Below are 276,880 nucleotides of genomic sequence, written 5' to 3'. Positions count from 1 at the left end.
GACTGAAGAAGATCCTAATTCTAATATATCTTGGGCATTAATTTGTTCATCTTTAATTACTTGTCTAGCTACCATAATTGGGGCCTTAATTTGGAATAGGATCCTTTTCAATTCATTTGAAATGAAATGAATAGTATCGAGTTAGTATGTTTAGAGGGGTAAAATTATCGTTTTAATTTTTTGGACAATTTTACCCTTCTAAAATACACTAATTAGATATTCTATATTTCAAATGAAATGGAGATGATCATTTTTATCTACCATCCATAATTAGAGCCTTCAAACTTCAACATATATATATATATATATATATATATATATATATATAGAATAAATCTTTATTTTTATCAAACATTAATTGGGGGGCCTTAAAACCAGTTACTTGGCCTAAGAGTTGAGCCGCCCTTGCCGGCTATATATATAGCCTTAATTACAATACCAAAGATAATTAAACATAAACCGAGATACCTATAATAGAGATAAAGGTAGCTCTTACACACTTGTACCAACACACTCACAACACTTGGGATACACAGTATCCTTTATTGCGGGTACTAAACACAGTTACTAATATGAGATTACCACTCCTGCCAATGCTGCCTCTATTCCTGAAAAAAATAATGAGTTACAGGCATGAGAAAATGCAACATATATACAAGTATCATTATAGTATATCTAGGTCAGAGGTCGGTCTGTTATGAATACTGAGTAACAGTAAAAAATAATGGGGTGCACTGCATGCACCACACGTCAACATTGAAGGCTACCAAATTTAAGTAGGGATGTGATGAATCCCTCTAAAATTATATTCTCTTAGTCTTCCCCAATGGATTTCCACCCTAACGAGAGAAATCCTTTCAAAAGATCAATGTATAAATTCCTACAATATCCACTGAATTATGTCACTACTCGCATGTTACATTAATGACTAGTCTAGGGATAACATACCTCCTTAACATCATCATCATCAGGTTTAAGTATTGGTCCATGTTTCTCAAAACGTATAGTTCTTTTTCCAATCAGAGGCAGTACGAGGGTGATTTCAAGCAAGAACAAATATGACCCCAAGCTATTGTCAACCGCCTCTGCATTTTCTGGATCGATCGTATTGAACTTAACCTCAGTCTTATCTTCAGATGAAGCCATGGCCTTTACAGCAATACAATTTCAGAAGTTAAAAGAAATAGTTTGTAGAGAAGTACCAGGACAAAAGAAGCAGTAAATTAATCACAGGGAATATTTGCGATCAGATAACGAAATTCTACTAAACCCACAATGCTAATCACATGCAATGCCTATACATAGGAATGTAGATGATTACTTTTCTCTGAAAAATAGAGCTCTCCTAAAATCAAGCTTGGATTACAACAACGAATTCAAAATATAACAAATTTTAATGCATAATTAGAGAGGCATCTAAGTTCACCTGGAAAGTGCCACCCCCATGGCCGGATGGGGGTGGCTCGACCAAAGAAATAAAAACAATTATGGCCCATGGGGGTGGCCGAACCACCCCCAAGGGCCACCCCAGGTGGTAGGGATGGCTTTCCGGCCTTTTTTTTTTTTTTTTAACAAAAATCTGCAAATTTCATTGATGAAAAATTCAGAGCTTAAAGCTCTTACAACACAAGAGCATAAAACTCTAAAAAATCATAGTAAAATGTTATGAGGTAATTACAGACTTGAAGCTCCCACTAACCCGTGTACAAGTATAATTTAGGAACAGATCTGCTTCATGCAGACTAGATCTAAGAATGTTATGATCTGACTATTATCTACTAGCACTAGCAGATAAGGAGTTGACATGTTTTGTGGTACCAAAGGTAGTCATATACAACTAGAGGTCATTACCAAACATAATAGTATGATCAAGGGGACATGATGGTGCATAGGGTGATCACACTATTCATAGTGTGGTCATCCCCACACCTGATTATTCTTACTCCTACAGGAATGTAATAACTTCCCGATGGAGATTATTTGATAAGATGACATAACTCTTGGTCAAGAGTTGTGACTGGGACTCTATAAAGAGTTCCATGAGAACACATTTTTGACACAATTCATTATATACGTTAGTTTCTCAAATTCTTAGTCCTCCATTGGATTTCCACCCTAACGGGAGAAATCTTTCCATAAGATGAATCTACAAATTCCTACAATATCCACTGAATTATGTCACTACTCACATGTTACATTAATGAATAGTCTAGGGATAACATACGTACCTCCTTAACATCATCATCATCATCATCATCTGCTGGGTCAAGTATCGGTCCATGTTTCTCAAAACGTATGGTTCTTTTTCCAATCAGAGGCAGTACGAGGGTGATTTCAAGCAAGACCGAATATGACCCCAAGCTATTGTCAACCGCCTCTGCCTTTTCTGGATCGATTGTATTGAACTTAATCTCTTTGATGACTATAGTTGGCGTCGTCTTATCTTCAGTTGAAGCTATAGCCTTTACAGCAATGCGATTTCAGATGTTAAAAGAAATATATAGTTTGCAGAGAAGTACCAGGACAAAAGAAGCCACAAATTAATTAGAAAAAAATGAATTAAATGCAAGGAATATTAGCGATCATATAACGAAATTCTACTAAACCCACAAAGCTAAGCTAATCACATGCAATGCCTATACATAGACGATTACTTTTCTATGAAAAATAAAGCTCTCCTAAAATCAAGCTTGGATTACAACAATGAATTCAAAATTAAACACACTTTCCAAAGTCTGTGACAATTGAAAACGTAGCCTCATTCACATCCAATCATATTGTAAGATTTAAAATTACTCCAAGCTTTCAATTGTCACCGACTCTGGAAAATGGCCGGTAACGGGCCGGCTCCACTTTTCATGTAAATGGTAGGCATATGACTATATGTATATAGAGGAAATATAGTGGTGTCCGTTACTAGCTACTTTCCAAAGTTTGTGACAGTCAAATCGTAAGGAAATATTTCCTAATAGTCACCATCCATATCCAATATCACTTCACCTACGTACCACTGTAATTGAAAAATGCGATCTCTCTGTAATTTATGTTTCTAATAACTATTCCTCCTCCAATCTTGTAGATTAGATTTTAGATTCCATTAGAGAGGTTTTATCTCTTGTTTAGTACTATCGGCATACGAGAGTTTTGCCTTTTCTTCAATTAAGTTATTAATTATTCGTGTGTGATATATATATATACCTCAGTGCATCTCTAGCAGGTCTTTTAACTAATTTTTAAGTTAAATTTAGTAATTTTGGTGCTCCAGTAGACCTTCTAGAATAACAATTTTCCTAAAATTTGCTATAGTCATTGTAGCACTTTCTAAACATTTTTTATTCTTTTTTTCTCCTCTCTCCCCTATCTATAATAAAAAGAATAGATTAAAAACAATATTTAAATAAAATAGATTGTAAAATAGATAGTATGCTAGAGTTCATTGTGAAAAGTAGTAGTTAAACTAAAAAAGTTGATTTTGAGTTGCTAAAATAGTCATTAATTGATAGAGATGCTCGAGCAGTGTTTCTAAATTAACTTTTTAGTTAAATCTAGCTATTATGTCCCGTTTTTGTACTCCAGCAGATACGCTAAAATAAAAGATTTTCCTATCTATGCTATAGTGAACTTTCAAATATAAAAGTTTACTGCATCACCTTTTACTAACTGTTAGTAATATTTTATAATTTTTAAGGTCTCATTTGCTTATTTTATTCTTCTTTCTCTCTCCCTCTTTTACTTTCTCCGGTTCATCTTCCCCGAAACACATTCTCAGCACCAACATTTTTTTTTCCTCTTCTTCTCTTTCTCTCCCACTTTCTTTTCTGTTTACAGACTGTTTACTTGTCTATACCCATTCCCTCCCCCCTTCAGTTCTAAACGCACCGTTTCTTTTCTCTTCCCTTCGTCATTTCCTTTCTCCCTTTCTTTCTTCTCCCCTGCTTCTTCTTTTTGTTCTCACCGAAACAGAGAGAAAGAGAGCAAAGAGCGAGAGAGGGAGATATAGAGAGTGACAGAGAGAGCGAGAGGCTTCTCCCTGTTTTCTTCTTTCTTCTCTTCCCCGTTCCTTCTTTCCCTTTCTTCTTCTCTTCTTCGAGTTGAGGGAGAGAGAGAGACAGAATAAACGGGTGGATAAGGCTGAGCTTAGAATGGAGAACTAGGCTAAAAAATGGAGAACCCATGGTGTTCTGTTCTTGGGTGTCAATTTTATGGGTTGATTCGTGGCTGTAGCTAAGTTTAATTTTGGGTTTTTCTTCTCTTGTTGTTTCGGTTTGGGGTGTTCTTGGAGTTGGATTTTTTGGTGTAAATTCTGGATGGATAATCTTTGCAATCCTGATTCCATGGTGGTGAGGAGAGTGAGAAAGGGGAAAGGGGATTTGGGCCGGAAAATGAATCAGGGGGAGGGGTTGTTGTGTGTGGTGAGGGAGAGTGAGACTGTGTGAGAGAGAAGTGGGAAAAAATAATAAAAAATAGATTAAAAATAATATTTAGATAAAGTAGATAGTAAAATAGATAGTTGATTTTGAGCTGCTAAAATGGCAATGGAGCCGGAGATACTCTTAGTCCAAGCATAAGAATATTGAAGTGGCTTATCAATCTAGTTTATATGGCTCATGGTTTCTCCTCCCATTCGGTTGCGGCGGATGTTAACCAATCCACTGCTGCCTAGACTATCATAGCTAATCATGCTGGGCCTTTACTTCCAAACCATGTCGAAGATCACTCCAGGATCAACCGATATCAGCTCAATCACAAGATCCTACCATATTGGCAACAACCATACATGGCAAGGATATGCAACACTCAATCAAGCAGTAAAAGACATTTAGAAGATTGCAGAAAATCAATTAATTATGTAAATAAGGAAAATTAAGATTATTTGATATTTCCTTATAAACACACGTACACACTGTGTATATAAAGTCGTGTACGCCGTAGAAACAATACATTGAGACAATAATACCTTTTGATCATTTAGTCTTTCATACAACTCTTAATCAAGAGTTGTGATTGGGACTATAAATAGAGTTCCATTTCTAATACAATTTATTATATACATTAGTCTCTCAAATTCTCTTAGTTCTCCATTAATTGGATTTTCACCCTAATGGGAGAAATCTTTCCAGAAGATGAATCTACAAATTCCTACAATATCCACTGAATTATGTCACTACTCACATGTTACATTAATGAATAGTCTAGGGATAACATACGTACCTCCTTAACATCATCATCATCTGCTGGGGCAAGTATCGGTCCATCTTTCTCAATACATATAGTTATTTTTCCAATCAGAGGCAGTACGAGGGTGATTTTAAGCAAGACCGAATATGACCCCAAGCCATTGTCAACCGCCTCTGCCTTTTCTTGATCGATTGTATTGAGCTTAGCCTCTTTGATGACTGAAGTTGGCGTCGTCTTATCTTCATATGAAGTAATGGCCTTTACAGTAATGCGATTTCAGATGTTAAAAGAAATAGTTTGCAGAGAAGTACCAGCACAAAAGTCAAAAGAAGCAACAAATTAATTAGAAAAAAAAATGAATGAAACGCAGGGAATATTAGCGATCATATAACAAAATTCTACTGAACCCACAAAGCTAAGCTAATCACATGCAATGCCTATACATAGGAATGCAGATGATTACTTTTCTATGAAAAATAAAGCTCTCCTAAAATCAAGCTTGGATTACAACAACGAATTCAGAATTAAACACACTTTCCAAAGTCTGTGACAATTGAGAACGTAGCCTCATTCACATCCAATCATATTGTAAGATTTAAAATTACTCCAAGCTTTCAATTGTCACCAACTCTGGAAAATGGTAACGGGCTCCACTTTTCATATAAATGGTAGGCATATGACTATATATAGAGGAAATATAGATGGTGTCCGTTACTGGCTACTTTCCATAGTTTTAACAGTCATATCGTAAGGAAATATTTCCTAATATATGTTATAAATTATAATTATACATTATACATATATGCAATTATGCATATTGAATAATATAAATGTATAAGATCAATATTTAATCATATGATTCAATAACAATTTAAATACTTATTAAAGTTAATCATATTATTAATGTACAGTAATAATATGATTCGTATAATATTATATTAAGTAATTGACATTGGATTAAATAATGTGTTACTTATAACCACAATTGAAGTATTAATGTATTATCATTCTAATTTATATGATTTGTTTCAAAAAAATAAAAATTATATGATTATATAGTAATAAATTATACATATATAATATGACATAAATCATAAATATACCAATTCATACTAATATAACAATTAAGTACCTAGAGACTTAGTTCCAATATATGTTATAAACTTATAAGTCTATATATGTTATAAATTATAATTATACAAATATGCATATAAATAATATAAATGTATAATATCAATAATTAATCATATGATTCAATGATAATTCAAATACTTTATTCAAGTTAATTATATTAAATTTTAACAGATTATGATTTATATTTAAGGAATTTTTATTTTAAAGTACAAGTAAATGTAAATTTGGGGTCAAATATTTTTGATTTTTCAATATGGGCTCTTTTTATAGCAATTTGGCCCAAGAAGACACTAAAAATGCAAAAAACAAATGAGGCAAAAATGCTATAGTGATTTTTTTTTTTTTTTTTTTAAAAAAAAAAAGCCCAAAACTGAAAATTGGTTATATGTTTATCTTTAGAAAGCCCAAAAAAACCTCAAAACGCCCAATTTTGAAAAAGTGGTTATAGTGGGGTTACATGTTTTACTTAACCGCCAGACGGTTACAGTTGCGGTTAAAGAAATTTAATAACTGCTAAGGCGGTTACGGTTGGCAATTTTTGCCAATAACCGCTAACCGTAACCGCATTGACACTCTTTTCTGACACAATTCATTATATACGTTAGTCTCTTAAATTCTCTTAGTCCTCCCCATTGGATTTCCACTCTAACGGGAGAAATCTTGCCAGAAGATCAATCTACAAATTCCTGCAATATCCACTGAATTATGTCACTCCTCACATGTTACATTAATGAATAGTCTAGGGATAACATACCTCCTTAACATCATCATCATCTGGTTTAGGTATCGGTCCATGTTTCTCAAAACGTATAGTTCTTTTTCCAATTAGAGGCAGTACGAGGGTGATTTCAAGCACGGCCGAATATGACCCCAAGCTATTGTCAACCGTCTCTGCATTTTCTGAATCGATCTTATTGAACTTAACCTCAGTTTTATCTTTTGATGAAGCCATGACCTTTACAGCAATGCAATTTCAGATGTTAAAAGAAATAGTTTGTAGAGAAGTACTGGAACAAAGGAAGCAATAAATTAATCACAGGGAATATTAGCGATCATATAACGAAATTCTACTAAACCCACAAGGCCACAAAGCTAATCGCATGCAATGCCTATACATAGGAATGCAGATGATTACTTTTCTATGAAAAATTAAGCTCTCCTAAAATCATGCTTGGATTACAACAACGAAATCAAAATATAGCAAATTTTAATGCATAATTAGAGAGGGTAGAGAGGCATCTAAGTTTACCTGGAAAGTGGTATGAAGTTTGTTGGTAGAGAGAAGTAATATTGGTAGAACAAAGGTATGAGGTAAAGAACAGAGGACACAGTTCTTATATATATATATGAATCGCAGAGAGCAGGGGCGGTGTAACACCCAATAAATTTATTAAGATGCTAGGAAAGTATAGGAATACTTTGATATAAATATTAGGGTTAGGTTAGATCAAATATATTCAATATATATATATAATGTCTTTGCACACTGGGATTACATCACCGGTTGAGACCCAGGCGTCGAGAGGGACTGCTTCTGCACATAGCTTGGGACTAAAGAAGCCACCAACTAGCAGATTGAAACCAAACCACCGACTAGCAGATTGAATCCAAAACTTCCATCCTTTATAGCAGGTTTCCAACGGGAAGGCCAAATGCCAATTCTTTAATTTTTTTTTTTTTTTTTTTTAAGTTTAGTTCTCGGGGGTGGCCGAACCTCCTCCAAGGGCCATGAAGCCACCCCAAACCGGCGGGTGGCCGAAGCCACACCCAGCTCCAACTAGGGGGGCCGGCCACCCCTATAGGCAGTTTTTAAATATTTTAGTTTTTAATTTTTTAAAAAATTATAATAATATTTTATTTTATTTTTTAAATGGGACATGCATTTCATTGATGGCCTTTGGATTCGGTTTGAAGGGGAAAAACGGTTCTATTTGATGGAGTTCTATTAAAGACCCGTCAAAATAGATTTTTTTAAGTGTTAATAAAATATTAATAAAAATATGTTCTTTAAGATTATCACACCTAGCATTGATGTGAACAAATAGAATATTCACGTAGATTTATATATCTGAGGTATTGTCCAACTAGTGGAGTTTATTTTAAGGTATAAATATAAAATTAGTCCATTTAATTGGCATAAATTACAAATTATTCTTTTTAGTATAACAAATAATTTATAAATTTTTATAGTTGGCTTAAATTATAAATTATTTTATGTGGTATAAAAAATAATTTATTGGTCCTTAGGGTATAATAAATTAACATAATATCTTCTATCCCCAAATTTTTACTCCGTTCATAATCGTTACTTATTTTCATCTTCCTTACCACAATTTGTGAGCATTTTACGAGAATTTGATGGTTGCATTTTGTGAAGTGGCTGACGAGGATGAAGACGAGAAAGGGTTACAAACAGAGTACAATTTTGGAGATATAAGATTTTTTTTTTTTTTTTTGGTTCACGGAGATATAAGAGATTATGTTAATTTACTAAAGCCATATAACATAAAGTGAGGGCTGATGTAATCTTACATGGCGTTGTAAAATGATATGAAAAATTCTAATTGTCATTTTTGAAAGTCAAAAATTAATTTCAATGAGTAAACTATTATTTTGGCACACCTTAAGGACTTATAAATTATTTTTCATATCATAAGAAATGATTTGTAATTTAGGTCAACTACATGGATCTATAAATTATTTTTTATACCACATGTATTGATTTGTTATTTAGGCAAACCATATATAATGACTAATTTTGCATTTATCTTTTATTTTTTGGGTAACTTTACTTTAGACTCCTGAACTATCACGCGATTTGACATACCCCCAAACTTTGAAACCTCTCAATTTAGACCCCTGAACTTTCAATTGCAATTAATTTGAACTCATCCGTCAAATTTAAACGTTAAAAGTAATACAATGACATTTATACCCTTGACTTTTCTATAAAATTTCAAATTATTTTTTTTAAAAAAAAAAAAAAAAAAATCACAAGGTAACCCACAGTTGGGCTACCTTGCAACCCTTTCTTTTCAAAAACTTTTTTCCATTTTTTCAATTTTTTTTAATAAAAAAAAAATTGAAGGGTAATTTTGTTTTTTTAAGAGTTTTAACGGCAAAAGTTAATAGAGGGGTTCATATTCATTTTTCATTGCAATTGAAAGTTTAGTGGTCCAAATTAAAAGGTTTGAAAATTCGGAGTATGTCAAATCGCATGCTAACTCATGCGTCTAAAATGAAACTACGCCTTAATTTTTTAATAATAAAACAATGCTCAAAAAATCTGATGCAAACTTAACTCCTATTTCAACAATAATATTTCCTCCTCTCCCCCTCCCAATCTACACCTTGTGCTTTCTTTCTTATTTATATTTACCTTGATTTCTTTATGTTTTTTTAAGTGTCTTCCGGCCATAAAGCAGCAACTTCGACCTCTTTCGTCTGCCCTCCAAGGTGTTGTGCCGCCCATCTCCTCCGTCCGCTCCACCAAGCGCCAACGCTGGCTAGTGCCCATCATCTCCTCCACTCTGGTAGCTGGTATTTTTGCTTGTTTTGTTTTGAATAAGAGTTTTTCACCTTAGATTTGTTCTTATGAGCGATCTACGGGGATAATGATATAGTTTCCTGACCAATGGGTCAAGAAGGAGTAGATCTAGACTTCTCATGAGTGCCTTAAATGGCAGTTTTTCTACTGGTGTAGGGTTTTGTCTGTATTTATTTGTCTTTTTGTAACTTTGTTTGAATAAGAATTGTCCAGACCCTTGGGTTGTGGATGTAAACTATTTCTTGGCATTGAGCTGAGGAGGATGAGTTTTAGCATGGAGTTTCTACTCACAGGGCTGAAGAATATGAGCTACCTATGCATTGAGTTGAGTCTATCTGAAACAGATATGTTGTTACAACTAAAGATTAGTCATGGGTTAGTGAATATTGATGTCATAGATAAGTCTTGATTGTTAAATTGTTATATATATATTTATGACTTATAACCTCATAACTTCAGCTACTATTTTATGAACTTTTGCTATGTGGATCCTTCTTCAATTAATAAGATTTTAATGTTTTCCTCTTAAAAAATAAAATAATAATATTCTCAAATACTCTCGTGTCAAAGAAAACTTCCATCTAACTAAATAAAATAATGATATTTTTAAAAAGCATTCTATCCTTGACTTTTACATCCGTCCAGATCCAACAACTACAATGATACAATGTGTCCCGCTAAATAACAAATAATAAAATATTATTTAACGTTTTAAAAAAAAAAAGTAAAAAACGAAATAATAAAAAAATATATATAATTTTTTTTATTTGACCGTTTGGCCATGGGGTGGCCGAAGCCCATGGCCGGTCTGGGGTCTGCAGATGGATACGAGAAGAGAAATAGCCCTTCGTTATGACTTCTGGGTCTTCGTGAGCAGAGGAAGATAAGAAGAGCAAATAAAAAAGAAGAAGAAGTGAAACTGGAGAGGAAAGAAGTAGTCCTTTGATCTGGGTCTACCGAGAAAAATAATGGTTTGGCCCTTGGGTGAGGAAGCAATACCCAGCAACAGCTCTCTTTAATTTGTTTCTTAGCTTCTAGCTCTATCTCAGGATCTCTCCCTCTTTCTCAGGATCTCTCTCACTCTCCTCTCGTCTCTCTCCGGCTTCCTCTTTGCTCTGGACAGTCGCAAAAATAGCCCACAAAAAAAAAAATTATACAAAACCCATAAAATTTATCAAATTTCACCAGGAAAAATAAAAAATTTATCTATAAAAGTCATACTTTTATCTCTTTGATACACCTCTTTTTCAAACAAAACCCACCGAAAGAATTGTCAAAAACCTACCAAACTCAACAGAAATTAAACCTTCACCTTCTCTTTCTTTCACTGTTAGTGTGCATGAACCACTAAATCTTTGGAGCTGGAATTATAAAGCGTTTCTCTAAAGAATTACTGGGCCTGCAACAGAGTCAATCACAAAGAGACATATGTAAGCACACAAAAAAAAATTAAACTTTAACAAGACGCAAAGAAAATAAAAACATTAAAAAGCAATTCAGACCAGAGATAGAGAGTGGTCTGACAGAGAGCACCAGATCTGCGAGAGAATCATAAAAAAAATTAAAGCACAAATGGATGCCAAATGAAAGCAAATTGAAAAATAATTCACAACAAATATCACAAAAATTAGAAAATCATTCGAAGTTGGTCTTACGTTGCCGGATCCAAACCATCGTTGTCGGAGCCCAACCGTCGGATCTGTTGAGAGAGCTGGAGCAGGAGGTCTAAGGTGGCGAAGCCACCCCATGGCCAAACAGTGGCCCGGCCAAATAAAAAAAATATATATTGGTTTATTATTTAGTTTTTTTTTAATCTTTTTAAAAACGTTATATAATATTTTATTATTTTTTATTCAGTAAGACACGGACCATCATTGTAGTCATAAATTCTAGAGTAAAAGTTCAGTTCAAGCATGCAACGAACGGATTCAGATCCTTTTCAATTTATTTTGAATCGGAGAATATTCAGTTAATAGTTAGGATCTCTTTAGAGAGATCTTAAGATTTATGAGACATCTGCCTCATTAATAAAAAAAATAAAATAAAATAAAATATTATATATTTTAAAAATAATAAAATAATAAAAAATTAAGGATGGTCGGACCACCCCAGTTGGAGCTGGGTGGCCTATGGCCTTTGGGGGTAGATCGGCCATCCTCAAGGGCCAAATCAATTTTTTTTTTTTTTTTTTTTTAATTTGGCCCAAGGGCCATGGGGGCCGAAGCCACCTTTAGCCCCAACTAAGGTGGTCCGGCCACTCCCAATGGGGTGGCCAGCCACCCCTTAATTTTTTATTATTTTTTTAATTTTTTATTGTTTTTTTAATTAAATTTAAAATATATATATATATATATATATATATAATATTTTTTTATTATTTTTATTAATAGGACATATGTTTTATTTATGACCACAAGATTTCTTTAAAAAGATTCTGACCATTAATAAATATTCTTTAATTCATTTTGGACCGAAAAGAATCCTATTTATGCACCGAAGGAGCTACAATGCAGGTGTGAACTGCACTTCTAGAATTTATTATTAAAATAGATATTTTATGAAAGAAATTGGTGTAAACGTCAATGATAGAATGCTTTTTAAAAATATCATTATCATATATATATATAAAAGCCGAGTTTTGACGTAGAGAGTGCTTAGAATTACGACACGTGTCCTGAATCCATGTTTTAGAGAGTGCATATAATTGCGACACGTGGCGTTATAAAGAATGAACAAGTTTTGGGCATTTAAAACCAAGAGGTTTTATTCGTAATGCATTTAATTATTTTAATGAAGAAAATAAAAGGTTCCGAAATTCTCTCTCTCTTTATTTGTAATATATTTAATTGTCTTAATGAAGAAAACAAAAGGTTCCCAAATTTTCTCTTTCTCTCTCTATTTTTCTTTTTATCTTCTCTTACTTTTTGTTTTCGTTTGTGTCCCTTATATTTTTTTCAAATTTATATATTATTTTTATTCAAATATATATATAAATTGAGTTTTAACGTAGAGAGTGCTTAGAATTATGACACGTGTCGTGAACCCATGTTTTAGAGAATGCCTGCAATTGCGACACGTGGCGTTTTAAAGAATGAACAAGTTTTGGGCACTTAAAACCCAAGAGTTTTATTTGTAATGCATTTAATTATTTTAATGAAGAAAACAAAAGGTTCCGAAATTTTCTCTCTCTTTATATATCAATATTGTGAGACAATTAAAATGTAGGAATTTTATTTGTAATATATTTAATTGTCTTAATGAAGAAATATTATTTGTATTGAAATAAGATAGATGATTTATTTGATTACATTAAATCTTGATTGACTTATCAAAAAAAAAAAAAAAATCTTGATTGAAAGACCAATTTTTTTAAAGAGGAAACCGATTTTTTAACTCATTATTTTAAAAATTGAACGGTTCATATTTTTCCTCTCTCTCTATCTCTCTCTCTCTTTTCTCTCTACAAGTCATTCACTCTCATTCCACATCTCTCTCACCGGTTCATCTCTCTCTCTCTCTCCTTTTTTTTCCTCTCTCTCCACGTCTCTCTCTCTATCTTTCTTTATCTTTCTCTTTCTCCACTCTCCAACATTAACAAAAACATAATCTATTGGCCTAAAAATTCAAATTGGAGGTAATTATTCTTCTTAACCTTTTTTTTTTTTTTTTTCTCCAAACCAACAAAGTTTTAACATATTCTAATTTATATAAATTAAACTAAAATTAAGGGTCTTATCTTTTAATTCATTTGAATGTTTATGGATTTTTTTTTTTTTTTTTTGTCTAATTTACTCGGATTTTCAAGCATTTTTTTCTCTACTTTTGAAAGCAATATTATTTTGCTTTTTTTTTTTTTTTTTTTTTTAATATTTGGAATTATATAGGTTTTATTTGTATTGAAATAAGATAGATGATTTATTTGATTGCATTAAATCTTGATTGAAAGACCAACTTTTTTAAAGAGTAAACTGATTTTTTAACTTATTATTTTAAAAAGTGAACGGTTCATTTTTTTCTCTCTCCCTCTCTCTCTCTCTCCCTCTCACTCTTTTATTTTATTTTTTTTTATTTTTTCTCTCCAAGCACTCTCATTCCACATCTCTCTCTTGAACCGGTTCATATCTCTCTCTCTCTCTCTCTCTCCTTTTTTTCCTCTCTCTCCACGTCTCTTTCTCTTTTTTTCTCTCCAAGTCTTTCACTCTCATTCAACATCTCTCTCTCTCTTAATTTCAAAAATAAAAAGACATCTTTCTACCTCCACTCTCCAACATTAATATCTCTCCTCTTTTTTCTCTCCATCTCTATCTTTCTCTTTCTCCACTCTCCAACATTAACAAAAACATAATCTATTGGCCTAAAAATTCAAATTGGAGGTAATTATTATTATTATTATTATTATTTTTTTCCAGACCAATAATGATAAATTAAACTAAAATTAAAGGTCTTATGTTTTAATTCATTTGAATGTTTATAGATTTGTTTGTTTTTTTTTTTTTTTTTTTGTGTAATTTACTCGGATTTTGAAGCATATTTTTAAGGTTTTTTTTTTTTTTTTTTTTTTTCTCTACTTTTGAAAGCAATATTATTTTGCCTTTTATTTTTAATATTCATAATTATATAGGTTTTATTTGTATTGAAATAAGATAGATGATTTATTACAAAAGGTTCCCAAATTTTCTCTTTCTCTCTCTATTTTTCTTTTTATCTTCTCTTACTTTTTGTTTTCGTTTGTGTACCTTATATTTTTTTTTTCAAATTTATATATTATTTTTATTCAAATATATATAAAAACTGAGTTTTAACGTAGAGAGTGCTTAGAATTATGACAACGTGTCGTGAACCTATGTTTTAGAGAATGCCTATAATTGCGACACGTGGCGTTTTAAAGAATAAACAAGTTTTGGGCATTTAAAACCCAGGAATTTTATTTGTAATGCATTTAATTATTTTAATGAAGAAAACAAAAGGTTCCGAAATTCTCTCTCTCTCTTTATATATCAATATTGTGAGACAATTAAAATGTAGGAATTTTATTTGTAATATATTTAATTGTCTTAATGAAGAAATATTATTTGTATTGAAATAAGATAGATGATTTATTTGATTACATTAAATCTTGATTGAAAGACCAATTTTTTTAAAGAGTAAACCGATTTTTTAACTCATTATTTTAAAAATTGAACGGTTCATATTTTTCCTCTCTCTCTATCTCTCTTTTTTTCCTCTCTCTCTCTCTCTTTTCTCTCTACAAGTCATTCACTCTCATTCCACATCTCTCTCACCGGTTCATATCTCTCTCTCTCTCTCTCTCTCTCTCTCTTTCTCTATCTCCTTTTTTTTCCTCTCTCTCCACATCTCTCTCTCACTTAATTTCAAAGAAAAAGACATCTCTCTTCCTCCACTCTCCAACATTAATATCTCTCCTCTTTTTTCTCTCCATCTCTATCTTTCTCTTTCTCCACTCTCCAACATTAACAAAAACATAATCTATTGGCCTAAAAATTCAAATTGGAGGTAATTATTCTTCTTAACCTTTTTTTTTTTTTTTTCCAAACCAACAAAGTTTTAACATATTCTAATTTATATAAATTAAACTAAAATTAAGGGTCTTATCTTTTAATTCATTTGAATGTTTATGGATTTTTTTTTTTTTGGCCTAATTTACTCGGATTTTCAAGCATTTTTTCCCTACTTTTGAAAGCAATATTATTTTGCTTTTTTTTTTTTTTTAATATTTGGAATTATATAGGTTTTATTTGTATTGAAATAAGATAGATGATTTATTTGATTGCATTAAATCTTGATTGAAAGACCAACTTTTTTAAAGAGTAAACTGATTTTTTAACTTATTATTTTAAAAAGTGAACGGTTCATTTTTTTCTCTCTCCCTCTCTCTCTCTCCCTCTCACTCTTTTATTTTATTTTTTTATTTTTTTTTTTATTTTTTCTCTCCAAGCACTCTCATTCCACATCTCTCTCTTGAACCGGTTCATATCTCTCTCTCTCTCTCTCTCTCCTTTTTTTCCTCTCTCTCCACGTCTCTTTCTCTTTTTTTCTCTCCAAGTCTTTCACTCTCATTCAACATCTCTCTCTCTCTTAATTTCAAAAAAAAAAAAGACTTCTTTCTACCTCCACTCTCCAACATTAATATCTCTCCTCTTTTTTCTCTCCATCTCTATCTTTCTCTTTCTCCACTCTCCAACATTAACAAAAACATAATCTATTGGCCTAAAAATTCAAATTGGAGGTAATTATTCTTCTTAACCTTTTTTTTTTTTTTTTTTTTTCAGACCAATAATGTTTTAACATATTCTAATTTATATAAATTAAACTAAAATTAAAGGTCTTATGTTTTAATTCATTTGAATGTTTATAGATTTGTTTTTTTTTTTTTTTTTTTGTGTAATTTACTCGGATTTTCAAGCATTTTTTTTTCTACTTTTGAAAGCAATATTATTTTGCCTTTTATTTTTAATATTCATAATTATATAGGTTTTATTTGTATTGAAATAAGATAGATGATTTATTTGATTGCATTAAATCTTGATTGAAAGATTTTATTTTATTTTGTATTCATAAATTTTTTCTCTCTCAAATATTGAGAATTATGTGAATTTTATTTGTATTTAAATATAACCTTTAGCATGTCTTTTTATTGAAAGAGTGATAATTGATTTTTTAACATGATTATTTTAGCCTGTAATTAATAAAAAAAAAAAAAAAATGAAGATGCGTTTAAATTTTAAAATCAAAGATAATAAAGAACCCTGCGCATAACGCGAGTTATATGCTAGGGTATATATGTATAAATAGATACATAGATACTTCTTCTTCACTTTTGTAGAGGTAACCAAAAAGAATTTTCCTTCCAAAATGCTTCATCTTCATTTTTGTAGAATACTTATCATATCATTTTTGGATTTATCTTTGTGTATCTATGTATAAATTCTTCACGAGTGTAAATTAATTATTTTTATGTTTGTTTCTCTAGAAAGTTTCATTGTATTGAAATATAATAGGCATCACACCAATAAGATTTTATGTTTTAATTCATTTGAATATTTTATTAGATTTTTTTTTTCTTGGTTTTGTGATTTACTCAAATTTTCTAGCATTTTTTGGAAGTATTGAAAGAAATTTATTTGATTGCATTAAATATTGAGTGAAATGTGTGTTTTATTTTGTATTAAAAAGAAGAGAGAAGATTTTGTTTATTTTACTCTGTATTTTTTCTGAAATCATTAGAACTTTATGGATTTTATTTGTATTACAATATAATAAATATCACATCAACAATATCAGAGTTTCCTACTAACTTTCTATTAATATTTTGATCATCAGAATTCAAGTGTCCTTTTTGCTATTTTTATTTTTTATTTTATACTTTTCATTAAGTAAATGTTTGGTATATTTCAAAAAAAAAAAAAAAATACATGTTTAGTACAGTAATTTACTGATGTATAACTTTTAGTATGTCTTTTTACACCTATATTTTAACTTATAATAAAAAGTAAGATAAGATGCGTTTAAGTTTTGAAATTAAATTATAATGAAGAATCCCGTGCATAGCGCGGGTTACATGCTAGTTTTACTTAATTACGTAGAAGTTATGATTGATATCATTATTTGTTTTTTTCTACCTAATAAAACAAAAGTCAATGATAAAATAAACAAATTATTTTATTATCAAATACGTTTCAACCATTACTTCTACCTAATTATTGAAGCTATTTCAACTCAGCTTCAATAATATTTTCAAATACGTTTCAAAGAAGAATCAACTCTAGCTATGGTTGAAACATATTTGAGAATATTATTGAAGCTACTAATAAAATAAAAGCCCATGATAAAATAAACAAATTATTTTATTCTCAAATACGTTTCAACCATAACTTCTACCTAATTATTGAAGCTATTTTAACTCTAGCTTCAATAATATTCTTTGTTTCTTGTTACTTTTTCTTGAATTTTCCCCACTTTCAACTTTACTGCATTTTTCCAAAAAGATGGCCTTGCTTTCATGCTTATTGTGTATATATATATACACATATGAAGTGTGTCCTTATTTTTTTAGATAACTAAAATCTATTGAAAATTCAACAAGAACAAAGAAGAATCGACAAACAGCTAACCTTAAAAAACGTATTTGATAATATTATTGAAGCTAATATTCTCAAAACGTATTGAGAATATTATTTTGTGGGATTTTTGATGGGCATGGGTCATGGGGCCATTTTGTGGCTAAAATGGTCAGATAATCGATGCCACCATGTTTACTATGCAATTGGCAGGAGAGAGTTCCTCAAACTTCTCTTGATCGACCCAGAATGTGACTTGGAATCTGATAAAAAGCATCATTGGTTTAATATATGGAAGCATTCCTACCTAAAGACTTGTGCTGCCATCGATCAAGAACTCGAGCAACATCGTAAAATCGATACATTCAATAGCGGAACAACTGCCCTCACAATTGTTAGACAGGTAATTGAGATTCCTACTTCTGATTATACTCAATGTGAAAATTTAGGTGAACTCTCTTTGTTATCAGTTATTGGTTCAGATAAAGTCTTTAGTAGGAAGAGGGAGTGACTCGTGGGGGGATAGACTGGGAAAACTGACTTAAATGTAATCATTTCGACTTGATTTCCTTCTGGAATTTGGGGACGCCCCAGTGCCATTGATTGAATATTCTAGTAAAGAATTACTTATGTTATTAATAAAATTTTATCAGGATTAACTAGACATTTTCATTTTTCCAGGGTGAATTCTTTGTTGTTGCAAATGTTGGCGACTCTCGTGCTGTATTGGCTACCACTTCAGATGATGGAAGCTTGGTTCCAGTTCAGCTTACTGTCGACTTCAAGCCCAATTTACCTCGTTAGCCTCTCTCTCTCTCTCTCTCTCTCTCTCTCTATTTCCCTTTGCGTGTGTGTGGAAACAAAATGTTTTTTATTTTAAGTAATCGACAAATATATTAAAAACGTAAAGGCACCTTTATGTACACACAAAGTATACAAGAGGAAGTGCCTAGCTAGAAAGAGCAAAAAGAACAAGAAAATCGAAATAACTAATTCTCGAAGGAGAAACATAAGCAATTGTTCAAAAACTATTTAATCTCCTCTAAAGTTCTCTCCCGGTCGTCAAAACTTCTGTCATTCATTTCCCTTTAATGGTGTCTAACGACTGTGTTGATTTTGGTTGCAGAGGAAGCTGAGAGGATAATTCAGTGTAGAGGGAGAGTCTTCAGTTTAGATGACGAGCCAGGGGTGCATAGGGTCTGGCTGCCAGATGAGGAATCACCTGGACTGGCAATGTCTAGAGCCTTTGGAGATTACTGTGTAAAGGGCTTTGGACTAATTTCTGTGCTGGAAGTAACACAAAGGAATATAACCAGCAGAGACCAATTCGTCGTGCTGGCAACTGATGGGGTATGCACTATAATCCTAGTAGATTTAAAGTTGCTTTAAAAAGAGGATAATCTTAAAGCTGTTATTGTTGTCATCCTTAGTTTGGCATTGGCCCTTTCTTCTGATATATCACCTAGAGCACTATACATAGTTGAACACAATTTTAGCCAAAAAGCTTAAGTTAATGGGCTAAGATCCACTTAGGTGTATTAAATACTCTTTTATTTTATTTTTTCCCAATGTGAGACTCAACACTCATAAGTGTACTCACAACAATCTTCTCCCTACTTGTAAGTCTCTTCACATTGACCCAACTCTCCCTTACTTGTGAGTCTTCTTACATTTTCAAGAATGTCTCGCGTCAAGAGTTGCAGATGCAGACACAATTCCCGACGCATTCAGACACCCTTCCCAAGAAGCTATCCATGGTTCTGATATCACTTGTTGGGAGATAAAGCAGTTATGAAGTTTTTTTTTACTAAGAATACATTAATATACATAGTTGAATACAACTCTAGTCCAGAAGCCTAAACTAATGGACTAAGGTCCATTTAAGTATATTAAATACTATTTTCTTTTATATTTTCTCAATGTATGACTCAACACTTATAAGTGCACTCACCATTTCTTGATAGAAAATCTATGAATAATTTTGTCAGCAATTACACCATTGTAATGGTTGTGTCGTGATTCTTGAAAACTGAAGCAAATAAGGGTGAATTCACAGTTTTAGCTACCAATCTACATACTCCTAGCTTGGATGATTTCATTTCTGCTGGAAACATTTTGTTATTATGCAACGTGAACAAACACTTGAGTGCTTTTTTCTCCATTAGGTGTGGGATGTTGTCTCCAATCAAGAAGCAGTACAAATTGTGTCTTCAACACCGGACAGGACAACCTCAGCGAAGCGTCTTGTTGAGTGTGCTGCCCGTGCATGGAAGCGCAAGAGGAGTGCAATTGCGATGGATGACATTTCAGCCATTTGTCTCTTTTTTCACTCTTCTCCTTCCTCTCTGCAAATTCACCCTGTTATTACACCACACCAGTAGTGTAGATGCCATGTTAATTGCTCTGTGTCCTTCAATGTAATCTTGATTAGCAAATATTCACGTGAAATGATGTTTTCTCTGCTCGTCAAGTAATAAATTTAATTGGGCAGGGATGAACATATTCCAACCAAGAATTTAAGGAAAAAAAAAAATTATAATGTCGTGAGTAATGAGTAATTATGATTAATTCCTGTAGGATGGAATATGGTATATGGATCATCTCCATTGAAATTGATAATTCTTACTTTAGATTTAAAGTTAGTGCATCTAACAATGCACATGATTAATTATTTAAATATTTTAAAAGACGTGTCAATATTGATATCATGTACACTGTTAAATCTATTAACTTTAAATTATATCTATGTAATTTGAAATAAAGAGTATATTATTCTAGATAGTAGACCTATTTATAATGCAGAATATTAAATGGGTTAGCTTTTCCATATCCTTATTACTAGTTACTGCGTTTGCTAGTGTTGCTTCTTGTTTATCTAATTTCCTCTTCTTTTCTCTGCTTCTTTGTACGAGACAATATAAAAGAACATAAGTAGCTAATTCATACAACTCAGTCTAATAAAACATATTTATATGAATAAGCTACAAATCAGATTTATGTCCTAGAACCCTTATTTGTTCTTATGGGTTCCTTTATAATAGAAAATTTACAGGGATAAGGTTTATATATAAGAGAGGCATCATTTGATAACAATAAATAAAACTCTAAACTAGGGCATCCATGTAAGTGTGTCCTGCTTTCAAATCCCATTTCCTGATTTCCTCCCTTACAGAGACCAGGGTCTCCATATAAGTAATCACCTGCAACGACAATGGCTCTCCATCAATTTGAAGATCAACCATTTCTTTGGTAGAGGAATCATACACGACCAGCCGTCCACCACTACTTTCCAAGAACAATGCAATCTCATTCTTCCAAAATCCCAATGGTTTTCTGATTCCTGTAAAAGGTCCAAGAGTGAAGAGCTTAGCCCAAGACTCCTTCACACCATATTCATTCAACAACCACACATCAAACCCAAGCTCCAGCTGATCTTCATTCAACACACCAACAGCCAGTACAACCTTTTCATTCATCACAAAAAACTCTCTCCAATTTTCACTCTTTCGCCCTATGATTCTTTCATTTGGCAGCGGTGTTGCTAGAAATGCCTCACTGCTCATGTCAAACGACAAAATACTCTCCCACCCACATAATCCCCACCAAGAAGCAATCCCATTTGTGTATGCCTTCATACCTTTAAACCCATCAAAAATTATGCAGGGGGGGTTGTCCACCTTTCTCCAAGAATTGGTGCTCAAGCTATAAATCTCGTTTTGGTCTATGAAATCAATCTGAAACTACGACAATTTGGGGTCGGGATCAGAGAGACAAAGAAGCTTGATTATCTTGTAGTCGTTGGTTCTGGCATCAAACCCAAATCCAATGCCATTGGTGCTGGCTTGGAAGAAAGCAGGGAAGCGGGGGAGGGTTGATTTGGGAACAACCTTTGTTTCTTTGGTTGCAGGGTTCCAGAGAACAATATTCAAATCATAGTTGTCGTACAGACAAACGACACGGTTGCAAGAACCCACCACGAAAACCTCCACCTTCTTGTCGATCCCGGAATACGGCGACGGTAGAGGTTGTTGTGTCGGAGGAAGGACTTGGAGTGGTTCATAAGAAAGGCTGGAGACAACGTAATCGCCGGTGGTTTTGTCGCGCCGGTGAGCGAGAAAACGGGCGGTGTTGTTGTTGTTGTTGTTGTTGGGGGTGGAGAGGTTGCGGAGGAGGTGCTTTTCTGTGAAGTTTTGGTGGGTAATGAGAGCGTACCAGGATTTAGAGACGCACTTGAATCGCAGTAGAGAAACGACAGGCAGCCATAGCAGAATCTGCACCAGAACATCTTCAGGTATAGCCATGATCACCGGGTGATAATCTTTGGTTGTTGATAACAAGGATGATGGGAGTGAGAGAAAATTCTTGATCTAAATTCTGCACAGCAAACACGGATGAGAAATCCGAGGTTTGATGATTGGTGTTTGAGCCTTTGAGGTTTGACAAAGGGAACAGGGGAACCAACTTCAAACAGAGCTGTGCCAACAAGTTGTTGTGGTGGGGTTTTTTCTACGTAAATAAATAAAGTGACATGTTATTTTTATTTTTATTTTTTTTGAAAAAATACAATTTATCCCCTAACTTTTCATTCATTTGCATTTTTAATTTTAATGTTTAAAAAATAATATTTTACTTCTCAAAGTATCTGACATTGACACTTGACTCCATAAAATACACTTTACATCTTTACTCCTTAGAATATTTTGAATTGACACTTTATTTCCTGAATAGCTAAAATATAAAAAAATAAATTTTGAATAGGTAAAATACATACTACTGCCAGAGATACTCGATTTGCCTAGGTTGCCTAGCAATGGTATGAGATTGAGCTTTTCGGAAAAAAACAAAAAAAAAAAAAATCAATAAGAGGAAAGGGGGAAAAGGACTATTACAAATAAAATAAAACACAAACAAAAACCCAATAATGGACGATTACTTTTTGTTTTGCTTTATATTGTATGGAATGGAGAAACGGCACATAGTTATATCTATTGTACTAGAACGATGATTATTTAGAAATAAAAAATGGTCTTATCATGAATATAAGAATTTGCAATAGAATGATTATTCTTTTTTATAATAAAATACAAATCATTTCTTGTTTTATAAGAAGTTACAATGGTTAACCCTAAACAATTGACAAGAACCCTAAACAATATTTCTCCAAAATCTCCATTTTTACACAAAACCCTAAAGTAGATGATCAAAAATTAGAAGAAAAATTGGGACTTATATTCCTCTAAAAAAGCCAAATTTATGTAAGCAAGTTGTGTGCTGTAGAATTTCTTCACGCAAGGGGACCACGAACAATTTCACCAAAACTGTCGGCTTGTTGTTGTCATGTGTGTGACGTGTGGGTGCATGTGAGATAGAAAAACAAGTGGACCACGAACAATAAACAAGGGGATCACAATTTGCTACTTGAATAAACAAAACAAAAGAGAACCTGTTGGTTCTATGGGTTCAAAAGATCGTGTCTATTGGAGTGGGTGTTGGAGTGAAAAGGAGAAGGAGATGGAGTAAATTAAGTGGGGTTGGGGGTTGACGTGTTTTGTTTTGCAAAATGAGTTGGGTTTTACTGAGGGGAAAAATTGGAAGTTTTAGCATATTGTTTTCACTTGAGACGTACGTGGGATAATTTTTGTTTACTTAGGGTGTGTTTGGGAGTGCGTTTTTTAAAAAATAATCTGCGATTTTAAACCAAATCGCAATTTTAGGGTGTTTGGGATTGCGATTTTAAAAACGCAAATTTTAAAATCGCAAAAAAATCTGCGATTTTCATAAGCTGATTAGAGGGTGCTTATTTGAAAAAGTGCGAATTTAAAACAAAATCACGATTTATATTAAAAAGATATTTTGCGCAATAGTTACCTTTTTTTAGCGGGAATGAAAAAAATACCAAAAATACCCACCTAAAATATATTAAAACCCTTCTTTTCTCTTTTTTTTTTTTTTTTTTTTTTCCTTCATCCTCTCTATTTCGTTCATCCTTTCTCTGCCCTGTAGCAATGTGCATCGTTGTTGTCCATCTCTCCTCCCCTCTTCGAGGTAATAATCTTACCTTAATATTTTATTTCTCTCCATATAACTCCTTTGCTTTTGTAAAACTTTTCACTGTTTGGTATTCGGTGTTATTTTATGTGGTTTGTATGATTACTGTGCTTTTTTATATATGCGTTTATGTTCTTCGACCATTTCTACAGAGTAAAGTTGTGATTTTTATTTTTTTTTTCAAAATTTTATTTAGATTACCGTGCATGCATAGTAATCTGCAATCCATCATAGTATGCAGTGATAGATTACTGTACACGCACAGTAATGTGATAATGCGTGTACAGTAACCGTGTGAGGCTTTTTCTTTAAAAATATATATATATATATGCTGTACAGTGACCAAGATGATGATTTTTCTCAGGTCACTGTGCATTGCATAGTGATGTGCACAGTGACGATTTTCTATGGCTTTTTTTTTTTATAAAAAAAAAGGTACTGTAGAGTAACAATTTGTGATGGATTTTTATTTTTATTTTTTAATGGGTATTGCACTCTAGTAGTTTGTGATATTTTTTTTATATATTTTTTAATGGGTAATAAACAGTGATAATTTGTGATTTTTTTTTTTTTTTCTCATTATTAGTTTAATTTGATGGATTGTTCTTTTATTTTTTATTATATGTCTGTTTGGAATATGTTTCAAAAAAAAAAATACAAAAATAAAAAAGCATATAGAAACAAGTAATGTAGTAATATATAATTGCCTAAGTAGAAAACTCAAAGTTAATGTCAAATTATAAGTCATACTTTTGTTTGCATATGTGTTAAAAAGGGAGGCTTATAGACAATGTTAGTTATTTTACTGTTATAATGAAATGTCCTTATTGGTAATTTAGTCATGAAACTGCAATTATATGCTAATGTTATCCAAACACTCAATTGATAAAAAAAAAATACTTTTTAGCATGTTTTACCAAACGCCTATGCGATTTTAAAAAGTAGCGATTTTAAAAATGCAATTTTTAAAAACGCAATTTTTAAAATCGCACTTATTGAAATCGCACTCCCAAACGGGCCCTAAGACGGAAATTAGTAACAGATGGTTCCAATTGCAAATTTTTGAAACACTAGGGGGTACATTGCAAATTTTTGAATAATAGGATTCATATTGAAAAATACCTCAAATTTCAGGGGTAAAGTGAATTTTTCCTATTTATTTTGTGCGAGGTCACACACACCATTTATATTTCCTTTAAAATCAACATCAATATCTAGTATTGGTTCACCTACTATAATCGAGTAAATCTAGGTACAACCCTAGAAAAATTTAAAGTCATTTATGAAAATATGATTTTATATACCATCCCCTTGGCGATGACGACTTTTTTACGCCCCTAAATGTAGCTTTTTAAAGATATTGCTAAAGATTTTACTAGAAATATATGATAACATAAATGACTGTCGTCAAGCATAATTCAAAGGAGATACCAAGTTCTTTTTTGAATTTCTTTTTATGTACATATTTATAGCCAACTAGAAAGTTTGTGGATTATCCGAAGACCTTACTTAGGGAGATAAATGTCATGAAGCAGCGATATTGGTGGTGCCATTATGAGCCAGACTCGAAAATTCATTGAATTAGGTGGGAGAAAATTGGCATTTCCAAAAGTCAAGGTAGGATGAGTTTTTGTGATGTGGAATGTTTTTTTTTTTTTTTTTTTTTTTTATGAGTGTGATGTGGAATGTTTTAATAAAGCCTTAGTAGGGAAACAATGCTCGCATACTATCTAGAATCCTCCTCTCTGTACTAAGATCCGCAAAGCAAAGCACTTCCAATAAGGTACGGTCGTCAATGTTAGATTGGGTTGTCGATGAACATTTTCTCAAAATACCCCTACCTATAAAAATGTTCTAATTAGAATGAAATAGATCGACTTCCAAAAAAATTTCTCAAAATTGAAAAAACTATTCTTCATTTATATTCACCAAAAAAAAAAAAAAAAAGGAAAAAAAAGTGAAACTTCAAGAAACTCCTCTAAACTTCAACACATTTTGAAATTACCCTCAAAGTAATACTTACACATACTCCCACCTTTTTGTACTCATTTTCACACATTCATATCTGGTTTTTAAAACCATGATTGGATTTGGAATTGGTATTTTTTGAATTTTAATCCAATAGTAGTTTTAAAAGCTACGTATAAGTATGAGAAAATGGGTGTGAAGAAGTAGGAGTGTGTCTACCATTATTGGTTGTAAGTGCATTTATGAAATTTGTGTCCCGGCCTCATTGCTAACAGGCAAGAAGAGTGAATAATTTATATAGCATAGTTAAGCCCAAACCAATAAGCTTAAGCATATGTGTTAAGTGGTGTCTAATCAACATGTTATATTATGGAGAAATGATAAAAAATAATTCTTTCAAGCCCATCTCCATATAGTAAATAAATGAATTCACCATTGAATTTGTGTGTGACCCTCATGAGTTCACATTCATTGGACTTGCAAAAAGAGATGACTAAAAAATAGTTAAAAGAATGATGTGTAATATATCTCTCTTATATTATTCACTCATTATAAAACAAGAAATGATTGGTGCCAATATTTTGCCCATATTTCTCTCATATCATCTAACAAATTAACCATTAAATTTGTAGACTTAGATGAACCCTACAAATCTAATAATTGATATATTAAATTTGTAAGACAACATGAAAAAAGATATAAACAAATTATTGACATCAATTATTGAATATTGAATGTTATCTCCAATAAAGAAGCAGTACAAATGTATTTTTAACAATCGGCTGGAGACCACGCACTATGAAGTAGAGGTTACTAATTCGAATTTCTCCTCCCTCTCTTGTAACGGGACAACCTCAGTGAAGTGTCTTGTTGAGTGTGCTGCAAGAGGCGTGCAATTGCGATGGATGGGTGACATTTCAGCTATTTGTCCCTTTTTTCACTCTTCTCCTTCCTGATCGCTGAAAATTCACCCTGGCCTGTTATTACACCACACCAGTAATATTCACGTGACTTTAACATATGATGTTTTGTTTTGCTCGTGGTCATAGCTAGATAGCATTCATATTTCCTATAGTCTCCTCGATCGGTCCTCAATGGTTGAAGCCTCCTTCAGATGTACGTACAAGAATTCGTACTTTTACTTACTTACGTCGTTTGTAGCAAATGGATAGGAACATTAAAATAAACCATGTAAATGCATTTACAAGCCATTAATTAGTTGGGAGCCCTAAATTCAGCAAACTGATGAGATGATCGAGCTAATTGTCTAACATGTGCAGCACATGATCACCAATTATAAGAATAAACCATATGTATTAACAATTAGTTGGACGACAAGGCCGGACTAATCAAACAAGAAAAAGACAAGATGCATGCAAGTGCATAGACTTTTCCATCTAATGATCTTTAATTATATATATTGTTGACATACCCGACCACGAGGACAGAGCTAGAAACTAGAAGTCAAAAAAAAAAAAAATTGCTGTTAGGTTGGTTGATCTTTTGTTTTTTATTTTTACCATAAAATTTTGTTATTGTTAGGAATTAAAATTAGCTCCCTATCTGCCGACCACTGATTGATCTATAAGGGCAGTCTACCTCAGGGTACCGTTTGCCAAAAACTTCTTACCATATATTCATCAAAAAAAATTTAACTCATAATATTCTTACTTTTTATTTCAAATAAATCACTTCATATATATATACCAAACATTCTTTTTTTTCTTTTTTTTTTTTTCCTTTTTCCTTCTTCATATTAATCAATTTTTACTACAGACAAAACAATAAATGTCGCGTCCATTGCCAAATGAACCTCAGGATTCTTTTGGCCGGCCAACCTATCATGGACGTTTGGACCAGTGGGACGAGGATCAATCTGTCAATCTAGCGCAAGGGCCAGACTAAGGATTGCATGTGAATGGGGCCACGTTTTCAATTGTCACAGACTTTGAAAATTAAGTGTGTTTAAATGAACGATTTAGATCATAACAATACCAAAACAAAATGGCGGTTGTTGGGTATTAAATGAGTATTAGGATGACAATTTTTTTTTTTTTTTTTGTTAATTTTTTTTTTTTTTTTTCTAATCCTATTAGATGACATTGACATCAAACTAAGGATTGATTAATGATATACGTCTCAAAAGGTTTATGGTCTGTTTGGGTGTGTTTGGGGGTTTTAAAGTGCGTTTAACATTCAAAAAATTCGTTTGAAAAAAAGTACTTATTTGGTAAAAAAAAAAAAAAAAAAGATTTTTTTAACTTAAAAACTCAATTTCTCAACAACAATCCTAAACATGGTCTTAGTGAGTAAATCGTAACACGTCAATTTGTAGAAGAATTATATCATACTTCCTTGAATTTTCTTTTATTTCCCAAATAAAAGTACAAATTTACAAAATGAATAAATAATTAGTAGAAGTACGAATTCTTGCGCCTGTTCCGAAACCGAAGGAGGCTTCAAGCTGCGAGGACAAGAATAAACATTGATAATGAAGAGCTTTCAAATACATGATAACACTAATTAATCCTCTTCTATTTACTTGTTAGGAGAGAAAATTTGAAGGAAATTCAAACAAACTAGCCTCTAAGAAGCATATGTGTTGGGTTCTTTAAGCAATTTACAAATATGTGAAAAACATATACTATTAAAAATTCTATCACTTTTAGAAGTTGGTTCGTAAGAAATTTGTGTCTTACTTCTTATATATTATGTAGAATTTACGACACACATGCGCACTAAAAATTTGATAAAACAATGTCGTTAGAGGATTCTGCTTTCTGTTAATTAATGATGGATAAAACATACAAATTTAGCGAAAATGTAAGTAAGACGAATACCAAAATAAAAATAAGCATTTCTCAAAAATAAATGTTCTAAACTAGGGCATATGTCCTCTTTTCAAATTCATTTCCTCCCTTTACAGAAAGTAGCTAGGGTTTCCATCCAAGTAAACACACCTGGAACATATATAGAGATGGACCCTTCAACCATTTTCATGAACCGCCCTGTTCTTCAACCTCAAATTCATTTCCTCCCTTGACAGAAACAATGGTTTCTACGTAAGTAATCACCTGCAACGAGTATGGTTCTCCATCAATTGGAAGATTAGATATTTCTTTGGTAGATGTGTCGTACACGACCAGCTGTCCATCACTACTTTCCAAGAACAACGCTGTTTCATTCTTCCAAAATCCCAATGGTTTTCTAATTCCCGTAAGAGGTCCTAGAGTGAAAAGCTTACTCCAAGACTCCTTCACACCATATTCATTCAATAACCACACATCAAACCGAGTCTCCGACTGCTCTTCATCTTCGATTGTAACAGCGAGAGCAACCTTTTCATTCAACACAAAAAACTCTCTCCAATTTTCATCTCTACCCCCTATCATTCTTTCATCTGGCAACGGTGTTATTAGGAATGCCTCCTTGCTCATGTCAAACGACAAAATGCTTTCAAACCCACATAATCCCCACCAAGAAGCAATCCCATTTGTGTATGCCTTCATACCTTTAAACCCATCAAAAATGTGACAGAGGGGGCTATCCACCTTTCTCCATGAATTGTTGCTCAAGCTATAAACCTCATTGTGGTCTATGAATTGTGTTTGATAATACGACAAATTTGGGTCGGGGTCATAGAGACAAAGAAGCTTGATTATCTTGTAGTCATTAGTTTTGGCATCAAAACCAAACCCAATACCATTGACGCTGGCCTGAAAGGCAGCAGGGGAGCGGGGCACCGTTGATTTGGGGACAACCTTTGTTTCTTTGGTTGCAGGGTTCCATACAACAACATTCAAGTCATAGTTATCGTAGAGACAAACAAGACCATTGCAAGAACCAACGACAAAAACCTCTACCTTCTTGTCGACACCGGAATACGGAAGCGGTAGAGGTTGTTGTGTTGGAGGAAGCACTTGGAGTGGTTCATAAGAAAGTCTGGAGATAACATAATCACCGGTGGTTTTATCGCGCCGGTGAGCGAGAAAACGGGCGCGGTTGTTGGAGGTGGAGAGGTTGTGGAGGAGGTGCTTTTCTATGAAGTTTTGGTGAGTAATGAGAGCGTACCAGGATTTAGAGACGCACTTGAATCGCAGTAGAGAAACAACCGGCAGCAATAGCAGAATCTGCACAAGAAGATCTTCAGCTATAGCCATGATCACCGGGAGATATTTGGTTGTTGGTAACAAGGATGATGAGAATGAGAGAAAATTCTTGACAAATCCGTAGAGGGTTGGGGGGACCAAATTTAAAGCAGGGACGTGTCGTGCAATGCACATAAGTTGCAATAATATTAAATATATATGGATGCAGGTAGATGTAGCGATATTATAATTAGATATATGTAGATGATAACTCTAGAACCGAGGGCTACTAGAATAAATATAGAAATTACTTTTTTATTTTATAATTATTTTACGATACTAATATGTCAATTTTATCAGTTTTTATTAAAAAAAATATATAATAAATAAAGGGTTATTTAAAATTGAGGTCCCAACGTTCTGGAATAGTACGTATGAGATAAAAATATGGTAGATAACATTTCTTTATTGATAGTGAAGAGCTTTAAAATAGAGTAATGCTAAAAACTATATCACAACTATATATTCTGCAATACTGACTGACAGTTCCAACTAATACTTAAATTAATCATTATTAAATAAAAATAAAAATAAAAAATCAAAGGGTTGATTGAGTATGTCATATCAGCACTGTAGGTTATATAATAAGATAAAAATATGGTATACAGTATTACTCTTTCATATATGATAACCCTAATTTTCTTTACACCTTGCACTCACACTCAACAATTCATTTTAATTTTACACGATTGACCTAATTTATTTTAATTATATTTTTAAGTGACTAATATAAAAAATTATTAAAAATATATCACATCAATCAATATAAAATAAGTATTATAAATAAGCATGACCGATGAATCACGTACATGCATGACAACGACAAATCTTTATGATTTGTTAGCGGTTACGACTTTAGGTTTACGTTCACACGTAAGTATGCATGCATTTATATATATATACACCTTTGGGCCCTGAGGGCCATCTACAAATCCCTAAGCGTTATATCTCACGCGTGCATTTTTGTTTGCTTCTTTTTTTTTTCTTTTTTTTTTTTCTAATTAAAAAGGTGGGAAGGGTCGACCAGTGTAGTTTTCCCCTTTGGGCGTTACCATCGGGGTTCCCACCCGCTGTGGAATGTCCGGTTTGAGCCATAGCTACTGCCTAGGAAGGCGAGTCCGTTACCACAACCCCACAAAGGTGTGAGTCAGTAGAGCCCTTTCAAAGTAGCATCTGGTTCACGCATCTACTACCGCAAGCGGATTCGAACACGCGACCACTAGGATGAAAGGAATTCTTCTACCACCCTTGTGGTTCATTTTTGTTTGCTTCTTGGTATTGGTGATTGGGGTTTATATTCAACGGGAGGATTATGGTTGGGTTTATTTTCAAGGGGCGGAGGATTATGGTAATTTCCTTTTTGGCCATAGCCCAGTCCTTGTGCTAGATTGACAGATTGTTCCTCGTTCCACAAGTCCACAGGAAATGCCTTTGATTACCAAACCCTAAGCCACTCCTCAAACACACCAAACAGACCCTAAGCCTTTTGGGACGTATATTATTAGTTAATCTTTAGTCAATGTCATCTAATAGGATTAGAAAAATTAATTAAAAAAAAAATTGTCATCCTAATATTCATTTAATACCCAACAAGGCAACAACCGCCCTTTTGTTTTGGTATTATTATGATCTAAATCGTTCATTTAAACACACTTTTCAAAGTCTGTGACAATTGAAAACGTGGCCCCATTCACATGCAATCCTTAGTCCGATTCTTGCACTAGATTGATAGACTATTCCTCCTCCCACTAGTCCAAATGTGATAGGTCGGCCGGCCAAAAGAATCATGAGGTTGATTTGGCAATGGACGGTTATTGTTTTGTCTGTAGCAAAAATTGATTAATACAAATTTATATATATATAGTAATTTTTTATTTGAATAAAAGTAAAAGTGATTTATTTGAAGTAAATTAAAAAGTAAAAATATTAGGAGTTAATTTTTTTTTTTAATGAATAATAAGAAGCTTTTGCCAAACCGTGCCCGGAAGTAGATTGACCTTATGAATCAATTAGTGGTAAACACGAAGGGAGGGATGGGGGATTGGTATTGACCATAGCCCGGTCCTTGTGCTAGATTGACAGATTGTTCCTCATTCCACAAGTCCACAGGAAATGCCTTTGATTACCAGACCCTAAGCCACTCCTCAAACACACCCAAACAGACCATAAGCCTTTTGGGACGTATATTATTAGTCAATCTTTAGTCAATGTCATCTAATAGGATTAGAAAAATTAATTAAGAAAAAAAATTTGTCATCCTAATATTCATTTAATATCGAACAAGGCAACAACCGCCCTTTTGTTTTGGTATTATTATGATCTAAATCGTTCATTTAAACACACTTTTCAAAGTCTGTGACAATTGAAAACGTGGCCCCATTCACATGCAATCCTTAGTCCGATTCTTGCGCTAGATTGATAGACTATTCCTCCCCTCACTAGTCCAAATGTCCCTGATAGGTTGGCCGGCCAAAAGAATCATGAGGTTGATTTGGCAATGGACGGTTATTGTTTTGTCTGTAGCAAAAATTGATTAATATAATGAAAAGAAAAAAAAAAAAAAAAAAGCAAAATGAATGTTTGGTATATATATATATATAGTAATTTTTATTTGAATAGTAGTAAAAGTGATTTATTTGAAGTAAAAAGTAAGAATAGTATAAGTTAAATTTTTTTTAATGAATAATAAGAAGCTTTTGCCAAACTGTGCCCCGAAGTAGATTGACCTTATGAATCAATTAGTGGTAAACACAAAGGGAGGGATGGGGGATTGGTATTGACCATAGCCCGGTCCTTGCGCTAGATTGACAGATTATTCCTCGTTCCACAAGTCCATAGGAAATGCCTTTGATTAGCCACTCCTCAAACACACCCAAACAGACCCTAAGCCTTTTGGGACGTATATTATTAGACAATCTTTAGTCAATGTCATCTAATAGGATTAGAAAAAATTAAAAAATTAAAAAAATTAAAAAACTGTCATCCTAATATTCATTTAATACCCAACAACTGCCCTTTTGTTTTGGTATTATTATGATCTAAATCGTTCATTTAAACACACTTTTCAAAGTCTGTGACAATTGAAAACGTGGCCCCATTCACATGCAATCCTTAGTCTGATTCTTGCGCTAGATTGATAGACTATTCCTCCTCCCATTGGTCCAAATGTCCCTGATAGGTCGGCCGGCCAAAAGAATCATGAGGTTGATTTGGCAATGGACGGTTATTGTTTTGTCTGTAGCAAAAATTGATTAATATAATGAAAAGAAAAGAAAAAACAAAATGAATGTTTGGTATATATATATATATATATATAGTAATTTTTATTTGAATAGTAGTAAAAGTGATTTATTTGAAGTAAAAAGTAAGAATATTATAAGTTAAATTTTTTTTAATGAATAATAAGAAGCTTTTGCCAAAATGTGCCCCGAAGTAGATTGACCTTATGAATCAATTAGTGGTAAACACGAAGGGAGGCATGGGGGATTGGTATTGACCATAGCCCGGTCCTTGCGCTAGATTGACAGATTGTTCGTCGTTCCACAAGTTCACAGGAAATGCCTTTGATTACCAGACCCTAAGCCACTCCTCAAACACACCCAAACAGACCCTAAGCCTTTTGGGACGTATATTATTAGTCAATCTTTAGTCAATGTCATCTAATAGGATTAGAAAAAATTAAAAAATTAAAAAAATTAAAAAACTGTCATCCTAATATTCATTTAATACCCAACAACTGCCCTTTTGTTTTGGTATTATTATGATCTAAATCGTTCATTTAAACACACTTTTCAAAGTCTGTGACAATTGAAAATGTGGCCCCATTCACATGCAATCCTTAGTCCGATTCTTGCGCTAGATTGATAGACTATTCCTCCTCCCACTAGTCCAAATGTCCCTGATAGGTCGGCCGGCCAAAAGAATCATGAGGTTGATTTGGCAATGGACGGTTATTGTTTTGTCTGTAGCAAAAATTGATTAATATAAAGAAAAAGAAAAAAAGAAACAAACAAACAAACAAAAAGAATGTTTGGTATATATATATATATATATATATATATATATATATATATATATATATAGTTATTTTTTACTTGAATAATAGTAAAAGTGATTTATTTGAAGTAAAAAAGTAAGAATATTAGGAGTTAAATTTTTTTTAATGAATAATAAGAAGCATTTGCCAAATTGTGCCCTGAAGTAGATTGACCTTATGAATCAATTAGTGGTAAACACGAAGGGAGGGATGGGGAATTGGTATTAACCATAGCCCGGTCCTTGCGCTAGATTGACAGATTGTTCCTCGTTCCACTAGTCCACAGGAAATGCCTTTGATTACCAGACCTTAAGCCACTCCTCAAACACACCCAAACAGACCCTAAGCCTATTGGGACGTATATTATTAGTCAATCTTTAGTCAATGTCATCTAATAGGATTAGAAAAAATAAAAAATAAAAATAAAAATTGTCATCCTAATATTCATTTAATACCCAACAACCGCCCTTTTGTTTTGGTATTATTATGATCTAAATAGTTCATTTAAACACACTTTTCAAAGTCTGTGATAATTGAAAACGTGGCCCCATTCACATGCAATCCTTAGTCCAATTCTTGCACTAGATTGATAGACTATTCCTCCTCCCACTGGTCCAAATGTCCTTGATAGGTCGGCCGGCCAAAAGAATCATGAGGTTGATTTGGCAATGGACGGTTATTGTTTTGTCTGTAGCAAAAATTGATTAATATAAAGAAAAAAAAAAACAAACAAACAAAAAGAATGTTTGGTATATAGATATATAGTTATTTTTTATTTGAATAATAGTAAAAGTGATTTATTTGAAGTAAAAAGTAAGAATATTAGGAGTCAAATTTTTTTTAATGAATAATAAGAAGCTTTTGCCAAACTGTGCCCTGAAGTAGATTGACCTTATGAATCAATTAGTGGTAAACACGAAGGGAGGGATGGGGAATTTGTATTGACCATAGCCCGATCCTTGTGCTAGAGTGACAGATTGTTCCTCGTTTCACTAGTCCACAGGAAATGCCTTTGAGTAGCAGAATGTTAAAGTATTGATTAAATAATTAAATTTACATTTTCCTTTTAACTTAAGCTTTTGAGATAATTGGTGATTTAGCATGATATCATAGCCAAATATCCTAATTAAGTTCGAACCTTGACTATGTTACTTTACCTAATATCAATTAAATATTCTACGTGTTGAGCCACCTATTAAAAGGAAGTTTGAACTTACACACATAAAGAAAAGTGTTAAAGTATTGATTAAATGATTAAATTTATCTCTTCCTATTAGTTTAAATTTTTGTTCTAACTGGTAATTTAACAAAATCCATTTTTCAGAGTTTCTGACAATTGAAAACTTTGCCCCATTCACATGTAATCATGCAAGCATTCGCACATGGCTCCAAGCCCCCACTGGCCACCCCCGGTCCAAGGCCAAACATGTCTTTCTCCAACAACGCCAAAGCATTTGTTTCTTTTGTTGTACGAGGTGACGGACACCATTTATATTTCCTTTAAAACCAACATCAATATCTTGTATTGTTTTTGAAGGAATTATCTTGTTATAGATATAACAATTAAATGGGGCAAAATGCTTCGTACAATACCAAAAATATAATTTGGAATCTTCACAGCTTAAAGATTATCTATGACATACATAATAGCTTTTCAGACCATTATAAGACAATATCTATGAAAAGTCACCGTCTCAATCAGTTTCAGATCTACAGTAAATTTTGGCGAATCACGTCTTTATCCACTATCAGGTCTTTGTTAGTATTTATGTGCATCTACATGGTTCATTATTTGTACGTGGTGATCATGTGCAACATAGGGCTGGGCACGAGTCGGGGCGGGGCGGGTATCGGACTTTTTCCCACCCACCCCGCACCTTGTGGGTTTTGGGATTTCCAACCCACCACCCGAGCACAATGAGCAATATCTGCGCGGATTCGGGTGCTGCGGGGCGGGGAAATCGTCTGCGGGTTGTGCGGGTTGGGTTCTTTTCCTCCATTTTCGTCTGGTTTTTTCTCCTCCATTTTCGTCTCTCCTGTTCTGCAAATTTCTTTTCCTCCTACACAACCACAACCCAACATCAGAACCTATAAACAATGGAAATGAAAATTTATTTGTTTGAACAAACAACCCAACATCAGATTAATGAATTTATCAAGAGATCTCTTGGATCTCATTCATGAAAGAGGTCTAGATAGAGAAAAAAAAAAAAAAAAACTTGGATTGTATTCTGTGGAGGTGAGAGCAGCGCAACAGCGTCTGAGGAGGTGGAGGGCGGCGCAGACGAGAGACGGAGAGAGAGCCACTAACAAGAGAGAACAAGAGAGATGAAGAAAGAGTAAGAGAACGAGAGAGCAAGAGAGACGAAGAGAGAGCAAGAGAACAAGAGAGGGACTAAGGGAGAGAGGCGGAAGAACAAAATAGAGAGAGGAGTTAGGGTTTTTTCCTTTTTATACTAACGTGGGTTGGATTAGGGCGGGGCGGGTACCCGCAGGAAAAAATTCCTATACCCGCAACCCACCCCACCCCGCATGAGTTGGATAAATCCTACCCGAACCCACAAAAATATACACAAAACCCGCATGGGTTCGGGGCGGGTCTACGGGTTGGGCGAGTTTTTGCCCACCCCAAGTGCTACACATGTTAGACAAGAGCTCATCAGTTGTTAAATTTAGGGCTCCCAACTAATGGCTCATAAATGCATCTACATGGTTTATTGTAATTCGTCCTCATTTGCTACAAACATTAGACAATTAATTAGGTTATTGGTTGTTGAATTTTACAGTATTTACATTGAGCTCAACAAAATAACGGACTAGCCTAACTAATAACAATAAACACTAACAGAATACTCTCCTATTTCATATTTGTTTAGGCGAATGTGAGTGCTCTTAATTAAAATTAAGCTCTCCAACTAATTATTCATAAATGTATTTGCATAGATGGTTTTTGTTTGATATATGCTCATGATCACTTGATAAATCTATCCAACGAAGAAAAGTGGGTACGTATAGATTGTTTCTATTAGTTATCTGTTTGTTTTTTTTTTTAACACTATTCATCAATCACATCCATGACAATGACGAAACATCTATGATCGAGTCCTTAACCAATCTTTATGATTTTTTGCGACTTTAGTTTTACGTTCACACGTATGCATGCATGCTATGCTATATATATTACCCTACCATAACATTATTTTGATGTGATCTAAAAGATGGTTGCAACGAAAGTGTACCTTTTTGCTTGCTTCTTGGTATTGGTGACTGGGATTTATTTTCAACGGGTGCCACCGCCACGGGATCTTAATCATCAGGATATTTATGATTCTTTTCAAGGGGTGTTCCCGGATGCTGAGGATTATGATTATTTCTATTTGGTCCTTCAATGGCCTCCCTCATTCTGCAATGTTGCTCCGAACAAGTGTCACAAAAACGCGACGAAGTTCACTTATTTCACTATTCATGGGCTTTGGCCACAGAAAAAGAATGGAGGCGGCATCATTTGCACAAGTGGACCTGCATTTGATTATGACAAGGTATTATATATTATTGTGTCTCTACATTTACTTTATATATATATATATATATATATATATATATATTGACGTCTCAGCAGCCTGATAAATCTAAGAGAGAAAATTGTCTATTACAATCGAATAGTATATATGCTTAAATGGATTGGTATGTTTGTGTGAACATTTGAAGGACTTAAAATTACGTTTAACATTCAAAAAGTCAATTTGAAAAAAAAAAAATATTCATTTGGTAAAAAAAATTGAAAGCGCTTTTAAGGATCCAAAAAGCTTAAAAATGACAAAAACACACTTTTGAGAAAAGCTTAAAAATAAAGCTTTTACCAAAAAACATTTTTTAACTTAAAAATTGTATTTTTCAAACGCAATCTCAAACATGTTCAAGACACTATATCCTAACCTATGTGATTGACTTTTGGACCATACCCATTATTAATGTATATCGACTCACAAAACATAAATTAAATATTAATAACGATTACAAAATAACACAAACACTTCAAATATAAATTAAATATTACTAGATTTAAAGACTTAATATTCTTTCCTTTTTCTGCGTCATTATCATTTGTGTTAATATATATATAACGTTTGGTGCTAACTATGTATATATATATATTTTGATCTACTGTGTAGCTGGCAAGAGAGAAGAAGCTGATAGAACGTATGAAGAAATTTTGGCCAAACCTTAGAGGGAAAGACGAACAATTTTGGGGGGATGAATGGAATAAGCATGGGAGGTGCATAGGGTTGGAGCAAAACGATTACTTTAATAGAGCTGTTAACGTTTACGCCAATGAGAACATTTCCAGTCTAGTTGAAGAGTTGGAAAAACATGGTTTACACTTTTCCTTTTAATATCAATATTGAGAAAAACATGGTTTACACAATACAAGAACTATAGTCGTTGTCATTCTAGCTATCATTTCGCGAATGTATCCTTTAATAAAATAAAATGTCCGCCTAAACATCAACAATATTATTATTCTAATAAAACATGCTTTATTTTGGTTCTGATTCTGTTGATCGTTTTGAATAAATATTTATTATGTTTAGACCTTATACATAGTCCTCCATTATATATATATATATATATATATATATATATATATATATATATTTTGAAAAACTTCACTTACCAATTACCATCCTAATTTTTTTGTCACTTTTACAGTCATACCTTTAAACTTTAAAAAGTCTTAATTTAGTGCATCCATTTTTCAAAATTTTCAACCGTTAGTTTTGATGGGTCATGAGTGTCAAAATTTTTAAAATACCCTCTCTCTTTTTTATTAAAAAAAAAAAAAAAGCTATTTTCAAAATTTTGACAGAATCTATCAAAAAAAACTTAAAAGTTTTAGTATGATCGTAAGAAAAATATATAAGGGTGGTATGGATAACTTCTTCTTCTTCTTCTATGAAACAGAGATTCATGAAGGAAAATCATACCGGATTGAACAGTACAAGGAAGCCATTAAAAGTAGTAGGTTAAACGTGACACCGAATTTCCAATGCAACGAACATGGACAAGACCAACAACTACTTGAAGTAAAGCTTTGCGTATGCAAAAAAGGGACAAAATTTCAGGATTGCACTTACAAAGTGGGCCAATGCAGTACTACCTCTCTTATCCGATTTCCTCATGAGTGGAACAAAATTACACACAGGCCAGATGCAGATGCAGTGGAAGAAAATTCAGAATTGCACTTTCAGCTCCCTGATGACGCCCGCCAGCGGCCGGCATTTTCTTTAATAAAATAAAATCTCATCCTGCTAGCATTTATGCGTCCCCACATTAATATTTATGCTTCATGCATTTTGATTCTGTTGATCGTTTTGAATAAATATTTATTATGTTTATACCTTATACATAGTCCTCTAAATTGATTCTCCTGATCTTGAGATTTTATCACTTTAAATAAACTCACATGGCTTTTTCTTCTTTTCAACTTCAAATACAGTACAAGGCAGCAATAGATGATGAGACTAACTTTTATGAGATTGTGGTACAAACTTACCATTCTGTGCCCTCCAATGAGAAATTGACATCTCAGCTTGAAATAACTTAAGAAAAATAAACATACACGCCAGATTATACCACATCTACTAAAAAAACAAACTCTTCATCTGATTACCAGTCATTCAGTGACTGTCACTTGAGCAGTAAAACTGCCATAAATGAAATTTTAACTCAAACAAACCCAGCCACCATATGACATACACAACTTCTGCAATCAAATCTTTGCTAACGTTAGTATGAGAAGTGTCTTGTAGAAAAGAAGATCAAGCATGATTAAGTGAATGCTTTTACAATTAAAAGAGCAAGAATAGATCATCACAAGACCAAAAAGGAAGACTAACCTCCATGAAGAGGCAATGGCAATATATATCAATCTCATTTCCTTTTTGAGGAAAAAAAATAACAATAATCATACAATCCTATTGCCTATTACCTATCTGTTCCAAACTCTCTCCTTTAAGTCTGTAAAAGTCCAGCATTTCATCTTCCACCGGATGGGTCTTGCCTACTATGACAAGGCAATGCAGAGGTGTTCCAAAATCAATCATCTGCAGTTGCCTCATCGTACCTGCAACTATCTTCTGATCCTCAGATCCCAGCCGAGCAAACCCAACACAATCAGTCTCTTCACCGTATGCTGCAGGAAAATGCACGAATCGCCAATAATCAAATAACACAATTATTTTTGCAAAACTTGAAACTTCAAATTTAGAGCAACTGAAAATTAATTGCAGCAGAATGTGGAGCATAAGAGCATAGAAAAAGGTTAGGAGCCACCTAAGCAAATCATCCGTTGTAAACAAAAAAGTTACATAAAAGATAAATCAAACTCAAGAAAGTAGTAAACTTAAAGAATCATCTACAAATGAAATTGAAGGCTTGAAGATAGGAAGAATTCAGAAACCATACCAGATTCTCCACGATTTTGCTCCACCTCCAAGAGCTGCTCAATGGCAGTGTTTATTGTCATGTATTTAGGTGGTTCATACTGCTTTCTTCCTCTGAATGAATTTAAGAGGCAAAGCAGAGCAAAAATAATCAGTCCATGCATTGGTACTTAAGAGCCATGGTAAAATAATTCCACCCAAAAAATAAATAAATAAGAGAAGGCAATTGTTCACTTTTAAGTACAGACCTGCATAAGGACTCCAGTGAGGGTTCCTTCACTCGTATATCTGCAGGGTTGAAGAATTTGCAATGAATTTTTTTAAGTATGATACATCAAGAAGAGGCACATATTACAAACAAGCCCGAATTCAGAGGACTTCTTTTATCTTTACTAGATGAGTGAATGGGACATGTTTTGGAAAGAAGGAAAGGATTATTAAAATAGTCATTTTCATTTTTTTGTAGCATTGGGTAGCAATCCCAATGCTACCATGACTATAAAATAGTCATTTTTTGACATCTAAAGCTTTAAGCTCAATGTTTATGAACGGGAAAGACACAATGACTGTTTGATACAAGAAAAGGGCCTACAAAAGCTTCCTAATGATAATAGACGTATAGATGAGAAACACATAATGATACTATGCTGCTATCATACATGAGTGAAGTAACAGACAGTAATGTTCCAGAAAGATAGAATGTGATACCTAAGGTAGGTTTATAACTTATGCATGTTGAGAAATATATGTAGCGTGAAAATTGTTGTGAATGCAAAAATCACAGCTCCTATCTTTTAAAAAATCCATAGTGTCTCTATAGCATATAACCTCAGTAAATATTTTACTGTAATTCCAAGAGGCTGCAACCTATAGACCAAGCAATCTCTTCTATATTTGAAAAACTATAACTGATGTGCATTCCATCAACTAAACCAATCATGAAAACTTCACCTAGCAAGCAGAGTGTGTGTAATCCGAGTATGCGGTTTCTTTGAATCTTCTCATAAAAGCTATCAGGCCTCCATGTTTCGGTAAAAAATGGTATTGAAACTGTCTCTCCATAGCAGTAGAGTTGTAACCCACATACACCGACTGCATTCATCACTGATGCATTGTGTACCACCTTGACTTCAACCCCCATCTTCTTTGCTCGAACAACAAGATCAGTGTGTGTTGTTGCTCTGTGTTCAAAAACAAATTGTAAACAGAAGCGAGTATGTCAATTGAATTCCAATAAAGAACATGTTATTCCAATATAAATTTACATGTGTGCAGGTGCAAGAAAAAAGTACATATACAGCTTAGGATTCTTAGCCATAATTTGGCACTATATGCAAAGTTTAAGCTCCAAGAAAGATTTGACTCAAAATGTTGAAGATTAACTGAACTCTATTTGTTTATTTATTTATTTGACTGATCAGTTACATATGCACATATTGGTCTTGAACCTACGACCCCACCCTTCACTCTGCCGTAATAGGAGTAGCAGCTGCCATCTGAGCTAGAGCTCATTGGCAATCGAATTTTAAATTTATAAACTTGTTTTGAGACTGGTCTTTTGAGCAAATCAGCTAAATTAGCAGCCCCAACTTCTCGTATCTTCTCTGCAATTTTTATTCTTCCCTCCCTAATGGACTGAAAACCAACAATCTCTCAAACTCAATACTCCATAAGTAATGTTTCTTCACTTGCAATACTCAAACAATTCACATTTTTCTTTAACTCAAGAATTCAATAAAACCCAAATTCACAAAAATAAATAATATCATCCAACTACAGCATTCCACAAAATCCAAATCAAAAAGAAAAAATAAGCATAATCCATACCCAAAAGGATCCCCAACAACAAGGAAAGCCACATCAAAGCCATGAGCCTCTGATAGAATTTCATCTGCTTTTTCCTCCACCATTTCCCTATCTGCTAGTGTGATTAATTTCCCATATAACTGTTCCTGCACAAAAGAAAGAAGAAAAAGCAAACCCAATGTGAAAAAAAAATAAAACCCAAAATTGAGGGCTTTGGAAAAAGAAAACGAAGAGTAGCAGCTATTGTGCACAGGGAAGTAGTACCAATGTGGAAAGGCCATCGGAAGAGAGACTGAAAGAGAGGAGAGAAGTGTAGGCCTCTATGTAGACCTTTCCGCATTTCTTCACTGCTTCTAAACCTCTGAGAGTGATGTCCTTCTCATTGCCCAGTCCCAGACCCACTATGTACAACATCTCTCTTCCTCCAACGCCAATCTAATTTGAAATAAAGGGTAAAAAGAAAATAAGAAGAGGAAAAGGACAACAAGACCTGGCAAAATGCCATAAATTCAAAACTAACTCTCATCTATATTTCTCGTCTTATTCCCTAGTAAATTATCATTTTTCGCTTGATAATTTTCGCTTTCCAATTCAAAATTAAGTTTCCGATTCATTCCCTACTAAAGTTGATAACACACTTTTGCAATTTTAGTTAGCCACTTCCCAAAAGCACAACACATCAAACTCTCTAAATATTTCTCTACTTCATTTAAATATTCTTCTTTATTCGTATGGTAGTTGGAAGGTATTCTTATGGAAATCCATCACTACAATCAAAGGAGCCTTACTAGATGAATCAGATTGCATAATAATTCAACTTGAGCTTCAATATTCAAGTATCAAACAGCAAGAACTACAAATGTAATTGATAACACATCCAAATAAATCAACTAGGCTGCTTGCACTGATTTACACTACGAATGACAAAAAGCAGCCTAGAATGAAACAACTCAGCAAGCCCATCAACCAATACAGCTTAATTCAAGACGACCAAACTGGATTTCCCTCCCATACTGACATTTCTAGTTCTGAATGCCTTTACTAGCACTGTTGCTGTGCTTCCGGCAGAACTTCCAGGTACAGGAACACCTAGAGAAGGTTGTGCACTTGTGCTTTCAAGAAGCTTATACAAATAGAAACAAATTAAGAAATGAAAACTCAACTCAATCACAAACCAATAAATAGTGAAAAATAGCTACAGAAAAAAGAAAAAAAATATACCAATTACTCTTGTTTAAAAGCTAGACATGACAAGGGCAAAAGCAACAACGCTATTACTAGCTGGTGTAGCCAAACTCAGATTCGACCCACATACAGAGTCACCCTCTAAAACCCCATCAACATTGTTTGCCTGCACATAATTTGGTACTCACGCTTCAATGCTGCAGTAAGTCATAAAAGACATTAGGAATTTTGATGCTCTCGTACAATTCCCACTTTTGATTACAATTTACAACTCGGGCATTTAGGTTCCACTCCCTCATCCACCTGCTATCAATCTTACCAGAAACTGAGTAGGATGGCCTCAGTCTCTGAACATTAGGTTCCATTATCCTTTGCAATTAGAAGTCTATTAGCTTGAATTGGTGTTTTAGCTCTGTTCCTTATCATAACTCGCCGATGCATATAGAATCAATAAATGATCCCCACTGCATTTCCTTCAAATCACTAACTCCAACAAACATTGTAGCTATCAGTAAAGTAAAAACACACATATGTATCTCTACAAACCACCAGGCTACTTCCAAGCAGCAAATTATGAAGTTAAAAGTGCTTCATGAGCCAATATATAGTTCCATAACTTACATGACTTATATGACCTTTACCCTACTCTTGTAACTTTTGTTCATGACAAGAAAAGAAACTTCCATATTTCTTTCAAATCCTTTTACATTATTTTGCTTCCCAAAAGTTAGAAGAACTTCAGTAGAGCCAACTAATTGTTATCACACCCAGATAGCTCATAGTGTACCTTGAGTGCCACATGAAGAAACCCATATTACCCTAAATCCTAATCACGAGAAGCTAGGACTAAATAGACAACTCAAAAACAGGACCCAAAAAAAATCACACATTTAAATATACAGAAAATATATATATATATATATATCACTTTAGTCATTGAGTTCTAGCTATATGCTCGAACAAATGCCTCAGAGAAAATAAGAAAGAAATACCTGAAAGCTTAGTAGTAGAAGCACAAAAAGATGTGGAAGCACGAAATTGGTTGGCTTTCTGCTTCTACCAGAACCTTATATCCTCTTTAGAATATTGTTCGGTTTTTACCCTAAATTCCCAACTGGACAGAAAATTGACAAATCATTCCATGGGTCTATTGATTGAACTACAAATTCCAAGGGTATTACTACAAATCAAAAATCGCCAACTATATTATCACCCAATCACAGATTAATCCAAAACCAGTATCAACAGCCAATCAATTTCGTGTATATTCAAGGGGTTTTCGGTTTTCACTCCAAGTTTTTAACGTCAGCAGAAAATATATAGAATGATCTTATGGGTGTATCAAATAAGCTACAAACTTCATGATTATCATCCAAAAATTCGAACGTAAGAACCCACAGCATCACTAATTAATTCTTGAAGCAAGACAAGAGGAAGAAATTGAAAAGAACATGAGAGAGAGAGAGAGAGAGAGAGAGAGAGATGAGAAAGGAGGGAGAGGAGAATTACCTCAATCGTCCTCCTCCTGGCTGAGTGAGTTGCAGAGAACTAGAGGCGCGGGAGAGAGAGAGAGAGTGAGAGGAAATATATAAAAAGAAAAATGAAGCGGCGAAAGATTGAAGCTCGGCGTATATGGTGAGGGTTCTGACAAAACTAAACTGGCGAGGGAATTAGCTAGTTTGATGGTGTGGGTATTTTGTGGAAACTAAGAATGCTCTAAATCATTAATAACTTCAAAATTAAGGTTTTCTTGCTTCGTTACATATGTACATAGAAACCCAGAAAGCAATTAAACATTCACTCAAAAACATTGTAATGGACTAGGAAGAAAAGCAACAAGCTAGAGAAAGAGAGCTGAATGAAGGAAGGAAGGAAGGAATACTCACATTGCTTCTCTTCACCTCAGCAGCAACAGCTAAATGCTTTAGCAACCGAGCAGAAGAGTACGATTTGTTGCAAGCGTATATTGGTGTTCTTCACACCGTCCCAATCCACGCCACCAAATCTCGTGGAGTTCTTCGTAAAGCCTGCGAGTGGAGTCAAAACCCCATTTGCATAAATCCCTTCTCTCACCGAGAAACTGAGAATCGATAGAGGGTTTTTGGTCCGAGGCTGAAACTGAGGGGCCGAGAGGTTCAACTCCCAAAGCCCAATTCCCTCAGAGCATAAACAGGGCCCATTGAAATGTTTGTTGGCGGCCCACGAATGCTACATTAATTCAACTTGTACCCTTATGACATAAATAATATAAATTTATGATACAAGTATTTAACCCTAATTTAAAAAAGCATACCAATATGGTTTTCCTTTAAACTTTCACCTAATTCAATTTATAAAATTGTCATATAATTCTTGAACATTTTAGAAACACATGCATTTTTTTTTTTAATATACAGAGTTAGAGGAAATTCCATTAAAAAAAATATATATGTATCTCTCGCATGCTGCTTTTTGGTAAAGCAACAACTACTCTTCTTGTCACTCGTTTGGCTTCTACTATCAATTTTAGGTGTTTTGATTTGGAAGGAAATGCACTTATGGTGATTCTTGTTGTGAATCAGTCTCATATCTTTTCTTCTTGGTAGTTTGCCGCTATTGTGTCTGACATTATCCTTAATCTTTATTATTTTCAAAGCTGGAATGCTTTTAAAATGTCTAGATGTGCTAATTTTCGTACACAGGGTTTAACAAAATTGGCCGCTACCCATCTAATATTTGGTAGCATTCCTTTAAATTCTCCCTTCTCTCTTCCTTTTGGATCAAGAGTACGAAATATCCTTTTTTATACCCTCTTTTCCACATTTCAATTAGACAAAATAAAAAAATAAAAAGAGACACATAACAATTTAGTGCACTAAATTGAAAAATAATAATAATAATAATCATTGCACCTAATTTAGAGAAGAAAACTCTATACATAGCATACAACTGAAATCTTATCCAACTTTAAGAAGAAAATAAACACCAAACCCTTGAGTATATAAATATCAAATAAAAAGCAAAAGAATTTTAAATTTACAAGAAATGTTAAAAATTAAATTTTTATCATATAATTATTTCTCAATTTTGATATAGCAGTTTTAATCAATCTTTGAATTTTTTTTTTTATAAAAAAAAAAAGAAAAAAAATTATTAGTTGGGGTTATCATATTAGCATTGTCAAATAATTATTGATAAAAATTTACACTTTTAGCATTAATCTATATTCAATAAAGATAAATGATTAATCACGTAATGACGTAAAGGTCCAAATCCAAATTTAAGTCGAAATTGGCTTACACAATGCTGGTGGCGAAAAGCATTTTCGCAACACCATAAAAGAATTCGGTGGAAAAGTAGTAGTCAGGAAAACGCGAAATACCAAAAACTCCTGACGGGACGAGACGAGACGAGAACCCTGAATTTCTTGCAATAAAACGGCCAGCTACCGTCCTTGTCAGTGTGACGCGCAACGTGTGCGCCACACGCTACCGGCTACACTGTCCTTCGGAACAAACCTCACGCGCCCTTGGTACGGTGTAGTCTCAAAAAGCCAACTGGGCTTGTGTCACCGAGGTTTGTGGGCCCCCACTTGATGGGGACAGCTCCCCACTGTGTTTTCTTGGCTCCGAAAAGTTCTCTAGAAGTGGTATAAAATGGCGGAGGTGGATCCGATCCGATTCACTCAGCTCACTCTCTTTTTCTTTTTTTAGTTTATTAATTTATTTTTCTCTCTTTGAAACCCCCAAAAGACGTAACTAACGGTCCTGACAAAGTGACAAGGTGGTCACATTGTGAGACCACGTAGAAAGAGTTGGGGTCCAATAGGAAAAAAGGGTTCGAACCGGCTCAAAACTTTTGAGAAATTTCTAGGAAAAGGCATAGAACCACCCCCCGACTTGACTTCTACCTAAACTATCACGTGTAATAAGGGGTTGGGGGGGGGGGGGGAGCTTTTGTCAAATTCTCACGTGCAAACTGACCACCGACATAGTTTTTATGTGCATTCCAACGAGGCCGGTATGAGGAGCAGAATATTGTTATAATTTAAATTTAGTCTATCTAATTGTGTATTTAAAATTTAAATAATTTCAAATAATGTATCTAGTTAGATGTGCAAACTTTAAACTGTGACCATGAAATGAAGATGATCATTATTACTCGGACATCATATACCAGTAGTTTGCATAATTGCTCATTGATTATTACATAATAATGTTATTTAATAGATTGTTATGCAATTTTATGATATGATAGTGAAATCAGCTTTTTGATTAGCAGTTGTAAAAAAAATTAAAAATTATTATCATGTTAGTCATATAACAGTCTACTAAATTAATAATGTTGCATATTAGACTATCGTTTAACTCCCATCTTATTAGGATGATGTAACAGGGTTTATCAACCCTTTAATTTTTTTATTTTTAACAATTACTAATAGGTTGATGGGTATTTTTACATCATCGCATTGAACTGGAAGTGGGATGATAGTGTAATGTGAAGCATTATACACATTACAAACAAGAGTAATGCTATATATTACATCATATTCCATTATTATTGTGTTATACTAATATGACATTGTTAATTCACGCATAAATTAGCTCTGGTAAAAAGAATGAAAAAAAAAAAAAAAATTAATGGTGAATTGACAAGATCACTTTTTTTTTTTTAAGGAATATTATGAATATTCATTATCTCAAAAGATCCGTAAAAGATCACACAAGTAGGAGGGATTGCTCCCTCTGTACAACATCACCTACACTTGGTGGGGCATCCCCCAGCCAAGTAGACATAGCAACGTGAGTGGAGGCCAATTTTACTAACACGTGTGTGGCATTATTGGCGGTCCTCATAACATGTCTGAAACTAGATCTTTCTAGTACACGTAGCTCTCCCCTTGAATACATTATATGAAATGACCATAACTACTAAGGCACGATCCCTTTGTGGCAATATCCTTAACCACTAGCAAGGAGTCACCTTAAAAAATGACGTTGTTGAGCCCTAATTCCTTACCGAAAAGAACTGCATTCATTGATGCTAAAGCTTCAGCCGTTGTTAGGTCAGTTTGGAAAGCCAGAGACATACTTCATGCAGCAATAAACTTCCCGTTAGAGTCCCTGACAATAAAACCCAACCTCACACGCCCTTCCTTCGAGTTAATCCCTACATCCCAGTTACTCTTTACCATAGTGCGTGGTGGGGGCTACCATGTTGCAACGGAAGAAACATATAGAGCTCACAAGTCACCTTAGCATAATAGGATAGTGGAATATTTAAAGTGACAACAATAAATGTGGACATACATGTGGTACTTTACCGGTTTAGATTTAACATATAGAGCTCACAAGTCATAAATAAAGTAATTTATAGGGTTTTATCGAGTAATTCTACAAGTCCCTCTTATATTTTTATTGAGTCCTTTCAAGAATGATGTGGCTATTAAATTTATTATTTATCAAAATCTAATAATGGTTGATGACAAGTCCAATGGTAAATTTAATAGCCACATTATTATTGAAGAGACTACAAAATGATACAAGAGAAACTTGTAGCATTACTAGGTTTCACCTACAAACTCAATAGTCAATAAGGATCAAGCCTCCATTTAAAAATTAATTAACTCAATACATTTATTACTATTTAGGATAAGGTTGGAACCCACTATGCTTCTTTCGTAGTGGTTATATCTTTGTTAGCAATTATATGAGCTTTGAAGCTAACAACTCAAAACATTAATTTGAATATCTTGCTTCTCTCTTTGGATGTATCAAAAGTATAAATATTAAAAAAAACAAAGCTTTTCTTTTCATGAGTCATGTTACCCATTACTAATTCAAAGAATCAATCAAGATATTCATTATTATATACTATAAGTATTTTGATAAGAACAATGTATATTTTATTTATTATTTCATTCAACATCGTCCTATTTCAAACCAAAAAACTCTAATTAAGATTAAAAAAAAAAAAAAAAACTGTAATCCAATGAAATTTTCAATTTCCCTCCATAATAAAGGGGTGAAATGATTGTAGTTGAATTAAGATCATCTCCAGTTAGTTATATTTGAATAATATTTGTGTCTTTTTACTTTTTAAGGGAACAAAAATACCATTTCAATATAACTAATTAAATATTCTCATATTCAAATGAACTGAAGAAGATTATAATTCAACTTTTTTATGCAATTCACATTTTATAAAAATATTTATTATGTAATAGTTTACATTTTGGTGACTGATGTGATAAACTATAAGTATTAGCTTGTAAACAACGACTCATAACACCTTTAGCAGCACCCAACCCATGAAATATATCATATCCTCAAACTTTACCTTTATCACACTTTCTAAAAGAAAAGTGCTAGAGAAAGTGTCAATCTTACTTTATTCTTTCTGTAAATTGATAGGGCATCTTATATGGCAAATACCATCTCAACAACTTAAATTTTTTAATTATTTAATTGTTATTGTGTCAAAAATTATATAAGAGTAGTGTAAATTTTGTATGAGAAGTGCTATGGAGCCAAATAAATGAACAAAGAAAAATTTTCAAACTGACGTAGCAAGGGTTTTTTAATTAAAAAAATGCAATTATCTCACCCTTGTCAGCTACTCATGATTAGGGTTGGCAAAACGGGTAATCGGGTAGACCCGATTAGGACCTGTTAAGACCCGCGACCCGATTGCCCGAAACACGAACACAACCCGTTTAGCTAAACGGGGTAGCGGGTCTGACACGATTATAAAACGAAAAATATCAGAGTAACCCGACACGACCCGATTAACCCGTTTAGCATAACCGGGTCATATCGGGTAGACCCGACACGACCCAACCCGACCTTTTTTTTTTTTTTTAAAAAAAAAAAACCTTAATCAAAATTGGAAAAAATAATTTAATAAAGGGATCTCTTAGGCCAAAGAACTAGTCAAATTTATCATAACCATCAAAGAAGAATAAATTTTTTTAAAAGATAATGTTTTAATATATAAATAATGATTTAAAAGATAATATTTTAATATATAGACCCACATAGAAAAAGTAACGGAAAAACAAGGAATAGGCCAGTGAAGTGAAAACTGTGAAGTCGTGAAGTGAAGAGTGAAATGAAGCCGTGAATGAGTCAGTGAGTGTTAGGATTAATTTAGTTAGAACTTAGACATAGGTTTATTTATAAAAATAAAAAATAATAATAAAAAAATTAAAAATTAAAAATTAAATGGGTTTGGCGGGTCACCCGAGACCAACCAGACCCGATTGACTCGCCAGACCCGGTTGACCCGCCAGACCCAGTTGACCCGGCCGACCCATTTATTAAACGTGTCTGGCGGCTCGACCCGATAGACACAAATTTAATCGTGTCTTAATCGGGTAGACCCGATTAAGACCTGAACCCGATAAGCCCAAACCTAATACCTATTAACTTCGTGTCGTGTTCGTGTCGGGTTCGCGGGTCGTGTCAAAATTGCCAGCCCTACTCATGATTTGCCATGTCAGTTTGAAAATTTTGTTGGGTTCCTTTGTTTAGCTCCCTAACACTTCCCATTTTGTATTGTCTAACAATTTTCTAGAAGAGTTTTATATTTATTTATTTCACTCATATTACACTTGTCAGCATTACATGTTTTAAATGATTTAGATTATATCAATTGATGTGAGATAATAAATATAAGGGAAAAATACAAAATTAGTCAATGTAATTTACTTAATTTGCAATTAAATTTATGTGGTATCAAAATGAATTTAAAGATCACTGAGGTATGCCAAAAAAAAAAAAAAAGTCCATACACTCAAATTTTGTTAATTGACTTCGATAACATGAAACATCAAAACCAATAAAATTATGACATCTATTTTATTTAAGTCAGTAGCTAACAGAATCTGTTAAATTTGTGAATGTAATTTAACTGTAAGGAATAAATTATTTTTGGCATATCTTAAAGACTTTTTGAGTTTTATTTTAACACTATATAAGGTTAATTATAAATTAGGTAAACAACAAAAACTAATTTTATATTTATTCCTAATTAACAGATTCGTTGCCCCAATTAGAAACGGGACAGCAAGGTTAGACAAAACACAAAAAAGGAAACCGACAAGCAAACTCGCGGGTCCCACCATATCTCTTTTACACGGCGCGCAGAAAACGAGCACCAAAAAAAAAAAAAACGAAATCACAAAACAAAACAAAAATACCGCGAGAGAATCACGAGAGATAGCGTAAAAGACCATTCATTCCTCTCGGCGCAACGCCAAACAAGAAAACAAAAAAGCGAAAGCGACAGTAGAGAAAAGAAAAGAAAAGAAATGGGTATGCAGGGTACGAATCACGATACGACTGGACGTGTGTAACGAATATTCACTAGATTTGAATTAGTGGTTTCGAATCCGGAAAACACTTGCGCTGGCCTTATCACTCACGCAATAAGCGCTTATCAATCGAACACGATAAGTACTTGTACTTATAGAATAGGAAACTGGACTTATCACTGATAGGTCAGTAGAAAGAGAAAGGACCCCTGTACAAACGCATCGAAGATAGCGAGACCAAGTCTCTCTCCCTCTATATATATCTCCCTTATCCGCAGCCTTTGAAACCCTAGAATCCTCGGAATTCGTGCAGTGAAATCCTTGAAAGGAGCGGATATTTCGGGGATTCTGAGGTGGTTTGAGCATTTGTGAGTTTGGATTGGGACTGGAAGTGTATGTTTTGGGTTTGTTTCGTGTGTGTTTTGGCGGAATTTGGAGCTCCATCTCTCTCTTTGCCTTTTTGTGGTGGTTTGGGGTTTTTGGAGGGACGGGATATAGGTTTTTGTTTGTGGGGGGGTTCTGAGCGGGAAGGATGTCTTCTTTGAGCAGAGAATTGGTGTTTCTCATACTCCAATTCCTGGAGGAGGAGAAGTTCAAGGAGTCTGTGCACAAGTGAGTCTTTCTCTCTCTCTCTCTTGCTATTTGCTTATTCAAATATGTGTTTATTTGTTGATTATGTGCTCATGTGTGTTTGTTTGTGGAGAAAATGGAGGGAAAAGTCTTGAATTTGAGCTGTGTGTATGTGTTTATGAATGTATCTTGGGGTTTATGTAGTGAAAAGGGAAAATTGTGAATTTGAGGCTTGTATATATGTGCGTCTTTTCAGTATTATGTAGTGAACTTGGTGACTATGACTGAGCCGAATAGTTGTATTTGATTTCAGTTGAGTGGAAATTTGTTGGCTTTGGTCTGGTTATAGGCCATAGAGAGCATGTAATTTGGTGTTGTACTAGCTGTTTTTCTGAAATTAAAAATTAGACTGTGTTCAGCTTTGGAGAGAAATGAGGAAAAGGGAAGGGAAGAAGAGGGGGGAAATTTTTGAATTTTGGTGTTAGGTTGTTTCGGTTTCTTAGGAATGATAGTTTCTGTTAATCTGAGCAATATAACTGCAGTAGGTGCCGCCGAGTGGTGGGGTTGTCTTATTCGGTCCCGACAAATATATATTTAAGATGGAGGTTCTTTCTTTTTCTATTTTTTTTTTTTTTTTTTCTGCTTTTGGCTGTTGAGAAATCTGGGAATTTGTAAATATGAATATAAAGAAGAAATGGAAAGAATGATCTCAACTTAACTAAGCCATCTAAATTTAGTGGATGGGTTGAGTGAAGAATATTGTGGACTTGGGATTTAATTAATGATATGTCTTAGACTAAAGTTTCTTATTCTTTCGACTTTCCTTTTCTTAAATTAAGTAACTTCATGTGAATTGGTAATCATTTGGCTGTTTTTGTTTAAAAAAATGTTGCTTTTTTTAGGCTTGAGAAAGAATCAGGGTTTTTCTTCAATATGAAGTACTTTGAGGAGAAAGTTCAGGCTGGAGAGTGGGAAGAAGTAGAGAAGTACTTATCGGGATTTACCAAAGTTGATGATAATAGATACTCCATGAAGATATTTTTTGAGATAAGGAAGCAGAAGTATCTTGAAGCACTTGATCGGTATGTTTAATATACATTTATTGATACCATTTTTAATTCTTTATCTTTCTAATATAAAGTATAATTTGTCCTCTCTTTGTGTGTGAAATTGTATTATAGGCAAGACAAGGCGAAGGCTGTTGAAATATTAGTGAATGATTTGAAAGTGTTCTCAACATTCAATGAGGAATTGTACAAAGAAATCACTCAGCTATTAACTCTTGGCAATTTCAGGTAATATCTTTCACCTTTATGGCAAACAAATTTATTAGCAGGCATAATATTGATCAGCTTCTTCCTTTTTTAAATCTGTGTAATTAATGAAAAAAAAGGTGAGAAAAGAAAGTAACATTGGGTTTCTATTTTTGGAAAAAGAAAGCTTTGCTTGATTGAGCTTAGTTAAACAACTTGGCTCAGTTTAGATGAGTTTTATGTTTAATAAGGCCAAGGGTAACATATGAGACAAATTCGAGTCTCATTGTTTTACTTTTCCCTTTTTTCTTCGTTAGGATAATGAAGCATCAATCCTCCATTCCATGTAATGTTACGAGAAGTGGTAGGTCTATATGCGGTGTAGTAGTTATAAATTGCAGATTATGACAGCGAATATAATAAATTATCACAGCACATGACAAATGACAGGCATGTAGGATGGTGTCAGGACTGTGATCCAGGTGGGACCAATATGACAAGATTGTGAAGGAGTTTTCAAGCTTCTATAGTGACCTTAAACTATATTCTTCACTGAATATTTGCGGAGGTTGGTGAACCATAATGTGTAAATTGGTGATAAATAAAAGAACAGAGTGGGTTCGAAGGGCCCTGCCTTGGAGAGGTTCCCCGACATCAAAAAATAAAAAAATAAAAAATAAAAAATAAAAGAACAGATAGTAGGAGAAAGAAAACATAATTTTATTGATAGGCTACCAAGGCAGATTATGAGGTTGCAAGAATTCGATTCTTGTTTGCATATAATTCATTATTTCAAAAACAACTTGTGAGGATCTACTATTTTAGTTACTTGCCAAATTTATCAAGCGATGGCAATGTGCTTAAAATGATAAGCCTAATCTGAAGTTTCCTTTCCCTAACACCCCCTATTCCCGAACCCAAAAGAAAAGAAAAATAAATAAGGGAAGAAAAGACACCAAGTACCAAGGTAGAATTCTAATTTCATGTAATCCAATTACTTATAAAAAAAAAAAGAATTTTAATTTCATGTACTCTGATTTATGCTTCTGCCTGTTTTATATGAGTTAATGAAACAAACCCAATAAATTTAAACATCTGTTAAAACTATACTGTTTTCTTTATTGGGTTCAAATTACAGGGAAAATGAGCAGCTCTCCAAGTATGGTGATACCAAAACAGCTCGTAGCATAATGTTGATCGAGCTTAAAAAGCTCATAGAAGCAAATCCCCTCTTTCGTGATAAGCTTGTTTTCCCCACTCTGAAGTCATCAAGACTGCGGACTTTAATAAACCAAAGGTACGGAAGCAAGCTGAACTTTCTAATTTACTCTCTATAGTTTGCCTTTATGCCATCTTAGCATTTACTAAATCCTTTCTGCATGTCAATTACGTTCAAGAAGGTGCCTTCTTGTCTCCTGTTCTTTTCTAAGTTGCCTTTTCTTAGCTGAGAATTCTTGTTTTAGTCTGCCACCTTGTAACACTAGCTGAGTTTGAGTTTACTTGTTTGTTCCTACTGTGTAGGGAATTACTGTAACTTATCTTGATATTTTTACTAATTATCTTTATGTCCCTCCGCAATAAAAGTATTTTCTTAAATGAGTCGAGCCTTTTTTCTTGTTCTCTCTCTTCCCCCCCCCCCCCCCCCCCCCGCCCCTTTCTTGGTATGCAGTAAGTAAGAATTGCACATTGCCTTTTCTTCATGTTATCATATATGTAGCTCTCATTTATTCTGCTTTTTGTGCCTATAAATGGCTATTTGATATCTGATCTGTGACTACTTTGTACGTAGTTTGAATTGGCAGCACCAGCTCTGCAAGAACCCAAGGCCAAACCCGGACATTAAAACTTTATTCACAGACCACACTTGTACACCTGCTAATGGCCCTCTTGCACCAACACCTGTCAATCTCCCGGTTGCAGCAGTTGCAAAGCCTGCTGCTTATACCCCACTTGGAGCTCATGGTGTATGATATTATGAATCTCAGAGGATTTGATATGTTTTTCCCTTTTTATTCAGCATATTAAGGATCAAAAACTTATTTTGTTGACTAACTAGTTCTTTTTTTCTTTCCTTTTAATGTGTGTAGCCCTTTCCGCCCACTGCAGCAGCTGCTAATGCTAATGCTTTAGCAGGTTGGATGGCCAATGCTACTGCTTCTTCATCTGTCCAGGCAGCTGTTGTTACTGCATCATCCATACCTGTTCCACAAAACCAAGGTACTGAGGTGGTTCATTTTACTTTGAAAGACAAATTCATGGTTTGAACCATGAAGACCAAGCAACTTCTGCTGAAAACATTTTTCTTCTTATTTTTTTTCAGTCTGTTTCTTGTTTTCTTCTTTTGTTTGGAAAGAAAAAGAGGGGGAGTATGAATGAAGAGGTGTTGAATATCATCATAACGGTTTCTAATTTCTGGTTGGACATTGAATGTATTGTGGTAATGAATTTTTTGTAATCTTCTCAACTTTGATCCTGAATTCTATATGATACTGGAGGCTCCTAGAAAATATTTGGTCTGATGATTCACTCTACTTCGACAGGTGGTAGTAGCGTTCACTTCACTATGCAACCTAGATTAGATGATCTGACCTGATATGAGTTGAATAATGAGTTCTCAAGTTGATTTCTGCTTATTTAATTATCTCAGTGGATGAGTATACATGGCATGATACATTTTTTTTTTTTCTTTCCTTTTTTTAATTTTTTAATTTTTTAATTTAAAACAGTTTCAATCTTGAAACGTCCAAGAACACCTCCAGCAACTCCAGGTATAGTGGATTATCAGAGTACTGATCATGAACAACTAATGAAACGACTGCGGCCTGCTCAATCTGTTGAAGAGGTAATATTGAAAATATTTTCTTTCCTATTCGTGATGTTGAAATCTCATCTTTCCTTTTGTCTTTCTGCTACTAAACCGCAATTAGTGATAAATCTTGGTATTGTATTCCTGTGCTCCATTTTTCAGGTCACATATCCGACTCCCCGACAGCAAGCTCTTTGGTCACTGGAAGACCTGCCGAGAACAGTAGCTATAACCATGCATCAAGGATCCACTGTCACAAGCATGGATTTTCATCCTTCTCACCACACATTGCTTCTTGGTAAAAAGTTTCATCCTGGTCCATATTGTGGTTATGTAACAGCTTTCATAACAAAAAGATTACAGTTTTATTTTTTCTTCCCGTTGCTGACCCTTAGTCTGTTGAACAGTTGGTTCTAATAATGGCGAAATTACCCTCTGGGAACTTGGGTTGCGTGAGAGGTTGGTTTCAAAGCCATTCAAGATATGGAATATGGCAGACTGCTCAATGACATTTCAGGTTTCTAGTCTCACTTTTTAGTGATGCTTGTGTTTTAGACACTGGCTTGTTATTTATTTCATTATATCCTCTCCTCCTCCTTAAAGTTAATATCAAAATTTAAAAGTCAAAGAAAATGTTTCTCAAAATTATGTCGATATTTTAGCATCTTTATTAGGTTTTATTGGAATACTAGTACTGTGATGCTTGAGAACATGAAGCTATGGTCATGTTGGAATCTTACAACTGAGAGTTTATACAGGCTTCAGTTTCCAAAGATGCATCAATATCTGTAAGCCGAGTTACATGGAGTACAGACGGAAATTTTGTCGGTATGTGTACATAGTGATTGACAAAAAATTTTAAGCTGCCAGTGTGCGTGACATATTGGTTTTCTTGCTGCAGGGGTTGCATTTACCAAACATTTGATTCACTTGTATGCTTATACTGGTTCACATGATCTACACCAAAATAAAGAGGTAAAGTGGTATTGTTTCTGCTTGTTTATCAAGGAAAAAATTATGAAACTGTAGCGCAACTCATGTTCCTCCTTCATTGTAGATTGAGGCCCATGCTGGAAGTGTGAATGACTTGACTTTTGCTCATCCAAATAAACAACTATGTCTTGTGTCCTGCGGAGATGATAAGCAGATAAAGGTGAGAGACATTGTCATCATATGTTTGAGTTTATGAATAAATATCCACATTACCTAAATGGAAAAAGTGAAACAGGTGTGGGATTTGAATGGAAGAAAATTATTCAACTTTGATGGTCACGAGGCACCAGTATATTCCATCTGTCCTCATCACAAAGAGAACATTCAGGTATGTTAGAAAAAGGAGAAAGTTTTATGGGTTGTCAACCTGTACTCTTGGAACATAATCCTCAATTTCAAATAATGGAGAAGGCTTTCAAGCCCATTCAGTGCTTTCATTCCAAAATACCTGTACTTTATAAGATACCAGGTTTTTGCTCATACAAGCGAGGCTTATGAAGTAGTTTTAAGGTTGATTAAGCATATTTTTACTCAAAACTTAAATTTACTTATTAATTCACCTGCAATGGTCATAATAAAACCTGATTATTGTTCGACCACCTTCATCTGATAATTGCCGTCATCTAGCCCATAGTTGCTGCTGTTACAACTATTTATGGGTATATTAAGTAGAATGATAGAATCCTATCTGATTAAATGCAACTTTCAAAATTTAGTATGTGTACCTTATCTAGATGTTCAACAATCTTATTGATATGAATGATAATTCCACAATGATGATTGCTTCTTTTTGCGTCCAACATTCTTCGTGACACAACTATTCCCACTGCTACTATACGTCTAAATTGCACCACCATTACTCAAGTAGTCCATGCTGCCATCACCACTACCACCCTGTAACTACAATCAACTAGGCCACCTGCTGAAGTTAGCAGAATGGTTAGTAGGGGTTTGTGCAGTTAAACCCCCCCTCCCTCAAAAAAGAAAAAGTGCCTTCTCTGGCTTCTCCATTGCTATTACACTAAAGTTGCACCGTAATGACAGACCTGCCATCTTCACAGCGACCAATTTTCTGTCGACCTTCAAACATGAGCTTTACCATGCCATGACACATTAGACTACCACTATTTCCCTGCCATCTCCATCATTACTGCTGCTTTACCTTTCCATGTCAATAGCCATTCTTTAATGCCACCTCAGGCTGCTAATACCATCTTTTTTGTCATGATGCGTTCCATACATGAATTGCGAGTACGTAGCATCATGTTATATTTTAATTGTTTTTTCTAGTGAAAAACATGCTTCAGTGGCATTAAGGGTTGCACTTGTGAATTTGCAGTTTATATTTTCGACTGCTATTGATGGAAAAATAAAGGCCTGGCTGTATGACAATTTGGGTTCTAGAGTTGATTATGATGCTCCTGGACACTGGTGTACTACAATGCTTTACAGTGCTGACGGAAGTAGGTAAGACTAGTCAAATCTATGATACAGCATAAAAAACTGGGAGCGACAAAATTTTGTGATTTCTTTTTCACTCCATTCCATTTTAGATGCATCTTTTTATGATATCTTAATACAATTTGTTGTCAAAAATAATGATTACCACTTCCTATTTAACCTGATATTGTTTTACTTCTGATTCCTTTTTAGGTTGTTCTCTTGTGGGACAAGCAAAGATGGGGATTCTTATCTAGTTGAATGGAATGAAAGTGAAGGAGCAATAAAGAGGAGTTATACTGGGTTTAGTAGAAAGAAATCACAAGGTGTTGTGCAGTTTGACACAACACAGAATCACTTTTTGGCTGCTGGTGAAGAAAGCCAGATAAAGTTTTGGTATATGGACAGTATCAATGTTGTCGCCAGCACTGATGCCGATGGTGGACTCCCGGTCAGTATTACATGGTTGATTTTCTAGCTCTTCTAAGTGACATCTCTGCTTTGTAAATTAGGCCCTTACATCTTCATGTCAATTGTTTCAGAACCTTCCTCGTTTGAGATTCAATAAGGATGGAAATCTTCTTGCTGTTACTACAGCAGAGAATGGATTCAAGATACTTGCAAATGCTGCTGGTCTCAGATCTTTGAGAGCAATTGAAACCCCATCATTTGATGCATTAAGATCGCCCATTGAATCTGCTTCAGCTAAGGTTGAAACAATATCTTTTTGTTTTATTTGTTTTTTTCCTAAAGAATATTTAATTTATAGGATCTATTGAAATCTCATTTTTTTGTGTAGGTAACTGGCTCTTCTGCCATCACAAATGTTAATCCAGTCAATTGTAAAGTAGAAAGGAGCTCTCCTGTCAGGCCTTCTCCAATTCTCGTATGCAGCTTGATCTTTAGAACTTGAAATATAAAACTTTAGTGAATTATATATGTTCAGCAGCAATTATGCATTTCTGCATTCAATATATCATAAACAGGAACAGAAACTATACATAAATCCTCTGATTTCCCTAGTTCTGGGTTCTAGCTAAAGCATTTTTTTTGATAAGTAATGATGATATATAAAAGAGCGCAGAGGGGCGCAACCCATATACACGGGAAGTATAAACAGAGAGCGCCTAGGAGGGGGAGAAATGAAAAAGAAAATCAGAGAAGCTAATCACTAAAGGAGCTAGTCAAGCGGCCGTCCAAGAGTAAAGAGTAAATAATAAGAAATGAGTCAATTCCTCTATGGTCCTAGTGGAATTATCAAAACATATAGCATTTCTTTCATTCCAAATACACCACATAAGACACAGAGGGATCATCTTCCACACAACCGCGCTTCGAGAACGTCCTCCCGACCACCAGCTAGCAAACAAAGCCCTCACCCTGCACGGCATGACCCAATGCAACCCAAATCGCTGAAAAATCATGTGCCAAAGAGCACTTGCGAGCTCACAGTGGAGAAGAAGGTGATCGACTGACTCTCCGGTCTTCTTGCACATACAACACCACTCCACAACCACTATGTTTCTCTTACGCAGCATATCATGAGTCAAAGTTTTGCCTAAGGCCGCAGTCCATACGAAAAAAGCCACCCGCTGAGGCGCCTTAGTACGCCAGATGCTCTTCCAAGGAAACTCCTCTTGATTAGAAGTGGACAAGGCCTTATAGAACGACTTAACCTCGAACTTGCCTTTCTTGGAAGAAGACCAGCAAATACGATCTGCATTGCCTAGGGAAACCTTGCAAGAATACAACCGATCAAAAAAAGGAGAAATCAAATCCATCTCCCAATCTTGGACCGATCGTACGAAAATGACATTCCACTCGACAACCCCATTCCTCCCAATAAAATTATCCTTCACCCAAGCTTTTTTGTGTCTAGCGATACTGTATAAGGACGGAAAAGCTTGCTTCAAAGAGTTGTCCCCACACCAAATATCATGCCAGAATCGGATTTTCGAACCCTCCCCCACCTCAAACCGAATACCTTTGGCAAAGAAATTCCACCCTTTACGAATATGCTTCCATAGACCCACACCATGAGAGCCCAAAGCCTCCTTCGTGCACCACCCACCTTCTTGATCTTCATACTTAGCTTTGATCAAATTACACCAAAGAGTCCCGTTTTCATTTGCGTATCTCCAAAGCCATTTCCCCAAAAGAGCTTGATTAAACTGGTGCAACTTCCGAATGCCAAGACCACCATAACGAAGAGGGCTGCAAACTTGGTTCCAACTTACAAGCTGCAACTTGGGCTCATCTCCCATTCCTCCCCACAAAAAATCTCTTTGGACTTTCTCGATCCTTTTAGCTACACTTACAGGAATCGGAAACAAAGACAAAAAGTAAGTCGGAATATTAGCCAAAGTGCTCTTGATGAGGGTTAAGCGACCTCCTTTAGAAAGATACATTCTCTTCCAACCTGCCATCTGACGCTCCATCTCTAGCTAAAGCATTTCAAGGAAAAAAAGCAGTCTACTCATTTCCCTCGTGTATTAAGCTTGGTTTCCACTTGCAGTGCCCTCGCATGTTGGGCCTATCTTTCTAAACCTTTTGCTTTGATGTGAGGGGAACATCTCCTCCACTTGGAACATACGTAGTGATTGGTTCAAGAATGTGGCACTGAGCTGTTTAAGGTTTTCGTTCTGCTTATGATATTACTTTGCTTCTTGGGAAAAGGTTTTTCTGTTATTTTCCCCTTTCTTTCTTTCTTTCTTTCTTTCTTTTCTTTTCTTTTCTTTTCTTCTTCTTCTTTTTTTTTTTTTTTTTTTTTTTTTTTGTGGGTAAATGAGGCACTGCATTTGGGCAAATACTTTATGGCAAAGTGTTTATTTGTTTTGATTTTGTCCTTTAAGAATGGAGTTGATCCCACGAGTAGAAGCATGGAAAAGCCAAGAACTGTGGAAGACGTAACTGAGAGAACCAAGCCCTGGCAGCTATCTGAAATTGTGGATGCTGCCCAGTGCCGATTAGTTACCATGCCTGACAGCACAGATACTTCCAACAAGGTGTGTTGAGTATCTTGTAATTAGTGATTTATTTATTATTATTATCTATTTGATGGTGCTTCATGTGTTCCATTTATACTTAGGTTGTTCGACTTATATATACAAATTCTGGTGTCGGGGTCTTGGCACTTGGGTCAAATGGTGTTCAGAAGCTGTGGAAGTGGACACGGAATGAACAAAATCCAAGTGGAAAGGTAATAACTAACTTGGAGCGAGTTCACTAATACTTCTTTTCCCTCTATATTTTGTGAATGTTTGCTTGAGATTTTTTTCTTGGAGAAGAGATTTCTGAAGCCGGAGTGTGTTTAAAGGCCACTGCCAGTGTCGTTCCACAGCATTGGCAACCAAGCAGTGGTCTTCTTATGTCTAATGATGTCTCAGGTGTCAATCTAGAAGAAGCAGTTCCGTGTATAGCACTATCAAAGAATGACTCGTATGTAATGTCAGCATGTGGCGGAAAGGTTTCATTATTTAACATGATGACATTCAAGGTATGTCTCTACATGCATGTTTGGCAAACTTTTGTCTAAATTGGGATTCTTAATGGTTGGCCATAAATTGCTCTTGTTTCTAGGTAATGACAACATTCATGCCACCACCTCCTGCTTCTACCTTTCTAGCATTTCATCCTCAAGATAATAACATCATAGCTATTGGAATGGAGGATTCAACCATCCACATATATAATGTTAGAGTGGATGAGGTAATTACTAACTAAAATTGCTCATCCCCCCCCCAAAGAAATTTGTATTGCTGTCTTAATATAAACTGATAATTTATCTGTTGTTTTTAGGTAAAATCGAAATTGAAGGGTCACCAGAAGCGGATTACTGGTTTAGCTTTTTCAACAAGTCTTAATATCCTGGTTTCTTCAGGGGCTGATGCTCAAGTAAGTGGTTTATAAGGTTCTTTTGCTCTGTTCAAGATTTATACTGCAAACAAAAATACTGACGAATGGATAAATTTGTACACCATCTATTGTGTGACAGTTTGTCTTGGAGAGGTTCTTATCTATTCTACTTGTCATCATTCCAAGCCTTCCGTTTGTTGCTTTATCATAAATCTTTGGCCCAGTTTTGAGGATATTGTATTAGCCTGCTGGGGCACATTTCATTAATTATTAAATCTAAAATAGATAAACATTTTAGGATGATGTCGTTTGCTTATTAGTAAGTTCTGGTTTTAATAAATGGTAACTATTTCTGAAGCTGTGCGTGTGGAGCATTGACACGTGGGAGAAGAGGAATGTAGTAACAATCCAGATACCTGCTGGAAAGGCACCTGCCGGTGACACACGAGTGCAGTTCCATGCTGACCAAATCCGCTTGCTGGTGGTCCATGAGTCACAATTGGCTATATATGATGCCTCCAAGATGGACCGCATCCGGCAGGTAGAAAGCTTACTCAAATTTTTGCAAATGCTTCTGGTGACAAACTTGGTACCTAATCTTATGCATTCTTCTGTGCAGTGGGTCCCACAAGATGTGCTGTCGGTACCCATTTCTTATGCAGCTTACTCCTTCAATAGTCAACTAGTTTATGCCACCTTTTGTGATGGTAACATTGGGGTGTTTGATGCTGATAGCCTGAGACTAAGATGTCGTATTGCCCCATCGGTGTACTTGTCCCAAGCAGCTTTAAATGGGTATGTTAGGGCATCATGGCGCGTGTGCGGAAGAAATAATGTTTTCTTTAGTTTTTGTGAAATTTGATTATTGGTATTGAAGCATGTCAAAAGTTATCATAACATGTTAACACTTCATATATTGGTTGGCACATATATTTTTAGTAAATTACGATCTGCTTGAAATGCATAAAGGGTTTGGCCTACTTATATACAAGTTTTTGGGTATCATCGAATGATGCTTTTTAATCTGTGTTGTAATATTTTGTAGAAACCATCCTGTGTACCCGCTTGTTCTCGGGGCGCATCCACAGGATCCCAACCAAATTGCTATTGGATTGACGGATGGGTCAGTAAAGGTGATAGAGCCTTCAGAATCAGAGGGGAAATGGGGATCAACTCCTCCTATGGATAATGGGATACTAAATGGCAGGACAGCATCATCGTCTACCACAAGCAACCACACCTGATCAGGCACAAAAATGAGATTGTGTTTTACTAGTAAAGTTCATCCCATCTGTAATTTATCAGCCTAGATGCTTAGGTTTTTATTCTCCCATTTGTTCCTTGTCAAAGGGAAGCTTGGATATAAAGTGTTAATGGTTAGAAATATGTTCTTGTATACCTAATTTGTTGTAGTCAACTCATAAAATGAATTGCATCTTGTAATCTCTTGTTCCTTGGAGCAGTTGTAATGTATTTATTTTTTCTTCTCCATTTGGTAAATGAATTTAGTGAATTGGATAGCCAAGGAAGTTTTTCTCTTATTCACTTCTGGACTGATATAAAAAGGACCCAAAAAAAAAAAAAATTGTTGGATAAAATGAATCAACTTGTGTTTATGTTTTCTGAACAGAGAACAGAGCCATTGAAAATGGCAGTAACTAATTGAGAAAAGGTTTTTAAATGGCATAAAGAGATGACACTGTCAATTACAAACAAAGCCTTTTTTTTATTGGAACATGGAGAAAGATTTGAATTAATAATTTGCGCTTCATGAGACACGGTATACAGTCAAATGAGTTAATCCATGGGACACAAACAAAGCCCTTCTAACTTGTGTTTATGTTCTGTCAGTGGATACCTAAAGTTTGGTAAAATGGCAATAAATAATAGATATATATCCATTTAAAAAAAAAATTAACAAATCATTTAAAACACAAAACATTTTATTTTAGAGAAAAAAAAAATGAAAAAAAGAAAAGAAAAGAGATTCAATATCGAAATTTTATACATCCATTCAAACAAGCAATGGATGGGCATGCTAGCGTAAAAGCCGAAGCAAATGATGAAATTTATATGGCAAGGTGCTAATAATATGCACCAAGAAGTTTAATCTGTAAAATTATGTACACCAAAAAGGTTACTCTTTAATTTACAGAATCAGTTTATTAAATATTTTAAATATGATAAATATTGGGACGATGAAATTTAAATTATTTAATTTAAAAATAACAATTGAAAATTTTAAGAATTATATTATGATGTTACTCATACTTTTCATATTTTCTCCAGCAGAACGCACCGTTTTAAATCAGCACTTTTGTGAAGTCATCCCCAAAACAGTCTTCGTGACCCCATAAATGAGCTCTCCCCCTCACTCACTTGTCTTTCTCAGTCTCTCTCTCTGGGCCAGCCTGCCAGGGTTAGGGTTAGGGTTTTGCAATTTTTTTTTTATTTTTTCTTTTTTGGGGGGTTTGAGCGACCAAACATGGCGAACCGTACGGACCCAGCGGCGAAGAGCATAAGGGGGACGAACCCGCAAAACTTGGTCGAGAAAATCCTGCGGTCGAAGATCTACCAGAACACATACTGGAAGGAGCAGTGCTTCGGGCTCACCGCGGAGACCCTCGTCGACAAGGCCATGGAGCTCGACCACCTTGGCGGCACCCACGGCGGCAACCGAAAGCCCACGCCTTTCATGTGCCTCGTTATGAAGATGCTCCAGATTCAGCCCGAGAAGGAGATCGTCATCGAGTTCATCAAGAACGACGATTACAAGTACCTCTCTCTCTTTCCATATACGTGTGCGTGTGCTTTGTTGGAGTTACTATTTGGTTGCTGTGAAACCAGAGGAAGAGGACGGAAGGGGGAAATCTTTGGAGTTGCGGGAATTTTTATTGAGTTTATCAAGATAACTTAAAAAAAAGGATTATTTTGTTTTTGATTTTGCTCTGTGGTGGCTAATGAAGCAGGGGAAGGAAAAATAGGGGAAATTGGGGGTTGTTACGGGTGCTCTCAATTCATTTTTAAGAAAATAAAAAAGCGACTGAATTAAGCTTAAAATAAGAGATGTGGAAATTTGGTTAAGCTTGAGTTGATTTGGTTTTAAAATTTTCACTAGGGTCTTATGGGTTTCTGCTCATTTGCTTCTTGGCGAAAATGATGAAAAGACGAGCTGAATTAAGCTGATTTTGTCTTTCGCAGCATGCATTTGAGGGTTTTGCATTGGAATCTTAATAAATTGGGGGCCTTTATTTCTGACTTTATGTAGAAACGGGCCTTCAATTTCGTCCAATTCCATGCTTCCAAACATGCTATAGGAGAAAAGATGAATAAATATTTTTATTGCTTTGGTTTGCTTAGATTTGAAAAATGCTGATAGAAGGTCAAGTCAATTAGCCCAGTTTGGTTTACTGGGCTGGGGTTTGTTGCGAGTTTGTAAGAGCCTTTGGATGCTGAAATACTGAGGAAGAGGGATATTTACTATTTGATTTTTCAGTCTTGAAAATGTGTTAGCATATCTGGTTCCCCCTTTACTTTTTTTGAAAGTCCCTTTGCAGTGCTCTTTTTTCCATGGGTTTACAATCTTTTAATGCTGCATTTGCTTTTGTGCTATATAGTCCTGTCTAACATGAATTTTTTTCCTCTTGCAGTTTCCTTTTAGTTTAACATCATTTTATTTTTGTTTGGGGTCAGATACGTGCGAATACTTGGTGCTTTTTATCTGCGGCTTACGGGAACTGATGTTGATGTCTACCGGTACCTAGAACCTCTCTACAATGATTATAGGAAGCTGAGGCAAAAATTACCCGAAGGACGTATGATCATTAACATATTTCTGGAATCTGCCATGATTAGTTTCTCATTATTACTCTCAGCTTCTATCTGCTGTTATTTTCATATGCCTTCTTTATGATTTTCATGAAAACTCTAATTATATCAGGGTTTAGCTTGACACATGTGGATGAGGTTATTGATGAACTTCTGACCAAAGATTATTCTTGTGACATTGCTTTGCCACGTATCAAGAAAAGGTATTTTTGTTTTCAATTGGTATTGTCTGAAGACGTTGACTTGCTACGAATTCATGTGTGTTTGGGTTCTTTTGAATGCTTCTTCTTGTAATTTTCCTGTCTTTTGTTTTGCTTACACGACTTTCTTTGAAGATATGTATTGAATGACTCCATATACCAACAGATGGACTCTTGAATCAATCGGTTCATTGGAACCTAGACAAAGTGTGTTGGAAGATGATTTTGAGGAGGAGGAAGAAAAAGAAGAGAATGACCAACTTGATGGTTTTGAAGATGGGGCTCGTGAGAAGGTACTCATTTCTCACCTTCCTGCCCAACTTTTGTGTCTGATAAAAGGTTTTGGTGGGGGAGGGAAAAAATGGAAGGAAAGATGACTGCCATCCCTTGTTCAGAAGTAAAATTAGAGGGAAACAAAGAGAAAAAGGAGTTATTTTTGTTTTGGGTTGGGGGGGGTGTCATCCTTCGATGTCCAATTCATTTCCTTTCCCTCCCTTTTTAAACTCTGCTAACTTTTTAAACACTCAAATGTAGCAGATATGAAATCTTGCTCTTCTTGTTGCTTTCTAGCCTTTTTCTGTTCTCATATTTTTGGTTTTAACTTTTAGCAGGATTACCGTGGACGAAGCCCTGTTAGGGAAAGAGATAGGGATAGAAGACGCGATCGTGACAGATACAGGTAGAACTCTTTGTAAATTTCTGGTTTCCAGTTTTCTTCTTTTTATGTGATATTAAATGGATATCAATTTTTTGCTGTAGGTCCTTGTTAACCTGTCTTTTTATCTAGTGATCTAATTTGTTGTCATAGACTCTTGTCTTCTAGCTTTTACTGTTTAGGATTGTTCAAAGGTTGGTGTGGTTGGGTTTTGATTTTCACATTATCTAATTGCTTGGCTGGTTTCAAATCCATACCACTTGAGGTGGTTTTTCAGTTAAATTTTATATCTTTTTAGAGTTCTAATGGCTTGGTTTGTTTCACATCAGACCACTTGAGATAAAAAGAGTTCCGACCTAACATGTGAAAGTGTTTTGCTTATCACATTTGACATGCTTGGTGTTTTCAATATCAGCCCTTATGTAAGTTATCTAATTCTGCTATTGCTTTTGGAAATAATGAGCCTTACCCTACCGGAAGCTGTTGCCCACTTATATGCATAAATGTAAATACCTGTGTTATTCAGGTTTCGTGTTTCCACCGTGGCATTTAAAGCCATTTGGTGGCATAACATAGCTTCCTATAGTGAAATCTTATGATCCTGCCAGGTTTCTCTGTACTGACAGTGTGCAGTGAGAAGTATGATGGATCTTACATTACAATTAGAGTGCAAACGTGATTTGCCCTTTTTTTTTGTCCCATGTCATTTAAAATTGGATTGATTGCTTTTCTTCTCTTAAAATCATCTTTGGGGATTAGTTCAATCTTCTGCATTGCTTCCAATTCTATCCTCTCCCCCCCCCCCCCCCCCCCCCCCCCTATCTCTTCTGCAAAAGAACAACCTAGCTAAAGACTAGAGTATTGTTTGTTATGGGCCTTTTTTTCTTTTGTTATTTTTTAAATATTATTAGCTTATTATTTAAGTGAACACTTGGATGGATTTTTTAATTGTTTGATGTACTGTAATTTAAGCTTTAATACAAAACAACTGTAAACAGAGGCGTGACCTCACACAAAGACCATCTTATTGATCCTTTCACCTTATCGAACTGTGTGGCAGTTGAAGCCACTAGTGGTTTGAAACTTCCTGTAGTTGGATCCTTTGAACCTGCCAGGTTCGTTTTCCTTTCAATGTATAGGGCTAGGACTGTACACCGCCCTAGACCGGCGAAGAACAGTGGTTTTCTGCCTCTGGAATCGCTTTCAGCGGAGGGCGGTTTTGAGTAACCGTCTGCCTGTAACCACCAACGGGCAGGGTTTTTTTTACTAACCAGCACCCATACACATCCGCCTCGTGTATAGGATTATTTTTTATTTTTTTTTCTTTTTTCCCCACAAGCCAAAGACAACCAAATTGCTTATTTGTCTTGTTTGGATATATAATCACACAACCCATCCAGGGTTACATATGCGGATAGTGGGGGGCTGATATTATAGGCGGATGGCGGGATATGGTATTTACCTGCCCGGGGTTACAGGCTGGACATCCGCCTGTAGCCCATGCAGGTGGGCGGTTGGCGGAGGAAAAACCGGCCAGTTATACAGGCCTATATAGAATGAAGTATTATGGATCACACTGCATGTGTTTCATGGGTCATCAGTTTTCTTCTATTAGCATCTAAGCCAATTTCATCACTGATTTTATCTGTAACTGACTGATAAATTATACCATATTATCAAACCCTTTTTTTTTGTTTTAATTTTTCTCAATTGTGTTGTTACATTCATTTTGTTTTTTCCAATTTTCACAGGGATCGAGACTACGACAGAGACTATGATAGGGATCGTGGTCGTGGGCGAGAAAGAGATAGGGATAGAGAAAGGGACAGAGACAGAGATAGGGATAGAGACCGTTACCGCCTGAGAGATGAAAAGGAATATGGTCGTGATAGGGAGCGAGAAAGGGAGTGGGAAGGTAGGGAGCGGGAGAGGCGGGACAGGGACCGTGGCAGGCGGAGGAGTCACTCAAGGAGCCGAAGTAGGAGTAGGGATCGCAAGGAGCATGAAAGTGGGGAGCATCGGAAGAGACATGCACGCAGCAGCACCAGTCCCAGAAGACGAGATGGACCTGAGGATACTCGGGAAGAGCCAAAGAAGAAGAAAGAGAGAAAGGAGAAGAAGGATGACGGCACAGACCACCCTGACCCTGAGATTGCTGCGGCTAACAAGCTTCGGGCATCCCTTGGGTTGAAACCATTGAAGTAGATAGCATCCCCTATGGATGAATGCTAGGATTGCTTGTTGCGTGGTTGTTTGTGTCAAATATGGATGGAATATATATAGTATGTGGACCATTACTTGTAGCAGCTGGGTTGCCAGTATTGAACATGTAGGCCCATAAAGTGGCAATTGGAAGACGAGTACAGATCTGTCATACTTATCTCCTTTTTCATTTAAAGCTGTTCCCGCTACTTTTGTGAGAAGCGCAAGAGTTTTGCTAGCATTCTAAACTGTAGTGAAAAAATTGCTGTATTATCGATGCAGATGAAAATCGAATGGCATCCAATTGAAAAAGAGTTATCAGACGAAAGGGACAACCTTTTGGGCTTCATTTGTTTTTGTCTAATCAAATACAAAGGACAGGGAAGGGGATTAAATATAGAGGAGAGATTAAAAAGATGTGTAGGGTAGCTCGTGCTATAAAAACTAATGAATAGCCTGATTCATTGGATTCTTGGCACACTGGCTAAGAAAGAGGCTATTTGAAGGGACAGTTTTTTGGGAAGTCCATCGGAAGGGTTGCTTAAAGCAATCTCTACTGCAGTGGCTAGCAAACTTGATAACCTAAACGGGGGTGCATTGGAAATGATTGGACTGGAGCCACCAAAGAAGAGCACCACGCTTGCCATGGCGGCTCGTGGGGTGCACAAATGGTGGAGGGTGGAGCAAAGGCTTGTGAGACGAGGGAGTGACGCATGGATAGAGGGAATTGAGAACGAATACTTGGTAGAAAAGGAAAAATGAGGGAATAAGAAGTAGGATGACAACTTTTCTCTTGCATTTTGGAGAGGATGAAATGCATTTTATGGTTCTTGCAAAACGGGGTTAGGTTAGATTTTCATCCTCTAAACTAATGAAGCTTCGGTTCTCTGAACAATTTTAAAAGAAGTTATCTATTACTCGTAAAATGGTGATATTGCTGAATATGGATCAATTTTAGAGATCATAAATCTATTTTAGTATACTTTTAAGCATGCTATCTTGGGTAGGATGCCATTGAGACTTCGCATGCCAACAAAAGATCAAGCACAAAAAGGCCTTAGAAAAATAATTATATATGGAAGCCAATTTAATATTTAAAGTCCCCAAGGAAATTCTAGGAAAAACTATAGATTATGTCAATTATATTAACATATTTTTCACTTCATGTTCTGTGCAATATGAATATGATGAATTTTTTTGAACAGAAGTTATTGAAAATGCAATTATGGAAGAGGTGCCTTTTTGCAAAATAACTTGTTTATTTTAATTTTATGTAAGTAATAATTTTTTTTTTTTTTTTTTGCATAAATAGAGATTCTTGTACTTTAGAATGAGTGAGTGGGCTTGATTTCGATCTGGGCTTTGATTTGACCCGTCCAAATTGCATCCGAGTCGGTAGGTCTAAAGCCCAGAACCAAACCAAATCCTTCCAGACCATAATGCTCATACTTACAAATCGTCCAGGTCCATTAAGAGTTTCCGACCGACCATCAAAAAACCTAAAACCCTAAAAACTTGTTTGTTTGCTTCACGTAGCGTATACTGCGGCCACTTTGAAGCACCGGCTTTCAGTTACTATATCTCTCCCTCTGTCTAATTTTTTTTTTTTTTTGGTGGATGAATACTCTCTCTCTGTGTCTCTCTCTAGGTTTGCATATTCTCTCTTTGTTTCTTTTTCGATGCATCTAAAGTATTCTGCGAATTCGAAGATATATGTGTTTGTGATTATTTTGTTTTGTTGAATATTAATCAGAAATTTTCGTTTCAAATAGCTCATGAAATTTTGATAAATATGTTTCTCACGAAGTTATAATAAATACTATATTTTTAGGTTCCTTTAGATCTGTAATTACCATGGTCAGTGTGAATTTGAGGAGAAAGAGTTTTTGAGAATTTTCGGTGGAGTTTGGGGAATAGATTTGTGTATTGGGTGAGTGAGATCGTGTCCGATAAAGCTTTATTAAAGATATTTCGTGTTGTTTCTCTGAAACGTCGGTGCCGACCCAATGTCAGGTTATTTTGTAATGTGAGTGGTATTGCTGTCTTGGCTGTGAATTTTGTGAGAATGTTGGAAATATTTTGATACTTTGGGTCGAAATTTGCAATTTTTGAAAAATAAAAAGACACCCCTTTTGCCGTGAAATCTAACCTGAGATATGGATTCTAGCTCACCCACTTAGAGCAGATGGAGATTCTCGGATGGGAATATCGGCACTCATCATCTATTAAACAAGAAGAAGAACAAAGCCATACCACGCCTTATATTTTGTATGCATGTATATATACGTGAGTCTCTATGTATTCATATGTATGTGTATGTATATGTGTGGGCGTGAGTTTATATGTATGTATGTATTGGTAATTGATAGCTGTGCATGCTGGGTGTGATTTTAGATGATCAGGGCCCTGGATTAAAAGGTGCTCATCTTAGGAATATGTAGGGTGGGAATAAAAGAATGATGTTGGTTTTAGTGTATTGCAATGTCTTTATAATTGTAATAATATGTATGGAAGGAAATTTAAACAAAAAGAAGGCTTTTATTTTGTAGACATGATAACGCTTTTCTTCACCTTATGGTTTTTGGTTCTTTGATGTTTTTAGTTTGTGCTGTGTTACAGTGCTTTGCAGTTGCCTTTTGTTTTTGGTCCACTACTAGATAAAGGACTTCAGATTTTTCTTTTTCTTCTTTTAATCAAAACTAAGGTATTTAGCAATTATGCCATTTGTTTCAGGTGATTGCTGATTTGATAGTGTCAGCATGGCTTTTGCTAAACCAGAGAATGCTTTAAAGCGAGCTGAAGGTGAGTGAAAGTTTGTACCTCTTTTGCTTAGGTCTTAATATCAGTTTATTGGCTTCAAAAATCAATTCTATTATAATGTGCAAGTGTTGCATATATCTGCCTGGAACTCGGATTGAGTAAAAAGTTTTTCCCTTTTCTTTTATTTTTACTTGCATATTTTTCTTTAACGAGTTGAGTTTAATATTAAATTTTATTTTTAGTACTTTTTTTTCTTCTCCCCAAACTCAGCTGTTTTCAACTTTTGTCTGAAAATTTATGTTGATTGCTGAATGGGTAAACAACAGCATATTTTTGGGGCAGTGGATGTGAGGTTTTCTAAAGTTGTGCCACTGGGTTGATCAATTTCAAATGTTATATTGCTGATTCCTATTACAGAAATGGGGTAGATATCATTTAAAGCAGGAGAAGTCGTACTGGCTTTGTGCTTTCCACATTGCGATGATATGCTTTGGTGTCTCTAGTTAACAAATATAGCTATACATATGTTAGTTCTGTCTGTCTTGTTCCTATGTGGGATATTTGGACTGACTTTTGTAATGCATGGATGCAGAGCTGATAAATGTTGGGCAAAAGCAAGATGCCTTGCAAGCCCTTCATGATATTATAACCTCAAGGAGATATCGAGCTTGGCAAAAGACACATGAAAAGATTATGTTTAAGTATGTAGAGCTTTGTGTTGAGATGAGGAGGGGTAGATTTGCCAAGGATGGTCTGATTCAATACCGCATTGTGTGCCAGCAAGTGAATGTTACTTCTTTAGAGGAGGTGATTAAGCATTTCATGCACCTCTCCACTGAGAAAGCTGAGCAGGCTCGTAGTCAGGCACAAGCCCTGGAAGAAGCTCTTGATGTTGATGACCTAGAAGCTGATAAAAGGCCAGAAGATCTGATGCTAAGTTATGTCAGTGGAGAGAAAGGAAAGGATAGGTCTGATCGTGAACTTGTTACCCCTTGGTTCAAGTTTTTGTGGGAGACTTATAGAACAGTGCTTGAAATCTTACGTAACAACTCAAAGTTGGAGGCACTTTATGCGGTAGGTCCTCTCTCAAATGGATTTTTCTTTTAAAGCCTTACTTCATTTACGCTTAGACATATTATTTGTGATTTTTTTTTTTTTCGTTTTTATTATCAATGAACTTAAAAAGTCCAATAATAACATGATGGAGGTTGGTTAGAATATGTTAATTGGTATTTGGGATTCTACTAATAGCATTGTGCGTCTGGTGTAGAAGATTTGAGTTGCTTGTTGTTTGCCCACTAGATGTAATTTTATCCGAAGGACTGAACGAAAGGGAGTGGATCTAGATGAATTAGGGAACCTGTTCTTCAACAAATTGGCCAAAATGAGAATAATGGGTCCAGATGCTTTATATGATGAACTGAGTTAGTAGATGCTGCAGCGTTTGAACCAGTTTGACAGTTCTGTTAAAATGTGCCTAGATGTGCTTAAAGTGCAAAGCCCTAAGCTCTAAGGGGGGCTGATCCTTGATCATTAATGAAGTGCATTAGCTATAGCATGATATTTTTGTAGAAGTTTAATGCACATGTTTTCTTAAAATGTACGCAATGTAATCAAAATTTGCTGTTGATTTTTTATACCTACTTTATTTTTATGGTCTACTATACTATGCAGTCAAATTTTAATTGTTTCTTTATATTGTTAAGTTACACTGGTGGGACTTGACTCTATAACTTCATAAGATGTCTCATTTGAGTTGGTGCGAAGTTTTAATTACAATCTATAGGATTTGAACCCCTCCACAACTGCTTTCTTTTAATCTACACGAAAGTAGTATATAATGTCGTGCTTAAATCTTATTTGATATGATGGTTGCTGTGCTGCCTATTAATAATTTTAACCAAATTTAGATGTAGAAATTTAAATAGATTATGTAGGATATGAGCTTAACTTATCAAAAAAAAAAAAAATTTAGGATATGAGCTTAAATTTGTGCAAGTGCATAATTACCTGACCATTTGAGTTAAAATGCTAAACAAATCTCAATTTTTATTTTTTATTGCATATTGTGAATCTCCCTCTTGCAAATAATTATCCATAGTAGTCACAAACATGCATGCTTTACTTTGGTTAAGTGTGCTTGGGATTTGTTACCTACCCTCAATTAGGCCTTTGTTCTTAAGTGCGCCTTTGAGCTTTTGACACCACTGCACCATGTGACATGGTATTTGGTCAAATTCTACTAGATTCCTCACACAAATTATTTAGATTTGGGCCTCAGTTTGAAAATGAAAAGTATTTGGGTCGTAAATTTTAGACAATGTGATGTTGCTTTCTATTTCTCCCAAGTAATTTAATTTTTCACCAGGTGTTCACACATAATCTCATTGGATGGTGGGATCTCCATCATCACTTAATTAGTGCGTGTTTTCTGTTGTGCTTATGTTATGTTTATTCCCATGGTGGAGCATAATATGTACTCATGGTTGAAAGTGTCTGTTTATGTTGGTGACTTTGTGGTTTCTGTCATGACTATTACATGTCATACTGATGAAATTAATAAACATCTTATCAAAGGAAAAAAGATATGGTTTTTAGTATTTCAAATGTCATGTGTAGATGACGGCACACCGGGCTTTCCAGTTCTGCAAGCAATACAAACGAACGACAGAGTTTCGCAGGTTGTGTGAAATTATCAGGAATCATCTAGCTAATCTTAACAAATATCGAGACCAAAGGGACCGCCCTGACCTGTCTGCGCCTGAGAGTCTGCAGCTGTATCTGGATACAAGACTTGAACAGCTAAAGATTGCTACTGAACTTGGACTCTGGCAGGTATTTTTAATTATTGTGTTTGCATATGTGTATTTTTAGGGTGTAAACATTTATTCACACCCAAATTTATCCATCTGTATTTTCTATTTGGCACATCTTATCTATTTCTCATTTTTACTTTTCCTTTTATTTGCTGCAGGAAGCGTTTCGTTCTGTTGAAGATATCCATGGATTAATGTGCATGGTTAAGAAAACACCAAAGCCATCCTTGATGGTGGTTTATTATGCTAAGCTAACTGAAATCTTCCGGATCTCAGCTAGCCATCTTTATCATGCTTATGCGTGGTTTAAGCTTTTCTCGCTTCAGAAAAGCTTCAATAAGAATTTAAGCCAGAAGGATTTGCAATTGATAGCTTCGTCTGTTGTATTGGCTGCACTTTCTGTGCCCCCCTATGATCATACTCGTGGTTCATCCCATTTGGAACTTGAAAATGAGAAAGAACGCAACTTGAGGATGGCTAATCTTATAGGATTCAATCTTGACCTTAAACTTAACAGTGGAGAACTGGTAATGTGACTTCTTCTATTGGATTTGCTTTCATATTATATCAGCATCTTCTCACTATGACTATTACTTATTAAAAAAAGATCTCACTATGACAATCTGTGCTGTGGTTTTTGCAGCTATCAAGGTCAAACCTTCTCTCAGAACTGGTAAGCTTGTAATAGTCGGTTCATTGAGACATATTTGTTGGGTTTTTTTTTAATTTGTAATCTGGAAAGTAGTCTGCTTATTTTAAAATGTTCCAAATTCTTTATCAAGACCTTTGATATCTATAGTTTATGACACGCTTCATGAAATACGTATTTTGTATTTTATTTGCTGATACATATTTTAGACCTTAGTTTTCAATTTGGCTAATTTAATACCCAAGTTTACAAAGATTTTAAATGTAAGTCCTCTAGTCATTTTCCTCCATTTTTCTTATTAAAAAAAATTAACCCACCGGCCACCCCCATTTGATTTTTTTTTTTTTTTAATGAGAAGTGCACAATAATACATTCAAGTCATTTTTTAAAAAAAAAATTTAATTGAGGGGAAAATAGCTAGAGGTCTTAGATTTAAAATCTTCATAAACTTCGGTATTAAATTGGCCAAATTGAAAGCTGAGGTCTAAAACGCAAAATCTGAAAAAGCACAGGAGGGTACTGAAATATTTTCCGATATTTTATGCTTCTTTTAATCAGTTTTTGAAGAATAGGTATGAATGTATTTTCTTTAATGGTTACTACCATAAGTGTGTAGATAGATTGGAGATTACTGACATGAAAATTTTGAATCAACTTGAGGGATGAAAGGTATATTATGTGCATGTGTTGGTACATCTTATAAAATATATAAGATGAATATTCTGTTCATGCTTGTTGCTCTTAATTTTTCTGTATTTTTCTGTCGTCTGCAGGTGTCAAAAGGTGTTTTGAGCTGTGCAACTCAGGAAGTAAAAGATCTTTACCATGTACTAGAGCATGAGTTTCTCCCTCTGGATCTTGTGTCGAAGATACAGCCCTTGTTGACCAAAATCTCAAATCTTTCGGGAAAGCTTTCTTCAGCTCCCTCTGTTCCTGAAGTTCAACTGTCCAAATACGTTCCTGCCCTGGAAAAGCTTGCTACCCTGAGGTTGCTTCAGCAGGTGCACTTGTGTTTAGTTTTTCCACCTTGTTTTCATTTGCATGATGCCCTTTCTTTTGTCGATGCAGAATATTATTATTGCTTTTGTTCATAGATAATTTTCTTTGTACTTCTAACTCTTGTCTATGTTTTTTCAGGTGTCTCAGGTGTATCAGACACTGAAAATCGATAATTTATCTAAAATGATCCCCTTTTTTGAATTTTCTGTTGTGGAGAAGATTTCCGTGGATGCTGTTAAACACAATTTCTTATCTATGAAAGTTGACCATATGAAGGGTGTCGTATTATTTGGTAATTCGGTAAGTTAAACCAGCTCTCCGTCTGCTGATTTCTTTTCCTGACAAACAGAAACTGCAATTATTAGCTGATTAACTATATATAGTCGGAAATCATATTTTGGTGTACTTTAATTTTGACTGATAAGTATTAGATTCTGGTTCGGATGAAACATCTTTTAATATTCTTGCTTGGCGTATTTATCAAGAACTTTAAAATAGGTGATCGCATTCTTTCTGCTAATATATGCTTCCAACCTTTCTCATTCAGCTTGGTTCATAAGTTTCTGTGATTTGGTCAAGTTTTATATTCACATATTTAATGCTAATTGGTGTGCAACATGAATTCGTTCTTTCAGTGGTCCCTATCTCCCTTGTCTCTGATGCACAAAAATGCTCTTTTTTCCCACTCCTCCCGCCCTTTTCAATGCAAAGAGAAAGGGGAAAATTTTATACCTCTCTGTTTATGTAATTCTTGCTTGTGGAATTATATGTCTGAGCTCTTGCTCAATTCCTGATTTGAGTTGGGCCTTGCACCAGCTCTGAACCTCCTGGTTGACTTTTTCTGGAAAAATGAGTGGGCAGTCTCTTTGGGAAAAATTTCTTTCATTCTTCCTGCCATGGTTTGATCTTTTTATATTTTGCATTTTTGGGGTTAGGATTTGATTGATCTCATAGTGTTTATTCTTACAGGGCCTTCAATCAGGCGGCTTCAAGGATCACTTGAATATTCTTGCTGAATCCCTGAATAAAGTGAGGGCCAAGGTTTGTCCACCTGTGAATAAAGCATCAAAACTAGGAGAAATGTTGCCTAGTTTGGCAGATCTTGTGGATAAGGAGCACAAGAGGCTTCTTGCTCGAAAATCAATCATTGAGCACCGGAAGGAAGAACAGGAACATTTACTTTTGGAAATGGTACATAAAACCTCCTATCTTAGAAGGTGGCTTTAAATATTTGTCATTATTTGAGTCTGAAAATTGATGAAATTTTCTAAAACTTTCTGTGCCTCCTAGGAACGTAATGCAGAGATAAAAAGGAAAAAACAACAGCAGATTGCTGAAGAGGAAGAGAAGAAGAGGCTCGCAACTGAGATTGAGAAGAGGAGGAATCAAATGATACTTGATGACATACGGGACAAGGAGATAGAACAAGCAAAAGCTCTACTTCAGGATGTTGGAAAACGCAATAAGAAAATGAGGAAGTCAATTTTGGAAGGAGTGAGTTAAAATTTGGTCTCATTTGATCTTTATGTGGGTGTTATCAGATAATGTTAACCTTTGTATGTTTATACAGGAAAATGTGACGAAGCAAACTATAATGGAGATGGCCCTGAGTGAGCAGCTCAGGGAGAGGCAGGAAATGGAGAAGAAATTACAAAAACTAGCTAAAACAATGGATTATTTAGAAAGAGCAAAAAGAGAAGAGGCAGCTCCCTTGATTGAAGCTGCATTTCAACGACGTTTAGTAGAAGAGAAGGTGCTTCATGAACGTGAGCAGCAGGTATGTCTACACGTCCTATGCACACACTTGTAGATGGTGTTACCTTTATATCAGTAGTTTGTATTGTGCTTTTCATTTATAGTGATATTTTTTGTTTCAAGTGTTGCAATATATAAAGATTTGTCACCTTCGGTATACCAACTTTTGTTCTCTTTGCTGCCGCTTTGCAGTTAGAGGTTGAGCTAAGCAGACAGCGCCATGATGGGGACCTCAGGGAGAAGAATAGAATGGCACGGATGTTAGAAAATAAGGTCAGTTGGTTTTTGACTGATCTGTCGACTCGTGGTACCAGTGGAAATTTGCTTTTTGTGTCCGTTTGCATGCATGTCTATATCTGGCCCTTTTGTTGGCAAGCCATTTGTCCACATATGTACTGTGATATTTTCAACATGAGCGAATTTGATGCTCAGACAAATTTGTTATCTGTTTATTTCTTGCACAGATAACATTCCAGGAAAGAGTGGTGCACCTTCGGCAAGTAGAGTATGACAGACATAGAGCAGAGAGAGAGGACCAAATCCAGCAAATGCTTCAGGCTCGGAGACAGGAGAGGGAGGCTCTGAGAAAAAAAATATTTTTCGTGCGGAATGAAGAGGAGAAACAGAGAAAGCTGCATGAAGAGGAGGAAGCTCGCAAACGGGAAGGTATATTTAGTTACGAAATAACCTATATCATGATGCTAGAGCCTCCCAAGCTTTCTTAAAAGAATTTAATTTTTTCCCTTCACTAAAGCTTATGACAGCAATTTTGTGCCAAGACTTATTTTCATGAAATCTTTCCCTAACTATCTTCGAAAATCTCGAAAATGATTCCCCTGTACTAGAGTTTTAACCATGTTCTTTCATTCCTGGGATCCCTGTCTATGTGTGTTTGGAGTGTATCATTAATTGGCGTCACGAAACATGTAGAGGCTGAGAGGCAAAGGAAGCTAGACGAGGAACGCAGGGCCAAATTGGATGAGATTGCTGAGAAGCAGAGGCAAAGAGAGCGGGAATTAGAAGAAAAAGAAAGGCAGAGGAGAGAAGCTCTCTTGGGGAGAGCAACTGATGGGTCTCCTAGGCTTTCTGAGACTCCTGTTGGTTCCCGCTTATTGGAGCCTGGAGTTGCCGCTCCTGCTGCTGCTGCTGCTGCAGCACCTGCTGCTGCCGCCCCTGCTGCTGCTGGCACTGCCGGGAAATACGTGCCTAGGTTCCGGCGAGATAGAACTGAAGGCTCTGGGCAAGCACCATCTCCAGAACCAGATCGATGGGGCAGGCAGGATGATCAAACATCCCAACCTAGTAGTGATAGGTGGCGTAGTGATGATCGCAACTCCTCCTTTGGTGGTGGCGGCTCAAGGTCCACTTGGTCCTCAGCCAGAATCCCTCCGCGTGGTGGATCAGGACGCTGATCATAGACGATTTTTGGTTGAATAGCCTGAAAAAAAAAAACAAAAAAAAAAGGCAAAATGTGATTCCGCCAACACTTGAAGGTTTTTTGCAAACCCAAGAAAATAATCGAGATATTTGTCTTTCCCTTTCTTTTCCATCTCATGTAATGATGATTGATGAAGCTTCAGACTTCATTAGAGTTGTCTGTTAGTATTATTAATTTTATCCTTATTTGCTTCCCTTTTCGTATTTGGTTCATACAATTTCTATTTTTTCCACCATTGCAAGAGTGGCTTCTTGTCCGAAACTCTATTTTTTGCACCATATAACCAGAGATGGTTTAAACTATAAAATGCTTTAAGCCAGAAGAAACTCATGAAGACTAAAAATACCGTAGGGGACTAATTATGAAGCCAAAGCTAGTATTTTGTGTCAAAATATGTAAAATGTGCAAAATGATGTTTACTGCTCTCAAATGTTCACCCTGGCATAGTGAAAATTACTTGATATTTAATGCTACATGTACTTTTATTTGTTATTTCATCTAATGGTAATTTTCACTTCGAAACATGTGTAGCACTCGTTCTTGGTTTTATATCATTTGAATTGCAGTATTGAGAAGGTTGAGCGTCGTTGGGCTTGTTGGAAGTGGTTGTACTTTTGTCTACAAGGGGTATGATTACCTTAATCAGTAGTACTTTGTCTAACTTACCTACTTCATGTCTTTGTTTTCCCTCCCAACTTGCGTAGCAAATTGAATTGAGAAGTTGCAACAAGATCTTCTGGGGAGGCATGGGTTCCCCTTTTTAAACATAACGTGTAATAAATATTGAACAACTATTAATGTGTTTATAATATTATGTAAATTTACTTTAATCTCCTTTTTATTAGGATCGATCTCAATGACTTTGGGTTGTATAATTGATAGATTAGATCCTTCCTAATTGCACAATAAAAGTTAAAAAGTAATATTAAATACTACACTCATATTCTATTGGACTGATGTGACAATATAATCAACATTTGATAGTGGTAGAGCCAAAAAATAATTATTGTGAAAGCCAAATTAAGAATATGATAAATACCAAGGTTTTAGAGTTTCTCGATACTGAAACCGTCAACCCAACTTAACTTACCAAGAAAGTACGCATTGCATTGATTTGCACTTATGGAATTTTTTGCACTGACATTTTTGGAATTAACACTTGCATTGTTTTGCACCTATGCAGTGGAGCCACATGTAGAGGCCACGAGCAAAGGCGGAACCAGGGGGTTTGAGGGTAGGGTGATTTTGAGAAGAGAAGGGTGATTTTGGAGATGTTTCATGGAACCTCTATTTGAGGTGTTGGGTGTAAAATAGTGGAGAAACATAAGTGAAGGTGAGGTGTTTGATAGAAGGCCTGAAAAAGTGAGAACAATTCTCCTAGAGCCTTCTCAGAGCATTGCCGTGTGGGCTGTGGGCTAAGCCCACACTGGCGGTGTTGCCACCAAGGAAAGAGAAACTAAATTTAGGAACAAAGGCAAAGGCGTTAGCCAATAGGCTCTGATACCATGAAAGTTTTAGGAAGAAACTCTGTTTTAGTTAACTTTCCAAAGCAGAGAATTTCATTCTTATTAATTGTTTTAATATTTATATCGCTAACATGCATGCAAGAAAAAAAAAATATACAAAAATACAAAAATACAGCGTGCAACTTGCGAAGCACAAAAAGGAGACAAAATATTTTTTATATTTAATTATTTTTTTAATATTTTAAATTAATTTTATTCATTAAAAAAAATGCCCACCCTTAGAGAACATCCTGGATCCGCCACTGGCCACGAGGCCCATGACCCATACATAACATGCCTCCTTGTGGCTTTGCCACCGATCTTTGAATTAACCATTATTAAAATTTAAGTATCGATATATATATATTATCACATTAGCCCATGAGATAGAAATGTATTACTTAGCATTTCTCAAGGATATAGTTCTTTCTTAAGTAGTCAGCAGGCTCAATAATTGCCAAAGGGATTCTTCTATTTTTATGCCTAAAAAAGGCATTTTTTTTTTCAGGATAATTTTATTTCCAAAAGGAAAAAAGAACAAGAAAAAGAACCAAATAGGGATAAGATTTCAATCGAAATTTGATGCATACAAGGGCGGTCCGTATCCTCTGGATCCTAGGCCCATACTTGATCATAAACCCATGACCCATCTCTCCTCCTAAACCCTTCTTCTCCCCTTCCGCTCTCTTTGCACTTTTGTTTTTCCAGGCTTCTTCGCTGGCAAAATGGGTTCACTCGCTGTGCGATTCGCAAAGCTTTTGAGACCCTCTAATTCTATCACACCCACGTCTTCTCTTGGTTCTCTCTCTATCTCTCCCTTTTTTTCTCTGAAGTACATTTGTAAATATATATGTATATATGTTTCTATGTATATTATGTGTATGAAAACATATAGATGTCATTTATTTGGTCGATTAGGTGATATACGTTGGTTATAGCTCATTTCTGTATATGGGTTTATTTGGGTTTGCATTCAATAACCATTTTACATGACATTTTCGACACACACGTATATGTGGACTTGTATGGCTTTTCTTGTTAATTAACTGATATAAGTTGGCATTGGTGTACTTTTATACATGGGTTTTTTTTCGGGTTTAGTTCGATTTTCTTCTTAAATTACATCTTTTGCTGCGTTTGACATAATCAGCATATCTGTTCTTAGAGGATTTTTTAGAAGTAATGGATAGGTTAAAAATTTAAGATTTTCACGGCTTCTAGTTTTTAATTTCTGTAACAATAGTTGGGTAGTGAAGCGAATTTTGAGAATTTTTGGAAATTGGTGTGTTAGGTAGACATTTTATGGTGATTTTGTGTATGGTTTTAGTGATTAGTGTGCAAAGAAGCTCAAAGTCGTGGTGCTCGACTGTGCCATTCAATACTGGCAATGATGATGGAAAGAAAGATGATGTGAAAGAAGATTTTGATGACTTTCTCGGTGAGAAGGTAGAGGAGTTACAACCCCAAGGCGTGGATCCCAGAAGGGGTTGGGGTTTTCGTGGTGTCCACAAGGTATTTGATTTCAAGTTTCAGTTAAGAAACATAATGTTTCTTTGGAAATTGAATGAATGGCTCTATTGAATTAGCTGCTTGTGAGAGTGTCAATGTAAAGCCTTGTGTTGGCAACTGTTTAAAATTTTGAATCATGGACTCAAAGGATGGTATGGGATGATTATTGGGTTTCTGTCAGACGATAAGAGTATTGTTTAAATTTTACTTTTGTGTCATGGTTTGTGATAATGACTCCTTTTTCCTGTGACTGTCCAACAGTTAGACCCAATTTGTACAAAATGTGATACATAAGGCATGAAGAATGTTTCTGTTTGGATCACTGAAGCATGTCCTTATCCTCTTCTTTTTTGGTTGCTAATAAAATTTTGGAAAAGACCAGACATTTTAATGTACAAGAAATGCCTAAGAAATGTCTTTTCACTTTTATTACTTATCAAAAAAAGAGAAATGTCTTTTCACTCATTTGAGTTGTTAGGACATCAAAACTAGATAAAACATGAGACTCTATATTTACTTCCTTTTTTTTTCCTTGTGTTTGACAGTGGGCTAGACTTTCTGCTGTCATGTGTTCTGTCCAGTGGATGGTTTGAACCACTTTGTAGTGTTTCTATACAGGCAATTTTATGTGGAAAAGTCGGGCAAGTCCCTGTGCAGAAGAACTTGAGAAATGGCCGAATGGTAACTATCTTTACGGTTGGAACAGGGGGCATGTTCGACCAAAGAATTGTAGGAGCAAAAGACTTGCCTAAGCCAGCTCAGTGGCATCGAATTGCTGTGCATAATGACGCACTTGGAACATATGCTGTGCAACAGCTTGTCAAAAAGTACATATCCATGCTTTTAAGAAAACTGAATTCATCATTTAATGTTTCTATCTAATGCTTGGAGCTTTTAATGCAGCTCTTCGGTTTATGTTGAGGGTGACATTGAAACTAGAGTTTACAATGATGCCATCAATGGTGAAGTTAAAAATATTCCAGAGATATGTGTTCGTCGTGACGGTAAGTCATCCTGTTACTCCTGTATGCAATTTTTTTCTATCTCACTATTCTTTTATAAGAGACAATTTTTAATTCTCAGTTTACAGATGTTACTGTTCTCATTTTTCTATGTTGATGTCTCTTCTTCCACTTTTATACATATGCATCGATTACGCTTAGCTTTATCTATCTATTTTTCTCACCAAAGCAACTGGAGGATAAGTTCATTAATTTACCTCAAATACTGTGGATCTTTGAATTCTGTTGCTACTCAACATGTTTGATAGATATTTATAACAAGAACGTAAAGATGACTTTCAGTGTCCTACATGGGTGTGAAGTGTTGACACAGCGATACCAAAACTGTGAATACAACATAATTACGGGAACAATCTTTTTTTTTTTGATAAATAATTAAGGGAACAATCTTAAATTTACTATTTAATATAATTTAGGAAGAAAATAAAAGGAATAGCACTTGAGTGTCCTTGGTATGTAGATGGAACTCCAGTCATTTACATGGAAGCCTGAAGTTGATATTAGACAATAACATGGAAGTCCTTATTGTGCGGCTTAATTCTGCAGGGAAAATTCGCCTCATAAGGGCTGGAGAAAGTCTCAGCAGTATTTCCTTTGAGGAGCTTCGTAAGTTTTCTTATCTTACCTAATGTTCAATCGTGAAATGGTCCTCTAGTATAGTATTGTTGACTGTGAGAGCTAGTGCTAAATAAATATTCCATAAGAAGACTTCATTACTTTCCTTCCAATAGTTGTTTGAGTGATATAACTTCCTGCTTTAGTATTTACTTGTAATCATTGTGTCCATCTGTTACTGGCAGGAGAAGGATTGTTTTAACCGAGAGTCAAATGGCATGTTCTGGAAACTGAACTCATGGGAAAAGCAAGCGGTTAAACTCTTAACTTTTGTAAGAAATATATTGTTTAGCTAGCCTGACTGTATCTGGGCTCTCTGACCTGGTTTTGAGTTGGCCCTTGTTTTTTTTCTGTCTATTTAAGGATGTCACCATTTTTACCTTTTCTTTTCTTCTTTTTTTTCCCTTTTTGGGGGGCGGGGCGGTTGTTGGTTAAAAATATTAATTTAAGGCAGAAGTGATACAATTGATGGGATCCATTGTGATCTTATGAGATTGATGTTCACTATATCTTCTAAAACATGGTCTTTTCACTTTCCAATCTCATTGTTGAAATGTGTTGATGCATCATTTTTAGAATTTCTAGGTTTGATAGATTCAACTGATGTCTACACTTACAATGAATGCCGTGCTGTTATATGTGGTAAAAGAAGTTGAACTTGTTTAAGTTGGTAGAAACCTCACAGACATGAGATTTTCGCTACGAAATTACAATATGGCTTTACGTTAAAGATGCGTAGGATTCAAAGAAACAATGTAGGTTTTCTATTTGCATTAAATTTTCAACATGAAGTCTTTGTGAATCCAAGGCCACATTTCTCTACTTTGCCTCCTAAAGAAAAACTAAATTTCCACAGTGATTCCATTTGGATCTTTATTCCAGACAATGGGAGACAAATGGCACTTATGACATGTGTTGAAGTTGGCACTGAAGCTGAAATTTGCTTGGATACAATGCACATGTGAGTTAGCCATTAACTAGATGGTTGTAAACCCTTGCCTCTACTTTATCACTGTAGAATTTCAAGATTTTAGTGATAGATTATGAAGGATTGGATGTCTTTGGCTCTTGAATATTGTCAATTGATGGTGTTAATAATCATGTAGTACAACCATATATATATATATATGCATACTTTATGATTCAGTGTTTGGTAACTTTCCGATGTATCTGGCTGGATTTGAAGTAGTGTTCAGAAGCTCAACTCATCGGACCTATGTTGTTAACATATAATAGTACCCCCTTGTAACCCTTTCCCGTCTTCAATTAGAAAGAGAGAAAATATATATATAAAATAGTATCCCATTAGGTGTACTTTAGCATATACATAAAAATTCTCAGGCTAGTGCTCTTACTTTTTCTTCTTTCAACATTTTTTTTTCCAAATTAATAAAATTTGTCAAAATGTAGTCTTAACTCTTCCTTAGCATCTTTGCTCTTGCTACATAAGTCAGATTTTTTGTCATTGGTTGCAAAAGTTGTTTTTGTTCAAAATAATGCTAGAAATTATATTTTTATCTCATAACTATCCCATTGTCAAGATGCTGAAGTGGCAGTTTTAACCAACCCTTGGTTGGGACTTGCATATTAATATTGTGAATAGTTGTAGGATAAAAATGTGAATTTTAGCATTACTAGTTTGTTAATGATCAATGTTGATTTGTTGTGACGGTGGTCACATACTCATCCCTTGTTTTTAGGTTTTATCAATGCCTTACGACAATGCTTTGTGGCGATTATAAGTGGGCTGAGTTGGTTTCGGTGGGGCCAAGGAATATCATGCTTTTTAAAAGAAAAATTAAAATAAGATGTACGTTATTTGGTTTTAAACATTGTTAATGGGAGGTTAAAGTGATGATATTTGTAAAATTGACATAGTTGGTGTTTAACCTAGGATTTGATTTTGCTTATGTAGATCATATAGTGCATTATAGGTTGACACATGGTCAAACTAGGTATTTTAAGTATCTGATCTTTTGATTAGGACCAAGGTATAGGTTCAAATTTTCTTTCCAATTCAATCTATTAAACTAATACGTGTTCAAAATGCATGTGATTCGCACATGCATTTTTATTAGAGTATGTGATTCTCATGTGTTTTTGGCCACATAAGTTTAATAAATTAAGTCGAAAACCCAATTTAGAAAAAGAAACTGTCCTTTTCATTATATTGGTTGTAAACTTCCACTTTCAAAATTCAATTAACAATGTCAATAACCCTTAATTACTCTCTTCAATGGCCAAAGGATATTGATCTTCCCTAAAGAATTATTATGTGCACTCTTCTATGGCCAAAATGACGATAACCTTCCCTATAATTATTATATTATATTATATTAGAGACCACCTTAGGAGATGGGCAGATGGGAGCCTTTCATTGGGCACGCGGCACCCAAAAGTACTTCTATACCAGGAAAGTGGGGTTGGCCAATGGCCTCTTAAATTTTATGTTAAATTTATTATATATTGGAAACCCACTTCAGGAAATGGGGGCTTTTCATTGGGCACGTGGCACCCAAAAATTCTATACGAGGAAAGTGGGCTTGGCGACAATTTAGTTTAAATCCCATTATCATCTCCTACACTTTAGCTTAACTTATCATTTGATAACAACAAATAGGAATCCACAATGGCACACCTCTTGTCATATACTTGTTTGGTAAATGGGTTGGAGTTGGCCTAGATACTATTCATCACCATTTCCCAAAAAAATCAACATCAAAACATTCTAACTTTTTTACTTTTTATATCAAATCATTCACTTTTTATTATTATTCAAATAAAAAAATCACTACAAAACAAAATTTTTTCACTTTTCCATACCACTTTTTTTTTTTTTTTACCAAACATTCTTATTTTTTTTCACATCAATCTATATCAACTACAGTGTTTAGGCCAACCCATTTACCAAACACCACCTAAATTGAAACACACTGCCACGCCTCTTGTCATTCATAGGTGATAACGCACTATAAAAGGCTTACACTTTGAGGGGCATTTCCAAATTCATGGGTTCCGTACATTATAAGACATGTTATTATATTCCAATGGTCCCAACTTTTATCTTGTGATTTCCCATAAATAGACACCTTTCTCTCTGCATTTCTTGCTTGCATCTTGTCTTTCCCCCAATTAAGTCCAAAACAATGACCACTTTACTGATGAGGATGTTTATGATGTTTCTTGTGCCCATTTTACTTTCCCACGTGTCAGCAGACAATGCTTGACCAAAATGTGGTAGCACTGAAGTTCCATACCCTCTAAGCACTGATGGCAGCTGTGGAAACTCTCTCTACAGAGTCTACTGCAACAATGGCGTTCTTGAGTTCTTGTCAGGAGGAGAATTTTACTACAAAATCTTCAGCATTAACCCGAGTGCTTATAAGCTTGTTATAAGCCCACCGCCAATAAAGAAAGACACGTGTTATTCTTCTGATTTTGCTTCTGGGGGATTAAAGCTGGACGAGAGCTTGCCCTTCAACGTTTCTACTCACAACACTGTCTTGCTGCTGAACTGCACCGACAACATTCTCAATTCTCCTCTCAACTGTTCTGCAAATGCAAGCAGCTTTTGCAGGCTGTACGAGGAGGTGGAGGAGGCAAGTGGGTGTAGAAACACCCTTTGCTGCCATTACTTGAAGGATTCTGCCATGTTTTCACATATGATTAGGGTGAGGGCTGGAAGCTGCAGTGCTTATACCTCTGTGGTGGATCTGAAGCTTGGAGCCCATTTGGATTCTTGGAACTATGGCATTGAGCTACAATGGGTGCCCCCCAACTAAGTTTTGGTTGTTGGGCGAGTCATGCTATTCAGTAGACTGCAATACAACTGTCATATAACTGGGAAACGTGACAGTGAAAATCAGTCATTAATTTTGTTTTATGTTTTTATAAGTGTGGATCCAAATGTTAATTTTTACTGTCACAACATCAAGTTGATAGTTGTATTAGAGTTTATTTTATATAGCATTAGTGTGGTTGGGCTACGGGGCTAGTGAACTTAGTATGAGTGTGTGGGTTAAAAAATAACAATAACGTGATTTAATATTTTTTGCTTTTATTGTCGTATTTTCTGCATCATGAAAGCGGAAATTGGAGCGTTAGAATCAAAATGAAATAGAGAGGATTCTATTCTACTACCAAGGTGTACTAGTTTTGTAGGTTTTTGCAAAACTTCGGTGTTTGACATGCACGTGTACTTGTTTGCTTGTTTCCACTGTTAGGGATGGACACACCCTTGACTCAATGGTTGTGCAAACTCCACAGAATAATAATGGAATGATAAATGCAAGATATCAACACACAGTATTTACATGGTTCGGCAGTGGGCGTACATCTACGGGACTAAGTCCGATCAATCTACTATAAACAACTTGTTACAGTGGTGTTTACTCAAGTTATGCAAAACTTGAGTTAATACAGGAGTAAAATAATACAGAGAGAAACAACCTCTGTTGAAACTAATATACACTCTCAGTGGTGTATTAAAATACTCTTTTCTTAACTCTCTCTCTGGAGTATAACTGAATCTCTCCTCTCCTGGCTTCTCTTCTCATGTGTTATTGTTGATCTTCCTCAATCATCAATTATCATTTGAGGCATAAGGCCCATTGGCTATTTATAGCCAAAGTTAGAACCATCTGGATGATGAACTTAGCCCCCAAGTTAGAACCATCTAGATGAATGAACTTGGCCTCCAAAGTAGAACCATCTAGATGGTGAAGACAAATTGAGAACCTTTTAGATGGATAAAGAACCATCTAGATAAATCTTTTAAGAGAACCTTCTCGATGGATGGAGAACCATCTAAATAAATCTTTGAATAGAACCTTCTAAATGGATGGAGAACCATCTAGATAAATCTTTGAAGAGAACCTTCTATCTTAAGTAGGAAAAAACCTTGTCGGCAGCCAACAAATCTCCCCCTCCCTACTTAGAGGAGCAAGCCACGACTAACTCCACTCACAAGAAGTTTAAATCAGCTAACTGGGAATATAGCTCAAGCTTCCCAGTCAGAACCACCTTAGTCAACATATCAAAGGGATTCTTTTCTGTATGGATCTTTTCAAGCTTCATTTGCTTTTTGTCTATCGCCTCACGTAGCCAATGATACCTCACATCAATATGCTTTGTCCTTGAGCATAACTTGGAAGTACCCTTCAGATAACTTAAGATCCATTTCACAGCTTCCCAATAGTCTTTGCCCAAATTTAGGAGAAATCTGTTGATAGTACCTACATCATGTTCAATGTCTGGTCGTGTGTACACCATGGCATACATAAGACTCCCAACAGCTAAGGAGTAAGGAATGACCTCCATTGCTTTCTTCTGTGCAAAGCTTTTATCTACTAACCGTGTTTTGTGCTTTGCTAGCTTTCCACTGCTATCCCTTTTCAGCTTGAACACCCACTTGTTCTTCAGTGCTTGGGATAACGTGACAGTGAAAATCAGTCATTAATTTTATTTTATGTTTTTATAAGTGTGGATCCAAATGTTGATTTTTACTGTCACAACATCAAGTTGATAGTCGTATTAGAGTTTATTTTATATAGCATTAGTGTGGTTGGGCTGCGGGGCTGGTGAACTTAGTATGAGTGTGTGGGTTAAAAAATAATAATAACGTGATTTAATATTTTTTGTTTTTATTGTCGTATTTTCTGCATCATGAACGCGGAAATTGGAGCGGTAGAATCAAAATGAAATAAAGAGGATTCTATTCTATTACCAAGGTGTACTAGTTTTGTAGGTTTTTGCAAAACTTCGGTGTTTGACATGCACGTGTACTTGTTTGCTTGTTTCCACTTCCTCTGTATTCCTCAATTTTCATGTATTTTTAATTATAATGTTATAATTAAGCATTAGATATTTAACCTAGGATTTGATTTTGCTTATGTAGATCATATAGTGCATTATAGGTTGACACATGGTCAAACTAGGTATTTTAAGTATATTATCTTTTGATTAGGACAAAGGTATAGGTTGAAATTTTGTTTCCAATTCAATTTATTTAATTATTACTTGTTCAAAATGCATATGATTCTCGCGTGTTTTGAAGCACATAAGTTTAATAAATTAGAAAAAGAAACTTTGTCCTTTTCATTATATTGGTTGTAGACATTCACTTTCAAAATTCAATTAACCTGGGAACGTGGCCACATCTACAGATTAATGGCCAAACAATGTCAATAACCCTTACTCTCTTCAATGGCCAAAGGATATTGACCTTCCCTAAAGAATTATTATATGCACACTTCAATGGAACAGGATTCTCTCCAGTTCATTTTGGACTGGAGAGTATTTAGTTAATGGTCAGAATTTCTGTAGAGAGATCCTAAGACTATAAATGAGACGCATGTCCCATTAATAAAAAATAAAATAAAATTATATATATATATATATAAAATTAAAAAAAAAAAAAAGAAAAAAAAAAAACTTGGGGGTGGTCCGGCCACCCCCAAGGGCCAAATCAATGGCCATGGGGTGGCTTTGACCACCCCAGACCGGTGGTCTGGGGTTGGCCGATTCACCCCCAAGGGGGTCTGGGGTGGTCAAAGCCACCCCCAACCCCAACTGGGGTGGCCGGCCACTCCTTTGTTTTTTTAAAATTTTTATTATTGTTTTTTTAATTATTTTTAAAAATATATATTATTTTATTATTATTTTTTGTTTATAAATAAGTGTCTCATTTATAGCCTCAAGATCTCTTTAAAGAGATCCTGACCATTAACTGAATAGTCTTCTGTCCAAAATAGACAAGAGAAGGTCTTGTTAGCTCTTCACCGGCCAAAATGACAATAACCTTCCCTATAATTAATTAATTAATTAGAAACCACCTTAGGAGATGGGCGGATGGGAGCCTTTCATTAGGCACGTGGCACCCAAAACTTCTATACCAGGAAAGTGGGGTTGGCCTCTCAATTTATGTTAAATTTATTATATACTGGAGACCCACTTCAGGAAATGGGGGCTTTTCATTGGGCACGTGGCACCCAAAAATTCTATACGAGGAAAGTGGGCTTGGCGTCAATTTATTTTAAATCCCATCATCTCCTACACTTGTCGGCTTAACTTATTATTTGAATCATTTGATAACAACAAACAGGAATCCACAATAGTGGGTGGAGAAACGAATGATTGTCCCCTTTCTTAGAGCAATTTTTTTGCATGAGTTCACCCTTCTTCATAGGTTTTGATCAAGAGTACTTACTAGTTAGGTTTGCATTTGATATACTTCTCTGTACAACCTTTCTATCGTCTATATAGAATATCTGAAATAATTTTGGATGGCGTACAAAATTCTTATTGAATTAAAATAATACTAATCTAAAAATTAACAATAAAATACAAGAGATGAAAAATAAAGTATGAAAAGATCTCACAATGTTAGAAGTTCATCTTATGTTACTCCAAAAATGATGCGAGTCTTAAAATTACTGTTAGGTTTGTGAATGATTATTATTAGATTTTGATCAAATGGTAATTTTAGAAGTCTCATTTTTTGACTGACAAATGATGAACTTGTAGAATTACTCATGTAAAAGAGATCAAAGGCCTAAGTTTAGGGGATCTCTATAAAGATTCACCACCTTTCATGTTTGACCCTTGACCTCCGATACCTTCTAAGTTCGACATACATGCATTATATATGACCATCCTATAAAAGATATCAAAGGCCTAAGTTTAGGGAATTTCTAAGAAGATCTATCACATTTCATGTTTGACCCTTGACCTCCAATACCTTTCAAATCATACATACATGCCTTATTTATGATCACCTATAAAAGATATTAAATGCCTAAATTTAAGGAATCTCTATGAAGATCTATCATATTTCATGTTTGACCCTTAACCTCCAATCCTTTTCAAGTCTGACATACCTGCCTTATTTATGACCACCCTATAAAAGATATTAAATGCCTACATTTAGGGGATTTCTATGAAGATCTATCACATTTCATGTCTGACCCTTGACCTCTAACACCTTCCAAGTCCGACATACATGCCTTATTTATGACCACCTTATAAAAGATATTAAATGCCTAAATTTAGGGGATCTCTATGAAGATCTATCACATTTCATATCTGATCCTTGACCTCCAATACCTTCTAAATCCTACATGCATGCCTTATTTATAACCACCATATAAAAGATATTAAATGCCTAAATTTAGGGGATCTCTATGAAGATCTATCACATTTCATGTCTAACCCTTGACCTCCAATACCTTCTAAGTCCGGAATACCTGTCTTATTTATGACCACCCTATGAAAGAGATCAAATGCCTAAGTTTAGGGTACACATGCTACTCACCATTCTATCACTTAATCTGCTACCTTTCACAAAATTAACCTACTAACTTAGGCATTAAAGTGTCCTCCGCTGGCATCCTCCTTCGAGTCAACTGTGTCTATTTTTATTTGTCTTTGCAAGTATGCTTGGCTAAATTTCGGTGGTGCGGTCAACAGTATCAACAGAAACGATCCAGATCCTCTTATTTGAACCATTTTTCCTCTCTACACCCACAATCATATCTACCTGCTAATTATTTAATGATCTGTGAGTGGGAGTTCAATGGTAGCTCTTAATCTCTCCAATAAAGCTGAAACACACTGGCACGCCTCTTGTCATTCATAGGTGATAACGCACTATAAAAGCCTTGCACTTCGAGGGCTTTCCAAATTCATGGGTTCCCGTACATTTTAATACATGTTATTATATTCCAATGGTCCCAACTTTTCTCTTGTGATTTCCTATAAATAGACACCTTTCTCTCTGCATTTCTTGCTTGCATCTGGTCTTTCCCCCAATTAAGTCCAAAACAATGACCACTTTACTGAGGATGTTTCTGATGTTTCTTGTGCCCATTTTACTCTCCCACGTGTCAGCAGACAATGCTTGCCCAAAATGTGGTAGCACTGAAGTTCCATACCCTCTAAGCACTGATGGCAGCTGTGGAAACTCTCGCTACAGAGTCTACTGCAACAATGGCGTTCTTGAGTTCTTGTCAGGAGGAGGATTTTACTACAAAATCCTCAGCATTAACCCGAGTGCTTATAAGCTTGTTATAAGCCCACCGCCAATAAAGAAAGACACGTGTTATTCTTCTGATTTTGCTTCTGAGGGATTAAAGCTGGACGAGAGCTTGCCCTTCAACGTGTCTACTCACAACACTGTCATGCTGCTGAACTGCACCGACAACATTCTCAGGTCGCCTCTCAACTGTTCTTCAAGCAGCTTTTGCAGGCTGTACGAGGAGGAGGTGGAGGAGGCAAGTGGGTGTAGAAACACCCTTTGCTGCCATTACTTGAAGGATTCTGCCATGACTTCACATATGATTAGGGTAAGGGCTGGAGGGTGCAGTGCTTATACCTCTGTGGTGGATCTCAAGCTTGGAGCCCCTTTGGATTCTTGGAACTATGGCATTGAGCTGCAATGGGTGCCCCCCAACTGAGTTTTGGTTGTTGGGCGAGCAATGCTATTTAGTAGACTACTATAGGACTATCATACAACTGGGATAACGTGACAGTGAAAATCGGCCCTTGATTTTATTTTATGTTTTATGAGTACGGATCCAAATGTTAATTTTTGCTGCCACAAAATCAAGTTATATGATAGTCGTATTAGAGTTTATTTTATATAGCATTAGTCTGGCTGGATTACATGGCTAGTGAACTTACTTAGTATGAGTGTGTGGGCAAATAAATGCCTTTTTTCATTTACCTGAAAAATAATAATAATAATAAGGCGATTTAATATTTTTTGCTTTTATTGTTGTATTTTTTGCATCATGAACTTGAAAATTGAGACGTTGAAATCAAACTGAAATAAAGAGGATTCTATTCCGTTGCCAAGGTCTACTAGTTTTGTAGGTTTTTTTTTGTGCAAAACTTCGGTGTTGATGTTTTGCTCATTTGTGTCACATGCACGTGTATATGACACTTGTTTGCTTGTTTCTACTCGCTCTGTATTCATCACTTTTCATGTATTTTTAATTATCATGTTATAATTATGCATTAGATGTTTTGTGTGCTAAATCACTCCTAATTATGCCACCAATGCTTGGTATCCCTTTATCCCCTTTCAATTAGAAAATAAATAAATAAATAAAAATGCCACCAATTCTTGGCTTTAACTGCAAACCAAACTCCATTGGGCCATCTGGCTATTACTACGATTTGGCCCAAACTATCAAGTTCTACAACGATTCCCTTGTCCAAGAAAAAATGTCTGAAAAAAAAAAACAGAAAGTGCTCCCAATCATTGCTATTTGACTAATTTTATGTGCTTTTTTCCTGGCAGGACATAATGAGGTCTCAACAGTAGCTAATATGGAAAATCCAATTTTCCACACAGCAGGAAAACAGAAAAAGGATCTTATAAAACAATATATTTGGACTTAATAATGTCAAGAGGTTCATGCAGCTTCTCCAAATTGAGCCCCACAAACTTTTGACAAAAGATAGCAGACCATCGCATGCTTTTCTTTTGTTATTATTTGACTTTTTTCCAATTCATTCTTTATGGAGAGTGGAGACATCGAGATATGCTTTTTTTCATTCTACCCACCACCTCTTCTCTCTTTGCTGCTTTTTTTTTTTTTTTTTTTGGAGGTGGTGAGGAAAATGCATTGTAGCATATTCCTCTGGAGACATCCTTGTCAATAACATATATTTTTCTGCTTTCCTCCGTTAGCCTTACAACTTGCATTTAGACTTCTCCCTGATCTCTTAATCCAAGGGTTAGCAAAACTTTCCAACATCAGCTGCAATATTCCATCTATACTACTTCGAATAAATTTCAAATCCAAAAGTCATGATTTGCTTATGAGTGATACTACTTCAACTACTTCAAGTGGCGTGTTTTTATGTTTGAGTAATGATACTTTCCACATTCATTTCACACCGGCTAACATAGTGTTTTAAGTAACATCCCATAATTTTAAGCAGCTTCTTATGTCAACCACTTAAAACATGTCACGTCAATCGGTGTAAAATGAATGTGAAAAATATTATTACTCTTTAAGTTGCTTTCCTTATTTTTGAAATGAGTGGCATAAAAAATCACTTAAAACATGTCACGTCAACAAGTGTAAAATAGGTCCAAAGAGAAGCAATACTCTTTGATGATTACTAGAAGGTATACTCAACTGGAAATGGCGTGAGTGCCACACCAAGAACAAATATTAACCATGTATAAACATAACAGAATAAAACAATGTTGAAACAACCAGGAACTGGTACTGTGGTTCCAATTGATGCTGTTTAACAAATGATAACTGGGAACAGCTGTGTACCAAGTCAGTCTTTGTTTATAAATAACAGCAAATATTTGTCAACATCTTGCCCTGTATAATGCGTGTAGCATTCTCAATAAAATATCATTGAGAAGACAAATGAAAAGTAGAAACAAATCTACCATAACTACAAGAAGAAAACGCTGCTGAAACATAACTTATCATTACGCAATCTTTGTTTTACTTACAAATTCAAGCTGTTAGTAATCAAACTATCACAAACATATCTAATAGATAGCATGTCCGTCCTCTGTCAGTCAGTCCAACAGCTGAGCACAAACAGACTTGACACAAACTTTTCACAATCTCCAAAACACCTACACTCTCTGTATCTCTACCTCATTTCTTACACACATCTATATAGCAACAATTTCGAAGAGGAAAACCAAGCATGCTCACACTGCCAGAGAAAAAATATATATCAACATTTACTAATTTACCAGATAAATTACTATGAGGTCACTGTGCCACTGCTCGCCTTTTTCCTTCCATGGCATCTTTCTTCTTCCGACAATTAGTGCAGAGGAAGGGGCCTTCCCATGGTTTTGATGCCAGTGAGAAGAAAGGCCCTGAATTTACTGTTATTCCATCACCAGGGGGTTGATCCACTTGGCAGACTGCACACCGGACAAGCCCAGAGTTCGAGTTCAGAGGAAAATCCTTACCCAGCCTGCATTTCCATTGAGACAAAGAGGAACTAAGGACGAAACCAAGATGACAAAACCTAAGACCCCCTTGTTATTTCTTTTAAACATGCAGCCACATCATTAAAGTCAAGGATAATATAACCTATGTTATTGAACAATAGGAAGAAGTAATTTGGCCTTGATTTGACTAATGAAGTCTATTAGCCCATACATTCAACTACGGGAGAAAATTGCAAGTGACCATTTACTCAACAGGTTCTGGATTCAAAAAAATAAAATAAAATAATATTTGCAGCAGGAGCATCCAATAAGATGGCTCAATATCCTGCTCTAAGAACTGTCGTAAATGAGTTCTATAAACATGACGGTAGCATAACTTAGTAATGTTAAATTATGAAAACTAATAAATACCTTTCTGCGAGCATAGCAGAACCCTCTTCAAACAACTCCTCCACAACCCCGACAGCCGAACGCTTACTTGTTGATTTGTTCATAGAATTCTGATATTTCTTTCCAAAGACTAGTGAACTGAACATGTTCTGTTTCTTCCTTGGTGTTGGTGGTAAAACAGGATGGTCACATGGGATAATGTCGACAACAAGGCAGGTTGTATCATCCTTCAGGCCCCTTGACCTCAGAGCCTCCTAAATAATGGAACATTTACTTTTTTGATAAGTAAAAATGGAACAAATAAGCATCAAGCCAGACAAAGTTAATCTAAGTATCATCTTGGACTTGAAAGAAGAATTCCATTCTAAACATCACCTTCACAACAAGCTTTGCAGCAAGCTCTGCAGGTAAACCTCGACAAGATTTGGCAGCCATATCAGAAGATAAAGCATCCCAGATACCATCAGAAGCAATTATAAGTCTTCCTCCAGCATTTGAAAGCTAAACAACCAGAAAGAAGATTTTTCAACTTCAGAATGCATTGCCATATATGCAAATAAAACCATCACCAATAAGACATAATGAGCTCACTTTCACTTGCTTAACATGAGGCACTGGGACAATGAATTCTCCAACATCTGTGTCACCAATTGACCTAGAAAGGCATAATCCACCAGGCCAGCAGCGGAGGGGGCCAACCTATGAAACCATATACAGATTGCCAGTAAGATAGGAGAATGGCATATAACACATAAGAGGCCATATGGGAATAGTATATAATGCATAAGAGCTTCTTGCGAGCAGCATGCTGAACATATATAATCAAATTATACCTCATTTCCCCCAAATACATTGAGCCTTCCTACTTCACCCCCACTAGCAGTGACACGCTCTCTCTCTTCTGCATTCTCTTCCAGCCTGTGATCAACAGTCAAGAGAGAAACCACACCGCCTTGGGTGTCCAATATGCATCGCGAATCACCAACAGATGCAACAGTGATAGTCCAACCATCAATCACAACAAATGTAACTGTCGTCCCAGAAGTCTCTCCTGTCATTAATATCCAAATGTAAAATATATGAACCCGAAAGAAAATGCCAAAAATAAAAAACATATAAATGTAATAACAAAATGGGGTGCTCACCTTTCTGCTGAAATTCTATGTCAGTTTTCACAAAACCTGCAACTAGCGCCCGGGGAAGGGCTTGAAGCCACTCGTCCCTATTGATTCCTTGAGGAATTGCACTTAAAACATTAGCCAATAAATTCTCCTTTGCAAAGATAGCAGCTGATATACCATTATGCCCATCAAAAATCTGCCAAGTAAGAATTCCAGTGGGTATTATAACCATTAGGGAGTAATAGTGATGCTCCACTTGGTCGCTGAGAAAAGGAAGGAAATGATAAGAAACAAAAATTTCTCAATGCTGAATTGAAATTTCCACTGTAGAGACTTGAAAACCAAGAACTCTATTCAACAGAACCAACTTCAACCAGAACTTGGTTTTGAAATTTGCATAATCTTTTTCTCAGTTTTTCTTGGTAACCAGATGAAAAGTATTTAATTATAGCTTAGAGTTCATGAGTTTATATATGTATATGGATAGGAAATAATACCGCAAAAACAGAAAATGATGTCGACGGATTCCCAGGAACCCACTGGCAATCGGGTTTTATTAGGAAGTAATCCTCTCCTTTCTTTGCCAAAGCTGCCTGTCCATACTTCACAAAAGGTTTCTCAACCTTCTCATTCCTAAGCTCACGGCCAATTAGAGTCGCAAGCGGAACAAGAGTCTTCATCCTCGACACTTCCACTTGGCTCATCCTAGTCTACGTTTCGGCATTTCCAAGACCTCAATGCCAAAAACCTAATAATCCAAAACAACCATTTAGATTGTATTCCGCAATTTCATCACTTAGATCACAAACAGGCATAAAAATATGCACATACCTAAACCCAATGATCTAAAACTTCCATGTATGAAAGATACTACCATATTATATAAATTACGCACCATATAAAACTACAACTTGCCATTTAATCCAAATTTTCTCACATAATTTCTCATATCCAAACTAAAAATACAAAGCAGGCAATTATTCCTTACTAATCTAAATATCCTAAAGTACCATTTCAGTAATCAGAAAAATACATTACCCTAGACAGTGAACAGAAATCAAAATAACCCTCAAAATGTACAAAAGAACCTCTAAAGCTACCAAATCTATGGGCCTATGGCATTTCTTACCTTCATACAAAACACCAACCAGTCAAACACAATCACCCAAAACCCCACATTCCAATCCCCAAAAGAAAAAAAAGACAAAAAAAAAAAAAACCCACATAAAACACACAAATCTCCACTAACTGATCTAATTTCTTCGCATACCAACTCAGCACAAATAATCAGTACCATCCCTAAGCAATAAACCAAATGCAAATCAAATAATACCAAAATGAGCAAAAAAACAACAAAACTAGCTCATATCAAAAACCTAATCCAACAAGACCAACCCATTCCATCTATTCACACAGTTTCATTCAACTAATTCACATATAACCACCAAAAATCTCCACTAACCGATCTCAATTTTTTTGTTTCTTTACCACATTGAGCTAAATTCGAACTAGAAGTGGCAAAAATAGTTTTAAAAATGGGAAAAATTTCAAGAAATAAAATAAAAAACCGTAAACTCACAGTTCTAGCATTAGATCAGGCCGAGAGGATCGGACATTGAACAGAGCTGCGAGCCCTTCTACAAGGCCTGCATTTCTTGACCCTCGATCAGGTGCTCAAAAACCCTGAAAACTTTTTGTGTGCGTAGAGAAGAGAGAGAGAGAGACAGAGAGGCTCACAGGGTTTTCTGTGATTTGATTGGAAGAGAAATCTAGAGAGAGAGAGAGAGCGTGTGTGTGTGAGAGGGTGAGTGTGTTTTTCTTAGAGAGAGAAAACGCGGAAAAGACGATGATTTTTTGGACGAAGTTCTGTTGATAATGACATTTACGTCCTAATCTTCGTTGTAATGGAGGAAAGGTCGGATAATAGGTGAAATTACGCAAAGGTCCCTTCGGCGGTGGTTTTGTTTTGGCATTTTTATCTCTTTTCTCAAAAAGAAAAAAAAAATTAGACCTACAATTAATCTATAATTATTTAACAATTTTTATTTTTTATTTACTAATTGATAAGGGAGAAAGGAGGCTTAAAAGGTACTTGAGATAACTTCATTTTAGACCTTTGAATTACCAAGTGATTTGAAAAACCTTCGAACTTCAAAACTTCTTAATTTGGACTCATGAACTTTCAAATTCCAATCAATTTAAACTTCATCATATTTTAAACTTTAAAAGTGAGATAATGACGTTTTATATCCATGACTTTTTTATAAAATTCTAAATTTACCCTTAATTCTAAATTAATTTTTTTTTAAAAAAAAAATCAGGGATATTTTGGTATTTTTAGGAGTAAATCAAGGAAGTTAACGGTTAAATCTGATGGAGGGATTCAAATTGACTGCAATTGAAAGTTCAGAAGTCAAAATTGAGAGGTTTTGAAGTTTGAAAAACTTCTCAAATCGATGTAGTAATTCAGAGGTCTAAAGTAAAGTTACTCTAAAGTATTTTACAAATTGTTAACACATTAGAATAGTTTTAATATCTTGTCAATAAATTATAAGAGAGTTGTGACTCTTGGACTAGGCTTAAGGTAAGATGTATTGAAAACCGATTTTGTTTTGGTTGTATCTTTTCTTTTTTTAATTAAAAGAGCATGAGGTGGCAATCAACTATGTCTATTCTTTTTGACATGTCCACACAAGAGAGGGGAGAGGGATTCGAACTAGTGACCTCCACTTCATTATGTGTGGTCTCAGCCGATTGAGCTACCTCTTGGGGGCAACTATGTCTATTCTACTTATGGTAACACCTACTTGTTGGAGACTACTTAATAAGGGCTTAGATAACGGAAACAATAGGTGTTCCTTCAAGACCGATCAAACCATAATCTAACCCAACTTCATAAAGATTTTCTCAAAACCACTTAATCACCGTCAAATCATGCAATCCACATACTCTTAACTCTTAGAAATATACATTTGATTTGTATTTGTCACACGAATGATATTACTCTCAACATGTTTTTTACGGATTTGAACATGACAGAATGGGAAATTATGCCCTACATTTCAATTGAAGCTTAAATTCAGAGCATTGATACAAATATTACAACTTTTATTATAAGTCCTTAGAAATTAACTAAACAGTTAACATAACATTTATCACGTAACCTACTAAACACTTAAATTTTACTAAATATTTTCATAAATGTTGTGTCATGCACAGTTCACATGAACTGCCACGTAAATTTATATATATATATATATATATATATAAAGAAAAAAGAAAAGAAAGTAGTTTGATGCGGGAAAGTTATACGTGGCTTGGGTGTAGTATCGAAGGGTCATTTTATATGATGTTGACTCATAATAAATCTAAATGGCCGTCCACAAAAAGGACAACCTCTCCACTCCGTATCAGAAGAACAGTGGTGTGTGTTGGTTGGCAAAAATTGGGTGGATTAAGACAGCATATTGATTTGGTGGATTAGGACAAACAGATTGGTAAACAACCTAGACTATCTACGCCAACTAATAACTATTCTTGTCCTTTTTCTTAACTTTCTTCTTAATCAAGATTTTGACAGAGAGATCTCACAACTTGAACAAATGGATCATGCAACCACCTCAAATGGGTCATTTTTTTTTCATTTACATCTCAATATCTTTATTTTCTTGTATTAAATACAAATAAATTGGTTAAACCCCTTTGTTGTTTTTTTTTTTTTTTTTAATTAGTAATACCCTTTGTAAGACATGTGCAGCTCGTGCTACTATGGGGAAAATATAAATTGACCCAATAAAAGTTTGGTTGCGAAATTAATTTGGGTCAACCATATATCATCCTCATTGTGTAGCATGAATCCATATACATGGAAAGGCATGTAGGGGAATTCTTTAATTGCATATGAACTTATGAAATTTGGTTTAAAATATTTAAAAGGTTGCTGCAAAATGGGGCATGGTCTTATTGAACAAATTAAAAAGAAAAAAGAAAGAAGTCAAAAACAATTTGTTTTGCTTGTGTTATATTTTTTCATAAATATTATTAGCAATGATTAAGGAGCAAGTGGGAGTTTTTCTTTTCCCAAGCAAGTGGAATTTGAAAAGTCCAATTGTCCTATACTTGTATATTGAGTTGACGTTTTTTTTTTTTTTTTCATCTTTTGATGACTTGCACGATTTCTTTTTGATGAATGATGGCTTCCATGATTTATAATCAAGCTTTCTTTTTATCCCAAATAATCATCATTGATCATCCATTCTCTCACCTCATCTTCCCGAACACCAAAGGGACCCCTAGATTTCTTATTAAGTTCTTTGATCCCTTATCTCCGAGAGTCCATTCCGTTTTATTTAATTTAAGTAATAAAGATTTATTACTATCAAATCTATGCAGAGTGTCGCAATTGAAAATGTGTTTCAAAATTCAAATTAAAAAAAAGTGCACGATTTTAAAAGTTAAACAATAATTTTACAGAGTATTTAACTATATTTTAAAAATTATAATTTTACTAACTACATTTTAATTTTATCATCGATAATTTCTTAAATTACACGTTTTCGAACAACTTATAATTATGCATAATGAGTAGACAAATCCCATTAATTAATTGACATAACTCAAAATATCCTCCATTTTTTTTTTTTTTTTTAATATTGTTAGAGAGAGAGAGAGAGAGCATGTTGGGACTATCTGTCACGAAAAAAAGGTTAAAGCGGATGCTGACGTGGCCATGTGCTTTTGGGGCCCACTTAACATTTAGCCACTGATTTGAAGGGGGTCCGGACCCAGCTGGAAAGGCTGGTTGTTTCATGCCTGCCCAAGTGGATGACTGTGGGGCGGGCAAAACTTAATTGCTAAAATGAATACCTGGTGTAGCCAAGAAAGTATACACTCTATGCCCGTGATAGACACCTGTCCAAAGGGCAACTCACAAGCTTGTTTAGTAGCCTGCACTTATCGTGAGATCTCCTTTAATCTTTAGAGCTTGCCCTTCCTTTGTCCCCATAATTGATGCCCAACCATAATTAACAACATTAAATGCAACAAATCTTACCTATTAAACGAGATTAAAAGCAACAAATCTTGTTTCTAACGTGTGTTTATAACAACTCTTTCTTCATTCAAAAAAAAAAAAAAAAAAAAAAAAAAAACAACTCTTTCTTCTTTTTTTTGACTAGTAAACTCAATTCAACCTAACTCTAATCTCTCTCTCTCTCTTTTTTTTTTTTTTTTTTTTTAATAAAAAGATTGACCCAGTTCCTTTAATTTTTATATACTTCTAGCTTTTGAATAATGCAGATACTAATTTCTTGAGTTTCTTGGAATTTCTAGTAATAAAAAGTGTAGAAGGGTTTAGGATATTAGTTGTCTGGAATTATGTTTTTTTATTTATTTATTTTTGAAAAAATACAGATTACCTTCCACCAAAGCATCACTACTTTGGCAATGTAGCTTTAAAGTTTAAAAAGCAACATTCAAACCACACAAACTACTAAACTACGGCAATTTAACCCATCTGTTAATTTTTGCCCTTTGGAGATCTAAACTTGGTGACCGATCTATGATTGAAATATTTGATGTTTTCCTTTTATTGCTAAGTTGTGTTATGGTGCTTTTAGCATCTTGCTCTGATTCATTATTGATGTGAATTGGGTCATGGCTATCTTATTGAAAAAAAAAAAAAAAAAAACCAGAGATTTATCTTCTACTGCTTTGTTCTCTGACTAAGAGATCTATGTAATTCTTTTCAAGTTATTACTTTACATTGACACTTCGAATTAATTACTAGTTAAGTAATTTAGGAGGCATTTTTACACAAACAAAATCAGCAAATATGCATCAATATGCTTGTACAAAATCATAAAGAAAATGTGATTGCAGCTAGGAACCTTTAACCAAATTTGGTAGCACCAGAAGTCTTGGCAAAACTTAAAAATTTAGAGCATGTTTGAGAATGTGTTTAAGAAATAAAGCTTTTAAGTCAAAAAAACGTTTTTTAGCAACATCTTCATTTTTAAATTTTTGATAAAAGTGTTTTTTTGGACCCTTAAAAGCACTTTCAAATTTTTTTACCAAACGAATACTTATTTCTTTAAACTGACTTTTTAAGTGTTAAGCGCACTTTTAGACCCTTCAAACACACATCCAAACAAGCCCTTAGTCGAGATTTGGAGACGGAGAAAACTATTCTAGATAGTGAAGAGGCAGAAAGTAGAGAAGTTTTTCGCAGCTTGTTAAATACAACAGATATGTTTTGGATTTTTGCAAGACTAGCATATTTGCCATGTACGTCAAGATGTACACCGGTGCTCCATTTTTCTCTCACTTTGCATATTTTTCTTTCTTCCCTTTTTTTTTATGTATCACTTGAAACCAATAAAAAAGAAAGAAAGAAAGACTCAATATCAACACAAAACACATGAAAATGGGCAAGGTGGGTGGGGGACGCCATAATATCATGACCACCACCAGAGAAACTCAGGCAACTGGAACTATGGCCACTTCAAAAAAAAAAAAAAAAAAAAAAAAAAAAAACCCTCTCTCCCTTTCTCTCTCTCCAACTACATAATAAATACAAAGAAAAAAGAATCATATATATATATATAAAACAACTTCTTCAATACCCCATTAACAGTATTCTCACTTGTGATTCCCACTTCTCCGCTTTCCATCAGCTGGAATGGCCTGCCTTCCAGGCTTGTGCAAAGGTTGGCTTACCCCATTGGGTGGTTTGATCCGTGATGGAGAAGGACTCAGTGATGGAATTGAAGACCTGATTGCAAACACATAATTCAAAAGAGTTTTTTGTTAGAAAAAATCAAATGGAAGAATTATTGCATTCCACATTGAAGTGCAAAGAAAATTTCTGAACATATAGAAGAGGAAGTAGACCACCAGCAGTGCACTACTGCTCAAGAACATATAGTAAAATATAAGGAACAAGACAGGTTACCTGAATTCCAGGCTCTTTACTGGCTTCACATTTGTTTTCTTTGCTTTTGACCCCAAACCAGTGGGAATGCTGGTACCCTTTGGAAGATTCAGTTGCCAAAGCATGTCTGGTTCTGAGGAATCGCTAGTTGCAGCCTCATGCTCATCGGAGTCGTCGGTGGCCGTTTCATACCGACCGCTAATTACATCATAATCCAGGCTATCTTTTTTGTTTGCTGTTAGTTCTGGGTGTATTTTTGAAGGAGCTTGGAGATAACTCTGACCAAACATTTCAGGCAATTGTCTGTTGTCAACTTCCCAATGTCCCATCGGATTTTCATCTCTACTTGCAGTGTCATGTTTTTTCACCATGATCTTATCAACCCAATCGCCAGAAAGCAAGTCCTTGTCATCCTCCTTTCCATTCAGTCCAGGACTTCCAATAGGTCGCCAGGGAGCTGAACTCATCAACATATCTTGGAGATCTAAGCTTCGTCTTTTCGGCTTTAGTTCAGAGTGATTCCGATCCTGCAAGCCAATAAAAAGACAGTGAACCATGTTTTAAAAGGTGTTAAGTAAAATCTAAGATAAAACATTGGATTTTAGGCACCACACTACTACATTAAAGCTATTGTTATAGAAATCATGGCAATTATGATACCCTGGTTCATACCTCTAAGTTACCAACATCCTCCATTGGTTGCCTACGACCCCCAGGGAGATCTCCAACACTTTTCCAACTGGGATGGGAAGGAGAAGAACCGCATGACTTAATTTTCACTCGTTCTGGGCTGCGATATGTAACATGTTGAGGTCTCTCTGTTTCCCCCTCCTTCCTTGCTAAGGCTGCTTTAAGATTAGCAATCTAAAAAGAGAAAGTAAACAAGAAACCTTTATTTTTCTACTCAATTATTGAAGCACAAAAGACATATAAGTGAGTCAAAGCTTTGCAAATTTATTATGCAGATAAAAAAGATAAAGATTAAACTAACAGGCAGCCTCAAGATAAGACATCTGAAAGAAAAACTAAACATAACGTTTTCTATGCTAAGAAAAAGAAGATGAGGCACTTTTCAAGCTTATCATGCAAAACAAACAGCAACATAAAGAGCAAAACCTGTTCTTTAAGCTCCTTCACATCGGCACCATCTTTGTTAACCCGAGCAGCACCAAGCTCAACGGTGGAAACCCTTTCAGCAAATTTGAGTGTACTAATTGTTTCTCCAACCGCGTCAGGCTCAGGACTAATGTGAACAAACATGAGTGTCTTCGCTTGCCCTCCTGATGAATTCAAGGATCAACAACTTAGCAACAGGGAAGATTACAGTGGAAAAATGGAAGAGAATATCTTAGGCGAGGACAATAAGAACTTTACCAAGTGAATCTTGGAGCAGCTGTGTGAGTTTGCTGTTCCTATAAGGAACATGTGAATTCTTTTGTGCAAGAGAGGAAATAACATCTCCTAAGGCAGAAAGAGACTTGTTAATATGTTGTGCCTCCTTTAATCTATCTCCCGTCACTTCAGATTTGTCAACCCTTTCACTCCCTGCCAGATCAACCAGATGCATGCAGCCACGAAGAATAGATCCAGATGTCAGGTCTCTTCCTTGAACATGAACTGTAAGGCAGCTGGAAATGGATTCCATATAGAAGTAAGTATCCATTTTTTACCACACAATAAGACTATAATCAATGTTCTTAAAATCACAAAATAATGAATAAATAAATTTTATATTATGAATTACAATTCATATAGGAAATAATAATTAAAAGGGAAGATTATTTGAAAAGAAAAAATGCTCTACTATAAAACTTATAAGACAAAATAACCATACCTGTGAGAACGACTACTCCGATCATTCATGGCTGTAGCACCCACGGCACGATTCTTTTGCCCAAGATTCATCAAATTTATAACATCAGATGTTGATGAAACAGGTACCAGGTTTGCTTCAGGTACATTGATTCCATTTTGAGAACTGTTACGAATTTCTAATGTACTTAGGAGTCAAGAAAACATATAGGAGTAAGAGGTGCAGAACAAGCAATAATGATATAAAGGAATAAACACTAGTGTTATGAAGGATATCTTTTGTTGAAACCATCTGTCACAAGGAGATCCCTAACTTGCTCATTGTAAATTTCAAGCATCTGAACAGAAATATCATAGGAAATAATGTCTTTCCTCTGTTCTGAGAGAAGAAACAGATCACCCAATGCTCTATAATTTACACCTAGGCCTTCCTCTGTAAGCTCATTGGGTCCACTCTGAATTGATAGATGAGATAAATCAATAAAACTCAAAGCATAGTTAATGACCAAGCATTTTTTTTTGGCAAAAAATAACTCAAAGCCTTATTGTGAAAGAAATTATCAAGAGTCTGATTCCAATGATAACATGTTGAATCTCTTACCATAGTATAAGTTTTCCCTGATCCTGTTTGGCCATAAGCAAATATACAAACATTATAACCATCAAGAACAGACCGAATCAGAGGCTGCGTGTCTAAAAATACCTCCTCTGCAAAGAAAGGAAAGCAGCAGTAGATAAGGAATTTTGACAAAAAGGAAAAATTAAGAAGAAAAACAAAAACAAAGAGACCAACCTTGGCTTGCAGAAGGACCAAATACTCTGTTAAAAGTGAATGACTTCCGTCCCTCTTTGCTATATTTTGAAGGGGCGATAATCGTAATATTTCCTTCATCAATGTGACCCACAGCATTCAAACCGTTTGGTTGCCCAGGCAGGAAAGGCCTCACTCGGCAGTATACCCTAATATTTCCTAATCAAACATAATAAACATGACCCTTAGATCTTGTTGAGAAACTTAAATAATTTTTATTGATTTAAGTCATAAAGTAAAACCATTTGCAATGTCACCTTTTAGATCCTGCACTTGATTGTATAACTTGCGGTTTTCTTCAAGAACACTCTTGTATTTGGAAGCAGCATTAGCTAGACCATGTAAGTGCTTACCTATGAAGGGAAGTTAATGATATCATTCCTACTTTAATAACTTTATAGAACCATAAAAAAAATTTTTGATTTAAATGTGTACCTAGATTGCTGAATTCCTCCTGGTACTTAATCTGCAAAAACTTCATGCCTGATTTAGTACTATGAAGAATGTGTTTCAGTTCCTACAGGAGATCAACATCAAAGTCACTAATTGCATGAGATTAACAAATTTGCTACCGGCAAGTTTGATGCTACTGCAATTTACCAGAATATCTCTTTGTTGTTGTTCAACCAACTTAAGCTGGATTGAGAATTGACTTTTTGATCCCTCATCAAGATCACAGTTCTCGTCATAACATTCCTCCTCTTTGTTTTGTGTGGCAGGTTTCTCATTCATCTTAATCATAGTGAAAGAAAGAAAAAGGTCACCCATTTGTGCTCAATACACAAAAGCAATCATAAATATTATCAACTTGCTTGTGAAAAATATATGCTGAATGCCACAAGTAAATCACTCGCATTGTAAACCTTCTATGATGAATGTAAATACCTTCATATCATCATCAGCAGTTTCCGAAAGAGAATTGTCAACGTCAGATATTCCCATATCTTTCACAGTTGTTTTCATCTGTCAGAAAAGCAGTAAGGATCTTTGTCAGAAAAGCATCTTGAGTATAACATAGTAATACCGCTATTGGAGAAAACAAAATGCTTACCAGTTCATTTTGGCTTGCTAAGCGGCGCCCGAACTCCTCTATGACTTTATTAAGCATAGTTTCCACAATCTGTGACAGGCAAAAAAGTCAGTTGTTGCTCTTAAGTAATGATTAAAACATAGATATGATCAGTTATAACAAAGACCTAGGCCAAACAAGAAGACTACAAGAATGAACATGTAGGGTAATATTGTAAGACATAATACATTTTTTGGGTTTTATACAAATGCTGCACTCAAATGGTTAGTGTCAGCCAACTGGGACAATTTATGGTCTAAAACGCATCCATGGTAGGAGTCAGTGATAGCAATAATAACTTCCAAACCCACCTGCTTACTTTGCAGGATCAAAAGCAGTCTCTTCAAAATCTATCTATATAAGGAAAAATTCATAACAAAGAAAGTGCAAGAACACTTACAATTGGAATGTCTTCATGCTTTCTATCGGAAAGAGCTTCACGGACTAGCATATTTAAGCAACGAGATGATCCCTGCAGATCAGAATACATATAAGATTTTAGGCGCCATGCTACTTTGACAAACAACAAGTGGAGAAAGAAAAAGAAAAAAGCAAACAGAAATACAAACCTCACTAACTCCTTCATTGAGGTCATGACTGAGATCACTGTATGAAGATAGATCACTACACAAACTCTCTAGAGACTTCTCACTCGGTGATATTGTCCTTGAGAAAGAATTCATGAATGGTTCTGAATTTTTTCTTAGAAAGGGTTTCCCACAGGTAGGTGGTTTCAAATTTCCACCAAGTTTCCATGATCCAAGCCCACCTCCTTGTTTCCAGTCACTATATGATTTGAGTGCTAGAACACAGTTCACAATCCTTGCAGATTTTCCTCCCTGTAAAGTCAGAAGATCAAAACAATGTAATGACAGATTGAAAACTCACGCAAATTAATGCATTTATTCTGCACCATATTGGTTCATCATCAACCCAAAAACAACACTACACAGATTTTGCCCTTTTTTTTTTTTCTTTTTTTTTTTTTTTTTTCCAGTAAATCAGATAAAGAAGGGGTATGGATGAAGACCAATATACAGATTTTCCCATTAATGTTAAATAAATTACAAGACACACCTGTTCCAAATCGGAGGCTTCAAAGGTAGGAAGCCCCAAATCTTCCACAGCTACAAGGAAATTTCTAACATTTTCAAAGTACTGGTAAGCAGATAACGCTGCCCCATCAGGAACAATAACGGAATCACAGGGGGCCTCAACCACCTAAATAAGTGAATAAACATCATCAAAACCCACAGACAGATAAACTTACAAGTAAAATTATTGAAAGGAAAGTAAAAACCTTTCTGAACCATACCTTTGGCACAGCTCCAGACTGAACTTTGTTAAGAACATTGCAAAGGATTATCCCACTTCGCAATCCGAGCCTGAAGTCTTCTTCGGAAGGCTCGGCTGGTAAATCTTTACCCCCAACAACTCCAACCGTCTTTCTGAGCCACCCGGCTGCTTCATATCTTCTCAAGGCTGCAAAATGATGTGGCGACCTTAAGTTTCTTTCTTCTTGTTTAGCATATCTCAAGCTAAGAGAAGCCAACTAACACGGAAATAAAGGCTACAGCAGAATTCTTTTTTTTTTTTCTTTTTTTTTAATTATTTCAGTTCTATCTAGAATCTTTTCCAAATTCGTTGGAGCGTAAACCAATCAAAAGATGAGCTTTCTGAAATTTATGGATTTGAGCTGGGGCCTCGAATTGTAATTCTAGCTCCAATATCATAATTCCATGCAACCAAAGGCTCACATTTTCTTCTTCAAAAATTATTGGGAATGAGAAATTGCAAAAGAAAAAAAAAGAAGGAAAATGAAAAATACTAATCCAATGACAATGATGATAAGGAAAATGAGATTATTGGACAATGTAAAATCATATCAAAATTCAGACATTTTCTGTAAATTCAAAATATTTTACGTAACATTGTATCAACATGAATATCGCATCACATAATCATCAAATTTTATAACCAAATCCCACAAAGTTTATTGCTATCATTACAAACACATTCAAAGCAACCGCACATTACCGAAGTTTCAATTGTCAAAACCCACATATATTAGATTGTCATAAAATTTTTGCAAAACCCAATGGACAAATCCAAAAATGAAATCAAGAAATGCTTCCTCTGCTTATCAAAGAAACCAGAACTCCAAATTCAATCAATATTTTCAGAAAAGTAAATGCAGAAAGAATTGAAGAAATGATTGAGCATACAAGCTTCCCCAGCCTTCCTTGAAGCCAAGCCCCTATCGCTGAATCGGGCACCATGTTGTTGAAGAATATCTTCAATCATAGAAGCTACAGAGAAAGACAAAACTTGCTCTGTTTCCATTGTCACACACACACACACCCCAATGAACCCAGAAAAATCTGACGGTTAAAACCAACAGAAATTCAAAATTCAAATCCAACCCATTAATTCACAGGCATAAATTCCTCCAAACCCAGCTTTGGTCCAACAAATTATATTGAAATTAACGAAAAAATTCAGATTATTTGCTTATATACAAAGAAAGTTTAACTTGATTGAATTCTCAGGGAATGATAAAACAAAGACTACGGTTTTGATGAGAAGATCTATATACAAAGAGATTATGCAAAGCGAAGAGTAATAGAGAGAAAATGGGTTCGTATTTTCTCGCTCTTTCTCACACTTTCTCTCTGTTTCGCTCTTAGCTTTCGTGCTTTTTTCTCCCCTGTATCTATCTATATCGGTTGAAAAAAGGTAGACCGAACCTGGTTCCGAGCCTCTCGGTATGGACTCGACGGTTTATATTCTTCCGGGTGGAAATAAAAATAAAAAAATTAAATTAAATTAAATAAAAACTCAATTTCTTAAAAACAATTATTTATTTATTAATTTTTTTTTTCTTTTCAACAACTCTTAACAATTTTTTGGGTAAAACGCGGCCAAATTTAGTTACTTGATGTTCAATTTCTATTGGGTATGGCCTCTAATTTGGCTAAATGAATCGGAAGCTTCCATTTGACGAGTTTGTTCATTTCAACGAAATTTTAGAAAATAGAATCCGATTAAATTCTTCTTTTGTCAAAATTATCTTTTTTTTTTTCTACTTTAATTTGGATACCTTCCACATCATCCATTTTACAATCTAAAAATAAATAGGTAGAAAAATAAAAATCACATATTTGATATATATATATTTTTTAAAAAAAAAATCATTTTGGACAATATATTAGAAACTATTTAGACGTGGGTTGGAGTTATTTTTCTGGTTTTGATGTTGCAAGGAGTGTAATTGTTGGCTAAGTTCTAATAGAGAAGGAAAATATCTTAGAGGATAAAAAATTCTGAAAAAAAAAAAAAAATGAAGCTAGGGTTTAATTCTCACCGAGAGAATTACATACATTTTAAACATATTTCAGTTTGATAAACTAAATTGAAAGAAATTTTTCTGACCCAATTTAAAAAATTAATAATAACCATGTATGAGATGTTATTCACGTGTTTTAGCAGTTGACACGAAGGATAAATCTTCGTAACCTCTCCAGATAACAAGTACACCTTAATTCAGTGAATCTAGGGAGAATAATGCAGTATATCCGAGTGGGTTTGAAGTGAATTGTACACATTGATCTGCCTTTGTTGCATTCATATTATTGCATTGGCTAAATTTGGCTTGGCACTATGTGATTTGCATGCCAACCAAACGTCTTCTCTATTTGATCTAAAAGATCTTTGGCGTTAAAGTGGATTTTTTTGCCCATATGCAAAACAAGGAGAAGACCATCAGAGTCTGAATCGGAAGAAGACTCTACGAAAGTTAAGTCAGATAATTTTTTGAGAAAGAGACCCAATTCTTGGACGGTGTTTCCTGATTTTCTGTCGCGTAGTAAGTATATAGCCCGTGCAATGATTGTCTAACGGGTAGGTAGTTTTATCATTTAGTATTGTATTATATAGTTTAGTATTTAGATTTAACTTTAGTTAGGTCCCTTTCAACCCTACTTGTGTAGACATTGGTTAGTCCCTTTCAGATTTGAAAGATTACCAAGGTGGATTCCTAATGAATTCTGCAGAATGTGGCTATCCAATCTCTAACCCAAATGCCCTTTTCTTTCCTATATTTTAGAGGAAAGGTATAGAGAAATATGATTGGATTATGGGGCCTTTTGTATCCCCACATGGCTTTATCATCTAATTGAAAATGCAAAATGCTTAAAAGTTAGCCCAAATCCTCAATGAAAATTAGGCATAGGCATGATGGATCATTTGTGTAAACAATATGGCTGAGCTTCCCCATCTGTTTCTTTGTCGATACCTTGATGATACCATACCATTATTACAATAATTTATTGCCAATCCCTTTGCTTATTTGTAAAGGCTACATGCCACCATGATTAGGAAACTCAACCTGAGAAAACCAAATACAAATACTTTTAAAAAGGTTAAGATAATCATCACCACCAAAGTACTTTGTGAATGAAAGAAACTTCAACTCTTTACATTATAATTATTTAAGGATGTAATGTCCTCATGTTTTCATCTCCTCTTTTTGATAGCTTCTTCAAATCCAATATATATATATATATATATATATATATATATGAATTTGCCTAGAAATCGAGATTGTAAGAGCATCACTATCATGGCTGATAAAATATGCAAAAGATTTAGATTTACCTTCAACCATGTTTGCTCAAGTGAATCAAAGAACTTTAATAACAGGAAAAAAAAATGAAACAAAAATTTTGTTAAGAGGTGTCTTCTGACCTATGTCAACTGATGCCCAATTGATGGAATACACATGCTTTATTTTTAGGTAAGTCAATGTCCCTCAATCAAAATTTTATCTTATTTATTATTCTCATCAAGGAATAAGAATTAGAATAAAAATCAATTTTGATTTTGATTCCACAAATAATTATTTATTTGGAATAAATTACTGAACACTCATAATTGTTTTTAATGTAAACCACAATAAATGCATGTGGCATATGGGCCACACTAAAATATAATGAGCAAATTTCTTATAATGTGGTGTACCATTAGAGGATAGGCCCATCACATCGAAGAACAAGGCCTATAACCATTGGCCCTGTAAGGAATGTGTGTCGGCCCACAAGCCATTCATAAACAAGCCGAAGATGCGTCGTAGAGAGTTATCACTCGCCATATCATAATTGTTCCCTATTTTATCAATAAAATAATTGGGGGCAGCAGCAGCCCTCTGCAGGAAGATAAGAAGAAGTCCCCTTAAATAAAAGAAGAAAATGGGAAGAAGGGGACTTCTTCTTCCTACTCCCCAAAAAATCTCTCACACCTCTATCTCTCTTGGAGGCCCTCACCATCTCTCTCACGCATGCTAGCTCATTATAACCCAGATATAATGTTTTATTATTGTTCTTACTCTAAACATAATTATACTGACTTAAGCATCAAAGTGTCTTCAATCTCAACCGGAGACCCTTTGTTGTTTTACACACGCCATTCTTGTACCGGGAGACCCCATCTCAGCTCAACCACAAAGATGCATGTTGTGATAGCAAATCTTAGACCCCAAAATCGCACCAACAACAATAATTTTTTTTTTCGTAAAAACAATATGCAAGGACTAATGTGTACGTTCGTATGAAAAGTATAGATTCTTTTTGCCTACTTGGCGCTTACCTAGATCCTTCCTTCACCTTTTACCCCAAAGTCCTCTCCCATGCCTCACACTCCCTCCTAATCCTTAGCTTCTTCTTTTACACATGGATTCTGATGGGGCACCCCGACCAATTAAAGGGATTGTGTACCATTAGAGGAGAGGCCCATCAGAGAACTAAGCAGATTGGTTACTGTTCTTCTTCTTCTCTCTCTCTCTCACATGATGTACAAGAGGAAGTTGAAATTATATGAACAAGTGAGCAACTTGGCAAAGAAAGGTGGGGAAAGAGTTGGGGGTAGGCCAGGAGACAAACTAAGTTTAGGCCCCCCGGGAGATGAAAGATCGGGAAGGGAGGAAGGAAGGAAAGCAGAAAGCACCAATTATATATCTTTCATGCCATGCACTTGTGACTTGTCAATCAAAGATGATGGGCATTGGGCAACCAATCACCATTTCATGGACACAGTAAGTAGCATCACATGATATGTGCGCCACCTCATCATCCAGGCCACTACGTACTTGGCCCATTTCTTTATTAAAATGCCCATATCTCAAGGGATGCTAGCAAATTAAGAGGTTGTTGTTTGAGATTGGGTTCAAAATTCGGGAATACATCTCCCTCCAGTTTATTTGAATCGAAGAGTATTCAGTTAGTTATATTTAAAGGGTATTTTTGTCTTTTCACTTTTAAGAGACAAAAATACATCTTCAATATAACTAACTGAATAGAAAGAATATATGCACCTTAAAGAAGTGGTTCTTGCTGTTTGCTTGCGCGGGAATTGATCAAGAAGGGTTGATGAGCCTTTAGAGGTTGTGTCTATCATCTGAAACCGTGTACAAATTCAACAATTATAATAGAGATTGTATGTATTTGAAACCTTTTTATACACGTAGATCTTATATGAAATACAAGAAACCAAAGTCCTTCATTCAAAATAGTTTCAAAGGAAAATGTTTTTCTTTTGATATTGCATGTATTGCCGTCCAAATAGCTTGTTTAAGGTTTTACGCAGCTTGGAAATTAAGCTAAGATGAAGGGGGTTATTGGTAATTAAGCTGGCCTGTCTCCCTCCAACGTTCAAAAATATTCAAACATATGGTTCGGAGCCGAACCTGAAAGGTTAGGAATTAGGGTGTGTTTTCTCCCAAAAATATGGAAATGGGCCCCAAAGAAAAGTCCAATTGGTGGGACCCAAAGTACCACGCCGTCATGTGTATTAGTTAAGGGCATAAGGCTGCCGGCCCAAGCCCAGCCATTCCATCACGTGGGCTCCACTTCCCCGGCTAAAGACCTGCAAAACATGTTGATAAAGAAGGTTAAAGAAAAGGAAAAAAGAAACAAAGAGGAATAAGATTGAATCAAAGCAAAACTTGACCATGAAATTACTTGTAATTACAAGAAAAAAAAAAAAAAAAAAGTTGATTACAGGACAAGCTATATTTGTTTTGTGGCTTATTTCTCACTTCATCTCCGGAAATTCATTTAGAAAATAAAAGGATTTTTTTTTTCAGAATTTTTTTTAAAACATCTTATTCTATGTTAGTTCTTAATTTTGGTGAGTAATATGGTTGGTATATATATATATTATAAAAAAAAAAAGTATATAGTATGGCATAGATGATAGAGCAATGCTTGGTAGCAGCACTATTTTTGGAAGGATTTAGAAAATAGTGATACTCCAAGCATTAGCTATATGACATATATGCATCAAATTCAAATTATAATCATAAAATAGAGAGAATCTTTGTCCAACGTTTATACGGCCATAAAGTCTAACAATATCTCATTTTCTAACTTTCTATTAATGTATGTTAAATTATCAGTTTTCCAAAAAGTTGACGCCAATAAAAACATGTGAATTTAATATTTAATTAATATTTTAAAATAGACCATATGTGTAGACTCAAGCTTTCTCTCTTATCGCACCAAATGAGAGAAAGATAAAAACACATGATTTTTACCCATTCTCCTCAATAAAGCAATCGACAAAACATCATTTTCCCCATTTAAGAGAAAATCCACACCACTAAGTGACCATGCCACTGAGCCACTACCCACGCCATCGTTGAGTATCGTCGAGCGCCACCAATGGTCCCTTTGCTGTTGCTCCACCACCGGTAAGTTTTGGGTATTCATTCTTTGGAGGATATTTTATCTTGTTCTTCAATTTTGATCATTTGGGTTGTTCTCTTTAAAAATATATATAAGAATCACATCTTCTAAGAAAATGTGTCAATGTAATACAATTGATTGGAGAAAAAAATTGTTAATTCAAGAATTATAAAATTTAAAATCTTTATCCAATCAATATAAAAGCAAAAAGTAATTAGTATTGGTGGGGATTATATTAAAAAAAAAAAACAAATAAAAATGTAAATGATAATTAATGATAAAACAAGTATTAGGAAAAAATGTCCTCGAAAGGTAACTTAATCGGCTTGGACCACGTCTAAAGAAGCGGAAGTTACTAGTTCGAATCTCCCTCACCCCTCTTGTGCGGACATGCCAAAAAAAAAAGGAAAAAGTGGCAATTAAAAAAAAAAAAAAAAAAAGGGGGTGGGGGGTGGGGGTGAGGTATTAGGAAAAAAAAAAGGGGGTATTAGGAATGACATCTAGGGGTATGTCTTTTCCATTTGAAACATGCCACGTGTTAGGAGGTTAAAAATCTCATCCTATGCAATGCCCTCACTCACTTACCAAATTAAGCATGTTTATGTGTAAAGTTGCATCCCCCCCCCCTCCCCCCCCTCCTTTTTCTGAATTTGAATGTAAAATGTCACAAATTTTCATTATTGCATTGACACAATCACACTCAAAACCCTACTATGAATGATAATTTTGATTGAGATGGGTCGTGGACAACATGTGCTTAACCATGTTTATCATCATTTGCGAACTAAACCGTATCACAATCAAAAAAATTTTATAAATTGATCTGACAACATATGAAACGGTTTGAATTTTGAACTTTAAATTGTGATTACGATCTATATATATTTCCATCTTCTCTAGTAATTGATTTTGAACTTTGAATTTTGCTTAGCTAGATCCTTAGTTTGGTACATGGAAAAAGTTTTAGTGTATAGGTGTTCAAGACAAGTACAGTTCCTCCAATTTTTTTTTTTTTTTTTTTTTTAATCTCTCAAAAATATATATTTTTTAGAAGAAGACCCTCAAAAATTGAATTTTCTCCCCCATCAATTTTTTTTCTTTTAGTCTTACCCCCGACCGCCTGACGTTAAAATTTCCGATTCCATCCCTAGCTATAGCTAGTCGAAGATTAAGACTTCCAGCAAGGGAATGTCCTTTTCACCAAATGGCTTGTGACCAAGACCTAACAAGTCTTTTTATCATTTGAAGTCCATGTGAAACCTACAAACCATGAACAAGACCTAAAGTTTGGGTTTGGTTTGCACAAAAAATTAAAAATAAAGTCAATGCATTGGGTTGTAACACTTTCTGTTGACAATGATCTAAATTAATCTAATTTAATTGGTCCCAGTCTAGGTAGTATTGTCATAATTTACAAATTAAATAAGTGGAGAACCAAAAAGTATATATATATATTATGTGTTTTGGTAGAGGGGAAAGTCACTGATCACTCAATATTCCTTAAAAATCATGACAACCTCCTATACCTATACCTTAATTTTTGGCTTTATTGTCCGGCATGGTCTTTATAGTGTATTATATGTGTTGTATTCAAACCATGCCATGAACTAAAAATCCACACCTCAAGCATTTCATGTATTAATAAGGTTTGGTTCCTCTTTATTACTTTAAAAGAAAATAAAATCTGGACTACTTTTTACCTTTAGATTTTTGCCATGTCATCATCAAAAATTAAAATATCAAGAGCAACCATATGGTAAGATAGAGTAGTTCATAGAGAGAGATGATTAGTACATATAGGAGTCAAATAAGATAGTTTCAATTATTTAGTCTACAAGTAGCTACCATAATTTGGTTGGAATTCATGATATTCTAATCAAGGCAGAAGAGTGTGACGAGTGGCTACTTTATCTAAGCGTGACCATAATATTATCTGTCAATTGGGAACGAATAACAATAGAGGCCTAGACGATGGGTAGGGGTGAGCAAATTAACCGGTTACCGATTACCGGCCATGTACCAGTTTCGACCGAACCGATATTAACCGTAACCGATATACCGATATCCTTATCAGTTAAATTTTTTATACCGGTATACTTATCGGTTCAGTTCGGTCCGATTAGAAATTTCATATCGGTTAACCGTTTAACCGATATAAACTGTTAAGTAGAGATGCCAAAACGACGTAGTTTGGGGATTATATATATACCTATGTAACCTTATTTTAATTTGGGTTTGGGTATGTTTGAATTTTTTTTTTTTTAGTGATAGCATTGGATGAGATTTCTTTGCCTTTGGTGAAAGCATTTTTCATTAACTAGTTTTGCTAGTCTAATTAGCATTCATTATGTTAATTAGTTCATTTGCTTTGGAAAAATGTATTTTATAATATAAAAAAAAGTTGTGGTGGATCAATATAAAAAAACTTCAATTTTTAGCCCAAAAAACAAATATTTGGGTTCCAACAAAAAGTATTTGAACCCTAAAACAATTCATTTTTAATAAGTTATTTCAGCCCAACAAAAAGTATTTGGGCTCTCAAAAGTAAAAAAAACTCATTTTTGGCCAAACAAAATAAATCAATATAAAGCCCACGGTTAACCGGTTTAACCGAACCGTTTAACCGTGTACCGTTATAACCGATAATTTCGGTTAAAATTATTATTGGTCCGGTATCGGTTGATAAACCGTTTAACCAAAAACTATCGGTTAATAACCGATAAAAGCCAAAACCGGACCGTTTTGACCGATACCCAGGCCTAACGGTGGAAAACCACATGCGCTCCCTCAAGCTGATTGAGATATAATCTAACCCAGTCCCACCGAAGACATGACTAGCGACACCCATGCCGGTGGTATAAAAATAATCTCAAGCGCTTCCTATTTTGGGGTTCAACCTTAAGACCTCTTCCACCTACCACACTATTAAGAGTTACCCGAATGCCACTAAACCACCACCCTTGGTGGTATGATATAGATTACTTACCCGTTAATCTATTTATTTATTTCTCAAATCGTCTCTAAATGTTGGATTAGGCAGAGAAGTTGAATTGAACTATGTGAGTGAAGTCTCATTGGTTCTCTTAATCTTCCAGGCCAAAAAGATAAAGCTCTAAGACCTCTTTATTGTGGCAGATGACTTGTCAAATTATCATGTCTATTCCCTTTAATATTAGACTATATATATATAAGAGCCAATCAAATGGAGAGCTTAGTCCTCAAGCTTTGATGTTCTTCTTTTAGGGGCAAAGATTCTATTCTATGAAGTGATACTATCTTTATTCCAATCCTTCGAATATCAATTCCCCCTCCCCCCAATTGTCATAAAACTATATGATGGTCCCCAAACATATGCAATTAATCGAAGAAGTTTTGAATGGCTTGGCATATGCTGTCATAAACACTGCCAAATCATTGAATTGGATAACTCTCGAAGCCTATCTGTGGAGTTGATGAGTTGTTTCTAGAATAAAGGTGATTCCACCCTTAAAGATATGTGGATCAGAGAGTTTTGATATAATTAGGGGTTTGAAACCCGGAATTAGTAATTAGTTTTGGGAAAGACCCAATTAACAAAAAGGCCTACTCATTAAAAAAGTTGTAAAATTTCAAAAGGTCGCCTGCCTAAGACAGTTATCACACAGCTACAAGCTCGTCACATGGCAAGCAACCAAACAACAGCAACATATCCGAAAACCAGGTATGGCCTTTGCACCCCCAAAAAAACTTGCTTTATTCCACTTTCTTCTCGTATGCATAAGCATTGTTCCTTGTTTTTTTGTTGGAGCCCATCCTTAGGTCCAGCCTTGCGAAAATCTGCTTCAACAGATTTAGTGTGCAATGACATAGCAATGAGCATAATGCAAACTATTCTTAAACCAATTTATGAGTTATCCTTTTACTAAGAACAGAATGTGCTCTCTGCACTAACTCCACGATGCCTATGTTTCGGGGTCTCTTGTCTTGTCTAGTTGTCTTGTAAAAGTAGTCCTAATGAACCTGCAATGGACCAAAGAGACGAAGAGAAAGAGAGACTGAAAGAGACATGTACCATAATACTGTTCGAAATTCATTCTGTTTCAATCACTTTTGCGTGTGTTTAGATAGTACCCAGAAATATCTAAAGGGGTCCTTAGTAACAACAAAATTCACCTATAGTTCATTTGCATTAATTGGCCACTTGAAAATATTTTGGTGCAAGAAAGGATTTACAACTCTCAAGATATATTGACAATAACTTTGAGAATTTTAAATAAACATTTGTAAAATCAATGCTAGGGGAAAAAAAAAAAAACCAAAAAAAAAAAAAGATATTAGGAAGTATACATAATGGGTAGGAATTGCAATTCTTATTCGCGTGTTAGATTTGAGTCGTGTCATGTCGATGCATAGATATAAGACTATATAGTTTAACTATAATTCAACCATTTTAATTAAACAAGTTTTACTCTTCAACCCTATCACACTAATTTTATGTTAGATTCGTGTCAAATTTGCAAATTATATTAAAAATTGACTGTTCGGATTTGAGTCGCGTCGTATAGTTTAACCATAACTCAACATATTTAATTAAATATGTCATATTCTTCAACCCTAATACATTAATTTTGTATTAAATTCGTATCAAATTTGTAAATATTTTAAAAATTGACGACCCTCGCAATGGGCATCTCTTGCACATAGAAGTCCTATTTTTGTGCCTCACCATATAAACCCAATATGTGAATGGGTTATGAGTATGCCCCACCATATAAACCCAATATTAAAGCAAAGCCCAAGCCCTGATAACAATAGGGCTCAGAATTCAGATTTCCATATTGTGGACTTGATATATTTATAAACAAAAAAACTGAAATGGGCCCATTGCCAAGGTCACATGAGAAAGACTAAGCAGCTTTTTTTTTTTTCTTTTTTTCTTTTTTTCCTTTTAAATATGAGTAATATTCAATAAATTGTTGTACTATTGTCATCTAATTAGAATAATATTCAATAAAGACTTATGGGCATATGGTTGACGATGCCAAGGTCCTTTCTAGGAACATGCAGGAGCTGGATGGTTCACCACGAGGAGAGAAGCAGCCCATAGTCTGGCCAAGGAAAGTCTGCGACACTCGGCAGATCAAGTTTGGATCCATGTCTTGCCAGATTGTCTTTTTCATTTAGTACCTTTAGAGCTTCATGCTCTTGTATCTTAGAACCTTGGGTTCTAGATGTTTATACATTTTCCTGAAAGCAATGAAAGATATCTTTTCTTCAAAAAAAAATAAAGACTTAAAAAAATTAATAATTAATTATCAATTATATATCAGTCTATTAAATATCATTTTCATTTAAATATTTAAGACTTGGTCTTAAATAAAAGAGTCCCCACCCAATGCATAGGTAATAAGAGCTACCTATGCATTGGTTTGAATCTGTTTGGTGCAGATTCACTGTTTAATTTAAAAATTAGTCATAGGTTAGTAGATTTTGTTTGAGCCTGAAATGTAATACGTCATCTTTGACGCTTTTAACCTCATAATTTCGACTATAATTGCTTCAGAACTTTGTTTTGTATTGTTTGAGTTTTATGCTCGTTTATTAATAAATGAGATTGTTGAAAAAAATAAATAAAAATATTTGAAGGACCAGAAAGTGATCCTGTAGCTACTTGGCTACCTAATTCTTAGCAGGCCTCCCTTTTTAGCATTTATCCACCTCACCCACAAAACCAAATGATTCCATTTCCATGTACCAAATGGTTCCACTAATTGCCATTTATTTTTCTTTCTTTTAGCTGCAAAGTGGAGGCAAAAAGAAACCTTATAATAAGAAACTTATTACGACTAAAAGCAAGGCTAGCTAGCCTAGCTTAGAGCTGGGGTATGCCACTTCGGTTGAAGAAATCGTTGCTTTTTTAGCTTGGGCCTTGGGATAAGGTGCATAGCATTAGGGGGGTGGTGGGGAGGCCCGGTGGGTTTATAGGCTATAGCATACATAATTGAAGATAGCCCTCTTAACTCTAATAAAAATAAAAAATCTTTTAATAAATTTTGTTACAAATTCATGCAAGAGTTTACATTTTATATAAATGAGTATTACATGCGTTAAGTAAGTATTGATTAAATGATTAAGGGTCCATTTAAAATTACGGTTTCAATAAGTGCGATTTTAAAAATTGCATTTTTAAATCGATACTTTATAAATTCGTAAAGACGTTTAATAAAACATGTTAAAAAGTTTTTTTTTTTTTTATCAAATATTTGTTATGCGAAATGGTAATTTTTGTTTAAATTCACGTTTTTTTTCAAATAAGCACCTCCTAGCCTGCTTATAAAAAATTGTAGATTTTTTATTTTATTTTAAATTAAGTGCTTTTTAAATCGGAATGCCAAACGTCTTATGTTTTGCAATATCTTTTAAAAATATAAAATTGCAATCACAAGCGCACCCTAAACTTACCTATTCATATCAAGTTAAACTCTTAGAATAAATCACCGTCAATTCACCTCATCCTCCCAATTTTAATTAAATATTTTATATGTTGGCCTTCACCTATTAAAAAATGAGTTTAAACTCACATGTTAGGATGAGTGTTAAATATTAATTAAATTTATTATTTTTTATCAGTTTAAACTTTTGAAATAAATTATGATTTAACATGACTACTACATGATCGTTCACGTTAATAAACATGATACGTGATAATCCACGTTTTAGTAGGACCTGATCACTCCAAATATATATATATATATATATATATATATATATATAATAAAAAAACCTAATGACCACAAAACCCATATATTCACCTTAATTTTCACAGACAAGAGACAACCGATGAATTATATAATAATAACATTTTAAATGGAAGAATTTGATTTGTAGCTATCAACTTGTTGGATTTATCTTCTTCACCCCATGTCAAACTAATTTACTCAATGGACAAAAGAAGAAAAGAAAAATGATTATGCCAAAAAAGGAAAATAAAAAACTTGACCTGTAATTGTCAGAACCAAAAGGTTGGAAGCTCAAATCCCAGAGCAAGATAACGTTGACAATTAAAAAGAAAAGGGTATTATTTATTATACTTAATATAATTTTTTATGTTTTTTTGTAATTATTATACTTAATATGATATGTGTGAATAGTTTCATGTAATTTTCTGCCTCCAATCATTGAGACCATTTCCATACCAAACAAATCTTCCTATAGTAAATAGTTAAAGTGATTAATTACTTTTAACTTAATTAACTATTACTTTTATGGGACTTTTAAAATAATTTAAATGATTGTTGACAACTTGCGAGATCTTCTTCAAATTCTTGTTCTTTAAGAAATTTATTAATTACTTTCTTTTCACCTTTTTTCTTTTCTAGGACATTGAAGAGTATAATGTCCTCCTATCCTATGATGTCAAGTATAAGGTATATTATATTTATTGGTTGTGCATTAAGCATGTCAAATTTACAAGAACGTGTAAGTGTGAAACACGTGATGTAATAACTTAGCATCCACGTCATCATGTTTGAAAAGTTTGTTGACTCAATGTGCAAGAGATACAATGTTCTTTCTTAGTTTCTTTTCTTTTTTTACTTTTTAATGGACGGTATTTTAACTAAAAATTTACCTCAACCCTGTCTCATTATTGAGTAATGAGTAAGTAATGCTGATCTTGCGATTTTGACGTTGCAGTTTTAACCAATTCTATGATAAGTTATTGTTAAAAAAGAAAAGAAAAATTCAAAAGTTCGTTGAAACTGTTGAGTCAACACAATATGATAAAAATATAGTTTATAAAACAACTTCTCATTGTTAAGAATATCGATAGACAGAATAAAACATAACTAGATTCACTATAAATTGATTTCTTTTTAAAAGGGGTCGTCATAAGTAAACTAAAAAATGACCCCAAGAGTCTGTTTAACCCTAAAATTTTGCAAGCCAAAAGTGTGTTTTAAAACAAAATTATAAAAAGTATTCACGTGCCTTTTTTGCTTTTCGGGTGCATGCATCACTTTTATGGGAACTTTGTCATGCTCCTCACACATAATCGATTTTTGGTCGGCTTACCTATTGGTAGCCTTGTCACTTGTGAGCTTTCATTCTAGTAGTCCCTCATTCTTTGGGATTACTTACCCGAGCATGTTAAACCACGAGAATTAAGTGGTTCGGCCCATCGTGGGATGGATCGGGATTCCCAGCTCCCATCAGTTTTTTTTGAAATCTTGGTTATTAAATCTCATATAAGGGTCTATAAACTGCCACGTATCTCACTAATTAAAAAAAAAAATATTTTATTATTTAAATTGTAAAAATAAAATATAAAACAAAATAAAAATAATCATAAAAAAAAAAGGGGTGGCTTCGGGCCCTAGGCCCTAGGGGGTGGCTTCGGCTACCCCTAATCGGCCCTTAGCCACCCCATACTTTTTTATTATTATTATTATTTTGTTTTATATTTTATTTTTACAATTTAAATAATAAAATATTATTTTTTTAATTAATAAAACACGTGGCAGGTTATAGACTATGAGATTTAATGGTCATAATTTCAAAAAAAAAAAAATTGATGGGCAATTTCAGAGCTGGGGATCCCGATCCATCGTGGGACATATCATGGCCACTTACTTCACTTTGTAGGGTCTTGATTGATAGCTAAGTTGCGTATGCTTCGTCATGTAATCTGCGTCGCTGCATCTTATCATTTCCCAAAGTCAGAAGCAACTGGTAAGTGGTAAGTACCGTTCACCTGCACTTCAACGTGAATGGGCATTTTCGTAAAATGCCAAACAATAATTAAGACACATGACTAAATGACTAATCATGCATCATTTGGAATTTGGATGTTTCTTTGTTGTTTTTTCAATTGTTTCATTTTTCATGCTGATTAAGAAAAATCTCTTAACTCAGGTTTGTATTGTAACGTATGATTTGTTTCTCATATTTTACAACTTAATATTTAAATTTTTGTTTTATGTTCAAATTCACAAACTTAATACTCATTTGTTGAATGGTAATTCAAAATAAGAAATATTTTCATGTTGATTAAGAAAAATATCTAATTCAGATTTATAACATACGCTTTGTTTCACATATTTTTACAATTTAATATTCATTTTTGGTTTTATGGCGGCCAAATTAACAACTTAGTAATCATTTGTTGAGTGGTCATTTTTACAAAATCAAAGAATATTATAAGACTTATTTTCTTTCATTTATTTTATACTTTTCAAATAAAATAATAAAAATAATTCATACTTGTCTTTTTCGTTTATGTAGAGAATAATAACCAAAAACCGTGAAAAGTTGGCTCAAGTGGTGAGAGCTTTGATTTTGGTGGCATTTCTATTTGATTTAAACTTCGAATTCCTTTGGTGGCAAATAATTTCTTGAGGCCAACCTGCCAGTGAAGCCAGAATATTACCGGATCCCTGTGGATTGGGCACTTTACACGGGTCTGAAGTTTACTTTATAGGAATAAGTACACAAAGTGGTCTTGCCGTGAATAGAACCAACTATACTCTTGAATTTCATTGATTACACACACACACACATATATATATATATATATATATATATATATAGATGAAAATCGTGTACTTTAAAAACAAATGTCAGTTTAATAAATTGAATTGAATGATTGTAACTCCTCCAACCTAACGTAGAATAAAATTTTGTCTACATGCAAAACTCAAAGATAATTAAACATAAAAAATCATAATAATAATGGATCCAACCATATCGTGGACTTACTATATTTATATAACACAAATGATTAATCAAAAACAAAGATGCCCTTTTTCACTTTTTTTTTTTAATTTTATCTTTTTTTTTTTTTTTATTATTATTTTATAAGTACGTTTTTTTTTTCCTTGCTTATTGAAACATAACTCTATATATGCTATTTTTTCGTCCTTGCCTTTTTGTTTCTAATTAGAAAAGTAAAACGTGTTTATGAATTATTTTTTCTAATTGCATTAAAAGAAAAAGTTGAAAGACCCGAAAAAAAAAAAAAGAAGAGAGTCAAATTTACTGTTTATCACCCCCCGGAGATAATAAGGGCATGCTAGTAATTCCACGAAGGATCCTCCGATGCAGTTGCGAAGTTGCGTAGGCCAAATAACATATACTCTGTCTCTACGGCTCTGTATATAAAAACGACAATAAGCCGAAACAGAGAAAGGAAACAAAAAAAAAAAAAAAAAAAGGAAAAAGAAAAAGAAAAAGAGAAGAAGAGGAAGCTAAGAATACATCCTCGTTGTTTTCCGGGGCCTTCTTCCTCCTCCCAGGTACCAAAACCTCTCTCTCTCTGTCTCTCTGTCTCTCTTTCTTTCTGTATTGATTTTTCTCTATTTGAGGATATATGTATAAATATTTGATGAATATATAAATATGAGCTATGTTTTTCTTTTTTTCTTTTTTTTTCTTTTTGTTTCTTTCTGGTTTCAGGTTTTTGGGATTTTTTGATATTTCATTGGGAATTTTCTGATACAAATGGTGGATTTTCTTTTTCAAAAAATTTATATTTGTTTTGGGATAGGTTTAAATTCGAATCCAACGGTAAAAAAGTTTGTGTCAAATTTGAACATATTTTGCAGTAATATATATAGAACAAATCTGAGATTTGACTTTTCTGATTTTTGGGTTTTTGATTTGTATGCTGAAACAGATCGGTGATAAGATATAATGGGTGAATGGTACTTTTTCCTTATCAGATAGCACTAGTTTTGCTACCCCATTTGAGTGGTAGAGCTTAAGCTAGAAACGCAAAAGCTTAAACAAAGAATCTTGGGGTTTTTTTGTTATATATGATTCGGTTCAATATCAGTTGATGGAATTATTAAAGAATCTTGATATTGTTTGTGTAATTGGATTAGATTAAGTAATTGGGGTTTTGGAAATTTGTGTATTTTTGGATGCAAGAGCAGATGGTGAGGGGAAAAAAGGTTAGTTGCACGAAGAATTTCAAGAGAAGGGATCGATCCATAGGTAAGGGTTCTGATGATTCAGATGACGATTATGTGGTTTCGGATGAAGAAAACGAGGTCTCGGATGCTTGGGATGACGATTATTGCTCTTCTTTAGATCGGCATGCATCAGAAGAGAGTTTTGGTAGTTTTGTTGAGGAGGAGGAGGAGGAGGAGGAGGAGGTGGTGGTGACGAAGGTTGTTAGATCAAAGGTTAGATCCAAAGGACAAAAGCGTACATCGGGTCACCGTAAAATTGAGGTGAAAACAACGAGAAAGAGGAAAAGGGCCACTTATGATGAAGAAGAAGAAGATGAGGATGAGGATTATGAAGTTGATGAGGAGGAGGAGGATGAAGATGAGGAGTTTATACTGGATGAAGATGATTGTTCAGATGAGGAAGAGGAATCAGTGGGGAGAAAGAAGAGAACTAATACGAAAGTGCGCAAGCGAGGTTTGCGAAAAAAGGGTTCGGTTAGGGGTCAGAAAAGGAGGAGAAAATCTAACTTTTCGAAGAAGCCTTTGAGAAAGAAAAGAAGAAAGAATAGTGGGTTGAGTAGGGAAGTACAATATGATGATGCTGAGGATGATAACGGTGAGTTTCTTAATAATAGATTGGTTGTTAGAGAAAATAACAAGAAAAAACCAGGTCGAAGAAAGAGGAGGTATGTTGCACCTTCAGATTCAGATTTTGTGTCTTCCGGATCATCTGATTGTGACTATAACGTTTCTGAGGAAGAGAAACATACCATCTCTGAAGAAGAGAGAGAGCAAGTGAGAGAAGCCAGGAAGTTTTGTGGAAGTCTAAGAGCTAATTTGAGGGGTTCCTGTTTCCCCAGTAGAATTCAGGAGGTCAGCGATTTACAGCAGCAAAGAAATCCTCTGGTATGGAAGGGTAAGGAGAAGTTAGAGGAACCTTTGGGAAAGAAGGGTAAGGAGAAGGTGGAGGAAGTTAGAGCTGAGGTGGTAAAGCAGGTTTGTGGAATTTGCCTGTCTGAAGAAGATAAAAGAAGATTAAGGGGAACACTGGACTGTTGCTCTCATTATTTTTGTTTCGCTTGCATCATGGAGTGGGCAAAAGTGGAATCTCGTTGCCCTTTATGCAAGCAGAGGTTCAAGACAATCAGTAAGCCTGCAAGGTCGACAGCAGGAATTGATTTGAGAGAAGCACTGATTCAAGTCCCTGAGCGTGATCAGGTATCTTATTGCTTTCCTCTTACTGGATTCTGCTTTTTTATTTTGCATTTCTGGTTGCTTATTTCCGGGTTTGAAATGGGTTAACTGCTTTATACAGGTTTATCAACCTTCTGAGGAAGAACTCAGGAGTTACCTTGATCCATATGAGAATGTGATTTGCACAGAATGCCATGAAGGTGGGGATGATGGTCTCATGTTGCTATGTGATCTCTGTGATTCACCTGCACACACATATTGTGTTGGTCTTGGGCGGGAAGTACCTGAAGGTAATTGGTATTGTGATGGTTGTAGACCCGTTGCTCTGGCATCTTCAGGTTCCCAAGTACAAGATCATTTGCCTGATCAAAGGACTAGGAGCAACAACTTATCTAATAGACCACCGCCTATTGTAAATATTAGGGAAGGTTTAGACCTCAATTTAATTTCCTCACCTCGTACACCATTTTCCCATTTTGGGAATCTTTCATCTCCCAGATTTACTGTTGGAGATTCTCAAGCAGCTTCTCCAGTATCTGGAGCAGGGGCGCCAACTCTTTCAGGGAGACGCTGGATACATCGTCAAATACATCAGCTCAGGAACCTTAATAGAATTAATTCTATGGCTGCTAGAACTGATGCGAGTTCAGCTGCTAATTCAAGTACAGATTTTTTAAATTCTCAAATTAATCAAGAAGGCAGGGATACAACAAATCAACAAACAAGGGCACAAGAAACAGGGACATCATATCGTACATTCTTTGAGGATGGGCTACGGGACAATCCCTCTCCATCATTTCAAAATAGGGATTTTTTTTCCTCAAGATTAGGCTTTGTGAGAAGGCAAGCATCTCAGGACCGGACTAGTACAACTAATGACAGGTCTTTCAATGGGAGGTTATGGCCTGAACCTGCTGAGATGAATCCAATATCAGGTTATGAGCAACTACATCAATGCAGCAGACCATCAATCATTGGATCCGACGATAGTGTGTCACCTTGTACAGTTACAGAGGGGATCGAGTTTCCAATGGCAAAGGAACAATTGCAATCTTTGGTTAAAAGCCATCTGCAGAAGTTGGCCCGAGATATTGATTTAGGTATGCAAAAATTTATGTTCTTTTATTGACATCGTAGAGTCTACAAGAATCTTCAACAAATGCACCCAATTGGAATATGAAATCCTTGTGTCAGAAATACTGCCACAACACGCATGGTAAACATAAGAATGGGTTTCTGTTATGATTTTTCTCATATTTGAGGCTGCCACTTGTTATGATGCGTTAATACTTTTGTTGAGTTGATCTCTTGTTTTACATGATTATGGAAGAAAAGCTCAAGCTGCATTTTGTTCTTTTGATTCAGGAAACAATACTTTCAAGGACATTGCAAGGAGTTCTACACACACCATTTTGGCAGCATGTGGCCTTGAACATAGAACGAGCGAGGTTTATTACCCTGTTCCCCCAGCATCAGCCTGTTCCCACATTGAATTAATGGTGGGTGGACAAAAAAGTCTTATGAAAGGTTGTTGCTCTTCTTGTTTCGATTCTTTTGTGGGGGATGTAGTGAAGAAGATCATGGACACGAGAACCTCATCATGGTTGACTCTAGGTCTTTAGGGGATCAATGCAGCCGAGCCAACCTTGTCTTGCTGCACATCCTTTTTTGTTAGGAGTTGGACAAGAATTTGTTGTTAACGTTGTTGATAGTTGGTCATTCACTGACATTGAACATACAAGATTATTCTTACTTTATGATTTTTACAGTTAAATTAATTATTCAGATAGGAGAAGTCAATTTTTCTACTACTTTAATGCCTTGGTCTGCTGCATTGCATTAAATTCTTCTATAGGAAACTGAAATTGGTGCCTCCCTCCAGTTTGGGTTACGTCCGGAATAAAATTGTAACTGGAGTTCTCTCCTTCAGTCTTGCAATTTTTACTGTTAATTTTTTTTATGATGGGAGATTTCCAATGATCTTTTTACGGAGCTAAGGCACCCTCTCTCCTCTTAATCATTTGTTGGGTGTTTTGCACTCTTAAATGGTAATCTCCTCTCATAATGGTTTCCGTTGCAATTAGCAAAAAAATCCCCTCTTCCCTGGCCCAGATAAAAGGACAGTACATTGACGGTTGGTTTCAGTTATTTTTTTTTTGTGTGTCAGTTATATGTCTGGCGGGTAACTTGTTGGCTGTCGGTTATTTTTTGGATGTGTCGGTGATATCAGTTATACGACTTAATGATATGATTCTTGTTTCCAGCTTTTTCTTTTTAAATAAACATCGTCGTAAGATTTGGGGGAAAATGAGGCCACGGAAGGCAAGCGGGGTTGTGATGGAAGTAAGGCCGGGCTTAAAAAACAGGAAAAAAAAAATTCGTATCATTACGGCCATCAATGCTGTCACAAGATATTAAAAGAACTTCTGTTAAATCATTTCTATCGTACCGGGATTCAAATTCCAAGTAATTTTGATATTCAAATTGCTATTAATTTAAATAATAAATATAAGAAAAGCCTTATAAATCCCACGTGCTTGACTAGTTAGCAAGTGGACGAACTGCCGGAAACCTACTGAAACTTGTAAGCCCAATAAAGGCTCTCTCACATAAGGACCCATAACAATTAACAATATGAAGAATCTCTATCCCATGGTATATAGCACCAATACCAACTCCATGCTGCCTTCACTATTCCTACATGACTCTTAACAAGCTCACGCTACCTCATAGTGCTTTACCATGGCTGGATGATTCGTCGCTTGGATTATCAAGTTCAAGCTTTGCAGAACAAGAGAATGAAATATTTCCCACTGACCAAGGCATCCAAACATTCTCAAATTAGAAACTTCTCCCCTTTTCCCTCCCCTTTTTATGGGTACAAATGACCATTTGTAGCCAACAAGCACAAAAAGAGCCTATGGGTCATAAACCTCAAGGCTTCTGTGCTTAAACTGAATAGTAATCGCAAAATGAATGCCATTCATGGGAAGAACTCACTTTTTTCTTTTTAATTTATGACCTGAAATTAAAAGATGATATAGAAGTATGTTCAGGCCTAGCAACTAAAGTTTCACATGCGACATAAATTACACTCGTCATTACACCTTATTTCACACTCTTTGTTTGATACATTGGCATATTCACTACAAACAAACCATACATTGCAGAGCTCATGGTTGTAATTTTGAAGACCACTAAGCACCCATTAACAACTTTCTTCATAAATTGTCATCAAGAATGGTGGACAACAACAACCCATGAACAAACTCACATCTTTTTGCCTTCTCTTCCTGATCCTTGATAGAGAGGGGAGATGACCGGACATTTCTGTAGCCAAAAAACACAAGTATCAGAGTTGGCCAGAAAATTCAGACAAATTAGGAAATGATTTGACATATATTATCAGATGTATTGTAGTATGATCCTAATTAAGTTATGAACCAGATACATTAAGGGCCATAACAGAATCCAAAGGTAGAAGAAATGACTTCATACCTTTCCACTTTGGAAAGAAAAACATAAGATAAAAAAAATATGCAGCATTTGCAGAAGCAAAAGAAAGGTAGAATCGATCTTTTGTAACAATGGCCTCTGATTCTGCTGAACATTTCACACTAGCAATTGGCCATAAGCATTTCAATCAACAGCCCCAGCACTGAACACAATGTTGTGCAGACTAGCCCTAGATTTTAGGGATGCTTTTGTTGCAAAAACCAATTGTAATATATCTTCAGAATTAATCTTGCATGTGCAAGGATCAAATTTACATGGATGAAGCCAAAAAATAGGAATTTGTATTTTGGTAAGGACATGCATGATTGCGTGCATGTCCGCATACACATATGTGCCTATGTGCGTGCATGCGCATGTATGTTTTTCACTACCAACAAGCTTTATCATGGTGAATCTAGCTTGGTCTCAGGGTAATGGGTCAGGAGTTTAAGCTTGCTGAGGTAAGATAGATTTTAGAATGTTTCAATGTCTGGTGTTCTATGCTTTCATTCAATGCTTCCTTTGCCATGCAAAGAAACAGATGGAAACCATGTTCAACTTTCCTAGTTCTACCGCAGAGACAGTGCATTCTTAATCAACCCCAAACCAAGCACTGCAGTACTCTATAGCATCATGATAAAAAAAAAATAAGACTATTGTATTTTCCCAAATCACACATGTATATACATAGAAATAGTACCATCATTCCCTCAGCCAATCTTCTAAGATAGATGAGAGTCTAACATGCTTCAAAGGAAGAACACACACACATATCTGTATACCTATGTTTATAGGTATATACACATGTATACCCTTTCATTTAGATTAACAGTTTTTGTGTATGTTCTGTTCCTATGTAATACCATAACAAAGAAGATAGCTATAGTTAGACCATATCAACATTGACATGGATCATAGTGCACAATCCAATATAACTCATTAAAAATGGAGAGAAAAAAAGTTGAAAAATGCAATTACATACCGCTTTGATACTTTCTCCTCTGAGATTTTCTTGACAGAGCTTGTTTCAGTAGAAAACGGAGGTTGACCACTTACAAAATCATCAGCCATAGGCAAAATAAATGATGACAACAATGGATCTGGTGCTGCATTTGATGAGGAGACTATACAGGAAGATCCCCCAAAAAGGGACTGGAAATTTCCTTCTCGCAGCTCTTTCCTCAACAAGGATAGTGTAGAATGTGCCCCACTTTTACGTGATTTCCTCTTGCGCTGCATGTAATCACTTGTTAAGGAATTGTGGTTACCAGATACAATGTAGGCAACAGCCACGAGAAAGACAACCAGAATGAAATGTAAAATGACTTAAATTCTGGAAGTACATTCGTGGAATTGAAGACCAAGAAAGAACAAATTTAACACTTCTTTGAAGAAATGTTAATTGACATTCACACGACTTACTATTTATTTCATGGTCTCCCACTAGTATGTTCTTCATTTTTTTTAAAAAGGAGAAGTGAATAAGGGGAACTCGGGCAGACAAATAAACGAAAGAAATAAGGGGAAGGGGTGGATGAAGAAAAATCAATTCTTCTGATCTTTCCAGAACCTTCAGAGGAACCGACTCTTCTGAGGAAGCGCTCGAAAAGAAAATTGGTTACTTAAACCATTAGAGATCTGATTTCAATTTCAACTATTCTTTTAGATGCCAGGCAAAACATTATTTCTACAAGTTAACGTTCAGTGAAGTACAAAAACTGATTTGAGCACAATGCATGAGAAATTCTGAAGAATACTTGTAAAAGACAATAACTCAAAGGATATCTTGAATATGTTTCCGTGCTGTAGGGTTATGTGTGCAACCATGTCAACCCCCACTCTCATTGCACAAACTGGACATACCTGCAGATAAACAGTCCCCACAGTGAGCAAAATTAAGGTTCACCCACTCATTAGGGAAAGGGGAAAAATAGTGTATTTTTATCTATCACATAACAAATAAAAAAACTCTAAATGAAAGGTTAAAACTCAAGATCCTAGACCAGACAAAGCAGTAATCAAACTTAAATTTTCAGTCCATGCATCTCTATCCCTGCGCCCTACCCATACTAACCTTCCTATATCCCACCCCACGGGTGGGTTGAAGATTGAAGATACACCATCACGTGCAAGTGGCTTTGTCAAAGTCAAGCCCCCACCCTTCCATACATACAAGGGGGGGTAGCATCAGTTCAAAATCTCATTGGTGGCTGAATTTACTAAGAGCCAGAGCAAGGCATATAATCTCTTACATCAATTTTTTTTTGTATGTCTATCGATGGATTGGCTTAATTGGCTAGAATACCAAGTTTTCTTTAAATGTTTCCCTTAATAAACCTATATAAGAATTCTAGCCATCGAGAACAGTAAAAATTGAAGCAGCTGCAACCAAATAAGATGGGAGGAAATCACTCAGACCAGCTTAACTCTCTACTGGCTTAAACACCAACCACAAGGATCAATTAGATGAATCAATAGCCATGCAGAGAAACTCCACTAGTTGGAATTTAAGGCTTTGTTGATTTAGTTGAGGAAAACATTACTTGAAAAAAAAAAATGCTTTATTATGCTATCCATTAGATGCCTAGAAAGAGGAAATTACAAGTATTAACTGGCTTTTCAATAATCATGTATATACAATGAACAAGACATTTTGCAAAAAAGATATTCAATAAGTTACAAAATTTTGCTTGTTAGTTGTTACATGTGCAGATGGTTATTAAAATACATGAAAGGAGTAATACCCCATTCTTTGCCTCCACAGGATGCTCTTCGTCAATGTGGCAGCACAATCCAACAATATCGAAATACTCTGAACAGAATGGGCATGGAAACTCCTCCCTTATGTCATCATCCCCATCAAGTTCTTCAAACCCCATGAACATATCTGCATTTCACAACCTTGTTTCAGTAAGTGCCAACATATATCTAGTGCATACACATGGCAGATCAACCAATGCCTCCATTTGGTCAGTGAGAAATCTAAGTAAAACAAAATTGAGAGGAAAACACAAGAAATGCATGCCTCATATCAAAGGCTCAACTCAAACAAAGCTTAATAGTTGGAGGTTCAAAGTTCAATTCTATTCTACTTCATCATTATTCTCACAACCCAATGGAGCATAAAGGGGAGGGTTTTGTAAATTGCGTCCAACAATCTGAGCTATCAAGATCCACATGTTGGTTTCTTTCCCTTGCCTTTCCTCTTTAAAAGATTAAACAAAAGATACTTTTTGAAAAGAAAAAAAGGCAACTACGAAACCAATCAGTGGAATCAAGTTCAGCGAAGACATCTTTTCTTGGCTCTAATTGATCCCAAAAATTAAAGAGTAATGCTAGAAACTACCACATCTATATGAAAAACAATTTAAGCTCTAACACTGTAGTCGCCAAAATTTCAATCATTTCTCAACTACCAAGAAGACCCACAAACGGAAGAGAGCCATTCAGGCCTTATAATCGTATCAGTCTCCCTAAAAGTGAGTTTTTTTTTTTTTGTTATTTATTTATTATTATTATTTTTTTATCTAATCAAAAACAATAATCATAACAATCTAAGGTCTAACCATATAGTCACCAAAATTCCTTTATTTTCCCAGCTACCAAACAACCAACGAAGTGTGTTACTCGGGAGATATAATCATTCCAACCTTATTAAGTGTAAACCTATTCCATTTCCCACCTCTACAAAGCCAAGCACCTGAACTCTTAACATTGCATTCACCAAAATTTTCCCTGATTTTTCAGCTACCAAACAACAAAAAGCAAGTGCGTTACTCAGGCTATATAACCACATCAACCACACTAAAAGCAAACCTTTTCCATTCCCACATCTAAATAATCAAGAACCCAAGCTCCAACACTTGCCCTTTCCTACCATTTTCTCAACCACCAAACAATCCCCACAAGTAGAAGAAAAGGCTCAATCGAGCTCACCGGATCGCGATTGAAGAGCGGACTGGTACCGCTTCGAAGCCGAAGAGAGACGAACGCTCCACGAATCACCATCCATAGCTCAACCTCCTCTTTCTCTGTCCTCCTCCTCTCGCTCGAATCAATTCCAATCTATACCCCACCGAAACGCAGCGTTTCAGACCTCAATTATGCGCTCCAAACGAGTCCGATCTCCTTGCTGACTCAGACCGACTTCGATTGCGATGAGGGATACAGAGAAATTGGGCTAGGGTTTGAGCTATAAGAGAGAGAGAGAGAGAGAGAGAGTGAGAGAGTAAAGGATTAATAAATGCAAATTTCACCGAAAGAGGAAGAGAGAGTAATTCGCCACTGCGGCTCTATATTTGTACCTTTTCTTATTTTAATTTTTTTTTATTTAAATTTTTCGAAAATACTTTTTCTTCTTTTTAATTCAGTTCATTAAATTGATATATAACTAAAAATATATATAGTTAAAGGAGTTATGACGGTAGGTATTATTACGAAAAATGATATAGTGTAATAAAAATATTATTTATTTTCATAAATCTTATTTGACAAGAGCCTATAGACCCTATCCATAATTATTGTAACTCCATCTACTAATGAACCAATAACCTCTTGTTACTTAAAATTTTTATGGGTTAAAAATAATTTTTTTATTACACTATAGCATATTTCTATTATTATTTAAAATAAGAATATTTACCGCTAAGGATATTGCGCTTTATGTGTGAATTGAATATATTTTTATCAAATTTTTTACGGTTTATGTTATAAATTTTTTTAAGAAATTCTGATGTCAAATATCTTACAAATATCACAAAATTTAGGTAGTAAGATTTAGTAACCATTTATCAGCTATGGTAAAAAACAGTTATAGCTAATAAATTTGCCAACTTTTAAAAATATTTATGAGATATTTGTATTGGTTGTAACAATTTTCTTGACCCGTCTAAACAAGACTGGCCCTCCCAATTGGACTAGTCCAACCGTTTTGTGTAAAAGAAACGCTGAAGTAAAAGTTTCATACAGTTTCCAGTTCCGCCGGGCACGTGACAGCCCGTCCGTGCAAGTTGCCGCCCCTCCCTCCTCTCTCTCTCATTCCCCGATCACCGATCACCGCTCACGTGACCTCCAACTTTCCCTCACTTTCTATCGCTCTCGTTCACTTTCTCGCTCGGCCATGACCCAAGCTCCGTGCGTTTTTGCTTCCTCAGATCTGTGCCTTTGATTTTCCGATCTGAATTCGAGCTTCTCGATGGCGACGAGGAACCGGACTGTGATTTTCAGAAGGTACAGAGATGCGTTGAAGAGCGTTAGGGTTCCGTCGAGCTATGCAGCGGCGGCGTCGTCTTCGACGAGCTCAAGCGGTGGTCCAGTGATCGAATTGGTCAACGCCTCGCTTCTCAATCCGAATCGATCCTATGCTCCGCTCAGCACTGAGGATCCGGGTAATTCAAGGTCTCTCTCTCTCTCTCTCTCTCTCTCCACCCGTTTGGTTACTGAGAAATTGTCGGCAAAGTAAAGAAATTAGAGTTTCAATCTATCTAGCTGTTTCTTTTCTTACTACTCAACGGAGACTAATAAGCTGGCTAATTACTGTAACTGAGCTGAGTTCTTCATACAATTCGAAAGCTGGACAATATAGAAGGTGGATCAGTAAATTATGTTTTTTTTTTTTTTTTGCTTTGCAATAGTTTATCCTCCTGGGCATGACTATAAACTGCTTAGTTGGTAGGGGTGAAAGCTCCTGGATTACCTAGTATCTGGCGGGTGGGGTCAGTTACTTTTAAGAGTTTAATTAACGGACGTGCAATTAATCTGAGTAAAGTTCTCCTACATTATCAAAAAAGAAAAAAATAGTTTATATTAAAAAAAGAAGAAAAAAAATCTGACAATTAGAATTTCAATTAAGTATAAGATTCCTTAGGAGCCCTTAATTTTCGGGCTCGCTGTAGATGCTGCGATCCTTTAGATATGTAAATATTCAAATTGGCTAAGAGGAGTGATAGCCTTGATTCTTGAAGCCAAATAATAGTAGGTTGTGTTTAGACGCGGGATGTGCGCTTGCTGGATTCTGCACTTGTTTATAATTGGGGACGATCAAACGTGTCTTATAGTCCTGAGTGTCACTAGCATTTCATGAAAGGAAATAGACAATAATGTAAGTATAAAGTTTTTGGAATTACGTATAAAAAAAAAATAAAGTTTTTGGAATTGACTTGAAATGTATTTGGAGAGCTGTAATCTATGAATATGAATATAAGGGAGGGGAGCATTGTAATCTGAGTTTTTCCGTGTTTTGTATTTTTCCAATTTATCTGTGATAAGACTTTGTTGGATGGAGTTAAGGAAGGTTTGCGGTAGATTTTGTAGTTGGCGGCAAGTGCGTTAGGCTTGCCCCCCAATACGCTAGCAAATAGTTAGACTTGATTTATACAGCAGTTGGTGCGTGGGTACATGAAATGAAAGGCCAATGGTAGTTCAAGTAAGAGTCATGGTTCATCTAGAGGGTGCTGTGAGACAAAGGGAGTTTGTGGGACATCAAAAGGCTCTCTAAAGTAATGTGAATAGATCTATTGGAGGTGAAACAAAGGGAATTTAATTTTTCTTCTTATTTTAGCCTCTCTCTTTTTTCGAAGTTTTTATTACTGTACATTTTCCTCTTTTTGGCATGCAAACGCACAGGAAATTTTAGTTGGAAAGTAATATTGTTTTCTTTGCTGCAGTAAGGGTGCACTTACTGTGGGTCTACCTCCAGCTTGGGTGGATGTGTCTGAAGAAATAGCGGCAAATGTGCAGCGTGCACGGATTAAAATGGCTGAGTTGGCCAAGGCTCATGCAAAGGCTTTAATGCCTTCTTTTGGGGATGGTAAAGAAGATCAACATTTGATTGAGGCTCTTACACAAGAGATAACTGGTCTGATAAAGAGATCAGAGAAGAAACTACAGAGACTTTCAGCAGCTGGGCCTTCCGAGGATTCAAATGTTAGAAAGAATGTGCAGGTATGGCCTGCAGTGCAATGTGTTACTTATCACTGCTTGCACAACTATGTCTATTTTCTCCCATATCTTGAGTTTTGGGCAAGATGGTTCTCAGTTGTTTTATTTCATATACTGAAAATGCACCGTGGGTCTTAATTTGACTGTATATTACATCATTTTAGAATCTTTTAGTTCTGAATTAGATGCATGTGAATGAGAGGATATTAGGGAACTAATGATGATAATTCTCTGCCTTCTGTCTCTCTCTCTCTCATCCTTCATGTGGTTCAAGATCAATTTGCCTTAAAAGCTATAAGCTCCTTTAGATTTTATTTTTATTTTTCAAATCTTGAGGATCTTTGTGTAACGACACAAGAAAAGTGTTAGCCATATTTACACTGTAAAAAGATTAGTCAAGTTGCAATTGGAGCTTCCTAAAATCATTTTTAAAGCTCAGTCTCATATAATAAGGAACTAATGTGAGACTTAACACTTATGAGTACGCTTATAATCGACCCACTCAATGTGGGTAATTCATCTTCACACTGTGGGACTAACTTTCTTTAGTGCCACAATCTCTCCCACTAAAATCCCCGATGTCTTCATCAAGGCTCACACTATGTAGTACCTTAGCACCATATGGTGTTATTATGTTGCTATGATATAATTTTTAACGACCAAAGAACAACACTAGTCAGATTTGTGCTATCACTCTAAAAGGATTTGTTAAATTGGAATTGAAACTCCCGAGAATCACTTATAAAGCATAATCTCTCCTAGTAAGAAATTAATTTTAGACTTAGCATCTGTAAGCACATTTATAATCCACCACTTAATGTGGACAATTCATCTTTCCATTGTGAGACTAAATTTTTGGGGTGTCACTTTAGTACCTTGAGTTCTTCCCAATCTATTGTTTAGGTTACAAGGTTGAATGGTTGTGGCAACCATGTGTTGGTCGCCCATCATCACCGATCGTTTCTAGAGCAGTGAATTTGCAGGATTATGGGCATCCCTATATTTGTTCTTCTGTTCCTTCTTCCCTTGGTCATGTTGAGAAAATACCTAGGATGTCATCTTTTAAATTCTACCTGGAGTCCAACCATGCAGGGGGAAGAAGATAATCCCTACAATGCTGGTGGTCAGTTGGTTTTGGACTCTGGTCTATACCAGCATCCTACATATGGCATATGCAACCAACGTAAATATATACATGTCAACTTTTATCCTCTCAAATGGTGGGCTATTTTGGTGAACTATGCTGATGTTTGCAGTTTTCTGTTGCAGCGCTCTCTTGCCACTGACCTTCAAAACCTTTCAATGGAGCTTCGCAAGAAACAGTCAACTTATTTGAAGCGCCTCAGGCAGCAAAAAGAGGTGCTGAACATATTTTCCTTTTCTACTATTCAATGGGCACATATCCTTAGACTTGAATTTGCAATTTATAAGTCGCGCAATTCTTCGCATCATCTTTTGTAACTTGAAAGGCATAGTTCTAATATACCGAGTAAAACTGCATCGCTCAATGCTGCTTCCTTTCTTTTAATAATATCTTGGACTGATCCCTTTTTGTAGCTTATAAAACATATAATTTTAAAAAAATCCTGTTATTATTTTGTGATTTAGGGTCAAGATGGGGTTGATTTAGAGATGAATCTAAATGGAAGTAGATCTAAAATGGAAGACGACGATTTGGACAACATGGTATGTGCTTCTTTTAACCTTCTCCTTTTGCATTTGGTTAAACTAATCATATGCACTATTGGATCACATGAATATGTCACCCCAAAAATCTAATAAAACAGTTTATTACTTATCAAAAAAAAAAAATATGTCACCCCAAATTCTTTGTATCATACAAAATTTGTTCTGGAAACTTAGCTCTGTGTTGTGCGTAAACCCCCCCACCCCCTTTTCTTTTTCTGCTATAAAATTTGACAGTAGTCAGTTGAGGTCTTCATGCATTCTTACCTCAGATGAAGACCAATATAGTCTATATAATATGTTAGGTATTTACTGAGCACCAGATGGCCAAGCTCAAGAAAAGCGAGGCGTTCACAGCAGAGAGAGAAAAAGAAATCCAACAGGCAAGTGAGAGCTCTTTGCGCTAACATCAAAATAACTTCACACTGACCTTATGCTATTTTCTTATTTAATTAAAGCTAGTATTTTCATTCTTTCTATATGTTGTTTTGTAGGTTGTGGAATCCGTAAATGAGCTTGCTCAGATTATGAAGGATTTGTCAGTACTTGTGATAGACCAGGTCAGGAACCTTTCCCCCGTAATAAGTCCACAACTCTCTCACATATCTAGGCTCATTAATTTAGTGTCTCCCTCTACAAGCAGGGTACCATTGTTGACAGAATAGACTACAACATTCAGAGTGTGGCAACGACGGTGGACGAGGGACTAAAGCAGCTAGAAAAGGTCCTCTCTTTCCTCATTTTTCATTTTATTCTGGAATTTCTTCTAAAGAAATGCTATATATACTTCTAAAGGCTTACTCCTTGAGTGGCTGTAAAAATCACTATTGATGTTAAATATACAAATTAACCTGTCCAAAATTTAATGGTGAATTAAAGAGTAAATACTTGGGAGTAAGCACTTATAAGTACATGTAGCATTTCTTTTTCTTCTAAGATTCTCTCTCTCTCTCTCTAGTTTTATATAGCAATGTGATGTTGGGTGCATGGGGCTTGCAGGCAGAGAGAACACAGAAAAAAGGGGGGATGGTGATGTGCGCGACAGTGCTCATCATCATGTGCTTTATCATGTTGGTCCTACTAATCCTAAAGGAGATATTCTTGTGATCCCTGAGCTCTGTTATCTCCTGATTTTTCCTTACATTCTTATTCTGACCCTCCCCTGAGACTTTTAACATGCTCAGAAAATAGAAATGGTGATGCGCTCGGTGCTGTGCCTGCCTGCAGAAGATCACATGGGTTTTGAACTGCCCCAGTATAGTTGATAAAGAGACTACCAATTTTTTTTCCTTTTCCTGGTTTTTGGGGAGGGGAGAAGTGGCCAGGAAATGTATAGAGCAGCTATTGTAAGTTGTTCCTTGGGGTATTATTGATTGTTTTGGTTTGTCGGGGAGTGGTGGCTTGGTTCCTTCTGGTGGGTCTATTTACTGGGAGATGAGGCCGTTCTATATTTTTGTATTGATTTTTTTCTCAAGCAATAAAGTTGAATACATCCAATTTAATACCTCAACTTTTGGTATGCTATTTGAAGTTACCTCCACATAAGAATTCAACCGGAAAATCTGCAAAAATTTTCATACCCGTCATTTTTTTTTTTCTAGTTACTTTGTCATTTAATCACCGGTGGATATGTCAATCATCAGATCGTTTTTAGACCTAAATTGTTGCTAGAGCTTTACAATATAAAATTTGGATCTACATGTTCGCGTGTAAGATTTTGGTGGGTAATCCGACTCATCCGAGCAGAAGTAATGCTAGGACATTATCAACTTTTTGATCAAGAAGAATTTGTTAGAATATATGTGATTTTTATCTCGAGGAAAATTACCAATTTGAGGAGGACCATTACCTGAACTATTTGTTTGCTTCAAAAAAATTTGATCCAAAGCATCTAAAAGAAGGATCGGAATTCCTTACAATTGATTACCCCAATTGTAGTGTAATCAGGCATGTAATAGAGAGAGGTCCCAATGTGACCCATGTATGTGAGCACCTACTTAGACATGTGAATTCATCAGGGGCCTACAGGAAATTGTAGTTAATTTTGATCCCTAAAAGAGCTATATCAAAAAATAGGTGATGACGGCCACAACATGCCACAACAATCACTAGTTCTGGTTAGGGCCGGCAATTTTGACACGACCCGCGAATCCGACACGAACACGACACGAAAAAACAGGTATTGGGTTTGGGCTAATCGGGTTCGGGTCGTAATCGGGTCTACCCGATTAAGACCCGAAAATTTCGTGTCTGGCGGGTCGACCCGTCAGACACGATTACTGTGCGGGTCGATCCGTTAGACCCGCACAGTATTCGGGTCTGGCGGGTCGACCCGTCAGACCCAGTTTTTTCTTTCTTTTTCAGTATCCGGGTCTGGCGGGTCGACCCGCCAGACCTGGTTTTTTCTTTATTTTTTCAGTATCCGAGTCTGGCGGGTCGACCCGCCAGACCCGGTTTTTTTTCTTTCTTTTTTTTTTTTCTGCCTCGCGTCAGACGGCTCACCTCACGTTTTCTTTTTTTTTTTTTTGATTTTTTGCATTTCTTTTTAGTAGCACACTTTATTGACAATTTATACAATAATGGTAATTAAATCCATGTAGCAAGATTTACAAAACCTGCCTACGGGCTATGGCTACATTATGGTACATGTATGTATGCAAGTTTTCTCTTTTCTTTTTTTTCAATCACACACGTGGAAGTAGAAGTTTCGGATTTAATTGGTAAAGCAGATTCTATTTGATTCAATTTCTCTTCTACCAAAATTATCACTCTTTTTTTCTTTTTCTTTAATTGTTTTCTCTACCTTTTGTCTGAAGAAATTTTTGGAAATATTATTATTGGCACTCAATCCACAAGCAGATCTAATAACCAGTTAAGTACTACTGTGAGAAGATTTTCCGTACTCTTAAGGCCATTTGTGCCCAAACAGATGCATATATATCAAACTTAAAAGGAGTTAAGTACGTAATTACCAATAAAAGAGAAAGCCAACAAGAAAACTCCAAAGGAGTAATTCCATTCATCAAGCTGACAAGAAACTGCGATTTTCATTGTTTAAATTAATTTTTTAACACTTTTGTTACATGTGGGACTAAAGGGTGATGATTGAGAGCACACGGCGTGCATAGCACGCCTGTGCATTTTTTTTTTTTTAATTAAAAGAAAAATTTTTACACGCCGCGTGTTGTCTTCATTTACCCGGGACTAAATTATAAGTGGACTATTTTAATAAATGAACTTACTTGTTTTAACTTTTAACTTTTAAGTTTATATGAAATTATGAGTTTAGTAATTTCTTTTGGAGTACAATTTGTCAATTACGATCACTTTCCAATTTTTTTTTTTTCTTATCCTTTATTAAAGCCTTTAATCTCTTATAACTCAATTTTTTGCATTGACTATATTGATGTATCAGTATTATTATTACAATTTTGAATTTTATTTTTTTTAAAAAAAAAATTTATAGTTTAGGGTAATCGAGTCATGTCGGGTCGTGTCGGGTCGTGTCTACACAATTAGACCCGGTTATTTTAAACGGGTAAAACGGGTCGTGTCGGGTTACCCGGTTATTTTCGTGTCATAATCGTGTCAAACCCAATTACCCGTTTGGCTAAACGGGTCGTGTCTGGATATAGGCTAATCGTGTAACGGGTACCCGCGAGTCGTAATCGGGTCGTGTATGGGTACCCATTTTGCCACCCCTAGTTCTGGTCTTTAACTACCGGCTGTTTGCTTTTGTTTATACTTGAAAAATAAAATAAAGGAAAGGAAAATGTTATATCCTCTTGTACCATCAATAATTTTGATGCCCAGGCCTAGATGGAAAAGTACCCTTTTATAGTAGGTGGAAGAATGCAGGGGATCAATTTGGGAAATAAAGAAGGAAGGGAATATGCTTTGAAAAAATCTAAATATTTTAATGGTAATTGTTGTGACGACGACTCCTATTACAGCAATGCCATCATAACAAATACTTATCATAGGTCTATTACGTCGGCAGAGAGGTGCAACGTCTCTACAAGTTATTGGGGTAACCATTTGTGGTAGGATAAAATAAATAAATAAATAAATACTACGTACACCATGTCACCATCTTCTGAAAGACACGTATTAATAAAACATTAGAGGAAAAGACATCAAACAGCTCTCGTAGCTCAGTTGGTTAGAGCACCCGTTTAGTAAGCGGGAGGTCTTGAGTTCGACTCTCAACGAGAGCAAAACCATCAACGCCTGGCACCTAACGGTCCTTACGTGTGTCAATTCTTTGTTTTGCATCGAGCTACATTCTCCGTCGCTTAAAAATTACTTAAACATAGTTCTTGCCATTTTTTCGTAGAGACTTTTCCCTCCTCAAACCTGCTTTGTTTTTTTTTAGCCTTGCTGTGCTGTTGTAGGTGCCTTCAACAAAACTCAAAGATTGCAAACAATTATGAAAGGAAAAAACAAATCTCAACTTCTAACTGTAATAAATAATGATAGATTTTATTGAAATGAATTGTGTTAAAAATTACAAAAAACAGTTTCTTTGAATTACAAAACCCACTCCCCCAATTAATGCTTGCATGCCACCCCAAGTGGTGTCACTAACAGTAACACCAATGAATTCCAAGCAGAAGTCTCCACATCAACAGACCAATCAGTCATTGGTAACAGTAAATAGTTAGTAGCTAAGCAAGAGCATTGCTGGAAACTAGCTCTAATTCTTCTTTTTAGAGTTGCTCCAATCTGAGGCACTGAAGGATCTTTCAACAAGACCAGATACTGGCAACTTCAGGTCAAAAGTCAGCCTCTGAAGAATCATAGACAATAAGGCCACGTCTGACATGGCTCTATGAGCTGAACCAACCAATGGAATTTCATAGTATTCGCGAAGGGCTTCCAATGAAATTCTTGAATTTTTTGAACCTGTCATCAAAATCAATATTAAGGCTTTAATACCTCCTTAATAGCATGTGGTGGCAGACAAACACACACCTAGAGAGAGGAGGAAGAGATTGACCTTTGGACTTCATCACCTCACGTGCCAAAGGCCGTGTATCCACAAACAGCCAATTCGGAGGAACCTCTGTGGAACAGCGACTAAATTCTTTAATCAAAAAGGGTACGTCGAAAGTGCGAGCATTGTGAGCAACCCACAATACGTATCCATCAGGTTTCTCACGGCTTCTAACATACTGCAGTAAGAGTGGTATCAAGTCCTCCATCCTGCATAAGATTTACAGTTAACCAACTGTCTCACTAGTGAATGGGATGGTTCTCAATCACCTAGTATGAATAAACAAGGAGTTCTCCAACCTGATTGAAAATTAGATGAAAATAAATAACCATGCAAGTGCCTAGTGATAGAAGATGCTGTCTTGCCTAGGCAGTAAACCCTCATTGGTAAAAAACCAAAACCCTGGGTTCAAAACCTCCTCCAAGGTAACTCACTAACATTGAACCTCGGAACCCCATAAAAGAGATTAGGAACTTGAGAGACCTAAAGACAATTTTATTTTATTTTATTTTTTTGATAAATGACAACTTTGACACAAGAAATAGAACATAAATTCAATCAAACATTCAAATACCACAAAATTAAGTCATCCAGTTTATTGACAATTTAATTCTATAGGCAACATCATTTCCCACAATGAACCAGAGAGGAAAAAAATGGTTATAGTACGGAGCACTTACAGATAACACATGACAGACTAGTGTTGTTCTTACTACTGTGAGTAATCATCATAGAATTGAAGTGCCTCACTTTCACCTTGCTGATCCCAGCCTAACAAATTTTGCTACTAGTAGTCCAATCAAACAACATTAAAAATAAAATTAAAGAACCAAGTTACAACAATTGCAAACTTCTATCTTTCCTTTTTATTTTATGTGGGTTAAGTAAGTTACACACGCATCCTATGAGTCTTGAACCTACAACCTTACTCTCCAACCATTTTTACAGGAGAAGGAAGTATCATTTAAGTTAGAGCTCATTGGCTAAACAATTGCAGATCCACTTTTATAAATGCCTTTTCCTTGGGATGTTTATTGTCAGCTGTGAGCTTATTTTCTACCCGGTAATCATGTTAATATAATCAGAACTTAACAAGTTGGAAACTCTTATTGATATCAATTAGAGACCTAAGCTGGATATACAGTTTTACATGTAGAATTCCTCAAAATTGCTAAAAGCTTGACATGGACAGTATCCATCGTATATAAATACGTTATTACAAGTAGCATAAATCCCCTTAAGACTTTCACCTTATCAAGCTAGACATTTCGAGTTGCGCCATATGTTCATAATCATTCCTTACTAACTGCATGCAGGGTCATCTTGACCTTCCTCATCATAACTACATATTTTGAGGTACTTCAACAGTTAGGGAGTGCTCAATTCAGAATCAGGCATCACCATCTATTCCTACAATCTCATCTTAACATCCTTAATGAGGTGATATGTATCCTCATCTAACAGTCCAATTTATGAAATATCCACTGTGATTACGGTGTCATAAATCTTCATGAATTCTTCCAATGTGATTATTGTGCCATAAATCTTCATTTACAATTAATCAGAATGTTCTGGTCATATAACACTGGTAAGTATATCTACCAAATTCACAGCTTTACTGCTATTAGCCGCATTATAAAGGAACTTGAGATGGAAAACATTTATTTATCAGTCTCAACCACAGCTTCTTACCCCATTCATGCTTTTCTCATAGATATCATATAGGCATAACATGATTCTAGATTCTGGAATTTGCTTGCCACCTTAGGACTCAGTATCAACTCACTACTGCAGTCATAACTCTAGACCTCCTTTACAGTTGAATGGTGAAGGATATAAAGGCTAGTTCAATATGCTTTTTCCACTATGCACAAACAGACACACATGAACTAAGGTTTTTTCAAGGATGTGGAAGTAAACTGAGGAGTCACAAACATGTTAATTTTTCCATAAATATCTTTTATCACATACAGTGAGAGAATGGAAAGCAAAAAAAAAAAACAGATTTGGAGAAAGTTATCACAGAATTTCAATTAATTATGTACACATATGACACAACCTCATTCATGGGTCATAAAAGCTGTACATTTATTTATTTATATATATTTGGGTGTAGTCTTTGTAAAAGCTTTCACATCATAAAAACGCATAAATTTCAATGAGAGTGCATATCAAACAAAATGGAATCCTTCACTTCATGAGCTGATATTTTAACTGGAGGACAAGAACTCAAGAAAATAGAAAGCAATACCTTGGAACACCAGGTTTATTGACCATACTGCTTGTAATGCCATGAATATGTGAATTTGGAACATCGCATTGAGGGTTAACTAGTGTTTCGAAAGTGCTGTTTCTACCCCCCAGAAGATCTTGAACTGCAATCTCAATGATCCGTGCATACTCTCTGCTAAAACCAGTAGTCTCGAGATCGAAAACCATAACCGTCACAAGGCCAGCCAGGTCTTTATTCTCAGAAATCTTTTGTTGAATGTCACAGTATTGATTTTTTTGGAATTGACTTATCTCTTTTTTATTTACATTAATTGTAGCACTTTTTGAAACCACTCCATCTAAAATTTCACGCCTGATGTTGCTTGGTTTGCTATGCTGGGTGGTTTTGTTTCTTCCTTCTGCATTTGTAGTTACAGGTCTTCGAGTCCATTTCTTGTTGTGACCTCTATCAAGCCCATAGATTTTGGAACTGAGCAGCTTAAAGCTAGAACTGTTCCCATCACTCCTACTCAAACTGTGAAAGCTTTCCCTCCAAGAATTAGCTAGGGTGGGGATTCTGCATCTAGGAACTTGCAAAATGGAAAAGCACGTGGAAACTGTCCTCATCTGAATTCAAGAACTAAAATTAAGCAAGATTCCTACATAGGTGAAGAATTCCGCATAGCATAAACAAATGGCTTTGACCTGAGCATGAAAAAGAAACATTTGATAAAAGAAAGCAAGAAAGAAAATATATGCTTGGCAATGAACTGGTCACAAATTATCTTCTAACTCAAGTATCAGAAAAGCATAATGAATACTGTAATTCAATCGAGAAGGAGCAAGATATGTTCATGATAATACATTGAATTTTAAGTCAAGGTTCCAGAAAGATCACTTGATTTTCATAGTATACTTTTTCTTTCTAAATTGGAGATATTTATCAAACCTTGTTGTGTTGCCCCTGATAAAAATTCCAACTCGACGAACCCAACAATGCAAAATACATCATCCAAAATAAAAATCCAAGCGAACTCTAAAATGCATGTCATTTGCTAATTACAATGTCGCTCTTACCAGAGCACACCACCACTCGAACCCCATAAAAGCTAGAATAAAAAAAAGCCTTTTCAATCAGACAAACCAAGGGTACCTACAAAACCATTTACAGAGTTCCATAGGGTAGAGGTTTGCTGCTACATCATCATAAACCTCAGCATAGAATCATGAAGTAACTCCATTTCTACCTTAAACAAATAATCCTCCAATGCTGAATTACAAGATGATACCAAAAAGGTAAAAAGTACACCTGAATACTCACTATATTAGCTAAAGACTTGAGGAAATATGTGCTATAAATTTAATCACCATTGCTAATTTGGGATCCAAAGAACCAAAAAACTTCCTTTCTATCAACCCAAATCCAATTCTCTAAAAGCCAAATTAGCGTAAAATATAATACTCGGTTTTCTTATCATTCCCCCAGAGTATTCTCAGCAAACAAGCAAAGGATAAAGGAATATTTCAAACTTTAATATTCCAAAAAAACAGTAAAAGCAGAAATTTGTAACTAAAAAATAGAAAAGAAATTTACACTAATGATCAAATTTTGAAACTTTATCCCAAACTACAAACCACATCGTCATCCACAACATGTTTGAAACAAACATCGTCACAAAATGTGACCCAGAATCATCAGAATTAAAAAGGCAAACCGTGCGTAATCTTCCTTAATAGAATTAAAACCTTCCCATATCTCAAAACAACAATAAAGTAAAACATCCCATTTAGTTAGATAGCTCGAACTCATTAACCCACATATAACTTGAACACAAAGTGATCAAACCTAATAGATAAACAGGAGGGAAAGTACGTTTACACACACAAAATGAATATTAGTGGCAGAGAGAGTCTGAGAGAGAGAAAGAGAGAGACATGCCTGGTAACTGTTAAGATTATATAGAAATAACCGCATTCATACAAGATTCAAATGCGGTATTTATAGAGAGAGAGAGAGAGAGAGAGATGGTTTCGGAGGACATACGGAGATGAGAATTTTAGCGAGAGAAGAAACTGTTTTGTGATTCTGAGTAAACATAAGAAGAAAAAATAAAAAATGTTTTTTCTTTTATTTTTGTTCCGACCGAAACTCTCGGATCGCATACGCCCTCATCCGGTTCATCTCCTCTTCCGGTTTGTAATCTCCCGGCATAGAAAACCCCAACCATTGATATTTATTAATGAGAAATGTTATACCTAGTTTTTTTTTTAATAATTCTTTTGCATGTGTCTGTTACATGTTTTTTTCTTTATTATTTTTTACGTAAAATAAAATTCTTTTTCTTATTATTATTATTTTTAAAATGGAATCCATATCAGTCTCATTCATATAAATTATCATGAGCATAAAACTCTTACAAGCAATCATAACTAAAACTACAAAATTACAAACGTTACAAATAACGTATTATATTCCAGACCCAAAATTCCTTTTCTTATGTAAAAGCATTATAATTCCTTGAAAGTCATATATTATGTAAAGTAAGGATATAGTTTTTTTTTTTTTTTAAAAAAAAAAAAAAAAAAAAAAAAGGATATAGTTTAACAAGATCAAGATACTAGTGGATAAAAAAAGTCTGGTCCTCTTTTTATTTCAATTTAATTCCTAGCAAGCCTAGAGAATATTCCTTAACTGAAAAGTAATTTAAGTGCAATATTAGGCAAGTCCTCATCCCTTCACCCCTCTTCTTTGTAAGACATCTTCATCAGTCGTCTCATCATAATCACTAACAATGCATTCTTTTCTCAATTATTCAATCTTCGACCTTCTCGTCAAGCAATTATGAGATTGAATTTATTTAGATTAATTTCCCTTTTTAATTTTAATCTTAATTTAAGGTCTTGTCCGACCCAAATTGCACATGATTTTCAACCGTCAAAATCCTTGTTATTATAATACAATATGGACCAAATCCGGATCCCCTCACATCATAAGATAAATTGGAGATTCTCCAATTGTTCATCTTGGACGTCCATTTTCATCAAACAACTCACACTATACCACGTGTCGCACTCTAATTTAAATAATAAAATATGGACTTACCCAAAAAGAAAATTAAAAAATAGCATTAAAATCCAATGAGATGGTGAATTGGTGATAGTTAGATGTTTATTAGGTCACCTCGTCTTGATTATGTAGATGATGATAAAGTCAAATGTATGAGTTGCTGTAACGTGAAGTAGTGTAGTTACTCCACATGGAGCATCACGTGCAATCACTTGAATTAGTAGGACACGTAGGATGGACGCAGTGCCAGTGCACCACAAGTAATGTTTACGATATTGCCGTAGCACGACTCACTCATGTCATGTGGTGGCGTGGTGGGAAGTTGAAAACCAAGAAAGGGAGTGATGGGGAACTTGGGATGGGAATTTTGTTTGTTTTTTTTTAATTGGGTTTTTATTTATTGTAAGTTTTTAGTTTATTAAAAATAATTATAACGATTTACATGTTAATCCAAATAATATTGAGTGATATTTTGTTATTGTACTAAACCAACTAGATGAGTAAAGCAAAGTGGAGAAAAGAAATTGAGTAATGCTATAAAATAAAGTTTTATTAGACACATTTTTCACCAACCTCTTAAATGAGGGGTCATAACTTGATCATAATCAATTGATGAATACAATTGGCTTGTTTCAAGTCCCAAATGAATATATTCATGATTACTGTCAAATGGAAATCCTAAAAAACCTAACAACTAAATTAAAATCACATGAAAGCCTCGTAACTAAATTTGAATTTCTTTCCTATACAAATTATACGGGATTGGATTCTTGTGTTATTTTTTTTTTTTTTTTTTTTAAGCAAATTGGAAAAGAGTTACAGAAAATCAAAATACCGAAAAATTGGTGGACTCTCTAACAACAAACTAAAAAACAGATATACAATGCAAAAAATACAATCAAATAATAAAAAATTTGTCAAAAAAATGACCCGGTCCTCTATATCTTGAACAAATGCTAAGAAATAGACGGCAAATGCAGTGACCCAAAAAAAAAAAAAAAAAAAAATGGAAATATCCCTCAACCATTCCGAAGCCCCAGGTCCCTTCTATTATTTGTTAAAACAATGTATAAATAGTCCCAGTTCTTAGGGAGCCCAAGTAGCTATTGAGCCTTCCTAGGGCTTCAGCTGTTGAGTCCAGTGATTGAGAAATCTATTAGGGGCAAAGTGGGCTGAAACTTGGGGGGGGGGGGGTGTAGCCCAAGCATCAGAGGCCATATGGTCAGTAGACAGCATGTCGTTTAAGCTAGCCAGCCTGAAGTAGGCCCCGGAAGCTTGTGAGAGGATTGCAGCCTAGGAAGTTGCAAAAGGCTACATCTCTGTAAAATAACACTTCCGAAGCAAAAAACACAATAGCCAAGTGCAGGAAGGAAGGAGGAAATGATGAGCCCAATCCAAACAAGATAATTATACAATTTTTATTAGCTGCTACAGGCTTTAAACAATAAAAAATGGGCCTAAGTAAGCCCTTCACCTCCAGCCCTGCGGCACTCGGCCTAACAGGCTCTTCAATAGCCTACATCGTAGCATTAATTAATATGGATAAAAATTTCTTTCAAACAAGGTTATAAGAATTTTTTACAATTCAACTTGAAAATTTGTGCAAGAAACACGTTTTTTTTTTTAATTAATATTTTAAAAGAAAAAAAAATGATAAATTCTACACTCCATCTCACTCTATTTCACTAGGATGAAAAAAAATGCATATCAACTCAATAAAATATGAGTAAAATAAGAATTTCATATATAATAATCTTTTTTTGTTTTATTTTTTTGATATGTCTACACAAGGGAAGGAAAAGGGAAAATTCAAACTAGTAACCTTCGCTTCATGAGACGTGGTTCATAACCAAATAAACTACCCCTTAAAGATTATATAATATTATTCTTGAAAAATACACATGTATTACTTTTTAACCATTCAAAGGATATAAAACGGTTTTAATATATTATAGACTGAATTTAAGAAACCCCCAACCTAGTTTGAATAAAAAATTTTGTCCAATCATAAAAAGTTTTGAGGTGACAAGGGCAAATTTGGTTTTCAGTGTCTAATTTTAAAACTTTTAAAGCAAAAAACCATTTTTGTACATCAACAACTATTACTTGCAATTGTACAAATCTCCGACAATTTCCAACAATGAAGTCATACCTGCCAATGTCCACAACCACAAACACATCACATCAAGAATCAGCAAAATCACACATTCCAGAAAGAAAGAAAGATCATATATTACCATTACTTCAGAGTTTATTTACAATATAATCCAAATATATATTACCAAAAGGCAGGGACGACATCATTTCTTCAACCAGCACCCTCATTTTCCCTTTTCTGTATTTGAAATGGAAATACCCACATAACATGAACAAGGGTATTTTGCTTCATTTCTTTAAATTAAAAATATTAAAAAAAAAAAAAAAAGGGGTAAGCCAAAAGACAACAAAAGGTATTAATATTTGTTGGTTGGTTAGGGTCTTGTTTATCTTTATCAGGTTTTGTTCTTTTTCTTCCTTTTAGGCAAAAACAGAGTCGCAGGACAATGCCATCAGACAAACAGCTGCTTGTTCCTCCTCCTTCAGCTTCCTCCTCCTCTGGCACCTCTGCTTCTTCGTCACCATCACTGACGGCGACCTCTGCAACAACAAATCCTTCCCCAATGCCATTAATTTTGTTTTCAAACACTCGCTGAGATCTCTGTCGCCATCACCGTCACCATCAGGTTTAGGAGTAGATGATGTGGTTGCAGCAGTGGAAGCATTACCATGTGATCTGTCCCTTTTCCTACATGACAAGTGGCTAAAACCCACCATTGATACCCTCTTCTTCCTATATCTGATCCCACAAGCGTTACACAGCGACTGAAAAAATAAAAAATAAAAATAAAACCCATTAATTTGATGGGTAGTAGTAACCGAAAAACAAACTGCACCAAATTTTTTTTTTTGAAAAACAGATCCAAAAATCAAGATCACCGCAGCAGAGCAAGGGTCGGAAAACAAATTATACAAACTAGTGATGATTGAATATAACGTTAAACAAAAGAAAACCCAAAAATGATGCCAAGAAACCAGAGTACAAGACCCAAATGGCGAAAAATCGATCACAAATCTAGATCATCAGGACAAAAAAAAAAAAAAAACACGAATGTGGCGGTGGGGAATGGATTGTAAAGCAAAGATAATTATAAACGGTGACTAAGAAAATGGCGGCCCAAACATTAACATCATGAATCCATGATAAACAGAAGAAAGAAGAAAGAACTATTAATCAAATATATGAACAGAGTAAAAGCCTCTGTGGAAGTGATTTACTTTTGGAAGAAGAAAAAAGAACAAAAAAAAAAACGAATAACCAACTGGAACTGGATAGGGATTGTTTCCTTGAAAAACTCAGAGCTAAAAGATACCGACAGAAAGAGAGAGACCCACTACTAGAAAATCATATATGCAGAACAATCAAAGAGCCGATCGAAAAAGCAAATACGATTGATTAAAAAAAAGTTGACAAAAAAAAAAAAACTTAAAGAGACCCATTACTCAAAAATCAAAACTCCAAATGGGGAAATGAATGATACTCACAGAAAGAAAAGAATCAGAAACCCAACAACTCAAATCAGAGACCCACACGAAGATATCAATCATTTGAAAAAAAAAATGAAAAGACATGAAAATCAAGAGTGGTGGAGGGGAAAATCACCTTTGGCCCAGCTGGCCCACCTCTCCACAAGGGGGTCTTTGTGGTCTTGCAATCAGAGCAGCACTTCTTGTTCTCACTCATCATACCCACGCACAATGATTCCTGAATCATGACAAATGATGGGTGTCACAAACTTATACTAAAGAAATAAGCAAAAGAATCACAAAAATAAGCCGAGAAATGAAACATTGAAGCTCCTTTCTTTTTCCTCCGAGGAAAACATTGCAGGGTATAATTAGTAATTACTCTAAAAAACCTCACCTTTTCCACGAGATCCATCATGCCCAGAAAACCCACTTTTCCAAATTCTTGCACACACACACAGGGAGAGACAAACCGAGTAAAGTGGATAACAGAAACGAAGGAGCCAAAGCTCAAGGACCCAAAACAGAATTTGCGCAAAATACACAGGTAGAGAGAGAGAGAGAGAGAGAGAGAGAGAGCTACACTAAATAGAAACCAACATGCAAAACAGAGAGAGAGAGAGAGAGAGGAACCGACAGAGTGACCAGTGGATATGCACAAAACCCTAACCTCTAGGGTTTTTCTGCTATGGAATGACGGAAATGCCCTTGGGTTTGCCAAACATTTGGTGGCAGCACAACCGCCAAATTTTAGTGGCGGTGGGGGGCCACGTGTCAGCATGCAGGAGTGGGAGTTTTTTCAAGACTCGCTCTTCCTCTGTATACATAAATGTAAATGTAAATGTAAATGGGATACTGCGGTCTGCACGCAGTACAATATGTGTTTCTGAGAGTAAAAAATTATTATTTTATATGTAATGAACGTATGTTTGTACTTTTTTTTTTTTTTTTTTTTGGTTTTTTACTTTTTTCTGATTTTGATTTGATAAGGAAATGATATTTTATCCAGAATGCTTTGTTGTTACCTTTTAATCAAAAGAGAAAACCGTTTTCTTGATCTGGAGGAATGACATAAAAAAAAAAAACTCAGAAAGAAAGAGAAAAGTGTAGTACGTATGTATGACTATGAAGAAGATGAACTTTGCAGAGGGAATTAAGGAGAAACACGACACGAGCAATATAAGTTGGATTGTGTCATTGTTAAATGCAAGTGTTCTTTTTTTTTTTTTTTCTTTTATTAAATTTTCAGTATTGCGTCAAAAAATAAGTATGAAAGCGTAAACTTGCAGCATTTCTCGTCAATAATTCTTTTACCATCAATTTTGAGAATAAAATATAGATGTGACAATTGTAAGTGTTTGTGACAAACTTGTGTAAGGTGAATATTTTGTCCGTTTTCTTGACTGGTCACTTCACTCACTTGCCTAATATATGCTGATGTGTTAAACTCTAAGTGAGTTACACAAAACCTTTGTTTTGTACAACGACCACACAGAAGACCCTCTCTATTATTAATCATGCTTATATAGGTTGACGTAATCAAGTTATTTAGAAAGTTTTGACTCCAGTTTATACAAATCCAAGAACTTCAAGAGTGTTTTTTCTTTTACTGGTTGGAAAAAATATATTGATAAAAATATTTTTGAGAAGTGTTTTTTTTTAGCCTAAATGTTTTTTAAAAAAATAAAAATAAAAATTTTCTGGTGGGTCACATTTAAAAAAAAAAAAAAAAAAAAAAAAAAACTAATGGTAAATTTAGACGATGGTTTAAAAAGTTCAGTATTTTTTTTTTTTACAGTATCTCATCCAAATCCGTTAAATTAAGGCAAGGAAAGCGAGGAGCAGCATGGTGGTCCAAAAAAACTGAACAAGAAAGGGACAAAAAGTGAGCAGCAAATGCTTGTAGAAGATGACAGAATTACAAAAAAAAAGCACCGAAACACCATTCTTTCTTTCATTTTGTACCGGGCACAAGACAAAATGCCACCAACCGTCAACAAAGAGGACCACATCAAACCTAACCCTTCCTTCAATAAGTTATTTTAATAACACCAACACCACAAAGTGGCTGAAAAAGAGATTTTGGTCTGCCTGCGAAGCTCTTTCTCGAATTATGCAAAACCAACTAAATCACTTCCCCATACTTGACACCATTAATCCATCAAAAGAAGAGCCTTCAAATATCTCTCTTTCTATATCTCTCCCTAGATGTAGACACTTTAGGTAGTGTGTGTGGTTGACAGGTTGAGGGAGAAAAGCTGTAGCTTTCATTGGAAACATGAAATCATGCCAAAAATTGTTTAGTTGTATGTATGCTTCTCATCTACCAAGGATGTGTAGTCAGTCTATTAATATATATATATTTACATGGTCACTCGAATATGATGTTTTTTGTTCATTAAATATTCCAAGGCAATGTTTGGCTTCAAAAAAAAAAAAAAATCTTTAATTTCAAAGCCTTAAAGCAGCGCATGATCATAAACGCACCTCCTCTCCCCTCAAGCTTACCTAAATTTACTGGATGTGGATCCCTTGATCCCATTTTCCCATTCTAGAGCTTTTGGAAAACTGGATTGCACAAGATTAGAATCAATGGATGACTCTGAAAACGAGCCTGTTTTTGAGTGATCATAAAGTCCAAAGAGAGAGGAAAAACAACAGCAAAAGAGGAACAACGATAGGTTGGCCAGTCTGCCAGTAAGCAAAAGTTTAGGCAATGATTACCCAGCTGGTTCCATAAACGGCAGGATTTTATAGCAACAAAATTACTTTGCAAAATGGCCAATTGAGTTGGAAAAGAGATGAAATTTTGGCGGATAAAAAAAAAATCTATTATTTAATTTAGCACAAAAGTATCACCTGATCAACTAATAATATTGTCATTCATTGTTGAACCTCAAACCTCATGGGAAACAAGAAATATCACAAAGAACTAATTGGGTATTTGAACATTCTCTCTCAGGCCATCCTGTCTCGACTACTTAAATGAACATTCAAAACAAAATGGTCAGAATCACAGAAGACCAAAATGTCAATATCGTATAATTACTTGCTCACATGCAAGTTGCATGCCGAGGTAAAAAGAAAACGGCATCTTGGAGCCTGTTATATATTATCAATAATACTAGAAACTCTTTTTCCTTCAATGCCATTTAGACAACTTTTCATATCAAACCAGCAAAATGGTATACCCTACGCAATACAATTTTGACTCGAGGAACGAAAAAAATCACAACATTACAATGGTAAGGAACAGAAAATTCCAGTATCCCTCATAGCTACAAGTGTCTATTGAGAGAGTTTGGGAGTGCAAAAATCACCCGGCAACAGACAGACTCCACTTCTATGCCAATTAAGACAATAGAAACAAATTATGCGACTCAACATCAACCTTTTATAGGAGAGCCCAGTCACCGGGGGATAACCATTCCCCAAAGAGAACTGTGCCTCCTCCTTCCTTGTTGCAGCAATAGATTCTAGTTCGTCATATAACCAATCTCAGTATCCTTCTCTTAAATCCAGCCGTTGCCAACACTCAGCCAGTCCAGCACCCCCATAAAATCGCGCCCGATAACGGACCAAAGAGGACCCAAAAACGACAAGACACCTGACCTGACCCCAACTATTCTCCCACCACCAATTCCTGCTATAATTTAAAATGAAATTATGTTAAGAAAATCAATGGCAGACATAGAGTAGTAGCCATGCACAAGGTTTGGGTTACATATCTATGAATTAATCAGAGACTACCCCGAGCAAAAACTAATCGAATAAAAGCACTACACAGGACCAAGCGTAAATCAGTATGAAGGTACCTTCAGTTGAAGTTAAATCCACCAGAAGGAACAGAAGGAATCTCACTCCCCCCAAAGTTGAATGCAGACTGGGGAGCATCACCTGGTGGCATTGTATCATCATCTTCCTCCAGCCAATATGTCTCAAGAATCTTCACAGCTTTCTCATAAATCTCCGTGTTGTCATGACTCTGGAGATTCTCAATTTTCTCTAGCCCCTCAGCATCATCTATCATTTGAGCATAAAGATTTACATCTCCAGTAGCTCCCAAATTCTTCTCAGCTTCCCCTACCTTCAATATGTTTTCAAGCCCTTCTAAACAAACCGTGACAATCCTGGGATCAGGGCAGATGAGAAGATCACACAGGGGCTTGATGCACCCCTGATCTACTAAATACCTGTAACCAGCAAAGATATATAAAATCTGCAGGCTAAGAAAACTTTCAAAGACAAAATAAGACAAGGAAACAAGATTTATTTCATACTTGATTTGTTCATGAGAACCACCCGATGTGGCATTTGAGATTGCCCATGCAGCCTCTTTCTTGATATCAAACTCAGCATTTTGGAGCAGATGAACAAGGGGGGCAATAATATTAGCCTCAATAACAGCCTGTAATATGTTATAATACATCATTCTGAGGACATACTGGATGGAAATTGTGTATATAATTCCTAATTCAATGAAACCTAGACAAGCAAAACTACAGTTAAAGAGAAGACAGATAAAATTCATGTTTGAAAAACTTGATCTATAAGTTACCTGAATCTGCTCCTTGTTACCAGCAGTGATATTGGAAATAGTCCAGCAAGCTTCCTTCTTGATGCTTTTTTTATAATTGTTGTTCAACAGGTTCAACAGGCAAGGAAGAGCATTATGGTTGATAATAACCTAGCAGTAACATCACTCATTAGTTGCAAGTGAGACAAATAAATATTTCAACTTGAACGACAGGATTTCCATATTGGAGAATTGATGTTAAATGGAACAAACAAGTGACTAATTGAAAAGAGAACATCTCCTGAGAGGAGAAGGGGTGGGGTATTTACAGGATATTAATCAAGTGTAACGCATAAGTTAATGGTACAAGGTAAATGCTTTCCAATTTAGTTGTTCTACGTCCAACTACAACTAAACAGATCCTCTATATGTTTGCAATGCAACAATTACAACGTTTCCAGGAAAAAAGCAAAAACAGGAAGAACTACTGGATGACAATCATGAACTAGCTTCATCTGATTCAATAAGTTAATAAAAGTAATAACAAATTCAATCCTAAATTATTGTAAGATGAGGCTTCCTAACCAACTGAAAGCTAATCAATCCAAATTTCTAATAAGGCCGTTTTCTTTAGCTGTTACGTCTTTTCTTTTTTTTAATTTTTTTATCCAATCTGTTATGACAATTTAGTTGGTAAGAGCACTATTGCAGAAAGCCAGAAAGAAACTCCACTTTGTTTCTGGAAGGTTAGAAGCCTTGAAAGACAGAAGGGTGACTTCACTCAAGACACACAAAGCAAGGGGAAAGGAAAAAGGAAAGCTACCATGTTAATTATGTCCAGCAAAGCGCAAGTCCTTTTCAATTATATCTTAAGAAAAGAATAACTTGTTTGTTCTTTTTTTCCCTTTTTGGTTGTGGAATGAAATGAAAATTTACTTTGAAAACTGAAACAGGTAAAATCAATTCAGGTTTTTTTCTTTATACATGTCTCATTGCTACACTGAGCAAGTCTGAATAAGACCAAACTATTGTCTGATCTAATATAGTAAAAGACCTTGTAAAGAATGAGCAACTAAGTTCAGTTATCAACAGACAAATTCTCCATGTAGTTATAAAAACGTCTCTCCATCTCTGAGCTTCAATTTACTAGATGCCGTAGAACTTATCAGGAACTCAAAGCATTTTGAGTTGCTGTTTGTATAGATTCTAACTAACAAACTAATATAGTTAACTTAGTTGCATTTAGTTAGCTATTAGTTAAACTTACAGTAAGTTAGTTAGATTAGTTTATGTACTATATATACTCCTCTGTAATGTAGTTACAAAAGCAAGTAATACAATCTGAAAGCTTCCTCTTTCAATTCTTGAGTTCTCTAGTTTCCATTTGTTAGTTCTTTTCTTGTTAGAACTCAAGAAAATCACGCAAGATAAATATTTCAAGATTGTGTACCAAAACCAAAGAGGACTATAAAATGTATACAAAACAAATGGATATACATTGGCACAACTAAGGTGACATGCTATCAGTACTAGGGCTGGCAAAACGGGTCCGCGGGTCGACCCGTTTACGACCCGCGGGTACCCGCGACCCGTTTAACCAAAACCCAAACACGACCCGTTTATTAAACGGGTCGGACCCTCCGACACGACACGAACCCGAGTATTTCACGGGTCACCCGACACGACCCGTGAGACCCGTTTAAAATAACGGGCCGTGCCGGGTCGACACGACCCGACACGACCCGTTTACCCGTTTAACTTAAAAAATGATTTTTTTTTTCTTTTTTAATAATAATAATAGTTTTATAATAATAGTGATAAGTCTGATTCGTCTGAAGAAGAAATACACTTCAAAATCAATATGAAAAGAGATGGATTAAGAAGAAAAGGGAAAAAGGAAAAAGAGGAGAAGATTACAAGAAGATTACAGGGCTTGGGGAGCTTAGGCTCCAAATCAGCTCGGACCCTCCTCCTTTCTGCAGTAATGGGTGCCTTCTCAGCCATCGTTGCCATGGCTTCCTTTGATGCTTGATCTGTTACGTCGGCGGCGAGAGTGAGAGAGAGCGGCAGTGGAGAAAGTGAGAAACAAAGGAAAAATGGAGCGGTGAAAGGCCGAGAGGTCTGGTCCGTCTGGATCCGCTGATCTAGAGAGTGGAGTGGAGGAGATTGCAAGTTTGCAACACGGGTCTGGATCGTCTGGGCGTTTTTCACTTTTTTGGGGGAAGAAGAGAGAGCGGCAGTGGCGGAGGCGAGGAGCGGCAGTGGCGTGGCGTGGGCCGGGGCTGCGTTTGGACTGAGGAGTGGAGGAACGGCGAGAGAGAGAGACCGGCAGTGGAGGAGCGACGGTGGCGTGGCCGTGGGGGGTGGCGTGGCGTGAGGAGTGAGGTCGAGAGGGTCTCTGGGTTTGGAGGATTTTGATTTTTGGAGTTGGAGGAGACGAGTGTCCAGTATGCGTTTTTCACTTAAAAAAAAAAAAAATGAACAAACGGGTCTGGCGGGTCACCCGCGGGTTGACCCGCGACACGACCCGCCAGACACTCATAAACGGGTCATAAACGGGTCGACCCGTTTATGACCCAAACCCGTTTAAGGTAAACCCAAACCCGCTAATTTCGTGTCGTGTTCGTGTCGGGTTGTCGGGTCGTGTCAAAATTGCCAGCCCTAATCAGTACCATGCACAGATCACAAAATATCAATTTAGAACTAAAAAGTCAACTATATCTATTTTTATTCTGCCCAGAATTTTTTAGAAAGAGATAAGTAAATTCCAAACATTTCAAGGGGCAACAGGTTCCAATACCTGAGTCTGCATATCATCTCCGGTAACAATATTTCCAACTGTACGAAGAGCAGGAATGAGCACTGAAGGAGATGGGTGACTGAAAAATACAATGAAAACTTAGAATTTGAATGCAAAATACAGGTAACCCCCCCCCCCCCTCCCCCCCCCCAAAAAAAAAAAAAAAAGTATGGCTCATCCAGGTTGAAGATCTAAGCACTCACAGTAAAAGCTCAACCAGCCGAGAACATACACCTGCTTCAATAACAGCTTGAATTTTGTCATTTGTACCATCAGAAAGATATGAGAGTGCCCAACAAGCATCAGTCAAGACTTCTTCATCGTTTGAATGAATAAGGCGAGCAAGAGCTGGAAGTGCTGGCTTAACCTGTGTAATAAACAGTAAAAAGAAACAATTAACCTAGAGGCCAATATAATATCTATCAACATCGCAATGGTTGATAAACATCCATCCCTCAAAGATACATTGGAACAGCCTTAACACCCCTTTATTGACTTTCACATACTCCCTCCATTCTAATTGAAATGTCTTAGCTTACTTTGGGATGACCCAAATAAATTCCACTCTAAAAGTAAAAGTTCTTCTAAATCTTCTTATATTAACCTCACATTTTTTTATTAAAAAAAAAAAAAAAGATTTTTACTAAAAGTCATGTCACCTCTAATACAAAGTAGAAGACAAGAAAGGTCATTATATTTAACATTTTCATTAACAACAGAACCATTTAAAACCAGGAATTTACGCTCAGACAGAACAAGTATTATTTTAGACAAATTATATGCCAGCATATCATCATCCACAACTGCTAGAATAGCCAAACAAAAAGAAAACTATTCAAACTCCAATCTAACTTCATATTGAAGTTGCATGGAGTACTCAAGATATCCAACCTGATCAAAAGGAGGCTGTGGCTTTCCTCGGCAAAAATTTGACAATGTCCACGTAGCATTTCTAAGCATAGAGAGCTTGGCATGCTCATTTAACTGTGCCAGCAAAGGAAGCAAAGCCCCATGTCCAAGGACAAGATCGCGGCATCTAGGAGAATCACCAGCCACATTTCCCAATGCCCACACAGCCTGCACATCCAAGAGAAGACGGGAAGGGGGTAAATACATGCTGCATTTCACTAAAAAACTTAAAGTTGATTAATTAGAGAAGATACTGTAGAAAGTACTAAAGATCTAGTTGATTCCCTTAGATCACTTAAATACCTGCTCGCGGACATCATCACTAGGAGAACCAAGAAGCTTGACAAATATTGGGACAGCCCCATGATCGATTACCACCTTAGTGTTCTCAGATGTCCCAGAAGCAATGTTAGTCAGAGCCCAAGCGGCCTCAAACTACAGGAAGTTTCAAGCAATAATACTGTTAAAGTCACGGACATATCTAAAAGAATAATAGATAATAGATAGCAAGAATAAACCTGAAGCTGTGGGAAGTCCTCCCTCACGAGAAACTCAACAAAGCGAGGAACAACACCTGACTGTATCACTTCCTCAATCGGAGGGCTGCGCTCTGGTGAAAAAAAGAATATGTAATTAATTGAATCACATACATGTGAGATAGATGTATTAGAGAGACCAACTACTAACCGATTGAAAGCAACTTCCTGAACTGAGTAGTTGCCTCAAGCTGCAAATTACTATCATCACTCCAAACTCCTGCAACCATGGATGGCAGGTGCTCTAACTGCAGTCAAATGATTCAACCATAATTAGAATGATAATGACCAATAATACCACTATCACTGGAACAATTCTAAATTATTTTAGCAACTTGAATCACAAATCTCCTGGTTTACAAATCTTCAGTCAAAGAAGTTGTTTTGGCACTCTTTTTAAAGGACAAGCATAATAAGAACAATCCATAACACACTCAATATCAGTACACCAACTTGTCTTGAGAATACTGACCCCCCACCCCCCAAAAAAAGCTTCCACCGAAGAAGCAGAATTAGTACTTTTTTAAGTGGTAAATTACATATGCACCCGGTGGGTCTTGGACATCCTTGTTCTTCTTATCCCAATTCAACTATAGAAGACTGAATTCAAAATGTTATTGAAATCACAAACCTCGTGAAACCAAATTCAATAAACCCAACACATCACAAATGCCCAAACAGCAATCAGTTAAATAAACTCCAAGGTTTTCGGGGGGGGGGGGGGGAGGGGGCGCTAAAGTAGCAGCTCTGAGCTCACAAACCCTTGCAATCACTAAAATTAAATTCAGCAAAAACCCATCGCAACAGTAAAAAACAAACACATAATTCCAAAAAATCCAACTACTATCCATTCATTTGAGCCACACAGGACTAAATTCAAAAGGCCAAGTGATCACTGAAGTTGCCAACCCTACAATAACATTAAAAAAAACGCAACCAAAGCACCAATAATCAATTCAATCAAATCCTAATTCCAAAACAAATCAACAAATTCACTCTCATTTCAGCTGCATAAGACTTAATAGAAGAGGCTACCTAAACACCAAGCTCGCAAAACCTTACGATCATTTAAACAAAATCCAGCTAAAACACTGATTGTCAATTCAATCAAGCACTAATTTCTGTAAAATTGACAAAATCAACCAAGCCACAAACGCTTCCAATCAACTACGCAAAATCCAACTCTCAACACGATCAATCCCTAACTTCCAATAAAAATCAACACTGTTCGCCCCCATTCTCACTCTACTGCACTAAATTCAAAATTGCAAGTAACCGTCAAGCTCACAAACACTCACCAATCAACAACACATAATCCAACTAAAACACGAATAAGCGATCCGATCAAACCCTAAATCAAACTAAATTTCACCAAAACCCTAAATCCCAACCTAATTCATAAAAATCATAGCCATCGAACTAAAACGCCAACAAAAAACGATCCAACCGAACCCTAAACTAGAGTAAACTCCACGAAAACCTTTACAAACCACAACAAAATCCAGCTAAAACGCCAATAAACGCTCCAACCAAAGCAACGATCGAATCGAGCGCTAAGAAGAAATTGAATAGGAAATGAGTGGGTACCTTCTTCTCGACAGCGGAGGAGTGGAAAGAGGAAGAGAGGGGCTGGGACTGGAGGCCCTCGCGGCGCTTCTTGAGGAGGCTCTCCTCCCGGCGGTTCCTACGGATCTCCACCATCGTGTCCTCCCTCCGCCGCCGTCCCTCCTCCGCGTCCACCGCCACCTTGTACCGGTTCCGGCGAACCTCGGTCCTCGCGTTCGGCCTCAACGACATCGCTTTGCTTTCACACGAAAATAATTAAGTAGAATGAGATTAATCGAACCCTGGAGAAATGGGGGGTTTTGAAGAGAGTGGTGTGGTGTGGTGCGGTTGGCTTGAGAGTTTGGAGCGTGAAAGAGAGAGAGTGGGTTATATAACGCTTTTTGCGGAGACGGGTGGAGGGAAATGGGGCTCGGATCGGCGGAGATTTACGGGTGTGCCACTGGGGGGTTTTGAATTTGAAGGTGTCGTAGGAAAAAGGTTACTTTTGGTGGAAAAGGAAATGGTTGCAGGTTTTACAAGGGGGGGAACACGACGTCGTTTGTACCGTGGACTTTTTCTTCCACCAGCGTCATCTGTATTCGGGCTTTTTGCCATGGTCAAGGACTCAAGAAGTATTGAACGGACTGAACGACATCGTTCTGATTAGACGGCCTAGTTTTCATCATACATATTGATCAGACGGTGTAAACAGCATGTATTTGATCGGACAGTGTAGAGAACATGTGTATGATCAGAATGAACAGCCCGATTCTCAGCTGGGCTGGAAAATCTAAATAAGAATTATAGCAAGGGCCCATTTGTGCAACCTGTAAGTATGAAGGCCCAGTCCTTTGAAGGCATAATATTTCCCAATGACCCTATGAACAAAAAAAAAAAAAAAAAAAATCATTATATTCATTGTTGTAATTATTATAATACTATTATAGTTTTAAAAAATATAAAAATATTAATAACAAAAAAAAATTTCAAATCTTGAAAATTTTTGAACCAAACACAATCCAATTGTATTCTAATTAGGCCAAGTATTTTGCAAGCCCAAACTAGTATTGGATTCTTTAAAATATTCTTCAAAATCTGAAGAATAATTTCACTTTTTTTTTTTGCTTTGAAAAATCATATTTTAAAATAATGCTTTTGTTGTCCGGGATTGGAAAAATGCATATGCTTAAGCATCGAATAAATCAAAAGTGTTAAACCAAATGGATAATGTTGATCAACTAACGATCAAAAAAGTGGATGGCATCTTCAGGGCTTTGATGAAGTGTGAAGTATGTGCATATGTGTCGTCATATGTTCTAACTTTGTTTCATTCAAAATACTATACTTTATAATTGTGCTAGGAGCTTGCTCCCAATTTAGAATGTGATCATGCGGGCCAAGTATATTTTAAACAAAATTACAAAAAACAAAAAAAGTTTCGTAAAATGATGATTTGAAAATATATCACGCTTTCAGTGATATATTTGAAAATGATGATTTGAAAACAAAAAAAATCATGATCACGCTTTCAGTGAAACTACTACTTTATTGAACGTTTAATTGCATTTAAAATCGCTATTTTTTCTATCAGTATATTTTGAAATCTATTAAGGATATAAATCCTTTAGAATAAATGTTGATTTTATATTCCTTAAATCAAGACATTTAGATAATATTGTTAATCCTGATTTAAGGGATATCTTTGTATTTGAAATATTTCAAATCACATGTAAAGCTCCATAAATAGAGCTATGTACTCAAATTATAAAATCAAAGAAATATGTAATTTATAATAGCATTTCTAGCAGTTTCCTCATCATTTTCCCTACATTTAAGGATGCCAACTACTTTTTGCTTCTATATGTCAAAATACACCTCCAATAACTTCTTTTAATCATTATCTATATCATTAAAATATTTATTTTTTTAATTATATTATATATATATAAGATGAGAGATGAGAGAGAATTGTGAGAGGAGAGAGGAGAGAGAATAATTTTAATAATCATAAGGATTGCAATAGTAGAACTCAAAATATTGGGTTTCACTATAGCAATCATAGTATTTAAGGTTTTAGAGAATCTGCTGTGAGATGTTTTTTGTGATTTTTTTGATATATTCCATAAACTTAAGGAACAAAGGAGTCTGTTGAGAATGCTCTAAGGGTTTAGTGTGTGGATGTGGGCTATAGCCGAACTACCTGTGTTTCTATATGCTAACAGGCTAACAGCCTAACACCAATGGTTAGATCGTAAATTGCAATTTTCTTTTTTTTTTTCTTTACTTTATTTTTCTCTTCTAATCGTTATCTCTCTGATTTTAACATGTTTCAGATAAGAAAACGATCTATGAGGTCCAGCTTAATCTTTGTATCTTTTTCTATTTCCTCGATTTCATATTATTTCGCTTTATATTTATCTTATTATGTGTTTCCATAACATCAATATTCCAAACATGCACTTACTAAATCTACCTTATAAGAAAAATGTTAAGTTTACAAAGTAATATGACAAAAAATAATTAAGTTTTTTAAAATTAAAATTTACTTTATTTTTAGTTATATTGTGCAATATCATTTTATAAGCCGAAGATTTCTGGAGTTGTAATTAGCTGACCAAATGATTAAAGGGTGTTTTAAAAACATATGTGCTTGCAATTGACCGACATGTTTGGTGGCAATGACAGAGGAAAAGCCGTACTCCTATTGCTTTTCCTTAATGTACTTTCCATAAATAAGATGTGATTTACAAATCTCCAGCTATGACACAGCTCAGGACCATATGTTACTTTTATCCATTTTTGCCATAAATATACCACCTTTGTCGGTAGGGAATTCTCCTTCTCCCACGGGAAAGGCCTTCTTAATTGAGTAGTGTTCGATCATTCCTCTTATTTTTATCTAAATTCAGGTGATGCAATTAATTTTTATTTTTATATTTAAATACACCATACAATAGTTTTTTTTCTTTTTTTCTTTATAATATTATTATTATTATTTTTTTGTTGACAAAATGCAAGTTCTTTATGTACCCTTACCTTTTTTTTTGTTATACAATTCAAACATAGTCTCTAATAAAAGGCAGAAAGAAAAGAAATGAGATAAATATTTTTGTATTAAAATAATAGACATATAAGCTAAAGTGTTACCTAATGCATTTGATAGTACTGTAGCTTATATAATGTTTAATAGAAGGTAGGTATCTGTTTCAAGAACCCTAAGCAGTGGATCGTCAGTTGCGGAGGAAAGATAATTGATTTGGCTCTAATACCACTTGATGCAGGACGGAAAGATAATAACATAACAAATAAATAAATAGTAGAAAATAAAATAAAATAACATTGATAGAGTCTCACCGGTCAATAATGAGGTTTTGGTAGAGTTTCACCAATAACAAAAAAAGAGTAATCATGCTTCCAAAAGAACATATTTTTCATTAATTATAATTTGATTACTACAAGGGAATATTGTGCTTAAATAACCTAAGAGACTAAATTCTAACCCTAACTTGACTGAATTTGAGCCAGGCCCATTACAATAACTCTTAAAATATAAATAAAACACCAATCTAAATACAAATAACTTAATTAACTAATAAGACCCAAATAAAATTAAAAGACCAACTTATTTATTCTTCCTTCGAGTGTTGGCTGTACCCGGAGTTGATCCCCCTTGTTTCTCCTGGCACCCTGAGACCGGTTCATTGGTCCCATCTATGGGCTTTGTTCGGCCTATTCGGTATTTGTGTGTCCTAAATGAAATGAATTTTATGGGCTGGTCCTTTGTGTTATCCCAATTTCCAACGAATATCAATTTAATATATATAAATCCAATCTAATTTGAAGGAAACAATTTTTTTTGTTTTTTTTGGGGGGGTTTCAAATAGTTAATAGTCACAGTTTAAGGTCGTGGAAAGTGGTGGGCTTGCTTAATATACCCAGATCAGCAGTATAGAAAGTGGGCCTTATTGGGTAAGCTTATAGGCCTACATTTAGTTAAAGACCCACTTTCTTTCCTCACTATGCTCAGCTCCACCCATAGAATTATAGAAAGAAAATAGTTCAAGTGAAAATTTTGTAGAGAAATGTTTGTTTTGTTTTGTTTTTTTTTTTTTTAATCTCGGACAAAATATGAATGTGTAACACTTCTCAATTCTATTTCAAATCCAATAAGAGAGGATCTTTATTTTATCCCATATTTAACAGCTTTTACTTGCTGAATTTTATATTAAAACATGTCATATTGCGATAGACAACCAATCAAACAATTCTACTCTAATGATAAATTGCGATAATTTACCCTATAAATTATCAAAATAATGACAATGTACCGCCAATTTTAACAAAATGATGAAAATACATTTACTAAAATAAAAATAAAAATATTAAAATTTAATTTTTTTCAAAAATTTAAGGGTATTTTTGTCTTATTACAAATTATATAGGGGTAATTTCATCATTTTGCTAGCATTGAGAGTACATTGTTATTGTTTTGATAGTTTTTTAGGTAAATTGTCGTAATTGACAATTTATAGAGTAAATTATCATTGGAGTGGTAATTTGAAGGGGTTAAACAGACTTTTACCTTTTATATATATATAGAAAGAGAGTATGGTTTTTCTAGATAATCGAAAATGTTTTTCCCTTAACCAAAATTTTTGATAGTATTAAACACCGAAATTTAGGAGAGAGAAAAAACTAAGCACAAATTAAAATATCTTTGTTGCGTAAATTACTAAACTAGGTACACCTTTGCAAGGAAAATGGTCCCACAAAGAGTGAAAGAGGACAACGTTAACAATACGTCGAATCCAGATTGGACGGCCAACCAAACGAACAAAAGAGGCATTTTTTTTTTTTTAGAAGCGCAAGAAAGCAACTTTCCTAAATTTAGCCAAAAAAAATATATATATGTGCAACTTGTAAAGCTTGTCAACTTGCAGACACCATCAATTATATTCTTTTTGTTTTGTTTTGTTTTATTGTGAATAATTAAATTGTAAGTTGGGTTTGTTAACCTTCTAAAAAATATTTGTTTATATTATTTTTAAAATAAAATACATTTTTTTTTTCAGTATATTTAACATGTGTAATTTATTAAATCACATGTAAATTATATCATATAAAAAATAAAAATAAAAACTATAATAGAAAAACAAAAATCAAATTTCGAAACATACTCGTAAATTCTATGATCAAAATCTCTTACAATTTCTTTAAAATTGTAGATTTAAAAATTATGTGAAATCATACTCATTTTTCATCAAATGACTTGAAAAATACTACCTAAGGGTGGCATGGTAGCGAGGCAAAAAGTACTTTCTTTTCAATATGTTTTTTTTTTTCACTTTTAAAAAGACACTTAGTAAACTAAAAAACAGTTTTCTATTCAAAGTTTTTCTACATAAAAAGCGCACGAACCTAAGAAAAATATACTCAATTTTCATTAATAATATGTTACATTTTTAATAGACAGCATTTGTCATTATACTCAAAGCAAGAAATTTGTAGATTTACATGATTTGAAAATCTAAATTGATTTCTTTTTTTTTTTTCAAAAAGAAAATCATAAGAGATCCTTATCCTAGGACCTAAATTATGTTCTTGTGATTTGACAGGCAAATCCCCAAGCCCACACGTAAAGCACAAAGGGCAACCAAGCCTTTAAACAAAAGAAAGGCCGAATGGCCAATGAAGTGAATGAACTAGAAGCCTCTGCTGACGCACTCCAGTGACTCAGAGTCTGGACCATGTATGGTTTGGTTTGGTGTACAAAGTTGTAAAACCCAACAAAAAATGTGGGGCCATGTCACATTTACCTAACATATTCACGATAGAAAAGTGTTAGACTTATAAATAAATTTTATAAAAAAAATATTTACAATATGATGTAGCATAATATAATTGTGTTTCACAAAAGTTTAATTTATTTCATTTTTAATTATATTGTGCCACATCGTGTCGTTAAATTTTTTTTTGAAAATTTGTTTATAACTTGTAAGCTTAGTATTCCTCTTCATGATAATATAGTTTGACCACAAAATCGATTCTAATGTGCACCAACGTTTGCAGCCACGGAAATGTCATCTTTTGTTTTTTTGTCATTTGTCCCATTCAAAATAACGTGTAACTCCAAAACCCAAATCTTGCAAGAATCAATTTATTTATTTATTTATTTTGGTTTCTTGGCATTTTTTTCCATGTTGAGATTGTGCAAAATAATTGTGGAGGCTGCAAAACCCATTTGCAAATATAGTATAGAGATAGAGTTTTATTATTATTATTTTTGATATGTCCGCATAAGAGGGAGAGAATAATTTAAACTAGTGACCTCCACTTCATTAGACATGGTCCTAGCCGATTGTACTACCCCTTAAAGACAATTTGATTATTATTATTATTTGTTCAGTTGCCACTTCTTAAAGCAACAACGTTAGCAAAAGCAAATTCACATTAAAGTGGTTGAAATAGACTTGAATACGTTTGATACAATGAAATGATGGTTACTTGACAATAAAAATGACTCAATGGGTTTTGCTAAAAATAAAAATAGGTAAAAATAGAATGACTATCATATTCATTCGTTACTTATAAAATATCATTTACTAAAATAAAATTTTAAAAATACTTCTATTTATAAAAATAATACAAAAATAACACCAACAAAGGACACATAGAGGATAGATAATTCAGGGATGGTTGCAACTTGCAACCGCCCTCAAGGTTTGATTGGGATGACGGATAGCTTCTGACTAGACCTTAATGAAAATAAGGAATAATTTTTTGAGGAATAAACCTCTCATGTGGTAATGGCATAAAAGACGGTTTTGCAGCACCCAATAGCATGAAGACACGTTATATAAAGCAAAAAGAATGCACAAAAAAACCCTACATGCTAATACACTTGATTTTCTCTCTTTCTCTTCTTCTCTCTTCTTCTCTGGGTCACACCGGCTAGACTCACGGGTCTCCTTTTTCTAGGCGGCATCCCTCTCCAGCGAATCCTTTAAGGTGATAAAATCTCTAAAGGGTTAATTTTTCTCTTTAGATTTTAGTTTTGAATCAAAAAACGAGTTTTGAGGCATTAGAAATGAGTTTTAAGGCATTAGAAATGAGTTTTGAGGTATTAGAAACGATTTTTGAGGTATTAAAATCTAATTTTGAGGCGAGTTTGCAGAAAAATGTGTCGGAGATGGTGACCCCGGCAAGAATCGAGTCACAGCTAGCGAGACCCACGCCGTGGGTTGTAGGTCTAGCCGGTCTCGCCGAAAATGGCTGGTATTGCCAGATTTGTTTGGTTTCTATTTAGATTGAGTGTTTTTGTTCTATTTTAATTTGTTGCATTTTTCTTGAAATGATGATGTATCTCATGCATATTGGGGGTGCCGCTAAATTTTTTTTTGCGTCGTATAAAATATATGCATCCTAAAAAAAATTTTTGGCGTCCTATAAAATATATGCATCCTAAAAAGTTTTCTTTTGCGTCCGCATCCAAAAAATTTGGTAATTCACACAATATATGCATCACAAAAAAATATCTATAAAAATTCATAAATATTAAACAAGTTAAATCACAACCCCGTAAGAGACAATCAAAGTTTATAAACATTAAACAATAACAAAATAAACTGGCATGCAGATATTAAAGTTTATTCAATCATTCAAATTAATAGTGAGTTTATTAACGAAACCATTATGCACCATAATGGACAGAAAAGCAACTGCAAGGCTAATAATAATGTTGTCTAAACATGTGAACTGTGTAGAAGAGGCAACTTGGGTAAAAGAAAAGAAATATATATTTATTTTTTAGGGTGCTGGTAACTTGGGTAAAAGTATGAGAAAATAATTTTTTTTCTTCAGGGTGCCGTGTCAGTGTGGAACTAGTTTGGAAAAAAGCAAATTTATTTATTTATTTTTTTTTAAAAAAAAAATCTTCGTGGCACCCCTAAAGCATAATGTGGCTCCGCCAATGGAGGCTAAAAAATGGCTTGTTGTTTATGAACCATCAGAATAGTAGGGCTCGCTTTTTTTAGATATTACTTTTAAAATTATTCAATTGTGCAGAGATATAATCATTCCTCGTTTTAGAGAAATAATGGTCGTGCAATCAAATGACATAATTCCCTTCAAATCTCTAACCGCACATCCCAATTTGTTGCATTATTCCTCATTGTACATGTTTTTTCAATAATTAAATTTTTTTTAAAAAAAAAAACACACACACACAGACAGATTTATTAAAAAAAAAAAAACTGCTTTAGCCCCCACTCCCACTATTTGTCCTACACTGTGCAAAGCGCATGCGACATAATTCAACAAATGGCGTCGATGATGAGTCATTTTCAAATTGGTTTCGACACAAAAAGTAATTTTTTTTTTTTTAATCACAAAAAGTAATTTAATTAGATCATCACAAATCTACAAAGTTAAAATAAAAGGAAAAGTATGCTATTATTTAGGAAAAGCACCCCACAAATTTTCCAACTTCCCATAAATGATAAAAGACCATAAATCGCCTAAAGTAAACCCCCCCAAATAAACGGGTAATTGATTTCCCCAACCTCTAAAATAAATCTGTTACAAAGGGTAAGAAGGGAGGTTAGGATCCCCATTCGAATCCCCATGATCTGTTACAGCGGACTAACGGCGAGAGGTCCCGCGCTTTGCCGCGCTAGCTCTCGAAGCCGGGACACGTGCCTTCTTCGGGGCCGTTTGATCCTCGTTCACGTCTATGCCCGCCATCATCCCTGATCCTCCGACCATCTCCGCGAACATCCTTTGTAGGTCCTCAAAACTATCCCCCTATTTTTATTGTTAAAAAGAATATATTACGATGATTACGCATATACCCTTGTGGAATCGAAATAAATACATTGGATTCAGGATAATATTTGAAAAAAGTACCTCGTCTTTCACATTGTTCATCAGAGAGAGCATCTCTTGCATGAAATCACAGAACTCCTGCTCACAAAATTTTACAAAATTCAGGGGCAAAGAGGGAAATATAGGAAAATAATAATTGAGCACTGATCAAAATAATGATATTTCCAAGGCACCATATTTTAGTAATTTTACCAAGCCCAACACAATGGCCCCAATCTGAGTGAACCGTGCCCTGGAAAAATCAATTTATAAGACGAAAAAATTACCAAGGCAACGATTTACCGCGCTCAAGACCAAAGGCATCAAAATATACGATGTCGTTCCTTTGGGACCACTACCACTACCGCCGCCGGTACCACCACCAAACTCTTCACGAAACGACATCGTTTGGTACCTAGCCTTGTGCGCAGTAAATCGGCCTTGGCAGGATCAAAGAAAAAACAGTACGGACTTCGTCTTCTTCCTCCAGAGGATCGTAGAGCCCGGCGTCGTACATCAACCGCTTCGACTGATCGGAGAGAACTGTCACAGAGAGGGATAATTAACGCCAGTCAATATCCACGTCAGCACAATGTAACGGAGAACTCGACGGCTGCGTTAAAAAGATTGGGGGGTAGAATCAGAAGATTAGAATGTTACCCGAGTAAGCCTCCTGGATTTGCTGAAACCGCAGCTTCGCCTCCCCCGCCACCCCGGGGTTCCGAGCCCACCTGTCCGGATGCCATTTCTATAAAAACCAAAAATCAAAAATTAAAAAAAGAAAAAAGAAAAAAAGACGGTTTGTCTGTTTTTAAAGAACAACAGGGAAAGCGGAGGAGGAGGAGGCAGGGGGGATAATGGAAACGGCGGCGTTTAGGACTGACCATAGCGAGCTTGCGATAGGCAGAGCGCACATCGGAGGAGGAGGCGTCCTTGCAAATCCCGAGGACGGAATAGTAGCACCAAGATCCGCCGTTAGACCCTCCTTCCCGATCCATCAAACAAAACCCGAATCCGCCAAAGCAAAATATCTCTGGCGCACAAGAAGAACAAGACCACCCGTTCAAACTTCAAACCATAGAGAGAGGAGGGCAACAAAGAATAGGATTATAGGAGACAGATGGGAGTTTTTAAGAGAGAGAGAGAAAAATATCTTGGTTGAGTTGAGGGTGTCAGTCGTCGGTCGTGAGTGGAACGAATATACTTAGGAGGAAACTTCGAGAGATTTCGGCCCCGGAGATCAAAAACACCTTTTATTTCCCCAATGGGACGAAGATATTTTCTCGTCGAAGAACTCAAATAGCCCTGGAATTTGGAGAATTACCACTGTCTGCCCTTGCGTGGATTTTTAGTTTTTTCTTTCGTTTATCGGTTAGGGGCGCTGCTCAATTGGAGCCGAGACCAGTATTGCACGTAAGTCTTAAAATCCGCTTGGCTTTTAAAATTATTAATAAATTTAAGATAAGTTATTATTAAATTATGATTTAATAATAATTTTAAAAGACATATAATTTTTTAAAAAAATAATAATAAAATAAAATAGTGGTATTTAACATTACACAATAATTTAATAATAATGTTAAATACCATTATTTTATTTTATTATTAAGAGAGAGGGAGATGTAACTGCAATAGGATATAATCTGTATTATTTGAATTCAAAATAGTGAAAATACTCTGTAATCTGTAATCTTTATTACTCTGTTTTTTTTTTAGTTTTTGTTTTCTATCCCAACTGTTTAGCTACCCTATGAATTGAAACATTAAGTTGCCAATTCCAATCCTATTTGTTTCCTTAAATCTTACACCTTTTATATACAACAACCTTTCTTAAGAAACGACATTAAAATAGTTGGAATTGCTTCCCAATGCTACAAATTATACACTAATTTTCGAGTAATGCTACAAGTTCTTTTTGTGTTATTTTTGAGTCCCTCTAAGAATAATGTGACCATTAAAATCACTATTGGACTTGTGATTGATTATTATTGGATTTTGATCAAATGATGATTTTAATAGCCACATAATTCTTAAATGGACACAAGAGAAACTTCTAGAATTACTCTTATCCCCCACATGTTTTGATAGTTATAACCAATAACCTAAAGTAGTGATGGGATAAGCTTTCTCATTTTTTGGGTTTGAAAGCTCTAGAAAAATCTTACTTTCTACTATTTTAAATAATTTGATCATAATCCTTAGAATGCCAACTATGGACACAAAATATGTTTGACACTCGGTCACTAAATAGACCATCAAATTATGAGAACCAAATTAAAATTTGAGAGTACCTTAATAGAATAGGATCCCCTCCATTTTAGAGGAACCATTTCATGGTTTAAGGGTTTTTTTTCATCTAATCACATAAAAATTTTAAATAATGTTGCAATATATTCATAATGTGATAACATATACACCATTAGCTATGTAAAATATAATTTAAACTATAAAATAGTTTCTTCCCAAATCTTACTTTAATGGTTTTCATTCCTTTGAAAGTAGCTTTTATTTATTTTCCCTTACTCTTGCTAGAAATAGAACCCCCGCCTACCCCCACCCCCCCACACCACCCCCCCCCCCCCCCCAAAAAAATAAAAATCCCATGTATATGTTGACCTAATAGTAGCTTGATTAATTAAATAAAGATACAATATATTAATTTCCAACAATAAAATAGACCATCAATGTTTCACTTCTACTTATCCAACACGATGGCCTTATTAGCACATTGGGTGGCTAACATTTCGGTCTCAAAAGCTGAAATCAACTTGATATGATGTTTAATTCAACAACTTTAATTAAGACGTGATTCTAATCATTTCGATGTAGTTGGATTATTGTATCTTTCTAAAATATGGTCCAATTACAGTAATTAGAAGACGAAAGTAGTCAGTTGCGTAGAAAATGTTGTATCTTTCATCAAATTTGATTGGATATTACACCAGTCTTCGGTTTAGGTACTCATTCTCCAATTAAAATTAGCTTCAAATAACCTATTAAATATTTTAGGTTTGTCATGGATTATACAAGTAACTTCATAAAATTTAGCATTAAGGTAATCAAACCTTTTGTTTTTGCTATTTGAAATGGACAAATTTTTCCTCCAAATTTGTTGAAGAAATTTCTTCCAACTCGGTCCATTAAACTGATATGTGTAAAAAATGCATATTTTTAAAGAGATTGATACGTTGGAGGGTCTTTTAGTGAGCCCATAATATAACGCGATGAGACATCACTCAATCCAAAAGCTTAAGCATACAAGTTTGACTCAAATATTCTATATATTAATTATTTACACTTATGACAACTTTTTAATGTGAGGCTCGAACCTTTCTATACTCACATGTGTATACTCGACAATCTCTCCCTCAAGTGTGAGTCCATTGTTATATTGTTATACTCTCCCTCAAACGGAAGCTTTTTATCAATCTTATGGGCCCTCTCCAAGATCACTTGTGTCCAAGCCTTTGTGTGCTCTGTCATGTGATTTTGCTTTGTAGCATCCTTTAATCTAATCTGAACTGTTCTATTTTAGCACATTCTTTATTCGTTTAGCTATGATATAGACAAATGCAAAGTATTGTTATTGCTTATGTTGAGAACCAAATGGTAGACAATTCCTCTTGAAGAATAGCTGTGTGGCTTCACATGACATTTACTACTTGTAAATTTGAACATTGCAGAAACCATTACAAAATAGGTCATATAAACACTATTTACACATTGATCTACATAATTAAAATTTAAACAAGAAAAAAAAAAAAAAAAGTAAAGGAAAGATGCCACACTGCTGCTACTTGTTCCCTTTGCTGCACTTAACAGGTATTTTACAAATTAAGCTTAACAAGTCTAGGATCAACTTAGCTCCTAATGAGAACTTAGTAACCAACCATTCTTTTGGAAGCAACAACCCGCATAATCTTGACAGCAGCCCGAATCTTACACCATGCCGCCTTGGGTTTTCCAGTCCTTGAAAAGACGTCAACATCCGAAGCAAAGAAAACATCATTTCCATGCTCCCATGTAGCAGGAAAACAAGTTGGCGTCTGAACCAGAGAATTGCCATATGCTGCCATATAATCACTTGGGAGAACTGGCAAATCTCCTAAATCGTGCAGTGATTCCTCCACTAAACCGTTTCCTAGCATTATGGGGTGACTGTTTTGTGCTATTGAAGGTTCGTATTGATTTAAACAGAACAACGCTTCTACTTGATCTGCATAGATATACAGTTTTAAGATAAATGGTGATTTAATAAGAATCATTATATGCTTAAAAACAGCCAGAATGCCTATTGTTTCCCTTTCACAAACCTCAAGTTAATCTATATGCATAATACAAGTCTTTATACCTTGGTGTGTGACTGGGGAGTCAATTTCTGAAACACTAAATGGATGATCTGATAGACTTGCTGGGGGCCTTGGTAAGCTCACAGTTGATAGGTGATTGACCGGGATCCAATCGTTCAAGTGTTTATATGCTTTCTTCTTCGCAGCTTCCACCCAATCCTGCCAATGGAACAAAGAAATGATGAGTTTCTAGCCTAAAGGAATGTTTGGGATATTGACATTCAATAAGAGCAATGATACTATAATGACCTAGAGAAAAACGCTAATCACATCTGCACTATTACTCTAAAATGACTAATTAATTTAGAGTTTTCATAGATTTCATTATAAAATTCAGTTTCACATAATAACTAGGCAATGTGGGACTTAACACCCATGACTATTTTTATAAACCACTCACTCTATACGGGCTTTTTCTCATCTTCCCAATATGGGATCGGGGTGTTACAAACTCTCTCTTAAATTCCTGACGTTCTCGTTAGGGTCACGTCATGCAGTGCTCCAGTATCACATGACATGGCGTTACAACCTAGCTCTGATAGCACTTGTAACGACCCAGGGAAAAGCGCAAGCCATATCTATACTGTTACTAAAAAAGAACTAGTCAATTTGGAACTTCCCTAGAATACATTATTAACTAGGCAATGTAGGACTTAACACCCATGACTATCTTTATAAACCAGCCACTCTATATAGACTTCTTCTCATCTTCGTAATATGGGACTGGAGTATTACAGATACAGTTCAGAAATGTTAATTTGGCAAGGATCTCTTTCCAAATAACCAACTCAATAAAGAAAAACAGAAAATGTGAAATTACAATAAGTGATTCACTGAAAAACAGAGAAATTATCTCCAGGATATTATTGCATACCTTCTCCAGTGGAGTTAGTTCTTCCACCAAACGATAATTATGGCCACCCAGTGTTGCTGCTACAACCTGGTAGATGGAATTGAACTGGAGGGCAAAATTATCTCCATATATGTTGTAAGTATAACGCATACCGTCATCTACATAGCGAGTCTTTGCTTCTTGTATGATTGTCTCCAATCTTTTCCCTGAAAACCTGCCTAGACTCTACATTTCCACAGTAGAAAGTTGGAAGGATTAGCTAATATGATATTGTTGAACTACTTAAAAGTGATGCAGAAACTTTATCCAAATACAGAGCGCCTTACCTTGAGTACTTCGCATTGATTGATTGCACAGGTCCGCAGGAAGTCCCCCACAGTCATAATTCCAGCAGCCATCAACTTCTTATGGTATGCACCATCTCTCCTTATGCTCTTCAAACGCCATATTTCGTCATCCAAGAGCGGATGGGTGTGTTTCTGATTCACTGAACAAAGAGATTTCTCGGTCAGTTATTGAATATAAATTAAATTAAATAATTAAATTCATCCCTCCTATCAGCTGATTTAACAGTCAATCTCATAGGTCTACCAATGGCTTACCTTCTCCACGGCGATCTTTTACCCTGAAGGGGTCACTTGTAGCTTCCCTGATTCTTTCAGCAAAATGTTTTTGCACAACTCTTGCTCCTAACCTGAACCTCTTAGTTCTCATCCAGCTTGAATTATCGGTGAAACTGATTTCACTAATATCACCAGCACCTTCTCTCAGGGACACTATTAGATCTCCAGTTACTAATGGCCTTCTACCCTCCCTTTCACGTGAAATACTGGCGTTGAAATCCTGTTCGGTCCAGTCGTCTTCGTCGTCGAAACGTAAATCATCCTTGAGGGCTACAAGCTCAACCTTGATAGAAGAAAAGGGACCAGAGTTTACTCTAGTCCTGGAACTAGCATCAATCAGTTGAATTTGGATTTGGGAACCATCTTCAGCTCTTATGCTGGCCCCTGTAAATATGGTGGAGGGGAATTTTTGCACAAATTGCAGCTGCAATCTCCTCACTCCAGATGTTCCAGCCTGATTATGTGCGGGTCTGCTACAAAGTTAACACAAAATCAGTGAAAAATCTAATCTTGTAACCCAAACCAAAAAAGAAAAGAAAAGAAGAAGCAGTTTAAAGGTGATACAAAAATACTGCAGACTTATTGGAAGCCTTGAAAAAATAAAACTTGATTTGACCCTGAATTTTCCTGGTAAAGGTATCAGAGAGACAAAGCATGTGTAGAACATAAATGTTCAAGAACACAAACAATCAGGCAAGAGAACAGACCTTGGAGATGGGTGAAGTGATAGCAGTACAACACGTTCCACCTCCTCCCGCACCTATTTGATAAAAGATATGGACTATAATAAACCCCAGAGGTTTGAAACTGAGAGTGCTTGAATATCTCAATGAATACAGCCATTCATTCAACAACGACATTTTGACAAACAGATGAGTTTCACAAACGTTGGATCTTTTAAGGTATCACATAGATGTGGTTAACATATCCCATACTTAAAATTGGATGAAAATAATCATTAACTAATTAACAGAAACTAATGTAACCAGTTGATCAAGTAACCTGTGCAGCGAAGGAGGTTAAACTGAGAAATTTTACCATGAATAAAGTAAAGCAATTGAAATAACCAAATGAATTTTAAATAGTCAATAATAATCATGAGATCAATCACTAGCTAGCCAACAAAAGCAAACCTTTAATCAAAAGTGTCTTGTACCAGTTGATGGAGTATGGCGACTATAGCCTATGCAACCAAGGAAAGACAAGACTGAGAAATTTTTACCATGTATATATGGGAAATAAAATTAACACAGCCAGGTGACTTCTAAATGGGTCATTGAGATCAAACACTAGTTACCCAACAAAATCAAACCTTTAGTAAAAAAGATTGTCTTGTAGCAGCAACCAAGGAAGCTAAACTGGGAAGCCATACACCATTAGAACAGTAAGAGGAACCAGAGAAAACAAAACAAATAAAAGGGCCAGCGCTTATATATGTTCAGACAATAATAGCTAACAGAGAAAAAACAAATACAAACAGAAAAAAACCGTATGTAAATAGCTAACAGAGAATCAACATACCAGCCGACGAAAGAAATTCTCAAAGAATTTGTCATTCAGGGGATCACGCTCTGTAATCAAGTGCCTAAAACCGCTGCACAAAAACCCACATTCAAAAACCCATAAAAGCATTCAAAAAAGGGAATACAACACAGAATCATACAAAACCTACCATGGATGAAGAAGTGATGGCCTGCACTTCAACATACGAAAACGATCGTAGTCATCCTCTCCACTAAACTGCCTCTTCTCCACCATCCAAAAAGGCTCAACTCAACAATCAACTTCTACAAACACGACAGTACTCCTCCGAGAAATCCGAAACTAAACAAGCCAACCAACAACTAGAATGTCTACGAAAATAAACAAAGGTCGATCTCGCTTTTATACGGAATGTACGACGAAGGTTCCGTTCACTTTCAGCTCCATCAAAAACAAGGACGTAATCGTGGAAGTCAACATTATAATTTATATCGTATATTCCATAAAGGTTTAAGGCAACAAGAACCAAGAAGATTTTATTCAACAAATATTCTGAAAGTATCATTAATTTTAGCTTAGAAAGTGGTCGAATCTAGATTCTCACCCTTCGGAATAAATCAACTAACAAGACTAACAGCAATTATTGAAAAGTACATTAAACATAGTATTACTAGAGACAAGTTATTATTGATTTTATCAAGAGAATCTAAAATATGCACCGAGTAAACGCGCGTACGCGTTACACAACTTTCCAAATATTTTCATTTGCGCGTGCCCATTCTTATCCAAACTCTTTAAACTTTAGTCAATTTATTTAAGATAAACGTTATAACTAACCGTCTTGAACTAACCTTTGGATATAATTTTATGTTTTTTAACAAGGAGGGATCCAAGAATTAGTTGAGACATTTGCAGTTAGCTCTATGTGGTATTAAATGAACTCAGAAGTTTTGAGGTACGCCAAAAAAACAATTTACTTTTAGCCAAGTTTTGTTAAATAGTGTGACACGTCAAAGCCAATAAATTTGTGACATGTACGTAACCTATTTGAGAGTTGCTTCTATGGGATTGCAGCACAAACCCATCATTTTGTGCCCTCTAACGAGAAATTGACCCCTCAACTTACTACGTACAACTTAAAATAATAATAATAATAAACACACCCGATCACATCCATATATATGGTGGGTTTTTTTTTTTTTTTTTTTATAAGTTGTACTAAGATGATGTGTCAATTTTTCATTGGATGACATAAAATGATGAGTTTGTATTACAATCTCATAAAAGTTATTCTCATTGTATTTAAGACAACGTCATACTAATAAAATTTATTAAGTTAGTAAACAGAATTTGACTTTGATAAATAAATTATTTTTTTGACATACTCCAGAGACCTCTGAGTTAATTTTGATACCACATGAAATTAATTGTAAATAAGAAAAACTACCATACCTGATTTTGCATTTTAGCTTTACTATTTATTTAATAAAGTGTCATTTATTTATTTTTAATTACTCACTTTTTAAATAAACCCTACTGTTCACTCTCTATTGTTGCACTACTCTATTTATTTAAATATAAAAAGCTAGAATATTCAACTAAATTTGCCAAAGGCCTTTCCAAGTTAGAGAGCTTTTTTGCTATAATACTAATCAAATTAGCTATATATATATATATATATATATATATATATATATATATTATATTGAGCGAGATGACGCCATGCTGATCTAGATGGACAGCTCTAATGTCTGTGATGATTTTCCATTGAGATTCTTCGTAGTAAAGTCTGCGAAATTCAAGTTTAAATTTATTGTCATATATACAAATAAAGCTAAAAAATAAAAAGTCTGTATATGTTCAGACATGCGTGCAAATAAACATGTGCAAATCATGTAACAACGTTTGAATGGTAGGTTTAAGAATAGTGTTTATAGTCAACAGGCATGTTTCTGTGCAATTTCCGGCATTTGCAAATTTTCAACCCTCCATTTTCCACGAAAATTCGACGAACATCTCTGCAGCCATTGTTACTTGTGCATTACTCTTCCCCAACCCATGGAAAAATGTCAAACTCCAGTAACCGAAGATAGTCTTGTATATCTTTCAAGATTTTTTGTTTTTATTATTTTTATTTTCTGAACATATATGATTTCATATTATTTTATTTCTTAAACCTAATAATAATAATAATAATATATCACAAACAACGTATCTAAGGACGGCTAAAAGTTATTATTTTGTTAATACTTTCAGTTGCTATAATATTGAGAGGCGTTACTGTCATCTAGAAGGCGCTACTCTCGAGGATCCGCTGATGTGTAATTGTCGAGTTCACAATTTAAGATTTTGTCATTACGAATCTCTTGCAAGAAGTTGGATTTTTTAAAAGCTTTTTGGGGAGCAATTTTTTCTTTATTTTATTTATACAATTATACCTATGAGCTTGAGCATGAGTAAATGTATTGATGGGGAGATTTTTCAATGGAATTTCTTGGAGAAGAGAGTGAGAAGCAAGTGGAATAGTCTATCTAAGAGGTAAAGTGTGTGTACGTACAATGGTCGATTTTCCTTATGTATATTGGGTCCTCCCTCTCTCTTCTAGACCCAATGATAGGATAGTCGTGCCTTGGTTGGACGTAGTGTTTTGATATTGAACCTGTCAACTTGGCGAAATATGTCTCCGATCAAGTGTCATCTATCTGTTAGTAATTAAGGTACAATCTTAATAGTGTAGTGGTGCCAAATTAAACGTCACCTACTACTATTCTTCTTTGTCAGGTTGCGAATTGCATACCCTAACTACGATATAGGGGTTTTTTGACATTGTCGAGAATGTAAAAAGTAGTTAAGGTGACATGGTGAGATAGCCATCCCTATGAAACCCCTTCTCGGGGTCCTCTTTTTGCGCATGGCCTAATTAATGGGCCTAGCTAGGTTGATATCGATTACACCACACTTGAAGTAAAAGACCTAATAAAAACCCCAAAATTCAAAAGTTTATGACCCGTGAGTTTGATGTATATTATTGTTCAAGTAGATAACCCTAATCTCTTTTGACTCTCGATCATGTCTTGGGCTATAGGATTAAATATCATTAATGTCAAATTGTCAATTATTTTGAAATCTATATATGATTGAAAATTGTAAACTAAAGAGTTAAATTTCAAATTCAAGATCTCGACTCTAATGTCAAGTAAAAATTCATAATAAAAGTAAAATATGAAAGAAAGAAAAAAGGCAAAAACAGAGAGAAAGAGAAAACATAATTTGGGGCGATTTGGCCTGAAAGACTTATATCTACCATTATAAAGAGCCTAATAAAACTACATTTTTATTGAATGACTTTGATAATATAGCAATGGAGCCTATTCAAATGACATGATCAGATTTTAATATCATTTGATAAGAGAATAATATCTCTTGTATTTGATAAGGAAAATTTTACTCTCTTTTTTTTTTTTTCGGTGTAAGACTGAGTCAGCTCATACTGAGTTGGATCAAAAAGTTGCGTTCTCTTTTTGTTTTTGCTAATTGATTGACTCGACTCACAAAACTGAGCAGGATTACTTGAATGTTGACTCGACCACCGCGCGTGAAGTGAAGGCAACAAATGTGAAATGGCGAGGTGCCAGAAATGACGGAGACGACACTACGATGAACTGGGCTGACAAAGAGCCGATGACGTGGGCCAAGATGGGCCGATAACAAGGCTGATTATAGGCCGAACTATATCAATTTGGGTCGATGATCTGATCATGTAACCCAAGAATCTGATAAACGCGTGTGTAGCGCAAGAAAGATGTGCATATGTGGGCTTGGTTAAAATCTGCCGCGGCACGTGAAGCACATGGAATGAAGAACAGTAATTTCAAAATCCTTTCTCATCTAAAAAATCTTGAGAAAAGTAATTGCTTCAAAAAAAAAAAAAAAAAAAACGTGTTCAAATAGTTTTAAGCAATATGGATAGTCCTATTATTATTATTATTTTTTCTAATTGAATAAGGAATAAAAGATTACAGAGAAGGATCTTTCTTATTTCTGATCTTAATGAAAGAAAAAATAAGAGATCCCATGAGAATGCTTCAAAAAATAAGATTGAAAGCAGCCCATTTAGTTAGAGTATGTGCACAAAAATTGGCACATCGATAAACTTTCACAGCATTCCAACTTTGAAAGGGTTTATTTTCACCAACAGATGATCCTAAATCATGAACGGAGTACGAAACTACTATAGGTAGAGGGTCAGGGGTAAAAAACAAAAAAATGCTGCTAAGAATTAGTTGACTAAAAAAAAAATGGTTAAATGCATTTCCAATACATGTACTTTGCGCTAGAATCAAATAGTTACTTCGGTTTTTAAAAATATTACAAATAATTCCTATGATAAGCAAATAAACACACTTGGTTCTTCGGTCATCATTCTATTATTTTTTTACGGAGCTCTACGTCACTCTTACACGTGGACTATTGGTACATGTAGTTTCAAGGTGACACATGGCGTGGTACTTGTGTTTTTGGGTGCCATGTCAAATTAAAAAATATTTAAAATAATATGTAACAAAAAAAAATAAAAACCTAAAATCACCAATTATTAAAAAATAAATAAAAATTATGGGGAGTTGGGGGTAGCTGGCCACCCCATTTTGGCCATAGGGGGTAGCCGACCACCCCCATTTTAGTTAGGAGTGGCAATGGGCAGTCAAGGGGTCGCCAAACCACCCCATGGCCTATGGGAGTAGTTCCAGTCACCCCCAACTTGCAAAATTGGGGTGGCTGAACCACTCCCAATGGCCAAATAAAATAAAATAAATGAAGGGTTTGCTTTGAGATTTTGGGAGTGGCCGAAATCAACCCCAGACAGTTAAGCCAAACGGAAGTTGCCGAGCCATCCTCAAAGATATTTATTCTTTATATATAATTAATTAGATATTATCAAATTTCAAAGAATTCTAAAATCCCTGTTCCCGGCTATGGCAAATGTCGCCTTTAAAACATAAACGTCCCCCTCTTAACCTCTATTGTCAAAGGATGTTACTAAAAACTGATGACAAATCGAAAGTCACAGAAACAATGATTACGACTCTCGACTCTATTAAACGACACTTTCAGCTAAAAGACGACACACTCCTTCGACTCTATAAAATTCTCACATAACGGGTCTTTATAATAATATGGCGTTACACAAAGAAAGCCGACTTTCTCGCCGCGATAACTATAAAGCTGCCACTACAACATTTTAACAATGGGAATAACTTCAATTCGGTCAAGGCAAAAAGTGAGGGTTTTCTGCCCACCACTCACAAGCTGACACCTCAGCTTAGCACATAAACTCAAAATGAAAACAAAACACCATATTATTCCTCCCACATTGACCTGCCGCCCACCTCCGCCTGAAGCCGCCGCCCCGAAAACGCCGCTTCCGCTTCCGCCCCTTAGGGGTGGCCCGTAGCCACCCCAGCCACCACGGCCCGGCCACCCCGTGGCCTGGGAGTGGCCGCGCAGGCCACCCCAGCCAGATCTGGGGTGGCCTGCGAGCCACCCCGTGGCCATGGGGTGGTTGCGCCGGCCACCCCGTGGCCTGGGAGTGGCCGCGCGGGCCCACCCCAGCCAGATCTGGGGTGGCCTGCGAGCCACCCCGTGGCCTGGGGGTGGCCGCGCGGGCCACCCCGTGGCCTGGGAGTGGCCGCGCCGGCCACCCCGTGGCCTGGGTGTGGCCGTGCCGGCCACCCCGTGGCCTGGGGGTGGCCGCGCCGGGCCACCCCGTGGCCTGGGGGTGGCCACGCCGGCCACCCAGATGGGGCTGATGGTTCCTCATTTTTGTCCTCATTTTTTTTTGTTTTGGTGTTTTGTTCTCATTTTAAATTTTTGCATTTTTCTTAAAATGTTGATGTGTCATGTTGTGATTGGTGGGCAGAAAACCCATGTTTTCTGCCACAACCGTATGGCAGCAGCTCTCGTAACAATAAGTAGTCTGAACCTTCAGGCTTCAACCTTCTTCTGGTAGCATTTCAATTCCTGTTGAAATTGCTATCATACCTTTACCTTCTGAGCGCGACATTCGATGAGTTTGATCCAGAACCAAGACATGGGCGCCAGTCTTCCACCTTCACCAACCTCGTCTTCGTCCTCCTCCCTCTTTGCTGCCGTAGACATGGGCACCAACTCCTTCAAGCTCCTCATTGTCCATGCCAACACATCCGGCAAATTCCTCACTCTCAGCCACCTCAAAGAATCCGTCGTCCTCGGCCTCAGCTCCGCCCCAACAACCCCACTTGCCCTCCAAACCCTCCAAGGCTTCCAAGCAATCTTATCCTCTCACCATGTCATTCCCAACCATACTCGCTGTGTTGCCACTGCAGCAACACGCGAGGCAGCTAATAGAAATGAGTTTGTTCGGTGTGTCAAGGAAAAGACTGGTCTTGAAGTTGAGGTGTTGTCAGGTGAGGAGGAAGCCCGGCTTGTGTACCTGGGTGTGCTTCAATTCCTGTCAGTTTTTGGGAAATCGGTGTTGGTTATAGATATTGGAGGTGGGTCTACTGAGTTCGTTGTTGGGAAGGAAGGGAAAGTTAGTTTTGGGGCTTCATTGAAGTTGGGGCATGTGAATTTGACTGACAAGTTTGTGAAACATGGCCTTGTTGGGCAAATGAGGGAGTATGTTAGATTAGTTATACGAGAATCTGGGGTGGTAGAGAAAATCAAGGAGTGTGGATTTGAGATCGTAGTTGGGTGTTCTGGTACGGTTCGTGCAATTGAGAAGGCTGTGTTTTATGGTTACGCGAAAAGTGATGTGTTTGAGAATGATAATGAGGTTTTCTCTGGGGAGTGCAAGAGGGATTGGGCTTGGAGGTTTACTAGAGAGGAATTGAGGGGTGTGGTTGAGAGGGTATGTGAGGGAGGGGAGAAAGAGAAGGTGAGGAGAGAGGGGATGTTTAAGAGTCGGTCAGAGTTTATAGTGGCGGGGGCGGTGTTGTTGGAGGAAATATTTGAGGTGATTGGGATTAAGGAAATGGAAGTTTCTGGTTATGCATTGGGGGAGGGTGTTATTGCTGAGAGTTTAGCAAAGGTGTATGGTGGCTATGATTTGAATGCCAATGCAAGGTGGAGGTCTGTTGTGTGGCTTGCTACAAGGTTTAATAGCAAGAAGAGGATGAGAGCTGCTGCTCAGTGTGCTGGGATTGCAAAGGTATATTGAACTTCTTGGTTTTGATTCATTTTGATGTTACTTGCTGAAATTTCATGTTATACCTGGTTTAATAGATTCATCGAATGTATGATTGTATTCACATTGCAGTTTGGATTTGATTTCCAATTCAAGAAGCTGGGCCTAATGAGAAACAAAACATTTCCCTTCGATATGTTTCTTCATGCACATTATGACAATGGTTTCCTATGATTTCTGATTTAATGGTTATTACAGGAGATTTTCGAAGGCTTAAGAAAATATGAACAGGTTGCCGCCTCCTTGGATGAGATGGATTTTGAATATCTTGAAGCTGCCTGTTTGCTTCACAATATTGGCCTTTTCACTGGCAAAAAGGGTTACCATAAGCAGACTTATCGTGTAATCATGGTTTGTGTTTTCATTCTTTGTCTAGTTTGTGTTCCTTGATTGAATGCTTTTTATATAATCCAAGATATCTTGAATATATGCAGAATGTTAGGCTATATTTGACTATTAAAGTGTGATATGCTTTATGTTCTTTTAAAGTTGGAAAGAAAAAATTTCATCATCTCTAGAACTTTTCAGTATCTTGCGTTGCGTTAATAAAACATTCTCCTGTTTCTTAATTTTTGATCCTGTCGATGTTCTCTATAGGATGTTGGTCTTCAAGGTTATAATACTGAGGAGGTCAAGGTATGTCATCCATCTACTAATTCTGCTCTATCCTTAATGATTAGTATTATAAATTTGCTCTCTGCTGCCCCTGGAGCCTTGTTTCAGGTGATTAGGGGTGGGGTTGGAACTTGGAATAGGTCTATGTTCATAAATTCTTGACCATTTAGGTGTGTCCATAAGGTATAAGTAGACTCTTATGCTGGTTATGATCTGGTACATCTGCAGTTAATAGCGTTACTCACAAGATATCACCGGAAGAAATTTCCAAAATCTGATCATGCTTCTTTAAAGGAATTCTCTAAAGAGGTAGCTTACTCTGTACCATATGCATTCCATTAACTTGGTTTTTTATTAGTTATATGGAGAAAAGAACTGTTCTACATCAATTTATACCTATTTTCTTCTATTATTTTCAGGAAAAGCAGAAATTCAGATCTCTTTGCGCAATTATACGTGTTTCTGTAGCATTGCAACAGCATCAATGTGTAAACATTCAAAAAATGACTTTTTCACATTCTCATGGAGGTTTCAAACTGGTATATTTCAAACTTTGTATTTGCTAGCTACTCAATCTGCTTTGTTGCCTTATCATTTTTTTTTTCGTTCAAAAGAAAAGATAAAAACAAAAGTTATGGAAAAGGAGGTCTTTACATTCATGGAGGCACAGTAACTAGTCTGGGAAAAGAGAAACCAAAACTATCCCAAAACAAATATTGGCCTATATACAAGAGGTTCTTAGAGTAAAAGTCATCGCAGATTTCTTGTGAATCGTGGCACTAAGCCAACCCATTGGTCACAAGATTGGCTTCTCTATATGGCAAAAAGATGTTCGGACATTAGGGATATTTGCTGCCAAATACAAACTGTCATGGAGTAACACCCTTAGAACTCTGGTCTTGATGCTCTTCCCCTGGAAGGCACGGAGCCAAATTTCAGAATCAGACTCTAAAATAAGTGAGAGAGGTTCAATGATTATGCATTGGCATTATTTGAGATATTGAGCGAGACTGATAGGTTGATTGCAGAATAAAGCTTGATTGTGTGCAAGCCAAATGACTCAATACAAGAATGGGCATATTAATATGATTTTATAGTACTGGTGCTGAATCATAGGAGTTGAGCATTCTTTGGGAAAGTGTTTTAGATAAAGAAAGAGTAAGGTGATATTCAGATGCAAGTGAAGGGATATTGAACTTTTGCCATATATTTTTACAAGATAGGCAAGAGCCAATAACATGATTAGTCTTTTACTGGGAAATTGCTTAAGGAACAAGCTGGCAAAGGAATAATGTTTTTAATAGCCAAAGTTTTACTAACAGGAAGCTCGTTGTGAGTTAGCAGCCATAGGAAGTGTGTATATATACTTTCCAAATAGAAGGCATCCACAGGAGGTGAGGGCCTATGAAGTTGTGACATTTTGAGGAAGGAGCCACTCATAGGCTGTTTTAACAGAAAATTCCCCTGTTTTTGAATGGCTCTTGATGAGTTTGATCAGGAGCATTGTGAAGGGGAACAGGAATTGATTTATCGTTTCTTAAATATGATTTGAAAAATGCCATGATAGGTTGAAGGTTCCATGTTTTCCTTGTTTCCCTTGAAGCTCATGCAGTGAGCTGTTTTGCTATTCTTCGAAATCACCATTTGGAACATAATTAGTGGATAAATTTAATCTGGGTTTTGAATGCAAGCCAATTGTCCCGTAAATTTTATGTTATGGAGTGTTTACTGTTAGTACAAGTTGACAACATGATGTGAAGCAAGGTTTTCATCATAATGACTTTTACTTAAGAACCACAGAGTAGAGGCAAGATAATAACATTGATGGCGATATCAAGAGATTCGCCACAGGCCAGCTTTGGCTAACTGCTTGCTTAGCAAAATGTGCTTGCAAAAGCTGCATAAGTTTATTTAATTTTACTGCTGCTCAAGGCACTAACTTACGAAATTGGCATTAACCCGGGGGTTGTCTACAGGAAAGCAGTGTTCTAAATGATCAAAATCTGCTGCCTACTACCATACAACCTTTAATTGGGGACAGTTTTCCAGAAGTAAGACAAGAGTTAGAAAACTTTAAAAAGGTAAATTTTCTTGTGTTCCTTATATTTTGTTTGTTAATATGAGTTAAATTGCAAAGTTTATTTCTGTAACCATCAATGTTATTATGTTTAGGTATTTCTGCAAGAATTGTCAGTAGTAGTTCATTCAAGCACTTCAGAATCATCGCAGCCATAAGAATACTTGTGCAGGAGGCATCTATTACTCTCAATCTGCTGCTAAACATGATACAACCTATAGAGAAGATCCCATTGATGATTCAATGTTTTCGTCTTAAAAATAAGCTGTAGCTGGTATGTAGGACCTATTTTTCTTCACATGATGCAATTCTTATGGTTGATTTGATGACATTAATAGTTATTCATGTGATTGTACACTGTGCATCTTAATTGAGATTATGCAGACTTTTGAACTGTGGAAGAATAGTTTTGTTGTTAGTAGGAGCACTTCAGCGGACGCCGGGCTGAGAGATATTGGAAACAAATATCAGCATGAATATCAAGTGGGTTTGTGGCCCAAGTGGCGTGGATCAAGTGAAAGAAAGCAAGAACTTAATAAATTGAAGACATAATGCACGTGTGAGTATTTATTTTAGACTCCCGAACATGCAACATAATTGTAGCTGCTTTGGTCTTCTTTTAATTGTCAAGAAAGCATGAAACATGGAACTTTGTGTCTTTTGAATACATGTTACATTTAATTTGGATTCTGAGGTAGAGAACTTTCTCGTCAAGGGCTCAAACTAAGCCAAATAATTTTGTTTGGCATAGGCTTCGTTTGTTAATGCTTTTTAAATGGTGTTTTTTTCTTTTTTGAAAAAGCGTTTCTAATGTAACCTAAAGGTGATAGTAGTTTTGAGTATTTTGGGTTGTTTGTTAATGTTTTTGTTTTGAAAAAGGAAAACAAAAAGGAAAAAGTATTATCAAACAAAGTTTAACCCCGTGGTACCATTATGACATGAATATGATTATGACCGGTACCGGAATACATGACACGTATGATTCACGAATAGCACAACAAACCACACAACACGGTGTGGGCTATCAGTCAAGTAGCCTTCACCTTATTGTACGCCCAAGGTGATGGTCTTTTGTTCGGCTATTATGGTCCACTGATCAAGGAATATCCTACTGCATGCAGCTCTCTTGAGGCCACAGGATTGAGCTCAAGAGGTCCTTCAGGACGTGCCAACTTGCGCTGCTCAGGGTTTAAGAAATACGAAAATAACCCAAGGGGTAAAACAAGTTTCAATAAGAAATATATTTATTTCAAAAAAAAAAAAAAAAAAAAGAAAAGAAAAGGAAGTAAGTAAGTCTTTTTTTTTTTTTTTTTTATAAGTAATAATGCATTAGAGAGGGGCGCAACCCAAGTACACAGGAAGTATACAAGAGAGCGACTAAGTAGGGGAGAAGGAAGAAGAAAACATAAAGAGAAAATCGGGAAAATTAATCACTAGAGGAGCAAGCCAGCCTGCAGTCCAAGTGAAAAGAGTGTACAAAAAGAAATGAACAAGGTTAGATTGCTTTCCATGTAACTATCTATGATTTTGTCTCATGATTACTCTCAAAGAAATGTTATGGTATGATTGTAATATCATTTGGACACAGAATTTTTAGCTAATGTTTTACCATATGATTTATCTCATGTTTATGTTTACTTAATAAGTCGTGGAACTCACCCATTTCACCTATAAACCCCATTTACAGACCCGTGATCCCGTGACTGTTGGCACTTCTTATCATCACCCTCTTGCCCAGCATCCCTCTAATGAGTTGCCTGGATTGATGACCCAGAGATTTGGCCTTCCATGAAGATGCCTGAGCTTACATTTGTTTCGATTAGTGGTGCTTAGCCGAAGACTCCATTTGAGATGTGTACAACTTTTGGGATCCCCCATGGGCAGCATAGAAAATATTTGAATCTCCGGCCACTTTTGTATCATATATGATAAATATACCCAGTGGTTGTATAATTGCGTGACAGCATATCATCTACAATTTAATGACAAAGTAGCACACTTTTTTCAGTGATTTTATTGCTCTTCCATTCTTCAGCACTTTTTGACTGCCATTGTGTTTGCAAATTGCAGAAGAGAAATAGGATTAGAGTACTTTCTTTAGTTACTTGTACCAACAGTAGAAAGTAAAAAATGATTTAGAAAGTGATCAAATGTTGTGGATAATAATTAAAATTAATTTTCCATGGTCAATAGTAATGTTTGAGAACTTTGATGCTCATGCTGAATTAACTGGTCTTCAGATCTGTAGAATCAAGATTTAAGCACTAATCTATTGTTATTCGGAAAATCTAAATGCAATATAAAGCATTTCTAACACATTCTCTAAATGACTATGATAGTTATATTTAGCTATTATCGGCCCTTTTTCATCCCCATAAATTATTCTAAAAATCTTGCTACATATGAAAGTTCATTTCCTGTCTCCCTGACGACTCCTCTCTCATTCTCCTTCCTTAAACAATAAAAATAATATTAAAAAAAAAAATTATATTCAAAGAAGAGATGCTTATGTGACGGATATGCTGAATTATGGTTGGCTTGTCCTCTAATGTATGGTCATGTAATCCATAATGAACCTATTGCCCTAGTAGTATTATTAACAAAGTCAACGTTTCTTTCACATCGTCATCTCCTTTCTATCACCTGGTGAGTCCAATCGAATCACATCTCCAATCAATTATTACCAAAACGAAAATTGATCACATCTCCAAGTGGGGTTACTTATCCTTTTCTTGTTCCAAATTAGGTAGAATGGCTTGGACCAACAAGATTGATCAGCTATTCAGCTGTTGCCTACTTCTGGCAATGGATAGCATCAACTATACAGGCACAATTAGTTGTCCAATCCAAACATTTGGTCAAAGGTTATCATCATTTCAAAAAAAATCCCCATGTCCACCATTTGGATAACAGCAGTGCTCTCCATTCATACAACGGTTCATGCTGTTGCGTTCAGAAAATAATGCAGAGGGGAGGGTTTATTTATTTATTTTTTATGATTTGAAAATGTGTTTTGATGTAACATAAATGATAAATGTGATATAAGTGTTTTTTTTTATGTGGTCCATATTTGACAAAATATTTTATATAGAGTTTACCTACTTATTTTGAGAAACTTCAACACATTAAAATCTTTCTTTGTATAATTTTTTTGAGTGATGATATTACACACGCCAGTGTGAGTGCACAGTGCCTCACGCTGGTGTGAACAGTAACAAAAAAATATTAAAAAAATGTTGAAACTGTAATTTTTGGTTACTGTTCACACCAGCGTGAGGCACTATGCACTCACACTGGCGTGCGTAATATCACCACTTTTTTTTTTTTTTTGTGGCCATGCGATTGTTTCAACCAAATTAGGTTGGTGACATGGCCTTCCCAACTGGGAACCCAACTCCTCTCTAGTTCAACCAAATCTTGGGGTGATATGGTTTTCTCAACCAAAGAAATTAATCATTTCTAGTTCAAATGAGTTGGAGAGGAGTCGATTCCCTTAAAAGAAGGGGATAATTTTGCCCCTCATTTTAAAGGAACCAACTCTTATTTGATTCAATTAAACTGAAAAATATTTAATTTTTTCCAGTCAAGACCAAGGTGGTGTGCAGCCACCACAGCCATTGTGGGTGGTCTAATATTTTTTAAAAATTTTAAAAAATAAAAATTAGTTAAGACTTCTGTAAAATGCAACACTTGTTTTATTCAAAATATTCCAATAATAACAAGGGAATAATATAAATTTATTAAAAAAAATAAAAGTTTTGTATTTTGTGTTTGAGTTTTTTTGTTAGTGTTTTAGTTTTTGGGAAGAAAAAAAATTAATAATAATAAAAAAGGATAAAAGACAAAATTTCAACGGATATAGCCGACTCTGCATCCATTGTTTGTTTGTGTTTTCTTTTCACGTCAGAGTGATATCAAATTCGTTGACCTTTTTGAGAGCACGAATGATGATTGTTTGAAATTGAACCCAACCTATGAAGATCAATCCCCCATTAAATTAACCAAAAAAAGACCAAGTCCAACATAAAGTATCATGCCTTTTAAAGTACATGGAAATATCATTTGAGAGCCCTATTCACATGATGAACCTGCAACGCTAGTGGGGTTGTTGGTACCCCCCTGATTTTTCCATCTTTCAATGATGAATCCTTTATAACCCAAAAGAAGTAAGATTTAACAACATATTACTTTACTTTAGATGGTAAGTTGGGGACACTAATGTGGACATTTTAAAAAATAAATAATGATCGGTGTTAATATTCTATCTATATTTTTTTTCATTTCATCTTACAAATCAACTATTAGATTTATAGATTTGTCGATGGAGGACCCTACAAATTTTAATGGTTGATCTGTTAAATTTGTAGAAGAATATTGGTTAAATGTGGAGAACTTATTGACTCCTAATATTTTATTTTTTTTAGAAATGCATACTTCACTTAACCTTTTGGATAAAGCTCAAGTGTAATGTATAATTAATTCTTTCCTGACTAAACAAAATGGCAATACATTGCATAAACTATAGTGGTAGGACATCCAATGATTGCTCTCTAATTATGCTTGCTCGTCATTTTAGTATCCTAATCCGCATCTCAAAATAAAGAACTTAAACCACCCATTTGACAAATAGAATCTAAACCACATTAAGGGGTTAAAATACTCACTTGAGACACTTAATGTGGTTTAGATTCTATTTGTCAAATGGGTGGTTTAAGTTCTTTATTTTCTTCTTACGGGATATAGGACGATATTGGTAGCTTTTTTCTTCTTTTTTTTTAAAGGGAAAACAACACTTTTTTCACATAAATTTTGTAGGGTTCAAGGGCTTGAATTGGGTAGAGCCCAATGTACCCTAAGGCTAACAGTAAACTTGGCATGATCCTCGTAACTATTACACTGGCCGAATAAGAGGTTAACCACAAGGAATTACAACTCTTCCCTTAACATTTTTGATATTCTCTGAAGAGGGTACGCAACCAACAATAGAAATGGGGCACATAATAGGGCTCTCATTATGTTCTACAAGTCGATACAACTACTACTAGGTTGTAGAGGTAGGAAAATAATGCAATGAGAGGTAAACGTCCGAGATAAGGAATAATCACCCAATTGTTAATTGGCTTAAGCATCAGACAGATCCCATGCTTGCTCACTCGACAAAGATCTTTGTGCTTACCTTCTTCTCTACTTTGTATATTTTCTTGGTTAGTGAGTTTGACGCGATCAACACATTTTATTACAACTATCGATTTAAAATAACGACCCATAAAGTGACACATTAGTGATCCTCTTTGAAGCCATGCCGTCGCCAACAATTCGTGCACATCTCCATTCAACTACAATCCTTAAAAAAAACCACGTGCTTTGTTTAGATTTTCACCTCAATCCCCAAAAATTGCGTGCTCTATCCCCTCATTTTTCTGTCTTGGCATGAGCAAACCCTTCTTATCACTTATTCTCCTCTCTTTGGATCTCCACCTCTCTCACAATCCCTAGTATCATTAACCATAACAAAACATAAAATATTTGGCTCTTATTGCTCGTCGATCCCGCTCAATGGCTCATCGCCTCTAGGGTCCATTGTCTCTTCTTCCGCAAGCTTAAAAAGTAAAAATCTTAACAAAACTAGCCGTTCATCTTTATATAAAACAGAATACTTATTTTATTTTTTTTACTAATATTCCTATAACTTAAATTAAAAAAGCTGACCTTAATACAATAGTAAATAGTTGGTGAATAAGATAATTCCATATTTGTAAAAGTAACCTTACGCAAGTGCAAATCCAAGACCAAGAGGCAAGAGGGCTTTTATTTTATAAAATAGATATTTTTATTATCCGGTCAGATATAGTACGATTAATCAACGTGTCAATTTGTCCTGTAGAGGTCTATCACTTTAAGAAAGAGCTCTTTAGTCGACACGTGTCAGAATCACACGCAAAACCGCAGCCAAAAAGGTGAAAAAAGGTTGTTACCTTTTGAATAAAACGATGTAATTGTCCTTTGATGCAATAACGGTGAAACTGACCTTTCAAAAAACTACACGGGACTCACGTGTCACGTCAAGTCAAAAGGAAAGTAAAAGCTAATGAAACAATTGCATAAACTAAATTTTTGTCGCTTTTGTTTTTTCAATAAAATTGTTGGAAAAAAAGTAATTATCGTAGTTTACTTGATTTGCAATTAACTTATTGTAGTATCAAAAGTCAAATAGTTAAATTTTGTTCACTGACTTAACAGATTCTAATAGCGTAAAACATTAGAGTCAACATAATTGTGATACTTGTATTATTAAAGTCAGTGTCATACTAAGAGAATTTGTTAAATTAGTTAATGAAATTTGATTGTAGAGACTAAATTATATTTTTGACATACCTCAAGGACCTTTGAGTTCATTTTGATACTATAGAAAGTTAATTGTAAATCAAGTAAACTACAAAGACTAATTTTGCATTTTTCCCAAAATTGTTTGAGCAACTTATGTGGATAACAAAACATTTGTGTATACAACAATTTTGATTTTGGGCATGTTTGAGATTACATTTAAGAAGTTTAAAAGTGCTTTTAATACTTAAAAAGTTTATTTGAAGAAAAAATTACTCGTTTGGTAAAAAAAATTAAAAGCCATTTTAATGGTTCAAAAAGACTAAAAATGACAAAAACGCACTTTTGACAAAAAATTAACAATGAAGCTTTTGCCCAAAAGCTCTTTTTGAATTAAAATTTATATATTTCAAACGCAATCCCAAATAGACTCTTATTTATTTATTTATTTTTTTTTTATTATTATTTTTTATTTTTTATCGCGGGTTATATTAGACCTTAGTGTCTCATTTATAATGGTGATCATGCGGTTAACGGTTAGTGGCTAAAACCATAACCGCTTAAACGGTTAGTACATTTTACTAACCGCTTCCGCTAATTGCCAGCTAACCCTTTTTTGTTTTAACTTTGTTTGGGCTTTCTTTTTGGGCCGAATTTGAGAATTATGTTTTTTCCTACTTTTTTTTTTTTTTTTTTTTTTGCCTTTTGGTCCAATTTTCAGTGTTGAGCTTATTTTGCCTTTTTTGGCCTTTTATGTGCATTTTTGGTATCAAAATATGCACTATTTAATAAACATATAGGTTGCAATATACCACTTGCTCCAAAATAAGCCCATATAAAAAAAAAAATAAAAAAAAATAAAAAAAAAATGTAAATGGTATGTACCCAAAAAAACCCAAATGCTATCAACATCCCCCCCCCCAAAAAAAAAAAAAAAATTATGAAAATCATCAGGATTATCAAATTCATAACCCAAAGTAATACAAATATGAAAATCAAGGAAAACCCAATTGTTAAAAAGCCTTAGAATAGATATCCCAAATAAGAAACACAAATATAAACATATTCAACTATACTTTCATCACCATTTGGTCTTTTTTATATATATATATATATATATATATATATATTAAAAAGCGGTTAACAATTTTTACTAACCACTTTTAAAAGCGGTTAGTAGTTAAAACAGTTAAAAAAAGCCGCATGAAGACTCTTAGTCATTTCAATGATTTCATTGTGATTATAATTGCCTTTTAATTTTTAATATGTGCATATATAAAATAAAACGTTTTAATTCTATATTTTATATGATGCGTACGAAATGAGTTTTTTGTCTTATTTGTTTCTCAGTCAAGATTTTCTTGAAAAATGTTTTTCTTTTGGACGGTTTAAAATTTTGATTAAACTCGAAACATTTTTTTGTTGACAAGACAAAAAGGCTAATGGGGTTTGTAAAACATTTTATGCCCCTTTCTTCTTTCTTTCTTTCTCGAGTTGATGGAGATCTTCATCGCCAACAATCACCATCTCACGCTCTCTTCTTTTTGCCTTATGCAATTGGCGATTACCATCGCCTTTGCCTAGTAATAGCAGTTGGCCCCAGTCCCTATTAACCATGGGAGACTATCACCAATTCACTGTCGCGTTGTCGCCGACTTATCACCTTTCTCTTCTCTCTCTTATCTTTTTCATTGTAAGAAATTGACTTCTCAATTTGTTTTATGTATAATTTTGTGGGTTTGGATTTAGAATTGTGTCTACTGAGTTTTTTTGAATTGGTTCTTCTAGGGGGGTGACAATAGTGGTGTTTTTAGAGTATTTTCAAGTTCCAATTAAACACTAGAAAAATGTTTTAGTCCCAAATGTTAGAGTGGTTAGCAAGTAATTCTACAAGTCTTCCTTGTATCCCTCTTGAGTTCCTCCAAGAATAATTTGACTATTAAAATTAACATTTGGTCAAAATCTAATAATGATCAATCACATGCTCAATGGTAATTTTAATAAACATATCATTCTTTGAGTGATTCAAGAAGGACTTATAGCATTACTTATGGTTAGCTCTGCACCACTGACCATAAGTAATACGAGAAAGACATTTTCCATTTCTATATTGAGTAATGATTTATGATGGTAAAACATCTAATTTTGTCATCTTCTCTCCTTAATTTATGTTTTCACCATTTTTAAATTAAAGAAAAAGGAATTTATCTCAAAAATTATAAATTTCTTTAAATTACATGAATTCAATTTTTAATTATGAGAATGAGTAAAATCTTTTAATTCTACTAAATAATTCCTAAGCTTAAATCTAAAGATCCATTGCTAAAAATTTAGAAATACTACCCATTTTCATAGCTTAAAATATCAAATTTAGTGTCGTCCAAACTTCAAATCTCATCACCTAAGGTGAATAAAATAAAAATAAAAGAAAATAACTCAATTGACCATGTGAGCAACACCTTTGGGTTTGGTCACGACCTCCCAACTCCCTCCTATTGTGGGTGAGCCGTGGATACCGCAACTTTTACCACATTTCATAAAAGTGGCCGACGACCATCGCCTATGTAAGAAGGTGGGTCGTTGACGTCACAACCTCCATCCTGAAAGATGTGGCTTACAAGTTTTTTTGGGTTGTTGACATGTTCGCACAAGAGAGGGACAAGAGATTTGAACAAATGACCTCCGTTTCATAAGGCGTGATTCCCAACCGATTGAGCTATCATTTGGGACATGTGGCTTACAAGTTACAACCATCACTTGTTTTTTGTATTTGGATTTTCTATGTATGTAATTATATTTTTAAAATGGCTCCATTAAACAAAATATATGCACAAAATAGATATAATGATCTATTTGGAACAAAATAATAAAATTTAAAACACCATAAGAATACGATAATATCCTAAAATAAAGAGATTAACAGAGTAATTTTAACTTTGAGAATGCAATATAGACCATATTATTATTTTTTTTGAAAAATGCTATATACTATTTTATCCGCAAACTTGATGCGATACTTCAAACTAATTCTTAGACTAATAATTGTTAAATATATATTAAAAAAATTAAATGATTGTTTTAGAGTGTCGTATCAATATTCTTAAACAATTTGAGGATTAAAATATAGTATCTTTCATTATTCTAATTATTTCCTTTCCCAACGACAAAAAAAAAAAAAAAAACCTGAAAAGAGGAAAAACTTTCAGTTTCAACCACTGCCACCAAATTGACCAATCAATCATAATCAAAAGCCATCGCCGTGAATATAATGAAAATAATTTAGGCTTTGACAAAGATTTTTTTTTTTTTTTTTTTTTGTGTGTGTGTGTGTGTCAGGTTGTTTGCCAAAGGAGTGGACAAGACAAAAAAAAAAAAATTCACATTATTCTTCTCAAAATTAACATTAATATTATTATTTTTTACATCATATCAACTATTTTTATTACTATATAAATAAAAAATTATTACAAAATAAATTATTTTATTTTTTATACAAAATATTCTTATTTATTTATTTTTTTTACAGCATTTAAGTCTGATACGTTTCAGTCCACTTCATTTTTTAAGGCATAGTGTGTTTGGCAAAGGAGTGAGCCGGATCGAACCTAAAAATTCAAAAAATTTATTTCAAAATCAATCTTAATATTTTTACTTTTTACATCACATCAATTATTTTTTATTATTATTCAAATAAAAAAATTACTGCAATTTTTATTTTCTTCACTTTTTTACTTTTTTTTTTTCTCACATTAATCAACTCTATTATAATTTTTGCCTGCTTCTTTTTTGAAGTCCTTTTCCAAAGAAGGTCGCACCCGGGACCAAAACTTAAGCAATTTATGATCCTATCCTTATCTAATCCCCCAATGAACCAAAGCGGTTCGAGAAGTCCAGAATGCCCCTCCGTTCCTCGATGTGCAGCACTCCCCAACTCTCTCGGCGCACGTTAGCCTCGACCAGAGCGATGCACAGAGCCTTTAGGAAAGAGAAAGAGAGAGGCAATTTCACCATCGCGGGAAAAGGATCAAAGATCCGGTGGGCCCGCGCGCACTTTAGCATTTCCTTTTTAATTAATTTTAATCGATATTATTGTCTGTCATATTTATTTTAATTTTCGGAGGCATTGTCCCTAGCTGAATCTATATATACAGAGCTCTATAAATATAGCATTGCATCACAGAGAGAGAGAGAGAGAGCGATAGAGAGAAGCTTCGGATTCATTGAATTAGTTTGGTAAGTTGTATTTTATTTTATTATTATTAATAGTTATTTATTGTTTGGTTGCTGGGAAAATTTGTGGAAAAGAAAAAAAAAAGGAAGAGAAAAATGAAAATGTTGAAATCGTTCTTTGCGTTCGAAGTACGAGAAACTCAGCGCTTCTAAACTTAATATTTTTCTTTGGTACTCCGTTTTTTGGTAGCGGAGAAAATCTAAGGAAAAAAAGGCTTTTTTTTTTTTTTTTTTAGTTGAGTTTTGTTTTAAGGTATAGAGGAACTCAGCAACCAAGCTAAATCATTGCATTGCAGCGGCCTGAGGATGATTTCTTTAAAGATTTGTTTGACTTTTTCCTCATTGAAGTTTTCCCTACATTTTCTCAGGAACCAAACAGGCTAATAGCATGTAAATTTGTGGGTAAAGCTTGAGATCTTTTTCTGAAATGCTTGATGAGCGCTGCGTAGTGGCTCTGCTGTACAAGAAATGACCTTTATTCTCATTATTACATGTTTGTGCCGTTTCAGTGTTATTTGCTAATGAAGGTGTTAATAAATAACTGCTTACTGTTTTAATTTATTGTCGGCTGTAGTTGACTGTGATGTTAATTTTTTTCTTCTGTATTGCTTTATTTAGTTTAAAACTTTGTGGGTTAGTTCAAGTCCAATTTGTTGTTGTACTTTCTAGCCTAAAATTGGAAAATAAGTTCCAACCTTGTTTGGTTCCCGAGAAAATGGAGGACAAAAGTAAAGTGTGAATGCTTGTATATATTTTGGCAATAGTAAGAAAGGATAAATTTGCTATATATTAAATATGTTTGTATGCATGTGTTTGTGGTATATAAAGAAAATCTAAGGGTCCAATGGTTTTTGTTGTTCGTTGTTGTTGTTGTAGTGTATTTCTTTTAGTAAGACAAGTAGGGTTCACTCCAACCACTTGGTCTTTATTTGAGATTAAGGGCGTGCCAAGTTATTGAACAATTTTATCCTAATAGATGACTGTAAGTCAATATCCTTTCACAGTTATAACTGTTAAATCAAACCATTCCATAACACAACTATGGTTATTGTAGAGCAATCAAGACACGTCCATTGTTGGTTTAGTTTTAGTGATAGGGGGAGTTGGAAGATATTAAGAGTAGAGAATTGAGACAGAATAACGAACCTAGCAATAGCATTGCTCACCTGTCTAACATATGGATATTTTGCTGTAAGCCATAATTTAGATGATTTGTACTGGACTAAAGTTACCATGAATTAAGTACCTTTAATTTTACTTCTGGAATAAAACTCAAATGACAACTTTCTCCGCATTAATCCTGTTTAGCCAGGTTCTGGAGCTATCTGCATACAGATTCCTGTTTTACTTACCTCAGATCTGAATGTCTTCCACTTTATTGTACAAGCAACTTATTTTTTCTATTGGAACGTTTCTTTTATTTCTCAATTGATAGTATTTGAACTGTGTTCCTAGTCTTTGAAGATTGAGTTTTTAGATAGACCGGATTTGTTTACTTTCTGTAGAGTGATCTAGGGGCAGTAAGTTGTTGGTCGCAGTTGCTGTATTAAACTTATGGCAGCTAAGTAATCAAGTAATTAATATGGATCCTTCATTTTATGTGTTAGTTTGTTACCCTCAAATTAACTTTTCATTCTGTTTCTAGGGCCACTACTGATTTTTCTGGCATGGGTTTGGAGGAAAGAGTTGCAGACCTACACAACAAAAAAGACAAAACTGACCAAACAGGGACTATATGCGTGCATGCTTTTTCGGATCTATCCTACATTTCTCCAGTGGTATTCTTATACCTCCTGAAAGAATGTTATATTCATGGTATGCTTTTTCTCCCAATCGCTAATCATATTTGATAGCTTATCTCCTTTTATCTTATTCTTTTTCAAATGTTGGAATGGAAGTACTTGCATTGAGCTTCTCACCTTAACTGCCCATTTGGATGGGCAGAACTGGAGGGCATAAAAATGGAAAGGGGTGGCTACCATTACCTTTTTTGGGAGATATTTGTAAAGGAAATGAAAGGAATAGAATGGAGTTCATTCTCTACTAAGCCTTCCGTCTGAAGGTGGGCGGAATGCCCGATTCCCTTTATTAAATGATGTGAAAATTTTCATTTTTCCTCCTTTCTTAAAAGACACAAATAAAAGAGAGGTGTCTAATAGTGGAATCACCGTTTTTTTTTTTTCTTTACATCCCTTCCTTTATAAACTCCCAAACACACCGGAAGGCAAAGACCCCAATCTATTCTTTTATTTTGTTCCATTCTATCTTAATTCATTTTTTCATTTCCATTCCCTTCCTTTATGAATTCCAAACATGCTGAGCAACGGTTCTCAAGCTATTGTAGTGTGTACTGCAAGATACCCAGTTACTCATTGTTTGATCATTGCCAAATTTCATCCTACTTGGATACTAATTGTCTCATAAAGTTGTTGATGGAATTGTGTTAATATTTTGCTCCAGTATTTATGCTGCAAGCTATATTACGGAAGTGAGGTGCAGTCAGATGCTTAGTCTTGTATCAGACCTAATTTTAATTATATGGTAGACCTGACTCACTAGAGGCTGAATTTTAACAACTCACTTCAGTATTCTCCAGATATTGCTGGGTTTCCCTTTATTTCTTGGAAAATTACCTTTATATTGCTAATTAATCTTGACATTCATTTTTGGGATCTTACTTAGCTAGCCTTTTATTGCTTCTACTTTGATGACTTTTTTCTAGTTTACTTTGTTAGTACTTTTTTTTCATTCTTCCTATTGCATTTTTGTTTCTCATTGAATGCATTTGTAGGAACATGCAAGGCAACTAAGAAGTTCCAAGCTCTTCAACAACAAGTTTATCAAGTACTACATAATGATCCCCAACCTGGGCCAGCTACATTTGTTATTCAATGTCTATATGTCCTGCCTATATTTGGATTATATTGTGAAGGGTTCAGTCATCTAATAGTATCTGCTCTACGTCGTTACCTAAAATTAGCAACCAACCCAGTAGACTCCCTTGAAGCAAAAGCCCTAGCTGCTCGGTTATTTATTGATATTGTTGGGGGCTTTGTCAACTATGATGAGAGAATTGTCGTGAAGATACTTGAAGCTTTTGATGTCAAATTGACTGACATTGAGAAAGTCATGTGCCAAGTAGAGAAAAACAATGATTGTTGTCACGATGTAGCAAAAACATTTGTTGAGAAGTACATTTTTGAATCGATAGAATCCCAGTCGTACATGACAGCGGTCTCTCTATTAGAGCAATTTTCCATACGCCAGTCTGGGCAGTCTTTTCTCGTTAGTATGATACAGAACAAAGATTTCAAAGCAGCAGAAAAGTGGGCAACATTTATGGGGAAGCAAATGTTATGTGTACTTGTTCAGGAGTACACTGATAGGAACATGCTAAAGCATGCTTATGATATTATAAAGAAAAACAATCTGCGCGAGGAATTTCCTGATGTATATCATAAGTGTAAAGAAAGGTATATTTCAACTCTCTCTGTTGGTAAATTTCTGTTTGTAGGTTTTTGATGCCTTTAGTCCCACCCTTCCCCTAGAATATGAACATTAAGAATATTACATCAACGTTGCAGCTCACTAAAGAAGCTAGCAGAAAAAGGATGTTGGGAAGTTGCAGAGGCTAAGACAAACAGTGATAGACAACTTCTTGAATATTTGGTCAGTAGCTTTTGACATGAGTAACGATCACAGTTATACACCTATATTACATACTTCTAGCTGAGAACTGTGTCAAAACTTTACCTGGACCAAAGATGATGAGATTTATGAAAGTTGTAGAATTATTAGTTTGGAGCAATTGTTTCATTTTTTCTTTTTGAAATGTTCCATTTTTGGGGTTATTTTCTTAGTATTTATGTATAAAGTAATTCTATTATGTTTTAAAGGTTTATTTGGCAATGGAAGCTGGTTACACAGAGAAGGTCGATGAACTGTGTGATCGATATACCCTTAAAGGTTTTCTGGATGTCAAAGGTATGCTGTATATATTATATTTTCCCTAGTCATTACTGCCTTATGCTTGGGCTGGCTGCAAGTTCATTTGTGCCATCAACATTGAATGGAGATTAGCCTATCTTAGATCCGTCACAACTATTTCTTCACACTTTGCCTCAGCCAATGATTCAGCTCTTGACCTTCTTGTTGTTTCTCACTGCTACAACTTTATACTTCTTCCTAGCATTGGTGCATTAACTGGTTTTTATGCACCTGAATGCACCACATAAGTTTTTCTCCTCTTGTCTGTAGTTATGTAACACTTTTCATACACAAACGCTTGACACTTGCACAAATTCAAGCTAGGATACATCTTCTCCCCATTTGGCTTTCTATTGAGAAAAATCCTTGTGGTTTTGCATCTCCATATTACTTTGAACCATAGATCCTTGAATGATCAAAACTGCTCTCTTCCTACCCCTACAATCAAATAAAAGACAAACACAAGCTGGCTCAAAGCTCCAGTTGACCTTTCAGTTATATGTTTTTAACCTTACAAATTTATTCTTGAATACATGCCTCTATCCTTACATATTTATAAATTCTTACATATTTTTGTTATCATCGATTGTCTTTAACCTTTCATTATTGACTCACTCAAAAAAGTCTTCCTTATCATTCTTTCTGGAGAGGCCTAATATTCTTCTGTTCTAGCAAAAGCTCTTATCCATCTAAACATATTTATCTTGAATTCTCCACTTACTCTAATAAATATTTCATCCTTAATTCTCAGCGTAATGCTCCTTATCATATAGCTAGTATTTTGTTGCTTTGTAGCAATGATAGGCATCGTATAAATATAGCACTCAATGGCCATTTATATTTTATAAAGGTACTTGTTTTACTTGATTTTCAATCATTTGACTTCTGAAATATAAGTTGTAAATACAAACGGTGTATGTTGATTTTTTTGATTGTGGACCTTAAACAAACAGACCCTTATATATTACTGTTTGACATGTAATAGTGCCTGAGGCAAGTCTTCTGCAGAGTCGCTATCTGCATCTTAATGAATTGGTTGTAGAAGACATCATTTGGGTTGATGAAGTTGATGGCTTGCAAAATGCAACATGCCATATTGAGGGATGTAAAGTTGTGGGTTTCGATTGTGAATGGAAGCCCAATTATGAAAAAGGCAGCAAACCAAACAAGGTAATCAGATTGATCTTTACCAATTTTATGATAGTTCTTTATCTCTCTCTCTCTCTCTCTCTCTGTGGGTTTCTATACTAGATCTGTGATAGGTATATGTTATCATTTTACTATTCTATTAGACAAAAGAAAAAGGGGCATGATCGAAAAATCATTGAATTGCTATATTGCAAGTATGTTCGCAGATACCAATGCTATTACCTGTAGTATTAGATGCATTTACAGGTTGTCATATTAGTTTTGGACCTTGAATTTTAATTGTTCCCTTTTTTTTTTTTTTTTTTTTTTCTTAAACTATGACAAATTATTTTAGCTCTTTCTGTATCTTAGAAATGTATATTGGTTTCTATGTAAGTTAGTGACTTATGGTGGAGGACCGCTTTTTCTTTAGTTTGAGTCTTGCATTGAATTTTTGTTACTTCTCCAATATACTCTGATATTGAGCAGAAACCCAGTTTAATTATATTATCTCTTCCAAATGAATAACGGTCAGTTTTGGAATCAAATGTAACAGAAGGCGGAAGCCAGAAACTCAACGATAATTCTTTCTATTAGTGCAATAGCAGTGGAGTTGGAAATCTGTTAGTATTGACGTTTAGCTCCTGGGATAAAATGGGTTTGATGTGATAATTGAAACTGTATTAGGGTTGGCTAGCTTATTGCTTTAGGTTCATGGTTAGAATGCGTTTTTTTTTTTTTTATGTCGGGGAATCTCTCCAAGGCGGGGCCTTTTAGACTCACCACTGCAGAGTAAACTCCGGTCCCGTGTACCGCACCCTCGAAAGTTTTCCTACACGGAACTGGTTAAGTTGCTAGCTTTTCACCAGGGGGTGTGGCCCCAAGGTTCATGGTTAGAAAACTATTAAAAAATGATGAATAAAAAAGAGTAATTTTGATGTGAAGTTCTTAGGAATTATGATATTTGGATAATAATGCCTTCTCTGTTAATTCTGCATTTTTTTGGTTCCTTTTGTTAATAAAAATGACTTTGTTCCATGTTTCAGGTTTCTATCATGCAGATTGCTTCTGAAAAGATGGTTTTCATCCTTGATCTGATAAAATTATTTGAAGATGTGCCTGATGTTTTAGACAACTGTCTGACCCGAATTTTGCAGTCCCCTAGAATTCTAAAACTTGGTATGAGAAACCTATATGCATAAGTTTGGGTAGAATTTTGAAGCCTTGTAAAAATGTATATCTTCGAAAGGAATCCATCTATGACTTCTTAAACCTTTTATTAAAGAATGACCTTTATGCAGGGAGAAGGAAGTCCTTAACTGCGTGATTGAACAAATTTTCTTCCATCTGTTGTGGGTTGAGGACTCCTCACGCCCCTTCTCCAAACTCGATTTGCATTGTTCACAGAGAACCTCATATGGTTTAAAAAATAGTACTCTTTCTGCAGGGGCAGAAGGAAATCCTTGTATTACCTGTGATGTTCTACATTTTTTTTCTATTGACTGTGTAGAGAATGGTTAGTTGATCGGTGTTTCTTTCAGATGTGGGTCTAGGCCGCATTATGTTTGTAATATTTATGGCGTGGTTGGAAATTTCATCCCTACTAGCATATCTTGGGCTTGTTTTGTCAACATTTACATGAACATGGCTACTTTGTGATCTGTGTACCTTGTAGGCTATAACTTTCAATGTGACATAAAGCAACTGAAGCATTCATACGGGGAGTTGGAATGTTTCAAGCAGTATGAAATGTTACTGGACGTCCAGAATGTGTTCAAAGAACCACGAGGTGGTCTGTCTGGGCTTGCAAAGGTAAGTTAAGGATGAATTGTTTTATATCCTGCAATTTCTTGTATACTGTATGTTATCCATACTGCTGTTCTCTTATGAGACTCTCTCTCTCTCTCTCTTGATTTGCTGCTTGCATTACATTCAAGTAAGTATGTAATCATTAGACTTAATTGCTTGGTGAATATTACTATCTTTTAGAAAATATTGGGAGCTGGTTTGAACAAGACAAGACGGAATAGCAACTGGGAGCAACGACCTTTGACCCAGAATCAGGTAAATGCATTCTATTTTCTTCATTACACATTAACTTCCTACAACTTCATGAGGAAAATTGTTAAGAAAAATTTGTACAAAAGCCGACTCCAATTGAGGAAAGCTAAGAGCTCTCATTTCCCATCCACTTTCAATCATCATATATGCATGCCTCTTACGTCTTAATTTTGAGATTGCCATATGATACATTCAACTTGAGATGATTTTTCTAGTGAAGTTAAGGATCTGGTATCTCTTATTGGTTCAATTACAATTGAAGTTAAAGGATCTGAATATGTTTGATCTATAAATTCACCTGAAATAACTCCATAAAGCTAAAGCAACACCTTTCGTGCAGCTAGAATATGCTGCTCTGGATGCTGCTGTACTTGTTCACATATTCCACCACGTTCGTGGTCATTCCCAACCAGCTACTGTCACCGAGGGGCAGGACAAGATTGAGTGGAAATCCCACATTGTAAGTACAGCTTACAGAACTTCTTTCAGAGGATTTATGTACGTGTGATGTCTGTGTGTTTGTGTTCAGAGCTTCTTTCACCATGTCTGTGTTGTGTTCTGTTTGTTTAAACTTTTGTATCTGTTAAACTAATGACAGGTTTCCCATATGGACAAAATCAAGAAGTCCAAAAAGGAAATCAAAAGTAAGAAGCAGTTGAAAGCAGCTCAGCCCAACAAGCACTGTCAATCAATTTAGTGCCGCGTTACATAATTTTCATCCCCATTTGGTTAGACCTTAGCCATTCTGTAAATATTCTTTGGTAGCTGAAGAAAGACACTGCCACTTAAAGCTGCTGCTGTATATATTCTGCATGTTATATAATGAGTTATAGTGCTTTCTGGAATCTATAAGCTTCTATATAACCTTGGCCTTGCTTTCTCCACTTAACAAAACAAAAATATGGTCAACTCTGAAAGGGATGTGTCTAGCCCCGCCAATTAGGCTACTGGTGCACCAGATAACAAGTTAACTTGACTAGAATTTGGTCCCGTTAATAAATAAGTCAATTGTGAACACTCGTATAAGTTCATATAAATATGCATAATTTCATTTTTAGTATTTTAATTTTATAATCAAAACATTATAAGTAAAATCCCTAATATAATTGATATATCTTGAATTGTTGTTACTGTGAGCATTGATATTGATATATGGTCATTTGTGTGTACATATAAACTCGAGATGGATTATTTAAGTTTCATGTTAATTTACTTAATTAACTCAAATGACAATCTTAACAATAATTAATTAATATGAATTAAGAAAAAATAAACAATAATGATATTTATTTTATATAAGGAATGGATAAGTTAAATGAGCAGCTTGTAAACAAACTTGAATTTACTTGAAAAATAAATGAACCGAGATTCAACAAATTAAACAAACAAAATAAAATTAAACAAACAAAGCTCGAAGATTCAATAAACTCGACTCCATTCCGGCACATGTGCCATTTCTGAAATAGGTTATGACTTCTTCGTAATTACCTACCGGTTGTAGGCTAGCCATACAAGATTCCTTGTAACCAGTTTGGCCACAAACGGCGTCAGGGGTCGTCTTCTCCGGTTGGACAACAAGGGCAACGTTGTGATCCATTCCGGCAACAACGCTGATGACAACTGCTGCAATTACTATGAGAGAGAGCCCTAGTACGATCATGTTAGCCAGCAAGTCATCCGCATTATCCTCATTGACATGTGACATTCGCAAAGGACCCAGAAAAGCTTCTTGTTTCTTTCTCTCTTTTTTTTCCCCGCTAATCTTCTCGTGTGATGATCGGAGGCATTTGGAAAAGTGGGTGATTATCTAGTTTTTTTTGTATCTGTCGCTAACTGTATTTGGTTGGACACAAAAACAGTTTCTCATGAATGAATGACTAATTTTAGAGTCAAAGTTTGGTATGGAATAAGTTGTTCTGTCCTAATGTCCTATCAACACTCTTAGAGAAAAGACTGTAAATAAATCTGTCCGTTCGACAAGTTGCTCGGTTTAACTCAATCCAAACTCGAGCTTGATACTGTACAAAAGGCTCGTTACTGTAGAAACCGGTTCGATTAGTAAATGATACATACTCGACTCGCTCGAGAAAACTTAATAGAGGCTTGCGAGCTCACCTCGTTTAAAGCTCAATCGGCTCGTTTGTCCAACTCGTTAGCTTGTTCATATATCTTGTATATATATACAAATATATATTAATATATTACTAAAATATTAGTTATATAGGTTATTTAATATTTATGTGTATTAGTTAACATACTATATAGTTAGTTCATAAATTAGAATATTATCTAGTTACTTAATATTTAATAGTCTAGCTCGAGCTTGAGTTGAGCCCTGCTCGGCTCAAATAGCATTCTCAATGAGCCAGTCTTGAATATACATTTGATAATTCGGCTCAAATAAGCATCTTCTTAAACGAGCCAGTTTTAAAATCTTAAAGCTTTGACTCGGCTTTACTGGATTATAGACATTTAATTACAACCTAACCTAACTTATTTAATTAAAAGAGTTAAATTCTTCACTCTAAGTCGTTCATTTTGTGTAAGATTTTTATGTCATGTAAAAAATTACAACCCCCTAAATGTTAGGTGACAGATTCATATTGTGTCAAGACATGAGTATAAAACTATATACATTGACCATAATCTAACTAATTTAATTAAATGAATTAAACACCTTAATCTTAACTCGTAAATTTCGTATTAATTTATGATTTGCGAATTTCTTGAATATGCAAATTTTATTTTATTTATGCTGACATGGTAAGATATTGTTAAAGAGTAAACTAGAATTTTCAGCAATAAATTTGAACCCCAGAAAATTTTTTGTGCTGATCTCGAACACCTTCCACTCTGTCTCCCAATCTACACTCTACACCTCTCCTTCCCTTGAAAAAAGGAGCAACATTCTAACAACCCGAAATTATAGAAGAAAAGGGAGGATGGGGAAAATGAAATAAAAAAGAGGCAGAGGGAGACAGAGAGAGGGATATATGGAGGAGATCCGGTACCGCTCCTATGGAGCCGGCCGGAGGCTAGAGATCGTAACGGTGAGGAACTTGAGCGAAAACAAAATGTACTTGGGTCGGTCGTACCCTTCTCCGATCAGATACCATTCTGTGAATACCAGAAAGAAGACCTCCTCCCTTGCCGTCAGGAAATGGTGGAATGATCCTGAGATGAAGCGGAGAAGGAGAGTCGCCAAATATAGGCTCTACTCCGCTGAAGGGAAGGTCAAGAGCTCTCTCAAGAAAGGGTTCCGTTGGATCAAGAGAAAGTGCATCATGATTGTGCGTCGGTTGTGATTCTCGTGAAGAGAGAGAGACAAAATTAAGCAAAATAAAGTTTCTGTATCTTCTTGTCGATGCATGAAACGTTTCGTTGTTATTATCATTTTTTTTTTTTTGCTTTTCTCCTACAGTGCTGTTCTTCCTTTGCTTTGTGTGTACAATGCATTCGATCTTTTCTATTTTTGTCCGGAGAGGAACCTCGGACTTTTCACACGTGTCACGAATAATAGGAAAGATTGTTATGATTTTTTTTTTTTTTATTATTATTATTGAATAATCCTCCATTTCAATTACGATTATTGAGTAATAAGGTAAGAGAAATAGTTAAGAAGCTTGTACGGCCGGAGCTCCGTTTTTTATTTGAGCTTTTCTTGTGATATCCACTTGTAATTAGATTTCAAGATTGTCTAGGTGTGAATTTTCATAAACCAAAAGATAATGTTTGAAATAGTTTTATAGGTTGACTTTTAAATTTAATAGTGATTTTAAAAGTTACGTTACATTTGGTAAGACTTTAATCCTCTTTATATTATTATTCTGTTTATCACGACAGTTATTAATTAATATCTACGCCATAGAGATCTCACGCCCTATAGCAATAGGGCAAAAGTATGTGAGCTTAAGAAAATGTTTTATTCACTCTTGTAGATGTTTGAACAGCCTAATGGGGCAAAAGTATGTGAGCGTAAGAAAATGCTCTATTCACTCGTACAAATGTTTGAATAGTCTAAGCAAATGATGCCCGAGTTGCTTGAATACTTGATTCGACAAGTAAAAACCTTCTTCTTACTTGCAAACCATATTTAACAAAGCAATAGTATTATAGCCCCATATCTATAAGTCTTAAAACTTGTAATTAGGGGAGAATAATTACCTTCCCATGTTATTGGTGAATAAATTTATACTTCTAGCCACCTTTGGGGGCAATAGGCCTAAAACATCATTTTGAACTATGCTTAATAACTGTTTTGCCCCTAAAAATTGGGTATACGTCCTGTCATTATGAATTAAGCATAATAACTAGATAATTAGTAACTTGGACATGGTGTAAATTAGTCTTTTGAGCCATCCAATAGTAGGCGGACACATCAAAATGCATTAAAACAAAAACACCATATCAATATTGATTATGTTTAAAACATTTGAGAAATGATATTTAATAAACTCTTATCCGATGCCATGCAACTATGATGATGTGACAGTAAATATCAGATTTTTATTTTTATTTTTACTGGCCCTTGTTGATCTAAAGGTTGATTTTTATTGCCATATCATCATAGTTGTATGACAGTTGTCTAAGAATCTACTAAATAATATTATTCTTAACATTGGTTCTAATTTCCTTGACATTTGGGGCAAAAACATCATCACCACTTTAAAGATAAATGTCAATTTAGTATATTAAATGAAAAAAAAAAAAAAAAAAAAATCTAACACGGTCTAAGCGAAAACTCTATCCGTCCAATACGAAATTTTTTACCAACAAGTAAATATCAATATCAGTTTTAATTAAATGAAACAGAACTTTAAGTTAGTAAATATTTTTTTTACTTATCCGGTATTTATTAATTTATGGAATTAAAAGTAAATAAATTGCAGGAAAAAACGGTGTCGTACATTCCAGACCCCAAATCTGAAAACGACTTCGTTTCACAGGTTTCTCATCATGTATATATACGCGCTTTCCAGCTAGATGCTAGGTTTTTCAAAGCAAATTAGCGCGGGAGACTCTAGAGTTGTATCAGTCACAAAAATGGACGACCACGATCTGGAATTGGAGAGAACTCGGTTGCTAAGTTTGGCCCTCGATTTCGGGTTCGATGAGGAATCAGCAAAGAAGTGCTTGGATCGTCTGGTTCAACTCTATGGTATCTCATTCTTACACCAGCGGTCTCAAACGCTAAAACCATCTTCCTCTTTTTCCATATTCAATTTTGTGTATGTAATTCTATATAGTCATCTACTTGTGCTCCTGGAATAATAAAATGGATGTTTCTGTTTATTGAAAGAAGGATTTGATTTCGGTATTGGACGGGATTGGTAATAATTGACATGAGGTTTATTGTGTTATGTGAAATTTCTGGTTGTGGTACACTGCTATGTATGTATGTTCCTCCAAACGAAGAATTCTGTGTTGCCGAGGTGGGGGAGGTGTTAGATTAGCGGTTGTTTTTGTTTGGTTAGTGTAGGTTTCGATTTTAAACGCTAAAAAAAAATGATTTGCAACCGAAATGTGACAGTAATGTGCTGGGATTTTTTTTAATATAGTTTATTGTTGAGTTCTTGCATTGGAATGTGGTTTGGTATGTTTTTGTTTGACGTTAGAGTAGGGTTTTTTTTTTTTTTTTTTCAAATGAGTTAATGAGCAATTATATTTGCTGGAGGTAGGATTGCGTTTTGGAGATGATATCTATGTTTGACTGCACATATATGATACACCGTGTGAACTATGTTGGAAATTGATAATAAAACAGCATTTGGAGATAAGTAAAGGTTAAACTTATCATTTACAGTGGCCATGATCATGGCACTTCGTTTTTGTCCCTATTTTGCTGTGAGTATTAATGTTTCCATCATTATTTGCTCTTTCTATTAACCAAAAATGTTCTTTAGGTGAGGATGGCCATGATTTCATCACTGTGGAGCACTGTGGTGATGATTTTCTTGCAGCCTTAGCTGAATCAATGCAAGATACTGAGGAATGGGATGATTTACAAGCAATTGAGTCAGAAGCTTGTGGAACTTTGAGTAACATTTTTGACAAAGATGTTCTAAACAGTAATGAAGCAGATAATGATGACAATGCAAGAAGCTACATCAATGTTATAGAGGATTCACCCGAACCTCAAAAACATCCACATTTTCTGGAGTTGGATTCTTCTAGTGACAGTGAAGACTTAGACTTCAGAATTCCAAAGAAAAAAGATGTCAAATCTACCCCTTCTTCCTGTGCTGATTGGAACAGTCCTGTCTTCATGCAAGGTTCAAGTAAATGTGATTCAAAATCTGTGGTATGAATTTTAGCTCGCAAAAGCTTTGTTCTCATCTTATTTTCACTACTTCTATGAAGAGCTCAATAATTGTTGTGCACCTTCTGCAGTTTCCTCTTAGTTTCTGGTAGTAATCTTCAGTAGCTATATTTTTGGTTATCGTCTATTGCTGCAGAGTATTCAAGGAAAATGTTAATCTATGGCTGCATAAACTTATCTTTGTATGTGAATGTAAATGATTGAATGTTGCAATTAGCTTATAATAGATTTTGTTTGCCAGTTAAAATGAAGACCAAAAAAAAAAAAGGTCATTTTTCTATTATAAACTTATAATGCAAGTAAAATAGTTTCAGCCTTTTTGACACTGAAGAATTTGGTCTATGTTGAAGGATTGTGGGAGCAGCATCACTGATGGTTTAATTGCACCAGTTTCCTATAAAAAGCAGTGCCCCCGAACATCAAAAGAGGAACATGAGACTCTCAATTACGAAGAATTACAGGCTTTGGATGATTTTGAATTGGCAAATGTCATAATATTTGGTAACAGGACATTCCGACCATTGCAGCATCAGGCTTGCAAAGCAGCTGTAACAAAGCGAGATTGCTTTATTCTTATGCCTACCGGAGGTGGTAAAAGTCTATGTTACCAGGTCTTGTCCTCTTTCTTATATTTTAAAATGTATGTCTTGTATATTCTCTTGGATTAACAGCAAATCAACCACATGGCTAAAATATATCATAAGCTAAGGCATCCACTGTTGATCTTGAGTATTTTATCCATTTTAGTTTTGTTATGCTGCAACTGTCAAGTGTCAATCAGACATTTAGGATCCTAGACTTGTGCTAATTGCATACAGTTACAAGTCTTTTGCCAAATTTTTCCTCATGAATTATTCCTTAAATTTTTGGGGCTGATGGCGAAACTTAAAATTTGTTGTGTTAGTTTTTGGCTGGCCTACTTGAGAAACTAAGTCTATTGGTGCAAACTTTGCCCTTTTTCTTTTTCTCTTTCCTGTTTCTTTTTGTTGGTGTAGTATTTGGGGATCCTTGATTGAAGTCATTAGTCTAAAGCTCCGGCAAGTGATTAAGCTGTTTCTGTCCAACTTGATTTTCTAGATTTTAATGGCCTTTTGAACCTTATGAATCTAGAATGGATATGTCATCATCATTATGGGAGGATATAAATAACACCAATTCTTTTTTGCTTTTATTTTTTTCTTTCATTTTATTTGTGATTGTTGACCCCAAAAAATTTAGTTTATCAAACGATGATCAAGCTAGTCTATAGTTGTTACTGGTGTTGATGAAACCTAGTTCAGTGTCTAGTTTCTAAACCTAGTACAGGAAAATTTCCTTTATCCTGTTAAGAATTTTAGCTGTCTTATATGCTAGAAACGTTGCTGGATAAAGTAGAATAATTGGCCATATCTCTAATACGGCACTAACTCTTTAAAGTGATACAATTTCCTTCAACTGATGGGGTTTCAAGAGGCATTAGGGAAGCTCATCGGTTATCATTAGTCTTGTGCTGTTGATTGCTGTAGAAAAATTGATGCAAGCAGACTCAAACCCGTCTCTATAATTTGTGTTACTTGGAGAATGTATGTTCCCTGTTTATCGTTGACTGTTCCCCTATATTTTTTAAGACCTGGTGGTCCCTTTGTCATAGAGAATAGCAGTACAGAAAACCAGAAATCATGTTTTCAATGCCATATAATTTGCTAAATTTTGCTAAGTTGAGTAGTTTCTGTTCTGGAGTAACATTGGCCCAAAAACCCTGTATCTATTTGACATTTTACCAAATATCTATTGAGGAGCAATATGATGGCTGCCCTTTTTTGAGTAGTTGAATGAAGGAAAGTTGTCAAAGTATTGTTTACGTTATTGCATGTTTTGTACAGCTTCCAGCAACTCTGCAGCCAGGTGTTACTGTAGTTGTATCTCCTCTACTTTCCCTCATTCAGGATCAAATAATTACTCTGAACCTCAAGTTTGGAATACCAGCAACTTTTCTGAATTCTCAACAAACTGCTTCCCAAGCAGCAGCTGTCCTCCAAGAGCTAAGGCAAGGTTCATTTCCTCTTTGAACTCGTGTGCTATGAGCAGTATTGTTATTGTCCCTAGAATTTTTTCAAGAAAATGTTTTCCATGTTCCGTAAGCAACAATTGGTTGCCTTTTCAATTTTCAGACATCCTTTGCTCTCCACATTATTCTTCTAATCGATTTTCTCATCCATGTTTTGTTTTCTTGTTTCTAGGAAAGATGAACCATCATGCAAGCTCTTGTATGTAACTCCTGAAAGGATTGCTGGGAACTCATCGTTTCTTGAGATTCTAAAACGCCTGCATTGGAAGGTGAAAATTTACAGGTTTCCAACTGAATGTCTCAAATCTATGTTTACTAGTATAGGATTTTGAAAGTTATGTTGCATGTAGTTGATGCTCCAACATAAATCACAGGGACAACTAGCTGGTTTTGTTGTTGATGAAGCACACTGTGTGAGGTATGGCCTTGTCTTGTCTGGTTGTGATTTTTTTGCTTCATATTGATGGCTTTAGGTAGTACTGAAATATGAGAGAATTATTGCATGGGATGGTGTCCACCTCCTGAAGGAACCCTGTCTCACACCTTCCCTACAGTCTCCCGTACTGTTTACCGACTATATCAACTACTAGATCTTAACCTTAGGCCATAATTCTTGGTTAAGAAAGATATTTAACGACTCTTCATTGGTGCCTTATCCAAAAGGTGGTCACATGGTGGCGTGGTTTTGATTGTAGTACCACTTGCAGGATATGAAAAGAATTGAGTTTGTGCCTGGGCTTAAGGTCCTTGACTCAAGTCTCAGTTGGTAAAGGTTGTGGGGACGGAGGAGGTAGCTTTTTGGTTCAGATCTACCAAAAGAAGGAAAGAATAATTTTTTTTTGTCAAGTATCACACACACACACACAAAGAAAGAAGAAGAAGAAAGAAGAAGGAAGAACTGGGTTCCAGTGGTCCTTAACAATGAGTGTCAAGCATTGCAACTCATGTCATGTAGCTGAAAAACAAGTGAATCATATACTTTGTTTTTGTCCTAATTTCTCTGATATTCTTCCAGCCAATGGGGACATGATTTTCGTCCAGATTACCGCGGATTAGGATGTCTTAAGCAGAATTTCCCAGATGTTCCAGTGATGGCATTGACTGCCACAGCAACCCAGTCAGTTCGTGAGGTAATAAGAATGCTAATAAACTTCTCTTTCTGTCTTGTTGGAAAAGCATAATGTTCTGCACGTCCAAAATTGATACTTTGCAGGACATAATAAAAGCTTTAAGAATCCCTTGCGCTCTGGTTCTTGAAAGAAGCTTTGATAGACCCAACTTGAAGTACGAAGTTATTGGAAAGACCAAGGAGCCACTGAAGCAGCTTGGACAGCTTCTGCTGGATCGTTTCAAGAATCAGTGTGGAATTGTATACTGCCTGTCAAAAAATGAATGTGGTGAAGTGTCAAAGTTTTTGAATGAGAAATGCAAAATCAAGACAGAATATTACCATGCTGGTTTGGTGGCTCGCCAAAGAGTTTCTGTTCAAAAGAAATGGCACATGGGAGAGATCCATATTGTATGTGCTACTATTGCTTTTGGAATGGGAATAGACAAACCAGATGTTGTAAGTCCAGATAAATTCTGCTTCTGCACTTTCTCTTTGATGCTTGTTTATTGAGTTTTTGCATAATTCTGTGATCGTGTGCAATGGAATGATTAACCACATTAAGGACCTCCCTATTGCATGAAAATAAATGTTCCCTCTGGTGATTAGTTTATCAATGTTGTTGTAAATTACTCCAGCTGACAAATGGTAAATTACTTAATAATTATAACATATGCCTGTTTACACTGGCCATTATAGCATTTTAAGGTGTGATTGAAGAGTATTTTTTAGTATGTTTGAGGATTCTTACAACTCCGCAACTGTATGTTTGGATTTCGTCAATTGTTGGACTTAATTTTTATCCTAACTTGTACATCATGTGTGCCAACCAACTTTTAAGTTGATAATCTCTATCTATGCAGCCCAAGGACAAAAAGTTAATTTCTGAAGACAGAGTAAAAATCTGATATGGAGAGCAACATAGATGAGATAGCTATAGATGGCTAATTGACTTGAAATATGTCATGCATGATTTATGTTATTGAAGAATCAGATCCAACAGTTGGATTGGTCAAAGATGGATTGCACCAAAAGCTGTGGATGGTGTGATAATACTCTCACACTAAGTGAATATTGATCATTGCTCAAATTATTGATATACCTCTAAATCATTTAATCCGAATACCTAGTTCTGACTTATATGAATACATTCAATCCTTTTGACTCTGGTGTTTCAGCATTTGATATGAGTACCTTGCTTGCAGCGTAGTTGCTTTTTGGTCTGATTTGCCTAGAACCATATAAAACTTGAATGTATTCTCTCTCTTTAATGTTCAGCGATTTGTCATCCACAATACCATGTCCAAGTCAATTGAAAGCTATTATCAAGAATCAGGAAGGGCTGGAAGAGATAATCACCCTGCGGTGTGCATTGCTCTATACCAGAAGAAGGATTTTAGTCGGGTTGTATGCATGTTACGGAATGGGCAAGGATACAAAAAAGAAAGCTTCAAGAGAGCAATGGCTCAAGCTCAGAAAATGCAACAGTATTGTGAACTTAAGGTTGGCAACTTCACATTGCATCAAGTAGTTATTCTCCCCCCCCCCCAAAATAATAAATAAATAAAGAATTCAATATGTTTGGAATTTTGCAGGCTGAATGTCGGAGACAAGCCTTACTCAAGCACTTTGGAGAGTCATTTGATCGAAAAGCCTGCAAATATGGTTCTAATCCTTGTGATAACTGTTTGAAGACTTCCTCCTGAGCACCTGCATGTTTATCTTTATTTGCTACAGACGTATGCCCCATTTCAATCTTGATTCAGTCTACCTTCTCCTTGGGGCCACAACTCATATATTGTCCTCATGACACCCATGGTTCAATCAAGGACTGTTTTATACTTGGCTTGGTGACTCTGCATGCAAGTGGATTTAGCTGCCCATATTCTTGCCCTTAATGATGGCGTATAGAATGAAACAATTGCGTTTTACCGCATATCCTCAGTTCTTCTCCTTCCAATTTTTCCCTAAGGAGGAAATGCCATGCTCCAGCCTTGCAAGTTCAATGGAGGAACCACAGCCAACATGCTCTTTGTCAAGTACAAAGTAAAAACCCAAGCATGCAGTTTGTTTCCAGACTTCATCTGCCACATTCTCAGATCTTCTGCCTCTGGGTGCATGCGTGTGTGGTGTGTCTGTGTGTTTGATTAAATTTGAACCGTTCAAAAAAACTATAGAAGATGTACTATAATTTTTTTTTACAGCACCTAAGCCAAATCTGTTGAATATTTGGTCTGGACAATTATATGTTGCATGTCAGTCTGATTTAAAATATTTCATAATCTAAAATAGGAGTTGAATTCAAATACGAGACGTTCTGATAATTTCTAGTGATTGCATGAGCCTTGAATATTTATTTCCTTGTTCATTGAAAGCCCATTAGGTCTATGAGTTACACAACAAGAGATAACTTGTTACCTTCTCTTAAGCCCCATTCCCATAGTGTATAGTTTATTGTGCAACGACAAGAGATACCAGTAAATTAATTGACACTCACCATTCCTGCCAAATGTTTTTTCAAATACCTTACTTGGGTCTTTTAACGAACATAGATCAGATGAAAATTTTGATTAGTGTTGATCGGTGAATTAACTCCCTTATAAGAAAATAAAGGTAGAAAAACCTATGACAAGACATAGGATTAGCCATCAAACCATATAAAAGGGCTATTTATAAAATTGTATGTGGTCAAGTCGGATCGGTAATTTTGGAGAGCCAAAACCCTATTATCGGAAACCAACCTGACATCTATCAAAATTAAGCAACCATCATTGACCTACAACTGGAATTGTTCAGTAACCAACTTTTTTTCTGTTTTGGGGTCAATTAGGGATTGTTGTAAGCATCATTAATGGCTGCATCAAGGAGCCATATGGTTCAAACAAATCAAGTGTGTTAAGTGGGGAAGAAGAAGGAATGTATATATTTATGGCCTACACAAGATTTCATTAATTTTTGTTAATTCCCCCCCTCCTTTCACATGAGATATGACAAAAAAGTGGGTGATCATTGAAGATATATAGCATAATAGCAAAAGGGATCTTGATCCAATATCTTGTTTGAGCTCAGGTTAATTAATTCTTCCACAAAAAGTTATGTTGAACATCTGTACAATTGAAGATGAAAATAACGTTTCAGTGATGGTGAGTAATGGGGATCAGCCTTGACTTCCTTTAAAGAAACAAATGCATTTAAGTTTTGAAGTTTTCTTCAATAGGGTGCTCCACCTGATTCAATCTTCACCCAACTGGCAGCATTTATAATTTTGTGCCAGCATTTCAAGCAATATTAATCCATATAATTTTTTTTTTTATATATTTTTAACTCCCCCTCATGACACATTGCACAGTGGATGTCTGCATTGACCATTAATTATAGCCATTTTATTAATCATGGCATTCTCTATCACTGGCCAGCCATTTATAGACATTTATTAATCATATTGCCGGCTTGTAGTCAACAAGGGTTTATTTAAGATTAAATTAATAATGGATCTAAGACCTAAAAGAGGAGTATTTTTGACAATTTAGAGCACATGCAGCTCCCATGCAAAGGTTGCTGCTGCTGACATTTTTGTTTTTGACTTGTGAGAAATAAGACTCATAGACTACGACATGTTAACCATCCCCAATAATGTGATCATGTTACACACATACTGTGAAATTCTGCAACCTATTTACACAGCCCAAATCCACACATTTCTTAATAATCACCCAATTTTCTTTCTTTCTCTTTGAAAAAAAGGGTTCAAAAGGACTATTGATCGAAGCAATTCAGTGGATAGGTTTGGGTGACAAATTATTTTTTTAATAATAGAGGCAAAAACTTTTAGCATGTGCCCTAAGTTGTATTGGCTGCTGCATGCCCTTAGGAATTGCCGGGCTGTGCCCGCTGAGCAGCTCAAATGGGGCCGGAGAAGGGAGTATAGTCTTCTTGTTTTTTTGGCGTCTCGACGTCAATCTCGTGTATATTTTTATTGAGTTGGCATGTTTCTCTCAACGAAATAAACGCCAAAAAATGTAAAGAATTATTTCTCATTCTTATAATTATGCGGCGGGAAGGGTTCGGGGTCCATGAAGGTGTCTTAAATTTCTGGTTGTCTTGGATGTATGTAGAACAATTTTGCAACTCATTGCCGTTTGTGTCTCGTGCTAATATAACAGATTCAGTGATGGGTCAATTTGTTGGTGGTGATAATTATTTTGGGGTGTTTTGATTTTTTTTTTTTTGGTTAGGAAATTAAGATGAGAAATGTTTGGTTCCAGGAAACTTACCTCTACAACCCGCCGTTTCAGGGGGTTCTCTTGGATGCTATATTGATAGAAGAAAGGTCCACCATTTTGTCCCAATGCGAGTAGAAAATTTGGAGGGATAGGAAATATTTTTCACTATTTATGATTGATTCTTTTTCTTCCACTCTCTAAAGTATAATCATATGCATAGTGATCATTTTCTTCTTCCCTCCTCTTCTGTCCCTCTCGCTACAGATCTTTTTTTTTTTTTTTTTTTTTTTTTTTATATGTTGGATTCAAATGGTGTTAAAATATACGTATAAAATGATATAGGTAAAATACTCATTAATTTTAATTTATTAATTTTATGTTGAGTTTATATCAAATTGGTGAGTCGTATAATTATAAGGAGTGCTCGTAGATAGATTAGTACTAATCTTGCTGAATAAATTATAAGAAAACAGTTGTTAGCCAAGTTATTACTAATTAAATAAATAAAAAAAACCATTGACCCAAGTGCATACATTTTGTCGAATGTAATCTGTAGAAGGAAAATGGAGGGATTCAGAAGAAAAAAAGCTTCCTCTTATTACCCTTTGATAAAAAATAAAAAATTCAAACTAGGATTAAACCTGAGAATTTAAATGGTCGGTAAATTTGAACCCTTGATTCACTAAAGTGGTCCCACCAATAGTCATGTCTTGAGGACCCCAAACCAATATGTAGTCCCCACGTGGCATTGTAAGAAGAGTACAGCTACTCAAGTGGACTCTTCTTCACAAGAGAGGAGCCCCATTACAAAGGCAAATGCAGTCTCTTCTCTCTGAATATTAAATATATTATTGTCTTTGCTCAGCCTTTGCAGAGCCAGACAAGTTTTTCCTCTTTCAAAATCTTTTCAGATTCTTTTACTCTCCACTAGCCCCCTTTGACTCTTCTGTGTGTGTTGTGTGCAAACTTCACCAATAGATATCCTTTCTGATTGGTTCCTGTTTAGCTCTTTTTGTGTACTGCATTGGCCTTTTTCTTTTTTTTTTTTTTTTTTTTTTTTTGGGCTTCTTAGACTTTCAGATCTTTTTGTCTATTCCGCAATGTGCTTGTTTTAGTTCAAAAAAATTAAGCTGAAAAAAGGGAACTTGGAGTTTGATATTGGGGGTTCATTGGATAAAGGCTGTTGGGTGGGATTGATGGAAATGGCTCAATGGTTTTTTTGTTGCTTATTTTGAAGGGCACCCATTTGAATGAAGCTGCTATTGTGCATCTAGATTGTGTTTGCTGATTGTGAAAGTAATGGGATTTGAGTGATTTGCTGTTTCTGCAAAAGGGGGTGTAGCTTGGAGTCTGGAAAATGGGGTTTTGCAGATGAAAGATTGTAGGTGAGTTTTCTTATTGGAATGACTCAAATGTTGTGCTTTCTGTTCAATTCGAAGGATACCCATATGAATGAAACAATGAAACCCAGCATTAGATGCACACATACAACCACTTGTTGCTGCGTATGTATGTGTAAGATTGGTACAGTCTGATTTACATGTTGAATTGGTTTCTTTGCGAGATGGGGGTGGTTTCTCTCCCCCTCTCTCTCTCTCTCTCTCACACACACACACACACACACACACACACATACACACGCATAAAAATGGGGGGTTTTGTGGAAGTTACCTATCTAAATGAGCAATGCAGTCGGTACTGTGCCTAGTTTCTTTGATAAACTGGGGGGTTTTGTGGAAGTTACCTATCTAAATGAGCAATGCAGTCAGTACTGTGCCTAGTTTCTTTGATAAACTTCTCCTTTTTATGAATATATTCAAATAGCCATCTATTTACATTTGGCTATATAAACTTCTTTGCACATTTATGAATTGAGATAAGATTTATTATTATATTTCTTATGGTTTTGTAATTATGAATTTTTCATATGGGGTTTCTAAATATATTCAACTAGCTGTAATTGATGAAGTAATTTCCATTTATAGATGAGAAAATGGAGGTTGAGAAAAGACGCTCAAAGGGAGGCTTCCTGAACTTGTTTGATTGGAATGGTAAATCTCGGAAGAAGCTGTTCTCTAACAATTCGGACTTACCCGGTATGCTTGTTTCTCAAAGTTCCTTTTTTTTTTTTTTTGGATTAAATTTTATTCTCTAAGTTTATGATTATACTTCTCATATTGATATCTATGCATTCTGATGTTTAATTATCTATTCTAAATGCTCCTACCATTTTGAACGTAGAAGGATTGAAGCAGGAAAGAGAAAATGTGGAGAATGTGTCGAAGTCATGGCTCAATAGGGTAGGATTCCCCCCACAGCAAATTCTTTTCTCTTTTTCCCTCTTATTAGAAGATTAATGGCATGCAACTCGTAAAATTATAATTTTATTTGTCTGCTCATGGCCATAATTCCAGGTAGAGGTGGATGAGAATGGAGCAAGTTCAAGTTCAAGTAATAAAGGAAGTAGTGATTCTAACTGTCCTTTGTTGGTTACTGGTGATGAAGGAGGTGGGGCTAGAGCCCCTGGAGTAGTCGCTAGACTCATGGGTTTGGATTCATTGCCAGCTTCAAATGTCCCCGAGTCTTCTTCTGCCCCATGTTTTGACTATTCCTCTTTTAGACCATCTCTTTATGATAGGAGCAATCCTAATTTGTTGAGTGATTATCACCGCATGGACTACATAAACATGCCTAATAAGCTGGAGAAGTCTTCTTGGAATCCTCTAGAGTCAAGAACAAAGAAGCTGCAGAACCGCCCAATTGAGAGATTCCAAACAGAGGTGCTGCCTCCAAAATCAGCTAAATCAATTCCAATTACTCATCATCGATTGTTGTCTCCTATCAAGGGTCCTGGGTATATCCCAACAAAGAACCTGGCTTACATGTTGGAGGCTGCTGCAAAGATAATGGATGCAAGTCCTCGAGCATCTACCAAGAATAACATGTCATCCTTTGGGTCTTCTTCAGTTCCATTGAGGATTCGGGATTTGAGAGAGAAATTGGAAGGTGGACATAGAGCATCCAGGCCTGAAAGACTCAAGGAACCCAGTGCTGTTAAGTATAAGAGAGGACAGCCCTATGACGGAAGCAAGAAGGGATATGCATCAGAATCCAAATCTTCTACAAATTCAGAAACGAGTGGTTCCGACAGTTTGAGGAGTAAGAAAAAATCAGTTTCACTTGCAGAACAAGCAAAAGTCAATGTTCAGAGACGAACTGGATCGACTTTGAGTAATGACAGGAATTTCATGAACCAGAAGGAGCCGAATGATGTGAAATCGAACCAGTTAACTAAGAAGCAGCCAAGTATGCAAAGGACTGCACAGAAGAGAACTTCTGCAAGCAGGACTAGCAATGCGCTCAGGCAGAATAACCAGAAGCAGAATTCCTCATCCAATATCGACAGTTCAAGTTCAAAAGTTTCAGTTTCCAATAAGCTAGCAAGAAGAACTCGATCCATTGATGGTTCGGTTGGGCCAACTAAGATTGTAAATAAGGTTGTTGTCAACTCTGAAACTGGGGCTAAAAAGCTGAGCTCAGTAGCAACTCATACTGAAAGGGAGTTTTTGTTATCCAAAAGATCTAAAGTCTCTCAAAAGAAAATGTCTGCAGATGGGGATGTTCACATTGAAGAAAACATCATTGATGATGCATTAATCAATAATGATGAAAGTTCTAGGAAATGCAATGTTGCAATTGATGGATGCTTGAATTCGGGCGCAGATAACATGAAACAAGGCATGGATGTAATTTCATTTACGTTCATGTCTCCCTTGAGAAGATGCACACATGAAGTACAGTCTTCAAGTCAGGTCATGGGAAAACATAGTCGTTTCAGTAATGATTCCTTTGGTGATAATGATCAGTTTCTTCCAGACAATTTTAACCTATCATCTCCTGGTTTGAATGTAACCGGTGGTGATGCTTTGAGTGTCCTTTTACAACAAAAACTGCAGGAGTTGACACTTAGAGTTGACTCATCCCATGATAACTTGGTCAGAGAAGGGACGTGTGCTAGTTTAGCATCCAGTTTGCAGGATTCAGTTCCGAACCTGGTGAGTTCCAAATCAAGGGAACAGAGCAAGAGGTTTCAATTTGGTCTCCATAGAAATAAGTTTGATAGCATACAAGACTATGATTACTCTTCAGTTGATGATCTACCACAAAATGTGAACCAGCAGAGGCAGGTCTGTCTCCTTTGTTTATACCATTTAGCTGAAGCTATCATTCTGTTCTTTGTGCTCTTGGATTTTGAATTTTCACCTTTGGTGGTTTTCTATGACCAAGTAACAAATTAAATTGGGAGGTGCTTCCAGGGCCTAAATTGTTAGTGCTAGGATTTCAGATGATAGTTTTCCTCCACTAGAAACAAACAATAATATCAACTATTCATATTAAAGGAACAAAATTTTACTAGTAATTCTCTCCCTGGAGCCAAAAGTTTTTCATTTGAAATTGAGCAGCTATTAGTGACCTCCTGGGAAGGTTAAATGCTGATTCAGATCCCACATCTGTCAAAATTTCCTAGTAAGTTGCCTTTGTAGCCAACTAATGGAAGTTAGCTGGTTGTTTGTGGGTCTAAGAAGAAACCAAGTGGTCCTGTGCATGTAAAAAGCTACTGTTTACTGCAAAAATGACGCAGTTACTTAAACAGGAGGACTTGGTATTTCTAGTAGATCCATTAAGGTTCAAAACCTTTTTTATTATGTAAAACGTAGTGCTTAGTTCTTCTGGTTCTGTGCATGTAAAAAGCTATTGTTTATGGCAAAATGACGCAGTTACTTAAACAGAAGGAATTGGTATCTCTAGTAGATCCATTAAGGTTCAAAACCTTTCTGACTATGTAAAAAGTAGCGCTTATTTCTCTGGTTCTGAAAATAGTTCATCTTTTCTTGGTAAACTTAACAGTCAGTATGTTCTTCAGTGATGTGAATGAATGTTATGGTTTGAGCCCACACGTGAGGCTAAGTGTTAAGAATATAAATTAAATGATTAAATATACAATTTTCTATCGGTTTAAGCTTTTGGGATATGTTGTGACGTAACTTAACAAGGACATCATATGTGCAACTACAGCCACTTGCTTATTTTCAGTACCAGTCCATACTCCAGAAGTCAAGGTTTTCTACTAAAGTTCATCTGTCAACTATGGACGCCCTTAAATTGCATCCATATATGCATGAAGAAGTTATTCATAATCATCACCAACTTAAATTGGAATTTTCCGATAGTATATTTTACTTTGACTTTGTTCATTTTTCCATTTTCTGGGCATTTCATTTCATCTCTGAGTTCAAACAATTTCTCTATTTCACATATTTCACATATGCTTGATTTATTACATGCACACGTCTCAAGTTTGCTTCAACAGTTTCAGGTATCTGAAGGGATGAAAGAGCATAGCAGTTGCAGCATCGACAGTGCAACTGTAGAAGAACTAGATTGTCTACATCCCAGGCCTGCTTCAAGTTTTGAACACTCTTTTGGGGGTGAAAGTTTCTCAGACAATAGTCAGAGTACCAGTGGTAAATTTACATTCTTATTTTTCATTTCTCTAAACATGATAATGATTATACATATATTAGAATATAAATTAAATGATTGAATTAAGAAATTCCTATCAGTTTAAGTTATTGGAACAAGTGATGATTTAACATAATATCGAAGTAAAGATCCTGAGTTCGAACTTTTTCTTGGTCATTCTCCTCTCATTTGAATTAAATATTCTATATGTTAGACCTCACTTATTAAGGGGGAGTTACATGAGGGGTAGTGTTAGAATATTTCATTACTTCCTACCAGCTTAAGCTTTTGAAACAGTAGTGGTTTAGCAACATATGAGATCTTGAGCATTTTTCTGCCACATGAATAATTTTTATTTTCAAAGTTAATCATGAATACTATAAAATGAACAGCGATGAACCTGGCGGTCATAAGACAGCGATTATGTCCATAGGGAAAACATTAATAATAACTGTTGTTTCAGCTCAATAGGTAGAAAATTTTTACATCGTTGCTCCATATATGTAAAAGCCAGTGAACTTTGCATGACTAAGATCATTTGCACTCTTTGAGGTTTTTGAGCAAATGATTTTTAACGTAATTGGGTAGCATACAAATGATTGTGAGAACTTTGTTTGGAGCCTTTTGACCAAATGCATGTTCATATCAGAGTAATAACTAAGACATGTACCCTTCTTTTCAGGGAGCACAAAGTGTTCATTGGAGCAAGCTCAAGAATCATTTAGTTGGCACTCTACAAAAGAATCTCTACCAGTAGGAGGTGAGGTGGAATTATCTGACTCCGCCTCTTCCATGCCTACGGGGGATGTGGGCACAAAGCATATAAGTAGAACATTCAGTTTCATAGGTTTTAAGGGATCAAGCAACAGGGAACTAGAATATGTTGGGGATATACTCAAAAACACAGAGTTGATGTTGGAAGATTTTGAATTGGGTCACACCAGCAAGATTGTAGCCCCAAATCTCTTTGATCAGTTGGATAATCAGGGAAATGGAGAAGAGCACTTTAAGCTTGGGAGAAAAGTTATATTTGATTGTGTGAGTGAATGCCTGGATCTCAGGTACAGTGAAATTGTTGATGGAAGCTGCAAATCATGGGCTAAGTGGGTGACAATGTCCGGTAAGAAGGTATGGCTGGCAGAGGAATTGTACAAGGAGATTTTAGGTTGGAAAAGCATGGAGGACATGATGGTGGATCAGCTTGTGGACAAGGACATGAGCACTCGGTGTGGGAGATGGCTTGACTTTGACAAAGAAGCATTTGAAGAAGGTGTGGAAATTGAGAAGGGAATATTGGCTTCTTTGGTTGATGAATTGGTTTATGATATATTGCATTTATAATGCATTGATGGCTGCTTTCTTTCCTTTTAGTTTCAATCTGTCCTGGTCAATCCCTCAAGTAGTGGACTTGTACCTTTTTTTTTTTTTTTTTTTAATTTTAATTTTTTTTGGTATATATATTATTCAAAAAGATGGAAAGCATCAAAGATCATTCACTCTGGTGGATATTATTTTCCAATTTGCAGCAGCTCCTAATACCAAATTACAAAGAATGCTTTGATTTTTATTTATTTATTTATTTTTTTCCATGGTCTCCAGGTTTTTACTTCCTAAGATTAAGTAAGACTTTCATGTCCATCCAACTTTTTTTTTTTTTTCAATGAGCAAATATAAGCATTAAAACAGTACAAAAAGAGAGCAAAATTACAAGAAGCAAAACACATGAAACCAAAAAGTGCTGTTTGGGTTGGCTTTTTTATGGCTTTGTGGGATTTGGGCTCTGAGTGTTGAAGGGCCCAGGAAGTGGATATTGATTATGGTTTGGGTCTTGTGGGCCGGGCTGGGTGAGGTCTTTGATGCCTCGTATTATTATAGTGAGACAATTCAGCTATTTACCTCAAATTCTTTCTACAAGTCCATGAAAGTGATTATTTTTCTTCTTCATAACTTAAAAAATAAAATAAAATAAATATATATTTTTTTTAAGACAATTGAAATTCTGTTTCCTGGAGTTTCTCCAAGTATATTTATGTAAATGATTTAATAAGCATAAATATATCACAATTTACAGAAGAAACCAACATATAATTACCAACACCCTGAAGGGCCTGAACTCATATCTTTACCTTCTTGCTCCTCTCTTTAGGTGGCCATCAATGGAGCAGGCCCAAAACATGACCTTACTCTAATTTTTAATTTTCTGTTTTTAATCTCCTCTCCCATAATCTGCAAAAAAAAAAAAGAAAAAAAAGAAAAACAAAAGAAAACAAAACATATTGGGGCCAGTTCATTTATGATTTATGAGTGGTCATGGGCTTTATAGCCTATTAAGAAACAGCTTCAAAAGTAGATATTATTAAACAAAGGTAGCCTAAGATTTCATGTTGTTATCATTTCATTGACTGACTTCTTTAAAGACCACATGTTCTGAATCTGGTGTGCTGTATTTATTGTGTGCATTCAATTAGTTATGATGAACTTAACAAAAAATAAATAAATAAATAGTTATGATGCAAAAATCGAACCATGATTGTCATTTTTCAACAACACACCTCACATGCCAAACAAATCTATAAACAACACGTCACGTGATTTCCTCCCTAGTTTCTCACTTTCTTCCCCCACCATATTATTATCTTATAGCTCAATTTACTTATCTTTTGTGTGGAATATCACCTTTTTTTTTTTTTTTTTTTAATTTTAATTTTAATTTTTTAACTTTCTAGAAGGATAGAGAGAAGGAATCACCACTTTTAAGTATCTTTTCACATTTTAATTATTTTTCAAGAAAATTTATGAAGAATCGATTTCCCTCCTAAACAACTACAAAATGAAAAGACATTATCATGGGTTAAAGAACCACATATATTCCAACAAATAAAGAGATAGTAAATAAAACTTGTAATGTTTAAATTGTTTTGGGTAGAGATTTCAGCAATTTTATTGTTTGGATTGCTAGCAGTTCAAACAACAAACACAAAACAGTTATTATGAGACTCACTTAGTTAAACAAATTTTGAACTGTCTATCCACCTGTTTGGATAGATGAATCCCATAAATACTTTCTCATATTTATTGTTCAAATCCAGTTATTGGGATCCATATCCAATTATTTCTCACCATAAACACATATCTTGGAGGTGTCTGGTGAGGATCTAAATCTTAATTGTTACTTCTTTATTTTCCTTTTTTGTAACTTATTTATAATGTAAATTCACACACCCAAAAGATTCAACTTTCACCCCCTTGTGTATGATTAAGAAAAGCCAAGTGTTTTTAGGCTCATTACCCAAATGGGTCCAAGCTTTCTTGGTAAAGGATTCTCAATCTGAATTGCCACAAAAAATGCACATGATTAGAGGCTATTGAATCAGTGTACTCAAACCACGAGTCAGATTTTAATTGGCTGGTGCATTCTCTTTCCTACCAAAGCAGAGTATGGCTAAAACCAATATTCTTCTTTCTTGGGTCTAGGGAAAACTGAAAAGAGATTGTGCATTCTATAATGTCAACAGATTAGAATTTTTATATTTGTAAGGATTAATTAGTTGTTTAATTAAGCAGATTATTGTTATAATGATTAATAATTAATTGAGGGAGGGTATACAATATACATACAGAAGGACCTCAGCCTCGTAGCAGCTGCCCAAAACTGAGGATCCTATGAAGAGAGCTTTATCTTTGTGCTTCCAAGGTGTATGTAGGCCTTACATAAAGTCAGCTACAAATCCCATTTCCCAAACTTCCATTCTCTTAACATTCTTGGCTTCAATCACCTTTGAATTTTTTATTTTTTTATTTTTTATTTAGATTGATATAAAGACAAATTGAACAATGTCCGGTTAGTTAAAAATGTTAAGAGAATGATAAATAATGCATCTTTTTAATTAAATGGATAAATTCTTCGACCTTAATCTGATAATTTTGTATCAAATTTATGGACCTTGTCTAAAATTATCAAACTCCAAGAAAAAAATTTCAAATTTTAAGTGAGAAAACCCAAAATAAATATTCAAAATTAATGAAGGAGTGTAGCAGAGAAACTCTCCTTTTGTCAAAATACACATTTTTTCAGTGCCATTGAATAGTGAGTTGTTCCATATACTTCAAAATTTGGACAGGTGAAAAAAAAAAAAAAAAAATTGGGGAGGAGAGGAGAGGAGAGGAGAGTAGAGGGGACACAAATCTCGAGCCTATCAACGGCTGTGACATCACAGAAGTAGAGTAGTACAAGGTGATGTGGGCGATGAAAATGATTTGAGGGTCTGCAGTGCAGGGAAAGAATGGTAGGGTGACGTCACAGAGGAACACAAACTGGGGAGATGAACATGAACATGAACGTGCCGACCTCAATGACTTTTATAAGCAATTTGGACGCCTTTTCCGTTTTCCCACTTCGATCCCTACTCTTCTCTCAATGTCACCCTTTTTCATTCTTTTTAGGTCACATTTTCTCTTTCTATTTCTACTACTTGAGCCTTGAGGCATGCAATTTCCCCTTTACACCCCCCTTATTATTGAAAGAAAAAGAAGTTTATTTATCTCTAATTTTTTTTAAATTTTGAAAAATAATCTTACTTTTTTTCTATTTTGAAAATTATTATTTTTTTAGTTTTTTAGTTTTATTATGAATAATACTTGTCGTCATTTTATTTGCTATGACTTAACACATTAACGGAATCTATCAAATATTTTGACAAAATTTAATAGCAGATATGAATGTGTAACATTCCTCTCATTATAAATTAGGTAAACCATAAACATTAATTTTATATATTTTTTTTTCCAAATGTATTTTCAACAAAGATTTACCATGTAAATTGATGTTTCATTTGATTTATTTATTATGGATAGTGTATAAATGTTTTCAAGTTTTAACGTGTTTTTTGTTTCCATTAAAAACAAAGCAAGGGTTCTTTTAGTAATTTGCAAATTGAAATCTAGTACGGACATGAAAAGACAAATGGCATTGACGAAATAAAAGCCCAAACTGAAGGGCAACTCCACTCACCCCACTCTCTATATCTGCAATCCTCCCTCTTCCCCAAACAAACTACACAATGGACGTCAACAATGGCGAACTCTCGAACCGAGACCCTCCAATTCACACCAATGGCGAAACCCATAACACCAACGAACCCCAACCCACCTTCGAAGACATTGATAGCTCTTGTTCCACTCCCTATGTCAGTGCTCCGTCCAGCCCTGGCCGTGGCTCCGTCACTGGATTCTTCTACAGTGCTCCGGCAAGCCCAATGCACTTTGCACTGAGTATAGCTTTAGCCAAAACACCACCTCAATCTTCATCAATGGACGACTTTGAGTTCTCTGCGAGGTTCGGGTCAAGCGGGTGTGGTACCGGGTCTATGAGTTCCGCGGATGAGCTGTTCTTGAACGGGAAGATCCGGCCCATGAAGCTCTCCACCCACTTGGAGCAGCCTCAGGTTTTAGCTCCATTGCTGGATCTTGAAGCGGAGGTGGATGAGTATGACGCGGGTCGGCTTGGCGTGAGAGGCAGAGATCTGAGGCTACGAGATAAATCTTTGCGCAGAAGAACCAGATCTATGTCTCCGCTGAGAAACACAGAGTTTGAGTGGGTGGAAAATGAGGGTGGAGATGAAGATATGAGCTTAGCAAACAAGAATGGTTGTTTGGAAGTGGAAGAGAATGAGCGGGAAAAGATTGAGGATTTGTCTTCAGAGACTACTACTCCTTCGGCTTCTGCTTCGTCTTCAAGATCTTCTTCAGCTGGGAGAAGCTCAAAGAGATGGGTATTCTTAAAAGATTTCCTCAGGAGCAAAAGCGAAGGAAGAAGCAACAACAAATTCTGGTCTACAATTTCGTTTGCTCCCACTAAAGAAAAGAAACCCGGAAACCAAACGCTTCCAGGCTCGGTTTCTGTGCCTTCAGAAGCGGCGAAAGGTAAAGGAAACGCACAAGTTCCGACCAAGAAAGCGGCCGGAAAGCCGACAAATGGGATCGGAAAGCGGCGAGTGCCTCCGTCGCCGCATGAGTTGCATTACACGGCTAATAGAGCTCAAACCGAGGGAATGAAAAGGAAGACTTTTTTGCCTTATAGGCAAGGGTTGCTTGGTTGCTTGGGGTTTAGTTCAAAGGGTTATGGGGCTATGAATGGGTTTGCTAGAGCCTTAAACCCAGTCTCCTCCAGGTAAATATCTTTGTGGGGATTCAAGAAAAATTGTATAGATTTTTTTGTTTTTTTTTTTTTTGTTTTTTGAGCTTCTTCTATTCTATTTAGGACTTGTTTGATTATCTATGTATTTATTATCGGGTCTTCTCTTTCCGGTTAAAAAGAGAAGTAGATGTCCCTGATTTAATGGGGTTGATCTTTTATCCCCATTTGCCTTGATATGCTCTACTTTCTCTCATAGAGATTGTTGTAAACCATGAGAAAGATAAAGTTATCAAAATCTTTGTTTCTTATGGTTAATCAAGTAAGCAGCTTGGAGAAGTTCAATCAAAGTTAATGTAATTGTTGTGCCAATAATCTGATGCTTAAACCCCAAATGGGCAAAGATAATTCATTAAGCATCAGATTTAAGGTTGGACCGGGAAACACGCTTGAGCTTTTTATACGGTGTCCAGAGATCTAGTCCGTGCGAAACCCTAAAAAAAGAAAATTGAGGATTTTGTGATAAACTAAGTTGCATTATTGTGATAGAGAAGCCCTTATTGGATATCAATAATGTGATCCTCATGTGGTGGACATAGCCAAACCTGTTTGGTAGTGAAGGCCCCCCCCCATAACTACATGCCCCCACAGTACCAACCCACAGCCGTTGTGCAGGCTTCGTTTGTATCCTCCTGGCTCAAGCTCTTGCTTCATTCATATACACATTTTCATGACATTCTGGCTGGGATTTTTGCCGATGGATGAGATCATGAGAGCATGAGATTAGCAAATTTGCTTTTTGTGTTACTAGTTTTGGGGCCACCAGAAGCTACACTTCTTTTTGTTATGCAATGATTTTGCTTTGGCTGAGATCCATATATATGGTGCTGATAAAGGGAAGATTACACATCTAAATTCAAATGGGTCATGGTGTCTCCTGGATTTGACATCAAAGGAGTTGTGAGATTATGAAACATTTGACTTGTTTTTGTTGAGTTTTGTCAATCTAATCAAAAAACACAAGAAAGTGTGAAACATCTCTTTTTGGCCTCTTCTCTATGGGTCTTTCCTTTGTTTCCCATACCATGAACATCAAACTGTGTAAATATCACTTTAAGAAATGTGGTTAAATGATTTGTTTTCACCACAAAAGTGAAAGTGTTTCGACCTTTTGAGGCAATTTGTTAAAAGATGCGAGGCCCCAACTTCATTAAATTTAGGTAGTAGAAAATGGTGGCAAGAGGAAAATATGGTCCCATCGCCATTATTGTGCATTTGCTCATATCCAAAGTTTTTACGTTATCCCAAGAATCAACAATAATGATAACATAAAGTTGGGTCGTACTATAAAGATTGTGTGAAAATTCCACTGTTCAATCACAGTCTACCTGTGTTGGAAATGTTGGTTGATAGGGTTCTGGTCCCATGACTATTCACCAACCCCTCTCCTATTCAACACAGAGAATCACCACCTTTTCTCTTATAATTTTTGCAACAGCCCCGTTACATTTTACTACTTGGCACAAAAACATTACAACACATTTGTTGTAATTTTTTAACATTTAGATTTAATTTTTTTTTCTTTCTAATTAAAAAATTGAAGTTAAATCTAAACTATTAACAAAAATACAACATATATGCTGTGTTTAATAGTGAAATATTGCAGTAATTTTAATAGTGAAATAAATAAATAAATAAATATAAAAGATAGAAGTCCAAGCTTATGCTTTGAATTATGTACACACTGACTATAAGTTAAGAGTGTCACATTAATACTTGAGAATGTGTGGACATTCTCGACTTGTGTTCTGTAATTTATGAAAGTAATGACTATTCTCATCTTTTATATATATATATATATATAAAAGTTACCCAACAAAATCATTTTCCTGAACTCCTGTTTAACCTAAATTGAATCCTCAAAGGATCTACAAGACATGGAAGACATTTTTCAAAAAAAAAAAAAAAAAAATCTGGGGAAAAGACATATTTTCAATTCAATTGACTGATGAGGGTGGTGTAATTATGTATTTATGAGGAAAGTCAAGAAAGGTAGTGAAATAATGGAGTGGGAGTTTACCAAGGTTTAGGTAAGAAGTTGTCATATTTTCAGAGCAATCTACAGAGAGGTTCAGTATTTGTATGATGAAGTCGAAGGGAATCTAATCCTCTCTCTCTCTCTCAATATACAAATAGAGAGAGAGAGAAAGTAAAAGTAAATTCTCTGGAGGCAGGCAAGTCACAAGTGGCAACATCCCCCAGGCCCCAAGAACAGTCACTGTTGGGTGTTTGCATTGCAATGACTACATGAGACGGTGTGGATGGGATGGTGTGAGAGCAACCCTTTTGTCTGTTTCCACATCTTATTAAGGCCTCACATGGACATCAACAAACACTCCCACACTCCACACTGCCGCCGTGGGCCTAATAATGCAATTGCAAACCCACCTCTTTCTCATTGGATTGTTTTTGCCCGTGCGCCATCCGTGTGATTCTTTTCAGACTCACCTTCAACCTATTTCCTGGTCAAACTCTTCCGTTCAAAGTATATGTTTGCTTAATTTTCTTTTCTTTTTAGGGTTTTTAGTTTGATGGTATCTCGATTTGCAAAGGTGTTGTAAACCCAGTTAGTATTTTCGTCCAAAAAATTAATGACTGGTCACGTCAAACCCATCAACAATTACCACCTCCTATGGCCAGCCTGTGTTCGAACCACCCAAATTGCCAATTCTATCTCTATGACGGCAATATGGGATAGTCAAGCCACTCCTAATTTTTTTTAAAAAAATAATATCAATGTAACATATGGGACACGTGGCATTCCTTAATAGGTTTAACATGGCGGCCGTTTAGTTTTTAGGTGGAAAATTGGTAGAAGTACCAATTGCGTTTATAGGATATCCACATGTACCATTTGTAACACTTTGTACACCAATATGGCATAACATGGCAAAGCACAAGTATTAATAAAGTATTTCACCATTCTTTCTAATTAGAATTGTGGCTCATTTTGCTAATGCTTTTTAGATGGGGCCTTTTATTTTTTGTTTGAAAAAGTGTTATGATGTGATATAAATGTAAAAGTAATTTTGAATGTTTTAATTTATGTTTTGAATTGTTTATAATGTTTTTGTTTTAAGTTGTTTGTTAATACTTTTGTTTTGTTTTCCAAAACAAAAGAAAGAAGGAAAAAAAATGTTATCAAACAAAGTACCTACAAGAAACCTGGGATATGCAAGGACATCACAGTCCATATTAAAAAAAAAAAAAAAAAAGGAAAACCTCTAAATTCTTAGACAACTGCATATGGACAAGTTTTTTAAAAGTATTTTTTAGATAATTGTTTGAAAAGAGTTTTCGAAAAAAAAAACCTAAAAAGTGCTTGGATTTATTTATTTATTTTTTTAAGAATATAAATATAAATAAACAAAAAAAGGACCCATTAGAATTTAGAGGCTAGAGCATGGAGGGGGTAGGTCTTCACCTCATTGTCCCCTTCTGGTGTCCGGGTGTAGGAAAGGAGAGTTCCACACCCTTCCTCCTCTCCAGATGGTGAGGGATAGTTCCATCCCCACAGAAAGCCGCAGGGTCTCTCGCTACCCACTGTTGGAGGGTACACCAAAGCTGAGGATAGGGTACACCAAACTGAAAATGTAACAAAAACACGTTTTCACGTGACATGTTCGGGTTCAAATTCTAAAATATCCTTACTTTTTTCTAGTTATTTGCATATCACATGTACTGAAAATATTAAAAATGATAAAATCTTAATTATTTCATTTAAAAACACTCTACACAAAAGCACATTATATACAAAATTTAGAAGATTAGGTCCAGAGATACATGGTACAGTCCTAAATTGATCATCTGTCACGACTGGGTACAATAGATTTTATTTTGTTTTACTGTTGGGACGACCCCTACTAAGTACAATAGGATGGTTATTCAAGCTTGCACATTTTCTAAGATCCCTATTGTATCTCCCATTTTCTATGTGTTGTATCTCCCACATCTCCAGTCACCTTACACATCAATTTTTGGAAGTGTCCTGTCTACGTGCCATGCGTCATGCGTGCAAGAGAAAGAGAGCACCAGTCATCACCATGTATTTGAAAAGATTAAAAAAAAAAAAAAAAGAAAGAAAGAAAGAAACGGGAAAATCATTACGGAAACAGTATTGGAATTGTACCTTAAGATCCTCTAGGAGATCTAGTGTGACAAACACATGTAAATTGGTTCCAATTATTGTACACAAAGGCACATGCAAAGTTCAATTTCATAGAAAAGGTTCAGTACTCACAGTACTTTGGCTGGGAGCAGACATTAATACAGTGGAATACGAAATATTCTATAACAGTCCTCAATCTATGTCCTGTTAGGTCAACAGGAACTTACGATGATCAGATTTCTAATGCAAAAACACTACGTAGTCTTTTTTCTTTTTTTTGTTCTCTCTTTTCCCAAAAAAAAAGAAGAAGCACTAATAAACAACATGCAAAACTATTTTTATGTGAGAATTTTTTTCAAACCAAAAACAAAAAACACCCTCTAAAAAATATTAACAAACGACACCGTACATAACTGTGTGTGCAAGCTAACCTTTTTTTTTTATCCTCTACAAGTTATAACATAAAAAAGTGCAAAAAGTGGAGAGACCCAACCCGGGAACGACTCTTCTTGTGACTCCTGAGGATCAAGCAAAGGTAGATAGGATATTCTTCTTGAGAGTGAGCTCATCTTCCTTTGATGGGTTGATAGGCTGCACCAACAATACAAGATACAAGAGAACGTTAAGTTTGTATGCAGATTGAATTCCAGGATAGTCCTCGTAAAAGTCAATAACATTTCACATCTGTTATATCCATGTATTTACTGTTGACTAATAACACTGGCTTCCATAATATATTATCACCATTATAGTAGTAATAGCCTAGACAAATGACCCCAAGACTTTCAGGCCCGGTAGAAATTTAAGCTTTCTTGAGTTGTTGCATTGAGCTTATTTTGCAACTTTTCCTATCCTGTATGAAAGGCAGACAACAGCTTACCATGGATGTACTAACAATCCCTTCTGTTTTTGAAAGTTTTACAAAGTCATAAACATCTTCATACACTTGTAGTACCAAGTACTTCTTGGCAAGATTCAAATCAATTATTTTTTATATATTGGAATGGGTGATTCCATGTTTATAATTGAAAACATACTAGTATGATATGAAGCAATTATATCATGTAATTTATATGATTAAGAAGCAGCATGCAACAGTAGTCAACTCATTATCCCAGCATCTCTGCAACTTTTAAAGATATGAAATATGTTTCAAGTGTATCTTATCCGCATGGATTTATTGCCAAAATGATGAAAATATTACCTTATCAAGTATGCGCTCAAGCCACTGGATTTCATTCTGGGCATAATCCGCACCTTTCTCCATATAGTTCTTCGCAGTTTTCAAGTACATCTGGCCATATCTAAAAAGATAATCAAGAGCTAAGAATTACAAGACATAGAAAGTCAACTATATGAATTTGGATCTCACAAACTCTAGACTTTTACTAAAATAATTCCCTGTGGTTCCATTAAGAAAGTCATACATGGCAACAGCCACTAATCATTTACATTCAAACAGAGTTTGAGTAAATTTTATTCAAAAATTCTTTGACAGAAATACTACGTCATTGTTATAACCTGGCGGCTGAACCCTTGAGTTTCTCAACTTCTTCTTCTATCTGGGCAAATGCTGGCTTCTTCTCTTTACTTCCAGCACCCAAAAACTCCTTCACCAGGTTGCCCAAACTTGCAACTATACCAGCCTACATCAAGAAATATAAAATTGATCAAGAAAATACAAATGTGTTATATTGTGATCCTCTTACAAATATAGATATCTTACTTTGGATGTAAGCTTTCGTTTCCCATCACGACTAGTGCCACTTTTCTCATTAATGAAATTTACGAAGTCAAGTAAATCTCGGCCACCATTATAATCTTCACCAGCGCTTTGTCGCTCTTTGGGAAGAACTTTAATGTGGGATATCCACTGACACCATACCTGCAAAAACAGCATCATTGCATCAGGCATATTCAATTTCTTTACAGATTTTTTTTTATTTGGTTTTATTGGATTTTCACTTGGGAGTTCTATTTTAAGTCCTTGATCATCAATCACAGAAATCTAAAAGTTGATAGCACAAGCCCTACAAGGATAAAAAAAAAATCATATTGTAGTACTGAACTCACTTTCAGCCAAATCCTTGTACTTGTCAGAATCAAGATTAGCAATTACTACATCGTCCTCCAATTTAAATGCTGTTGCAACCTTTTTATAAGTCTAGAGAACAGACAGCAGACAGAGATCAAGACAACCATTGTCTAGGCACAATATAAAGATCTGCACCAATAATACTACCAAGTAGCAATAATATACTTACTGGAGCAAGGGATTTGCGATGGCCACACCTGCCACACGCGCAGGCAAAAAAATAGAAAAGACAATTTAGAGATGCAACATTTCAAAAAAAAAAAAAAAAAAAAAAAAAAAAGGCCTTTTCCCCTCATATGGATTGAGAATAGCTTAATGATTTCCCAACATTAATATAGCAGAGCAAAGAAAGAGCATATTACAGGAACACATCACTTACTGGGGTGCATAAAACTCGACCAGAACATCTTTTGTTCCATCTAGGACAATCTCATTAAAACTGTTTGGCGTTAGTACCACTACACTTGACGGGGTTACGGCTATTTTGACATTGGTCCCTAGAACAAAGCAACACTTCGAGGTCAATGTATGTTGACTAAAGGTACGTAAGGTGTTCACTAGAGCAGCTAAATTTAATGATATGCAGTATGACATACCATGCAGAAGTACTAAAGCATGATAAAAACTAGAGAGACCCCTGAGACGGAGTCCCTGCAGCAAGTCATGCTGGGCAGCAATCAAACAATGAATAACTCAAGACATAATTTACTACAAATCAAGAATAAATTTTTAATCCATTGACAGGCATCATGAAGAAGTATTAGAAAACAAATGTTCAATTATCAATCATTCAGCTCTAAAGTAATGAAGATACTTGTTGTTCAAGCCACAAGTCAATTATTAACAAAACATGTATGCGATGAGATTACTTTGCATAATGAAAGCTTCATTTGATTTCCAATAGTCAGAGGAAAATGATAGATCTTCAAACCTCACAAGAGCCACCCATTCCAAAGTGTCACAAAATTATAAGTTTATACCAACCATGTCTAGTCAGCAATTAAAGGAGCAAAATTGGAAAAAAAATTCTAAACTTCAAGAGGTTGGCAAAAAGGCAAAGTTATTGCACCAGCAATATTATGGTCAATTAATCCGCTCAAGCAGAATTAAGATAAAACATGTAAATATTCCATTGAAAGTTAAAAGGACAATAAGTCAACACAGTCCATTGAAAGTATTCAAACTCTTGCTGATACATAAGCAACAAAAAGAAGTGGAGCAACCAAAAAACAGAGACAGCAACAACAACAAAAAAGAGGACGGAGAAAAAAGCAGATGGGAGCAACTGAAACATCATGCAAGAAATATTAAAAACAAAAAGAAAAATTCTTCGTTCACTAAATTCAATTAAACTAGAAACAAATTAATACCTCCTTCTATGTTTACAAACTCAACAAGGGCTTCTGTAGTACAAGCACCTTCATACCTAAGACATATAGAATTTGATAAAAATGTTTCTACTTTAATATTCTTAATAGCTAAAAATGGTCAAAAATATGTTTAGACCTTAAAGTGTGCACATGAATTTGGGAAATGTTCTTATTAGAGAGAATTGGATAGAAGTTTGGGAAATGGAGGGCACTCACTTCTTGGGTTCTAGGGACCCTTAAGGAAACCACTGAATTGCGGGGTATCCAGAAACCCCATATTTAGAGCATAGGCCCTTGTGCGCATCACAGTCCACCTGCACCAGAAACCATCAAATGAAGTGAAATAACATGTCATTTGATTGCCATTGGCCATAAAAGTAGAAACATATCGGGGAAAAAAAAAGTCCATTGTCTGATTTAAGATAAGTAGATGTTTGAGACCCAAAATAGCAAGAACTGATGATAATGCAATTAAACGGTCCCATTAGTTTGGCAACCAGTATAATTACTCAAGAATCATACATTGAGCAACACGGAAATATTATAAATTATAAATAAATTTTTTTTTTTTAAAAAAAAGGTAATAGAATTCAAGGAGCTGACCTTCCCAATCGTAGCTGATTTTGCTTTCTTAAAACTTGTGCCAAGCTTCTCATACTCTGGAGCAAGCTTTTTACAGTGGCCACACCTGCCATAGGAAACAAAATAGTTAATATTACAATTGACATCCCCCTAAAAGTTTTCACAAAAACGGTATTGCAATGATAAAATAAAATCAGGTGTTGCGAACGATTGGAACCTAGGTGATAACTCATTAAAAATAGAAACATAGATATACAGTAGGTCAAGCTCCTAATTGCACTAATGAACCACCAAGCATGCATTCATATAATCCAGCAAGACAAATGCCTTGATCCAATCAATGTGTCACCTGATTATCAATTATGTTGAATATACAATAACTTCATAACAAACACATGCAATAAGAAGATACCAACAGTTAACGTCCGATTTGTCCATTACAAAATAAGAAAATGGACAAGCAGGTGAGAGGTTAGCTTCAGTCCAAGTTATACCTATTTGGATCAAAGACCATAAAATAGCACATAATTTTGTAAAATCATTCTAGCCACCGCTTGCATGTTAGGATATAGCGAAATCAACATAATTCTCTCCGCCAACCAGATAAATTATCAGATATAAATAGGCTAATGAAGATTCAGATATAGCGCTATCGAGCACCAAAACCACATATCTCCTATCACACACAGTCAATATCATCAAATTCCGACAAATCAATAATATTAACTGGATCTCATAAAAATTGAGCTGATCCATAACACGCCGATTCCTAAAATATCGATTACATAAAACAATACGTAAGTTACTAACGCTTATCTAGCTCTTGTTTGCTTCCCGGGAAAATTAACTCGAAAAAAAAGAAGGAAACCATAACTCCTACTTGATCTTACGTTTCCCAGCCGAGTAAAAGTCATCTGATATTTTCAAAGATTGACTTGATTTTGCGAGATTTTCTCCAGAACAAAACAAATAATTAAGAGGGGAAAGTACTGATTGAATGATTATTTGTACCAGGGCGCGTAGAACTCGACGAGAGCGCCGCGATCTTGGCCAACCTCCGTGTCGAAGTTGTCGTCGTTGAGCACAACGACATCGTCGGCGATAACCGACGAGGCAAAAAGTACCAAAGCTAGGGCGACCGAGGGAAACCAAGTCCTTGACCTTGACATTTTTCTGTGCTTTTTCTGCTTTGCTTGTTTTGCTTGGTTTTGAAAATGGAAGAGACAAGAGAGAACTCAGAAATAGGCGATACATATCGCGCCTTAAAATCAACATAAACGTTAAAACCATGAATATCCGCGCCTTTAAAATTGCGCAATATTAGGCGCAGTTTTGTTTTTATTTTATTTTATTATTATTATTATTATTATTTTTTTTTTTTTTATAGATACATCAACAAATAAATTACATCAAACATTAGGCTCAGTTTGACTTGGTGTTAAATGATAATTAACCGACAACATTTTTAGTAGTCCAATTTTAAAAATGTTTTTTTTTTTTAAATCATAAATTATTTTTGAAATTTGAGCTTCTTATTTTCAAATCGTTAGAATTCGTCGGACCACCGTTGAATCTCTAGTGAACCATTGTTAAAAATCAATATTTTATGTTACTTTTTAAAAAAATTATTTTTTTATGTTGTGAATAAAAATTAATTTTTATATGTTAAATGATTGAATGAAAATATATACAAAATTTGTGATTTTCCATAGATGTCAAACGTTTGAAAAGTGATTTTCTTAAAAATATTTTTTGACAAAAAATATTTTACGTCGAAAACATACAGAACCTTAATTTGAAAAATGTCGTTTTGTATTTTTCAATTCATTTCTCATCTTTCTTTTTTTTTTGTTTTCTAAATCAACCAGTCCACTCTTCCTATTAAAAAAAATCTATGATTCAAACAAGTGTAGATTCTTTATATCTTTTTTTATTAATTTTTCTTTACAGATTTTTTTAAAAGAATAAAAAATAAGTCATTCTCCACAATAAAATAAAAAAAGTTAAATTATTCTTGAAAATTTTTAAAAAGTGGGTTTTGCTCTTCAAATTAAACTTTTATTTGAATAGTTCAATACGAATGCTCTAATACTTTAACACATGGATGTACTTTATATAGACGGAACTATGTAAATTATTGTGTTTAGTTTCTTTTATTTTACTATTCTTTTATATTTTCATAGCCTTATGAATTTCTTTAGATATCAGTGATGAGTCATTGATGTCAACGATCAAGAGGTTTATTTTGATAATAACCAATGATATCCTATTTGAAGTTTAATTTTTCAAACAACCATGAAGTTTTAACTAGATCAAGTTGTCAATAGAAAATGGGAGATGAAAAAGTTTATGACTTATTATTATGTCAATAAAATTAGTCAACAAAAAAAAATGTTAGGGAAGAAATGATAATCTTTTTGATTATATAAAATATCTTTATTTGTCTATAAGTCAATTTGTTTGAGAAATAACTTCTCTTGGAAAGGAAAAAAAAAACAGGACATCATTGGTTATTATCATTTTGCTTCACATGCATAATCATATGTCATTAAATCAACATACATGAGAGGAATGGAAACCATAGGCCAAAGCTTAGAAGCAAGAGAACACAGAATGATATAAAAGCTTGAGTCCTTTTTTCAGCAAATAACAAGATCCTCCCCCTGTCAAGCATCCTACCACTTAGATTTTGAACAATTTTTCTTCTAATATGAATTTTTCTTACGATCTTTGAGAAGATCATTACAAACCCAATGCTTAATATGCTATTCCAAGAGTACCATAGTCGGCAAATTTGGTTTTCCAACCACAATATCGATATATATACCTTTGAAAATATCAACAAAGCAGCAGATCGAGAAGTTGTATTCTTGACCAAATTTGGACAAAAAATTAACCACTAGGAAATTTTGCATAGTTTTTCAATGATATCAATCTAATTCCCAGCTTCTCAGGTTACTGCATTGTTGCATAGTGAAGAAGTTTCGAATTGGCTCCAAATCTGAAATAGAGCTTCAATTGGTTCTGCATATGAAATCGTTTAAAAATCAGGAGTCTTCCAAATATCAAACCCCAAGTGAATGAGGAAGAAGGAATAGCATTGGAATTTAATTTCTTGAAATTAAGGCTGTCATATCTAAACAAATTGCAGAAATCCCTACAGGATTCCTGCAACCCATTTCATGAATGGCTGCTTTTTAAGCACGCATCCACTGGTGATTAAAAAAAAAAATCAAATCAAATCAAATAATAAAGTCAACAATTACTCAAAAATTACATATGAAAATAGTAAAAGTGTAAGTTTCATTCATGAACAGGGCTACTAGCAATTAGGTCCCATTAGCATTAATAATCAAAAGAGTTTATCCGAACCGTTCAACACAATCTACATTTGACACTGACAAAATCCTAACAGAGTAATATAAAATTCGACTTGAATTTTTATGATAATTAGGGATTGGATCGACTTCTCCTGGTATATTTTAAAGTGTTTTACCTAATATTGCCATTTATGGAATATAAATCTCAAATGGAAACGAGGGATTTTTTTTTTAAAAAAAAAAAAAAAGAAAAACCACAATTTATTAGACACGTGGGGATACTATATGAAGTGAAAGGTAGTAATTAAAAAAAAAAAAAAAAAAAAAAAATGCATGCATAGTGACTTTCTAGAACTTGTCAATTTATCATAAAATATACGAACAGATAAAAAGAACAAAAGGAAAAAATGCTTGGAATCCCCACGCGGAGGCGGCAGGGGCGTTGCGAGAATCGAACTCGCGACCTCTCGCACCCGAAGCGAGAATCATACCACTAGACCAAACGCCCGCATGTGCCTTCTCCTTGATATGTTCGAATTTAGTTATCTTGCATAAGCCCTTGATTAATTTTATAATTCTTCCATCATCGTTCCCTTTCTTTCCTTCCCCACTTTTCTTCTACTCCTCCGACCTAAAATCAAATTGGATTTTTTTTTGTTCTTCTCAAATTCTTCAATTTTCAGATAATTCAATCATAGTATTGGGATAGTTTTTTGATTGATTTAAGAATTTTCGTTTTATATCAATGGCCCACTCCAGCAACGATGTAAGTTCAAGGCTCTCGCTACTACTTTCTAAACCCTTAGAATTTTATCACACGTTTTTTTTTTTTTTTTCTGAGAAAATATTAGGAAGAGAAAAACACTAGATAAAAACTTCAATCTTATTTTTTCTGTACACGATTGAGTGTTTAACCGTAAATTTTTTTGTTGCAATTTTTTTTATGTAGGCTGTTGGGGTTGATAACACGTTCAGAAGGAAATTTGATCGGGAAGAGTATTTGGAACGAGCTCGGGAACGTGAAAAACAGGTTTTTTTTTTAAGTTTTTCGCTTTTTGTTTTTTGGGTGGGTTGTTTGCGTTTTCTGCTTGATTTATCCTAGTTGATTCTGCTTGTTTATGTCGTGTGATAGGAGACGGAAGGGCGGGTTAAGTCTAAATGTAAGTAACCTGTTCATCCTTTTTTTTTTTGTCGTTTCTGATTTTTCGGTTTCAGCTTCTCTTTGTATCTGTGTGTGTTGAAACTATATTGAGTGTTGTACTCTCTGTGTGAGCATGTATATTGATGAGGATTTAATATTGTGTATTGGTTATTAGTTGAAAGAATTGAATGTGCTGAATTTTAGAGTGATGGGTACGAAGAATTAACCTTACTGGTTTGTTTCATTGCAGCAAGAGGTCCTCCGGTGCAAAGGAAGCCCTTGAAACATAGGGATTATGAAGTGGATCTTGAATCTCGCTTAGGAAAAACTCAGGTGTGTTGCTCTGTCTTCATTTGTTTTCTAGAATTGTATTTCTCCTTAAATTTGTGGTTAGCTCACTTTATAGAGTTCTTTTTTTTAATGCATAATAACTTTATTGAAAGAAAATGGCAAAGCCCTCATACACGAAAAGTATACAAGAGAGATAAAAACCCTAAAAGCGTCTACAACAAAAAATTTGGTAGAGGAGTTCTTGTTCGAGCAGATCAATACAATGGGATGTTTATGATGTTTTTCCCGCTTGTGTGGATATCTTGTAAATGCATTGACCAAGTTTTAGGAGTACAATCATTTTAAATAAGCAATAGTTGAGAGGGATTTGTTCATTGGATTCCCAGGTTATGTGGACCATCGTAATCCATAGAACTGGACAAAGTTGTGGCCATTTTTTTTTTTCGTTTTGATAAAATGCAATAGATGGAAAGAGCCTTACTCTAAAGTGACTAATTATTATCTTACAGAATAAATATTTTGAAGTTTTTAATCAAACGTTTGATTAGTGTGCATTTCAAATGACATGGTTAATCTGTATAGTGCTGGTAGATGTCACTTTTTTTTTTTTTTTGAGAGAATGATTCAATCTGTAGATTGATGGATTCCGATTTATTGACCAATATGGAGGTTGGCTACTTGGCTAGCTCTGTGCACCAATTTATTAACACTGGCAGTGATATGTCAAACCAGATTCCTCAAGAATGACTAAGCTTTGAGATTGATACCGCTAGTACAAGGAGATTGGGACACTGTTATGAATATTAGGTGTCTCCTATGTTGCTTTATGCTACTTTAAAGAAGATAATGCTAAAAAAATTCTCTCTTTGAAAGGGGATTCAATAGATGGAGTGACATCACACTACCAGTATATGGAAATCTCATCCTTGAAGCAAACATGCTTCTAACAGTTGACTATCTTAAAATCAGGCCTTCCAATTTACTTTGGAAGTAGAAATATGGAATGCCCTTTATAGTTAAAGAGACTCAAAAATTAACATCCCAGATGAGTACTATTTTGATACAGGAGCGATAAATCTGTGGGCCTTAATGAAGATATACTGGCCTTAATTAGGTTTCTTAATGGATTTTGGCTTTGGTGTAATGTCTGCCAAGGTGACTAACCCTCTTCTTGGAGATTTACAGTAGAATTTTGGTTGCTGTGCTTGGCACAATCTAGATTTGGAATTTATGGAATACAGCTTTTCATGGGTTTATACATTTCATGTTCTTACAGTGTGGTATATATATATATATTTTTTTTTGACAAGTGTGGTATATTTATACAGTGTGGTATATTATTGCTTTCAGTGTGGTATATTTATACAATCAATACTATTGCTTTCATGTCTTTTGATTTGTCCTGCATGCGTACTAGGATTGTGCCCCTCTGCTCTTTATTAATGATATGAAATTACTTATAAAAGAAAGAAAGTTTCTTTGCACATATAGCATAATGTGGTATATTTATACACCATTATTGTTTTCATGTCTTTTGATTTGCTTGCCTGATAAGTTTCTTTACACATATAGCACGAATTTTTATTTCCTTGATAGTTTTGAAAGTTTGAAACATCTCTAAGCATTATGTTGAATATTTTTTGCCCAAATCTTTGCTTGGCGTAATTCATGACTATATTGTTTCTTTTTTTAAAAAAAAAACTTTTGCAGGTTGTTACTCCCGTGGCACCTTTAAGTCAGCAGGTACACTACCATTTTCTCATGTGTCCCATGTCATCATCATATAGTTATTGTTGATATCTACCTTTTCAGTGTAACAATTTAATTTGAATATGGCCTTATTTTTTCTTTTTAAGTTTTGGGTGCTATTTAGATGCTATTTCATTGCTAGGTAGGATGAATGCAGTGTAACTGGTTGGTTGCAAGGTAAATTTCTACTAGGGGCCTGTTTAATTTGGATTTTTTAAATTGTATTAAATCTTAAAAATTGATTAGATCTTTCTTTCTTGGAAAATGCTAGGCTTACAAACACATTTTACAAAAAAACTTTTACAAACTGATGTGGTACAACATGATTGGATTTCTCAAAATTTGAATTTATCTCATATCCAATCATGTTGTGCTATATCAGTTTGTAAATTTTTTTTTGTAAAATGTTTTTGTAAGCCTAGCATTCCTCTTCTTTCTATATTGCTCTATAAAGGAAGAACAACAATGGCACCATCATTAAGTTGAGCTCAATTGAGTTGTTAATTAAAATTGTTGTTATATTTAGATTGTTTACCATGTCATTTTGTGATTAAATCTGTACTTTTGCAGGCTGGATACTACTGTTCAGTTTGTGAGTGTGTAGTCAAGGATTCTGCAAATTACTTGGATCATATCAATGGAAAGAAACGTATGTGGTTATCTATAGACAATATGATTTCATCAATTCTTTTAATTAACTTTTTTTCAAAGTTTTTTCCTCTCTTCTAATGGTTCTTTTGATTTTGTTTCATAGATCAAAGAGCGTTGGGTATGTCTATGCGGGTTGAACGGGCATCTGTTGAACAGGTACCTTTTAGCAAATACTTTGAAAGGAAGTTTTAATTAACACAGCAATAATTAAGTGAAAAGAGATGCAAACTTATATTGGAAACTTTCTATCATGCATAGGCTATATGCATGCAAAGATGTATAGGAGTAAACCTCATGACATATAGAACATGGAGGCTAGAAACCCCACCTGGAGATTTTAGAAGAGGAGAGATTACCACAATTCTTTTAAAAATAAAATTTATTGTCTGACCTGAACATTTCATTTATCTCAAAGTACATATTTATCTAGGAATGGTGCATGAGAGCTGCAAATTTTATGGTTTATAGGTCAAAGAGCGATTTGAAAATCTTAAGAAACGGAGAGCTCCTGGCAGCTTCACAGAGCAAGGTAAAGAATTGGAAGGAGGCAGAAAGAAATTGCATATATATTTTCTCTCTCTCTCTCTCTTGGACACCTTTATTAGAGGTTTATCTAATTGGTTGGTAGTCTATGCTTTGGTGGTGGAAAGTTCATGTCTCTCTCTTTTACTCAGATCTTGATGAACGAATCTTAAAGCAGCAGCAAGAAGAGGAGGAACGGAAGCGCCAACGTCGAGAAAAGAAAAAAGAGAAGAAGGTGAGACTGTCCTACCATGATCTGCTTATTACTAATATTCTAGAGTCGTAAGATTGTAGGGAGAAACAAAGGCATATGCTGTTTTCACCTGCCTATAGATGTGTATTGCTAAGGTCAAAGCTTTGTAATTCAAGAACATATTAGGGAACGTACATTTATCCCCCTCACTCTTATTACCTAATTTGCAATGTCCCTCCAATCTTTCAAATTGGTTAATATACTCTATTAATTTACCATTGAGTGACCCAAAATACAAAAATACCCCGTATACCATTGAGTTTTTATTATTTTTGGTGTGGAAAGGGGACATTGCAACCTTGATGGTAGATTGGTAGAGGATATGTAACCAAACTGAAAAATTGGAAGGAATATTGCAAATTAGGATGGAGTAAGGGTAGTTTTCCCAACATATTATCTTTTCAATTTGCAAGGATGGCATGATAGTTTTGGTTTATTTCTGTGTTCAGAAAGAGAAGACGGCAGAAGAGGAAACTGAAATGGATCCGGACATTGCAGCAATGATGGGATTTGGGGGTTTTTCTTCGTCCAAGAAGTCTTAATGTTTGACCATTCATTCTGTCCTATATGAGGAGTGAGCTTTGCCATGTAATCGTTGGAGCCTTGTTTTTGAACACGTGACAATGAGAAATAACTTAATTTTGAAACTGGTAACCTTTTTAAAAAAAACTCTATTCGCGACACTGAATTTTTTTTTTTCTCAAAACGGATTTTCGAATGTGAAATCCACTACTAACATATAACTCTTTTTTGTAAAAAACCAAACACTTCTCATAAAATACTTTTTAAAAAAAGGACATAAAACATTTCGTAAAAAATAATTATCGTGAAGGCCTGGTGGCCCGAGGCGGCTGTCATAAATGTTCGACAATTTCTTGGAACTTCTGACTTCCCCATAACGGCTGCCATGAACTTTTCGTAGGCCCATGTTGGTAGCCATAACATTTTGGCGCTCGTAAACATGATTTCATGAATAGCAAAGGCTGCAAAGTGTATTTCTTTGTAGATATTTACAAGCACTCAAGCAGGTTAGAAGAAAAAAAAAGCCTCATATTATTTATTTCAAAATTCAATTCAAACATTTTTACTTTTTATATCACATCAATCATATTTTATTATTATTCAAATAAAAAATTAATTATAATTTTTTTTTAAAAAAATTTTATTATATTAAATATTTTTATTTTTTTTACACTGTTCAAGGCCACTTTCCTTTTCCAAGCGAATGGCGAACAGCCCCTATATGATCTGTTTGGGGCAACTTAGATGGCTGGACACCGCCAATCCTAATAAACGGCATGTCGATCAAGTGCCAGAAGCTCTCAAGGCGACAGTGCTTGTCGTTTTAGGCACCCCATTTTCCGTTAGCCCAACAAAGTTTTCAAATTTCTGTTAATTCTCTAATAAGCCATTTCTCTCTACCACCATCACTAGATCCACTACCACATGAGGAAAGCTTGCCGCGAGGTGGAGCGGCGAGTCCTCCGCCTCCTCCACGGCCACAAAACCCGAACCCAACTCCCCCAAATCCACGCCCACTTCCTCCGCCATGGCCTCGACCAATCCAACCAAGTCCTCGCACACTTCGTCTCCGTTTGCGGGGGCCTTCACAAAATGGATTACGCAAATCGCATCTTTTGCAGAACCCACTACCCAAATATCCTCCTCTTCAATTCCATGATCAAAGGGTATTCACGACGTGGACCCTTTGAGCAATCCCTCCACTTGTTTTCCCGTTTGAAGAGTCGTAGCATTGGGCCTGATGAATATACGTTCGCGCCTTTGCTTAAGTCGTGTTCGGGTCTTTGCGATTTAAAACTCGGGCAATGTGTTCACGCGGAGATTGTTAGGGTCGGGTTTGAGCGTTTTAGTTCTATTCGGATTGGGATTGTCGAGTTGTACGTGACGTGTGAGAGAATGGACGATGCTAAGAAGGTGTTCGATGCAATGTATCATAGAGATGTGGTTGTTTGGAATTTGATGATTCGAGGGTTTTGTGAGGTGGGTGACATTGACATGGGGTTATATTTTTTTGGGCAAATGAGCGAGCGGAGCATTGTTTCTTGGAACTCGATGATTTCTTGCTTATCACAGAGCGGGCGGGATAGTGAGGCTCTGGGACTTTTTAGTGAAATGTTGGATCATGGTTTTGAACCTGACGCGGCAACTGTGGTCATTGTGTTGCCTGTTTGTGCTCGTTTTGGGGCCATTGATGTTGGGCAGTGGATACACTCCTACTCTATTTCTAGAGGGCTTCTGCAAGATGTTATTTCTGTGGGTAATTCACTTGTAGATTTTTACTGTAAATGTGGAAATTTGGAAATGGCACGGCATATTTTTAATGAAATGTCTTGCAAAAATGTTGTTTCATGGAATGCGATGATCTCAGGTCTCGCACTTAATGGGAAAGGTGAGATTGGGGTCAACTTGTTTGAGGAGATGATGAACAAAGGTGTGAGTCCTAATAGTTCAACTTTTATAGCCGTTTTAGCATGTTGTGTCCATACAGGCCTTGTGGAAAGAGGGCGGGAGTTGTTTGCTTCTATGACAGCAAATCACCAAATCCAGCCAAAAACTGAGCATTATGGGTGTATGGTTGATCTTCTTGGGCGTAGTGGATATGTGGGGGAGGCTCATGGCTTGATTAGAAGCATGCCCATGAAGTCAAATGCTTCTTTATGGGGTGCATTGCTCAGTGCTTGCCGTACTCATGGTGATGTAGAGCTTGCGGAAGTTGCAGTTAAAGAGCTGATCAATCTTGAACCATGGAACTCTGGTAATTATGTGCTCTTGTCAAATATATATGCAGAAGAAGGGAGGTGGGATGAGGTTGAGAAGGTCAGGGTTTCAATGAAGGAAAAGTGCGTCACGAAAGCACCAGGGCAGAGTGTTATTGGATGATTATTGAAATTTTGGTTTGTCGAGGAAGTCTTTTTTCTTTGCTGGTGTCCTAGATATATCATCTTTCCTTTGTCTTGAGACTTTCCATCTGCACCATGAATGAAGATATATAAGCTGGATGTTTATGCAATTGACTTTCAGCAAAAGCAAAGGAGGCTGATTGCTTTGGGCATCTGTCTTGATCCTGGTCATAATTTCGAAGAGGGTGTTGAAAATGGGAGCATGAAGCAGAAAAGGAAGCTAATTTGCTGATTGGGGTAAGGGAAGTTAGAACTAGGATTTTTGTGGAGAGAATACACAAAGAAATACGTTAAGAGTTTAAGAATATCCCGCTAGGTGTATATCTTCCAGTCAAGTTCGAAATGAAAATATGGGGGATGAGAAAATGAGAATTTTATGCAAGAATTGATATAAATCTTCCTGTTAATTACTTTCTCTGCACTTTGTTTTTGTACTTCTTTATAATAAGCTCAAAGCCCAAAAAAGCAATGCTTCTTAAATTGAATCATATATCAAAACGGCGCTGTTTCGCCAACTTTCCCCCCCTTCTGTTTCTCCGTAGAAAACAAAAAGGAAAAAATGATGACATTCTTTCATATGAAGTTCATCAAGCCAGCCATCAGATTTCAAACGCTAAAAACTTCTTAAATGCCGCCTGAGGCTGTCATATAAGATAGAAACAACATGCAGTAATCAGCATATATGTGTAGAAGCTGATCAAATTTGGCAATCGGTGTGCATTGCTTGTTAGTCCCATATAGTCTCCCACATTGAAATTCCCTACACAAACAGAAACTCCATTACCAGAGAGAGAGAGAGAGAGAGAAAGGACGCAGGCTAATATAAATCCTGAAGAAGCACAAACAACATGGTACCTCTTTGGGGGGTGTAGCTGCAGCCAGCATTTAGTGCATATCTTACTTCTGGCATGGTGGCCTTATTGTAGAATATGAAGTTTAATAATAGGTTATCGATGCAATTGAGAACTAGTTGTGTCTCGGCTAGGCAAGGGCCATTGCAGAACAAATCAGTAGCCCCAGAAGGCACATTAATGTTCCCACTCGGGTTCAATCTATATGCCTCATCACACCCACTATAGAGCTGTGCCACATCTCAACCAAAAAATAAAAAAACATTAAAGATATTAGAACATTAATGAAATGATTGAATTTACCATCTTCTATTAACTTAATTTTTTAAGGTATTAGATGATTTAATATAGTATAAGAACAGAGGTTCCGAGTTTAAACCTAAATCTATAGTTTACTATCATTTCACGTGTTGAGTTTTACTTATTGAGAGAGATGCATTAGAATATTATTAAAATAATTAAGTTCACTATTTCCTATCTATCACTTAAGTTTTTTGAATAAATGGTGATTTAACTAACACTCACAAACTTATTGTTGAAACACAACAAAGCGTTTGCTGCCATTTGCCCAGAGTTGTCCTGTGCATAACCTGTTAATTCAGATTCATATCCATACACCCATAAGGAAAATCAGGAATGTAAAATGAAAATAAGGATAAGTAAATGTATAGTGTGAAGAAAAGATTGTTCATGTCAACAGTAACATAACCTGAGGAGAAGCAAACTATAGCAATGAAAATCAGAGTGAGGATGAAGAACCTCTGCTTTGGCAAGATTGAGATGAATGCCATTGCAAGAGCTGTGAGGAAGGAGAAGAAATGGGTGGTATAAAGAGGAAGGGCTATTTAAACTGATATCAGTAACAGAGGATGCCATTTCTGATGCAGAAGAAGAAGCAATGCTGTGATGAGAGATGAAAGATTAGGCCACCTCAGGTGGGTTGATACAGAAGAGAAAGTGAAGATAGGTTAGACTTAGTTGGTAACTGTTGGGGACAAATGGACTCAAAGAAAGAGTTAAAGTAGGTGCGTGTAAAGCCAACAACTTTGCAGTTGCTTTCAAGGTTTTGAGTGTCACAACTGTTGAAAAAGGTCCTGGCATGTGTCCACTCTAAATTCTTAAAAATGCCAAAAATAGGAGAGAAAGAGAGAAGCTGGTGAGGCAGCCACCAACTTGGAGTTGCTTTCAAACTGTCTTGGAAGTTGGAAGTGAGAAGTGAGTTTTGTCATCTTTTTAGTGGATTTGCATCATTTATATCTATCAGAGTTCAGCACCTGCACACTACAAGCCCACAGAGTTCTAAAATAATGGGGGTCTTTTCCTAAGACAAGGGAAAAAAGTTGGATGAAAGGACCGAAAAATGGAGATGCGGGGTTGGATGAAAGGACCGAAAAATGGAGATGCGGGGTATCGATCCCCGTACCTCTCGCATGCTAAGCGAGCGCTCTACCATCTGAGCTACATCCCCTTATGATAGGGACTTCTTGCTCTTCTTACATTAATCGAAATTGAATTTTACTAAACAACTCTACTAGCCATTTTTGGCCTTTCCATTTTTCATCAAATAAAAAAAGTATAATTTTTAACTCCCTACCTCTCACAAGGGGTGTTCAAGCAGTTATAACAAACGGTTATTAGCTATAACCGCTAGTTACAACCGCCTTGGGTGGTTATTGTTTTTTAATAACCAGCAGTTTTATAACTATTTTTTTTATATGGGCTTTTGGGCTTTTAAAGTGTTTTTGGGCCTTAATTGGCCTATTTTTTGGGCCTTAATTGGCCTAATTTTTGGGCTTCTTTTAAACGTTTTGGGCCAAAGTTTTCCTCCAAAACGACGTTTTGGTGTTTAACACCAAAACTACGTCGTTTTGAATGTTATATTATAATTATTATTAATATAAAATATAAAATATATATATTTATATTATTATATATAAGAGCAGGTAGTTAGTGGTTATTAACCGCTTTTCCCTATCTCTAAAACCGCTAATCGTAACCGCCTTAGGTGGATAGCTATTTTTAATAACTGCCTACAAAAGCGGTTAGCGGTTATAAGCGGTTGGCGGAACGATTATAACTACCCCATTTGAACACCCCTATCTCACATCTATTAATACTTGGACTTTAAAACTCTACTAGTTGTGAGAGTACACCCCTTAAGGGCCTCACCTATCCAAGCATGTCTTAGATTGTTCACTTACTTGTCATCATAGGAAAAATGAGCGCCGACGAAAAATGGCTGACAACTTCTAGTGGTAGTTTGACAATTTGAAATAGGAAAAGTTTCAACTCGAAATATAACTAATGATTTTAAAAAAGTGAAACCATTTTATAGAAATTAAAAAAGCTTTTCTCGTCAAACTAAAGAAGTTTTGATTTAATTATTATTTTCCTTCGCGTCAAGCACCAAAAAAATACGAAAAATATTTTCTAAAAATTATTTTAATTAGTGTACGAAAAGTATCTGATCATGCTCGTTAGGGTTAAGCAATCCGTTGTAGTAAGTATCATTGCAACCAAAGGGAATGAATTAGTGTACAGAAGAGAGACATTGAGAGCCAAGTAGTTGAAGAACATTAAACATGAAAGCCACATAGCAGATATATTAAGCGCCGGGTCAATCTATTAAATCATCCTATATGTCCAACAATCCAGGAAAAGGATTTCACATCCCCAGAGCTCTAAAATTGCCGCATTCGATTCAAGGCTGCAGCAAAGAACCTGGCGTGCTTGTAATTAGTGCAAAAAGGAGGTTGAGCAAAATGTTGAACTCATCATTCATCACATAAAAAAAAAAAAAAAAATTGGGTTTGACTTGTCCTGACATGCTCCTCCCCTTTCTATCAGGGTACAAATCATCAATTACTTTTCGCTCATCATAGATCATAGAGTTAATCTTTGTCGTTTGAACATAAACCAAAAACAAAAAAAAAACAAAAATGGAACATGTGAAATATCTCCAAGAGTAATTTTCGACCTGACAACATGTCCAGCTCCAAGTAGAACCAAAAAACATATAGAAATAAGATGCCAAATCTTCACTTCTGAAGCCTACTACTTAATGTACTGAGACAGCCACTTGAAACCTTCTCCATAACCCATTTTCCGGACAATACTACACATGAATACCTCGAGGGGACGGACATTTGAGTCTGCCAGGTTTACTTTACCCTTGCCTGTGGTGAAGTTGGTCAAGCCCAGGTTGTAACGCAATTCTTCTTCTGAGGCAGCATATGGTATATCGATCTTGTTGCCAAGAATAAGGAATGGAACAGTTGCCAAAGCCTCATCGGAGAGGAGAGCATCCAGCTCCTTTTTTGACTCAGCAAATCTCTCCTTGTCGTAAGCATCTACTAAGTAGACAACTGCATCCACCTTCAGAACAAAAAGATGAAACGTATTTAGGAATAGAGAATTAGTGAACAAGGAAATAGGGGCAAGAATCCTGCAGGGTTGTGGAGGAACACAGAATGATGAGCATAAATTGAAACATGTTCCTCTTTGTTTGGCAACCAGGCATCAACTTGTCAATTCCCAATCCAGAATCTCGAGATTTTATTTTCTTGCTTCATAATTTAACACATGCACACCCCCGCAGGATCAGTGTTTCTTTAAAATTTCCAAAATGCAAAGCATTTTCATCCCCAGAAATTAAAGACATCTGGTATTAGAAATTAAAATCTAATATTTGACCAATATAAGCTTGGTAAAAATGGCAAAAAAATAATAATAATAATTTTGTATGGCAAGATACTATTAGCAGACCTTTTTAAAGACAAAAGGTGCTATCAGCGAACTCCCACAATCAATGTCTGCCTCCCATGAATCAGATAAACATTGAAAAGTTTGTCTGGGATTATGAAGGCAGAAGCATCCTATGATTCAAGGTTCCCCAGGAATTAACATAAGCCTGAAAACAATTGCACAGGCCGCTGCTGTTCGATTGGGACAGCAAGCTCAAGAACATGGAGCAGATATTTTCATCTAGCCATTAGAGAAGGGGAGGAAAGGGGGGAGTTAATTCATGTAGATGCATACAAGCAACAACTTCTCTCATTTGCTTAGTATTTTGGTAAGAAGTTAATCAAATGAATTGAACATAATTTTCCATTCCAAAACCAAATATTTAATATTTCTAATTTATGGCATATACAAGTATAACTCAAACTTTATCACTACTAAGGGTGAATCTGGATCTATCTTACTAGCAAAAACTTGTCACAATAATTTAAATCATGTTTCCTATTTTTCGACCGTGAATCATACAATTGATTCTGAACGAAAAACAAGTATTAAAAATGCAAGTATTCTAAAGAGAAAAAAATAAATAAATAAATCAAGCATAATCACCATAATTGATAGACTGAGAAATCTACCTTGGCATAGTAATCTTTCCAAACCCTACGAGCTATCTGATGTCCTCCCAAATCAAAAGCCTTAAACTTGATTTTCCCAATACTCAACTCCTCTGATGTCGGATGCTGTGTTGGCTGGTGTTGAACTAATCTCTGCAATGGCAATCAAATAAACAAATTAAACAATACCCAGAGAAAAGAATATCAAGTCAACTGTAATAAAATTAAACGAAACCCTACTTATCTCACATAAACTACTTCTAATAACCATTTTATGCCGAGCCTGATGGAAATTCCCTTTTTTCCACACTTTCCTAATTTTTTTGCCTCTAATAATCAACCAAGAAGAATTTCCGCTGAAAACATTTACCAAATTTACAAACGCTTCCCCAACCTCCCAAAAAAAAAAAAAAAAATCAGGGCAAGCTCAAATCAGACTCCAGTCGAGTCGAGCATGTAGCACTTATTACATAATTTGTAGTATACTCTCTGAGAATCTAACATCTAAATCACTTTCTCTTCATTTCCTACACTTTCTCATCAACCAAACACAACATTTAATTACACCATTAAAAGCTCAACATTCAAAATTTCCAATAGTCTCTAAAAATCCATAAAACCCGACCATTATTTAAATAAAATAAAAAATAGAAATCGAAACTTCCCTAACTTTTCTCAGCAACCAAACACAACAATCTTAACAAAATTAACACAAAATTTCCAAAAGTACCTCATCTTTGAGCATATGAAGCAACGTCGTTTTGCCGGCATTATCGAGGCCCAAGAACAAGATCTTGGCCTCCTTTTGCCACAACCCCAGCGACGCTAGAACCCCGTAGAACCAATCGAACAAAAACATCGTTTTGCTAATACGACCCTCCCTAACCCCCTATATTTACCTCCACTGCCACCCGATTGAAACCAGAGAGAGAGAGAGAGAGAGAGGCGGGTTGGTATAGGAATGAATATATGTTTATTGTTTGATTTGGGATTGTTGGGGGTTGACGTGTTTACCGCTGACTGGCTGGGCCGGTTGGAAGTTTTGGGGTTGGTAGGGTACGAAGCTTGGGGTGGGTGGATCGGGTTACCGGGTGGTGGTGTCCTTTCGAATCTGGACCGTTGACTGAGAAGTGCACGGTGTGGATTGGTGTTTATGCGGTATGTGTATTTTTTTTTGGAAGAAGGCACACAATAACGTGGCAGACAGTGGTTGGTGGATATATGTCACCTGAGTTCCCACGTACCAAATATTTTCCTTTGATATAAAAATCGATCATCATGATTCATGTGAAATGCATGGGTGTCATAATTTATAACAGTTTTGTATTAAATTTGTGAATTTTTTTAAGTAATTTTAAAAAATATGAGCCTTAAATGACATATAAAAAATATCTAACGGCCTTTAGATGTCGAATTTGGTATGAAATTAATAAATTAGAGTTATAACATTTAATCCGTTTAATTAAATTGATTGAATTATTGTTGATTTATAAAATTTTACAATTATGTCTCAATATGATAACACGAATTGCCACACCCACCGGTAGAAGTATCTGATGAAAACAAAGATGAATATCCCCATGGCCGCGGCCATCCCTTAAGCAAATATAAGGTGGTCGTAGCTACCCCAAAATGCGATCAGGTGGTCGTACCACCCCCGACCTCTTCTATGGGTGGTTTTACCACCTTTATTTTTTATATTTTTATTTTGTTTAAGTTCCTATGATTATTTAGTCCATTACGCAAATCAAATAGGATCAAAATTTATCTCGCATTCACGTAACAGACACCATTTCATGAGTTAGTAACACATTTTCGAAAATAAATAATAAATTTTATGATATTATAATACATCGTTTAAGAACCAACTTAAATTAGAAAATAAAAATAAAAATTTAAAAAATAATAATAAAAAATTTAAAAAATAAAAAAGGAGGAAAGTTTACCCTTCCCAATTCCCATACGCCATAGGCTTATAAATAAAAGTTGCAGTACTCTTTCGGTATTTTCTTTTGCCCTGCCACGTGGTCAAAAATAGATCGGCAGACGGTACGAGTAAACACACATAAAGCATTAACTGCCCCAATTCTTATTCTTCATAAGCCCTAAAACCCTAACCATCGCACAGCTGCCGAGAGACAGAGAGAGATGGCGAAATCAAAGAACCACACGGCCCACAACCAGTCCTACAAGGCCCACAAGAATGGCATCAAGAAACCTAGAAAGCACCGGCACATTTCCACCAAAGGGGTATGCTCTTTTTTCTCTTATCAATTGTTTTTTTTTTTTGATAATTTCTCTTATCGATTGTTTGGCTGCTGAGAAAACATAGGAAAAGAGAAGAAACGAGAAAAATGAAATTCTAAATTTTGTTTCGTTTCTTTTTTTAATGTTTCAATTTATTTATTTTTCATTATATCCAGATTTCAATATATTTATGTCTTTTGATGTTTTGGGTACTTGGGTAAAAAAAAAAAAACCAACTCCATCAGACCATGCCAAGTAGTTGAATTGGCCTCATTTTACTGAGATTTTTTAAAAAAATTCTGGGTTTTATATGCATGAAAATTCAAAATTCTACACTCTCCCTGCAACTATACAAAATTTTTTCAATTTATTTATTTATTAATGGGTTTTGAATTTTTTTGGGGTTTCAACAACGGCGATTTAATTTTATTTGTAGATGGATCCGAAATTTTTGAGAAACCAGAGGTATGCAAGGAAGCACAACAAGAAGGAAGGTGGTTCTGCAACTGAGGAAGAGTAAATTAATTGAGGATTGGGACTATTTCTTGTTGGAGTTTAGATTAGTTAATGTATTTTTCATGTTTTTATCTTCAAGTTTATTTCGTCTTTTTCTGAATTATTGACTACGTGGGTGAGTTACTTTTTGTGTAGCATTAGTCTCTTGCTGGAGGATTTGTCTCCACAATGTTATTTGCTTGCAATTAGCAGATCATTGCCTTTTGAATTTTAATAATTTCTATCATGTTGAAGGATTTGTGAGTTTTATTAATTATAACCATTTTTGCTTGGGTTTGAATCTTATGAGAAATAACATTGATGTTTTCAGTTCCATGCAGATATAACTGTGATGATATTTTGGAATGAAATATTTAGATATAATTTTTGTGGTACTAGATGAGTCACCCCCTCAAATAACCAAATACATAGCAAGAAGCTATGCATGATCATTTTCCAATCTAGAGGACTGGAAAAGCTTGCAATATTATGACTCAGGAAAAAATGCTAGCTACATTTGCACTATCGCTCCTAAAGGGTAAGTCAATTTGGAGCTTTTCTAAAATTACTTATAAAGTCTAGTTTCACCTGTTAGCAACTATGAACATCTCTTATAAACTACCAACTCTTTGTGTGGGCTACTTATCGTCCCAATATAAGATCAATGTGTTACAAATATGGTCTCCTTCTTCCTAGTTTCTCTATGCAGCTTTATCTTCAGTCCATCCTTAGCCAATTTAAGTAGCTTGCTGAACTTTATAGTTAATTAAATTGTTCTGAATCACTTTGATTTAAGTTTGAGACCAAGTTGGGTAAATTTTGTTCCATTTCCATCGATCTGGCTTACATTAATTCAGCAAACATATGCACCCAAGTTTTTCACTAATTTCAGCTGCATTGGATATAGGGTTAAAGGTGTGTCTTAAGGTGGGTTTCAAAAGTCTGTGATTCAATCACAATTTATCTTGAAAATACTTCCTAGTATTGGACACCAGCTGCTCTTTAGGCAGGTTTATAGAAAAATTCCTTCATAAAATTCACCTGTTTTCAACTCCATCGATCACCATGGTTGTCTGTATGGCTGTACAGCCTGTACAACCTTTTAGCTTTTGTCTACATGTAAGGAATGGGGAAGTAATATATGTTGTTGTCCTGGTGAAAGTAATCATTTGAAATGGAAGCCTTCTTCTTAAAACATGCTTTATTTTTTCAGACAGATAATTCCTTACAATTGAAGCACTGTAAAAGTCATTACCCCTGACTAAGATGCTTTGTGGTTCACTCTGACCACCATGTGGCCAAGTGAACCTATGATACTCAAGTTTCAAACCTAGATTCATTTATTTTGTGGTGGTTCCCTTATCATTAAGCTTGCTATTGTAGAGATTTAGATTTCGTGCAATGAGATTGTTCTATTACATTGCAATGTATGACTCCATGTGAGAGCTTGGACTGCCTACTTGGTAGGGCTGGCAAAACGGGTAATCGGGTAGACCCGATTAGGACATGTTAAGACCCGTGACCCGAAACACGAACACGACCCGTTTAGCTAAATGGGTTAGCAGGCCTGACACGATTATAACACGAAAAATATCTGGGTAACCCGACACGACCCGCTTAACCCGTTTAGCTTAACCGGGTCATATCGGGTAGACACAACTCGACTCGACTTGTGCGCTAAACAGGTAACACGACCTGACCCGACCCTTTTTTTTTTTTTTTAAAAAAAAAAAACCCTTAATCAAAATTGGAAAAAATAATTTAATAAAGAGATCTCTTAGGCCAAATGACTAGTCAAATTTATCTTAACCATCCAAGAAGAATAAAACGTTTTAAAAGAGAATGTTTTAATATATAAATAATGATTTAAAAGATAATGTTTTAATATATAGACCCAAATAGAAAAAGTAATGGAAAAACAATGAATAGGCCAGTGAAATGAAGAGTGAAATGAAGCCGTGAGTGAGTTGGTAAGTATTAGGGTTAACTTAGTTAGAACTTAGACATAGTTTTTTTTTTTTTAAAAAAAAAAAAAAAAAAAAAAGGGTCTAGCGGGTCACCCAAAACCCGCCAGACCCGATTGACCTGCCAGATCCGATTGACCCGCCAAACCCGATTGACCCAACTGACCTGCCAGACCCATTTATTAAACGTGTCTAGCAGGTCAACCCGCCAGACACGAATTTAATCATGTCTTAATTGGGTAGACCCGATTAAGACCCGAACCCGATAAGCCCAAACCCAATACCTGTTAACTTCATGTCGTGTTCGTGTCGGGTTCGCGAGTCGTGTCAAAATTGCCAGTCCTACTACTTGGGCAAGTGTCCGGGTCCCACCTGCTCAAGTTGCTCGAAACTAATTGCATGGAGTCCTGGTCCAGTGCGTAACTTAACGAACACATTTATAATCTAGACTTTAATCTAAACTTTGGCATCTTTTGATTGGACTGGTTTTCTCTTTTTGTTGGAGATAATAGAGATTGAGGTCTTAAATTGCAAATAATCTTTGAGCTTTTTTTATTTTTTTATTTTTTTTATTTATTTTTTTTTTATGGTGAAATATTCTCGGAATCCATCTATAGAAAACAAGAGGATGATGCTTAGAGTTCATAATTGAACCCATCTAAGTACTAAAGTATGTGGAATATTATTGAACCCATCTAAGCACCAAAGTATGTGGAATGATTATTCCATTAGTAGAAAAAAAAAAAAAAAAAAATATTTTTATTAGAAATGCAAGAAGGTTGAATGAAATAGCCTTTAAATAGCCATTCCCATGATCCACTAATGGGGAAGAGGATTCTCTCAATTTCATTTGAAATTGAGAGTATTCATTTAGTGTAAAATGAGGAGTAATATTGTAAATATTATCCTTCAATTTTAATGTTAAGACAATATTACCTCATATTTTTGAAGGTGCATAGGGTGATCACACTATTATAAGTGTGGTCATACCCACACCAGATTGTATAATATATGCAGGAAGATAATATAACTTCCAGTTGAGGTAACCGGTCAAGAGACATAACTCTTGGTCAAGAGTTAAGTTGGAACTCTATAAATAGAGTCCTAAGAGCACACAAACACTATCTCAATCTTATGTTGGTTTTGTTACGTACAAAATGTGTGTTCAAGTTCTCTTGATTTCCACCTTAACGGGAGAAATCCTTCCTGAGATTAATTATACAATATCTTCCGATTAAGAATCCAACAATTTTACACTAAATGGGTCATGTGAATAGTTATTTCAAGTGTTAGACTATAAATGTTTTTTAATACTAAGGCTATTTCAAATGGTCAGATTTTTTTTTTTTTCCATGTTAAATGGTAAATGAATAGATATTCTTCAATTAAGTAATAATCATCATTTTCATATTAAATGGTCATATATTATTTTTATCCTAACTAACTTATCACCTACTTTGTCCAAAGAGCTCGTCTCTCTCCTTTATCTGGAAAGTTGTCTTAATCTTCTTGTGAAAACCAATCAAGGAAGAGGGAGGACCTCAACCTCCTTGCCCGCCCCACCTTTTTTTTTTGTTAATCTTAATTCTTTTTCCTACAACTTGAAAGCTATATTGTTGCTAGGGATCAGTACCTTATAATTTTTATTTTTATTTTATTTATTTTTTTATTTTTTTAAGAATTGAGAGGGGCATGGCCTATGAACCACGATATAAAGGTACGCCCCTCCAAAAAAATTTTATTTTATTTTTTAAGTAATTTTTTTAGTTTTCTTAGTCCTAATCCTTACTCTTCTTTCTCCCGACCCTCCAAAAATTTTTAAAAAATTATTATATTAGTTTTGCCCCTCTTAATTCGAATTCTTAAATCAGCCACTGACTATGCCATTCTTCCCCTCCCTTTATCCCACCCTATCAAACTTGCCAACCTCTACTAAATTTGGCGACCACCCTCCTCTTGAACATGCTCACCATGAACCGCCGTTATTACTACTATTGAAGCATTATACAATTTTTTCCCTTGTCCTTTATTAGAGATAAAAAAAAAAAAATAGTTTATCACCTAAATTAATCGTATAATACCAATTAGGTGGTTAAATTATGGTATAACCTTTGTTCAAGAAACATCGACATAAAGAAAGAAGTTCAAATTTGATTTGCCAATAGGCCCCATCTTGAACACCAAGACGATAAGTTTGCATCGGTGCTTGACTAGATATTTATACGCCATCCAAACCTTTTGTTTTTTTTTTTTCAAATAATTACTTATTTATTCGTACTTTGGATCATTGGTTAATTTTATTCATTAATATATCCCAAAACCGGATAATCATAAAAATCGGCAGACCCACGGACTCAAAAACCGGCAAATCCAAGTCCAAACCCACAAACCGCCAACAGGTTTGCCCGACTTGTTTCCCACCACACCCCCCCAATACCCCCCCCCCCCCCCCCCCCTCTCTCTCTCTTATAAATAGTAACTACCTCTGTGACTAGAACCAACGTTTCATTCCTTGAAAAAGAAAGTTTTCTCCAACTGCTTTAACAGTTTAACTGTCCGATCGAACAGAATGGCTGACGTGGTAGAAAAGGAGCGGAGGATCCTCGTGGCCCTCGATGAGGGCGAGGAGAGCACGCACGCTCTCTCGTGGTGTCTCAAGAACGTGATCTCCGAGAATTCCAAAGATTCCCTCGTCCTCCTCTACGTTAAACCCCAACGTGTCGTTTACCCGGCTCCAGATGGCACAGGTAGGAGTGAAAGGTATTTTCTGTGAATCTCATATGGGTAATTGGGGAACTCGGGAGATTGATGGTGTTTTCTGTAAATTTCGTGCGTGATTCAGGGTATTTGTTCTCGTCGGATATTTTGGCAGCTATGGACAAGTACGGTACTGACGTGGCTGACTCCGTCATAGAGAAGGCCAAGCGGATGTGCAAAGACCTTAACGATGTGAGTCGTGAGTTCTTTGGTAAAATTGTCATTTAAGAAAATATTTATGGGACAATTAAATTAGTCCTTTTTAAAATAAATTAAATTGATTGGATTTGACATTTCTTTTATGATGTAATATAATCATAGAATTAAAAACCAAATTGAGACATGTTACTGTTTTTTTTTGGTGGTTGATTACTATTTAATTTTTGAATTAACAAATTGACCCTGAGTTAGGTTAAGGTGGAGACGAGAGTAGAGCATGGTGATCCGAGGGATGTTATTTGCCAGATGGAAGAGAAGTTGGGTGCTGATGCATTAGTCATGGGGAGCCGTGGTTACGGCCCGATCAAGAGGTGTGCCCCACTTAAATCTCACCTCAAAATGATAGAATAATATATTGTCCCACTCATTATATTTTTCGCAATTGCTTTATTTTATTTAAAAAAAAAATTCTCAATTCCCATTTATAAAATTGTTATGTCTTATCTATCATATAAGCACATGATGGATAACACTTTTTTTTAATCGATTTTATTTTACACTTATCTTACAATACTGACGCAACAATTTTACTCAATGCCTTAATTTATTTTTAAACAATTAATTTAAGAGTTGAATGGATCTGTCTCGGTTTTAATTTGTATTTATTTGTCTTTCATTTTGGATCTGAAAAAATAGAATTATTCAAATTTTATTGAGCATTATTGTACTATGTGATTATGCCTTTGGCTTGTCCATGGCCCAAAGATTAATTTTATTTACCATGTAAAAAAAGAGTGGGGAAAAAAAAAAATGTAATTTTCATAAGAAAATGAAAACTTGATTTTTGTAATAATTTAATTACTGACACATTATTGGTGTGGCTGTGGCAGGGCTTTGCTTGGGAGTGTTAGCAACCACTGTGCACAGAACGTCAAGTGCCCCGTCTTGATCGTCAAGAAGCCAAAATCTACTTCTGGAAATAATTAATCATTTTTCCTCTCTCCTAGCTCTTTTATGCCTCTTGTATAAAGTTTCTTGTAAGCCCATGTAAAAAGTCTTAATTTCTTGTTTGGTCCTTTGTTTTTGTTTGTTTTTTGTAATCAAGTATATTAATATAATGCTTTTTCTAGGGATATTTTTAATAATAATGTTATTTAGTGGGGAATTTCCAAAGTGGAAGGGAAAGCTTGGGAAGAAGAAGAAGCAATGAAATTATATTATATGAGGAATAAGAATAAAATTTTCTACAAAAAGAAAAAGAAAAAGTTTATCCTCATAAATCATTTACCAAAGATTTGTTCTCGTTTTCTCCTCTCTTTTTCAAAGAAGTTAATATTTTATAGATTTGGGGCCATAGAATCTATGCTGGAAAAGTGAATAAATGAATTATAATTGTTGGGTCATAGATCAACCTATTAAATGTTCAGCAATCATCGGGCGCAGTCTAAGCATGGATTCGGGCAACTAGGCCCAAGACCACAAGATCCGAGCCCTACAAGTCCGAGACCTTTAGGTTTGAGACCCTTCCATCCGAGACACTTCAAGCCAAGACCATTAAGTCTGAGACTAACTCAGGACACACAGGTCTCGGTAGCAAGGATAACTCAGATATCTTAGGAGATACAACTGTAAAATGGATAAGTGATCTTATCTATACAAAAGCTATCACATCCATCTAAAATACAAATATTCAAATTAAGTGATACATGTAACTATCAAATCCTACGATCTTAATCCCCTAAGATCTCGGTAAGGGTAACCACTCAAATCCCTCGTCAGTAACTGCATCGCAGAAACTCTGGGAAGAGTAAGTCATTGGTCGGGGGACTTCCACTACTTCATGCCTATAAAAGACAGACCATTTCTTCATATTGGGGTTATCACAACTTTGGCTTTTAAGCTTTCCTTTGTTGCATGCTTATACTCTCTCTCTCAAATTCTAACTTAGGCATTGGAGTGTTCCCGCTGGCTCACCCCCGGTCTCTTCGATCCTTCTTCTTTTTCTTTATTGTGCAGTCAAATCTCTCCACGTCACCAATAGGAAAACTATGCTTCAACAGTTTGGCGCCGTCTGTGCGAACTCAATTTTCATCAGTTCTTACAATCCATTAATCTAACATGGTGACCACCCATTCTACTGCAGGCGCCTATGGCGCACCAGCACCACCCAATCTAGCCGAGTTCATGAAGCAAATGACCGAGTCTCTGAAGGCCCTGAAGAAGCAGAATGAAGACTTCGCCACAAGACTCACGGTTGCTGAAGGCCAAAATAGCCGGAGGGACCAAGAGCGTGATGAGAGGCAGACCAAGAAGCGTGAAGAGAGGCGCAAGGAGTGGTGTGCAGAGATCCGCAGGGGAAAGCTGATTGCAGATTCGCATCGCGAAGAGGATGCGAGTTCAGTCCAAGCCAGCCATCATATGACTGTCCAGCATGAGGAACGTCGCAAGGAGGAGAACCCGGAGAAGTATCAGCATACTAGGCCTCAACGGGAGCAATCTCGCCAAGACGACCACCATGATGGGCGAAATGAGGGCCAAATTAATGCTGACATGGAAGATCTCAAGAAGAAGTATGAAGAGCTAACTCAGAAGTTGGCTATCAAGGAGAAGAAAAGCCTTGCTGGAGAGCTTATCGACAACACCAATTTGCCCTTCACTGATCGAGTGTTGGGCTTCCCCTTGCCTGACAACTTCAAGATGCCTCGTGTCAAAGAGTTTGATTGTAATGGTGACCCTTCTGAACATATGGAAAGCATCAGCGCTCATTTTGCCTTTCATAGAACTCCAAATGAAATCGCATGCATAATATTTCCCCTCACCTTGGTAGGAGTTGCCAATGATTGGTTTGCCAGATTGCCGCCAAGTCGGTAGATAGTTTCAAAGAACTCGGGTGCCTTTTCTTAATCCAATTCTTGGCAACTCAGAAATGGAAGAAGCAATCAACTTGTTTACTATCCCTTCGTCAGGGAAAGGAAGAGAGCCTGAAAGATTTAATGCTCAAATTTAATAAAGAGAAGCTATTGGTGGAGAGCCCAAGTGATCAAACGGTATTGTCCGCATTATGGCACGGAGTCAGGCCAAATGGGCCTCTAATGGCCGAAGTATCAAATAATTCGATGAAAATAACTCTTTGCCAGTTCATCAACAAGACGGAGGAATACATCAATTAGGAGGAGATGATTGCGGCTCTAACGAAGGGTCAGGAAGTTGAAGACCGAGCAAAGGAGGATAGCAAGAAGGAACTACCCGCAACGTCCACTCCGAAAGAAGGAAAACCCCAAAAGAAAGTGGATAAGAAGGCTGTACCATCCTTCCCAAAGATAGAACCTCGGCGATGCGAAGATCGAAGGTTCACGCCCTTGAATACCGGTGTCAATGAAGTGTTCATGGAGATAAGAAGGGACCCAACTTTCAGGTGGCCGAATAAGTTGCGGGGTGATCCAAGGAAGCGAGATCGAACAAAGTTTTGTGAGTATCATAACGATCATGGGCATTTGACGGAAAATTGTATAACCCTACGACAGGAAATCGAAACCTTCATCAGAAATGGAAGGCTTGTGAGGTTTATTGTGGGAGAGAGGAATCGAGATGCGGTTCACCAACAACCCTTCCTGTTGGATGCGAACCGAGACACTGGGGGACGAGAGTCGAGACATGATCGGGACAATGATCCGAGAGCACCTCGGGACCAAGGACTAGTAGGTGAAATCCACACTATTTTCAGAGGAATAGCTGGTAAAGGACAATCTAACTCGGCCAAAAAGGCTTACGCGAGGAAAATGCAGACTGAAGAAGTCTTTTCGTTGCAAAGATCTTCTAAGGTTGCAAAGAAAGACTCAATGACCCTTTCTTTCTCCGAAGAAGATGTCAGGGGGTAATGCAGCCACATGATGATCCGCTAGTAGTAATGGTGACGGTGGCCAACCATATGATCCATCGAATTTTGGTGGATAATGGAAGTTCGGCCGATGTCATGTATTGGTCGATTTTTAAGCAAATGAGTATTGATCGTGATAGGATCAAACCATTTGGTTCTCCCCTGGTCGGATTTGCAGGGGAGCAAGTCCAACCAATTGGCCTTATTTCACTCCCTGTAACAGTAGGGACGGCATCCAAGCAAAAGACTGTAATGGTAGATTTCTTGGTCATTGATTGACCTGGTGCCTACAATGCCATCATCGGTTGTCTTGCTTTGAATAAGTTGAAGGCTGTAACTTCAACTTACCACTTGATAATGAAGTTTCTGACAGAAGGAGTTGGAGAAGTGAAGGGGGATCAGACTCAAGGGAGAAGATGTTACAATACATCTCTCAATAAGGCCTCGGACCTGACTCCTATTGTAATTGGTACAGTAGGTGGTAAAGGCAAGAATAAGCCAAAGGGTGAGCCAGCTGAGCTACTAGAAGACGTGGTGGTTGGTGAAGGCAAAATTTTGAAGATTAGGACACAGACCAGTCTCAGGATCTGAGGCGGTCTCGTCACCTTCCTTCGACGGAACTTGAAAGTTTTCGCGTGGACTCATGATGATATGCCAGGAATTAGTCCTGAAAACATTCTCCACCAACTCAATGTGGATCCGAGTGTGAAGCCAATGAAGTAAAAGAGAAGAAAGTTCACTGAAGCTGAAGAAGTAGAAAAGCTGCTCAAAGTTCGGTTCATTGAGAAAGTCTATTATCCCGATTGGTTAGCCAATGTAGTATTGGTCAAAAAGCCCAATGGGAAGTGAAGGATGTGTGTAGATTTCACTAACCTCAACAAAACTTGTTCAAAAGACAGCTTTCCATTACCCCGCATCGATGCGTTGGTTGACTCGACAGCTGGGTATGGCTTACTCAGCTTCATGGACGTTTTTTTCTAGCTATAACCAGATATACATGCATCTAGAAGATCGTGAGAAAACTGCATTCATAACTGATCGAGGCTTGTACTGTTACAAAGTCATGTCCTTCGGTTTGAAGAATGCATGAGCAACATACCAAAGGCTGGTTAACAAAATGTTCCGAGACCAGATCGGACGAAATATGGAGATATACGTTGATGGCATGCTAGTTAAGAGTGTGCTGCTGCAAAACCATGCACTCGACTTGCAAGAGACGTTCGCACCTTGAAGGGGTATGAGATGAAGTTGAATTCCCAAAAATGTGCATTCAGAGTCTCGTCGGGGAAATTTCTCAGTTATATGGTGTCGAGCCGAGGAATAGAAGCCAACCCAGAGAAGATACAAGCTGTCTTAGAGATGCAGTCTCCAAAGAATCTAAAACAGCTCCAGCAATTGACAGGAAGGATCACAGTGCTAAATTGTTTCATTTCACGATCAACCGATAAGTGTCTTCCATTTTTTAAAGTCTTGCGAAACGCTTTTGAATGGACTGATGAATGTGAAGAAGCCTTTGGACAGCTAAAAAAGTATCCGATGAGTACACCTTTGCTAAGCCAGACAATGCTTGGAGAAGTGTTGTATATGTACTTAGTTGTATCTCTAACAGCTGTGAATGCCGCATTAATCCGAGAAGAAGAAGGAATTTAAAGGCCTGTGTATGTACTTAGCTGTATCTCCAACAGCTGTGAGTGCCGCATTATCCGAGAATAAGAAGAAATTTAAAGGCCCGTGTGCTTCATTTGTAGAGCTTTAAAGGGAGCCGAAGAAAGATATCCTCAGATGGAGAAACTGGCTTTCGCTTTGATTATAACATACAGAAAACTACGGCTCTACTTTTAAGCTCATACTATAAGGGTGTTGACTGAGTACCCTTTGAAGAAAGTGTTAAGAAAACTAGATCTGTTGGGAAGATTAGTTAACTGGGCAATTGAGTTGGGAGAATTTGACATTGAGTTTCTCCTTCAGAATTCTCTCAAAGGTCAAGCGCTGGCTGATTTTCTGGCATAATTCACTAATTTGCCTGATGTCACTAGCTGGCCGAGTGATGAGACGTGGGTAATTTATTTAGATGGGTCGTCTACGAAGAAGCACAGAGGAGCTGGAATAATGATGATTACTCCCGATGGGGAAGAGTTATGTAGTTCTTTAAAGTTAAAATTCAAAACTACAAATAATGAGGCCGAGTATAAGGCAGTTCTGGCAAGACTCGGTTTAGTTTGTGAAATGGGAGCGGAATTCGTGGAAGTACGAAGTGATTCCCAAGTCATCGTCGAACATATTCGAGGTGAATTTGAAGCCAAGGGAGAAAAGATGAAGTTATACTTATCTAAAGTGCAGTAGATGCAGAGTTTATTTAATAAGTTCAGCATTGTAAAAATTCTGAGGCCAGAGAATGAAAGAACAGACAGATTGGCTCGATTAGCTTCGACATTAGATGGGGAGACTGAAGACGAGACGCCTATCCAAATTCTTCCACAGTCATTCATTACCGAGACGGTGTCGGTCTAGGCAACCGAGACCATACCCAATTGGCAACTGGAAATCGTGGAACACCTAAAAAAAGACTACTTCCCCAGATCGAAAGTTGGCTATTCGATTGAAGAAAAGAGCTGCAAGGGAATAGTTGGCTGATTAAATGTTAAGACAATATTATCTCATATTTTACACTAAATGGGTCATGGGAATAGTTATTTCAAGTGTTAGACTATAAATGTTTTTTAATACTAAGGCTATATCAAATGGTCATAATTTTTTAATTTTATTTTTTCATATTAAATGGTAAATGAATAGATATTCTTCAAAAATAATCATCATTTTCATATTAAATGGTCCTATATTATTTTTATCCTAATTAACTTATCACCTACTTTGTCCAAATAGCTCGTCTCTCTCCTTTATCTGGAAAGTTGTCTTAATCTTCTTGTGAAAACCAATCAAGGAGGAGGGAGGACCTCAACCTCCTTGCCCACCCTACTTTTTTCTTTTTAATCTTAATTCTTTTTCCTACAACTTGAAAGCTATATTATTGCTAGGGGCACTACCTTATAATTTTATTTTATTTTTTATTTTTTTTAATAGAATTGAGAGGGGCAATGGCCTATGCGCCATGATATCCCATCCAAAAATTTTTGAATTTTTTTAAAGTAATTTTTTTAGTTTTCTTGATCCTAACCCTTACTCCTCCTTCTCCCGACCCTCTAAAAATTTTTTAAAAATTATTATTTTAGTTTTGCCTCTCTTAATACAAACCATTCCATCACTCCCTCTATCCCTCCCTATCAAACTCGCCAACATCAACTAAATTTGGCGACCACCCTCCTCTTGATCATGCTCACCACGAGCTGCCGTAACCGCTACCACCGAAGCATTATACAATTTTTTCCCTTGTACTTTATTAGAGATAAAAAAAATAGTTTATCACCTAAATTAATTGTATAATACCAATTAGGTGGTTAAATTATGGTATAACCATTGTTCGAGAAACATCGACATAAAGAAAGAAGTTCAAATTTGATTTGCCAATAGGCCCCATCTTGAACACCAAGACGATAAGTTTGCATCGGTTCTTGACTAGATATTTATACGCCATGCAAACCTTTTGTTTTTTTTTTCAAATAATTACTTATTTATTCGTACTTTGGATCATTGGTTAATTTTATTCATTAATATATCCCAAAACCGGATAATCATAAAAATCGGCAGACCCACGGACTCAAAAACCAGCAAATCCAAGTCCAAACCCACAAACCGCCAACAGATTTGGCCGACTCGTTTCCCAACCCCCCCCCCCCCCCCCCCCCCCTCATAAATAGTAACTACCTCCGTGACTAGAACCAACGTTTCATTCCTTGAAAAATAAAGTTTTCTCCAACTGCTTTCACAGTTTAACTGTCCGATCGAACAGAATGGCTGACATGGTAGGAAAGGAGCGGAGGATCCTCGTGGCCGTCGATGAGGGGGAGGAGAGCGCGCACGCTCTCTCGTGGTGTCTCAAGAACGTGATCTCCGAGAATTCCAAAGATACCCTCGTCCTCCTCTACGTTATACCCCCACGTGTCGTTTACCCGGCTCTAGATGGCACAGGTAGGAGTGAAAGGTATCTTCTCTGAATCTCATATGGGTACTTCGGGGACCTCGGGAGATTGATGGTGTTTTCTGTAAATTTCGTGCGTGATTCAGGGTATTTGTTCTCGTCGGATATTTTGGCGGCTATGGACAAGTACGGTACTGACGTGGCTGACTGCGTCATAGAGAAGGCCAAGCGGACGTGCAAAGACCTTAACGATGTGAGTCGTGAGTTCTTTGGTAAAATTGTCATTTAAGAAAATATTTATGGGACAATTAAATTAGTCCTTTTTAAAATAAATTAAATTGATTGGATTTGACATTTCTTTTATGATGTAATCTAATCATAGAATTAAAAACCAAATTGAGACTTGTTACTGTTTTTTTTTTTTGGTGGTTGATTACTTTTTAATTTTGGAATTAACAAATTGACCCCTTGGTTAGGTTAAGGTGGAGACGAGAGTAGAGCGTGGTGATCCGAGGGATGTTATTTGCCAGATGGCAGAGAAGTTGGGTGCTGATGCATTAGTTATGGGGAGCCGTGGCTACGGCCTGATCAAGAGGTGTGCCCATTTTTTTTTTTTTTTTTTTTTTTTTTTTGTTCTTCTTCAAAGAGGTGTGCCCACTTAAATCTCACCTCAAAATTATAGAATAATATATTGTCCTACTCATTATATTTTTCACAATTGCTTTATTTTTTTTTTATAAAAAAAATTTCCATTTATAAAACTGTAATTACCTATCATATAATCTCATGACCGATAAGACTTTTTTTTAATAGATTTTTTTGTTTTTTGTTTTTTTTTTTAACTCTTTTAATGCTAGTAAAAAAAATATGTTTATCTAGTAATGCTATATTTTTATCTCACACGAGTTGATTGGATCTACCTCGGTTTAGCTTTGTATTTATTCGTCTGTAAAAATAGAATTATTTAAATTTTATTGAGCATTATTGTACTCTGTGATATCGAGTATGCTTTTGGCTTGTCCATGGTCCAAAGATTAATTTTATTTTTACCCTGAAATAAGACTAAATGACCATGAAGAGTGGGAAAAAAATAATAATAATAATTTTTATAAGAAAACGAAAACTTGAAAATGTATTTTATTTTTGTAATAATTTAATTACTGACACATTATTCGTGGCGCTATGGCAGGGCTTTGCTTGGGAGTGTGAGCAACCACTGTGTACAGAACGTCAAGTGCCCCGTTTTGATCGTCAAGAAGCCAAAATCTACGGCTGGAAATAAGTAATCATTTTTCCTCTCTCTTTCTCATTGCTCTTTTATGCCTCTTGTATGAAGTTTCTTGTAAGACCTTGTAAAATGTCTTAATTTCTTGTTGTCCTTTGTTTTTGTTTGCCTTTTGTAATCAAGTATATTAATTAATATAATGCTTTTCTGGGGATATTTTTAATAATAATGTTATTTAGTGGGAAATTTCCAAAGTGGAAGTGAAAGCTTGAGAAGAAGAAGAAGCAAGAATGGTATCTTGTTAGAAGAAGCAATGAAATTATATTATATGAGGAATAAGAATAAAATTTTCTAAAAAAAAAAAAATGAAGTTTATCCTCGTAAATCATTTACCAAAGATTTGTTCTCGTTTTCTCCTCTCTTTCTCAAAGAAGTTAATATTTTATAGATTTGGGGCATAGAATCTATGCTAGAAGAGTGAAGAAAGGAATTATAATCAGTTGCAGATTATTTTATTAGGGTATTTTGTGCCAATAAAGGTGGCACAAGTCTTCAATCAGTTGCCGATTATCAATAGTTTTTGAATTCTCAAAGTGTTATTTAGGTTTTTTACCTAACAATTGTATTTTTTGCTTGACACATCTTTTTGTGTATTAAAAACGCTTTTTAAAATTTTTAATGCAATTTTAAACATGCTCTTAAAACTCCTATGCTCATTACATTTCATTTGTGATTAGTAAGTGATAGGTGTAAGGGTAACTGGACATGCTTTTTAGTTTTCTCTTTGGAATCCTTATTCATTTGTCGGGGCTTTTATTGAATCGAAAAATAGGGTTTTCTATCTTTTTATGGAGTTGCAAATATTTCCTTAGGGTCCAAAAAGTGATTGAAAGCCCACGTGGTAAGCAAAATTGACAAATAGGAGGTCCATGCACCAAACTTCCGTTTGAAATTTTGATGAGAAGTGTTAGAGTGCCATGCATGTCAACAACAATAATATTGCAACACATATCTTATAATAAAGTGAAAATTAAAATAAATGAAATTTAAGGGGGTGATCAAATTGGCCAAAGGGGGTGACTAAACCACTCCTAAGGCTCTAATTCGACCACCTCCATATAAAATAGAGTGGTTGAATTACTCCTATAGCATTGTGGGTGGTTCGGCCATTTCTTTAACTAATATGAGATTGGTCTGACCATAACCTATATATATATATATATATATATATATATATATATATATATATATACGCACACGCACACACACACACGAGAAATGCTTGGTTGCAATAAAAATTTCATCTTTTGGCTATTTTAATCCAAAGCCATCCCATAGCCCTTGGTGGTGGATCGGCCACCCCCAAGGGCCAAAGCCACCAAACCCATTAATTTTGTTTTTTTTGTTTTTTTTGGCCCTTGTGATCCACCCCTAAGGACCATGGGAGGTGGCTTTAGCCACCCCCAATTGGCCATTGGGGGTGGTTCGGCCACCCCAAGGCTCAACTGGGGTGGCAACCACCCATTTTTATTTTTTTATTTTTTATCATTTTAATTTTGATTTTAAAATTAATAGATTTCAAACAATAAAAATTTAAAATGGGTCATGCCACTTAAGATTAAAATGGCTAAAAGATGAACTTTTTTATTGCAACTAAGCATTTCTCATACACACACATACATACACACATGGGACACATGTTTCCATCAAATGGAACTCTTAGGGTTCCATCAAATGTTGGATGAAAATTG

The 276,880-nt window shown here is 35.5% G+C and overlaps 32 protein-coding genes, 4 non-coding genes and 3 pseudogenes across 61 annotated transcripts; 22 read left to right on the top strand and 17 right to left on the bottom strand.

Moving 5' to 3' along the window:
- The first annotated feature begins 10,133 nt into the window (after window positions 1–10,133).
- On the top strand, window positions 10,134–20,392 carry LOC132171803 (putative protein phosphatase 2C 34; annotated as a pseudogene). The gene is made up of 5 exons (XR_015911787.1): window positions 10,134–10,234; window positions 18,048–18,340; window positions 18,619–18,736; window positions 19,064–19,287; window positions 20,103–20,392. The product of XR_015911787.1 is annotated as a putative protein phosphatase 2C 34 (transcript).
- A 540-nt stretch (window positions 20,393–20,932) lies between these two features.
- LOC132168583 (F-box/kelch-repeat protein At3g06240-like) lies at window positions 20,933–22,403 on the bottom strand. Its single transcript, XM_059579579.2, has 2 exons — window positions 21,693–22,403; window positions 20,933–21,662 (listed from the first exon to the last, which is right to left on the bottom strand). The coding sequence occupies exons 1-2, from the start codon at window positions 22,236–22,238 to the stop codon at window positions 21,042–21,044; spliced, it is 1,167 nt and encodes a 388-aa protein (XP_059435562.2). The 5' UTR covers window positions 22,239–22,403; the 3' UTR covers window positions 20,933–21,041.
- Window positions 22,404–28,949: 6,546 nt separating this feature from the next.
- LOC132168581 (F-box/kelch-repeat protein At3g06240-like) lies at window positions 28,950–30,113 on the bottom strand. Its single transcript, XM_059579577.2, has one exon. It carries the CDS (start codon window positions 30,111–30,113, stop codon window positions 28,950–28,952), a length of 1,164 nt encoding a protein of 387 aa, XP_059435560.1.
- Window positions 30,114–37,355: 7,242 nt separating this feature from the next.
- On the top strand, window positions 37,356–39,434 carry LOC132168579 (ribonuclease 1-like). Its single transcript, XM_059579576.2, has 3 exons — window positions 37,356–37,676; window positions 38,310–38,511; window positions 39,100–39,434. The coding sequence occupies exons 1-3, from the start codon at window positions 37,356–37,358 to the stop codon at window positions 39,432–39,434; spliced, it is 858 nt and encodes a 285-aa protein (XP_059435559.2).
- A 423-nt stretch (window positions 39,435–39,857) lies between these two features.
- LOC132173066 (Tetrapyrrole (Corrin/Porphyrin) Methylase) lies at window positions 39,858–45,629 on the bottom strand. Of its 4 annotated transcripts, none has more exons than XM_059584634.2 (8): window positions 45,458–45,629; window positions 45,081–45,119; window positions 42,651–42,821; window positions 42,408–42,532; window positions 41,532–41,761; window positions 40,829–40,868; window positions 40,603–40,694; window positions 39,858–40,330 (listed from the first exon to the last, which is right to left on the bottom strand). In XM_059584634.2, exons 3-8 carry the CDS (start codon window positions 42,798–42,800, stop codon window positions 40,113–40,115), a joined length of 855 nt encoding a protein of 284 aa, XP_059440617.2. In that variant the 5' UTR covers window positions 42,801–42,821; window positions 45,081–45,119; window positions 45,458–45,629; the 3' UTR covers window positions 39,858–40,112. The 4 variants fall into 4 exon arrangements, with proteins under 4 accessions (XP_059440617.2, XP_059440616.2, XP_059440615.2 ...); XM_059584633.2 differs by lacking the exon at window positions 45,081–45,119 and adding an exon at window positions 44,564–44,685; XM_059584632.2 differs by lacking the exon at window positions 45,081–45,119.
- Window positions 45,630–52,073: 6,444 nt separating this feature from the next.
- On the top strand, window positions 52,074–64,281 carry LOC132168606 (topless-related protein 3). Its single transcript, XM_059579600.2, has 25 exons — window positions 52,074–52,476; window positions 53,337–53,516; window positions 53,616–53,729; window positions 54,826–54,984; window positions 55,477–55,651; window positions 55,775–55,904; window positions 56,414–56,529; window positions 56,656–56,791; window positions 56,901–57,010; window positions 57,252–57,321; window positions 57,395–57,468; window positions 57,551–57,646; window positions 57,722–57,814; window positions 58,826–58,953; window positions 59,140–59,377; window positions 59,469–59,636; window positions 59,726–59,812; window positions 61,779–61,931; window positions 62,015–62,125; window positions 62,243–62,422; window positions 62,506–62,634; window positions 62,725–62,820; window positions 63,140–63,322; window positions 63,401–63,576; window positions 63,827–64,281. The coding sequence occupies exons 1-25, from the start codon at window positions 52,397–52,399 to the stop codon at window positions 64,023–64,025; spliced, it is 3,381 nt and encodes a 1,126-aa protein (XP_059435583.2). The 5' UTR covers window positions 52,074–52,396; the 3' UTR covers window positions 64,026–64,281.
- Window positions 64,282–65,148: 867 nt separating this feature from the next.
- Window positions 65,149–69,941, top strand: LOC132171216 (PRP38 family protein). 2 transcript variants are annotated; one of them, XM_059582476.2, is made up of 6 exons: window positions 65,149–65,556; window positions 66,475–66,596; window positions 66,722–66,812; window positions 66,976–67,102; window positions 67,418–67,488; window positions 69,216–69,941. In XM_059582476.2, the coding sequence occupies exons 1-6, from the start codon at window positions 65,267–65,269 to the stop codon at window positions 69,667–69,669; spliced, it is 1,155 nt and encodes a 384-aa protein (XP_059438459.1). In that variant the 5' UTR covers window positions 65,149–65,266; the 3' UTR covers window positions 69,670–69,941. The 2 variants fall into 2 exon arrangements, with proteins under 2 accessions (XP_059438459.1, XP_059438460.1); XM_059582477.2 differs by having other exon boundaries at window positions 65,150–65,556; window positions 67,421–67,488.
- Window positions 69,942–71,151: 1,210 nt separating this feature from the next.
- Window positions 71,152–80,282, top strand: LOC132170323 (eukaryotic translation initiation factor 3 subunit A). 2 transcript variants are annotated; one of them, XM_059581257.2, is made up of 14 exons: window positions 71,152–71,237; window positions 72,400–72,468; window positions 73,019–73,500; window positions 75,046–75,261; window positions 75,401–75,769; window positions 75,886–75,915; window positions 76,665–76,892; window positions 77,029–77,190; window positions 77,860–78,081; window positions 78,181–78,384; window positions 78,461–78,667; window positions 78,838–78,918; window positions 79,110–79,311; window positions 79,576–80,282. In XM_059581257.2, the coding sequence occupies exons 2-14, from the start codon at window positions 72,426–72,428 to the stop codon at window positions 80,055–80,057; spliced, it is 2,928 nt and encodes a 975-aa protein (XP_059437240.2). In that variant the 5' UTR covers window positions 71,152–71,237; window positions 72,400–72,425; the 3' UTR covers window positions 80,058–80,282. The 2 variants fall into 2 exon arrangements, with proteins under 2 accessions (XP_059437240.2, XP_059437241.2); XM_059581258.2 differs by lacking the exon at window positions 71,152–71,237 and adding an exon at window positions 71,258–71,314.
- Window positions 80,283–82,127: 1,845 nt separating this feature from the next.
- MTSSB (mitochondrially targeted single-stranded DNA binding protein) lies at window positions 82,128–85,113 on the top strand. The gene is made up of 6 exons (XM_059582257.2): window positions 82,128–82,386; window positions 82,916–83,100; window positions 83,716–83,924; window positions 84,001–84,101; window positions 84,666–84,725; window positions 84,920–85,113. The coding sequence occupies exons 1-6, from the start codon at window positions 82,314–82,316 to the stop codon at window positions 84,934–84,936; spliced, it is 645 nt and encodes a 214-aa protein (XP_059438240.2). The 5' UTR covers window positions 82,128–82,313; the 3' UTR covers window positions 84,937–85,113.
- A 2,767-nt stretch (window positions 85,114–87,880) lies between these two features.
- LOC132168576 (wall-associated receptor kinase-like 20) lies at window positions 87,881–88,516 on the top strand (annotated as a pseudogene).
- Window positions 88,517–93,556: 5,040 nt separating this feature from the next.
- LOC132168574 (wall-associated receptor kinase-like 20) lies at window positions 93,557–94,186 on the top strand. Its single transcript, XM_059579572.2, has one exon. It carries the CDS (start codon window positions 93,557–93,559, stop codon window positions 94,184–94,186), a length of 630 nt encoding a protein of 209 aa, XP_059435555.1.
- A 1,980-nt stretch (window positions 94,187–96,166) lies between these two features.
- On the bottom strand, window positions 96,167–100,040 carry LOC132172339 (Protein phosphatase 2C family protein). Of its 2 annotated transcripts, XM_059583823.2 has the most exons (9): window positions 99,766–100,040; window positions 98,684–98,934; window positions 98,416–98,449; window positions 98,211–98,297; window positions 97,899–98,116; window positions 97,657–97,764; window positions 97,441–97,566; window positions 97,087–97,319; window positions 96,167–96,698 (listed from the first exon to the last, which is right to left on the bottom strand). In XM_059583823.2, exons 2-9 carry the CDS (start codon window positions 98,888–98,890, stop codon window positions 96,488–96,490), a joined length of 1,224 nt encoding a protein of 407 aa, XP_059439806.1. In that variant the 5' UTR covers window positions 98,891–98,934; window positions 99,766–100,040; the 3' UTR covers window positions 96,167–96,487. The 2 variants fall into 2 exon arrangements, with proteins under 2 accessions (XP_059439806.1, XP_059439805.1); XM_059583822.2 differs by lacking the exon at window positions 98,416–98,449 and having other exon boundaries at window positions 98,211–98,382.
- Window positions 100,041–104,809: 4,769 nt separating this feature from the next.
- LOC132170708 (kinesin-like protein KIN-14G) lies at window positions 104,810–111,152 on the bottom strand. Its single transcript, XM_088513163.1, has 19 exons — window positions 111,035–111,152; window positions 110,125–110,291; window positions 109,887–110,030; window positions 109,379–109,648; window positions 109,210–109,281; window positions 108,792–108,860; window positions 108,626–108,703; window positions 108,341–108,472; window positions 108,176–108,257; window positions 107,998–108,093; window positions 107,723–107,899; window positions 107,531–107,637; window positions 107,206–107,384; window positions 106,952–107,113; window positions 106,492–106,745; window positions 106,234–106,397; window positions 105,790–105,981; window positions 105,139–105,644; window positions 104,810–104,958 (listed from the first exon to the last, which is right to left on the bottom strand). Exons 1-19 carry the CDS (start codon window positions 111,150–111,152, stop codon window positions 104,826–104,828), a joined length of 3,102 nt encoding a protein of 1,033 aa, XP_088369289.1. The 3' UTR covers window positions 104,810–104,825.
- A 15,575-nt stretch (window positions 111,153–126,727) lies between these two features.
- On the top strand, window positions 126,728–130,455 carry LOC132172047 (RING/U-box protein). 2 transcript variants are annotated; one of them, XM_059583480.2, is made up of 4 exons: window positions 126,728–126,819; window positions 127,459–128,694; window positions 128,792–129,770; window positions 130,036–130,455. In XM_059583480.2, the coding sequence occupies exons 2-4, from the start codon at window positions 127,459–127,461 to the stop codon at window positions 130,290–130,292; spliced, it is 2,472 nt and encodes an 823-aa protein (XP_059439463.2). In that variant the 5' UTR covers window positions 126,728–126,819; the 3' UTR covers window positions 130,293–130,455. The 2 variants fall into 2 exon arrangements, with proteins under 2 accessions (XP_059439463.2, XP_059439462.2); XM_059583479.2 differs by having other exon boundaries at window positions 127,200–128,694.
- Window positions 130,456–131,656: 1,201 nt separating this feature from the next.
- On the bottom strand, window positions 131,657–136,436 carry LOC132170515 (protein DEHYDRATION-INDUCED 19 homolog 3). Its single transcript, XM_059581519.2, has 5 exons — window positions 136,102–136,436; window positions 134,910–135,052; window positions 133,951–134,028; window positions 133,148–133,404; window positions 131,657–132,000 (listed from the first exon to the last, which is right to left on the bottom strand). Exons 1-5 carry the CDS (start codon window positions 136,175–136,177, stop codon window positions 131,892–131,894), a joined length of 663 nt encoding a protein of 220 aa, XP_059437502.1. The 5' UTR covers window positions 136,178–136,436; the 3' UTR covers window positions 131,657–131,891.
- Window positions 136,437–137,061: 625 nt separating this feature from the next.
- On the top strand, window positions 137,062–142,300 carry SYP43 (syntaxin of plants 43). Its single transcript, XM_059583769.2, has 8 exons — window positions 137,062–137,562; window positions 138,831–139,107; window positions 140,374–140,463; window positions 140,713–140,790; window positions 141,096–141,173; window positions 141,285–141,350; window positions 141,434–141,514; window positions 141,790–142,300. The coding sequence occupies exons 1-8, from the start codon at window positions 137,360–137,362 to the stop codon at window positions 141,895–141,897; spliced, it is 981 nt and encodes a 326-aa protein (XP_059439752.2). The 5' UTR covers window positions 137,062–137,359; the 3' UTR covers window positions 141,898–142,300.
- A 2,633-nt stretch (window positions 142,301–144,933) lies between these two features.
- Window positions 144,934–145,007, top strand: TRNAT-AGU (transfer RNA threonine (anticodon AGU)). Its single transcript has one exon. It is a non-coding gene; the product is annotated as a tRNA-Thr (tRNA).
- A 247-nt stretch (window positions 145,008–145,254) lies between these two features.
- On the bottom strand, window positions 145,255–150,169 carry DPD1 (Polynucleotidyl transferase, ribonuclease H-like superfamily protein). Of its 4 annotated transcripts, none has more exons than XM_059584648.2 (4): window positions 150,042–150,169; window positions 148,038–148,624; window positions 145,790–145,995; window positions 145,255–145,695 (listed from the first exon to the last, which is right to left on the bottom strand). In XM_059584648.2, exons 1-4 carry the CDS (start codon window positions 150,093–150,095, stop codon window positions 145,487–145,489), a joined length of 1,056 nt encoding a protein of 351 aa, XP_059440631.1. In that variant the 5' UTR covers window positions 150,096–150,169; the 3' UTR covers window positions 145,255–145,486. The 4 variants fall into 4 exon arrangements, with proteins under 4 accessions (XP_059440631.1, XP_088375418.1, XP_059440632.1 ...); XM_088519292.1 differs by having other exon boundaries at window positions 148,038–148,702; window positions 149,937–150,134; XM_059584649.2 differs by having other exon boundaries at window positions 149,937–150,134.
- Window positions 150,170–153,271: 3,102 nt separating this feature from the next.
- Window positions 153,272–155,337, bottom strand: LOC132168573 (GATA transcription factor 15). The gene is made up of 3 exons (XM_059579571.2): window positions 155,026–155,337; window positions 154,765–154,866; window positions 153,272–153,926 (listed from the first exon to the last, which is right to left on the bottom strand). Exons 1-3 carry the CDS (start codon window positions 155,044–155,046, stop codon window positions 153,582–153,584), a joined length of 468 nt encoding a protein of 155 aa, XP_059435554.2. The 5' UTR covers window positions 155,047–155,337; the 3' UTR covers window positions 153,272–153,581.
- Window positions 155,338–157,708: 2,371 nt separating this feature from the next.
- Window positions 157,709–165,312, bottom strand: LOC132170329 (importin subunit alpha-1). 2 transcript variants are annotated; one of them, XM_059581269.2, is made up of 11 exons: window positions 164,977–165,312; window positions 163,541–163,637; window positions 163,372–163,463; window positions 163,157–163,288; window positions 162,836–163,021; window positions 162,148–162,311; window positions 161,945–162,023; window positions 159,187–159,315; window positions 158,909–159,036; window positions 158,444–158,821; window positions 157,709–158,274 (listed from the first exon to the last, which is right to left on the bottom strand). In XM_059581269.2, exons 1-10 carry the CDS (start codon window positions 165,184–165,186, stop codon window positions 158,446–158,448), a joined length of 1,593 nt encoding a protein of 530 aa, XP_059437252.1. In that variant the 5' UTR covers window positions 165,187–165,312; the 3' UTR covers window positions 157,709–158,274; window positions 158,444–158,445. The 2 variants fall into 2 exon arrangements, with proteins under 2 accessions (XP_059437252.1, XP_059437251.1); XM_059581268.2 differs by having other exon boundaries at window positions 157,709–158,271.
- An 8,054-nt stretch (window positions 165,313–173,366) lies between these two features.
- On the bottom strand, window positions 173,367–174,878 carry LOC132171224 (Chaperone DnaJ-domain superfamily protein). Its single transcript, XM_059582488.2, has 5 exons — window positions 174,681–174,878; window positions 174,457–174,544; window positions 174,269–174,339; window positions 173,839–173,895; window positions 173,367–173,736 (listed from the first exon to the last, which is right to left on the bottom strand). Exons 1-5 carry the CDS (start codon window positions 174,792–174,794, stop codon window positions 173,575–173,577), a joined length of 492 nt encoding a protein of 163 aa, XP_059438471.2. The 5' UTR covers window positions 174,795–174,878; the 3' UTR covers window positions 173,367–173,574.
- Window positions 174,879–177,425: 2,547 nt separating this feature from the next.
- Window positions 177,426–181,664, bottom strand: LOC132171083 (calmodulin-binding protein 60 B). Of its 3 annotated transcripts, none has more exons than XM_059582300.2 (8): window positions 181,294–181,664; window positions 181,143–181,215; window positions 180,329–180,381; window positions 179,601–180,094; window positions 179,325–179,485; window positions 179,020–179,223; window positions 178,148–178,304; window positions 177,426–178,012 (listed from the first exon to the last, which is right to left on the bottom strand). In XM_059582300.2, exons 1-8 carry the CDS (start codon window positions 181,377–181,379, stop codon window positions 177,675–177,677), a joined length of 1,566 nt encoding a protein of 521 aa, XP_059438283.2. In that variant the 5' UTR covers window positions 181,380–181,664; the 3' UTR covers window positions 177,426–177,674. The 3 variants fall into 3 exon arrangements, with proteins under 3 accessions (XP_059438283.2, XP_059438284.2, XP_059438285.2); XM_059582301.2 differs by having other exon boundaries at window positions 179,601–180,091; window positions 181,294–181,663; XM_059582302.2 differs by lacking the exon at window positions 180,329–180,381 and having other exon boundaries at window positions 181,294–181,386.
- A 5,428-nt stretch (window positions 181,665–187,092) lies between these two features.
- On the top strand, window positions 187,093–192,900 carry LOC132172586 (Ppx-GppA phosphatase). 6 transcript variants are annotated; one of them, XR_009439162.2, is made up of 9 exons: window positions 187,093–188,289; window positions 188,524–188,676; window positions 188,923–188,961; window positions 189,169–189,249; window positions 189,360–189,479; window positions 190,917–191,021; window positions 191,113–191,291; window positions 191,425–191,576; window positions 192,705–192,900. XR_009439162.2 is itself a non-coding variant. In XM_059584111.2 (7 exons), the coding sequence occupies exons 1-7, from the start codon at window positions 187,168–187,170 to the stop codon at window positions 191,173–191,175; spliced, it is 1,683 nt and encodes a 560-aa protein (XP_059440094.2). In that variant the 5' UTR covers window positions 187,093–187,167; the 3' UTR covers window positions 191,176–191,698. The 6 variants fall into 6 exon arrangements, 1 of the variants encoding a protein (XP_059440094.2); XR_009439161.2 differs by having other exon boundaries at window positions 191,402–191,576; XR_009439163.2 differs by having other exon boundaries at window positions 191,393–191,576.
- Window positions 192,901–201,197: 8,297 nt separating this feature from the next.
- On the top strand, window positions 201,198–209,592 carry LOC132172583 (Polynucleotidyl transferase, ribonuclease H-like superfamily protein). Of its 4 annotated transcripts, none has more exons than XM_059584105.2 (12): window positions 201,408–201,574; window positions 201,940–202,064; window positions 203,217–203,386; window positions 204,363–205,044; window positions 205,156–205,240; window positions 205,468–205,555; window positions 206,544–206,728; window positions 207,733–207,865; window positions 208,362–208,498; window positions 208,676–208,750; window positions 209,088–209,207; window positions 209,346–209,592. In XM_059584105.2, coding segments are annotated over exons 2-12 (1,776 nt in total). In that variant the 5' UTR covers window positions 201,408–201,574; window positions 201,940–202,062; the 3' UTR covers window positions 209,445–209,592. The 4 variants fall into 4 exon arrangements, with proteins under 4 accessions (XP_059440087.2, XP_059440088.2, XP_059440089.2 ...); XM_059584106.2 differs by having other exon boundaries at window positions 201,940–202,098; XM_059584104.2 differs by lacking the exons at window positions 201,408–201,574; window positions 201,940–202,064 and adding an exon at window positions 201,198–201,376.
- Window positions 209,593–211,740: 2,148 nt separating this feature from the next.
- LOC132168570 (uncharacterized) lies at window positions 211,741–212,052 on the top strand. Its single transcript, XM_059579567.1, has one exon. The coding sequence runs from the start codon at window positions 211,741–211,743 to the stop codon at window positions 212,050–212,052; it is 312 nt and encodes a 103-aa protein (XP_059435550.1).
- Window positions 212,053–213,765: 1,713 nt separating this feature from the next.
- On the top strand, window positions 213,766–220,510 carry RECQI1 (RECQ helicase l1). 2 transcript variants are annotated; one of them, XM_059584110.2, is made up of 10 exons: window positions 213,766–213,905; window positions 214,651–215,048; window positions 215,417–215,657; window positions 216,929–217,097; window positions 217,286–217,382; window positions 217,488–217,531; window positions 218,129–218,243; window positions 218,327–218,680; window positions 219,500–219,724; window positions 219,817–220,510. In XM_059584110.2, the coding sequence occupies exons 1-10, from the start codon at window positions 213,791–213,793 to the stop codon at window positions 219,925–219,927; spliced, it is 1,869 nt and encodes a 622-aa protein (XP_059440093.1). In that variant the 5' UTR covers window positions 213,766–213,790; the 3' UTR covers window positions 219,928–220,510. The 2 variants fall into 2 exon arrangements, with proteins under 2 accessions (XP_059440093.1, XP_059440092.1); XM_059584109.2 differs by having other exon boundaries at window positions 215,417–215,677; window positions 217,291–217,382.
- A 3,016-nt stretch (window positions 220,511–223,526) lies between these two features.
- On the top strand, window positions 223,527–229,486 carry TRM8 (GPI-anchored adhesin-like protein). 2 transcript variants are annotated; one of them, XM_059584103.2, is made up of 6 exons: window positions 223,527–223,829; window positions 224,430–224,540; window positions 224,689–224,744; window positions 224,859–226,631; window positions 227,816–227,969; window positions 228,650–229,486. In XM_059584103.2, the coding sequence occupies exons 2-6, from the start codon at window positions 224,438–224,440 to the stop codon at window positions 229,306–229,308; spliced, it is 2,745 nt and encodes a 914-aa protein (XP_059440086.2). In that variant the 5' UTR covers window positions 223,527–223,829; window positions 224,430–224,437; the 3' UTR covers window positions 229,309–229,486. The 2 variants fall into 2 exon arrangements, with proteins under 2 accessions (XP_059440086.2, XP_059440085.2); XM_059584102.2 differs by having other exon boundaries at window positions 224,686–224,744.
- A 3,486-nt stretch (window positions 229,487–232,972) lies between these two features.
- Window positions 232,973–235,153, top strand: LOC132172588 (uncharacterized). The gene has a single exon (XM_059584113.2). It carries the CDS (start codon window positions 233,028–233,030, stop codon window positions 234,138–234,140), a length of 1,113 nt encoding a protein of 370 aa, XP_059440096.1. The 5' UTR covers window positions 232,973–233,027; the 3' UTR covers window positions 234,141–235,153.
- A 2,634-nt stretch (window positions 235,154–237,787) lies between these two features.
- Window positions 237,788–243,529, bottom strand: LOC132168566 (putative protein disulfide-isomerase A6; annotated as a pseudogene). The gene is made up of 11 exons (XR_015911994.1): window positions 243,327–243,529; window positions 242,337–242,421; window positions 241,950–242,047; window positions 241,734–241,789; window positions 240,743–240,860; window positions 240,533–240,560; window positions 240,338–240,432; window positions 239,995–240,153; window positions 239,790–239,914; window positions 239,473–239,572; window positions 237,788–238,859 (listed from the first exon to the last, which is right to left on the bottom strand). The product of XR_015911994.1 is annotated as a putative protein disulfide-isomerase A6 (transcript).
- A 2,542-nt stretch (window positions 243,530–246,071) lies between these two features.
- On the bottom strand, window positions 246,072–246,143 carry TRNAP-CGG (transfer RNA proline (anticodon CGG)). Its single transcript has one exon. It is a non-coding gene; the product is annotated as a tRNA-Pro (tRNA).
- Window positions 246,109–250,890, top strand: LOC132172589 (C2H2 and C2HC zinc fingers superfamily protein). Its single transcript, XM_059584114.2, has 10 exons — window positions 246,109–246,401; window positions 246,585–246,665; window positions 246,768–246,795; window positions 247,027–247,109; window positions 248,778–248,810; window positions 249,387–249,465; window positions 249,571–249,623; window positions 249,936–249,996; window positions 250,142–250,224; window positions 250,692–250,890. The coding sequence occupies exons 1-10, from the start codon at window positions 246,381–246,383 to the stop codon at window positions 250,782–250,784; spliced, it is 615 nt and encodes a 204-aa protein (XP_059440097.1). The 5' UTR covers window positions 246,109–246,380; the 3' UTR covers window positions 250,785–250,890.
- A 640-nt stretch (window positions 250,891–251,530) lies between these two features.
- On the top strand, window positions 251,531–253,576 carry LOC132172587 (Tetratricopeptide repeat (TPR)-like superfamily protein). Its single transcript, XM_059584112.2, has one exon. The coding sequence runs from the start codon at window positions 251,689–251,691 to the stop codon at window positions 253,141–253,143; it is 1,455 nt and encodes a 484-aa protein (XP_059440095.2). The 5' UTR covers window positions 251,531–251,688; the 3' UTR covers window positions 253,144–253,576.
- A 200-nt stretch (window positions 253,577–253,776) lies between these two features.
- LOC148587868 (uncharacterized) lies at window positions 253,777–254,805 on the bottom strand. Its single transcript, XM_088514401.1, is given in 5 exon segments — window positions 253,777–253,819; window positions 253,821–253,923; window positions 254,019–254,244; window positions 254,540–254,604; window positions 254,724–254,805. Coding segments are annotated over 5 exon segments (519 nt in total).
- Window positions 254,806–255,409: 604 nt separating this feature from the next.
- TRNAA-AGC (transfer RNA alanine (anticodon AGC)) lies at window positions 255,410–255,482 on the bottom strand. The gene has a single exon. It is a non-coding gene; the product is annotated as a tRNA-Ala (tRNA).
- A 1,385-nt stretch (window positions 255,483–256,867) lies between these two features.
- SAR1B (secretion-associated RAS 1B) lies at window positions 256,868–259,338 on the bottom strand. Its single transcript, XM_059581603.2, has 3 exons — window positions 259,100–259,338; window positions 258,391–258,522; window positions 256,868–257,389 (listed from the first exon to the last, which is right to left on the bottom strand). The coding sequence occupies exons 1-3, from the start codon at window positions 259,226–259,228 to the stop codon at window positions 257,069–257,071; spliced, it is 582 nt and encodes a 193-aa protein (XP_059437586.1). The 5' UTR covers window positions 259,229–259,338; the 3' UTR covers window positions 256,868–257,068.
- Window positions 257,751–257,871, bottom strand: LOC132173198 (small nucleolar RNA snoR83). Its single transcript, XR_009439289.1, has one exon. It is a non-coding gene; the product is annotated as a small nucleolar RNA snoR83 (small nucleolar RNA).
- Window positions 259,339–260,461: 1,123 nt separating the features above from the next.
- LOC148587867 (large ribosomal subunit protein eL29z-like) lies at window positions 260,462–261,412 on the top strand. The gene is made up of 2 exons (XM_088517755.1): window positions 260,462–260,619; window positions 261,053–261,412. The coding sequence occupies exons 1-2, from the start codon at window positions 260,518–260,520 to the stop codon at window positions 261,134–261,136; spliced, it is 186 nt and encodes a 61-aa protein (XP_088373881.1). The 5' UTR covers window positions 260,462–260,517; the 3' UTR covers window positions 261,137–261,412.
- Window positions 261,413–265,546: 4,134 nt separating this feature from the next.
- On the top strand, window positions 265,547–267,126 carry LOC132172058 (universal stress protein PHOS32). Its single transcript, XM_059583491.2, has 4 exons — window positions 265,547–265,822; window positions 265,918–266,024; window positions 266,244–266,362; window positions 266,882–267,126. Exons 1-4 carry the CDS (start codon window positions 265,645–265,647, stop codon window positions 266,976–266,978), a joined length of 501 nt encoding a protein of 166 aa, XP_059439474.1. The 5' UTR covers window positions 265,547–265,644; the 3' UTR covers window positions 266,979–267,126.
- Window positions 267,127–273,682: 6,556 nt separating this feature from the next.
- Window positions 273,683–275,292, top strand: LOC132171945 (universal stress protein PHOS32). The gene is made up of 4 exons (XM_059583361.2): window positions 273,683–273,954; window positions 274,051–274,157; window positions 274,381–274,499; window positions 275,094–275,292. The coding sequence occupies exons 1-4, from the start codon at window positions 273,777–273,779 to the stop codon at window positions 275,188–275,190; spliced, it is 501 nt and encodes a 166-aa protein (XP_059439344.2). The 5' UTR covers window positions 273,683–273,776; the 3' UTR covers window positions 275,191–275,292.
- The last annotated feature ends 1,588 nt before the right edge of the window (window positions 275,293–276,880 follow it).

The sequence above is a fragment of the Corylus avellana genome, chromosome 1, assembly GCF_965113065.1.
Source record: "Corylus avellana chromosome 1, dhCorAvel1.hap1.2, whole genome shotgun sequence".
In the NCBI taxonomy this organism is placed as follows: domain Eukaryota; kingdom Viridiplantae; phylum Streptophyta; class Magnoliopsida; order Fagales; family Betulaceae; genus Corylus; species Corylus avellana.
Note: the sequence above shows the minus strand (reverse complement) of the source record. Positions and strands in the feature narration are given on the sequence as shown.

What these genes read in the sequence shown, in the direction of transcription:
- LOC132168573 (XM_059579571.2), bottom strand. Translation starts at nt 155,046, where the DNA reads ATGATGGATCTCGTGGAAAAG. An exon ending in TGATGGATCTCGTGGAAAAG is followed by an intron (nt 154,867 to 155,025) that starts GTGAGGTTTTTT and finishes GTCATGATTCAG; the next exon opens with GAATCATTGTGCGTGGGTAT. An exon ending in GTGGGCCAGCTGGGCCAAAG is followed by an intron (nt 153,927 to 154,764) that starts GTGATTTTCCCC and finishes TTATTTTTTCAG; the next exon opens with TCGCTGTGTAACGCTTGTGG.
- RECQI1 (XM_059584109.2), top strand. Translation starts at nt 213,791, where the DNA reads ATGGACGACCACGATCTGGAATTGGAGAGAACTCGGTTGCTAAGTTTG. An exon ending in TCGTCTGGTTCAACTCTATG is followed by an intron (nt 213,906 to 214,650) that starts GTATCTCATTCT and finishes AATGTTCTTTAG; the next exon opens with GTGAGGATGGCCATGATTTC. An exon ending in GTAAAAGTCTATGTTACCAG is followed by an intron (nt 215,678 to 216,928) that starts GTCTTGTCCTCT and finishes TGTTTTGTACAG; the next exon opens with CTTCCAGCAACTCTGCAGCC.
- LOC132168606 (XM_059579600.2), top strand. Translation starts at nt 52,397, where the DNA reads ATGTCTTCTTTGAGCAGAGAATTGGTGTTTCTCATACTCCAATTCCTG. An exon ending in CCCCACTTGGAGCTCATGGT is followed by an intron (nt 55,652 to 55,774) that starts GTATGATATTAT and finishes TAATGTGTGTAG; the next exon opens with CCCTTTCCGCCCACTGCAGC. An exon ending in TTAACATGATGACATTCAAG is followed by an intron (nt 62,423 to 62,505) that starts GTATGTCTCTAC and finishes TCTTGTTTCTAG; the next exon opens with GTAATGACAACATTCATGCC.
- LOC132168574 (XM_059579572.2), top strand. Translation starts at nt 93,557, where the DNA reads ATGACCACTTTACTGAGGATGTTTCTGATGTTTCTTGTGCCCATTTTA.
- LOC132172588 (XM_059584113.2), top strand. Translation starts at nt 233,028, where the DNA reads ATGGACGTCAACAATGGCGAACTCTCGAACCGAGACCCTCCAATTCAC.
- LOC132171945 (XM_059583361.2), top strand. Translation starts at nt 273,777, where the DNA reads ATGGCTGACATGGTAGGAAAGGAGCGGAGGATCCTCGTGGCCGTCGAT. An exon ending in CCCGGCTCTAGATGGCACAG is followed by an intron (nt 273,955 to 274,050) that starts GTAGGAGTGAAA and finishes TGCGTGATTCAG; the next exon opens with GGTATTTGTTCTCGTCGGAT. An exon ending in CGTGCAAAGACCTTAACGAT is followed by an intron (nt 274,158 to 274,380) that starts GTGAGTCGTGAG and finishes CCCCTTGGTTAG; the next exon opens with GTTAAGGTGGAGACGAGAGT.
- LOC132172047 (XM_059583479.2), top strand. Translation starts at nt 127,447, where the DNA reads ATGCAAGAGCAGATGGTGAGGGGAAAAAAGGTTAGTTGCACGAAGAAT. An exon ending in AAGTCCCTGAGCGTGATCAG is followed by an intron (nt 128,695 to 128,791) that starts GTATCTTATTGC and finishes TGCTTTATACAG; the next exon opens with GTTTATCAACCTTCTGAGGA. An exon ending in GGCCCGAGATATTGATTTAG is followed by an intron (nt 129,771 to 130,035) that starts GTATGCAAAAAT and finishes CTTTTGATTCAG; the next exon opens with GAAACAATACTTTCAAGGAC.
- LOC132171224 (XM_059582488.2), bottom strand. Translation starts at nt 174,794, where the DNA reads ATGGATCGGGAAGGAGGGTCTAACGGCGGATCTTGGTGCTACTATTCC. An exon ending in CCTATCGCAAGCTCGCTATG is followed by an intron (nt 174,545 to 174,680) that starts GTCAGTCCTAAA and finishes TGGTTTTTATAG; the next exon opens with AAATGGCATCCGGACAGGTG. An exon ending in TGAACAATGTGAAAGACGAG is followed by an intron (nt 173,737 to 173,838) that starts GTACTTTTTTCA and finishes CAATAAAAATAG; the next exon opens with GGGGATAGTTTTGAGGACCT.
- LOC132170515 (XM_059581519.2), bottom strand. Translation starts at nt 136,177, where the DNA reads ATGGATGGTGATTCGTGGAGCGTTCGTCTCTCTTCGGCTTCGAAGCGG. An exon ending in CTGTGGAGGCAAAGAATGGG is followed by an intron (nt 134,029 to 134,909) that starts GTATTACTCCTT and finishes GTTTATCTGCAG; the next exon opens with GTATGTCCAGTTTGTGCAAT. An exon ending in GAGGAGAAAGTATCAAAGCG is followed by an intron (nt 132,001 to 133,147) that starts GTATGTAATTGC and finishes TTTTGGCTACAG; the next exon opens with AAATGTCCGGTCATCTCCCC.
- LOC132171083 (XM_059582300.2), bottom strand. Translation starts at nt 181,379, where the DNA reads ATGGTGGAGAAGAGGCAGTTTAGTGGAGAGGATGACTACGATCGTTTT. An exon ending in AAAAGATCGCCGTGGAGAAG is followed by an intron (nt 179,486 to 179,600) that starts GTAAGCCATTGG and finishes CTCTTTGTTCAG; the next exon opens with TGAATCAGAAACACACCCAT. An exon ending in AACTAACTCCACTGGAGAAG is followed by an intron (nt 178,305 to 179,019) that starts GTATGCAATAAT and finishes TTCCATTGGCAG; the next exon opens with GATTGGGTGGAAGCTGCGAA.
- LOC132172339 (XM_059583822.2), bottom strand. Translation starts at nt 98,890, where the DNA reads ATGAGCCAAGTGGAAGTGTCGAGGATGAAGACTCTTGTTCCGCTTGCG. An exon ending in CATCATTTTCTGTTTTTGCG is followed by an intron (nt 98,383 to 98,683) that starts GTATTATTTCCT and finishes CTTACTTGGCAG; the next exon opens with ATTTTTGATGGGCATAATGG. An exon ending in CTCATGTTAAGCAAGTGAAA is followed by an intron (nt 97,567 to 97,656) that starts GTGAGCTCATTA and finishes CTGGTTGTTTAG; the next exon opens with CTTTCAAATGCTGGAGGAAG.
- LOC132170323 (XM_059581257.2), top strand. Translation starts at nt 72,426, where the DNA reads ATGGCTTTTGCTAAACCAGAGAATGCTTTAAAGCGAGCTGAAG. An exon ending in TGCTTTAAAGCGAGCTGAAG is followed by an intron (nt 72,469 to 73,018) that starts GTGAGTGAAAGT and finishes GCATGGATGCAG; the next exon opens with AGCTGATAAATGTTGGGCAA. An exon ending in CACGGATGTTAGAAAATAAG is followed by an intron (nt 78,919 to 79,109) that starts GTCAGTTGGTTT and finishes TTTCTTGCACAG; the next exon opens with ATAACATTCCAGGAAAGAGT.
- DPD1 (XM_059584648.2), bottom strand. Translation starts at nt 150,095, where the DNA reads ATGTTTACTCAGAATCACAAAACAGTTTCTTCTCTCGCTAAAATTCTC. An exon ending in TCGCTAAAATTCTCATCTCC is followed by an intron (nt 148,625 to 150,041) that starts GTATGTCCTCCG and finishes TCTTGAATTCAG; the next exon opens with ATGAGGACAGTTTCCACGTG. An exon ending in AATAAACCTGGTGTTCCAAG is followed by an intron (nt 145,996 to 148,037) that starts GTATTGCTTTCT and finishes AATCTTATGCAG; the next exon opens with GATGGAGGACTTGATACCAC.
- LOC132172587 (XM_059584112.2), top strand. Translation starts at nt 251,689, where the DNA reads ATGAGGAAAGCTTGCCGCGAGGTGGAGCGGCGAGTCCTCCGCCTCCTC.
- SYP43 (XM_059583769.2), top strand. Translation starts at nt 137,360, where the DNA reads ATGGCGACGAGGAACCGGACTGTGATTTTCAGAAGGTACAGAGATGCG. An exon ending in GAGGATCCGGGTAATTCAAG is followed by an intron (nt 137,563 to 138,830) that starts GTCTCTCTCTCT and finishes TCTTTGCTGCAG; the next exon opens with TAAGGGTGCACTTACTGTGG. An exon ending in GAGAAAAAGAAATCCAACAG is followed by an intron (nt 141,174 to 141,284) that starts GCAAGTGAGAGC and finishes GTTGTTTTGTAG; the next exon opens with GTTGTGGAATCCGTAAATGA.
- LOC132172589 (XM_059584114.2), top strand. Translation starts at nt 246,381, where the DNA reads ATGGCCCACTCCAGCAACGAT. An exon ending in CTCGGGAACGTGAAAAACAG is followed by an intron (nt 246,666 to 246,767) that starts GTTTTTTTTTTA and finishes GTCGTGTGATAG; the next exon opens with GAGACGGAAGGGCGGGTTAA. An exon ending in TGGCAGCTTCACAGAGCAAG is followed by an intron (nt 249,997 to 250,141) that starts GTAAAGAATTGG and finishes TCTTTTACTCAG; the next exon opens with ATCTTGATGAACGAATCTTA.
- LOC148587867 (XM_088517755.1), top strand. Translation starts at nt 260,518, where the DNA reads ATGGCGAAATCAAAGAACCACACGGCCCACAACCAGTCCTACAAGGCC. An exon ending in GGCACATTTCCACCAAAGGG is followed by an intron (nt 260,620 to 261,052) that starts GTATGCTCTTTT and finishes TTTTATTTGTAG; the next exon opens with ATGGATCCGAAATTTTTGAG.
- LOC132171216 (XM_059582476.2), top strand. Translation starts at nt 65,267, where the DNA reads ATGGCGAACCGTACGGACCCAGCGGCGAAGAGCATAAGGGGGACGAAC. An exon ending in GCAAAAATTACCCGAAGGAC is followed by an intron (nt 66,597 to 66,721) that starts GTATGATCATTA and finishes TAATTATATCAG; the next exon opens with GGTTTAGCTTGACACATGTG. An exon ending in TTGCCACGTATCAAGAAAAG is followed by an intron (nt 66,813 to 66,975) that starts GTATTTTTGTTT and finishes ATATACCAACAG; the next exon opens with ATGGACTCTTGAATCAATCG.
- TRM8 (XM_059584102.2), top strand. Translation starts at nt 224,438, where the DNA reads ATGGAGGTTGAGAAAAGACGCTCAAAGGGAGGCTTCCTGAACTTGTTT. An exon ending in ATGTGAACCAGCAGAGGCAG is followed by an intron (nt 226,632 to 227,815) that starts GTCTGTCTCCTT and finishes TTGCTTCAACAG; the next exon opens with TTTCAGGTATCTGAAGGGAT. An exon ending in CAATAGTCAGAGTACCAGTG is followed by an intron (nt 227,970 to 228,649) that starts GTAAATTTACAT and finishes CCTTCTTTTCAG; the next exon opens with GGAGCACAAAGTGTTCATTG.
- LOC132168583 (XM_059579579.2), bottom strand. Translation starts at nt 22,238, where the DNA reads ATGGCTATACCTGAAGATGTTCTGGTGCAGATTCTGCTATGGCTGCCT. An exon ending in TTTGTCTCTCTGATCCCGAC is followed by an intron (nt 21,663 to 21,692) that starts CCCAAATTGTCG and finishes CAGATTGATTTC; the next exon opens with ATAGACCAAAACGAGATTTA.
- LOC132172583 (XM_059584104.2), top strand. Translation starts at nt 201,237, where the DNA reads ATGCCCCTCCGTTCCTCGATGTGCAGCACTCCCCAACTCTCTCGGCGC. An exon ending in GGAAAAGGATCAAAGATCCG is followed by an intron (nt 201,377 to 203,216) that starts GTGGGCCCGCGC and finishes TTCTGTTTCTAG; the next exon opens with GGCCACTACTGATTTTTCTG. An exon ending in GTCTGTCTGGGCTTGCAAAG is followed by an intron (nt 208,499 to 208,675) that starts GTAAGTTAAGGA and finishes ACTATCTTTTAG; the next exon opens with AAAATATTGGGAGCTGGTTT.
- LOC132173066 (XM_059584634.2), bottom strand. Translation starts at nt 42,800, where the DNA reads ATGTTGTACATAGTGGGTCTGGGACTGGGCAATGAGAAGGACATCACT. An exon ending in TCACTGGAGTCCTTATGCAG is followed by an intron (nt 40,695 to 40,828) that starts GTCTGTACTTAA and finishes AAATTCATTCAG; the next exon opens with AGGAAGAAAGCAGTATGAAC. An exon ending in GCAAAATCGTGGAGAATCTG is followed by an intron (nt 40,331 to 40,602) that starts GTATGGTTTCTG and finishes ATTTTCCTGCAG; the next exon opens with CATACGGTGAAGAGACTGAT.
- LOC132172586 (XM_059584111.2), top strand. Translation starts at nt 187,168, where the DNA reads ATGAGTTTGATCCAGAACCAAGACATGGGCGCCAGTCTTCCACCTTCA. An exon ending in AGTGTGCTGGGATTGCAAAG is followed by an intron (nt 188,290 to 188,523) that starts GTATATTGAACT and finishes TGGTTATTACAG; the next exon opens with GAGATTTTCGAAGGCTTAAG. An exon ending in CTCATGGAGGTTTCAAACTG is followed by an intron (nt 189,480 to 190,916) that starts GTATATTTCAAA and finishes GGTTGTCTACAG; the next exon opens with GAAAGCAGTGTTCTAAATGA.
- MTSSB (XM_059582257.2), top strand. Translation starts at nt 82,314, where the DNA reads ATGGGTTCACTCGCTGTGCGATTCGCAAAGCTTTTGAGACCCTCTAAT. An exon ending in GTTTTCGTGGTGTCCACAAG is followed by an intron (nt 83,101 to 83,715) that starts GTATTTGATTTC and finishes GTTTCTATACAG; the next exon opens with GCAATTTTATGTGGAAAAGT. An exon ending in GATATGTGTTCGTCGTGACG is followed by an intron (nt 84,102 to 84,665) that starts GTAAGTCATCCT and finishes TTAATTCTGCAG; the next exon opens with GGAAAATTCGCCTCATAAGG.
- LOC132172058 (XM_059583491.2), top strand. Translation starts at nt 265,645, where the DNA reads ATGGCTGACGTGGTAGAAAAGGAGCGGAGGATCCTCGTGGCCCTCGAT. An exon ending in TGTGCAAAGACCTTAACGAT is followed by an intron (nt 266,025 to 266,243) that starts GTGAGTCGTGAG and finishes ACCCTGAGTTAG; the next exon opens with GTTAAGGTGGAGACGAGAGT. An exon ending in GGTTACGGCCCGATCAAGAG is followed by an intron (nt 266,363 to 266,881) that starts GTGTGCCCCACT and finishes TGGCTGTGGCAG; the next exon opens with GGCTTTGCTTGGGAGTGTTA.
- LOC132170708 (XM_088513163.1), bottom strand. Translation starts at nt 111,152, where the DNA reads ATGGAAACAGAGCAAGTTTTGTCTTTCTCTGTAGCTTCTATGATTGAA. An exon ending in AAGCCTCCGATTTGGAACAG is followed by an intron (nt 109,649 to 109,886) that starts GTGTGTCTTGTA and finishes CTGACTTTACAG; the next exon opens with GGAGGAAAATCTGCAAGGAT. An exon ending in ACAGATGGTTTCAACAAAAG is followed by an intron (nt 107,114 to 107,205) that starts ATATCCTTCATA and finishes ACTCCTAAGTAC; the next exon opens with ATTAGAAATTCGTAACAGTT.
- LOC132168581 (XM_059579577.2), bottom strand. Translation starts at nt 30,113, where the DNA reads ATGGCTATAGCTGAAGATCTTCTTGTGCAGATTCTGCTATTGCTGCCG.
- LOC132170329 (XM_059581269.2), bottom strand. Translation starts at nt 165,186, where the DNA reads ATGTCGTTGAGGCCGAACGCGAGGACCGAGGTTCGCCGGAACCGGTAC. An exon ending in GAGATGATATGCAGACTCAG is followed by an intron (nt 159,316 to 161,944) that starts GTATTGGAACCT and finishes TGTTACTGCTAG; the next exon opens with GTTATTATCAACCATAATGC. An exon ending in GTAACAAGGAGCAGATTCAG is followed by an intron (nt 159,037 to 159,186) that starts GTAACTTATAGA and finishes AACATATTACAG; the next exon opens with GCTGTTATTGAGGCTAATAT.
- SAR1B (XM_059581603.2), bottom strand. Translation starts at nt 259,228, where the DNA reads ATGTTTTTGTTCGATTGGTTCTACGGGGTTCTAGCGTCGCTGGGGTTG. An exon ending in TTCATATGCTCAAAGATGAG is followed by an intron (nt 258,523 to 259,099) that starts GTACTTTTGGAA and finishes TTGCCATTGCAG; the next exon opens with AGATTAGTTCAACACCAGCC. An exon ending in GGAAAGATTACTATGCCAAG is followed by an intron (nt 257,390 to 258,390) that starts GTAGATTTCTCA and finishes TTTGTTCTGAAG; the next exon opens with GTGGATGCAGTTGTCTACTT.
- LOC132168579 (XM_059579576.2), top strand. Translation starts at nt 37,356, where the DNA reads ATGGTTGCAACGAAAGTGTACCTTTTTGCTTGCTTCTTGGTATTGGTG. An exon ending in CTGCATTTGATTATGACAAG is followed by an intron (nt 37,677 to 38,309) that starts GTATTATATATT and finishes TCTACTGTGTAG; the next exon opens with CTGGCAAGAGAGAAGAAGCT. An exon ending in TGAAGAGTTGGAAAAACATG is followed by an intron (nt 38,512 to 39,099) that starts GTTTACACTTTT and finishes TCTATGAAACAG; the next exon opens with AGATTCATGAAGGAAAATCA.
- LOC132168570 (XM_059579567.1), top strand. Translation starts at nt 211,741, where the DNA reads ATGGAGGAGATCCGGTACCGCTCCTATGGAGCCGGCCGGAGGCTAGAG.